The sequence below is a fragment of the Triturus cristatus genome, chromosome 2_1 (assembly GCF_964204655.1).
Source record: "Triturus cristatus chromosome 2_1, aTriCri1.1, whole genome shotgun sequence".
NCBI classification, from domain to species: domain Eukaryota; kingdom Metazoa; phylum Chordata; class Amphibia; order Caudata; family Salamandridae; genus Triturus; species Triturus cristatus.
In genome coordinates, this window is record NC_140581.1 from 1,179,196,530 (window position 1) to 1,179,484,887 (window position 288,358).

At 45.6% G+C, this 288,358-nt stretch overlaps 1 long non-coding RNA gene across 1 annotated transcript; it reads right to left on the reverse strand.

Moving 5' to 3' along the window:
- Positions 1-9,548: 9,548 nt before the first annotated feature.
- LOC146866578 (uncharacterized) lies at positions 9,549-235,591 on the reverse strand. Its single transcript, XR_014976818.1, has 4 exons — positions 235,489-235,591; positions 49,515-49,639; positions 14,267-14,503; positions 9,549-10,342 (listed from the first exon to the last, which is right to left on the reverse strand). It is a non-coding gene; the product is annotated as an uncharacterized LOC146866578 (long non-coding RNA).
- Positions 235,592-288,358: the final 52,767 nt, after the last annotated feature.

The window sequence follows — 288,358 nt, forward strand, 5'->3', positions numbered from 1 at the left end:
CATTTTACCTGCTCCACCAATCCCCCCTTTTGGTGTTTTTTAACATCACCACAAAACCCATTACATTTCATAATTTTGGTGGAAATGATTTCTCAGTTCTCTTACTCAGTTATGTTACATCATAGTTTCCCCCCATTTCATCCTCTCTTGTTTTCTTATACATACTTTCTTTCCATTCTTCCAGTTCTATATCTTCTACTTCTCTTTCTTTCATTTCTTTTCTCTTTCTTTTCGCAACCTCCCTTTTTATCTTATTTTGTAATTTTCTTCTTTTGATGCATACGCATCCTAACTTCATAATCAATATTAGTATTACTACACAAGTTACTGGTATCAAACAAGGATCAAATGGGGGGAAATCTCCTAATCGGTCGGTCCCTGTCAGCCAGGCTGCCCGTGAATCTAAAATGGCACCAGACGACCGTTAACTCTGACCTAACTACTTTACTAGACCCTGCCCCCATGCCCCTGCTCCAGCGGAAAAGGGCACATTTACATATCGTCCCTGCGTTACAGACCCGTCGTCACTCTAACTCATTCATGCACGCATTCATTGGTGGGGCCCATAACACCAACACTCATACGTCTCACTCGAACCTGCACACAGGAGGAAAAGAAGCGCTGGACATGTGGGATACCTTGTTAATTATAGGAAGACGATCTTTACATTATATACATTATATGAATCAGCACCTATAGAATCCTAACTTTAATATCAAGGCACTCCACCACTTGGTCGATGGACCTATTAGTTGGACTGGTTGATGGTGATTTACAACCAGCTAAAACACATACAAAGTTTCGGAACCTTGCAATTAATCAATACCTTATTAAAAGAATCACAGACTCATAATTTGTTAATTAATGCTTGGTTTATCTAATTAATTCACTTTCATTGGCATAATCAGAATTTTTAATCAAATCAGAATCTTTAGTAAATCTTTTCACACAAATTTACATACAATTATATTTACCTAAAATTTTGATACTGATTACCATTTCCCGAAAACCCGTCAGCCCTGCATAAATCAATAATCCCTTCTGGTCAAATCGTTCCGTCAAATGCAGGCTAAGACCCAAATATATCCGGGAAAAGTTATTTCGCTCAGCACCACACAGTCCCAAAGGTATCCAAAGAACCAAGCAATCATGCTAGCAAATTGACCCTCCTCATTAGTAGTCACAAACAGAAATTTGGAACGCACTTCCCCCACCCTCTTCTAAAGTTCCCCTTATATAGTAATTTCTAGGATAATATGCAACATTTTCTAGGAGTAGGAGAGTTCTGATTGGTAAGGCCCTAAAATTTGAAATACTGAACTCTGTTCCCAGATTTTCTTGGTTCTAAGGGAATTGAACATGTCATCCTTTAAATTGTATTTGTTTGTACAGTTCTCATGCGAAAAGTTCCGAAGTAACAACATGTAGACCTCTGGATACAGGTCGCCATTGTTTTTTCAGCCAGTCACACTAGCTGAGTCCTGACAATCCTCCACGTTCCTATCCTTGACAGGGAACACGTAGTCTCATGGCTGGAGGTCGCCTGGAGATCTTCAGAGCCATCCGAGTCTGTGCAGTAGGCATCGCGCTCAAATGAGGGTGGCCACTTCCGAACTTCATTTTGAATACTGCAGCCTAGTAGGCCCGAATGCCAACTTAAGCAAAGATAAACATAAAAATAATTAATATATGGAAATGAAGATTCTAATGTTTAAACCCACACCAATTCCAATATATATTAGTATTTTCCTATCTCATAGCAACATTTAAAGCAATGATACTCACCTTTCCGCAATACCAGGAGCACAAACCATCACAAAAGCAATATAAATCATGCAATTTTCTATTTCAACACCTCCTACAATTAGTTTGCATACCACAGTTAATCGTTAGACTTATTAGCCATGCATTTAGCATTTTAGTCCCACGTGTATCTTGTGTTTATCAAGGTGCATAGGTTGGTTAATAATACCTACTCCAAACAGTTAATACAGATTACTATTTAGAATGATTACGTAATTCGTATTTTCATGCAAAATAGAGAAGGTATACAAAATTTTCATTTTACCTGCTCCACCAATCCCCCCTTTTGGTGTTTTTTAACATCACCACAAAACCTATTAAATTTCATAATTTTGGTGGAAAGGATTTCTCAGTTCTCTTACTCAGTTATGTTACATCATAGTTTCCCCCATTTCATCCTCTCTTGTTTTCTTATACATACTTTCTTTCCATTCTTCCAGTTCTATATCTTCTACTTCTCTTTCTTTCATTTATTTTCTCTTTCTTTTCGCAACCTCCCTTTTTATCTTATTTTGTAATTTTCTTCTTTTGATGCATACGCATCCTAACTTCATAATCAATATTAGTATTACTACACAAGTTACTGGTATCAAAATTTTACCTACAAAAGAACTACCTAAGTTTGTTAAGAAACTTTTTATAGTAGAAAATCCTTTACCAATCCTTTCCCAAACACTTTCAACCTCCGGTGGAACAATTTCTTCATGCAACTCAGTTATGTTCTTAATATATTTCTTTAAATTTTGACTCTCGTCAGGAATGTAAGTACAACAATGTTGCATCTTCAGCATTCCACAGACTTCTCCCTCTTTTGCTAAAATAATTTCAAGGACAAGTCGATTTTGCATTATCATGGCACGCATTGCAACCATTTCAGTATTTACAAGTAAGAATCCTCCAACAGTGCTTGCCGATAAGCGATCCACTACTGTTAACAGTTTTCTAATCTTATGTGCATGCAGAGATATTCCAACGGCTGGTATCAGTGCTCTGAAAATATCCCCTACAATTTCTGACCAGCTTTCCCTCCTTCTACGTGTTAGTTGTCTACCTATTTCGTGTACACTGTTTTCTTCCCTTCCCACATGAAATATCTTTGGGAAGACCAGACCTAGGTAGCATGTGCCATACCAACCGGCAACCGATAATAAGGCCTGTTTCCACAGATGAAATATAGTCCAGGGAATACCGGATCTTTTCCTCCTTTAAATCCCCATCCTCCCATGATTCTATAGACATAATGGCATTCACTTCCACTTACAAAATAATTGTCATAAACAGTTTCCTTTCGTCTAATGCACAATTTCCCTTTCTCAGGCCAATCTAAAGCCATAGCCGGACTGGTTTCTCCCTTCAAATGTTTTTCCTTTTTAACATCCCAAACTGTCGTCTCTCCTTTTCCCTCAGGTATCCTTCTTTGCATCTTAATTCTCCTCTCTTCTACCATGTCCAAGAAGGTCTTCTCTTCTTTTCTCAGACTACAAGTAAGATTGTTCCTAAACACTTCTTCTAAAGTTAATTTTCTAGTTTCTAGGAAATATTCACCTAAAACTTTACCAGGTTTTATCTTATTTAGTTCAGGAACTACAGGGACCTGTGCAAAAATGTTATCTACATCTGAATAATGATATTCTAATTTCCCTGTTTTATAGAACAAACTTGCTAATACACTACATGTTATTCCATATGTCACAGGAAGGTGGTGATAGGTAACACCCTCTGACACCGATGCATGTAACTGCATACAAACATAGCAATCTCTAACATCCATAGTCTTTACATATTCATACAATAACTTTGAAAAAACGTTGTTAGAAACGTCAGTTATAGACCTATCCTTATGTGAGTCAGTTCTATTTACCTGTTTAGTCGCATAAGTACCATGAACCTCTTCGCTCTTAGTCTTATTCTCAGTGTGATTTTCTACCCTTTCAAATGTTACTCTAAATGAAATTATTATCGCTAATACGATCCATAGAAGCATTAATAATCCTGTACAAAAACAACACACCTTGCACCATCTTCGGAGAAACCCACATGTAGGTTTTCTACCCTCTGTGTTTGCCATTTCGGAAATGATCAGTGTCTTTTGACTTAGCCTCTTTTATGCACAACTAAAACATTTCTAAACCCAAGGCTCTAAGCGCCTACTTGGTTCTTTCAGTAAAATGTCTCATTCGGTATTTCATCTACTCTGTATTTTTCTTTCTTGTACTTCAATCTGGCATGTGATCGTCTTTGCCTTTGTCTTCACAGTCTTTGTTCAGAATTTCCTGATCCTCCATCTCTTCTCTGATATCAGATAAGATAACTCTCAGGATTTCCAAATCTTCTTCTTCTTCAACCACTTCCGGTACAGTCACTCCTAAACTTTCTTGGCTGTCTGCTTCTTCTTGTATCTCAGGAAGTGCCACATACGTCCATTCCGGTAACTTGCACTTCTGGTTGGGTTTCTTGATTCTCTTTTCTTTCTTCAAATGTGTCTGATCAGTATCTTCTGATTTCTCTTGACTGGACACTTCATTCACTTGTTCAGCTTTGGATGATTTTACTCTCGTCAGTCGGTATCTTATTGGACCAGATTTCTTCTTTTGACAGTCGTTTCAATTTATTTCCCTTCTCACCTCGCTAAGTTTTCCAAGCTCTTTTCCTCAAAACTCGTCCTTGGTCTTCTCCTTCACTCTCTTCAGATTCTGTAGCTGTGTGACCTTTACCTTCCTTGAAATTTTCCTTTGAGACCTCAGGCTCCCTATCTACAGTTTTCCCTCCTCGTGTTTCTTCGACGCAATCTTCCTGCTGACTAACTGTCCATTCTTCTACCTGGGTGTGTGTTGTCCCTACAACTCCTCGGGGGTCTTCCGCAACAGTCTTACCCTTACTCTCTGTATCTAATTCCTCACCTTCTACTTCTATAACCTCAGGTGGAATTTCTCTCATGCTCGCATGTGGGGCGGGGCGTCTTTGTCAAGGATTTCTTTGTCAGTTTCCTCAATATTTTCTTTTACCTTTTCTTGTATCTCCACATGCTCAGTATCTGATTCGGAGCTAGTATGAGAGATTTCCAGCCGTATCCTCAATGGTAAATTCTCTGGCTCCGCAATCTGACTCGGCTCCAATTCTCCCCTTCTTGAAGTTTGTCTCGTTCTTGTTTCTTCTGATTCGGACTTTGAACTGGTATCAGACTCTCCCAAATAATCTTCCTCAGGTCTATTTACAGGATGTGGGATTCGAAGAGTATGACTAGCATGAATCAAATTCTTTACGCTGGCACATTTCACAGCAGTCTTCGTGGTCAGAATCACTTGACGTGGTTTTCCCCACTGTGGGACCAGGCAATCTCTTCTTCTATGCACTTTAATCCCTACCCAGTCTCCAGGACTTAAATCATGAGCTGGCTTCTTTTCAAGGGTGGTTGCATCCAATCCAACCTGATGAAACACAGAATGAACGGAATCAGCCAACCCCTTCCAATAATCCAACACGAAGTCATCAGATATAGGCAGTAGTTTGTTGACAGGAATGAAAACATGTCTCATCGCTCTACCCATAACAATTTCATGGGGGCTCATGCCAGTATTCCTATCAGGAATCAATCTAATAGTCATGAGCATTAGAGGCAAGACATCAGGCCATTTTAAACAAACCTGTGGCTAAACACATTTTTCCCACTTGGTTTTTAATGGTGCCATTCATCTGTTCCACTACTCCAGAAGCCTCTGGACGATAGGCACAATGCAGTTTCTGTTGTACATTCAATACTTCACAAATCAATTTTATTATTTCATTCTGAAAATGCGTTCCTCTATCTGATTGAATCTTCACTGGAAAACCAAACCTAGGAATGAATCCTCTCAATACGAGTTTAGCTACTGTAACCCCGTCACTCCTGGTCGGGTACGCTTCCACCCAGCGTGAAAACAGGCAAGCAACTACTAGAACATACCATAGCCGATTACATGGGAGTATCTCAATGAAATCAATCTAAATTCTGGTAAAACGACCTCCCTCCCGTCCTATGGTTCCCAAACTCACCACTGTTTTCCTTCCTGGATTGTATTGCTGACATATAAGGCATCTCTGACAAAGGCTCTCAGTTACAAGCCGGAATATTTCATTATACCAGGTCTGTTTGAAAAGTCTGATCATAGCATCCCTACCCACATGTGCTTGTCCATGGTACATCCATGCCATGGTAGAGATCATGCTATCAGGCATTACTGGTCTTCCATCCCGATAAACCCAAACTCTGTCCGCCTCACGTGGTACGCATTCAGATTTTATCCACTGTTTCCTTTCCTCTTCTCCTGCCTCTTCCTGTAACTGTCTTACTTCTTCCCAAGTATTCACAGTGTTAGTAAAAAGTAAGGGACATGAGTTAATTTCCTTTTCCCGATTCCGATAGACTGAATTTTGGTTTCGCGCACAGTACTGCGCCATATCATTTGCAAATTCCTTCCCAGCTGACACAGTCAGTACCCTTTGAGTGGGCTGGGCATTTTACGACAGCGATCTGTTTAGGCAGCTGTATCGCCTCAAGCAATTTGCCAACCACTTCCGCATTCCTTATAGGAGTTCCACTTGATGTCAAGAACCCTCTTTGGGACCAAATCTGCCCAAAGTCATGCACCACTCCAAATCCATACTGACTATCCGTAATCACAGTGACTCGCAGATTCTTTCCCAACTTGCAGGCTCTGGTCAATGCAAACAATTCAGCAACCTGAGCAGATCTCACTCCTTTTAAACAAGATGCTTCCAACACAGTTGCTACAGTACATACTGCATACACTCCACTCAAAATTCCTTCTTCCGTTCTCAGACACGACCCATCCACAAACATCACATAATCACTTTCTTTCAGAGGCACATCTTTTCTATCCGGTCGGGCTTAGTGCAAAAATCAAGCACTTCCAAACAATCGTGATCCACTTCATCCTTCACTTCCACATTCACAGCATCAGGTAGCAATGTTGAGGGATTTACATTAAGGCACCTCACAAGGCTCACATTCGTCGCACCCAAAATGACTTTCTCATATTTAGTTAGACGACTATGCGTCATGAACTGCGTGCGGCTCCTTGTTAAAAGGATCGCAACGTCATGGGGTACAAACACTCTCACAGGGTATCCCATCACAATTCCTTCACTCTGTTCCAAACTCTTACAGGTAGCAGCCACTGCTTCCAAACAACCAGGCAATGCTACAGCTACAGGATCCAATACTGCTGAAAAATATGCAATCGGTCGACTCAGTTTTCCATGTTTCTGGACTAACACAGAAAATGCACACCCATCTCTTTCGCTACAATAGAGTTCAAACTCTTTTTCATAGTCAGGCATTCCAAGTGCCGGTGCTTCACACAAACTGTCTCTCAATTGTCTAAATGCTTTCATCTCCTTTTTGTTCAGTTCAAGGGGGTCTTTCACATCACTCTTTGTCTCAATTTGTTTATTACTATGGTAGGGAACTGTTAAACAATGTTCGCTATCCTTCTGCTTATCAAAGACAGGCATTACTGGCCCTATGGTTACAGGCACAGTTACGGCTTCCATGTTTTTAGTTAACTCCCTAATTTTCTCAGTTAGTTCCAGAGTAGTTCTAGCTAGCTCAGCGGAATTTTCATTTTCAGTCCTAACAGGCTGTGCCATTTTAGAGTCTCTAAAGGGATAATTTTTTCCTAAATCAGGAGGCATTTGCTCAAAACTTTTATTTCGCAGGATTTCTTTTACTGGCGCACTCGGCGTCAGCAACGTAGAATTTGGTTGATACGGGGGAGGATTTTTATAAAACATGTCCTCTAGCACATCATCCTCCGACTCATTCACTCCATATTTGTAGCTTTCTGACCCTATATGTGTTTTTCTTCTCTGTACACTTTCTACCACCTGTCTCTTCACTATTTCTCAACGGAAACATCCCATCTGTATTGTTTGCACTCCTCATCCTGTCATCATGACTTTCCTGCCCACACGGTCTACCAAACATGTAATTATACCTTCTTCCACTCCGATGTCGTTCTCTCATACATCTCTTCCTCCCACTCCCTCAAAGCCTCAAACTAAGTGGGTCTAGGTCTTGGTTCTAACCTCATCATTCTTTCTCTTAAGTTTCTCAATACAGCTAAGGTGAATGAACCACTTTCTGGAAACGCTAAGACTCCATCTTCTTTTGTATACTTTGCCCAATTATCTAGCCAAATACACGTATGGTATCCATATTTCGCTACCATGAAGGATGCAGGCGATTTCGGTGAAGGAAGGATCTGTCCTTCTCTAGTCACAGTTGGCTTATCCTTTTTAAATAGACTTTTAATTTTCCCAAACCATGACTTTTTCTCCTTCTCTGGTGGATCGTAATACATCATTTTCTTTGTCTTAGTCCTGTATCACTAGACTTCTAAAATCGCTTTTCTACGACAATTCTGTCTGCTGTCCAATCCCAGCGCGACTCACACTAACGCATCAATCCGGAGCATCTACGTCACTCTGAAATTCACCAATCCTAGTGCGGCTCACACTAACGCACCAATCCTGTGCGTCTCCGTCACTCTGAAATTCTCCAATCCCAGTGTGGCTCACACTAACGCACCAATCCTTTGCGTCTACATCACACTGGCAATTCTCCACTCCTAGCGCGGCTCAGACCTCCGCACTAATCTGTGAACGCCTTGTTTCCCTACCGCTGACCAATTCCAGTGCGGTCTCTCTGACGTCAGCTTTTCTCGCTACTCCTGCTTCTGCTGACCCCTCCTTTACAAAATTTATCGGCAAACTTCCCTTACGTTCTCTTCAATCAAGCATCTGTTAGTAACGACATACAACACCACCATTGCCTGTTTCGCTAAACCAAAGAGATAGTTTTGTTCATTTACACAAGAATTCTGAATTTCCAGTAAGCAGCGCTTACCTCTATCCTACCACAGAATTATTCAGTTTCGCCGATAAAGTAGCACTTCCCTCTACCTTACCCTTCTAGCAAGCAAAAGGGCTAACCTGTTGCTATTGCACTCACGCACTTTCACACAGAAATGTCCCTAACAATAACACACGATGATGTTACCAATTCGAAACCAGACAATGCGTTGTACGACTTCACTTGCCACACATTTCCCTGTGTACCTACAGGGCAACCAGACAATACACCGTGCGACTCCACTTGCCACACGTTTTCCCCATGTACCTACAGGGCATCCAACTTCCTACATCCCGGAAGTCTTCAAAAAACAACATAGAACGCAACACGACTCAACATAGAATGTTAGAACATAAATCAACAATCAATCTAATCAATCATCAGTAATCAATAATCAATAATCACCAAACCAATACAATAAAACCATCCTCTGCTACCAGAAAAACTGCTCCAGCGGAAAAGGGAAAATTTACATATCCTCCCTGCGTCACAGACCCATCGTCACTCTAACTCATTCACGCACGCATTCATTGGTGGGGCCCATAACACCAACACTCATATGTCTCACTCGAATCTGCACACAGGAGGAAAAGAAGCGCTGGACATGTGGGGTACCTTGTTACCTATAGGAAGAAGATCTTTACATTATAGACATTCTATCAGCACCTATAGAATCCTATCTTTAACATCAAGGCACTCCACCACTTGGTCCATGGACCAATTAGTTGGACTGGTTGATGGTGATTTACAACCAGCTAAAACACATTTAAAGTTTCGGAACCTTTCAATTAATCAATACCTTATTAAAAGAATCACAGACTCATAATTTGTTAATTAATGCTTGGTTTATCCAATTAATTCACTTTCATTGGCATAATCAGAATTTTTAATCATATCAGAATCTTCAGTAAATCTTTTAACACAAATTTACATACAATTATATTTACCTAACATTTTGACACCGATGACCATTTTCCGAAAACCTGTCAGCCCTGCATAAATCAATAATCCCTTCTGGTCAAATCATTCTGTCAAATGCAGGCTAAGACCCAAATATGTCCAGGAAAAGTTATTTCGCTCGGCATGACACAGTCCCAAAGGTATCCAAAGGACCAGGCAATCATGCTAGCAAATTGACCCTCCTCATTAGTAGTCACCAATGGAAATTTGGAACGCACTTCCCCCACCCTCTTCTAAAGTTCCCCTTATATAGTAAATTCTAGGATAATATGCAACATGTTCTAGGAGTAGGAGAGTTCTGATTGGCTAAGGCCCTAAAATTTGAAATACCGAACTCTGTTACCAGGTTTTCTTGGTTCTCAGGGAATTGAACATGTTATCCTTTAAATTGTATTTGTTTGTACAGTTCTCATGCGAAAAGTTCTGAAGTAACATGTAGACCTCTAGATACAGGTCGCCATTGTTTTTTCAGCCATTCACACTAGCTGAGTCCTGGCAATCCTCCACGTTCCTATCCTTGACCGGGAACACGTAGTCTCATGGTTAGAGGTCGCCTGGAGATCTTCAGAGCCATCCGAGTCTGCGCAGTAGGCATCGCGCTCAAATGACGGTGGCCACTTCCGAACTCCATTTTGAATTCTGCGGCTTAGTAGCCCCGAATGCCAACTTAAGCAAAGATAAACATAAAAATAATTAATATATGGAAATGAAGATTCTAATGTTTAAACCCACACTAATCTCAACATATATTAGTATTTTCCTAGCTCATAGCAACATTTAAAGCAATGATACTCACCTTTCCGCAATACCAGGAACACAAACCATCACAAAAGCAACATAAATCATGCAATTTTCTATTTCAACACATCCTACAATTAGTTTGTGTATCACAGTTAATCGTTAGACTTATTAGCCATGCATTTAGCATTTTAGTCCCATGTGTATCTTGTGTTTATCAAGGTGCAGAGGTTGGTTAATAATACCTACTCCAAACAGTTAATACAGATTACTATTTAGAATGAATACGTAATTAGTATTTTCATGCAAAATAGAGAAGATATACAAAATTTTCATTTTACCTGCTCCACCACCCCCAACCATTCAGGGCTGACCCTCACGCTTGGACCCTGCTAGTTGCCCAATTGTCCCGAGGGGTAGGGCCTACTGCCCACCCACCTAAAATCCCCATTGAGCCATAGGAGCACAGGAATATAGTAACATACGAACGTCAGCTCACAATGAATGTCCAGTAGCAACTACTCATAAATTTGATGTGCTGCAGCTTATTGTTGGTGAACTCTCAGGAAAAGCTTCAGATTGTAAAATCATTGATGCACATTTCCCTGCTAAATTAGACCTGCTCTTTACGGATGTTCAACTTCAGTGCCCCGATGCCAATTCAACATGCGGACCTCCCCACCTTCTAAGGTACTGCCCATCCAGTGTACAATATTGGCGAATAGACATAACTACCATTACAAAGGTTACTCATTGTAAGGTACTGGACTCCTGGGAGGCCAGCACCCTAGACTTCTATAAGTAATCCAAGAGCAACAGGGCAGCAAGCCAGTTTATGGATTTGACACTCCTCCTGGCAGAAAGAGCAATAATCCTAAAGGTGCCATGCAACAACCTCCAATGGCGATTTGATGGCAGCATTCACTGGTCTGCTGGGCAGAATGCGGAGCTCTGGCGAGAGAAGACGAGGGTCCTCTGTAAATTCCCAATTTCAGAGGAATGTAATGCCATGTTGATCCACCTTCAGAACATCATCAAAGATGAATCTTTCCCACTGTAAGCCCACAACCCTGTATACAACCGATACATTACTACTACTCTTCCTCTGGGACCCACATGCCAACTCTCAAGCTCTCTTGGTTACACCGCCCGATTTCCACCAGAGGGTGCCTCCCTCTCACTTTCCGGTTTGGCCAGCACAGTAACGTCTGCATGATCCCCGGAGCCAATTTCCCCACTTGCCCTCCCCTCCGCTTGCGGCAGTCCCCCAAATTGAGCGCTAACTAGCATTAGTGTCATGACAGCCTGTTAATTCCAGTAACCCCCCCCTTAAGCCCACACATGACCACTTCATGAAAAGCAGTGATATTTGTACCTCCTAAAGACTAAAATTGACTTGAAATGCTTTCTTAAAATTGGCGCTGATTAGTAATGCATGATGCTTTTCACGTCAGACGTTGACACAGCATGTCAAATGCTTAATACATACGTTAAACAACATAATAATTAACATTGGATACAGTTGACACGTATTTTGTGATAAAGACTTTTTCAAGGCTTGCCTTCAGATCTGTAATCCTGTGTTTTGTGTGGATTAGATCACTTGTTGATTAAGTAGATGGTCTGTTATAAAGGATTACATTAACTGTGATCTCGCTGCTATGAAGTCAGGTAAGTAACATCAGTTCCAGCTGCAGATTTTTTTAGAGGTCTAATCAAATTGCCACTATGGTATGCGTCATAGTGGTGCAGAAAGAAATTTCCAGCAATTCGATCTGTGATAAACTGAAAATGGAGAAGGTCAGGTTAACCTGTTCGGTCGTGGTCAGCAGGAGCCACATTCTTATTCCAGAACCACATTCCTCTGTTATTAGATTGAGGCACTCCCATCTCTCAATGCACATGGTGCTAAGATAGCTCAGCGAGTTAGGCACCTATTGCTTGCAGGTTTTAACACAATTGAGTAATAGTAAATCATTTTATTTTGCAGTGCTACAAAGGACCAGATTTGCAGTTACTTGTATGCCAATTATAAAAATGAAAATAACTTAGAAAATATCATGAGACCTTTTATTGGCATGTTACCGTAGCACCATGGTAAAGCAGTCATTTGATCCAAATAAATGCTTTTTAAAGTAATATTTTTCTCAGGATTGAGTTTCTTATTGCATGCTTCTTCCAGATATGCACCTGACAAGTGAAGACTGACAAGAGTAGTTGGCAGCTATCCTGAAATAGGAAGGCCAACATGTATTGATGGAAAATAAGCAAGACAAGTGCTAGATTCTTAAGGAGAGAGTTATGCAGCTAACAAACACAATTCTTCTGCTGGGGAGTGGAAAGGAAATTATATTCCTGCCCTGCCTCCTCAACCAGAACTCGAAAGTGACCAGCTCACTCACACAATGACATTCATTTGTTCTTATTTTTGCTTCTTCTGGGACCCAAATGGGCATGTCGAGCTAAAAGGAAGACGCCACCCAAACTTGACACGGAAAAAATGAAATTGCCTAGGTGCCACACCGTGGATTGCCAGTGGGCAGCTTGTGTGTTTATCTGCAAAGAGTGGGCACTGGCAGCCAGACTGCTGCATTATTAGTCAGCAAGCCTCAGCAGGGCCGGACTGACTACCGGGCGTTTTGGAATTCTGCCGAGCAGGGGGCTGATTTCACTGCGGTGGGGGCTGATTTCGTTCATGGAGACCTGTGTGTACTTCAAAATAATTAAAGCAAAACGAATTTCGTTCAGTACACGCAGGTCCCCATCAACAAAATCAGCCCCCAGCCCAGCAGAATTCCAAAACGCCCAGTAGTCAGTCCGGCCCTAAGCCTCAGTGACTCTCAAGCATCAAGTACATGTCAGTAAACCCAAGTGAATGATGCTCTGTTCGCCATCTAAGTCATTAAGCTCGTTGAGGCATTGCTCCCATCTCATCTTGTATATTCTTTTAGAAATCGAGGAAAGGGCAGCAGGCTGGGAGAGGATATGGCATAAGGGCCAGAGCTGCCCCATTTGGATATGGGGAACCAGGTTCGAGTCTGCATTGGCTCAAGATCCTGTGATTCTGGGCAAATCTCCCCATGCCTACCAAAATGAATGTGTCCTCATGTAATGTAACTGGTGCTCATTTGAAGTGCTATAATACCTATGGGTCGAGTTCTTGCTGTATCAAACTGCAAAAAAATAGTAAAAAGTAGCCGAAGTAGCGTCTTGCGAGTTAGAGATGATGGGACTTTCCTGACGAACAGTGACATAAGTGCGTTGGTGCGGTGATGGAATTCATGATGTAGAATGTTCAGTTAACGGTTACACACTGAGGAATAAAGGTGTGCAATACCAAGCTCCATGTGTGACGTGATCATTTGTTTGTATCCAGGCTGGTAAAGACGCTACAGCTGGTGATGAGATCGGGGATTACGTAAACCCTGTGACCAGGAGAACCAAGAGTGCTCTCCCGGAGAGTTTGCTGTGGTCCAGCAAACTGCTCGTATGTGTCACTTGTGCCTCAGTTAAAGTGAAATTCGACAGTTGGTGTATGTGGAGTCAAAGCACCACTACAGCCAGTTGTGAAAAAAGTGATTGCCGTACAGAAACTTTGTTGTTGGCTAGAAATTTGGTGATAGAGTCAAGACAAGAGGAACTGCAACACAATACGACACAGAGCCATGATGCATATAGTACGTCAACGCTAAAGGCAGTGACAGCCAGGTACAGAAAGTGCAACAAGCAGTGACAGCCAGGTGCAAGAGAATGCTGTGAGCACAAAGAAATGGTAAAGGCAGTAGAAACCAATACAATGCAATGAACTGAGATGGATGAACAACCCATGCAAGAAACAAATCAGCAACTCACCGCCAAAGAAGAAGACAGTGCCTTACTGCCGGAGAGCGGACGTGATGACCCAAGTGTCAGCTAATACGTGATGAAGGTGCCAGTACAAGTGGGCAGTAGAAGCGGCCATAGCAAGCTCCGCTCCCGGTAGCAGAAAGTTCCACAGGTTATGATACTGCTTCCCTTCGACACCACCAAAAAGCAAAATATTGGGGACAGATGGCCTGGATTGAAACCTTCGATTGTTTAATTGATGCCCTGGAAGAAGCAAATGACAAACAAAAATGTAATATCTAAAGGATTTAGCAGGTGAAGGAGTAAAAGAAGTGAGAAAGAAAGTACCACAAGTTGATGGGGTGATGTACTGTCAAATCAAATAGGTGTTAAACACCAAGTGTAACCAATGCCGAATGTCGACTATGAAAAATATATCTTTAGTCATCACTAGGGCCACTTCCTCTATTTACTCACAGATGACGTTCTGGAAGATGCTCCCACTGTCTATTTCAAGTAGGGTGGCACTTGCAAAGATGGTGGTTCTCCCGCGCCTCCTTTACTATTTTGCTAATCTGCCTCTCTACATTCCAACACCTTATCTTAAAAAACTTGAGGCAAAAGTTCTAGACTTTCTTTGGGGCACATCTAGGCACAGAGTCTCCATAAGGAAGTTATATCTTCGGGCTGGACAAAGTGGACTGGCAATGCCTAACTTTGAACATTATTACTTAGCAGCTCAACTGCAATGGATAGCCAGAGGGCTAGCATCGCGACACCTAACAGACACCGCCACTCTACAACCTCCAATGGCTCTTTATGACTTACTTCAGTTGTTTCACCCGTGTGCTAGACCCAGGAAACCGGACTCACTGTTGCTCTCCATAGCGTTCCAAAGCTACTGCAGAAGCTTATTCATCACTCGCGCCACCACACCGTATGCCCCTGCCATCCCTTTACTGGGGTCGCCAAAGGGGAGATCACACATCACAGCGGCTGAACTACGTGTCTGGGAGGCTGTGGACATACATGATGTAGGAGACCTCTTCAGGGATGGCGCGCTAATCCCCTATGCAGACCTTATCTCAGATGACAGTCTGCCCCTGGGTCAATTCCTGATGCACCGCACCCTCATAGCCTCACTTTCAGCTAGTTGGGGCAACTTAGCAACCAAACCTTCCACACATCACCCATTACAATATCTATATGTAATGAGCACAGGGGGGCACCTGATATGTTGGTTTGCTTCCTCACTTTGTGAAAACACGGCAATAACAATGATCTCCTTGAAACAATACTGGGAGGAAGACCTGGTCGACCCCTATTAGAGAAGGATGGGTGGCCATATTAGAAGGTCCCACGAGTATCCCACACAACCAGTGCTTCTGGCAGATCCAATATTATATTCTTCGTCGCGCTTACCTTTCCCCTGCTCAGATAACTAAGCTATTTCACAGGGAATACGAAGTATGCCCAGATGTCACCTGACCAACGAAGACCTCCTCCACATGCTTTGACGCTGTCCTGCACTGGGTGATTACTGGACAGATGTAGCAGCCACCTTGCTTCAATGTACCAAGCGTGTAGTTCCCTTCTCCTGGGAGGTGTACATATTGCATCTCTTCAAAAGGAGAAAGAGACACAAGGCTGCTACACGATTCTTAGAATTGGGTTTAATTACCGCAAAGCGCTTGATAACCAAAAGATGAAAAAATCAAGGCGATTGAAAGAGAACAACATTCAGGTCTGCACATTACTGATGTCATTACGCAGCTGAATGGAGCTAAAGTCTTTTTCCGCCTTTATTTGAACAAAGGGTATCACCAGCTCGAAACTGGAAGAGAACTACAGCCACTTCTCCTCCACATGATGTAACTATGCTGAGATCCTTCCGTGGTATGGGCAGTTACTGTTCAAGGTATACACATGACTTTGCCACTGTAAGTGCCCCATTGAGAGACTTAATGAAACAAAAAGTCCCCTTTCAATGGTCAAGTGAATGTGAACAAAGCTTCAAGAAAATCAAGCATGAAATTGAGAACTGAACTGAATTAGCAAAGTTTGATCTGAAATTGCAGACCGAGGTGGTTATTGATGCAAGCCCAGTGAGGTAGGGTGCCATCCATGTCCAGCTCACTGGACATTCCAGTGTGCCAAGACACATTGTGGCTTATTCTAGCCGAAGTTTGTCAATGACAGAATGTTCCTATTCACAACCTAAAAAAGAAAGCCAAGCTGTAGTGTGGGTTTGTGAGCATTTTCATGTGTTCCTATATGGAAAGCATTTCACAGTTGTCACTGACTACCAAGCGTATGATTGTGCATGGTCCAGGAAAAGATCAAAACCCTGCTTACTACTTCTCACGTGTGCCCATACAGTGTCATGGCACTACTTCTAAAGCAGTTAATTCTTAAGTTAACTTCATTGTGAAAACAAGTACCTCTGCTGCTTTTCCAGTAAAACAAATCTTTACTTCCATGAGTACTGACACGGGTTTGCTAATACTCAAAGACACTATTACAGCAGTGCTTAATTTGTAAATATTTAAGTGCCAGGGCTCTCACCAGGAGGCTACTGCAGCATGCAACACCCATCACCCTTGTCATTGCTCCCAAAACAACTGCTAAACATCTCTCTTGCATGTAACTGCGACAGTTCAGGTTATTCAAGGTCCCCAAAGCTAAAGGAATGGCTGGGGAGGTAGGTATTGGCAATTTAAATGTATATTGTAGTCCTAAACTACCATTGTTCTGCTCATCTCTAAATTAGATGAGCAGTGCCACCATGTGGTGGACTGTACTAAGTATGGTTTTGATATTTAGGTGCCGGTGCCAAGCACCGGAAACCAATTAGGTGCCGGTGCTGAGCACCGGAAAGCACTGGCTCAAATTAAGCACTGCACAACAGTCGTGGCAAAGCACCCACAACCTCTTCATTATGACAAGAAGATCTTTCATTTACCCTAGAAGACATCATTCTATGAGAATCAAGAATTGTCATACCCAAGAGTCTGAGACAACAAGTTATTGAACTGGCTCATGAGGGACACCGTGGAGTTGTTGCTACAAAGCAAGCTCTACGGGACGAAGTGTGGTTCCCTTGTTTTGATGAAATATTTAAAAAAGAGTTTAAGGCATGCCATCTGTGCAACTGTTTGTCATCTAAGACAACCCCACATCTGTTAAACATGTCTGATCTCCCAAAACATGTATTGGAGAAGATTTCATTGATTTCTTTGGACCCCTTGAAAATAGACATCATCTGCTAGTAATTGTTGATGAATATTCCCATTTTCCCCTTGTGGAAGATTTGTCGTTGTTAGAAATGGGATTTCTGGTTGGCTAAGGCTTGCGCCAAAGCGAGGTAGAAGCCACCACTTGAGTCAGGGCAAGAGAGTTACATGCTCAAGATAACCCCTGCTCACCCCTTTGGTAGCTTGGCACGAGCAGTCAGGCTTAGCTCAGAAGCAATGTGTAAAGCGTTTGCGCAACACACACACACACACACACACAGCAGCAACACACTAGGCACACCATAAAAGAAACTCCACACAAGGTTATATAAAAAATTGCCTTTGTATTGTCATAAACACCTTAGCAACATAATCACACATTAACACTGTGCCAACTGGCACTAGACAATATTCACAGGGGATTATATACAGGATCAGGCCAATCAGGCCACGGTCACAACCATCAAAAAGCAGGTGAGTAAATGCAAAACGCAACCAGTAACTACTGGTACAATAATGACCTCAGCATTATCACCTGCGACATAAACACATTATGTCTGCATCACTGTAGGTATAAAAACACATTATGCATCTCACAATGTTAAATCATATTACGCCTAAATCACATTAGCATTATCATCACATTAGGCATCACATCTGGGGTCACCACCCTGTGCATAAATCATTAGCAACAGTGCCCCACCATACCCACTCTCAGGGGGCACACCTAAGGGAAAAGCATTAGGCATAAATCATGATAGGAGGGGCATCACATGAGGGCTTTGCGCCCTATCAACATTAGACCTGACCCCCAGGCCAACTGCTCTTCCTCTGGGTCCAAATGCCCTAGGTCCCGCAAAGTCAGGGCTCTGAGGGGGTGTGAGAAGTTGGCCTGGCATATGCTGGTCACTAGTTATAGTGGCCACCTTGCACCAGTCCAATTCGACTCTTATGGTAGGTAGGTTTAAGACAACCTTTTAAAGAAAGCTATCCTAGTGGTAGCTGTGGAGAGCAGCCTTCAGGCTAAGTCTCTGAGGAATGTAAAGCAGCTTGTTTTACCTTATAATCTCTTGAATTACCAAATGAAAGGACACCACACAGGTATATATATCAAATATATATGTATTTATTTCTAGACACACTCTACTAATCTCTTTATGAGATTAGAAGTCAGGAACACATTCAAATATCAATGTTTCACAATAAGTTAAGCACAAATATGGCTGGGGCCCTAGTGGCATACCAGACCATATACTAAAAAAGAGGTTTAGGAAAGTCGACTTGCAGAGGGACAAGGCCTAGGGCCTGTAGAATCACTGGGGCTTCACTAATCCACCCAAGGCAGGTAAGTAAAAGACCCACGGGAGACGCGTGCAGTGTGAGAACACAGCCACGGGTTCCCTATTGATTTCTATGGAGCAAGTCGCGGTTGGATTTTTAAAAGTTTTAGGATACTTCGAGGAAATCTACAAGCAAGCCACTTACAAGGTAAGTAATTCGAGGGCCAACACACACTAGGGCACCGGAGTGCACGAGTTACCTTACCCAGGGAAGCCGGGTGCATAGGTGTCTTTTGGTGTTGGGTCGCGTCGCTTTTTTCTATGGAAGCCAAAGAAGATTTGCTGCTTGCGAAGACTGAAGAAGTGTCCGGTGGAATCCAAGGCTGGATTCAAGTTGAAGATGACCTGAAAGCAGAAGGAACAGTGTTCACAGTCACTTGCCAGTGACCCGGGGCCAGGAAGATGGATGCCCACGGAAGTCGGGAGATTTCAGGTGATCAAGGGTGTTTTGACTCTTTGCTCACGAGGACCAGGAGGCATCGATGATGACCAGCAGCTGGATTCGGAGTGTCCCACGATGTCTGCAGCTTACTGAGGTGTCAGCAACCGAACTGGAGCCAACAAGCCTTGGCAACAGCAAGTCTCGTGAAAAGTGAATTAAGTCAATGGTGCAGACCAGCAAGGTCTGAGGGACTCACCCAGCGAGGGTAAGTGAGGGCAGGCCTTGAGCAACCAGGGGAGTCCTTTGGTTTGATCAGAAAGTCTTCAGGGGTCCCACAAGCCAACGGGCAAGGGATCGCGAAGACGCCTCGTGAGGTAATGCTTTCCAGGAGCCCACGGCTGTTCCTCGTCACTCGTGGGGTCCACTCGCCTGAGCTCTGCTGGGGACTCACAATGGCCATCGAGAACTCAGGAAATCCACTTCCGGGTCTGCAGGGACTTCGGACTCCGGTGGGAGGGAAAGTTTGCGACCGTTGATTCAAAGTTTTGATGCCTGCCAAGCAGGGGAGTCACTCCTGGACTCCAAGGGAGATTCTTCCGTCTTCCAAAGGTAGTGGAATGTCGAAGGACCAGGATTCTTCTTGTAAAGCGTCGTCCAGGGATATCTAGTTTGCAATGACAAGGGTTCCCTATCTTATACTAAAAGAAAGGGAGGGACTAGCTTTATGACCACTCCTCTGGGATGGTCAGGGTAGGGGGTGGTTACACCCACTTCCCTTTGTCCAGCTTCGCGCCAGAGCAGGGACAGGTAGCCCCTGAACCGGTTTGAGCTGGCATATGCACAGAGGAGCCTACTGCTTCCCCAGTGCAGGACTTCAAAGCACTCTAGGAGTGCTCCCACCCAGCCCCAATACACTAAATCCTGTCTGGAAGGTGGTGACACCTCCCTGTGACAGGATGCCTATTGTTGGGCCTCCTCCACTGCGAGTTTCAGTCAGCAGCAGGAGGGCAGCCCAGTGTTTGTGATGGTGGTATCCATTTTGTGATGCCAGGGCTCTTTCAGATTTCTACAGTGTTTCCACAGTGGGTATATGTCGTCCCCTCTAGAAGGGTGGGATCATACTCCCACACCAATTACTGGTGTGGGGGTATGATTCCAAGTTGTTTGACACCAAACACGACATGTTTTGATGCAGTCATTCCAAAGGTAGCATTTACCGGTGTAGGAAGGTAGATATCTGACTATGGTTACCCCCAACTTTTTGCCTAGTGTCTAGCTGGTTTTTCGACTTAGTTGGCCTGAGATCCTGCCATTCAGGGTCTCAGGCTGTCTGCTCTCTCTTTAAAATGGACTCCATGTACCCTAGGTACATTCCCAATTGGTAAGGATCACCTTATTGGACCCTGTACAGTGTACCCTAGGTACCCAGGGCATAGGTGTACCCTAGGCCTCCCAGGGGCTGCAGCATGTATTATGCCACCCCTGGTCTGGCCTTCCAATCAGACACAACTGGCTGATCACTCAGCTGGGGCAAGGTCGTGTAATCACCCCTTGCTTAGATATAGTATACCTAAATCTACCCTTAATATAGACACATGTGTAACTATCAGCCACTCCTATGGCAGGCCTTAACAATCCTAGAGGCAGAGTGCTTGGTAACATGTGAGATGGTGCTCTAGCATGAGCTGAGCCTGTCTGCGGCTTTCGGAACCATGTCCTTATAGCTGTTCTATGATATAGCCTACCATATACTCTTAAAGTGCCTTATAATCTTAAACGGTTATGGTAACTATGGTTTGGCTTTATCAAAACATGTCGTGTAAGGTGTCTAATACTTTGGAATAATACCCCCATACCATTTCTGGTGATGAGGATATTATTCCTCCCTTCTAGAGGGAGAGACATGTTAAAATCCTACTTTGCTGTTTAACTCTAACCAAAGCCTCAGCATCACAAAATGGATGCTGCTGCCACAGACACGAGTCTGACCTCCTGCTGCTGGGAGTGATCCCGGCAAGGGAGGCTTGGACAATAGGTTTCCTGCTTGGGGAGGTGCTAGCACCTCCCCAGACAGACTTTAGTGTATTGGGGCAGGGAGGGCTGAAAGGAATGAGACATGCCTGGGGCACACAAGGTGTCCCATGCATAGTCCAGTTCAAACCGGTGCTGGGGCACTCCAGCCCCAGTCCTGGCGCGAAACTGGACAAAGGGAAGGGGGTGTAACCACCCCCCTCCCAGGTCCCACCCATAAGGCGTGACCTAGCAGGCAACCCAGCCCCCCAGATTAGTATAAGAGTGGTAGCTGGGCCTCAGGAGATTAGATTATCCTGAACCTGCAACTTGAACAGAAACTCTGGACCTTCGACATTCGACGAAAGAAGAAGACTGAAGAATCTCCCTTGTGGCCAAGGAGTGGCTACCCTGTGCAAACAGGCACCATCAAGAGACTACCCTTTGCTTTGCTGAAGTTCTACGAGGGACCGACTGCAGAGCCCGACCAGAGCCTTGACTTCCAGACTTCTCCGACCTTGATCCACATCCACAGCCGAGCTGAGATCCGTGGAGGCGACGAGAGACGTGGGACCGGCTACCTGGGAAAAGTGGCGAGTATTCTCCAGCGCAGCTTCTGAGGCACCCTCGAAGTTGTGCACCGGGGATTGAGAAGCCCCAACCCCAAGCACCATCTGCACCGAAGATCAGCCCCCCACACTCCACGAGTCCTGCGTGGGGCCCTTCTGCATTTTCCTGCTTGCCGCGTCTGTCCGGTTGCTTGCCCGTTGGCTAGCGGCCTATGTGACGACACACCTTGAAATCTTCACTGCTGGTTTGGCTCCTCCAGACTGGCTCCCGCTTCTTTGCAAAAGAGAAGCACCCCAGACCTTCCTGGTCTGCACCAGAAGCAAGTCCTCCGTTCTTCGTGGGTTCCGCTTGCCAAGGCTTGGTGAGTCCTAGTTCAACTTCGACGCCGCCGACAGCAAGAGCCTTCGTGGGACAGCTCGCCTCCTGGTCCTGGTCGTCCTCGACGTCTCCTGGTACCCGTGGCTGCAGCGACAAGCTTCACCCTTCACCTGCAATCTTCACGACATCGCCTGGTTCCTTCCTGGTTCCACGTGGTCACTGGCTAGTGACCTTGACTCTGTCCCTTCTGCTTGCAGGTATCCTCTCTTCTTGATCCCAGCCTTGGGATCCACTGGACACTCTTCACTGACTGCCTGTCAGCAACTTTCCTTCAGGCATCCATAGAAGTCCATGACGAAACCCGACGCAAGTTCACACCTATGCACCCGCAGCCCGTGGGCTAGGTAACTTGGGTACCTCGGTGCTCACAAGGGTAGTGACTATCCTAGGGTCTAGTTTCCGAGTCTCGACTCTCTAGCTGCTTCAGAAGTGTCCTTAAACTGTTAATTTCTAACTGCTAGTAATTCTATCGACTTTTACGCATTACGCGTGAGTGTTTCCACTCTGCACCTGAATCCCGTGGGCCTCCCACTTCCTAACTGTTGCTAGTGTAGTGTAGCCCCAGCGATTCCCTAGGCCTAGGCCTATCCTATTTCCGTGACAGTGGTCCTTATACCACTTCTTTAGTATATGGTTTGCGTGGCCCCTAGGGCCTAACTGTATTACTTACCTGTGTGACTTAATGTATGCTTAAATAAGACTGTGTTGTACTTACCTCTAATCTCATAAAGAGTGCTGAGGGTTTGACTAGAATAAATACACTTTATTTTATATATATATCTGTTGTGGTGTCCTTTCATTTGGTATTCAAGGGATTATATATGGTATCACAGCTGGCTTCACATGCCATTCAGAGTTTAGCCTAAGACTGCTCTTGTCCATGCTACCACTTGGATAGCTGGTCTATAAGGTTGACTTTACAACCAATCACCATAAGGGTTGTTTGGTCTGATATAGGGTGTACACTAGAACTAGTGACATCATACATCAGGCCAACTTCTCACAACCGGTAGGTTATAATGCACTTAATAGTATATGGTTTAACCGCATCCACAAACAGCCACAGAGAATAGACTCTGCCAGCTGCAGAGGGATCCTGCTCATGCAGAGGCACCCCTTCACATTGTAAACCAAGCACCCTGCCCTCAGGATTGATAGGGCCTGCCTTAGGGGTGACTGATAGGCTTATATGTGTGTGTATGGTGAGATATAGGAACCTATACCTCAGTGAGGAGTGCTAACACTACCTCACCCAGGCTGCAGTAGCAGGCCTGTGGTGTTAGATTTAGTCTGCTTCCCAGGGGTGGCATAATACATGCTTCAGCCCCTGGTAGGCCTGTGAAGTACCTATGCCCTTGGTACCTAAGGTACCATATACTAGGGGCTCATAAGGTACCACAGTATCCAATCACTAGTGCATCTAGTATGCAATCAAAGTTGTTTAGAGAACAGAGATACTGGGGCCCTGATTAGCAGGGACCCAGCCAGACTATAGCCAGAAACCAGTGTTAACATCAGAAAAAAAGTGGGGGCAACATAAGTGCAGATCCTACTCTCCTACAGGGGGGACCTTGCAAATGGCCCCAGGGCTACCTCAGCAGCAACCACCAAAGTGCGCACAGGCGCTAGGGCATGGGGTGCACTCACCCCCTTCTCCACCTAGAATGAACTATCCCCCAATGTTGTAGCTGCCCATCACTGGCAGGGCATCTGGGAATCAGGCAAAAACAAGCTTGGGCACTATCATGCCTCTGGGGCCCTGCTCTGGAGCTCTTAGTACAAATTGTCCCCTCGGTGCAGCTGCCCACAACTGCGGTGCAGCTGGAAACCAAACAGGCACTGGCACTCACTGTACCACTAAAGTCCCACTCCGGGACTTTAAAACAAATGAGGCTCCATGTCAGGTGCGGGCGCCTGTCTTCCGCTTTTGGTGCTCCCGGGCCACGGCGGTGATTCCCTCTTATGGCGCAGTGCAGGGTGGGCTACCGCCTGCCTCAAACACACACAAGCAGGGTGGGCACCCGCCAAATAGCGCCGAATGCGGGGTGGGCACCCGGTGTTGTAAATAACCATAAAGCGGGGTGGGCTTCTGCTCGGCACCTTAATGCGCGGTGGGCTCCCGCTCCTCTCGGCATCCGGAGGGGGAATCCCCACATCGGGATTCCCTCGACATACGTTGCAGCTCCATGCTGCAGAGCCCAAGCGCTCTCCTCTAGCAATTTTGGAAAAAGACAGCAAGCGCTCATGAGGCGCTAGGAGCAAGCAAAAGTCCTGGATCTAAAGAGAAACAAAAGGTCCAAGCAGAAAGGTTCTTCCGGGTCTATGGGGCGTAGCTGGGCCCAGGGAGGCCAGCACCCATGGCCCTCCAGCAGGGAGATAAGCCCTCATGGTGGTTCCTCCTGGGCCCCAACGGCAGCAATCCCCCAGCATAGAACAGAACCACCACCATGGGGTCACAGCCCTTACATTTATACCAACATTTCCTTTATCTACAGAGCACAGGGCTTGGGTGGACCAGCTAGAACTGGTTCTTGAGCACTCTGTTTATCAGGCTCCTCTTCCCTATTGTTAGGTGGGGGCTCGTCATCAGACACACCACAGTGGGGCGGAGCCAGCATTCACTAGGGCAGGCACACTCCTATTCAGGGACCAGGGACCTCCCCTCCCACTACTCAAAATGTAAATGTCCCATTTAGCCTAGCGCTGACTCACCCTGCCCCTCCTGGAGCCACACACACCTCACCAGCCCCTGTCACTCAAAAGCCAGACATGCAATTCACATCAGGCAGGCAGACACATAGCACACAGAAATGCCAACTTCTAAAAGTGCCATTTCTAAAATAGTTATAATAAATCTGCGCACACCATTGCTTAGCATTTATTATCACTATTCCAAACATACCGAACTTGACCACGGTGCGCCTCTCATATCAGGGATTACCACTGAAACACTTATCAGGGAATCCCCCAATGCATTCCTATGGGAGGGCAGCCCCACAGTATTGAGAAACCAAAATGGCTGTCTGTTACTACCAGAACATGTCACACACTTAAGGTACATGTCCTATATTTTACCTACAAGGCACCCTGCCCATAGGGCTAGCTAGGGCCTACCTTAGGGGTGACTGATATGTAGTAAAAGGGGGGGGTCACGGACATGGCACACACTTTAGGTGCCACGTCACAGCGGCAGTGACACTGCGCGCACAGGCCCTGCAATGGCAGAGGCCTGAGATAGGTTTGAAAGGCTACTTTGTGAGTGGCGCAATCAGCGCTACAAGCCCACCAGTAGCATTTAATCTACCAGCCCTGGGTATATGAGATACCACTTTACAAGGGACTGACAGGTAAATTAAATAGGCCAAACAGGTGTAGACCAATCTTACCATATTTATCACAGAGAGCACACGCACTTTACACTGGACAGCAGTGCTAAAGTGCCCAGAGTCCTAAAACCACCAACACCATGTCAGAAAAGAGGCTAGGAGAAAGGCAAAACGTTTAGGGATGAACCTGCAAAAAGGGCCAAGTCCAACAGTCGTCAACTACTCATGACAGTCATGAAAGTCAGTTTTTTTGTAACATGCGGTGTTACTTTAAAGTTCAAATCTGACAATGGACCACCCTTCAGTAGTCGAGAAGTTAAAGACTTTCTCGCTCATTTAAATGTCAAGCATCAGAAAAACACACCTATCTGGCCACAAACAAATGGTGTGGTTGAAAGATGTATGAGTACCATAAAGGAGAGCGTTCAGTTTGCAGTGCTGAAAAAGCTTGAACTCAAAAAAGTTCAAGTTTACACTTTGTGCATACAGGTCAACTCCCTGTTCTACCACGTGTGAGAGTCCTGCCACCTTAAAGTTTGGAAGAGCCATCGGAACCAAACTGCCACAATGGAACACTGATAGAACTATCGACATTTATAAACTTCAAACCACTGATTCGTCTCACAAAGGCAAGTATGATGCTCATCCTGAGGCTGACCCACTGAGGGTTGTAACTAGTAAACAACACATGGTGACTGCCCACTGTCCCGGAAAGTCGATTACATGAGATTCTTCACATTTCATGCACCTGCTTTGATCTTCATCTCCTTCAGATGTTAGGGGTAAGACTTATCCACCTGAAAATCTAGAGAGCCCAATGACTGTACCAATGCCACTTGTGGGCACTTCTCCAGTATCTCCGCAACCTCATATGACCAGATCTGGGCGTTTGATTCGAGCACCAAAATGTAACTTAATGAAGAGCTGTAATATATATATTTCACCATACATTTTACCAACTCGCACAAAGCACTTTGGGATCAGTAGTTCGACATTGACAGTCACGTGCTGCACTAGTTTAAAAGCACACTCAAGCGCACCTGGGCGCTTGTGTTTCCAGTCCGTGAACAAGGCATCACGCCGAAACGTTGGGCAAATGGAGGCAGGCGCCTGAAAAGCAAGAAAATTATGAAATAAAAGCACTTCATATGTATTGGGCCTCACTTCGTGTTTTTCGGCTGAGAAAGAGTAATGGGCTTCCCCATGCCCATCTGTGAGACCGCCCCGAAGAGCCAGAAGCTCCGGTAACTGGGGAACGCCTCGTGCTTCTTTGGAATATTAATTGAGGAGCTAGGTTCACTCGCACCTCCCAGCCTACAAAGGATCGCCACTGGAGCAAACAAGGTTGGTGCGTGGAAGGGATTCTGGCAGCACAAACAGGCTGTCGAGATCGTGCATTTTGAAGATGTCTTTGCCAAATTTCTGATACTCACTTGAGAAGCAGCGGCGAAATCATACTCACATGACTGTTTTATAAATAATTCCACTATAACATCGGGCTTGTGCAAAGTGATAAATATTACCACCAAGGATTAGAACTTTTGTGACTTTCACCATACATTTTACCAACTCGCACAAAGCACTTTGGGATCAGTAGTTCGACATTGACAGTCACGTGCTGCACTAGTTTAAAAGCACACTCAAGCGCACCTGGGCGCTTGTGTTTCCAGTCCGTGAAAAAGGCATCACGCCGAAACGTTGGGCAAATGGAGGCAGGCGCCTGAAAAGCAAGAAAATTATGAAATAAAAGCACTTCAAATGTATTGGGCCTCACTTCGTGTTTTTCGGCTGAGAAAGAGTAATGGGCTTCCCCATGCCCATCTGTGAGACCGCCCCGAAGAGCCAGAAGCTCCGGTAACTGGGGAACGCCTCGTGCTTCTTTGGAATATTAATTGAGGAGCTAGGTTCACTCGCACCTCCCAGCCTACAAAGGATCGCCACTGGAGCAAACAAGGTTGGTGCGTGGAAGGGATTCTGGCAGCACAAACAGGCTGTCGAGATCGTGCATTTTGAAGATGTCTTTGCCAAATTTCTGATACTCACTTGAGAAGCAGCGGCGAAATCATACTCACATGACTGTTTTATAAATAATTCCACTATAACATCGGGCTTGTGCAAAGTGATAAATATTACCACCAAGGATTAGAACTTTTGTGACTTTCACCATACATTTTACCAACTCGCACAAAGCACTTTGGGATCAGTAGTTCGACATTGACAGTCACGTGCTGCACTAGTTTAAAAGCACACTCAAGCGCACCTGGGCGCTTGTGTTTCTAGTCCGTGAACAAGGCATCACGCCGAAACGTTGGGCAAATGGAGGCAGGCGCCTGAAAAGCAAGAAAATTATGAAATAAAAGCACTTCAAATGTATTGGGCCTCACTTCGTGTTTTTCGGCTGAGAAAGAGTAATGGGCTTCCCCATGCCCATCTGTGAGACCGCCCCGAAGAGCCAGAAGCTCCAGTAACTGGGGAACGCCTCGTGCTTCTTTGGAATATTAATTGAGGAGCTAGGTTCACTCGCACCTCCCAGCCTACAAAGGATCGCCACTGGAGCAAACAAGGTTGGTGCGTGGAAGGGATTCTGGCAGCACAAACAGGCTGTCGAGATCGTGCATTTTGAAGATGTCTTTGCCAAATTTCTGATACTCACTTGAGAAGCAGCGGCGAAATCATACTCACATGACTGTTTTATAAATAATTCCACTATAACATCGGGCTTGTGCAAAGTGATAAATATTACCACCAAGGATTAGAACTTTTGTGACTTTCACCATACATTTTACCAACTCGCACAAAGCACTTTGGGATCAGTAGTTCGACATTGACAGTCACGTGCTGCACTAGTTTAAAAGCACACTCAAGCGCACCTGGGCGCTTGTGTTTCCAGTCCGTGAACAAGGCATCACGCCGAAACGTTGGGCAAATGGAGGCAGGCGCCTGAAAAGCAAGAAAATTATGAAATAAAAGCACTTCAAATGTATTGGGCCTCACTTCGTGTTTTTCGGCTGAGAAAGAGTAATGGGCTTCCCCATGCCCATCTGTGAGACCGCCCCGAAGAGCCAGAAGCTCCGGTAACTGGGGAACGCCTCGTGCTTCTTTGGAATATATATATATATATATATTCTCAAAAGGATTGCCACATGCTCGGAGATGCACTCAAGAGACAGAAGCGGGCCCCCTTAGCTTTCAAGAAGGTCCTTTATTGCATCGCAAACCGGATTTCATTTCAAATTGTTCAGAAAGGTCCAACGCGTTTCAAAGCTCCTGCTTCTTGTTCACGGACCGGCTGGTTGGAGGCGGTGATAACGTCATCTCGGCAAGCCCCTCGTTAAATAGTAGTTGACTGCCCCCAGGTGGGTTGGATCTGTATTCAGTCTGAAGGTATCCTGGGACTTGTAGGATTGAGCGTTTCTGCCACAAAACATAAGTAACAAAGTATTAATCCTCTAGTAGGTATGAAATGAATTACGGTTTAAATTTAAAGCACAACTTCGTCTCTTCTGTATTAGCGAGATGCAAGTATATCGCTACAGTCCATATGTATGTGGCGGTGCAAGCTCCACGACTGTGGCCGGTCGTAATATATTCTCAAAAGGATTGCCACATGCTCGGAGATGCACTCAAGAGACAGAAGCGGGCCCCCTTAGCTTTCAAGAAGGTCCTTTATTGCATCGCAAACCGGATTTAATTTCAAATTGTTCAGAAATGTCCAACGCGTTTCAAAGCTCCTGCATCTTGTTCACGGACCGGCTGGTTGGAGGCGGTGATAACGTCATCTGGCAAGCCCCTCGTTAAATAGTAGTTGACTGCCCCCAGGTGGGTTGGATCTGTATTCAGTCTGAAGGTATCCTGGGACTTGTAGGATTGAGCGTTTCTGCCACAAAACATAAGTAACAAAGTATTAATCCTCTAGTAGGTATGAAATGAATTACGGTTTAAATTTAAAGCACAACTTCGTCTCTTCTGTATTAGCCAGATGCAAGTATATCGCTACAGTCCATATGTATGTGGCGGTGCAAGCTCCACGACCGTGGCCGGCCGTAATATATTCTCAAAAGGATTGCCACATGCTCGGAGATGCACTCAAGAGACAGAAGCGGGCCCCCTTAGCTTTCAAGAAGGTCCTTTATTGCATCGCAAACCGGATTTAATTTCAAATTGTTCAGAAAGGTCCAACGCGTTTCAAAGCTCCTGCTTCTTGTTCACGGACCGGCTGGTTGGAGGCGGTGATAACGTCATCTCGGCAAGCCCCTCGTTAAATAGTAGTTGACTGCCCCCAGGTGGGTTGGATCTGTATTCAGTCTGAAGGTATCCTGGGACTTGTAGGATTGAGCGTTTCTGCCACAAAACATAAGTAACAAAGTATTAATCCTCTAGTAGGTATGAAATGAATTACGGTTTAAATTTAAAGCACAACTTCGTCTCTTCTGTATTAGCGAGATGCAAGTATATCGCTACAGTCCATATGTATGTGGCGGTGCAAGCTCCACGACCGTGGCCGGCCGTAATATATTCTCAAAAGGATTGCCACATGCTCGGAGATGCACTCAAGAGACAGAAGCGGGCCCCCTTAGCTTTCAAGAAGGTCCTTTATTGCATCGCAAACCGGATTTCATTTCAAATTGTTCAGAAAGGTCCAACGCGTTTCAAAGCTCCTGCTTCTTGTTCACGGACCGGCTGGTTGGAGGCGGTGATAACGTCATCTCGGCAAGCCCCTCGTTAAATAGTAGTTGACTGCCCCCAGGTGGGTTGGATCTGTATTCAGTCTGAAGGTATCCTGGGACTTGTAGGATTGAGCGTTTCTGCCACAAAACATAAGTAACAAAGTATTAATCCTCTATTAGGTATGAAATGAATTACGGTTTAAATTTAAAGCACAACTTCGTCTCTTCTGTATTAGCGAGATGCAAGTATATCGCTACAGTCCATATGTATGTGGCGGTGCAAGCTCCACGACCGTGGCCGGCCGTAATATATTCTCAAAAGGATTGCCACATGCTCGGAGATGCACTCAAGAGACAGAAGCGGGCCCCCTTAGCTTTCAAGAAGGTCCTTTATTGCATCGCAAACCGTTATATATATATATATATATATATGTATGTATGTATGTATGTATATATATATATATATATATATATATGTATATTATATATATATATATATATATAGTTATAGTTAGGCCCTATTTTCCATAGGAAATCCGCAACATTCTATTCCCAATAAGTCTGCCGCCGGTTGATGAATCTTCGTGAAATTTTCCAAACTTTTGGGCTGTGCTGGTCCGTTCCTTTCCTGAAAGTTTTGTGGTGATTCGTCAAGAGGGGGCCGAGAAAAAAGTGGCGTACCAAAATGCGTTTTCCCCATGCAATTTCCCATAGGACCTGTAGACGCAGCTACAGCCCGAACTGCTGAACGGAATTACACCAAATTTGGCAAAGAGGTAGTCCTCAGTTCAGACTCGTGCCTTTTGCATAAATGGTGTAAATCCGTTCAGTAGTTCCTGAGAAAATTAGAGTAAAAAACATAGATATATCTATGGCCTCGGAGGATCCGCGCACCCTAAGCGCACCCTAAGCGCACCCTCCCCGAACCGAGCGCGCACCCTCCCGATCACACGCTGAATGCTAATTGGCTGTCAAGTGTCTGTCTACATTCGAAACCAGGAACTGTTGGCAGCCATTTTGTGCCTCGGTAGAAGCGAGGCTGATTAAGTAAGGTAAATAAGTGTGTGAAAGATGTAAAGGGGGCAGGGTTGAAATACTCTGACCCTCTAGTGTTGCTTAGGGTGTCCCGGACGGAAGGACCCCCTGGGGCCCCCCCCCTTTTTTTTTTTTAAACGGCAAAATGCACGCAGGGCGCGCGGTTCCTAGCGCGCTGGGTGCGCAGATCCCAAAAAAATGGAAAAATAAAATAAAAAATAAAGTTTTGAAAATATAGTTTAAAAAATATTTTACAAAATATAAAACTATATTTTAAAACATTAACAATTTTTTTTTAAAAACCCAATAAAAACAAATAATATTTTTTAATTTTTAAAAGAATGAATTGCAAAAGTAAGTTAAAAAAGGGTGATAAAAAAGTATTTTAAAAAAACATAATTAAAGAAATTGACACACTGAAATTGAAAAATTTAGAAATTCAATGAATTAAACATCATAGCTTTAGAGATAAATTATAGATAGGAATTAGCATTTAAAAAAACCTTTGAAATTCACTGAAAAAACCATAGGTTTCATGCACGTTATAGTTAGGAATTGGCATATGATAGTCCTGTACTGAGTGACTAAGTATGAGTGACTCTACAGGTGAGTGAGTGGAGGTGTGTGTAGACCTAAGAGTCAATGAGTGGGTATGTAGTTATTGGTATTGGAGTATCTATGGTTTTGAGAATGGCCGTCTGAAATTTTGAGTCGGTGTATCAAAGGTTATATTGGATGAGGTCATCAGTGATGTCATCAGTGATGTCATTTGAGATGTCATCAGTGATGTCACTGACCATGTAATGAGTGATGTAATATGTGACGTCATCAGCAGTGCATTGCGGGGGCGCGAGTTATAGTTAGCTGAACTAACTATAACGGGGGAATTTCTAGGGTTTTGTACGAGGGAAATGTCCAGCTAACTATAACACCCCTGAAACCTATGGTTTTTTCAGGTTTTTTTCTGAGGTAATATCTGACGTCATCAGCAGTGGATTGCGGTCGCGTGAGTTATAGTTCCCTTTACTAACTATAACGGGGGAATTTCATTGTTTTTTTACGAGGGAAATGTCCAGCTAACTATAACATGTGTGAAACCTATGGTTTTTTAAGTGAATATATATATATATATATATATATATATATATATATATATATATATATATATATATATATATATATATATATATATATATATATATATATATATATATATATATATATATATATATATACATATATATACATGAATGCTCGATTGCCATACCCAAAAATTGAGCTGCACTCGAATGCTGGACTTAAGGTGGCAAGCCTTTAATAAACAGTACAGGCAAGATGCTGCTGGTGGATATAATTTGACAGCTGCAGACGCGATGCGCCTAACGCGTTTCAAAGGCAAAATCCTTCTTCTTCAGAGGCAGTCGCGGTCACAAATGCGTGCTCGGTTCTCCGTTCATTAATGCTCATAATACGCCCCCAGATGGGCGGGTCCAATGTCCCAAAGCATTCTGGATATCGAAGTCCCGAAATCAAACCACTGATGGTGCACTAATTTCTGTCCTTTTCAAGCCCACAGATGGGCCCCCACCAACAGTTTGCCTTAATCCGAAGTCAGCATTCCACAAGGACGGCTATGCATATATCAAGCCGCGTGGCCCCCTCTCTTCCCGGGGTGGTGCAACTCAACGGCGGGCCGCCGCCAAAAATGAATGCTCGATTGCCATACCCCAAAATTTAGCTGCACTCGAATGCTGGACTTAAGGTGGCAAGCCTTTAATAAACAGTACAGGCAAGATGCTGCTGGTGGATATAATTTGACAGCTGCAGACGCGATGCGCCTAACGTGTTTCAAAGGCAAAATCCTTCTTCTTCAGAGGCAGTCGCGGTCACAAATGCGTGCTCGGTTCTCCGTCCATTAATGCTCATAATACGCCCCCAGATGGGCGGGTCCAATGTCCCAAAGCATTCTGGATATCGAAGTCCCGAAATCAAACCACTGATGGTGCACTAATTTCTGTCCTTTTCAAGCCCACAGATGGGCCCCCACCAACAGTTTACCTTAATCCGAAGTCAGCATTCCACAAGGATGGCTATGCATATATCAAGCCGCGTGGCCCCCTCTCTTCCCAGGGTGGTGCAACTCGACGGCGGGCCGCCGCCAAAAATGAATGCTCGATTGCCATACCCCAAAATTTAGCTGCACTTGAATGCTGGACTTAAGGTGGCAAGCCTTTAATAAACAGTACAGGCAGGATGCTGCTGGTGGATATAATTTGACAGCTGCAGACGCGATGCACCTAACGCGTTTCAAAGGCAAAATCCTTCTTCTTCAGAGGCAGTCGCGGTCACAAATGCGTGCTCGGTTCTCCGTTCATTAATGCTCATAATACGCCCCCAGATGGGCGGGTCCAATGTCCCAAAGCATTCTGGATATCGAAGTCCCAAAATCAAACCACTGATGGTGCACTAATTTCTGTCCTTTTCAAGCCCACAGATGGGCCCCCACCAACAGTTTGCCTTAATCCGAAGTCAGCATTCCACAAGGACGGCTATGCATATATCAAGCCGCGTGGCCCCCTCTCTTCCCGGGGTGGTGCAACTCGACGGCGGGCCGCCGCCAAAAATGAATGCTCGATTGCCATACCCAAAAATTGAGCTGCACTCGAATGCTGGACTTAAGGTGGCAAGCCTTTAATAAACAGTACAGGCAAGATGCTGCTGGTGGATATAATTTGACAGCTGCAGACGCGATGCGCCTAACGCGTTTCAAAGGCAAAATCCTTCTTCTTCAGAGGCAGTCGCGGTCACAAATGCGTGCTCGGTTCTCCGTCCATTAATGCTCATAATACGCCCCCAGATGGGCGGGTCCAATGTCCCAAAGCATTCTGGATATCGAAGTCCCGAAATCAAACCACTGATGGTGCACTAATTTCTGTCCTTTTCAAGCCCACAGATGGGCCCCCACCAACAGTTTACCTTAATCCGAAGTCAGCATTCCACAAGGATGGCTATGCATATATCAAGCCGCGTGGCCCCCTCTCTTCCCAGGGTGGTGCAACTCGACGGCGGGCCGCCGCCAAAAATGAATGCTCGATTGCCATACCCCAAAATTTAGCTGCACTCGAATGCTGGACTTAAGGTGGCAAGCCTTTAATAAACAGTACAGGCAGGATGCTGCTGGTGGATATAATTTGACAGCTGCAGACGCGATGCACCTAACGCGTTTCAAAGGCAAAATCCTTCTTCTTCAGAGGCAGTCGCGGTCACAAATGCGTGCTCGGTTCTCCGTTCATTAATGCTCATAATACGCCCCCAGATGGGCGGGTCCAATGTCCCAAAGCATTCTGGATATCGAAGTCCCGAAATCAAACCACTGATGGTGCACTAATTTCTGTCCTTTTCAAGCCCACAGATGGGCCCCCACCAACAGTTTGCCTTAATCCGAAGTCAGCATTCCACAAGGACGGCTATGCATATATCAAGCCGCGTGGCCCCCTCTCTTCCCGGGGTGGTGCAACTCGACGGCGGGCCGCCGCCAAAAATGAATGCTCTATTGCCATACCCCAAAATTGAGCTGCACTCGAATGCTGGACTTAAGGTGGCAAGCCTTTAATAAACAGTACAGGCAAGATGCTGCTGGTGGATATAATTTGACAGCTGCAGACGCGATGCGCCTAACGCGTTTCAAAGGCAAAATCCTTCTTCTTCAGAGGCAGTCGCGTCACAAATGCGTGCTCGGTTCTCCGTCCATTAATGCTCATAATACGCCCCCAGATGGGCGGGTCCAATGTCCCAAAGCATTCTGGATATCGAAGTCCCGAAATCAAACCACTGATGGTGCACTAATTTCTGTCCTTTTCAAGCCCACAGATGGGCCCCCACCAACAGTTTGCCTTAATCCGAAGTCAGCATTCCACAAGGACGGCTATGCATATATCAAGCCGCGTGGCCCCCTCTCTTCCCGGGGTGGTGCAACTCGACGGCGGGCCGCCGCCAAAAATGAATGCTCGATTGCCATACCCCAAAATTTAGCTGCACTCGAATGCTGGACTTAAGGTGGCAAGCCTTTAATAAACAGTACAGGCAAGATGCTGCTGGTGGATATAATTTGACAGCTGCAGACGCGATGCGCCTAGCGCGTTTCAAAGGCAAAATCCTTCTTCTTCAGAGGCAGTCGCGGTCAAAAATGCGTGCTCGGTTCTCCGTCCATTAATGCTCATAATACGCCCCCAGATGGGCGGGTCCAATGTCCCAAAGCATTCTAGATATCGAAGTCCCGAAATCAAACCACTGATGGTGCACTAATTTCTATCCTTTTCAAGCCCACAGATGGGCCCCCACCAACAGTTTGCCTTAATCCGAAGTCAGCATTCCACAAGGACGGCTATGCATATATCAAACCGCGTGGCCCTCTCTCTTCCCGGGGTGGTGCAACTCGACGGCGGGCCGCCGCCAAAAATGAATGCTCGATTGCCATACCCCAAAATTTAGCTGCACTCGAATGCTGGACTTAAGGTGGCAAGCCTTTAATAAACAGTACAGGCAAGATGCTGCTGGTGGATATAATTTGACAGCTGCAGACGCGATGCGCCTAACGCGTTTCAAAGGCAAAATCCTTCTTCTTCAGAGGCAGTCGCGGTCAAAAATGCGTGCTCGGTTCTCCGTCCATTAATGCTCATAATACACCCCCAGATGGGCGGGTCCAATGTCCCAAAGCATTCTGGATATCGAAGTCCCGAAATCAAACCACTGATGGTGCACACTCACCGCGAAATACAGAGGTAAGCGAGGGTAACATCGGAGGACGCGGCCAGCGCGATGCCACTGTGTTTTTTTAGGGGGTGTGATACTAAGCTCTAATATATTAAGTTCCGAGTTGGGTGTGGGGTTATCCATCGCTGGAATAATATGATTTGTCTGACACAGTGTTGTCGGCAAGAAACCTTTTAACAAATTGTGTAACATCCGACAACCGTAACACTTATCAAGTGATATTGATATATACCCTAAGCGGCAAACATCCAGATCAACATGTCAGCAGCAGACGCTTATAAAGAGAGAGAGGAAGCAGCAGCTTCTATGTTCAGTGATGAACATGGACTGGCACAAAACTCCATTACCCAGAATGCAACAACACTGGGGGCCAATGCAGGATTAAAAGACAAGTGCAAGCAATTGGAAAAACTCTCTAGAACTGAACAAAAACGTTGGTGGGAGGCGAAGTCCCTTCAAAGATACATTGATGTGGGGAGAGTACCCCGTGGCCTGAGAATTCTTATTGCCCCAAGTTACGAAGCACCAGACCGCGATATGATGCGCGAATGGGCCGAAACTAATCTAGAATCTTCAAGAAAATTACTATTTATACTTGTAAAGTATGCGGAAAAAGACTGTATTAAACTGGCAGCGGAAATTGATAACCTTACAAAGGAAATAGACTCTATGGAACAAAAGGAGGAGATAGAAAAACTCAAAAACGAGATGAAAAAGCGTCTAAAAAAGGAGGAGGATATAATACGTGAGCGCAAGACATTTAAATTCCACAGAGACCGCTGTGATTACGAACAGGGAAGAATTTTCACTTTTGCTCGTAAATATGATGCTCTTAAAGCGGACAAGACCAGCAACAAACAACTGACTAACTATGAAAATCAACATCAGGACTTGACATCGGCGTCAGGGGATAGTTCAACAGTGGAAAGTAAATCTGAAATGGGGGCACATAATAAAACAAGGGCTAATCCCCGCAGACACTCACTCACTGATGAAGTTGATTTTTTATGCTTGGAACGCCTACAATCATTGAGACCAAGGAAGCAGCAAAACAGCGGAAATCGGGGAAAAACAAAAAACGAAGAGAGAGAAGAAAGGCCAACTGGAGAAGGAACAAACAAAAAGAAATTGAGGAAACAACCGAAGAAATACTGGAAGAAATAAAATGTATAACTTCAAATGAAACAAGTGAGACAACTGTAATAAATTTAACGGACCTAACTCTCAATAGGGCGGAAACACAACTACTGGCCCTAGGACTCTCTTTCTGCCCAGAAAGCTCCTTCAATTATGCCAAATCTCGAATTGATATTTATAAAAGCGCCAGGAAACTGAAATTAATTAAATTCCATGAACAAACAAACAAATCTGCGGTTGGGGTAGCCCTGACTACTCAAACACCTACAGCAAAACCGCTAAATGGAAATGAGACGACACTTGACTCACAAGAGTTAGTAGATACCCTTTATCATTTACAACAAGAGAGTGATCTGACTAGTCAAGCATCCATATCAAGCTTAACACAAAAGAATACGGAGCGAGTTGGAAAATGTCAAACCCCCTTCAAGCCACCGTCAATGTTCTATCCTCTAACCATCAAAGATACAATTGATAGCTTCCAAGAGCAGGTGATTGCTGATTTGAAGAATCTCAACAAATTAACCTGCAAGGCAACGAAAACCAGGAGACCAAATATCAAAGAATTGCAGTACCATCAACTAATGACAAAAATTAAAAATACTAAGGAAATAGTAGTCCGCAATGCAGACAAAGGCGGTAATGTGGTTTTATTAAAAAGAGAAAATTACTTGAAAGAAGCCATGAACCACTTGAACGACAAATCTTGTTATGGGACAAGTAATAGAGTAACTTGGAACTCAATAAACTCAACATACCGAGTAAAATTAATGGCCTGGCGAGAGATGGGCTTGTTTACAACAGAGGAATATAAATATCTGTGGACTCAAAAACCAGTTATCCCCATCATGTACTTTATACCTAAAATACACAAAGATAAAATCAATCCGCCTGGGAGGCCAATCATATCAGCACGCAACAGTATATTTGAAAAAACATCCAAATACGTAGATTTCTTTTTACAAGACTTTGTTCAGAACCTGGCTTCATATATTAAAGACACGGGCGACTTTTTAATGAAAATAAGAGACCTTGAATGGCAGGAGAACTTTCTTTTGATTGCGTTGGATGTAACCTCGCTGTACACATCAATCAAACACAATGATGGACTACGAGCATTGAGATATTACCTAGCAAGAAGAGGAACCACCTATGCGGAGCATAATCAAATGTTGATGAATATGGTTGAACTATGTCTAACCAACAATATATTTATGTTTCAGGACGTGTTGTACCAACAATTACGCGGGGTGGCAATGGGTGCAAGCTTCTCCCCCAGCTACGCATGTCTACACATGGGCTGGTGGGAGGAGCTTGTACTCATGACCCAATATCATGATATCTTTGAAAATAACATTCAATGTTGGTTTAGGTTCATTGACGACCTTTTTTTGGTATGGAAGGGAACAGACAAGGAGCAAGGGAATTTATCGACCAGCTCAACATCAATGACCTAAACCTTGAATTTACTTCCAATATCAGTAAAACGGGGGTGATATTTCTTGATGTGGAGGTGTACATAGAACATGGGAGAGTAGAAACAAAACTGCATAGGAAACTCAATTCTGCATGCCAGCAGCTCCCATCCCAAGCACCTCATCCAAAGCATTCCTTATGGGGAACTACTACGAATAAAACGCATTTGCAGTGAGAGTGGATCCCTAAAAATAGCACATCAGGAATGCATTAACCGCTTTAAGGTGCGAGGTTACAGCAACAAATGCCTAGAAAAAGCCCTTACCAAATGCAACCAGATTGATAGAGATATGTTGATCTGTCCAACTCCAAAACAAAAAGCCTCTGACGATGAATTAACTAACAACTTTAGATTTATCTTTGAATATAACCATCAGGAGGGAGCAGTAAGGAAAATACTCAATAGAAATTGGTACCTTATAAAACAGGACCCCATAATTGGTAAAAGGATCCCCAAACGCCCAGCTATCACATATAGACAAGGAGTATCTATGAAGGATATGTTGGTGGACAATGACCCATGTGGGGTGGTAACCAAGGGATCTTGGCTGTCACAAAGACGGGGATTCTTTAAATGTAAGGTGTGCAAGGCCTGCGAATACGGGGTCTCGACAACAAATTACACTACACCATTTGGGGGCCCTAACAAGGAAATTACCAAATCATTGAACTGTAAAACTGACCATGTAATATATGTTTTGGAGTGTACATGCAAATTAAGGTACATTGGGAGTACTATTCTCCCAGGCCTCAAAAGAATACTCCAACACATACGTGCAATCAAAAATCATGACCAGGCGTATCCAGTGGCGCGTCATTTCCAGGCAAAACATGAGGGTAACCCAAAAGATTTAAGTTATTTCCTCATTGATTCTGTCCCTAAAAACAAAAGAGGGGGGGGACAGAGAGAGAACACTCAGAATATTGGAAATGTACTACATTTTAAATCTAGACCGTAAGCACCCGAATGGATTAAATAGCTCGGAGGAGCTACACGCCAGTCTATAACAGTCACGTTCATGTTAAGGTATCCAATTCCATCATTTACATACATGTATTTATAAAAAATTATTTTCCTTGCTGCAACCCGATTTCAATCTGGGACTGGGAAATAGATTAACTTGAACTAATTGCTTGCACTATTTTTAAGCTCCAGCAGTATTTTACTATTTATATATCGGCCGATATTATAGTAACTACTGGGCTACTATGATATCTAAACTTGCTTCCTTTCCTATATATATTTTTATATTTACTACCAAGCACTTATCACTTTTTTATCTAGCAGTTTTAAATTAAAGCACATTTTGCACACCAATATAAATACTAATTAAGACAAAAAATAACAAAAAATCAGATAAAAATTATAAAAATCACAGTGGACAGGGCCTTGCCGGGTATCATTTTCCAGTAGGCAACCTAATTTGTCTTTTCTTAGCTTTTCCCGTTTATGACCATGAACCTCAGGGAACTATTGCTCCCAGTATGCCAGCTCCAACTAATCAACGGAGGTCATGGCATACAGGACTATTTTTATGATTGTATTTGTAATAAATTGTGTAGTATTATTTAATCTTTTACTCAGAATTTTATACATTTGTGGGATTTTTTTATGTATTTATATATTTATACATGATTTTATCTTGGTTATTTTGACACAGGAAATGTTTTTATAAATGTATGGACTATTCTATTTATTTATATATTTATTTCTGACTAATGAAATACGATCTGTTTAATTATGACGCAATGAACACAATTATAATCATAAATGAAATCTTATGACGATACTGTTTTAGATGAAGGTTCTGTATAGATATTTATATCGGTATATAGGTGGCACTAGGATGTCTAAACTATTAGGAAATAGCAAACAAGGAAAAGACAAACCGAAAAGAAAAAACAAACATGTTGTGAATAAAGTTAATTTGATAAAAAAAACTGTGGAAACATACGGTGCCCTACCCCCTTTAAAAGTGCAACACAATTGGGGGTTCAGCGTCATGTGATCAAGTCCCCATGCAGGGATGAAACGGGTAATGGCTGCTGTGTTGTGGATGTAACCCAAAGGACAATAAAACCTATCGGTATTTAAAGGATTGTGGTCCGTGCTCTTTTTGCCGTGGCTGGTGGCAGAATCGCGGAGTGGAAGAGTGCTTGAGGATATATATATGCAAATTCACTTAAAAAACCATACGTTTCACACATGTTATAGTTAGCTGTACATTTCACTCGTAAAAAACCAATGAAATTCCACGTTATAGTTAGATCAGGTAACTATAACTTGCGCGCCCACAATAAACTGCTGATGACGTCACATATTACATCACTCATGACATGGTCAGTGACATCACTCATGACATCAATGATGACATCTGAAATTACACATTGTGGATTGCGGTCGCGCAAGTTATAGTTACCTGATCTAACTATAACGTGGAATTTCATTGTTTTTTTACGAGTGAAATGTACAGCTAACTATAACATGTGTGAAACCTATGGTTTTTTAAGTGAATTTGCAAGGTTTTGTAAATGATAATTCCTAACTATAACGTGTGTGAAACCTATGGTTTTTTCAGTGAATTTGTACGGTTTTTTAAATGCTAAGTTATGTATTTATTTTGTATTTTTTTTTCTGGTTTTTCACTGTGCGCACACCCTGCGCGCAGGTAAGCTTACCGTACGCGCACTCCGCGATTTTTTTTTAAAATTATTAAATGTATTTTTCGTACTTTTGGGTCCTTCTTGGACCCCCTGACAAACACTAGGGGGTCTGCAACTCTCTTCGGTGCCCCCTTTTCACGTTCCCCACCTTTGTTTCTCAGTGCGAGAGACAGAAAATGGCGGCCGACACTTCCTGATTTCGACCGATTCGAATGTTTACAGTCATGTAACCACCAATCAGAATTGAGCTCGCGCACGGCACCGTACGCGTACGGTAAGCTTACGGTAAGCGCACGGAGCGCGCTTACAGATATATATATTGATTTAAATGCTATTTTCTCAGGACCTACTGAACAGATTTACACCAGACCTACAAAAGGCACATCCTTGACCTGAGGACTACCTCTCTGCCAAATTTCAAGTAATTCTGTTCAGCCGTTCGGGCTGTAGCTCGGACTAAAGGTCCTATGGGAAAATGCATGGGGAAAACGTGTTTTGGGACCCCCCTTTTTTCTCAGCCCCCGCTTCACGAATCCCCCCGAGACTTTCAGGGTAGGAGCGGAGCGTAGCGCCCCATTAGTTTTGAAACTTTCGCGAGGATTCGTCGACCGGCGCCAAAGTTATTCCAAATAGAATGTTGCGGATTTCCTATGGAAACACGGTCCTAACTATAACTATCTACTGGCGACCGCTAGTAGATAATATATATATATTAAAAAAAACTAAGCAAAAAGAAAAAAAGTGTGTATCCTATAAAAAGCATTTCCATTTGCACAGGCGCGTCATGTGATCAAGTCCCCAGGGAGGGACGAAACGCGTAATGGCTGCCGCTCCTGTTGTGTGAACTTCTCAAATAAACTGAGCGGTATTACAAAAAGGATTCTGTGGTCCGTGCTCTTTGTTTCCAGTATCCAGACGGAAGGAAATGTGGAAAAGGAGTTATTAAGGTGATATATATATATATATATATATATATATATATATATATATATATATATAATTGCCACTTTTTATTTGACAAAGGGGCAGATGTAGTGTCTTGTGAGTTAGAGATGACAGAATCCTTTTGGTTCATGATTAACTCCGTAGAACAGTGATGTAAGTGCGTAGTTGTTTGTGACATAATTCATGATGCAGTTAACAGTTACACGCTGAGGAATAAAGACATGTAATACCAAGCTCAGTGTGTTGTGTGATCATTTGTATGTACCCAGGCTGGGGAAAACGCTACAGCCGAAAGTATCAATCAAGAGGGTGAAGTGACTGCAAGTGATTCTTCCTAGGGCATTCATGTGTGTTCAGTTGTTCTTCATGTTCCTGAATACATTATCAAGATAAAACATCTCAAATTCTTTCTCCATTCCTATAAAAGCCTTTCAGTGACCAGAACAGAAAAAGTACTGGGTACCACAGCCTGAAACTGGCTGTCTGTGATGCTGAAATGCCACTTTGTTGCTGAATCTATTTCCTATCATACATACTCCATCTGCCTCAGTGCCTCAAAACTGAAGCAGTGTGATGCCGAAAGCTTCGAGAGTAACTAGGTCAGAAACAGAGAAAGCTCTCAACAAAGGCGATTCGTTATCTATTTCAAGTAAACACCTTTCAATATGATGAAATGTGGTACTTAATTACAAGCAGGGCACAAGTTCTAAAAAATAGAAGTGGGAGGACTATCCAAGTAGGCAATATGCAAGTGGCATCAAGGCACTTGACACTGTGTGTGGCATCACAGGAAGTGGCACCATCGGGTCACCACAGAGCAGTCACAAAATGGTATTGAGCCCCAGGTGAGAAAAAAACAGTCAGTAGGCAGGCTTATCCTACCCTCCTGGGCAGCCATTCATTGATCACCATTAAGTGGGCACCCCGTAGTAAAGCCTGAGTGTGCCATACCCAGGCCACCTTTATAAGTGCACTGACAGCACTTGTTGAACGCTAAACAGGATGATCAGCCAGCCCATTGGAAGGTCCGAGTAAGGGCATTGTGTTTTTGGAACCAGTTGTTGGGGATGGCAAATGGGAAGTGCTGAAGGGTATAACGGAATTTGGGCAGTATCATCATCTTGAAGAGAACCACTTTTGCCAATAAGTTAAGCAGGAGTCATTCCCAACCCCCAAAAATCCCATTTTACCTTGTTAATCAGCGGTGCAGAGGTTTAGAGCCTAAGGCCAGATGATTACTAGAAACATGCACTAGTACTGAAAGCTTAGTCGTCAAACTGGGATAGACGTGTGCCAGGCAACCGTGATGTAGTCCCCTTTGATCGGGACCAGGAGAGATTTGTGCCAATTCACACAAACCGGAAGCAGAGCCATGCATCATATCTCCATTGAGTGAGGAGCTGAGAGGTGCAGGTTAGACAGGAAGAGTATAAGGTCATCTGCGTTTAGGGCAATTTTGTCTTCCATCTGTTCTCGCCGCTACCAGCCTTGGACAAGCGCATCACAGTGCAAGAGCCTTGCCATGCCAGTTGATCAATTGTGGGAGCAAAAAGGAGCGAGGTCAGGGGGCATTCCTGACTGGTGGCTCTTCGAATGGGGAACGTATTTGACATCAGTCTGTTCACCCTCACCTGGGCAAAGGGGACATTTTTAGAGGTGGGCAGAGCTCGCGGATTTTTACTCCGTGGTATTCTGCGGCGTTAGGTAAAAACTCCATGAGACTCTGCTGAGTTCTGCAAGCGGCGGAATATCAATCTGGTGTTGGCGTCTTCACATCTGCTTGTTTCAGTGTCAGGAGTGAACTAGCACTAGCTGAGATCTTACCTTGCAACAACTGTATTACTGATGCAGCGTACAGGATATAAAACTGAGAAGAAAAGTGCACAGCTTTCTCTCCCGGGTACCTTTCCTTTTAGTTTTACTGTCAACATATTTATGGCGACTCATATTATCTCTTCGTGCAAGTTTACAACCAAGGTGATGCTCAGTCGTTTCACATCATTATTCGTCGCCTCCAGAGATGCTTTACTGTTGCAATCTGTGACTCTTAAGAAACTGTGATTATCTGGGATGCTCTCATGTAACTGCGCATGACACTTTACCTGCCTGGATGGTACAGTATTCGCTGGTTGCACCAGCTCTGGCCCAGCAGGCGGCTCTCAGCACAGGACCGTCCAAAAGGCGAGGTGGGCGACAAAAGAGGTCGCCAGTGAGGGTGGGGGAAGGCTAAATAGCCTCCCCCTCACACCTGGGCCCGGAAGTGACACGCATTGCGCGTCACTTCCGGCCCTGACACGGAGGGGGGTTCCAGTCTCTGTCCCTGCCCCCCCCCCCCCAAGGAAGGGAGTGGGGAGGGGTGACCGGGGCCCCGGGGCCACTAAGGCGCCGACCGCCGAGTGGCCCCCTGTGGGGGCCGCGGTCAGCGGCATTTACGCTGTTCCTCTTCTTTGGTGATGTACCGTTTACATGCCCTCACTGTTCTACTCCCACTGATAACAGAGTGCGAGAGCAAGCATGCAAGTACCTCAGGTGCTCACAAAAGTCACAATCAATCAGGCAGTTTAAAACATACTCTATTGTTCGGTAGGCTACCAGTAGTAAAGTGTAGTGATCTTGCATTCTTGGGAAGAACTCTCATCACAGGATTGGATAATTGAGTTATTTTCGATTTCCCGTAGGATCCTCAGAAACTGTGGTGCGACTTCCGATTGGCAAAAACAACGTTTACTGGTTGTTTATTGGCTGTGGTGGTTGTGTTCTGAAAAGTGGCTTAGAATCGTGCTTGCGGCACTACCGAGCTTCTGTGTGAATAACAGCCGGTGCCTGCTCAGCCGATGTGATGAAAGCTTAGATGCTGTCATGATGATTGGGAGGGGTGCCGACTGGGCGACTGCAGACACTATATTTGTGTCTCTGTGTGCCTGTGTGTAAAAGTTGCTTGCCCTACTGCTGTCTAGCCTGTGCGTTACCTTTGGGCAATGGAAGTTCAAGTTTCCTTTGCACAGACTGTGCTGTGTGTGAAGAAAGTTTGCGTGGCTTCTGCCTGTATCACACACCCTTGGTTTGGATGGAGGAACTGTTACAAAAGTACTACTCATCTGGAAAATAGGTGCTATAAGAGCACAGGTTGATTTTGGGCAGGAGTTTCGGGTGCAAAGCCGACGTCAGGAGGAGTTGGATTGAACAGCAGGGTCAGGAGAGGCTCCACCCCAACCTTCCGGAACTAAGAGCATTCGGAGTGGTGTGGAGGGGAGTACACAATATAATAATAACATATACCTAATATAGTAGGATAGTGCGAATGGTTGACTCAACAGTTTAGAGGCTTTTATATCACCTATCAGTTCAGGGGCTTTAGTCTCCCCAGGCCCATTTAATGTTTAATTCTTACGATGTTGATAACATGCGCACCTCATATTACTTAATAGGACGCATAATAAAAACCCAAGACATTTCCCTGGTTCTGAGCAATGATACAGGGTGGTGGTGGTGAAAGACTTCCGAAGACGTTGTGTATGTTTCTGTATTGAGCTGCACAGTGTACTCTCGCAGTGTACAGCACACATCCAGTGCATGATGATGGAGCTCTGTAGCATTGCAACACGACATATCTGCTCATAGAACCGACCCAAAGAGACCATCTCTTTCTCTAGAGATGCTTCCTATTAGAATCACAGTGAGAGGTTATTTGTGTAGTGCTTAGAACCTCGCTAGCGCTGGGAGCCTGTGTCCATTCTCCAACAGGACAAGCAGCCAGATGCTCTGCCAGAGTTTCATTTTTCGGGGTGAAGTTTAAGGCGGGTACTTGTGCCATACTGGGGCTCCTGGGACTGCACTCTAACATCCGAGTAGTGATGGGTGAGCCTCACTTCTTCGACAGGAACTGAGACAAAGTTTTCAGCTGGTACAAGCCTGGACAATATATGGATGAATAGTTGTATGAATGACTCTGAAAACACCATGAATACAGTCATCTCTAGAAACTACAAGCACAGGCCTTCGGTTGGTGCAGGTGAGTTGATTGAAAGGGTGATCTGCAGTCCACCGATGTATGTTGCCGCAGGCACATTACCTCACTGAGCTATCCCACCAGCTTGAATCTTTAGGAACGGATACTTTGAATTATCAGCTCTTGAGATGGAAAGGCAGGGCAGTGCAAGGCATCGGATGTGAGAGACAATGTGTGAGAATGGTAGGGATACCAACTGGCTCATTTTATTACCTTCGCTCTGGGCTTCACAGGTTTTTGGACTGAATCATGGTTTGAGGTCAAACTCAAGAAGTTTTTGTTCTGTTTGAAAAAGGTCACAATATGGTGCCGGCATTTAATAAAATAATTACCATACTATCATGGACTGATTTTCTAGGTTACAATCCACCCTTCATGCATTGTTGAGACTCAGTGGCGGCTGGTGACATTTGAAAGTGTTGAGGGCATAACATGATTTTCATACTGCACCGTAGCGAGCGAGCGTAGTGAGCGACCTCGAACAACCTAAGGCGGGTTCGGGGGTTCGGGGGGGTTCTCCCCGCGAGAACATTTTGAAAACTGAGTAGAGAAATGGTGCATTTTCAAGCAAATGTGAGAAAGCAGGAAGGTTAATAAAGCAATTGAGAAAGTGCAGTTATTACATTAATGAAGAGATGTCATAACATAGGTAGCTGCTTATTCAGTATAACCACAGAGCTTCATAACAGACTTAGAGATACAATGTATTTCGGAGTACCTCACAGATGTCTTTTATTTAACAAACCACTAAACAGGTCGCAAACTTGCAGCATTCAACATTGTTCACTTTTTGTAGTTAAAATCAGCACACCTGTCTTTAAGAGCAGCAAACTTTTCAATAACTTGAACGTTAAAGTCTGGGATTCTTTTAACTTGGTCACTTTCTATAGAGAGCATTGCTAAAGCGTTCTGTCTTTCCTGACTCATTGTGTTCCTCAGGAATGTCTTAATTCGGTTTAAGGTGGAAAACATTGTTCCGACTCTGCAGTTGTCATAGGAGTGGTAATGACAACTTTTTGTAAAGCCACTGTCTCTGCAAGTGACTTTTCCATATTAAGTTTCAGTATTAAAGCCAGCAAAGAAATAGCATCAGTGGGCTTCCGGTATACACTCATTCCACATAGTACAGTCAACTCAGTTTTAAGATCCTCTTTGTTGAGCATAGGATAAGCTTCCACAGCATCATAAAGAGCTTGCACAGGGAAAGATTGATCATATTTTGCAAAGTGTTCACTTTGTAATAATGCGGCACTCCCCAAATGTTTAGTGAAAGAAAAACGTTCTTGTGCATGCACAATTATAATGTCACATATGTCCTTTGTAATTCGAACCACACTGCTGATGTTTTTACTGCGGTTTGAAAAAGTAGAATACTCTGGCAGTTTGCTGTCTAAATTGTCAACCCCATCTCTCACTTTGCTCATATTGGTGAAAAACATACTGGTATCTCTTTGCACAGAGACAGTATCTATGGCTCGTGCTTGTAACTGGTTGTATAACATGTCGGTAAAAAAAAACATTATTTCTTGAAATAAAAACAGAAAGAACTGAAACTCTGTCTTGTAGTGTTCTAACAAAGCCACGGGCTTCAGTCTGACTTTTGTAATCAAAGGCATCTTTGGCTTCTATGGCGTCAAAACATTTCTGAAGGTCCTCCCTATGTTTATATATTAGGTTGACTGTAAGGATTTAAAATGCCAACGAGTTGAGGACCCCCTTGGAAGCCTTTTGTCCACAATCTCCTGAAGTGCTTCCGTTCTTTTGGGGGAACGTGAGAAGAATGCTGCCATGCCTCCTACATCCTGAAAGAAAATTCATGTCTCGGAGATCCTTGATACTGCCGGTTGCATAATAAGATTAAGTTGGTGGGCGTAACAGTGCACATAATGAGCATTAAGGTACACATCTCTAATTCTTTTCTGTACTCCACCAAGGCTTCCACTCATTACAGACACACTATCATAGCTTTGTGCGATACGTTTTTTTTTTTTGAGGCAGCTCTGGAAAAATGAAGTTCAGTTTACGCAGTATAGCTGAAGTAATGGTTTCTGCACTAGAGTCTCTTAAATGTGTGAAACCATAGAACCTCTCCAAAACTTTACTGTCATTGTCAAGGTACCAAAAGACTAATACGGACTGTGTTTTTGTGGCCACATCAGTGGTGTCATCAGCCTGAATAGCCACAAAGTCTGTGTTTTGCACCTCTTGGACAATATGGGTTCTCAATATTTGCAGCATACACTCAAGGAGTTCATTTTGTATTGTTTGAGAGGTGCCCTTAAAGACTGTAGCACTTGCTAAATGTGCTTCCATGTCATGGTCTATGCTTGCTATTAAATCCACAAGTCCTCTGAATATTCCAGGATTTGTGGAACTTTCCGATTCATCATGGCCTCGCAATACCAGTTCGAAAGCACCACAGAAACAAATACAATCAATTATTTTTGATAGTATGTGTCTATTCCTATCAACTGCTTCATTGTGTTTCTGTATTGTTTTCCGGTATGTGTTATTTATGTGGTGTTCAATCGGTGTGTCTCCCAATATTCCCAGTATCGTCAGGTTTTCCATATGGATTCTTGTGAGTGGTGTGTGCATGCTTCTTGATTTTGTCAGACAGATGCTTCAAGTCTGTTACTCCTTGTTTTGTCCAAGGCAATTCACCACCAAACAGCATGCAGGGGAAGCAGAACAGAGAATTTTTTGACGCGCACCCTGTAAGCCAATCAACTTTTGTGTACCAGGTGTTTGAGAATGTACGTTTGTAAGTCTTTCCTTTGTCTTGGGTACTTTGTTGTAGTTTCAGGTCAGGCCAATCAGGTCCTAATTGCTTTATATGTAGTTTCTTTTCACGTGTCCGTCCAAAGAATGACCTTGCAAGTAGCTGTTCTACTGTATTTATGCTGATGTTGGCCTTACCAATATTAAAGAAACCTGTCAATAATCAAAGTGCAATGTATAAGATTTGGTGCAATTATATTACATTTCAGTATAAATACATATATCTTGTGCATTATCGCAATAGTTCTCCAACAGCTCTCCTTTGCACAACATGACTGCTAAAAATACATCCTTACTGCCTGCTGCCTCTGTGTGCCATACTGGTTTCTAAAGGCACTTAGACACTGCTTGAGGGCCTTTAACAAGGCAAGGGATAGATAGTACCTTTAACAACCGTTATTGCCCAAAGAACAGGGCTAAGGCTATTAGTAAATTCCATCCACTGAGGGTACAATGTTCGTAATGTGCACCCACCCCAACCACCATGTAGAGTGACCACATACATAGCCCTAACTCCAATGTAAAAAAATCTAGCATCAGCTTCCTTACCTTTAACACTGGTGTTTGCTGGGTTTTAGCCGGGGTGAAAGAGCAGCAAAGGAGGTTGGGGCCTCGTGTTCTTTGCCCAAAAATGGCCCTAAAATTAGTTAATGCCTGTCAGGCTTTACCAGGTGCTGAAAATAAAAATATAACAATTTAGGAAACCAAACACAGACGGTCCTCTCACAGATGAGACAGTGCCCCTCAGCCTTCACATGCAGGAACCAGTTCGTCCGACAACCCATCCATCCACAGCCAGATAACCTTTGTGAAGTGTCTTACACTAGGTACGAACACATTACCACGTTTTTAGTAACTTTTGATATGTTTGAGCTAGAAATACATTTATGTTAAAATCTGCAGATTATGCAGCACCAGATGAAGGATTAAGTGGCAAATGCAGCTATCATAATTATGATGTGAAAGAAAGCTATTTTTATTTAGTTTAATCAAACATCTTACAAAACATAGAGACAAAAGTAAATAACTGAGCAGTAGGTAAGCATCACATTGCACACTGCATCGAACAGGACATGATTTGGCTGCTTAGTATAAAATACCGATCACACAATGCTTTTCCAGACTACACATACAGAGTTCATGCTTAACGTGCCCCGAGCCACCCCACCCATGTCCAAGCATGTCGTTAACATTCAGGGCCGGCTTTAGCAGGAGTCCGAGAAATTTACAAAATACATTACACCTTGAAAAACTATTTTACAAACTGCATTGCAACTTAAAAAACATGCAGAAGATATAGGAACCGCTAGAATTAAATGTTAACAGTAGAAATGTATCCTGGATAATTGAGTCAAATAGATAATTTCTCCTCTGAGACAAGGGCACATGTGGGTACGAACAATTGGCCTTAAGTGACGTCTATAGATATTTAAGTCATTTATTCAGCAGTAAATGCCTGTGTTTAACATTCATATAATCCCAAATGTTCTGCCTATGTATATTTATAAAATGAACCTCTTGAGAAAAAAGCCATTTAAAAAACGCTGACTGTTAAAGAAGCAGTACCACCCGATTCAAGAAACCTCGACTTGCAAAGAAAATATATTTAAAATCTGTGCAACACCTGCATTTGTTTTCTGTTGGCCTACTGAGGAAAATATGGCTTTGAAGTTATTTGTCATGTGTACTACGAGGCTTTAAAAGAAGTGGTTAGGCAGCACTGTCCTGTCAGCAGCCCCCGAGGCACGCCTTACTTCATACGCCTTTGAAGAGGGGGTTAAGTGTGACAGCTAGCATGACAATGAAACCTCTTCAGATTTAGGTATGGGGGCACCAAAAATGATTGTCCCACCGGGCACCACTAGCGCTAAACCCGGCCCTGCCTACAACCACAATGTATAATCTTACATGTTCTTAAACTCCTTGTATGAAGTGTGTAAAATTACAGCCACCAGGAGTGGAAAAAAATACCCTTTTGAATAGTGAGCAGTCTTTTACTGCACTGATTCCGTGTTTACCAAACGTCCAAGCAACACTATGTGAACATTAAATGATTATTTTCTAAAGTTCTATAGCTGTCCTATGATGTTTATGGCGTCTTGGAGGAACTTTTAACATCTGTGGTAAACTATGCCGTATCAACTACACATGATGCTGTATTATTCTGCACAATTATTATGATTCTTGTGGCTTTGGTCTGTGTTCATTTGCTATTTCGTGAGGTTTCTCGGTAGAGCGGCCTTCAATAATAACCTTCTTGTACTATTAAAAACAATAAAAACTTTCAATTTTTTTTTATTGTTTCACCCTACTCATTAATTAATAACGTTGACAAACCTTCTTTACAGCTTGAATTGAGATGCCTTCAATGAGACATACCTTTTAGCATTTGAAAAGCAAGCGACTGTCTTACAAATTGGTGAATTCCTAATTCCGAAAGCAGAGGCCTCCACAACTTTCCCGAAGGCTCCCCTTCCTAGCGATTTTCCTGCAGAGACATGCTGACACTGTTAAGGAAAAAAACAGGAGTTGTCTCTAGTCTTACCTTACTACTGTCGATTAAATTAAATACATTGAGCGGCTAGGTGACGTGACCACGGTGACCCAAACAGTTGGACCCAAGCACGAGCGTGTAGGCAGCACTGGCAGCACTCACGAACACGAGGTGTTTGTGTGGCGCAGTGTGCTCCGACGTGACGTCATGGACCAGTCACGCTTGCGCCTGCAGCGTAGAAATGGCCAATCACTGTCTGCATGGCTTAATAAGCGTTGCTAGGCTTGAGCGGGTGCAGGATTTTGAACCGAAAGTTTGGTAGGCGACAACGCAACGCTCAGCATTACTGATTAAAGTCAAATTATGAAGAAAAAGCTTAATTTTTTTATTTTGAAACCTCGGCGCACAGTAGAATGAATTAAACGAAAAGTCTAACCTTCAGTATCCACGTCCGAGTGAATACACTTTGAATCAGTTGGCAGTGTACACAGTGAATTGTTCCCTGGACCCTTCTTTCAAATGAAACAGCAGCACAAGGAGGATTTTTAAAAAAAATCCCCAGATCGTCGCCAGTTTTGTAGTGAAGACGCCACGCAGTCTGCTGGTTGAAAGGTGGATTTAATCACATAGTACATCCACCCATGAAAGGGGCACTGGAGCAACTGACTACAATCAGAATGCAGAGCTCCAGTGATTTCATGACATTCCAAGCCACAAGCTTGCACACTACCACAGGAGCACTTGGTGAAACACCAACAAAATCTGACCAAGAACAAAGAGAAACATTTGCAACATAGTATCTAGCAAAATCCAAATGAACTCATGATGACTGGGATTGGCTTTCATCTGCCTTATCTACCGTCCAAATCCTTTGAACTTTACCACCTAACAAGTTAAATCTATAGGAACCATAACATTTGATCAGGCAACAACACCCATAATGATGTCAGGCTTCTCTCATTACTGTACCCCTGTAATTGACCACTTCGCTGCTAAGCCTTTTTTTGGCTATTTGGGGTAGTGCGCGCTTAGGCCCCTGTAACTTTGACCACATAGGGTATCCACGCCAAATTTGCGTCATTTTCTTCCAACATCATGGGGATTCTAAAGGTACCCTGGGTTTCTGCCTCCCACCAGGTTCTGTTACCCAGAATCCCTTGCAAACCTAAACTAAAAAATTGTCCAAAAAAACAAATTGTCCCCACATTTCTGTGGTGGAAAGTTCTGGAATCTGCGTGGATCCACAAATTTCCACCCACCCTGCTTTCCCAAAAGTCTTCCGAGAAAAATGGTACCTCACTTGTGTGGGTCCGCCTAGTGCCCGCGACAGGAAACGGCGCAAAACGCAATGTGGACACACCTCAATTTCACAGTGAAAAATGACCCTTTTTTGACAAAGTGCCTAGCTGTAGTTTTTGAACCATAGCTCTGTCGGCACCTAAGGAAACCTAGCAAACCTATACATTTTTTAAAACAAGGCTCCCAGGGAAATCCAGGATGGGGTGACTTGAATGCCTCCCACTAGGTTCTGTCACCCAGAATCCCTTGCAAACCTAAAATATTGTCCAAAAAGCCGCTTTTTGTCCACATTTCTGTGGTGGAAAGTTCTGGAATCTGCATCGATCTACAAATTTCCACCCACCCCATGTTCCCCAAAGTCTTTCGAGAACAATGGTACCTCACTTGTGTGGGCCGGCCTAGTGCCCGCGACAGGAAACGGCGCAAAACGCAACATGGACACACCTCAATTTCACAGTGGAAAATGACCCTTTTTTGGCAAAGTGCCTAGCTGTAGTTTGTGAACCATAGCTCTGTCGGCACCTAGAGAAACCTAGCAAACCTATACATTTTTTAAAACAAGGCTCCCAGGGAAATCCAGGATGGGGTGACTTGAATGCCTCCCACTAGGTTCTGTCACCCAGAATCCCTTGCAAACCTAAAATGTTGTCCAAAAAGCTGTTTTTTGCCCACATTTCTGTGGTGGAAAGTTCTGGAATCTGCATCAATCCACAAATTTCCACCCACCCCGTGTTCCCCAAAGTCTTCCGAGAACAATGGTACCTCACTTGTGTGGGCCGGCCTAGTGCCCGCGACAGGAAACGGCGCAAAACGCAACATGGACACACTGCAATTTCACAGTGGAAAATGACCCTTTTTTTGGCAAAGTGCCTAGCTGTAGTTTTTGAACCATAGCTCTGCCGGCACCTAGGGAAACCTAGCAAACCTATACATTTTTGAAAACTAGGCGCCCAGGGAAATCCAGGATGGGGTGACTTGACTGTCTCCACAAGGTTCTGTTACCCAGAATCCCTTGCAAACCTAAAAAATTGTCAAACAAAACACATTTTCCCCCATTTCTGTGGTGGATAGCTCTGGAATCTGCATGGATCCACAAAATTCCACCCACCCCGCGTTCCTCAAAGTCTTCCAAGAAAAATGGTACCTCACTTGTGTGGGTCGGCCTAGTGCCCGTGACAGGAAACGGCACAAAACGCAACGTGGATTCACCTCAATTTTGCAGTGAAAACGACCCTTTGTTGGCAAAGTGCCTAGCTGTAGTTTTTGAACCATAGCGCTGCCGGCACCTAGGGAAACCTAGCAAACCTATACATTTTTGAAAACTAGAAACCCAGGGGAATCTAGGATGGGGTGACTTGACTGCCTCCCACCAGGTTATGTTACCCAGAATCCCTTGCAAACCTAAAACATTGTCAAAAAAAACATATTTTCCCCACATTTCTGTGGTGGAAAGTTCTGGAATCAGCGTGGATCCACAAATTTCCACCCACTCCGCGTTCCCCAAAGTCTTCTGAGTAAAATGGTACCTCACTTGTGTGGGTCGGCCTAGTGCCCACAACAGGAAACGGCGCAAAACGCAACGTGGCCACACCTCAAATTCACAGTGAATAATGACCCTTTTTTGACAAAGTGTCTAGCTGTAGTTTTTTAACAATAGCTCTGCCGGAATCTAGGGAAACCTAGCAAACTTAGGCATTTTTTTTAATCTAGACACCTAGGGGAATCCAGGATGGGGTGAGTTGACTGTCTCCCACCAGGTTCTGTTACCCAGAATCCCTTGCAAACCTAAAAAATTGTCAAAAAACACACATTTTTCCCACATTTCTGTGGTGGAAAGTTCTGGAATCTGTGTGGATCCACAAATTCCCACCCACCGCGCGTTCCCCAAAGTCTTCCGAGACAAATGGTCCCTCACTTGTGTGGGTCGGCCTAGTGCCCGCGACAGGAAACGGTGCAACACACAACGTCGACACACCTCAATTTCACAGTGAACAAGCATTGTCATAGCCAATAGGTCTCTCCTTTGGTACCTTATAAGTATTTAGTTATGCAACACAATACCCTTACTACAACAACATCAACCGTTGCATGGCTAAACACTTATAAAGTCCCGAAGGCGAGACCTATTGGCTATGCCAATGCTTGTTGGTCACTGTTATCTGCTCCTGAGTTCACTCTGGAAAAGCAGCACATTGACGCTTCACAAATACAAGCTGAAAAAATAAAACTGGCAAAGTGTCATTATTGGGAAGCTGAGCTGGAAGTCTTGCATTCCCGGCTGAGACAATATGTGATGTTCGGCACATTTTACGCTTTATTACTGGCGTCATTTTCTTGCTCTTGAGTTTTAGGTAAAACTAAAGTAACCTACTCTGAAAAATCGTGGATCAATATTAAAGGTCAAAGGGGCTCTGTTTCAGCCTGTAGACATGGAAAGGCAACAGGAAGAAGACACATTTGCATTGTTCGTGCGCATACAGCTCGTGTCGCGACTCCATAGCACTTTTAAATAACAGGTGTTCTTACCCAACTCAACGGAACTCTTAATAATTTCAGAATGATAGAAGGTTCATATGGTTAATGGTTTAGAACCTGCCCCTGGTTAGACCTATTGGTTATGCCAATGCTTGTTTCTCTAATCGCAGTATGCAGCCAAATGAGCATGCTACTTAGAACAACGATCATGCTGCTCAAGTAACTTTCCACACACTACGATTAAAATCGAGTTTATGATGTTGATGGTCAGGGTGTGGGAGGAGCACCTCCGCCGGTCACAGAGAGAGTCATTGAGATGCGGATATACAGGCCCTGCATTCCGGGGCTCACCAGATACTCCAAGCAACTACACAAATTACTATTTTATTCTCCTTCTAAAACCTACCCAGCTCCAATAAGATGGAATTGGAAAAATACACGCACTCCAGTTTGTGGAAAGCTCCACGTGCGTGGCCTTAAAATTTGGCAATTATGCAAACGACTGTGGCATTGAAAGATAAAACAACTCCGAAAGAGGATTATTATTATTACTGTATTTATCAATTCTTTGTTCTTTTCCTGAAAATTCAATAAAAACAATTTGAGATAAAAGACAACTCGGAAAGAAACATATGTTAAAATAAATATCAATAAAATGTGACTACTGAAGAATGGAAGAAGTGGGAAGCACAGAGTAGCAAAATGAGTTTAAAGCATAAACGAGTTAGGTTTAATAAAGGAAGCCCAAAGCTCTCTCACACTTACCTTCGGCGGCCTCGCAGACCTGCACAAGCCTGCCTAATGTGCTTTTAACTGGTGATTATCACGGGGATGCGTTCCTGTGATTGGCTTCAATGAGCGGGGGAGACTCCCTGGCCGGCCTCAGAAGCACTGCAGCCCTCTGGACCCCCGACGTGATCAGTCCATCCATCACTGCCGCGTGGCAACCCGGAACCCGCACACCACCAACTATACTCTAGAGAGTATAGTTGGTACCTCACTTGTGTGGGTCGGCCTAGTGCCCGCGTCAGGAAACGGCGTAAAACGCAACGTGGACACACCTCAATTTCGCAGTGAAAAATGACCCTTTTTTGGCAAAGTGCCTACCTGTAGTTTTTGAACCATAGCTCTGCCGGCACCTAGGGAAACCTAGCAAACCTATACATTTTTTTAAACTAGGCACCCAGGGAAATCCAGGATGGGGTGACTTGACTGCCTCCCACGAGGTTCTGTAACCCAGAATCCCTTGTAAACCTAAAAAATTGTCCAAAAAAACACATTTTCCCCACATTTCTGTAGTGGAAAGTTCTGGAATCTGCGTGGATCCACATAATTCCACCCACCCCGCATTCCCCAAAGTCTTCCAAGAAAAATGGTACCTGACTTGTGTGGGTCGGCCTAGTGCCCGCGACAGGAAACGGCGTAAAACGCAACGTGGACACACCTCCATTTCACAGTGAAAAATTATCCTTTTTTGACAAAGTGCCTAGCTGTAGTTTTTGAACAATAGCTCTGCCGGCACCTAGGGAAACCTAGCAAACCTATACGTTATTTTTAATCTAGACAACCAGGGGAATCCAGGATGGGGTGAGTTGACTGTCTCCCACCAGGTTCTGTTACCCAGAAACCCTTGCAAACCTAAAAAATTGTCAAAAAACACACATTTTCCCCACATTTCTGCGGTGGAAAGTTCTGGAATCTGCGTGGATCCACAAATTACCACCCACCCCGCGTTCCACAAAGTCATGCGAGACAAATGGTACCTCACTTGTGTGGGCCGGCCTAGTGCCCGCGACAGGAAACGGCGCATAACGCAACATGGACACACCTCAATTTCACAGTGAAAAATGACCCTTTTATGGCAAAGTGCTTAGCTGTAGTTTTGGAACCATAGCTCTGCCGGCACCTAGGAAACCTAGCAAACCTATACATTTTTGAAAACTAGGCATCCAGGGAAATCCAGGATGGGGTGACTTGACTGCCTCCCACCAGATTCTGTTACCCAGAATCCCTTGCAAACCTAAAACATTGTAAAAAAAAAACAAATTTTCCCCCATTTCTGTGGTGGAAAGTTCTAGAATCTGCGTGGGTCCACAAAATTCCACACACCCCGCGTTCCCCAAAGTCTTCAGAGAAAAATGCTACCTCACTTGTGTGGGTCGGCCCAGTGCCCGTGTCAGGAAACGGCGTAAAACACAACGTGGACACACCTCAATTTTGCAGTGAAAAATGACCCTTTACTGGCAAAGTGCCTACCTGTAGTTTTTGAACCACACCTCTGCCGGCACCTAGGGAGCCCTAGCAAACCTATACATTTTTGAAAAGTAGGCACCCAGGGAAATCCAGGATGGGGTGACTTGACTGCCTCCCACCAGGTTCTGTTACCCAGAATCCCTTGCAAACCTAAAACATTATCCAAAAAAACACATTTTCCCCACATTTCTGTGGTGGAAAGTTCTGGAATCTGCGTGGATCCACAAAATTCCACCCACCTCGCATTCCCCAAAGTCTTCCAAGAAAAATGGTACCTCACTTGTGTGGGTCGGCCTAGTTCCCGAGACAGGAAACGGCGTAAAACGCAACGTGGACACACCTCAATTTCACAGTGAAAAATGACCCTTTTTTGACAAAGTGCCTAGCTGTAGTTTTTGAACAATAGCTCTGCCGGCACCTAGGGAAACCTAGCAAACCTATACATTTTTTTAAATCTAGACACCCAGGGGAATCCAGGATGGGGTGACTTGACTGTCTCCCACCAGGTTCTGTTACCCAGAATCCCTTGCAAACCTAAAAAATTGTCAAAAAACACACATTTTCCCCACATTTCTGTGGTGGAAAGTTCTGGAATCTGCGTGGATCCACAAATTCCCACCCACCCCGCGTTCCCCAAAGTCTTCCGAGAAAAATGCTACCTCACTTGTGTGGGTCGGCCCAGTGCCCGCATCAGGAAACGGCGTAAAACACAACGTGGACGCACCTCAATTTCACAGTGAAAAATGACCCTTTTATGGCAAAGTGCTTAGCTGTAGTTTTGGAACCATAGCTCTGCCGGCACCTAGGAAACCTAGCAAACCTATACATTTTTGAAAACTAGGCATCCAGGGAAATCCAGGATGGGGTGACTTGACTGCCTCCCACCAGATTCTGTTACCCAGAATCCCTTGCAAACCTAAAACATTGTAAAAAAAAAAACAAATGTTCCCCCATTTCTGTGGTGGAAAGTTCTAGAATCTGCGTGGGTCCACAAAATTCCACACACCCCGCGTTCCCCAAAGTCTTCAGAGAAAAATGCTACCTCACTTGTGTGGGTCGGCCCAGTGCCCGTGTCAGGAAACGGCGTAAAACACAACGTGGACACACCTCAATTTTGCAGTGAAAAATGACCCTTTACTGGCAAAGTGCCTACCTGTAGTTTTTGAACCACACCTCTGCCGGCACCTAGGGAGCCCTAGCAAACCTATACATTTTTGAAAAGTAGGCACCCAGGGAAATCCAGGATGGGGTGACTTGACTGCCTCCCACCAGGTTCTGTTACCCAGAATCCCTTGCAAACCTAAAACATTATCCAAAAAAACACATTTTCCCCACATTTCTGTGGTGGAAAGTTCTGGAATCTGCGTGGATCCACAAAATTCCACCCACCTCGCATTCCCCAAAGTCTTCCAAGAAAAATGGTACCTCACTTGTGTGGGTCGGCCTAGTTCCCGAGACAGGAAACGGCGTAAAACGCAACGTGGACACACCTCAATTTCACAGTGAAAAATGACCCTTTTTTGACAAAGTGCCTAGCTGTAGTTTTTGAACAATAGCTCTGCCGGCACCTAGGGAAACCTAGCAAACCTATACATTTTTTAAAATCTAGACACCCAGGGGAATCCAGGATGGGGTGACTTGACTGTCTCCCACCAGGTTCTGTTACCCAGAATCCCTTGCAAACCTAAAAAATTGTCAAAAAACACACATTTTCCCCACATTTCTGTGGTGGAAAGTTCTGGAATCTGCGTGGATCCACAAATTCCCACCCACCCCGCGTTCCCCAAAGTCTTCCGAGAAAAATGCTACCTCACTTGTGTGGGTCGGCCCAGTGCCCGCATCAGGAAACGGCGTAAAACACAACGTGGACGCACCTCAATTTCGCAGTGAAAAATGACCCTTTTTTGGCAAAGTGCCTACCTGTAGTTTTTGAACCATAGCTCTGCCGGCACCTAGGGAAACCTAGCAAACCTATACATTTTTTGAAACTAGGCACCCAGGGAAATCCAAGATAGGGTGACTTGACTGCCTCCCACCAGGTTCTGTTACCCAGAATCCCTTGCAAACCTAAAAAATTGTGAATAAAACCATATTTTCCCCCCATTTCCGTGGTGGAAAGTTCTGGAATCTGCGTGGATCCACAAACTTCCACCCACATCACGTTCCCCAATGTCTTTCGAGAAAAATGGTACCTCACTTGTGTGGGTCGGCCTAGTGCCCGCGACAGGAAACGGCGCAAAACACAACATGGACACACCCCAATTTCGCAGTGAAAAATGGTCCTTTTTTGACAAAGTGCCTAGCTGTAGTGTTTGAAACATAGCTCTGCCGGCACCTAGGGAAACCTAGCAAACCTATACATTTCTGAAAACTAGATACCCAGGGGAATCCAGTATGGGGTGACTTGACTGCCTCCCACCTGGTTCTGTTACCCAGAATCCCTTGTAAACCTAGAAAATTGTCAAAAGAAAACACATTGGGGGGCGTGGCCAAGATGGCGGCCTGACCAGACGCGAAGTACAGAGGCTCCCCGCCGCGGCCCTTCGCCCCTGGTTGTCCAGCACATACAGTCCCCCAAACCGTGATGCAAGTAGCGGAGTGGTATGCAGGGGCATAGCGGTTCCACGACGAGGGGTCAGTTGTGCCATCCGACCCGCGAAACACCTGTGCACGGACCTGCAGGGCGATCCGGCGCTCCCGGGACGAAATGGCACCTGGGCAGTAGCTGCTGGGGACGGAGAGGAGCGTCCTCTCTGGCCTGGAGTTTCGCTCAAGGGTCAGCACCATAGCAGCGACCCACATACCGGAGCGCGTATCAGGAGGTGAGCTGCTGTGGCGCGGAGGGGGGTGAGCGCGGACCCCCGGATTGACACGCGCCCGGATAATTGTGCACTGGACCCACAGGCGTTAAAATTGAGGGCGTGGCTTCTTGGTCTAGCTGTGACAGCGCGGGACCCGAAAGGCACATCAGACGCACATCAGACCAAGAAGCAAGCGAGGTGTCCCAGAGATTTTGACCCATCGGCACCTCCCCAACACAACCTCGCTGCTGATGGTGAGTGGCTCCAGCGCCGAGGCAGGGGCGCACCTGGCTGACACGCGGTGGGCTCGGCGGCGCACAAATTGAAGGCGCTGCCTAGGAGCCTGCCCACTACCGCACTGGGCCCCAGGGGCGCTCTCCAGGCCTGGGGATTGTTGGGGCGGGCGCCCGGTGAGAGAGAGGCTGCAGCGGCGCCAGTCGAGATCGGCACTACTGGGGGTCCAAGCGAGCAACAACTGATGTCCACCCGCTTTTGAATCCCCGCGACTTGGGACAAAGTTAACGGCGCAGAGGGGGTCGGTCTGATCGGCACCACTTAGACCAGGCCTCTGTGAGACTCTGGCCCGCCGCTTCCGGCCTTGGCAGGACCCCAGTGCTTGCTTCCCCCACAACGGCAATCGCGGCCTCAGGAGTGGCGTCCCAAGACTTGCGGCGGGCTCCGGTAGGAGGGGATCTGAAGATCTACAGACAGCAGGGTTTGTGAGGTCTGGTCTTGCTTTGCCATTGCTCTAACGCAGGAAGGTGCTGACCGGATTAGGGGGGACTCCCAGAGGATTCTACAGCCCAGCCAAGGGCCCCTCTGGGATACACGCATTTCAGAGCTGGGAGGCCCTCCCCACGGTACATGTTCTGGCTCTTTCTGAGGTACACCTCTCCCAACGACCGGGCCCTCGCCTACGGCCCCGATGGAGCCCACTTAGAGCCCCCCCTCTGTCATCTCGGCGCGGCCTGGGTGTGACTCCTCATGGACCGTCTTTGTAAGGATCGCCCCCTGTCTCGGCGAGGGCGCACGTCGGCCGGACTTGGGCCCAACACCATTCCGAGAGGCCGTGGGCAGCACCCCAGCTGAACCCACGCACGGCATCACCGCCAAGAACACTAGGCGACAACTAAATTACACCACCAGAGGCACCATCATGGCCAACATGCGGAAAAAAGGAGATCGCACGTTAAAAGAAATGCTTACAAAAGGGTCAGCAGCTGGAGACAGAGGGAGCCTTACCTCCCCAACATCGACGCCGCCCACTCGACAGGAAGAGGGAGAGGTGCCCATCACCCGGGCATTCCTCGAAACTCTTTTTAACACACTCTGTGAAGACTTTCAAACGCTCAAACAGGAGGTGGCAGGAGAAGTTCGGGAAATACGCTGCGACGTAGACGAGTTGGGAGAGCATGTGGCAGCCATAGAGAATGGCGTGCACTCTAAATCCGAAGAAGTAAAGCAACTACAACAAGAAGTCCTCCGACTTAGGGATCAACAGGTCGACCTTCAGGCTCACGCAGAAGACCTCAAAAACAGATCCAGACGAAACAACATTCGCATGAGAGGTGTCCCATTACAAGCAGAAGGGGGGAATGTGACCGAATACATCCAAGGCCTCTTCGGGGACATTCTGGGTGTTGGCCAAGACTTTGAAGTCCACATCGACCGCCCCCACATGGGTGGGCCTTGGGAGGAAGGCACCGGCTCCCCCGCCAGACATCTTGGCCTTCTTGCCGGACTTCCCCCTGAAGGAGCGCATTCTAAGGGAAGCTCACCTAAAGCAACCATTCACGTATCAGGGGCAAGCTATAGCTCTTTACCAAGATTTGGCCTCCATCACTCTTCAGAAGCGTAAGGCTTTCAAAGAAGCGACAACTTTCCTGAAAACCAATGGAGTGCCCTACTCGTGGGGTCATCCCTTTCGCTTAATCTTCAAGTGGAATGGCAGGCTACATCAACTCCGCTCCCTCCAGGAGCTATCCGACTTACTCGGCCTCACACAGCGCAGTCCAGACTCCTCTCCGAAACCATCACAACAATCATCAGGGGACGAATGGCAGCAAGTGGGACGACGATGTTCACCTATGACAAATGTGAAGCTGGACCGCACTACGATGACTAACGAAAGGGCATCGGCCCTAGCAGCAGTAACGAGAGACACTTCTATGCCAGACTCCCTTTACTCTTATCATGGGGACTACACTAAGCACCACATTTTAGCTACTCGTGGGGGGGGGGTGGTGAGCGGGGAGCCCAGGTCGCCCGGACACCATGTTCACCCTGCTATTCTCTTCCCGTATGTCCACAGCCCGGGCTGAGGATATTGGACAATGTTGGGTAGTTGGAAATGTTTCGTTGGGGCTTGGGCAGGGGGTGGGAAGGGGGAGGGGAGGGAAGAGAGTTGAGGGGATGGGGGGGAGGAGGGTACCGGTGTGCAGCCAAAGGGAGAACACGGATACCGGTTGCATCCATGAATGGGAGCTAATTCAACACGGAGTCTTTAAATTAGCTTCTCATAAGCACAAACTCTCATTGCTCAGCTGACATACACTCAGCAAACTACCATGTCAACCCTTGGAACCCAAGTCCTCACTCTTAATGTGAAGGGGTTGAATAACCCCATCAAGAGACGGGCGATTCTGAGCTACTTAGAGAATTCTGGGGCCTCGATCTGCCTGTTACAGGAAATGCATCTGTTATTCAAAGATTGGCACAGAATGAGATCCCGGGCATTTCCTCACCAATTCTATTCTTCTACGCCAGGTAAGAAAGGGGGGGTGGCTATATTTTTGGCGCAACACTTCTATGGCAGAATTGGGGACAAAATAGCAGAGATAAAGGGGCGGCTGCTAGCTTACAGGTTTTGGGTGGGGGACACCCCCGTCATTGTAGGATCCCTCTACGCTCCCAACACTGGGCAAGAGCCCTTTCTCACAGACTCCTTGTCGGAAGTACTTCGCCATCATGACAGGCACATTTTCATTGGTGGAGACCTCAACCAAGTCATTGACTCTGGGAAAGACAGATCAGGCCACCGCCACGGTTGTACAGGGGCGATGTCGAGTGCAGGGAGGGACTGGCTACAGAGCAGGGGGCTGATAGATCTTTGGCGAGCAGCTCACCCTCACAGCACACACTACTCATTTTATTCCCATGCACACTAAACGTATGCTCGACTTGATCACTTTATAGGGTCATCCGACCTCAACGCCCTGGTCCAAACCGTCACGATTGTCCCGGCAACTTTGATCATGATGCCGTGACAGTGACTCTTGACATACGCCCCCTACATCGACCAAAGGGGAGGTGGCGACTCCGGGAGTCCCTACTACAACGTCTGGACGTCTCACAGCAGGTGCATAAATGCATCACTGACTATTTGACGACTAATGATTCTACTGACATATCTTTGACTGCACTGTGGGGAGCCCTTAAAGTAGTAGTGAGAGGGTAATTAATAGCTATTTCCGCGGCTGACAGGATCCGCAAAGAGAAGAGGGAGGAGTTAGTGGCTAAAGTGGCAGAACTTGAGAGAGTACATAGTCGTACCTAACCCTGGGTGCAGTGCTACGCTCCGGCTGCGGAGTGTGCGTAGCTTTGCCTACTTCGCGATCCGTGAAGTAGGCGTTGGGCATGCAAGCTGCGCACACCCAAGGCGGAGCGTGCCCGCGCATGCGCATTTGTGAGGAAGTCGTCGGCGAGAGAAGGAAGAGGGAGCCCCGGGACGCCGCAGCTCAGGTAAGTTATTTTATTTACTTAAACATTGTTTTTTTAAAGTTTAACATTAGACTTAATGTATTTTAAAAGCGGCCGGGAGGGAGGCAGGTGGCGCGTAGTGGGGCTAAGCGAAGTGTGCGGGTGGGCGTAGATTTGCCCCCCCTCCGTAATGCTCAGCGTAGCCTCACTACGCCCACTACGCCCAGCCTTAGTCCTACCGAGGCCCCGCGAATGTGGCGGCAGCTGAAATCGGCCAGGGCCTAACTGGCTAGTCTTGACCTTGATAGGGCGGAGTATGCCGCCTTACGGCTTAAACACTCCTACTATATTGGGGAGATAAAAAGGGGAAGCTCCTTGCGAGCAAACTCCGAGCCCGGACTCAACGCTCCAAAATTGCGGCCCTTCACACCTCATACGGTGAACGGGTCGAAGGCGATGAGCAGATCGCAGAAGCCCTTTGTGACTTTTATGCAACTCTGTATAGTAGGGACCCTACGATTGACTGCACAGGGGAGGCTTATCTTAGTCAGGCGGCGATAACAGCTATCAGTGCATCCGGCGCTACAGCGTTAGATGCGCCAATTAGAGTGGAGGAAGTCATAGGCGCGATCTCCCGCCTCAAACCTCTGAAATCACCGGGGCCGGATAGATTCTCAGCGGGTTTTTACAAAACCTTCTGCCAGCCCCTAGCCCCGATTTTAACCCGCCTGTTCAACTCCTTCGAGGGACCGGGTTCTATCCCAGCGGATATGCTAGAAGCCGATATAGTCGTCATTCCCAAACCCAGGAAAGATCCCACTCAGTGCGCAGCATACCATCCAATCTCCCTACTTAATCTCGACCTAAAGCTATTTACGGGTGTCTTAGCCGCCAGATTGGGCCCCCGTTTGCCGGGCATTATCGAACCCGACCAATCAGGTTTCATACCCAACAGGCAAAGCAGTGACAATACCAAACGGTTAAAGCACTTAATAGGCAAAGCCTATTATATGTGATTGGACGCCCTATTACTTTCAGTTGACGCTGAGGAAGCGTTCGATAGAGTGGATTGGGGCTTTCTGGACAAAACATGAGCGCACTTTGGCATAGGGAACCGTTTTCGGGCCTGGGTTGCGAGCTGCTACGACCAACCTAGAGCAACGATCCGTGTCAATGGGATCAGTTCACGGCCGTTGGACATCCGGCGAGACACAAGACAGGTGTGTCCTCTTTCACCTCTGCTCTTTGCGCTTTACATCGAACCCCTAGCGTAGCGCAATGGATTAGGGACAACCCCAACATCTCTGGTATCCCCTTTGGGGGGGAACGTCATACTGTTAATTTATATGCAGACGACATTTTAGCGACTCTTGACAAACCCAGCCGTTCTGTCCCAGCTTTCTTACCGGAACTGACTGACTTTGGCAAAGTCTCGGGTTTTAAAGTCAACGTGGGGAAATCAATGCTTTTGCCTCTGGGCCTCAACGAGAACGCTCCTGCGAGCACATTTCTAGGGTTCGGGGACCTGCGATCCCAAACTGAGATCCCATACCTGGGGATAACTCTGACTCCGTCCACTGACCAAACAATTTGATGCAATTATTCCAACCTCCATTCCCAAATCACTCGGGATCTTCGCCGGTGGCAGACACACCCCCTGTCGCTGTTAGGCCGCGTCGCAGCGGTTAAAATGTCAATTTTGCCTAAAATACTATACATATTTCAGACTATTCCGGTTGGACCCCCCATGCGGTATATCCACCCACTGCAAAAAGAGATACACCATTTTATCTGGGCTGGGAAACGACTGAGGGTACGTAAAGACTTGGCCTACCGACCCCCGGACGAAGGAAGCCTAGGGATTCCCCACCTACTGACCTACTATAGAGCGACGCAATTACGGTACCTCGTAGAATGGAGTAGACCTGACTCAGAGAAAAGATGGCTCTTCCAGGACAGAGCGATGCCAGGACTCTCTTTGTGGAAGATACCATTCCTGAAACCTTCGGATAGACCAATGTACCTCAACAGATCTCCTATCACCCGCTCAGTAATGCGTGTGTGGGACACGGTGGCGACTCAGCTGACCCTTACTTCCTTCCCCACGCCCCTCACGCCCCTATTCGACAACCCGGACTTCCCCCAGGACTTGATATGCAGGCGTTCCCACAATGGCGAGCCTCGGCCTGTAGGTCTGCAGGACACCTCTTTGATATTAACGGGTTACTTCCTTACACTGAGTTGTCTAATGGGCAGGACATCAAAGACCCCAAAAGATTTCAATACTTCCAACTTCGCCATTGGTTACTTCATCCGGACACGCGCCCCCCTGGTTAGCAGAAACCTTACGACCTATGAGAAGTGGCTTTTATCGAACCACTTCGACCGCAATTTGATTTCTGAATTATACCTTCGGTTACGACCACCGGCACCTATGGAGCGTTCGGCTGGGCAGCGACGGTGGGAGGCAGAATTAGGCAGGAGCCTTTCACTGAAGGAATGGCAACAGATCTACTACAGAGCAAATCATACTGCCAGGAACACAGCAAGCAGGGAAGCAGCGGTTAAAGTAGCCCTTTACTGGTACCTGACCCCGGCCCGACTACACAAAATTAACCCAGATCGAAGCCCCACCTGCTGGAGGGGCTGCGATGAGGAGGGCACACTGACGCACATACTCTGGGACTGTAGGGAGGTGACAGGTTACTGGATGGCAGTACTCGACAACATAGACACTTACTTTGAAATGGAAATACCCCGCTTTCCGGCCTATGCTCTCCTGGGGTTACCAAACGCAATCACCTTCCCATTGAAATCCATCCAGGGGAAACAAATGGGGCTAGCAATGGGCGCAGCAGTACACCAGATCTTATCACTATGGGGCACGCAAACTCGCCCGACGCACACTGGGTGGCTACACAAATTGTGGTACATTATCAGGATAGAACGAATACACGCTACCCTTACCCATTCATCAGACTCCTTCCGCACTATCTGGCGCCCTGTCAAGAATTCCTGTCATGCGAGGGGAGGAAAACGGTAACCAGCGAAAACGGACTACATCTCCCAGGATGCTTAGCGGTTGAGAGGTTATGTAAACAGGAGAGCTGTTACATAACTCAAGGAAAACACGCCCTTATGTAAACAGGAGAGCTGTTACATAACTCAAGGAAAACACGCCCTTATGTAAACAGGAGAGCTGTTACATAACTCAAGGAAAACACGCCTTTATGTAAACAGGAGAGCTGTTACATAACTCAAGGAAAACACGCCCTATAAAGGGAGTAACCGGGAGGTACAACGCTGTCGGATATTGTGTTTACACCGACGTACCTGCTTAGTGAAGAGCAGTGTTCCGGAGTGGTGCTCCAGTAAGGCAAGAACGGAGGTAGGTCGAGTCGTTACTCCCTGGGCCGTGTCTTGCCCCATCGTCACCTGTGAAGGACCCGGAAGCTCTACCGGTCAACCATTGAGCTTCGCTTTTTTGACTCGGCTGAGTCAAAGCGCAGTGGCGCTTTTGCTGGTTGGAGTCGTAACTCCCAGCCCGACCAGAGATACAGGGACTGCCAGCTGTAACGCACACCAGGAGGTGTTTGCCGCGTTACAGACTCGGAAGTCCACAGGATCGATCGAGCAGCTGCTCTCGGTTCAGTCTTCTTGCTTTTGATTGGGGTATCGGTGACGCATCGCCAGGAGGTGACTCCGCGTCCCGGTGCAGTCTGAGGAAGAGGTTGAGCGGCTGCTCCCTTCAGGTAGAGACCCCGGCTGGGTGTTTCCCTGACTCCTCAATTCTCCCCAACACTCTTCGTGCCCCTCACAGCCTACCGATTGGCATTTTCGGCCATTTCATTTCTGCCCTCTGTTGGCATACGCCGGGATCGGCGTATATGCAGAGGACGGTTAGGACCATCCGTGCTGTGGGCTGGTAACGTACTTAGCCTGGAGGATTCCAGTGACTATAACTTTTGTTTAGTCTTTGTATTGTTTTTGCCTTCATTAAAATAACTAACCCTTCACAAGTGGTTGCGTCCTCATTATCGTGTCTGTTAAACGATCCTGAGACGTTCAGGGCGTTACAAAATATCCGACCTTAATAACACTAACTGTCTCCCGGTCGATAACAGACATGGCAACACTTGATGATGTGCTGGCTGCTTTAGCGACCGTGCAAATTGAAGTGGCTGCCTCCAGGCAAGAAACAGCCGATGTAAAAGCCAGACTGGATGCTATCCAAGTGGACCCGCTCACGCCCAGCACCTCCCTCACGAACCAGACCCCTGCGGTAGTAGTGGAAATGCCGGTAGCCGTCCCCTTGGCAACACCAGAGAGGTACAGTGGGGATCCTAAAACAGTGCAGGTATTCCTCACACAAGTGGCGCTACATTTATCGTGCAAACCAAGGGCGTTCCCCACGAGTCAGGCTCGTGTGGCTTTCCTTATTTCCTATTTGGCTGGAAACGCGGCACAATGGGCCGTACCTCTGGTGAGCAGGGACGACCCCATCTTATGTGATTGGGGTGCTTTTCGCGAGGAATTCCTGAAGGTATTCGACAGAAGGGCTGACTCGTACACGGCGGACCGTGAAATGCTTGAGTTGAGACAGGGATCCAACGACCTGGTGCAGTATCTCAACGCATTCCGAAGGCTGGTTGCGGAAACCAAGTGGCCTGTTGCTAAACAGACGGCGCTCTTCCATCACGGGCTGTGCGATGAGCTCAAGGACGCCTTGGCTCATATTGACCCTCAACCCAAGACATGTGAGGGCCTTATCAACCTGGTATTACGGCTGGAACATAGGCTAAGTGAAAGAAAGGGGGATCATGGGAGAAAAGGAAAATCCCTTCCATCCTATGTGACGGTGGGAAGTCCTGAAACTTCCACCGCATCCAAGGGAGAACCCATGGACATCGGCGCAATACGAGCGAGCCTCACAGCCACGGAGAAAGAGTCACGCCGTAAACAAGGATTGTGCCTATATTGTGGTAAAAAAGGCCACTACGTACGTGAATGCCCTGCCAAACCGAAGACGTCACGTTATCGGGCCAACCGGTCGGTAACAGCCGTGGTGGACGTACCGGCGGAAAACTAGAGGACTCCCAGACCAAAGAAGGGGCATCTCGGAGTCACTCATCCATCCCTTCACTTTCCAACTCGGTCACTAAGGGACAACGACACCTGTTTCTCACGGTGCACGTGGGAGTGCTTGACCAGTGGATACCCGTTGTGGCCATGGTGGATTCAGGGGCCACTGGCATATTTATGGACCACAACGAGGCATGCAGGCTAGGGCTAGTGCTTCTTCCCAAAGCTGTACCCGAAGACGTCTATGCTGTAGACGGAAGGCGATTGGTAACGGGGCCCATCGGGCAGCACACGGGGGTCCTTCCGATGAGATATGGGAGGAACCATTTGGAACAAATCGATTTTAACATCATCCGAGCGCCCCAATATGGCGTCATATTGGGATTGCCGTGGCTACAGAAACACAACCCCTCTGTGGATTGGCCAACACATCGCATCGAAATGACGTCACCGTATTGTATCCTGCATTGTGGAATAAGAACGGAATCCCTTGACGCAGATGAGAGCGGGAGTCAGACGGTGGCTACAGCGGCAGAAAAAGATGTGGCTCTCCCCCAGGCTTATCACAGTTTTGAGGATGTATTTGATGAGGTGAAGGCGGAAGTGCTACCACCACATAGACAGTTCGACTGCCAGATCGACCTGGTGCCAGGGGCCAGCGTTCCCAGCGGCAGGCTGTATGCCCTGACGGAGCCGGAAAACGTGCATCTCCGGGGGTACCTGGATAAACTCCTCAAGCTAGGATTCATCCGCCCGTCCAAGTCTCCGGCCGCCTCGCCACTCTTCTTCATCCCGAAGGCTAATGGGGAGCTGAGAGCCTGTGTGGACTTTAGGGCATTGAATGCGATAACCATAAAAAATCGGTACCCCTTGCCTCTCATCAGTGTACTTCTGGAACAGGTCAAGAAAGCTCGTATCTACACCAAGTTGGATTTGAAAGGGGCATACCATCTGGTGCGCATGAGGGACGGAGACGAGTGGAAGACCGCCTTTAAGACCAGGTTCGGCCTTTTTGAGTAACTCGTCATGCCGTTCGGTCTGTGCAACGCCCCGGCAGCCTTTCAGTACTTTTTGAATGAGGTATTCAGAGAGGAGTTGGATATCTACGTGGTCGTATATATCGACGACATCCTCATCTATTCGTCCAGTGTGGAGGAGCACGTACACCACGTCAAAGCTGTGCTCCAAAAGCTGAGGGAAAACATGCTGTTTTGTAAACTCAGCAAGTGTGACTTCCACGTCACATCCGTGGAATTCCTCGGAGTGATGCTGAGTCCAGAGGGACAGGAGATGGCAGAACGAAAGATCAAGGCGGTGAAAGAATGGCCGGTGCCCCAAAGCGTGAAGGACGTCCAAAGTTTCATTGGCTTCGCCAACTTTTACAGGCGGTTTATAGATGGATTTTCAGGATTGGTGGCCCCAATCACACAGCTACTGAGGAAGTCCAAGGAGTTTGTCTGGTCCCCTGAAGCGAACAAAGCCTTTGAGGCCCTGAAAAGCGCCTTTGGTAAGGCGCCGGTGTTGGCTCACCCCGATCCGGATCTCCCCTACGTGGTGGAAGCGGACGCATCGGATGTGGCGCTGGGGGCTATCTTGTCCCAACGCAACCACGACACAGGGGTGCTTCATCCCGTTGCCTACATGTCCCGCAAACTCAACGACGCCGAACGCAACTACCATATTGCGGAGAAGGAGCTTCTCGCAATCAAGGACGCCTTCACCGAATGGAGGCATTGGTTGATGGGGGCAAGACATGTGGTATCGGTGTACACGGACCATCGGAACCTACAGTTCATGACGGCCACAAGACACCTTTCTCCCAGGCAGCTGCGGTGGATGATCTTCTTTGCGGGGTTCAACTTCCGCATCACATATCGGCCGGGGACGGAAAACCGGAAGGCGGACGCCCTGTCCCGTCAATCTGCAGTTAAGGAACCATTGCCTGCGACCGAGCGTTCCATCATTTCCCCGAGGATGGTATTGGGGGTTATCCAACCGGATACTTTCCTGAGGGGAATAAAGAGAGGGATCAGGTCATTCGCATGGCGGAGGTGGCTCCTCAGTCACAGAGAATGGCAGCTGAAAGACGGGATACCCCTGAAGGGCAGGTGCCTATTGATACCCACGCCTAGGCTAAGGAAACAAGCCTTCATCTGGTGCCATGGCTCTCCATGCGCAGGTCATTTGGGCTTTGAAAAAACGGTGGCTAGCATGGGAAGGCATTTCTGGTGGCCAACCATGAGAGTGGATGTCAGGAGGTGGGGACAGGAGTGTCCTACGTGTGCTACCATGAAGGCCGACCATGGCCGAACCCAAGGGCTCTTACATCCACTTCCGACCCCGGATAGACCATGGGATAGCATATCACTGGACTTCGTGGTGGGCCTACCGGTAGACCAGGGGATGACGGCAATACTGGTGGTGGTGGATTACTTGACGAAAATGGGGCACTTCATCCCCTGCAAGAGAGTCCCTACGGCCGGGGAATTGGCGTCACTACTCCTAAAGAATGTGGTACGACTGCATGGATTACCTGGGGTGATCGTGTCGGACCGGGGGTCGCAGTTTACTGCGCAATTCTGGAAGACTTGGTGCACTGCGCTGCATGTTAAGACCGCCCTGTCCACCAGCTACCACCCTCAAACGGACGGCCAAACCGAGCGCCTGAACCAAACGCTCAAACAGTATCTGCGATGTTTTGTGGACCAGGGCAGGGAAGAATGGGTCGACTTGCTATGGGTTGCAGAGATAGCCTATAACAACGCCACTCACAGCTCCACACAGTCATCTCCGTTCTATAGCAACTATGGCCAACATCCCAGGTTCTTGCCATTTCTACATCCGTTCAGAGAGGACAGGATTCCCGCCACAGCGGACAGGGTGGCACACATAAAAGACACGTTGATGCGCTCAAGGGCTGTCCTATTAGAGGCCAAGAGAAGATACAAGGCTGCGGCAGACAGGAAGAGAAGGCCCGGGCCACTGTACCGCACTGGAGACTACGTCTGGATATCCACAAGAAACATGAGGTTTCGAAAGAACAGTGTGTTCCATCCCAAGTACATGGGCCCCTATCGAATTACCAAGTGTATGGGTCCCGTGAACGTGAAGGTGTGCTTGCCCCAGTCATTGCGGATACACCCTGTCTTTCATGTATCATTGCTCAAACCAGCACCCTCCAAGCCGTCTGGGACACCTAGGCCGGTATGCGTAGAGTCGGAGGTGGAGTATGAAGTGTCGGGCATACGGGCGTCCAAATGGCGCAGGGGGAAGCTGTGGTACCTGGTTGCGTGGAAAGGCTATGGCCCGGAGGAGCAGTCATGGGAACCGGCTGAAGGGGTTCATGCTCCGCGCTTGGTCTCCTTGTTCCATCGGCGTTTTCCTGCCAGCGCTGGACCCGTGGGGAGTCCGCTGAGAGGGAGGATGTACTGTCAAGAATTCCTGTCATGCGAGGGGAGGAAAACGGTAACCAGCGAAAACGGACTACATCTCCCAGGATGCTTAGCGGTTGAGAGGTTATGTAAACAGGAGAGCTGTTACATAACTCAAGGAAAACACGCCCTTATGTAAACAGGAGAGCTGTTACATAACTCAAGGAAAACACGCCCTTATGTAAACAGGAGAGCTGTTACATAACTCAAGGAAAACACGCCCTATAAAGGGAGGAACCGGGAGGTACAACGCTGTCGGATATTGTGTTTACACCGACATACCTGCTTAGTGAAGAGCAGTGTTCCGGAGTGGTGCTCCAGTAAGGCAAGAACGGAGGTAGGTCGAGTCGTTACTCCCTGGGCCGTGTCTTGCCCCATCGTCACCTGTGAAGGACCCGGAAGCTCTACCGGTCAACCATTGAGCTTCGCTTTTTTGACTCGGCTGAGTCAAAGCGCAGTGGCGCTTTTGCTGGTTGGAGTCGTAACTCCCAGCCCGACCAGAGATACAGGGACTGCCAGCTGTAACGCACACCAGGAGGTGTTTGCCGCGTTACAGACTCGGAAGTCCACAGGATCGATCGAGCGGCTGCTCTCGGTTCAGTCTTCTTGCTTTTGATTGGGGTATCGGTGACGCATCGCCAGGAGGTGACTCCGCGTCCCGGTGCAGTCTGAGGAAGAGGTTGAGCGGCTGCTCCCTTCAGGTAGAGACCCCGGCTGGGTGTTTCCCTGACTCCTCAATTCTCCCCAACACTCTTCGTGCCCCTCACAGCCTACCGATTGGCATTTTCGGCCATTTCATTTCTGCCCTCTGTTGGCATACGCCGGGATCGGCGTATATGCAGAGGACGGTTAGGACCATCCGTGCTGTGGGCTGGTAACGTACTTAGCCTGGAGGATTCCAGTGACTATAACTTTTGTTTAGTCTTTGTATTGTTTTTGCCTTCATTAAAATAACTAACCCTTCACAAGTGGTTGCGTCCTCATTATCGTGTCTGTTAAACGATCCTGAGACGTTCAGGGCGTTACACGCCCCATCCTTTCATTGCTGGCGCATGAATTCAACGAAGTCACATGCCCCAAATACCTCCGCTTGCTCAGACTTACTGATGCCCCACAGTCTAAAGATACAGTTTAGGAGATACTTCATCATTATTCTCACACGGCGCAGTGGCACACCAGTACCGGGGAGGGAGGGAGGGAGGGGAGTTGGGGTGGAGAGGGAAGGTGGCAGGCGGGTATGACTAGTGAACAGATTTATGCACTGCCTTTCAATGTACGCTATATGATTCGGGCCTAATGTAGAACATTTTTTTTTCACATGGACACTACTAATTAGCTTCGGCTATGTCAACTTGGGATATGCCACCTAAAACAAGCATTGGGGTCTTTTGGGCTGCAAATGGGCAGTTATGGGTCTGTTTACATGTAAGCTTGCCTGCTTGAAACCAGTAAAATAAAGTTATTTAAAAAATACCAAAAAAAAAAAACCCACACATATTTTTCCTGATTTCTCTGGTGGAAAGTTCTGGAATCTGCGTAGGTCCACAAAATTCCACCCACCCAGCATTCCCCAAAGTCTTTAAAAAAAAATGGCACCTCACTTGTGTGGGTCAGCCTAGTGCCCGAGACAGGAAACGGCGTAAAACGCAACGTGGACACACCTCAATTTTGCAGTGAAAAATGACCCTTTTTTGGCAAAGTGCCTAGCTGTAGTTTTTTAACAATAGCTCTGCCGGCACCTAGGAAAACCTATACATTTTTGAACACTAGACACCCAGGGGAATCCAAAATGGGGTGACTTGGCTGCCTCCCACCAGGTTGTGTACCCAGAATCCCTTGCAAACCTAAAACATTGTCACAAAAAAACTTTCCCCCACATTTCTGTGGTGGAAAGTTCTGGAATCTGCGTTGATCCACAAATTCCCACCCATCCCGCATTCCCCAAAGTCTTCCGAGACAAATGGTACCTCACTTGTGTGGGTCGGCCTAGTGCCCGTGACAGGAAACGGCGCAAAACGTAACATGGACACACCGCAATTTCACAGTGAAAAATTACCCTTTTTTGACAAAGTGCCTAGCTGTAGTTTTTGAACCATAGCTCTGCCGGCACCTAGGGAAACCTAGCAAACCTATACATTTTTTTAAACTAGACACCCAGAGGAATCCAGGATGGGGTGACTTGACTGCCTTCCACCAGCTTCTGTTACCCAGAATCTCTTGCAAACCTAATAAATTATAAAAAAACACACATTTTCCCCACATTTCTGTGGTGGAAAGTTCTGAAATCTGCATGGAACTGTTGGAGGGAGGAGTTATTACGGGTCAAGGAAGCTAGGGGCGGTACTCAGACCCCTGGGAGCCACCACAGAACCAAGCAGGAGAGTGAGTCAGGGACAAAAGGGGCACCTTAATTTGAGCAGGGGAGCCTGGGAACGCTTGCTCTAAAACCGAAGAAAACAGTCATGTGAGACATGGAATTGGAGGCTGAACACAATGGCAGTTTAATGAGAAGATGCAACTTCAAAGAAACTGCAGGACAAAGGCATAAAATACAAAATACAGAATCCAGATAGGAGCTCATCATGATACCCTCCGTATCTGCACTATTGCACTGTCAGAAAGAAAGAGAACACATTTATAAGTGCAATTGATGATACGGGTTACACCTAGGTACTCTCACGGTAACTCTAGAGCAAGCATTCCTGCAATTACAATGAATACATTATGTCAATACAGAAAAGGAGAAACAAATAAAGAGAACAATGATTAAACATAACAGGACATTTCATATGGGTAAAATACAACATAATGCTAAGCAGACGCAAGAGCTTCTTTGCTCTTGGGGAAAACCCTACGCAGTCTGTAACCCACATACAGACAGCGAGGTAGTCCGCCGATGACTGTGTGGGCCCCCCTTTTATATCATTTTTAGGCTATGAGAGGCGCCTACAATAACCTCATCTTGTGCCACTTCTACCTACGTCTAAGTGGATATTGTACAGGAATTTGATATATTCATGTATAAAATCTCCTCTGTTCTCTAACTTGACACGTCTGCGGTTGCCACTTCCCCAAAAGCGTGAACCTGCCCAGGAAGCAAGTGCCAGTCCAGGATGCAGCCTACTGTATGTCGACAGCTTCAGGGAACTGATACAGTGAACTGAGCACTCGGGTAGGGTGGGGGCTACTAGTCTGGAGCAGAAGGCCTCGCAGAAAGAGAAGCTCAATATGATTTGGGTCAGACCTGCCTTCAGACTGCTATACACTAAAATGGCAGAACTATGGTCAATTTAACAACAGCCTATATTTTGAATAGAAGGGCCTACACAGCAATTTCATGCTGGCCAAGTGGGAGGGATGTCCTAGGACACTTATATGGTAACACAGGACCCACTGGTCAATGTAATACGGCCTACAAATTAGGCTGGCAGGGCAAGGACAAGGGTCTCATACTTCAGGTGTGGCCAGAATGGGCCAGGGGCCCCCTATGATACAAAATCTACCCTCTCTCATTCCCCCCTCTTGTTCATAATATGAACAAACTCCTTACAGCATACCTTTCAGGTCTTTGAGGTATTTGGTAATGGTAGACGCATTTAGTGTGGTCCTATTGTTACTTCTACAACTTCTATAAGTGCTAAGATATTCACATTCCCTGTTCTATGCTTGTTCTCCCTTTGCTAATTATGCAGTTCTCAGGAGATGCAACTGCTACATACTCAGTGTGTCTACAGCAGAGGATAAGACATTGTAATTTACGCTCTGTCAACTGTCCCCCGTCCCGTCTTTATCAATGGCAATCCATTCAATGTGGTACAAAAGTCATTATAATAGCAACAATGGGGGGTCAATGCTGCTAGTAGCATCCATGATCATTTTCTCTAATTGTTCTGAAAGGCTTGAGCAAGTCTTGAGGCATTGTTCCACTCGTTGGTACGTGTGGCTAGTTGGAAGAATGTCTTATCTTCTGCTGCGTCTGTACTATGTTCAAAATAGTCTTCAGAATAATAATGTAGAGCCTCAGAGATACATTTAAACAGAAAAAGTAACCGTTGGTGCCTGTCTTCAAGTAATTTGAGAGGTTTGCAAGCACTTCGTATTACTTAGGCACATTCGATAGGAAGAAACAAAGTGAAGAAAAGGTAAAGATGTCTCGTTGTCACAACTTGTAGACTGAGGGGTTGGGGCGTCGATGTTTCCAGACGTTCTTTAGGTGATGTATCCTAGGGGCCCGCTTACACACTCGTCCTTTCTCCTCTGTGCAGCACGTGCAGCCCTTCAGGATGAACTTGGGATATCATTCCCACTCGGTAGTTTTCGTGGAACACATGTAGTTTCTGTGTGGCTCCTTGCCCCTTGCACAACCCCTCAATCACATGTGAGATGAACGCCGGTCCATTTTCAGAACCCAAAAGCATAGGTTCTCAAAAGCACGGTATGAACTCTTTCAGGAGGCATTTGGCAATAGTTTGTGCATTGCTGTTCTTGAATTGGCAGGCCTTAGTCCACTTGCTGATCATGCACACAATAACCAACACGTACTTGTAGTTTCAGTAGGAGATATGTTGATGAAGTCCATTTCATGTGGGGAAATGAAGTGTCCTGAGGCAGTGGAAATACAGCTTTAGGAAAACAGTCTGGTCTTCCTATCACATCGTACAAGTGATGAACCATGAAAAAAGACAGGTCATGGGGGCAAGCATTATGGTTGGTAAACATTCCTTTCCATTTGGGCCTTTTCATATCCCTTTTCTGTTTGCATACATCCTCCCCTGTTCCCTTCTTCCTTTTCTTCCACCCAGCCCTTTTATAATATATTTAGTGTAATATGCTATTCTTTCTTGAACATCTGCCTCAATAAATTCTGTACCAATTGATAAACAGTCCTTGGGAGAGGCGTGTACAGCACATTCTACAATTGAAACTGGAAGCAACAGGCCTTGCAATAGTTGAGTTCTTAATGGTACACGCTGCATGTGTTGTCCAGCAGAGGTAAGGAGGGAACTCCAAATGAAGAAAAGAACCCAAAAATTATATTGGCATCCCTGTACAAGACTTTAAAACGAAATTCATTATCTTCAAAAGCAAAAGAGGAATTAAAACATTGTACCATAGCTTGACCCAACAGAAAACCCAGATGAAAATCTCTGTCACAGTAACACCTTTAGTAATCAAAACACTCCTAGTTGTCAAGTTGTGCCCAGGGATGTGTAATTCCTATAGCCCCACGCCCAGGACATATCCGTTTGAGGTCAAAGGCAACAAGCCTTCATGCATATTTCGTCTCTGGGGACAAGTAGGCTCAACCCTCTACAGCACAATCCCTTTGGCTGTCAGTTTACAGTACCACACTATGGATCAGGGAAAGGCACTGTCTGCAATTAAGACAATATCTGTGTCCATGTGCTAATGCTGAATGTTCATCGATGCAAAGGCTTCATTATCAGGGTGATCGCTCTAAGTAAATGTTGTAAGATCAGACTGCACTCCTGACAGTGGGTAGAGTATGAAAATGTGTACACACTTTTTTAATTCCTAACAATGTGAGGCTATGTATACTGCTCTCAGAATGCTCTTCAATTAGATGCAAATATTTGCAGAAGCTTGAAAGCAAAACTGATCATTCTTTGCTTCACAAAAAGAATGCAAAACATTTAGCTAAACTACTGGAATAAGGTAGGTACCATTTCTTTGTAACATAAAAATAAACAAGCATTGGTAAAGCCTATGAAATTGTTATTCAGCCTTTTAGCTTTGTCAATGCACAACCTGTCTTGGCAATATGTTCCTCATTGGTGTGGGAGCTGCTGGGCCATCACCATTATAACAAACATTGGCAAAAGCAGAAACTGTTGTGGCCTCAAAAATCACACATTGCACAGTAGTTCCTGGCACTGGATAAAACAACTGTGTGTGAATATGCTCCCTGTGAAAGAACAGAACGAAGTCACTCACAGTGAAGCTATCTGCACACATTGTATCCTTAAAATATCATAATACGAAACACATAATTACAAATGATCAATACCTAAACATAATATAAACACAACATTACTACTTTTCTTTACTCCTATCCTCTGTGTCCCTGGCGAATGTACTGCATTGAGAATGCATTTAAGCACATTTTCCCCTTACACGGTAATCTATTACTCAAATATTCTTGTGAAGATGGCGTTGTTTCTGTTGTAGCCGATCACCCGTCCTCTTCTTCCTTGGACTCAAGGTTGATGGGGCGGACCCTTCTCCTTCTACCTAAATACCTGAGTAGAAAGATACTCCGCAACGGGTGTTAATCTATACAAAAACATGCTTCTTACATAATTTCAATGCCACTTTGATACCCGATTGATGTGACCTATACATATATTAATTGATCAGGGAGAAGTATATGGGGCGTTCAGTTGTTGTCAGAATATTGCAATATTCGTGAGTGAAAACAGAGTGATCCATGGGCAATAAACTATTTTTGCTTTCTCTCAATTCTCAATTTATTACCTTTAAACATTCCGTTCAGGCATTGCTGAAAGTTGTTGCTGCTTTTATATCATAATGGACACATGGTCTAGCTGTCATCCAAACGTGTGGGAAAATGTGGTAGGCCTGAGCCTGTGGAATGATAAATTTTCCTATTTGTATTATATTTCGAACCAGACACGAGGTGATGAAAACAATAACATTGAGTCCATGTAAGCAAACATCCCGAAGACGGAAAATCCAATATACTCTTCTTGGAGACGCAGGGAAGAATCTAATAATAATAACCTCTAATCATCCATTAACTAAGAAAGCGAAAGAAGAACCCAAACAGAAGATAGAAACTTTCAAGAAAGATAAAAACTTGTGGTGGTTGAACTGCAAAATATATGCAACCACCTCTAAAGTCTGCAACTCTAATTTCAGAAGGCCTCTCCAAATTCACACCTTTTATTCTGACAACACTGCAATACTGAGTATTGCATACAGTCCTTTAACATTAAGATATACTCTATATCTGCACGTATTATTTATTCTTTTGTATTTTCCTAGTACAGGGGCATGTGGTGGCTACCTGTGGTAATCCTATTCCTACGAATCTCTGGTTGTCTCATATTTTGAAGGCTGCACACAGCTGTGCATATCCGAAAACTTATTCCTCACTTCCTCTCACCCATCTGTATATAAACACATACATATTCCTTCACTGAACTGCTCCACGTGAAACCTGAAAACACTGTATTCAATCTCGGCTTCACCCGTTACCAAATTGTGTGATTCTAGGCAACTATTCCTCTTCACTTCCACAAACAAAAATATTTCTACACATACATTTTCCTTTCTACAAAATCCTATGTTCACTTCCAAACACCGAAGCACCTTTCCTGCCTGGCTCAACGCCCAGAATCTGTGGTTGGCCAGGACTGCTACTTCTGAAGGCAGCCTCAAAAATCTGTTAACCCTTCAACACCATGTAACATCCAGACACATGTTGTCTTTAATTGTACGTAAAATATAGCTTATTTTAAAATAATATGGCTTTTTTTTGTAAAGCGCACGTTTACTCAGAATGGTATTGTGGCGCAAAATAGCAAATCTTTACTGTTCCCCTAACTCAATGGTACTTATTTTATCCAACTTGGAAAGATGAAAGGCTGAGGAGATCTGGCAGCACTTGACGTGTGCCCATGAAGTCAAACCATGGGTATATCTAGCGTGCATTCCACTCCATCATTTTATCTCTAAAGTGTCACTAGTCACTAACTTTCTTGGCCATAAGACACAATTTCAAGGTTTTCCCTATTAACTAACCCTAACTGTGTGCTCTTTGTGGCAGCACTTACTGGATCTGCCCTAGCATGATGGGCTACTGCTTGTGCCTGCTTCACTTGCTGCTGAATGTGGAACGCAGGTAGGAGTAATTTATTCTGTACTTGGTTGCTCAGTACTACAGCACTCAGTGCAACCTTCAGTGTGAATTATAATTGGCCATCCAAAGAGAGAGATATTAATATGCATTTGAAACTGAAAGTATCTCCTTTTCTGCCAGGAAACTATATTACTTATATTGATGGCTTTTTTAGTTTTTCAATATTGCGGTCCATGACCCATAAATATCATAAGGAACAGCTCCATTTTACCTGGTATTACAACTTCTATCATTGTGCTCTGGGTGGTAAGGGACGGCAGTCCTTGACCTCATCTTATTATGTCATTCTACCTTTTGTGTGACTGGTCACACATTTGATGCTGGGCCTAGTCTAGGGTGTAAAGCAACCAGAAAATGCAAAAAGGTGCTGTGTCTTGTGGCGAGAAATGCATGCAAAAAGCATTCCTCTCCCTCTTACTAGCACTTTACTGAATATTCAAGTGGAAGGAACCTTTACTATGGGTGCAAGCACGCCAGAAAGGTTAGATGAGAAGCGTGAGGTGTCACTGTCAAGGAACAGAATATACTTAATTTAGTGTGTAATGAGTTAAAATAGGGGAGCCTATTTAAAACTAAAACTGTGCACAAAAGACGTAATTAAGAGTCGTGAAGGCAGCTACTTGGAAGCTAGACACAGTATTCACTGGATGCACCGCGCACCAGTTGCGTGGTCTCTAGTTGAACCTGTCTCAGTTAAAGTGGGTGTGCTTGGCACGAACCCAGATGTTCCTGCTTATCACTTCTTACTGTAGTGCACAAAAGACGTACACCTACATATAACATCTCCTGTGGCACCACTGTGAGAGAAAGAGATGAGGAGGGCCCATAAGCAAAATAAGAGAAAGTATTTCCCTTCTAAAAACAAAGGTCTTACGTTGAAGTGCCACTTTTGTTCATCAAATCATTAACCCAACAGAGAATATATTCGTCAGTTTGTTAGCTTCAGGAAGAAAATATTCAAAACTACAATTGTAATCTGCCAAAAATAGTAACACAAGAATAGATGTTCATCACGCTCAATTATCTAGAAGGCAAACCCTTAAATGAGAGAATTAATCATGCAAGAATTCACAATTTCAAATTACATATAAAGGCAATGAAAGGGTGAAATGTCATGGTCCTGGGGCACTGCACCAAGGCAGTTTAATTTGAGGGGGTGCTTCTGCAAAAGTATGACAAAATAGACGTGTGAACGATAGGGAAAAATAGCTGTCTGATTTATATGAAAGAAGAACCCCATTTATTAAAGAGAATTCAATATATAGCCTGGAAGTCTTAACAAAGTCTTGGCATTTAAAGACATATTTCTGGAGTGAAGAACAAAGTCATGTAATGCAAATATATTTTAAATCAATGAAAATACTTCAAAATGCAACATACACTTTACTGCAATGCTAGGAATGCACACGTTAAGTTAGGAGGGACAACCATTAGTGCTTTGCAGTAATGTTTCAGAATAAGGACTATGCAGAGGAGAGAGAAAAAGACCATTTCAAAGCACAATAAGAAATTGGAGCTTCAGCCAAAGATGCTCAAATGGAGGGCTGAAAGAGACCACATAGGCGTCAGTGACCCAAAGGGTCACTGCAGCAGGGTAGTCCGTTGAATGGATTAAGGAACAGATATGTATACTGTATACTCTTTTAATGATGCACTGTTGACCACAAAAGGACAACATTATCAGGTGCCTCTGACCTATAGGACATGACGTACTTGTGGTCACTTCTGGGAAAAAGGCCTATAAGCCAGGTAAGCGAGGGGAAAGACGCTAAATTGCAAATCGAGAGAAGGTGACAGACCTTATATCTATTAAAGTACACCGCACGTAGCTGAAAAAGGAGAAGAACAGAGGACACCCATTACAAATATGGAGAGAGAAGTCAAAAGGCGTTGGCCACTGCCAGGCCTAAGATAGGAAAAACCACAATGCTACGTGAGGAAGAAAAGTAGCTCCGCTTTTGGAAACTCGCAGTTGAAAAAAAAAGACACTGTTAAACATTCAAACAATTCAATCTACACCAAATAAGTGATCAAAATTCAAAACAAATGTGGGCTGCCAGATATATTTGTGGCACAAGGTGAGAGACGCCAGACACAACCTCCTCTCACTAAGTACATGTTTCAAAATATAAATGTGAGGAAATAGTTAAACAATTCGAGATATATTGTTGTGCACGTGGTCAGTCATCTGAAGATGACCTGTGCTAATTAAATGTGGTGCTGAGCCACATGGGTCAGACAGGGGCTAGGGGGCAAGGAAAATGATATAATACTATTTATTCACAAAAAAGGCAACAGCTCTAATATATAAAAACAGTTACAATCCTAGTTATTATTGGTCTTACTAAATACACGAAAGGTCGGTGCGCCAGGATTATGTACCGCTATTATTCTGTCATCTAGTATGTGAACTATCCCAACTGACTCTTGTTCACTATAGCTCATCTGTATCTCTTAGTACTATTTATATATATATATATATATATTTATATATATATACTGCTCTCCTTATGTGTCAGTAGTTAGGGAGGAGGCAGGGTGGTCAAGTATAAGCTCGTCCCCTAATGCCTCTTTGATGGTTAAATAAAATGCCTCTTTAATCTCCCGTTTATCTGGGCCGTTATAAACTCCTTCTGGTGAGAAATCAGATCACTTCAGTTATCAGTGGCCGATCAATGCATGTGGGAGTACAAAAAGCATTTACATTCCTCCCTAGTTATTGAATCTCGCTAATAAACCAATATTCTGCATTTGGCAGTGATCTTCTGTTACAATGTAAACCCTACATAGCAGGCCTCACCCTGATAGGCTTGGTGAAGGCCAGTCAACAACAACTTAACAAAACAGCTATATTCTTATACATTTAATACACATCTGCAGATCATAAAACATATTATCAAAAAAAAAAACAAAAAAAACAAATAGCAAATAACTGTGCACGTAAATAATATGGCTTCACTAAAATCAGTTTCTGTGTCAGCCAGTGACCCTTACTGCAGTGCCCATATAAGCACTAACCACAAAAAAATGCAACTGTTGCACTTAATAAACCTCTGTATGCATCGACATACTGCATACTTTGCCCACTGAAGGACAGAAATACATGTGCTTCCTATTTACAATGGCGCACGCACAAAAGGGAAACTGACACACAACCCAAAAATACCCAAAAACACTTAATCATAACATCCAATAAACCGTCCCGGGAAACCTCTTATAATCCTCATAAATCAGGCGATATCCGTTATCCAGTAGCTAAGTGGTCACGAAAATATCCAGCCTCTTCCCTACTTTGTACTGATGTAGGAGAGCCTCCACTGTATCCAATCAGAGGAGCGCTATCTTATTGCTGAAAGAATACGATAGTAAATCGAACCTCTCCTTCCCTTCTACCAGGCCGATCCCTTGATCCCCTGGTAAAGAGGCGCTCTCTGTTTCACTATATACAGAGAGACCCTGTAGCAAGCAATTAATACCACTGAGAAGACTGCAGACATAAACAGTCTCTCCCTTATCCCTTATTCACTTTTTTTTTGTTGTTGTCTTTCTCCATATGTCTGTTTTCCACACAAAAATAAAATGTAATATACCAAAAAATGGAGCTAAGTGAGCCCGTGAAAGACGCAAGACGCAGCCTTTCCTCCGGGCACTCAAGGCAAAACAATAGCGTACGTCTATATATAACAAAGGACATACAATAAATCAACAACTTCCTAACCGTACTCTCCAGCTCAGAATTCCATGCCGCACACACAAGCCTCCCCAGTTAAAGAATGTCCTTGGTGAGACCAACCAGACAGGAAAAGAAACACTGAGAGCCGAGAAAACACAGAAGTCTCACAAGCGCTCCTTTCATAAACCGTAACCAAAGCGTCACCTCACGTCAGGTAGCATAATACTCACCCGAGTGCTTGTACTCAAAGGCTTCGGCCAGAAAGGAGTCACAAGTGCTCAGTCTGCGCCCTCGAACCCAGCCGTTACTGCCCCCATCTGCTGGCACTGCTACTCCGAGTCACACGGCACCAAAATGTTGGAGGGAAGATTTATTACGGGTCAAGGAAGCTAGGGGCGGTACTCAGAGCCCCGGGAGCCACCACAGAACCAAACAGGAGAGTGAGTCAGGGACAAAAGGGGCACCTTAATTTGAGCAGGGGAGCCTGGGAACGCTTGCTCTAAAACCGAAGAAAACAGTCATGTGAGACATGGAATTGGAGGCTGAACACAATGGCAGTTTAATGAGAAGATGCAACTTCAAAGAAACTGCAGGACAAAGGCATAAAATACAAAATACAGAATCCAGATAGGAGCTCATCATGATACCCTCCGTATCTGCACTATTGTACTGTCAGAGAGAAAGAGAACACATTTATAAGTGCAATTGATGATACGGGTTACACCTAGGTACTCTCACGGTAACTCTAGAGCAAGCATTCCTGCAATTACAATGAATACATTATGTGAATACAGAAAAGGAGAAACAAATAAAGAGAACAATGATTAAACATAACAGGACATTTCATATGGGTAAAATACAACATAATGCTAAGCAGACGCAAGAGCTTCTTTGCTCTTGGGGAAAACCCTACGCTGTCTGTATGTGGGTTACAGACCCACCGATGACTGTGTGGGCCCCCCTTTTATATCATTTTTAAGCTATGAGAGGCGCCTACAATAACCTCATCTTGCGCCACTTCTACCTACGTCAGGCTGCCCAAAAAAGCTATGTCTGCAATATTTACCAGACATCTCGTCATTTACCCACTTAATGCTGACCGTAAACTAGGTGAAAAGGTCAGTTTCTCAGGCCAATCGCTTGTCGTAAGTTGCAAATGCAAGCAGAAAATAAGTGGATATTGTACGGAATTTGATATATTCATGTATAAAATCTCCTCTGTTCTCTAACTTGACACGTCTGCGGTTGCCACTTCCCCAAAAGCGTGAACCTGCCCAGGAAGCAAGTGCCAGTCCAGGATGCAGCCTACTGTATGTCGACAGCTTCAGGGAACTGATACAGTGAACTGAGCACTCGGGTAGGGTGGGGGCTACTAGTCTGGAGCAGAAGGCCTCGCAGAAAGAGAAGCTGAATAGGATTTGGGTCAGACCTGCCTTCAGACTGCTATACACTAAAATGGCAGAACTATGGTCAATTTAACAACAGCCTATATTTCGAATAGAAGGGCCTACACAGCAATTTCATGCTGGCCAAGTGGGAGGGATGTCCTAGGACACTTATATGGTAACACAGGACCCACTGGTCAATTTAATACGGCCTACAAATTAGGCTGGCAGGGCAAGGACAAGGGTCTCATACTTCAGGTGTGGCCAGAATGGGCCAGGGGCCCCCTATGATACAAAATCTACCCTCTCTCAGAACCACAAATTTCCACCCACCCCGCGTTTCCCAAAGTCTTCCGAGAAAAATGGTACCTCACCTGTGTGGGTTGGCCTAGTGCCAGCAGCAGTAAATGGCGCAAAACGCAACATGGACACACCTCAATTTCACAGTGTAAAATGCCTCTTTTTTGGCAAAGTGCCTAACTGTATGTTTTGAACCATAGCTCTGCCGGCACCTAGGGAAACCTAGCAAACCTATACATTTTTTTCAACTAGGCACCCAGGGAAATCCAGGATAGGGTGACTTGACTGCCTCTCACCAGGTTGTGTTACCCAGAATCCCTTGCAAACCTAAAAAATTGTCACAAAAACACTTTTCCCCACATTTTTGTGGTGGAAAGTTCTGGAATCTGCGTGGATCCACAAATTCCCACCCACCCCGCGTTCCCCAAAGTCTTCCGAGACAAATGGTACCTCACTTGTGTGGGTCGGCCTAGTGCCCGTCACAGGAAACGGCGCAAAATGCAACATGGACACACCTCAATTTCACAGTGAAAAATTACCCTTTTTTGGCAAAGTGCCTAGCTGTAGTTTTTGAACCATAGCTCTGCCGGCACCTAGGGAAACCTAGCAAACCTATACATGTTTTAAAACTAGGCACCCAGGGAAATCCAAGATGGGGTGACTTGACTGCCTACCACCAGGTTCTGTTACCCAGAATCCCTTGCAAACCTAAAAATTAATTTAAAAAAACACATTTTCCCCCATTTCTGTGGTGGAAAGTTCTGGAATCTGCATGGATCTACAAAGATCCACCCACCCAGCATTCCCCAAAGTCTTTCAAGAAAAATGGTACCTCACTTGTGTGGGTCAGCCTAGTGCCCGAGACAGGAAACGGCGTAAAACGCAACGTGGACACACCTAAATTTTGCAGTGAAAAATGACCCCTTTTGGTAAAGTGCCTAGCTGTATTTTTTTTTAACCATAGCTCTGCCGCACCAAGGGAAACCTAGCAAACCTATACATTTTTGAAAACTAGATACCCAGGGAAATCCAGGATGGGGTGACTTGACTGCCTCCCACCAGGTTCTGTTACCCAGAATCCCTTGCAAACCTAACCAATTGTAAAAAAACCATATTTTCCCCACATTTCTGTGGTGGAAAGTTCTGGAATCTGCGTGGATCCACAAATTTCCACCCACCCCGTGTTCCCCAAAGTCTTCTGAGAAAAATGGTACCTCACTTGTGTGGGTCGGCCTGGTGCCCGCAGCAGAAAACGGCGCAAAACGCAACGTGGACACATCTCAATTTCACAGTGAAAAATGACCCTTTTTTGACAAAGTGCCTACCTGTAGTTATTGAACCATAGCTCCGCCGCAACCTAGGGAAACCTAGCAAACCTATACATTTCTGAAAACTAGACACCCAGGGGAATCCAGGATGGGGTGACTTGACTGCCTTCCACCAGCTTCTGTTACCCAGAATCTCTTGCAAACTTAATAAATTATCAAAAAACACATTTCCCCCACATTTCTGTAGTGGAAAGTTATGGAATCTGCGTCGATCCACAAATTTCCACCCACCCGGGTTCCCCAAAGTCTTTCGAGAACAATGGTACCTCACTTGTGTGGGTCGGCCTAGTATCCGCGACAGGAAACAGCGCAAAACGCAACGTGGACAATCCTCAATTTCACAGTGAAAAATTGCCCTTTTTTGACAATGTGCCTAGCTGTAGTTTTTTAACCATAGCTCTGCCGGCACCTAGGGAAACCTAGTAAACCTATACATTTTTAAAAACTAGACACCCAGGGGAATCCAGGATGGGGTGACTTGACTGCCTCCCACCAGGTTCTGTTACCCAGAATCCCTTGCAAACCAAAAACATTGTCAAAAAAAACACATTGCCTCCCATTTCTGTAGTGGAAAGGTTTGGAATCTGCGTGGATCCACAAAATTCCACCCACCCCGCGTTCCCCAAAGTCTTCCAAGAAAAATGGTATATCACTTGTGTGGGTCGGCCTAGTGCCCACGACAGGAAACGAGGTAAAACGGAACATGAACACTCCTCAATTTCACAGTGAGAAATGACCCTTTTTTGGCAAAGTGCCTAGCTGCAGTTTTTGAACCATAGCTCTGCCGGCACCTAGGGAAACCTTGCAAACCTACAAATTGTTTTTAATCTAGGCGCCGAGGGGAATCCAGGATGGGATGACTTGACTGCCTCCCACCAGGTTCTGTTACCCAGAATCCCTTGCAAACCTAAAACATTGTCAAAAAACACACATTTTCCCCACATTTCTGTGGTGGAAAGTTCTGGAATCTGCATGGATCCACAAATTTCCATCCACCCCGCGTTCCCAAAAGTCTTCTGAGAAAATGGTACCTCACTTGTGTGGGTCGGCCTAGTGCCTGCGACAGGAAACGGAGCAAAACGCAACGTGAACACACCTCAATTTCACATTGAAAAATGACCCTTTTTGACAAATTGCCTAGCTGTAGTTTTTGAACCATAGCTCTGCCAGCACCTAGGGAAACTTAGCAATCCTATAATTTTTTGAAAACTAGACACCCAGAGTAATCCAGAATGGGGTGACTTGACTGCCTTCCACCAGGTTCTGTTACCCAGAATCCCTTGCAAACCTAAAAAATTGTCAAAGAACACATATTTTTTCCACATTTCTGTGGTGGAAAGTTCTGGAATCTGTGTGGATCCACAAATTTCCACCCACCCAGCGTGTGTGAGTCGGCCTAGTGCCCGTTTCAGGAAAAGGCTCCAAAAAGCAACGTGGACACACCTCAATTTCGTAGTGAGAAACGACCCTTATATGACAGAATGCCTAGCTGTAGTTTTTGAACCATAGCTCTGCCGGCACCTAGGGAAACTTAGCAAACCTATACATTTTTTTCAATCTAGACACCCAGGGAGATCCAGGATGGGATGACTTGACTGTCTCTCACCAGGTTCTGTTACCCAGAATCCCTTGCAAATCTAAAAAATTGTCCAAAAAAAACACATTTGTCCCACATTTCTGTGGTGGAAAGTGCTGGAATGTGCGTGGATCCACAAATTTCCACCCACCCCGTGTTTCCCAAAGTCTTCAGAGAAAAATGGTACCTCACCTGTGTGGGTCGGCCTAGTGCCGCAGCAGGAAATGGCGCAAAACGCACCATGGACACACCTCAATTTCACAGTGTAAAATGCCCCTTTTTTGGCAAAGTGCCTAGCTGTAGTTTTTGAACCATAGCTCTGCGGCACCTAGGGAAACCTAGCAAACCTATACATTGTTTTAAACTAGGCACCCAGGGAAATCAAGGATAGGATGACTTGACTGCCTCTCACCAGGTTCTGTTACCCAGAATCCCTTGCAAACCTTAAAAACATGGCAAAAAACACATTTTCCCCACATTTCTGTGGTGGAAAGTTCTGGAATTTGCGTTGATCCACAAATTTCCACCCACCACGCGTTCTCCAAAGTCTTTTGAAAACAATGGTACCTCACTTGTGTGGGTCGGCCTAGTGCCCGCGACAGGAAACGGCGCAAAACGCAACATGGACACACCTCAATTTCACAGTGAAAAATGGCCCTTTTTTGGCAAAGTGCCTAGCTGTAGTTTTTGAACCATCGCTCTGCCAGCACCGAGGGAAACCTAGCAAACCTATACATTTTTTAAAACTAGACTCACAGGGGAATCCAGGATGGGGTGACTTGACTGCCTCTCACCAGGTTCTGTTACCCAGAATCCCTTGCAAACCCAAAAATTGTAAAAAAAAAAAACATTTTCCCCACATTCCTTGTGGTGGAAAGTTCTTGGATCTGCGTGGATCTACGAATTTCCACCCACCCCGCGTTCCCCAAAGTCTTCCGATAAAAATGGTACCTCACTTGTGTGGGTCGGCCTAGTGCCCGCGACAGGAAACGGCGCAAAACACGGCATGGACACACCTCAATTTCACAGTGAAAAAGGACCCTTTTTTGACAAAGTGCCTAGCTGTAGTTTTGGAACCATAGCTCTTCCGGCACCTAGGGAAACCTAGCAAACCTAAACATTTTTGAAAACTAGACACCCAGGGGAATCCAGTATGGGATGACTTGACTGTCTCCCACCAGGTTCTGTTACCCAGAATCCCTTGCAAATCTAAAAAATTGTCCAAATAAACACATTTGTCCCACATTTCTGTGGTGGAAAGTTCTGGAATGTCTGTGGATCCACAAATTTCCACCCACCCCGCATTCCCCAAAGTTTTCTGAGAAAAATGGTACCTCACTTGTGTGGGTCGGCCTAGTGCCCGTGACAGGAAACAGCGCAAAACGCAACGTGGACACACCTCAAATTCACAGTGAAAAATGACCCTTTATTGGCAAAGTGCCTAGCTGTAGTTTTTGAACCATAGGTCTGCCGGCACCTAGGGAAACTTAGCAAACCTATACATTTTTTTCAATCTAGACACCCAGGGAGATCCAGGATGGGATGACTTGACTGTCTCCCACCAGGTTCTGTTACCCAGAATCCCTTGCAAATCTAAAAAATTGCCAAAAAAAACCCACATTTGTCCCACATTTCTGTGGTGGAAAGTTCTGGAATGTGCGTGGATCCACAAATTTCCACCCACCCCCCATTTCCCAAAGTCTTCAGAGAAAAATGGTACCTCACCTGTGTGGGTTGGCCTAGTGCCGCAGCAGGAAATGGCGCAAAACGCACCATGGACACACCTCAATTTCACAGTGTAAAATGCCCCTTTTTTGCGAAAGTGTCTAGCTGTAGTTTTTGAACCATAGCTCTGCCGGCACCTAGGGAAACCTAGCAAACCTATACATTGTTTTAAACTAGGCACCCAGGGAAATCAAGGATAGGATGACTTGACTGCCTCTCACCAGGTTCTGTTACCCAGAATCCCTTGCAAACCTTAAAAACTTGGCAAAAAACACATTTTCCCCACATTTCTGTGGTGGAAAGTTCTGGAATCTGCGTTGATCCACAAATTTCCACCCACAACGCGTTCTCCAAAGTCTTTTGAAAACAATGGTACCTCACTTGTGTGGGTCGGCCTAGTGCCCGCGACAGGAAACGGCGCAAAACGCAACGTGGACACACCTCAATTTCACAGTGAAAAATGGCCCTTTTTTGGCAAAGTGCCTAGCTGTAGTTTTTGAACCATAGCTCTGCCGGCACCGAGGGAAACCTAGCAAACCTATACATTTTTAAAAACTAGACACCCAGGGGAATCCAGGATTGGGCGACTTGACTACCTCCCACCAAAATTCTGTTACCCAGTATCCCTTGCAAACCTAAACAATTGACAAAGAAGACACATTTTTCCCACATTTCTGTGGTGGAAAGTTCTGGAATCTGCGTGGATCCACAAATTTCCACCCACCCCGCGTTCCCCAAAGTCTTCCAAGAAAAATGGTACCTCACTTGTGTGGGTCGGCCTAGTGCCCGCGACAGGAAACGGCGCAAAACACAGCATGGACACACCTCAATTTCACAGTGAAAAAGGACCCTTTTTTGACAAAGTGCCTAGCTGTAGTTTTGGAACCATAGCTCTTCCGGGACCTAGGGAAACCTAGCAAACCTATACATTTTTAAAAACTAGACACCCAGGGGAATCCAGTATGGGATGACTTGACTGTCTCCCACCAGGTTCTGCTACCCAGAATCCCTTGCAAATCTAAAAAAATGTCCAAAAAAAACACATTTGTCCCACATTTCTGTGGTGGAAAGTTCTGGAATGTCCGTGGATCCACAAATTTCTACCCACCCCGCGTTCCCCAAAGTTTTCTGAGAAAAATGGTACCTCACTTGTGTGAGTCGGCCTAGTGCCCGTGACAGGAAACAGCGCAAAACGCAACGTGGACACACCTCAAATTCACAGTGAAAAATGACCCTTTTTTGGCAAAGTGCCTAGCTGTAGTTTTTGAACCATAGGTCTGCCGGCACCTAGGGAAACCTAGCAAACCTATACATTTTTTAAAACTAGACACTCCGGGGAATCCAGGATGGAGTGACTTGACTGCCTCCCACCAGGTTTTGTTACCCAGAATCCCTTGCAAACCTAAAAATTGTAAAAAAAACAACATTTTCCCCACATTCCTGTGGTGGAAAGTTCTTGGATCTGCGTGGATCTACAAATTTCCACCCACCCCGCGTTTCCCAAAGTCTTCCGATAAAAATGGTACCTCACTTGTGTGGGTCGGCCTAGTGCCCGCGACAGGAAACGGCGCAAAACACGGCATGGACACACCTCAATTTCACAGTGAAAAATGACCCCTTTTTGACAAAGTGCCTAGCTGTAGTTTTTGAACCATAGCTCTGCCAGCACCGAGGGAAACCTAGCAAACCTATACATTTTTTAAAACTAGACTCCCAGGGGAATCCAGGATGGGGTGACTTGACTGCCTCCCACCAGGTTCTGTTACCCAGAATTACTTGTAAACCTAAAACATTGTCAAAAAACACATATTTTCCCCTCATTTCTGTGGTGGAAAGGTTTGGAATCTGCGTGGATCCACAAAATTTCACCCACCCAGCTTTCCCCAAAGTCTTCCAAGAAAAATGGTACCTCACTTGTGTGGGTCGGCCTAGTGCCCGTGACAGGAAACAGCGCAAAACGCAACGTGGACACACCTCAAATTCACAGTGAAAAATGACCCTTTTTTGGCAAAGTGCCTAGCTGTAGTTTTTGAACCATAGCTCTACCGGCACCTAGGGAAACCTAGCAAACCTATACATTTTTTTAAACTAGACACCCCGGGGAATACAGGATGGAGTGACTAGACTGCCTCCCACCAGGTTTTGTTACCCAGAATCCCTTGCAAACCTAAAAGTTGTAAAAAATAAAACAAACATTTTCCCCACATTCCTGTAGTGGAAAGTTCTTGGATCTGCGTGGATTCACAAATATCCACCCACCCCGTGTTCCCCAAAGTCTTCCGATAAAAATGGTACCTCACTTGTGTGGGTCGGCCTAGTGCCCGCGACAGGAAACGGCGCAAAACTCGGCATGGACACACCTCAATTTCACAGTGAAAAATGACCCTTTTTTGACAAAGTGCCTAGCTGTAGTTTTAGAACCATAGCTCTGCCGGAACCTAGGGAAACCTAGCAAATCTATACATTTTTGAAAACTAGACACCCAGGGGAATCCAGGATTGGGTGACTTGACTACCTCCCACCAGATTCTGTTACCCAGTATCCCTTGCAAACCTAAACAATTGACAAAGAACACACATTTTTCCCACATTTCTGTGGTGGAAAGTTCTGGAATCTGCGTGGATCCAGAAAGTTCCACCCACCCCGCGTTCCCCAAAGTCTTCCAAGAAAAATGGTACCTCAGTTGGGTGAGTTGGCCTAGTGCCCGCGACAGGAAAAGGCGCAAAACGCAACGTAGACACACCTCAATTTCGCAGTGAGAAACAACCCTTTTTTAACAAAGTGCCTAGCTGTAGTTTTTGAACCATAGCTCTGCCGGTACCTAGGGAAACCTAGCAAACCGATACATTTTATAAAACTAGGCACCCATGGAAATTGAGGATGGGGTGACTTGACTGCCTCCCACCAGGTTCTGTTACCTAGAATCCCTTGCAAACCTAAAACATTGTCAAAAAAACACATTTTCCCCCATTTCTGTGGTGGAAAGGTTTGGAATCTATGTGGATCCACAAAATTCCACCCACCCCGCGTTCCCCAAAGTCTTCCAAGAAAAATGGTACCTCACTTGTGCGGGTCGGCCTAGTGCCCGCAACAGGAAACGGCGTAAAACGCAACGTGGACACACTTCACTTTCGCAGTGAAAAATGACCCTTTTTTGGCAAAGTGCCTAGCTGTAGATTTTTAACCATAGCTCTGCCGGCACCTAGGGAAACCTAGCAAACCTATACATTTTTGAAAACTAGACACCCAGGGGAATCCAGGATGAGGTGACTTGACTGCCTCCCACCAGGTTCTGTTACCCAGAATCCCTTGCAAAAGTAAAAAATTGCCAAACAAATACATTTTCTCCACATTTCTGTGTTGGAAAGTTCTGGAATCTGCGTGGATCCACACATTTTTACCCACTTCGTATTCCGCAAAGTCTTCCAAGAAAAATGGTACCTCACTTGTGTGGATTGGCCTAGTGCCCGCGGCAGGAAATGGTGGTAGAAAAGGGGGTGGTGATGGACGGAGCATCAGAACCAATCAAACACTCACACCCAGTCAACAGATCTGGGTTTGATCCATCACCATTCTTTAGCCCGCTCTGCCACCCCAGTTCAGACATGGCCATATGCAAATCAGTCTGACCCTGTGCGTCATGGGAACAGTCCAGCCCGAACTGCCAAGCCATGCCTTCCCTGGACCGGAAACAAGCTTCCTAGGACCGGTTTCTGGCATTTCAGCCGTCTTCAGCCAGGCTTGCTTGAATCCAGTGGCAAAGTGAGCAAGGGACTCACGTCTGAGCATACCCTGCCAACTTACGGCGAACAAAGCGGTACAAAAGGGGGTGGTGATGGACAGAGCATCAGAACCAATCAAACACTCACACCCAGTCAACAGATCTGGGTTTGATCCATCACCATTCTTTAGCCCACTCTGCCACCCCAGTTCAGACATGGCCATATGAAAATCAGTCTGACCCTGTGCCTCATGGGAACGGTCAAGCCCAAACTGCCAAGCCATGCCTTCCCTGGACGGAAACAAGCTTCCTAGGACCGGTTTCTGGCATTTCAGCCGTCTTCAGCCAGGCTTGCTTGAATCCAGTGGCAAAGTGAGCAAGGGACTCAACGTCTGAGCATACCCTGCCAACTTATGGCAAACAAAGCGGTACAAAAGGGGGTGGTGATGGACGGAGCATCAGAACCAATCAAACACTCACACCCAGTCAACAGATCTGGGTTTGATCCATCACCATTCTTTAGCCCACTCTGCCACCCCAGTTCAGACATGGCCATATGCAAATCAGTCTGACCCTGTGCCTCATGGGAACAGTCCAGCCCGAACTGCCAAGCCATGCCTTCCCTGGACCGGAAACAAGCTTCCTAGGACCGGTTTCTGGCATTTCAGCCGTCTTCAGCCAGGCTTGCTTGAATCCAGTGGCAAAGTGAGCAAGGGACTCACGTCTGAGCATACCCTGCCAACTCACGGCGAACAAAGCGGTACAAAAGGGGGTGGTGATGGACAGAGCATCAGAACCAATCAAACACTCACACCCAGTCAACAGATCTGGGTTTGATCCATCACCATTCTTTAGCCCACTCTGCCACCCCAGTTCAGACATGGCCATATGCGGCAGGAAATTGGGCAAACCGCAACGTGGACACACCTCTATTTCACAGTGAAAAATGACCCTTTTTGGCAAAGTGCCTAGCTGTAGTTTTTGAACCATAGCTCTGCCGGCACCTAGGGAAATCTAGCAAACCTATACATTTTTGAAAGCTAGACACCCAGGGGAATCCAGGATGGGGTGACTTGACTGCTTCCCACCAGGTTCTGTTACCCAGAATCCCTTGCAAACCTAAAAAATTGTCAAAGAACACACATTTTCCTCACATTTCTGTGGTAGAAAGTTCTGGAATCTGCGTGGATCCACAAATTCCCACCCACCCCGCGTTCCCCAAAGTCTTCCGAGACAAATGGTACCTCACTTGTGTGGGTCGGCCTAGTGCCCGTCACAGGAAACGGCGCAAAATGCAACATGGACACACCTCAATTTCACAGTGAAAAATTACCCTTTTTTGGCAAAGTGCCTAGCTGTAGTTTTTGAACCATAGCTCTGCCGGCACCTAGGGAAACCTAGCAAACCTATACATGTTTTAAAACTAGGCACCCAGGGAAATCCAAGATGGGGGGACTTGACTGCCTACCACCAGGTTCTGTTACCCAGAATCCCTTGCAAACCTAAAAATTAATTTAAAAAAACACATTTTCCCCCATTTCTGTGGTGGAAAGTTCTGGAATCTGCATGGATCCACAAAGATCCACCCACCCAGCATTCCCCAAAGTCTTTCAAGAAAAATGGTACCTCACTTGTGTGGGTCAGCCTAGTGCCCGAGACAGGAAACGGCGTAAAACGCAACGCGGACACACCTAAATTTTGCAGTGAAAAATGACCCCTTTTGGTAAAGCGCCTAGCTGTATTTTTTTTAACCATAGCTCTGCCGCACCAAGGGAAACCTAGCAAACCTATACATTTTTGAAAACTAGATACCCAGGGAAATCCAGGATGGGGTGACTTGACTGCCTCCCACCAGGTTCTGTTACCCAGAATCCCTTGCAAACCTAACCAATTGTAAAAAAAACATATTTTCCCCACATTTCTGTGGTGGAAAGTTCTGGAATCTGCGTGGATCCACAAATTTCCACCCACCCCGTGTTCCCCAAAGTCTTCTGAGAAAAATGGTACCTCACTTGTGTGGGTCGGCCTGGTGCCCGCAGCAGAAAACGGCGCAAAACGCAACGTGGACACATCTCAATTTCACAGTGAAAAATGACCCTTTTTTGACAAAGTGCCTACCTGTAGTTATTGAACCATAGCTCTGCCGCAACCTAGGGAAACCTAGCAAACCTATACATTTCTGAAAACTAGACACCCAGGGGAATCCAGGATGGGGTGACTTGACTGCCTTCCACCAGCTTCTGTTACCCAGAATCTCTTGCAAACTTAATAAATTATCAAAAAACACACATTTCCCACACATTTCTGTGGTGGAAAGTTATGGAATCTGCGTCGATCCACAAATTTCCACCCACCCGGGTTCCCCAAAGTCTTTCGAGAACAATGGTACCTCACTTGTGTCGGTCGGCCTAGTGTCCGCAACAGGAAACAGCGCAAAACGCAACGTGGACAATCCTCAATTTCACAGTGAAAAATTGCCCTTTTTTGACAAAGTGCCTAGCTGTAGTTTTTTAACCATAGCTCTGCCGGCACCTAGGAAAACCTAGCAAACCTATATATTTTTAAAAACTAGACACCCAGGGGAATCCAGGATGGGGTGACTTGACTGCCTCCCACCAGGTTCTGTTACCCAGAATCCCTTGCAAACCAAAAACATTGTCAAAAAAACCACATTGCCTCCCATTTCTGTAGTGGAAAGGTTTGGAATCTGCGTGGATCCACAAAATTCCACCCACCCCGCGTTCCCCAAAGTCTTCCAAGAAAAATGGTATATCACTTGTGTGGGTCGGCCTAGTGCCCGCGACAGGAAACGAGGTAAAACGGAACATGAACACTCCTCAATTTCACAGTGAAAAATGACCCTTTTTTGGCAAAGTGCCTAGCTGCAGTTTTTTAACCATAGCTCTGCCGGCACCTAGGGAAACCTTGCAAACCTACAAATTGTTTTTAATCTAGGCGCCGAGGGGAATCCAGGATGGGATGACTTGACTGCCTCCCACCAGGTTCTGTTACCCAGAATCCCTTGCAAACCTAAAACATTGTCAAAAAACACACATTTTCCCCACATTTCTGTGGTGGAAAGTTCTGGAATCTGCATGGATCCACAAATTTCCATCCACCCCGCGTTCCCAAAAGTCTTCTGAGAAAATGGTACCTCACTTGTGTGGGTCGGCCTAGTGCCTGCGACAGGAAACGGCGCAAAACGCAACGTGAACACACCTCAATTTCACATTGAAAAATGACCCTTTTTGACAAATTGCCTAGCTGTAGTTTTTGAACCATAGCTCTGCCAGCACCTAGGGAAACTTAGCAATCCTATAATTTTTTGAAAACTAGACACCCAGAGTAATCCAGAATGGGGTGACTTGACTGCCTTCCACCAGGTTCTGTTACCCAGAATCCCTTGCAAACCTAAACAATTGTCAAAGAACACATATTTTTTCCACATTTCTGTGGTGGAAAGTTCTGGAATCTGCGTGGATCCACAAATTTCCACCCACCCAGCGTGTGTGAGTCAGCCTAGTGCCCGTTTCAGGAAAAGGCTCCGAAAAGCAACGTGGACACACCTCAATTTCGTAGTGAGAAACGACCCTTATATGACAAAGTGCCTAGCTGTAGTTTTTGAACCATAGCTCTGCCGGCACCTAGGGAAACTTAGCAAACCTATACATTTTTTTCAATCTAGACACCCAGGGAGATCCAGGATGGGATAACTTGACTGTCTCTCACCAGGTTCTGTTACCCAGAATCCCTTGCAAATCTAAAAAATTGTACAAAAAAAACACATTTGTCCCACATTTCTGTGGTGGAAAGTTCTGGAATGTGCGTGGATCCACAAATTTCCACCCACCCCGTGTTTCCCAAAGTCTTCAGAGAAAAATGGTACCTCACCTGTGTGGGTCGGCCTAGTGCCGCAGCAGGAAATGGCGCAAAACGCACCATGGACACACCTCAATTTCACAGTGTAAAATGCCCCTTTTTTGGCAAAGTGCCTAGCTGTAGTTTTTGAACCATAGCTCTGCGGCACCTAGGGAAACCTAGCAAACCTATACATTGTTTTAAACTAGGCACCCAGGGAAATCCAGGATGGGATAACTTGACTGTCTCTCACCAGGTTCTGTTACCCAGAATCCCTTGCAAATCTAAAAAATTGTACAAAAAAAACACATTTGTCCCACATTTCTGTGGTGGAAAGTTCTGGAATGTGCGTGGATCCACAAATTTCCACCCACCACGCGTTCTCCAAAGTCTTTTGAAAACAATGGTACCTCACTTGTGTGGGTCGGCCTAGTGCCCGCGACAGGAAACGGCGCAAAACGCAACATGGACACACCTCAATTTCACAGTGAAAAATGGCCCTTTTTTGGCAAAGTGCCTAGCTGTAGTTTTTGAACCATCGCTCTGCCGGCACCGAGGGAAACCTAGCAAACCTATACATTTTTTAAAACTAGACTCACAGGGGAATCCAGGATGGGGTGACTTGACTGCCTCCCACCAGGTTCTGTTACCCAGAATCCCTTGCAAACCCAAAAATTGTAAAAAAAAAACATTTTCCCCACATTCCTTATGGTGGAAAGTTCTTGGATCTGCGTGGATCTACGAATTTCCACCCACCTGCGTTCCCCAAAGTCTTCCAATAAAAATGGTACCTCACTTGTGTGGGTCGGCCTAGTGCCCGCGACAGGAAACGGCGCAAAACACGGCATGGACACACCTCAATTTCACAGTGAAAAAGGACCCTTTTTTGACAAAGTGCCTAGCTGTAGTTTTGGAACCATAGCTCTTCCGGCACCTAGGGAAACCTAGCAAACCTATACATTTTTGAAAACTAGACACCCAGGGGAATCCAGTATGGGATGACTTGACTGTCTCCCACCAGGTTCTGTTACCCAGAATCCCTTGCAAATCTAAAAAATTGTCCAAATAAACACATTTGTCCCACATTTCTGTGGTGGAAAGTTCTGGAATGTCTGTGGATCCACAAATTTCCACCCACCCCACGTTTCCCAAAGTCTTCAGAGAAAAATGGTACCTCACCTGTGTGGGTTGGCCTAGTGCCGCAGCAGGAAATGGCGCAAAACGCACCATGGACACACCTCAATTTCACAGTGTAAAATGCCCCTTTTTTGGCAAAGTGCCTAGCTGTAGTTTTTTAACCATAGCTCTGCCGGCACCTAGGGAAACCTATCAAACCTATACATTGTTTTAAACTAGGCACCCAGGGAAATCAAGGATAGGATGACTTGACTGCCTCTCACCAGGTTCTGTTACCCAGAATCCCTTGCAAACCTTAAAAACTTGGCAAAAAACACATTTTCCCCACATTTCTGTGGTGAAAAGTTCTGGAATCTGCGTTGATCCACAAATTTCCACCCACCACGCGTTCTCCAAAGTCTTTTGAAAACAATGGTACCTCACTTGTGTGGGTCGGCCTAGTGCCCGCGACAGGAAACGGCACAAAACGCAACGTGGACACACCTCAATTTCACAGTGAAAAATAGCCCTTTTTTGGCAAAGTGCCTAGCTGTAGTTTTTGAACCATAGCTCTGCCGGCACCGAGGGAAACCTAGCAAACCTATACATTTTTTAAAACTAGACACCCCGGGGAATCCAGGATGGAGTGACTTGACTGCCGCCCACCAGGTTTTGTTACCCAGAATCCCTTGCAAACCTAAAAGTTGTAAAAAAAAAAAAAAAATCCCCACATTCCTGTGGTGGAAAGTTCTTGGATCTGCGTGGATTCACAAATTCCCACCCACCCCGTGTTCCCCAAAGTCTTCCGATAAAAATGGTACCTCACTTGTGTGGGTCGGCCTAGTGCCCGCCACAGGAAACGGCGCAAAACACGGCATGGACACACCTCAATTTCACAGTGAAAAATGACCCTTTTTTGACAAAGTGCCTAGCTGTAGTTTTAGAACCATAGCTCTGCCGGAACCTAGGGAAACCTAGCAAACCTATACATTTTTAAAAACTAGACACCCAGGGGAATCCAGGATTGGGCGACTTAACTAACTCCCACCAGATTCTGTTACCCAGTATCCCTTGCAAACCTAAACAATTGACAAAGAAGACACATTTTTCCCACATTTCTGTGGTGGAAAGTTCTGGAATCTGCGTGGATCCACAAATTTCCACCCACCCCGCGTTCCCCAAAGTCTTCCAAGAAAAATGGTACCTCAGTTGGGTGGGTTTGCCTAGTGCCCGCGACAGGAAAAGGCGCAAAACGCAACGTAGACACACCTCAATTTCGCAGTGAGAAACGACCCTTTTTTAACAAAGTGCCTAGCTGTAGTTTTTGAACCATAGCTCTGCCGGCACCTAGGGAAACCTTAGAAACCTATACATTTTTTAAAACTAGACTCACAGGGGAATCCAGGATGGGGTGACTTGACTGCCTCCCACCAGGTTCTGTTACCCAGAATCCCTTGCAAACACAAAAATTGTAAAAAAAAACATTTTCCCCACATTCCTTGTGGTGGAAAGTTCTTGGATCTGCGTGGATCCACAAATTTCCACCCACCCCGCGTTCCCCAAAGTCTTCCGATAAAAATGGTACCTCACTTGTGTGGGTCGGCCTAGTGCCCGCGACAGGAAACGGCGCAAAACACAGCATGGACACACCTCAATTTCACAGTGAAAAAGGACCCTTTTTTGACAAAGTGCCTAGCTGTAGTTTTGGAACCATAGCTCTTCCGGGACCTAGGGAAACCTAGCAAACCTATACATTTTTGAAAACTAGACACCCAGGGGAATCCATTATGGGATGACTTGACTGTCTCCCACCAGGTTCTGCTACCCAGAATCCCTTGCAAATCTAAAAAATTGTCCAAAAAAACCACATTTGTCCCACATTTCTGTGGTGGAAAGTTCTGGAATGTCCGTGGATCCACAAATTTCCACCCACCCCGCGTTCCCCAAAGTTTTCTGAGAAAAATGGTACCTCACTTGTGTGAGTCGGCCTAGTGCCCGTGACAGGAAACAGCGCAAAACGCAACGTGGACACACCTCAAATTCACAGTGAAAAATGACCCTATTTTGGCAAAGTGCCTAGCTGTAGTTTTTGAACCATAGGTCTGCCGGCACCTAGGGAAACTTAGCAAACCTATACATTTTTTAAAACTAGACACTCCGGGGAATCCAGGATGGAGTGACTTGACTGCCTCCCACCAGGTTTTGTTACCCAGAATCCCTTGCAAACCTAAAAGTTGTAAAAAAAAACAAACATTTTCCCCACATTCCTGTGGTGGAAAGTTCTTGGATCTGCGTGGATTCACAAATTTCCACCCACCCCGTGTTCCCCAAAGTCTTCCGATAAAAATGGTACCTCACTTGTGTGGGTCGGCCTAGTGCCCGCGACAGGAAACGGTGCAAAACTCGGCATGGACACACCTCAATTTCACAGTGAAAAATGACCCTTTTTGACAAAGTGCCTAGCTGTAGTTTTAGAACCATAGCTCTGCCGGAACCTAGGGAAACCTAGCAAATCTATACATTTTTTAAAACTAGACACCCAGGGGAATCCAGGATTGGGTGACTTGACTACCTCCCACCAGATTCTGTTACCCAGTATCCCTTGCAAACCTAAACAATTGCCAAAGAACACACATTTTTCCCACATTTCTGTGGTGGAAAGTTCTGGAATCTGCGTGGATCCAGAAAGTTCCACCCACCCCGCGTTCCCCAAAGTCTTCCAAGAAAAATGGTACCTCAGTTGGGTGGGTTGGCCTAGTGCCCGCGACAGGAAAAGGCGCAAAACGCAACGTAGACACACCTCAATTTCGCAGTGAGAAACAACCCTTTTTTGGCAAGTGCCTAGCTGTAGTTTTTGAACCATAGCTCTGCCGGCACCTAGGGAAACCTAGCAAACCGATACATTTTATAAAACTAGGCACCCATGAAAATTGAGGATGGGGTGACTTGACTGCCTCCCACCAGGTTCTGTTACCTAGAATCCCTTGCAAACCTAAAACATTGTCAAAAAAACACATTTTCCCCCATTTCTGTGGTGGAAAGGTTTGGAATCTATGTGGATCCACAAAATTCCACCCACCCCGCGTTCCCCAAAGTCTTCCAAGAAAAATGGTACCTCACTTGTGTGGGTCGGCCTAGTGCCCGCAACAGGAAACGGCGTAAAATGCAACGTGGACACACTTCAATTTCGCAGTGAAAAATGACCCTTTTTTGGCAAAGTGCCTAGCTGTAGTTTTTGAACCATAGCTCTGCCGGCACCTAGGGAAACCTAGCAAACCTATACATTTTTGAAAACTAGACACCCAGGGGAATCCAGGATGAGGTGACTTGACTGCCTCCCACCAGGTTCTGTTACCCAGAATCCCTTGCAAACATAAAACATTGCCAAACAAATACATTTTCTCCACATTTCTGTGTTGGAAAGTTCTGGAATCTGCGTGGATCCACACATTTTTACCCACTTCGTATTCCGCAAAGTCTTCCAAGAAAAATGGTACCTCACTTGTGTGGATTGGCCTAGTGCCCGCGGCAGGAAATGGCGGTAGAAAAGGGGGTGGTGATGGACGGAGCATCAGAACCAATCAAACACTCACACCCAGTCAACAGATCTGGGTTTGATCCATCACCATTCTTTAGCCCGCTCTGCCACCCCAGTTCAGACATGGCCATATGCAAATCAGTCTGACCCTGTGCCTCATGGGAACAGTCCAGCCCGAACTGCCAAGCCATGCCTTCCCTGGACCGGAAACAAGCTTCCTAGGACCAGTTTCTGGCATTTCAGCCGTCTTCAGCCAGGCTTGCTTGAATCCAGTGGCAAAGTGAGCAAGGGACTCACGTCTGAGCATGCCCTGCCAACTTACGGCGAACAAAGCGGTACAAAAGGGGGTGGTGATGGACAGAGCATCAGAACCAATCAAACACTCACACCCAGTCAACAGATCTGGGTTTGATCCATCACCATTCTTTAGCTCACTCTGCCACCCCAGTTCAGACATGGCCATATGCGGCAGGAAATGGGGCAAACCGCAACATGGACACACCTCTATTTCACAGTGAAAAATGACCCTTTTTGGCAAAGTGCCTAGCTGTAGTTTTTGAACCATAGCTCTGCCGGCACCTAGGGAAATCTAGCAAACCTATACATTTTTGAAAGCTAGACACCCAGGGGAATCCAGGATGGGGTGACTTGACTGCTTCCCACCAGGTTCTGTTACCCAGAATCCCTTGCAAACCTAAAAAATTGTCAAAGAACACACATTTTCCTCACATTTCTGTGGTAGAAAGTTCTGGAATCTGCGTGGATCCACAAATTTCCACCCACCCCGCATTCCCCAAAGTCTTCCAAGAAAAATGGTACCTCACTTGTGTGGGTCGTCCTAGTACCCGCGACAGGAAACGGCGTAAAACGCAACGTGGACATACCTCAATTTCGCCGTGAGAAACGACCCTTTTTTGGCAAAGTGCCTAGCTGTAGTTTTTGAACCATAGCTCTGCCGGCACATAGGGAAACCTAGCAAACCTTTACATTTTTTATAACTAAACACCCAGGGGAATCCAGGATGGGGTGACTTGACTGCCTCCCACCAGGTTCTGTTACCCAGAATCCCTTGCAAACCTAAACTAAAAAATTGTCCAAAAAAACTAATTGTCCCCACATTTCTGTGGTGGAAAGTTCTGGAATCTGCGTGGATCCACAAATTTCCACCCACCCTGCTTTCCCAAAAGTCTTCCGAGAAAAATGGTACCTCACTTGTGTGGGTCCGCCTAGTGCCCGCGACAGGAAACGGCGCAAAACGCAATGTGGACACACCTCAATTTCACAGTGAAAAATGACCCTTTTTTGACAAAGTGCCTAGCTGTAGTTTTTGAACCATAGCTCTGCCGGCACCTAGGGAAACCTAGCAAACCTATACATTTTTGAAAGGTAGACACCCAGGGGAATCCAGGATGGGGTGACTTGACTGCATCCCACCAGGTTCTGTTACCCAGAATCCCTTGCAAACCTCTCAAATTGTAAACAAAAACACATTTTCCCTACATTTCTGTGGTGGAAAGTTCTGGAATCTGCGTGGATCCACAAATTTCCTCCTACCCTGTGTTCCCCCAGGTATCCCGATAAAAATGGTACCTCACTTGCGTGGGTGGGTCAAGGATCCGCGACAGGTAAGGGCCCAAAATCTATTGAGGCAACATCAAAATTACCTATCATTTCTCCTTTTACTCAGGAGAACAAGGGGAATGCTGGGTGGTAGGACATTTGTGCCGGCACAGTGATTCCACACAAAAATATGTGGAAAATTAGGTTTTTTCAGCTAAACTTGAGGTTTGCATGGCATTCTGGGCAGGAAAACGTTGGGGGATCCACGCAAGCCATATCTCATTGGACTTCCCCGGGTGTCTAGTTTTCAGAAAAGTTTGGGTTTGTTATTTTCCCAAGATGGCCGCCGAGTCCAGGTCAAAATCTCTGGCCCCCCCCCCCCCAAATCAGGTAGTTTTGCCCTAGGTAATTTTGAAGTCTCCATAGTACGATTTGGGCCATTTCCTGTCGCAGCCTCTATGCCTACCCACGCAAGTGAGGTACCATTTTCATCGGGAGACCAGGAGGAACGCTGGGTGGGAGGAAATTTGTGGATCCATGCAGATTCCAGAACTTTCCCACACAGAAATGTGAGAAAAAAGTGAATTTTTCGGCTAAATTTGAGGTTTGTAGGGGATTCTGGGTAGGAGAATGATGGGGACCCATGCAAACCATACCTCGCTGGACTCCCCCGGGTGTCTAGTTTCCAGAAATGTGTAGGTTAGGTAGGTTTCTCTAGATGGCCGCCGAGCCCCTGACCAAAAACTCATGGGACCCCCCTTGCAAAACCAGGTTGATTTGTAATAGGTAGTTTTGATGTCGTCTCAATAGATTTTGGGCCCTTGTCTGTCGCGGATCCTTGACCCACCCACACAAGTGAGGTACCATTTTTATCGGGAGACCTGGGGGAACGCTGAGTGGGAGGACATTTGTGGATCCACGCAGATTCCAGAACTTTTCCACACAGAAATGTGAGAAAAAAGTTGATTTTTCAGCGAAATTTGTGGTTTGCAGGGAATTCTGGGTAGGAGAATGATGGGGACCAACGCAAGTCATACCTCGCTGGACACCCCCGGGTGTCTAGTTTACAGAAATGAGTGGGTTAGGTAGGTTTCCCTAGATGGCCGCCGAGCCCCTGACCAAAAACAGTTGGGACCCCCCTTGCAAAACCAGGTTGGTTTGTGATAGGTAATTTTGATAGGTAATTTTGATGTCACATCAATAGGTTTTGGGCCCTTCCCTGCCGCGGGTACTTGGCCCACCCATACAAGTGAGGTTCCGTTTCTATTGGGATACTTGGAGAAATGCTGGGGGGTTGGACATTTGTTGTTACTTTCCGCAGTGTGAAAATTTGGGCAAAATAATGCAAGGAAAATGTCACAGTCACATTTTGAGGTTTGCAGGACATTGTGGGTAAGATAACTTGTTGGGATCCACAAGAGAGACATCACCATGCATTTCCATGGGTGTTTAGTTTACAACAAATAATACAGTTGTTAGGTAATTCTTAAATGAAATGAACAGCTTGGCAGTGTCAGGCTCCTCCTTCCAGAATCCTCGGGATTGCGCTGAAGCTCAAAAGGGGTCCACCTCTCAACGGCCCCAAGTCTGGAATGTGAATACACACAGACTGTTGGGGTAGTCAAGTGAGGGAAGGAAAGGGAAGGAACAGCAGGGAGGGAGATCTGAACAAGGAAAACAATGAAACACAAGGTAAGTATAAGTTCATATGCCTGTAATTCCCTAAGCGTCTATCACATTACGTGACCCTGACTCACATATATCCTACCTGTAAAGGAATAAAAGGTAAGCATTGGATGCCAGAAGAGAGTAGGGTGAATGCAAGGATTCCACATAGGCTAGTAAACAAAAGGGAGAACACTTGTGAGAATAACACCTAACATGAACAACACACAGGTATATTGCTACTCTGTTCTCTCTCATACACCTACCTATGACCTTCTTTGGTAACACCTGTAGCTTGTACTGTCGAGACAGTGGAGACACCCTTACTTCTGACTCTCTCCTGGGATAGGAAGCAAAGAACAACCAGTATAAAACAAAGGAAAAAGGTAGGCTATGTCAATACCAGTCTTAACATTGCCCAAAACGTGAGATGTTCAGCCAACGTTACTTTCACTAGGCTGTTTACTCATATAGCTCCAAAATCAGTGAGAACAAGCTTGCTTCAGATTTCCTATGACACTGTTATGTCTTTTGCTGAGTGCTTCTGACCCAGTATCCATTAAGTACATAACAATGTGGAGTTTGATGGAGAGACTTAATCAAACTCTCCTGTTTATTTCACCAACAGCCTTTCCCAACAAGCGAGAAACCTCCAACACCGGGAGGCTCAGAAAACACCTCCCCCGTAAGAGACTGCGAAATGCCAGCCTCGACCAACAGGAGAGATATAGCTCGCTTTCAAACGGAGGAGATAGCAGGAAGCTAACACAAACAACATGAGATTCAGAAAAACGCCTCCCCCGCATGAGACTGCTAGTTGCCAGCCTCGACCAACGGGAGAGATAAACTTGCTTTCAACGTGGATGATAGCGAGAAGCTCTTTCACCCTTCCCCGCAAGAGACCACACTCCTACGGTCTCCGCCAATGGGGAAGTAATAGACCAGTAATCCTACGGCAAAGGCAAAGATCTCATCCGGGAAGGTGATCGACGGAAACAATGGAACCCCCACTCTTACCGCCTTAGCGTAGACAGAAGAAACGAAGAAGGTAACCGGAGACACTGCTACTAAATAATCGGCAGCGCTTGTGGGTTCCGCTTGTCCTTTACCTGGTTCCTTGCGTGACGCCCGGATCACGTGCAACGTGCTTCTCGGGGCATGCCGGGAATCGTAGTTTTCCTGGGTATACAGCACGTGTGACAGTCAGCGCTTAACCGGACACTTCAGATCCTAACAGGCAGAGAGACAAAACAGACAAAGATTACTGTACAGCCATCAATTCTTCAAACACACACACATACTGGTTGGATTTGGCACGAGGGCGAGTGATGGTTCAGTATATAAAACTGTATTGACAAAGGATTTTTCAAAAATGAAAAGCACTGTCAATAATTGAATGGACAACAAACTGAACCAGTGACTCGCAGCTCGTGAGCTGTAAAGCCACTTCAAGGCACCAACCGCTTTACAGGCCATTCACACACCTTTCATACATGATACACACAAGACCATTTACACCACCAGGCAAAAAAAACAACACATTACAACAGTCACAAAAAAGGACAAGGTACACCCTGCTTGACAAAAACAGAAAAGACACATTTTTATGCACAACCACCAATCCCTCAAGCACACATACATACTGGTTGGATTTGGCACGAGGGTGAGTGATGGTTCAGTATATACAGTTGTACTAACCAGAGATTTCACAAAAATGAAATGCACTGTTAATTGAAAGGACGAGAAACTGAACCATTGACTCACAGCTCGTAAGCTGTAAAGCCACGACAAGGCACCGATCTCTTTACAGGCCATTCATACACCTTTCATACGTGTGACACATACAAAACCATTCACAACGCCAGCCGCGGGCCAAGCACATTACAACACTCACACCAGCAGGCAGCGCCATTCAAGGGCTCATCACTTTCACACACCCACATTCCTGACACAGCAACCACACCAGCTCACAGACTGCTTTGAGTGGCGTTTGGCTAGCAGTGTGTGTAGTGACCAGCAGCTAGTCACTACTCACACACCGCCAGCCAAGCGCCAGACCACGCACACCACACCGCCAGCCAAACGCCAGTCCATGCACACTGCCAGCCAAGCGCCAGTCCACGCACACCGCCAGCCAAGCACCAGTCCAAACACACCGCCAGCCAAGCGCCAGTACAAACACACCACCAGCCAAGCGCCAGTCCACGCACACCGCCAGCCAAGCGCCAGTCACAGCACACCCCACCGTCACCCATGAGGCAGTCCATGCATACCGCCAGCCAAGCGCCACTCCACGCACACCGCCATCACATAGAGGCCAGGCAATTCACTTTACCACTCATGGATGCTCCCAAAAATTATTTTGCGTGTGGTACATTCTAAAACAAGCAGGCACACACAGCCCAGGATTAGAAGGACACTCGGGGCAGTACATACGAGTCTCCTTCCACATACCTCTTCGCCAACAGTCTACATCTCCTACTGGGAAAGTCTTTTGAGGGTGTGGGAGGAATGTGATCAGGAAAATGGCGATCTTTCAATCTAGCAACATACTCCACCACTCCAACTCTAGGAACACTTGCCTGTTCCATTAAAACAAGGCTGCCTATTACAGACTCCTGAAACTTAGCAAAAGTCATCTTTGACTCAGGACAAGAGTCCTGGAACACAACAAAAGCATTAAAGGTTGCCAAGTGGAAAAGATGGATAGTCAACTTCTTGTACCAAATGTAAGCCTTACGAAGAGCAGCGTAAGGTTCCAACCTCTGATCTACTCTGTCAACACCACCCATGTGCCTATTATAGTCTAAAATGCACACAGGTTTGCGCGCTTCAGCAACTTGACCCCAAACAGTCACAAGTGCAGTGCTTCATCATGGATGGTAGTAAGCATGTAGACATCTCTCCGGTCTGAAAAATTCACAGCTAGAAGCTCCTCGCAACGCAACGCACTGCACTGTTCCCGCACAAGCTTTTGACAAACAAGTTCTTTTGGGAAACCTTTACGGTTAGAGTGAATTGTGCCACAAGCAACAGTGTCCACTTTGGCCAATTCCCTGAACAACCAGTGTAGAAGTTATCTATATTTAAATGGTGGCCTTTGTTAAAAAATCCTCTACCACGATTTTCTCAGTCACTCCAAAAGTGGACAGACAACCAGGGGGGTTAATCCTGGATTCCTTACCGGTGTACACCCTGAAATTAGAGACATATCCAGTCCTACTGTCACACAGCATATACAGCTTAATTCCATAGCATGCCCTCTTACTAGGAATGTATTGCCTAAAACCCAAATGGCCCTTGACCAATACCAAAGACTTATCCACTGCAATTTCTTTCCCTGGAGCATAGATCTCAGAAAATCGATCAACAAAGTGATCAATGACAGGCCGAATCTTAAAAAGACGGTCACAATCAGGGTGATCTCGTGGCAACGCTAAACCATTATCGACAAAATGCATCATCCGAAGCAGAAGCAAATACATATCACGACTCATGACTGCCGGAAATATAGCAGTTTCCATCAAGGGACTAGTAGACCAATATGAAGACATTGATGGCTTCCATCAGTTAAACCCAAGAACTTCTTCATCTCTTCCAGATTTGTGGGAGTCCACCGGGTAGCTCTGGAGTGGGGCTTAAGGCTGGCACTGTTGTCCCTCAAAAACTGTTCCCCATACAAATTAGTCTGCTCAACAATTTCTGCCCAAAACACATCGTCCATAAACAACTGAAAAAAATGTATCTGGAAAATGTTTTCAGTATTCACTCTACACCCTGGAACACCAGTAAAGTCTGGCAATGCCGGCTGCACCATGCCTGGGGGAACCCAGAGGTCAGCACTTTCAACGGGAAGCCTTGCAGCCCCAGGCTGCAGCCCAGATGCCTCTTGCCACACTATACCAACGGGAAGCCTTGCAGCCCCAGGCTGCAGCCCAGATGCCTCTTGCCACACTATACCTACGGGAAGTCTTGCAGCCCCAGGCTGCAGCCAGATGCCTCTTGCCGCACTATCGACACATCAATGTCCTCCTCTAACACAGGCACTTCATCCGCACTAAGAGTAGCTTCATCCGCACTGAGAGTAGCTTCATCATTGGATGATGCCATGTGGAGAGAAAACTCAATGCCTGAATCTTCCCCTCCCACCTCTGCCTCAGAATCAGAGTCAGTCTCTGGACCATGGTCAGAGGAAGACTCAAAAAGCATGCCAACAACCTGCTGAGCAGTAGTCTTGCGGCTAGCCATTATCCTTACTAAGAAAGGAGACTGCACAAACAAGTCAACAACAACCAACACTGTACAAAATAAGTAAGTAAAAAATGTGTGCCTTCATCACAAAGATCTATCTACTCAAAAACGATACGATTCACTTACAAGAGACAGCTACACTCACCAGCACCTACTCTGCAAACACACAGCAAAAATCAACGATATCCGACTAGAAAGAAAAAAAAAATTACTCAAAAGACAACAAAATACACATCAAGCTCAAATGCAAAAAGTTTTAAACACTCAAACAACAGAAGCCAAACATACTGGTATTATTACACAATTTGCAAAAAACACATTCATGCAGAAAAATTAAACTCATTTACATTGTATAAAAAAAGTCTCTTAACAAGCACATGCAACTACACAAACAGCAGAACCACCAGTAACGAAACCGCAACCTGCAACAGTCTAAAGAGCAAAAGCCTTGATTTAGAACAAAAAGGGAGAAATAAAGCATTAAAATTACAATTCACAAGAAATAAAAACAATTCACATTATAACTCGCTATGTCACTACCCAAATGGGGGCAGAAAGGCCAAATAAACGGTCTGACCTGCCCCCGGGGGAGCAGAATACACAAATAAAAAAATATATGTCCCCTGGAACCAACCAATTAATTTATATTTAAATCCCTGGCTCTAGTGGGCCTTTCTGCCAGAAACACTACAAAATATAGGTGATCTGTCCCCGGGGGGGTGGGGGGGGGGGAGCAGAAAAGTCTTTAAAATTATTTAGGCCCATAAGGCAGAGACTCTTGCCCAAGGGGTCGCTTCCATTTAAAATTTAAAACACTCCCTGGTGTCTAGGGGGGTTTTCTGCCCCCCTCGGGGCAGAAAGGCCAATTAAACAAACCAATCTGCCCCCGGGGGGGCAGAATATACTTTCAACAGAAATATGGCCCCTGGAAGCGACCCTTGCATAAGAAGTTGCTTCCAATTTTAAAAAACAAATTCCCTGGCTCTAGTGGACTTTTCTGCCCCCACTGGGGTCAGAAACGGCCAAAAACTCAGGCTATCTGTCCCCGGGGAGGGGGGGTCAGAATATAATTTTTAAATAAATTTGTCCCCTGGAAGCGACCCTTGCCCAAGGGGTGGCTTCCATTTAAAAATAAATAAATTCCCTGGTGTCTAGTGGGGTTTCTGCCCCCCTGGGGGCAGAAAGGCCAAATAAAAAAAATGATCTGCTCACAGAGGGGGCAGAATATACTTACAAAATAATTTGGGCCGCTGCAAGCGACCCTTGCCCAAGGAGTCGCTTCCGATTTAACAAATAAAACAATTCCCTGGCTCTAGTGGGGGGGGGGGCAGAAAAGTCTGAAATTAATTTTGCCCCATAGGAAGCGACCCTTGCCCAACACAGAGTCTAGTGGGGGCATTCCTGGTGCACAATCGCAACGCTGTGCGCGATCGTGCACCAGGAATGCCCTGCATTGAGACATCAGGGGAGAGGAAACACTGTTTCCCCTGCCCCGATGCCTCAAGGCATCCAGATTGGGCCCCCCCCCCGCCGAAGACAAAAACCTACCTCCTCCTCCGTGGACGCGCTGGAAACAAATGGTTTCCAGAGCGTCCAGCGCTTCCTGATGACGTCGGTGCGCGCTGTGCACACTGACATCATGGGGAAGTGTGGGGGGGGTCGGGGGTGGCAGAAGAAACTCTTCGCCTGCCATCCCCCTTTGTGGGGGCAAGATCGATGCCCCAGGGGAGAGCACCAGCGCTTCCCCCAGGGGATGTGCTCATGACGGAGCGGTTCCGTCATAAGCACAGCTCAACCGGTACCGGTATTAGTAAAATACGGTAGACCAAATGATGGTATTGCCGTGTTTGTATCTCTATCTCTCCGAGTCGAGGTTGAACCTCAGCCAGAAATAGATCATGGGATTCAAGTATTGCTGTTCAAGAACTGAAAGAAATAAGGCAATTCACCCCTAGTTTTTTTTTTTTTTTTTTTTTGGAAACCGTTTATTGCAATCTCAAATATATACAGGTATGGGCCTACAACCTTCCGGCCGGCCGCTAAAATGACGATGACAACTGGCATACATACAATGAGGCACTGAACTTTACATAGACACTAAGGCAGGAGGTATCCACAACGCGGGCCATGTGGCTCCGAGCCCACAATACGGTTTCATTTTATACAACACAACAACAGAAATAAACACACACCCGCAAGGCAACCCACGATCAAAAGCGGCAGCACGTGCTCCTCAAATGGGGGACCCCAAACCATCCACTGAAAACCCCCAAGCGGGGAAGGGAAACAGGTCCGGGACTGGGAGAATACTGTGCTCGGAACTGAGGGAGGGAGTAAACTAGGGGGATGGAGCTGGGGAAGCGGGAGGCAGCAACGGCGGCTCCCAGATATCCCCGCGGTAGGCGTTCCAGGGGCCCCATATCTTCACCCATGCCCCAGGCTTACCCCGCGCCACATACACCACCTTCTCTCGGAACATGCACCAATCCATGTGTTCTTTCCAGGCCGACACCGCCGGGGACCTCTGGGATCCCCACAGCTGCGCAACGTCCCGTTTAGCCACCATATAGCCCAGAGTCACCCATCGCGTCTGCGGAACCGAGTAATCGGTCGGTTCCCACACATTCAGCAAACATCTCCTCGCTTCAGGCAACAGCGCGACATGCGTAACCGCTCGCAGGACCTCATGCACACCACGCCAGAATCGCTCCACCCTCGGGCATTCCCACAAAATGTGCAAAAAGGTCGCTGAAGCACCACACCCACGCCTACACAATCCGTCCTCGGCATAGCCCATACGCAGAAGCCTTGGCCCCGTCATGTACACCCGGTGGAGTATCTTAAGCTGGACGAAACGAAGGCGAGCCGGGATGGCCACCTCCTTCGGAGAGGCCACCGCGGAAATCCAGTCCTCGTCGTCCAACTCCAGCCCATCGGCAACCCAGGCCTCGCGGAGGCCAGTCAGTAAGCCCGAGCGATCATTTATCAATTTCTTGTAAATGAGGGAGATCGTGCTGTCCGGAACATGGCCATCTAGCACTCGATCCTCCAGGGGGGAGGACTCCGGGATGGAGGCCACGTCTGGGAAGACGGAGCCTAGCGCGTGACGGACCTGCAGGTACCGAAAGTATTCACTGCCCCGCAGCTGAAACTCCGCCTGCAGCATCTCGAATGTTTTAAATCCTCCCCTCGTCCAGAGATCCCCCACTGTACTGATGCCTATAGTGTCCCACTGCTCAAAGCCCTTCGAGGTCCACAGAGAGCCCAACCTCTCAGACGCGTACAGCGGTGACGCCCGGGTCAAACGGTCCTTCCAGCCCATAGCTGCATTAGCCGCGTGCCATACTCGCACCATGACACGCGTGGGTCCCGTCAAGCGGGAATCGGGCACACTAGCGTAGAGCGCTCGATTGTAGTCGCCACCGGGCAGGAGCATCTTGTCCATTTCAAATGCCGGGTTTAGGGCGGGCCCATAGAGGCCCTGATTAATTGCAGCCAACTGGGAGGCCCAGTAATACCGTTTAATATCCGGGAGGGCAATCCCTCCATCGTACCACGGGAGCGTCAACTTTGCCAAGGCTATACGCGGCCTCCCATCCCAGAACAGGCGGCGCTGTAGACCTTCCACTTCACGGAAGTAGCGCGCTGGGACCAGGTCCATAGTGTTCTGGAGAGCGTACAGGAAGCGCGGCAGTGACATCATCTTGAACAACGCCGCCCGGCCGAGCGGCGAAAGTGGCAAGCGCCGCCAGCGCGCGACGTCCTCCTTCAAGCGCTGGAGGGGGGGAAGCAAATTTCGCTCGTAGCGGGCCACCGGGTCCAGCGTAATGTAGACACCCAAGTATCGAAATCCCTCCGAGGCAATCTGGATCGGACAGCCCCGCGGGAGGACAGGAGCCTCCCCGGAAAGCACATAGACACAGGATTTGGCCCAGTTGATGACAAGGCCTGAATTGCGGCCAAAAGAGCGCAGAACATCGACCAGGACAATCAGTGATTTGCGCGGGGAGGCTAAGTACAAAAGGATGTCGTCTGCATAGAGAGACACGCGGTCCTCATACTCAGGGGTCCAACGGAGACCTCGGATAGAAGGGTGCCACCGCAGCCACTCTGCCAGGGGTTCCAAGGCCAGTGCGAACAGGAGCGGCGACAGGGGGCAACCCTGTCGCGTGCCCCGTCCCAGCACGAATGGGGCCGAGACTCGACCATTCACCACCACCTGCGCAAGTGGGTCCGAGTACAACAATTTGACCCAGCTGATGAAACCCGGCCCGAAGCCAAACTTCGCCAACATCGCCCAGATGTACGGCCACTCGAGTGTGTCAAACGCCATAGTGGCGTCCAAAGACGCCAAGATGGCCGGCTCCCGCACGAACGGAACACGCGCTAGCACGCCGTGCAGGCGTCGCAGATTAAGAGCCGTATTGCGATGGGGGATAAAGCCGGACTGGTCTTGGTGGACCAGGTCGCCCACCACGCCGACCAGCCGGTTGGAATTCATCCCTAGTTTTGATCAATGTATATATCCACCCAGATTTATCTACAAAAAGAGACTTAACAAAAAACTTAGAACGCTTATAGAAGAATATATCAAATCAACGCCCACACAAGTGACTCTCCTTACTGGTAATTTTAATATGAACTTATTTCATACATCTGAAGAGGATAAGCTCCTTTCAGCACAAAATTCGCAGTGGGATATTCCCTCACAATATCAATTGGACAAGAAACAACAGGACAAAAAAGGTGTGCATCTAATTAAGGAATTGGAATATACAGGTATGAAGGCGCTGAGGAACAATTGATGATACTCCACTGCCCATTATGCACTTTGGATCAAACTCACATTCCATTACCGATTATACTTTTGTTTCACCTAATTTATTCCCTCTGATAAAGGCTTTTAAAAAAGATGTCCCACTGAGAATGATCATTTCTCCCAACTTATGGGATTTTGTCTAACTGTGTCAAAATATCCCTTTGGTATAGCAAATACAGGCTCTCTGTATACAGTGAAAAATAAAAAAAATGCAATGTACAGATTTAACAATGAAGCAGAGCGCAACAAGAGCAGAATCATTTTTATGTAATTGCAAGAGGAAACATATTGACCAGATTCAACATTGGGAGGTGTTCTGCTCAAAATTAATTACACAATACAATAAAGTGAAAGAAGACACTAACAACAAGCAACACGAACGCCAAGTGCAAAGTTGGAAGAAAGTCATGCCTTCCTGTAGGCAGGCAAAACAGAAACTAAATCAAACACTACAACCCTTTAGGAAGTTACTATCCTTGACCTTTAACTTAAATAGTTAAAGACAACTAAAAAACAGTATAAGACACAGCTATGAAAGGACAGGAGACTCCAAATAGACTGTTATTGGGCTGAACTACAACATGACAGTAAACAAAATAACTCAAAAAGCAACTTGCACCAGAAACAACTTTACTATACTGGAAAATACCTGGGCTACTTACCTAACTGAAGATTTTGCCAGAAAATTTTAACCGAAGAGCATCTCTGGCTGGAACTATTGCATGGTAATCAGGGGAGCTCCAGACAAAATTCAAATTTTACAAACTTGAAATAATAAAAACTCTCAGATTGGGCGGGCGTGACCGTGAGCCTGGTCCATACAGTATACTACAGGCCATTTACTTAGAAAATCCCAAGCTTTGGGCTGACAACTTCACCACTCTTTAAGGCCTAATTCCACAAGCTTAACAAGTGGGATATCCGTCCAGCCTTCTATAATGGGATACAACAGCTGTATACTGACACTTGGACTTGAATAAAAATAGTCAATTGAACTTGCATCGCAAGGAAAATATTAACACCATTTCATTTTAACCTTATTATAGCACACTTAAGAAATTCTCTTGATCAGATAAATAGTCATCCCCTTTGCCTGGGTACTCTGCGACTCAGTCATCTTCTGTATGCAGGCAATGTGTTTGTTTGCAGTCTAACCAAGGCTGGACTTCAGCACATTCTGGATGCATTTTTTCAATAGGACTGTGAAACTATTTTGGAAATTAACAGAAAAAAATAAAGTTGTGACAATTTCAAATCACAATTGTCTTTAAACAGGCACCCTCTTGAGCACTGAAGCAAGTGGCCCTTAGGGGCCACCCGGTTACTTACAACCACCTACTATGCCTTTCCAAGTAATGAAGAGTCGGTCAGACAGTAGAGAATACAAACAAGCTTTTATTAGCAATACTCTGCAGAGGAGTTCAATCTGACCTGCACTCTAAGATGTCCACCAAGGGACTGACCCCCCTGCAGTCTGCAACACGTAATGATTCTTCCCAAGAGCCTCCAACAACGCCTATAGTGGAAAGTTACCGGCCTGGGCTGAACATGAACAAAGGAGGCACAGAAGGATGGGCTACCACCTCCCAGATGGGTACATGGTATCTGCAACTCAAGGTTACCGCGCTGAGTCTCAGCGTCTCCTAACGTGGGAGCAGAACTACACACTCGGGTAGGTATGTGAGGGCAGAATGGCCTATTCATTAGTAAGTTGGGAAGCAGCCTTGAACAGAAGAGAAAATAATAATGAAATACAATGTTCTGCTGAGTTAAGCAATGCGAATAATTAGGCCTGGTTCAGGCACAGCCTAAGCAGCCTAATAGGGATTACGAAATACAAAATGGAGTCACACTTGCTAACTAAAGCCTACACATTACGGGGATAACTCAGTGGGTTGCATAACGTGAATACAAATGGCGTCTATTTAGCCACACACTTCTAACCTAATATAGCATGAAACGAGTGCTTAGAAGGAATCGGATTTTCAAACCTAACAGACCCTCCTCTTAGCATGGGTGGCTAAATGCTTTATTGAGGCTATCCGGTAGGGTCTTTACAATTCTAAGTGGGCAGAAAGAAAATGCATAGTCACTCAAGTTACAAGGGAAAATGAAGCACTCCACTTAGTATTCAAAAATGCCCTCACCGATGAGCATCATATTATGGATATCCTGCATCATCATAGTAGAGACCTTGTATCACGTCCTGACAATTTAGGGATAGGTGCAACATGCTGGAAGGCAATTAATACATAAGCAACATGTAAAGATGACACCTGCGATAGCTATTAGGACAAGTAGTATCTTCCAACCCCATGATGTCAGCAGAACCCAGAGCCACCCTGTGAGGGACCATGAACCATTATCCTGATGGAAATCTGAAGCAAGTCTGTTTAATTTCTGTATTGCGGAATATACATTAAGGGTCTTATCAGGAATGTAAACACAACAGACTCCACCCCTATCAGCAAGAATGACGGCAAAAACAATCTGGTTTTGAAGAGTAACGAGCCTCGTAACCTGAAGCTCGACTGTAAGATTAGTCAGTATACCTGCAGTAGTATTAATAATTCCCTCAACTACTCTAGCAAGGCGACGAATATTATGACTATTAAACATGGGGCCCCAGAACGGCAGAATGCCTTTCATTATGTCAAAAAATTGCTGTAGGGAAGTATCTGTTTGATCTTATCTTCTGGATTGACAACTCTTTTGGCCCGGTGCAAATATAGATCCTACTTTGTAGTCTCTAATCTTTATAATAATTAGACGGTGCAATGTAAACGGGAGGTAAAAGGAAAGAGACATAACACTGGCCAGACCATCACCTGGGAAGCCATGTATAAGCCTGCTCCCCACAAATGAAGTATACATTTGGAGGTGTAAGCAACGGAGGGCTACTAGTGGTGTTCAGTCGGTATATGTAATTACAACTGCTCTGTCCTACTGGAATGTTCCCTGAACCTTCCACACAGAAATTCGCTGTTGCATTGATCACAGGGACAGGCATGGCTTTGTCTTCAGTGATATTTCGTTCCTGGAAACATTTAGAGTATTCAGTAACATTAAATCCTTGGAAATCCAGCATTTCATTATGTAACCAAGTGGCATTCTCATTAGCTTCGAAAATGTTCATGCAAGCTTCTGGATGTAGGGTACCATCCTTGCCATCTGCCCCAGGTGTATATCCTTGGTGTACCACTATATACTCCAACACTGTTTCGTAATCATACTGTACCATGTTCATAGCGTCAGCATGATAGTGCATGTAGACCATAGAAAGCAACTGAAACCATGCCTCACAGCTACCCAAATATAACAGGGGCAATGACACCAGCAAATCATTCTCGTGCATAATGGAGGGGAGTTACCCACACACCCAACAATTTTTGGCATTAGTGGTACTGTGGACCTGATGAAGCATCTGCAGAAATGCATTCGCGACAAGTCTGCCTATGTCTCTCCTTATGCGGGGCCAGTGTAATGAACAAGTGCTCAGGTGGAGACTGGGTAGTCCCTATCAGAGTGTGTACAGGATGCTGTTCTTCTGAATACCACACCACCCCGAATAGTGTTATCGTTACTATGAGAAGGACCACTACCACTACTACCCTACTCCCAGTAGGCCAACTAGACCACACAGGACCATTCTTCTGTAATGGAGGGGCCACCAGGGGCTGTTCCTCCTTCATGATTGCGCGACCAAATGGATACATAGAAAGAAACCTTAGGAATTGGAGCCACAAAAATACAACCGACCAGAGTGGCAAAAGTCACCCAGTGTCCTTCAGAGCCTCACTGGTAGACTCCTATTGTTCATCAACGACGGTGCTATGAAGCACTAACACGGGGAGCTGTGCGATTGCAGCCCTTACTGGAAAACAAATCCTCTTCTTTCAGGATAGGGCACCCTCCCTCCTGGGCAAGTACCCTCAATGATCCTGTCAAGTGTCCAGGGCAGTGCACCAGTGAAGCTCACTCTAATCTAATGCAGGCACCTTAGGCATGGCACCTACGCCCTAACTCCTTAACTCCTGGACTGTCCTGCTGGTGCACGGTCCTTCTATCGGGGCCACAGGTTATACCTGGTGACTTCAGGCACTGTCTCATCAACAAAGAGGGGGTGAAACTTAGGATCAGGTGGGCATTGAGACTCAGACTCTAGTGCACCAGATGCGGGAGTATCCGGGGCGGCCCTTATTTCTGGGCGAACCGCCTCAAGCAAGGCTGTGTTGCTTTCCTCGTCTGTCTGTGCCCACCTCAATCGGGCATCAGAGAAGGGAACGAATCGGGCCACTCGCTCCCCTTCCTGGTCAGCAATGCCGTCGAGGACCCACCGATCATACGGAAGTGGGAGAGGGATCCTCTTGATATGCGATCCATGCAACCAGTGGTTCCGGCCTTCAAGCTTGACTGCAGTGTGGGTGACAAGGAGGACAAGCAATGGCCCCTTCCACCTTGGCTCCAGGCAGTGCTTCTGTTGAAAATTCTTCACCAAAATGAAAACGCCAGGCTGTGGCTGATGCCTGGGCCCCTCTGGTACTGGTTGCAGCGTGGCGTGAATCTGTTGGTGTATAGAACGGAGATCTTTAGTTAACTCGTACAGATAAACCACAAGCATGGGGTACTCCATCTCGGATAAGCGTTTGGGTCTTGGGACGCCCCAGGCGTTGGCGGGGCGCCCAAAGACCACTTCGTACGGGGACAACCCTGTTCTAGAATGCGCTGTCACCCTGGTGGATAACAAAGCCAAAGGTAACGCATCTGGTCTTTGCAATCCTGTGCTGTCTTGGATCTTCGCTAACTTCAGTTTGAGAGTACCATTGTACTTCCCAACCAGCCCTGCTGACTGGGGGTGGTTCGCTGCATGAAACTTCTGCTTAATATGCAAGCCTTTGCACACCAATTCAACGACTTTTGAATTGAAGTGACTTCTGTTGTCACTCCAGATCACACGTGGCAATCCATATCGCGGGAAGAACTCTTTTAAGAGTGCCTTTGCCGTTGCTATGGCCGTATTCTCCTCAGTGGGGTAAGCCTCAAACCATTTACTGAATGCACAAATCACTACTAGCACATACTTCAAATTATTAAATCGTTCCATTTCGATGAAATCCATCTGGAGAACCTCGAAAGGGAAGGAAGGCGGTGCAAAGTTACCTGAGGGTGTAAGAGTGCCTTTCCCAGGATTATGTTTCAGACAAATAATGCAGTGCTTCACTGGGTGTGTGGCTACCTTAGAGATATCATCATTCTGCCATACTGGGTGCATTAGCTTACAGATTCCTTTGGCACTAATAGGGGCTGGACCGCGGGCCATGGTCACAACAGGGAGCACGTAGGCATTTGGAAGCAACCATCTCTGTTTCCCAGACAGGTCAGTCCAGCACCCATCCTCATCCAAACGCCCTGTACTCTCCTCCAATATTGCCAGTGCATCTATGGTTACCTCACTCTGTAGTTCCCTGACATTTTCTAATGTATCCTCGAACATTCCATTGTCTGGAACCCACCTAGCGGGACCTGCCACGAACATCTTTTTCATCTTTGATCTAGCTGTTTCCTTAGCTGTCTGGTCTACAAACGCATTTCCCCTTCCAACGTCATCAGTTACTGCTTTATGAGCGCTGCATTTTATTAATGCCAACTTATCAGGAAGTGTCAATGCTGACAACAGTCTATGTATCAATGGACCATGCTGTATTCGCAACCCCATGCAAGGTCAAGAACCCTCTCTTCGCCCAGAGGTCCCCGAAATAATGGGCCACCCCATAGGTATACTGGCTGTCGGTGTAGACATTGACAGTCAGTACATCACACAACTCATAAGCCCTAAGGAGGGCAACCAACATTGCAGCTTGGTCCGATTGGTATGGGATACGGGAAGTCTCAACTACAGTGTGTAACGTTGTGATTGCATAAGCTGCAGTGGTAGTGCCATCTGGTAGTTTGAAACAAGAGCCATCAACATATAGTTCGCCTTGGGGGTCAGATAAGGGAACATCAGTGAGGTCTATCCGTCCTTTCGTTTCTTTCTCAGTCCGAAATACACAATCATGGACATCACTGTCCTTTTCCTCCGAAGGGAGGGGTAGTAACGTGGTTGGGTTCAGAGTAGCATATCATTTGATGGTAATGTGCGGAGCAAACAAGGTTAATTCATATCCAGTCATACGCGCACTAGTAAGATGCTGAGTCTTTGTCTAATTCAATTGCGTATCCACAGCCTGAGGTACCATTACTGTGAGATCAGTATCAAGGACGAGCCCTGCCGATTGTCTGATAGAAACTGCCACACCGCGTCAGCTCTCAAGCAGCTCGGGAGAGCTCTGGCTACGTTATCAAGAATAGCCAAGAAATAAGCGCAGGGTCTCTGCTCACCACCGAAACCCTGTGATAAGACAGAAAGTGCGCGACCATCCGCCTCGTGTACGTAAAGCACAAAAGGCTTCTGGTAATCAGGAGTACCAAGCACAAGAGCAGAGCAAAGAGCAACCTTTAATTGCTCAAAAGCTTTCTGGCATGAAGATGTCCAAGGCAAGGGTTCTTGCACTTCTTTGGTGGTCAGGTAAAGAAGGTGTTTCATTAGTAAGGAATAATTAGGGATTCAGTGACGACAATACGAAGTTATGCCAATGAAAGCGCGCACCTTGCATTGGGTCTTAGGAAAAGGCATATTAGTAATAGCAGCTATGCGTTCAGGAGTTAGTCTGCGACCCTCCTTCGAGAGAAGGTGACCTAAATAGGTGACCTCCTGTCGACAATATAGAAATTTTGAAAATGACACCTTGTGTCTATGGTGTGCCAAATCTAACAGTAATTTAACCATGGCCTTTTTACAATTATCTTCAGTGTCCGAAGCCACTAGGAGGTCATCAACGTACTGCAACAGCACCTTACCAAGGGGAAGTTCCAAAGAATCCAAATGAGCTTTTAAAACTTGGGTATAGATACTAGGACTTTCTGTATAGCCTTGTGGAGCATGGCAGAATCTAAAGCTCCTTCCGGCTATTGCAAATCCAAACAGATATCTACTATCTGTATAAATTGGAATGCTGAAGAAAGCATTCTTCAAATCAATCACGAAAAAGAATTTTGCTGATGGGGGAATCATCGTCAAGATCGTGGTAATGTCTGGAACCACAGGGAACTGGGGAACCACTATTTTGTTCACCTCTCTAAGGTCAATTACAAAGCGGTAAACAGCAGGGTGGGCCTCAGAAGAATTCAAGGGTGTCTTTTTAAAAAAATGGAAGAATAGTGCTATTACACACATTCGCCATTGTTTCTTCAACCACACCAGACTTAATCAAATCCTGTATTATTTGCAATAAGGCCTTTTCTCCTGCCTGGGATATTTTGTACTGGGAACAGCATTATCTTTGATCTGTATAGAGACTGGTGGGATCTGGAGTAACCCCACATCTGTGTCTCCTGTAGCCCATAATGTGCGTGGCACATCATTAAACTCAGCGGGAAGGGGTGCATCCTTTGTGAAGCATTGCTTGGCACGGGCCACTTGTGGTCCAATACTCATGTAAACACCGTCTGGAGAGCAAAAAATTGTTGCACAAATCCAATGCCAACACATTCTCCCCACAATTTGACGTTAATAAAAATTGTGACTCAACCGTAAAGGGGCCAATAGTGAGATCAAGGGTCTTGGAAATGGGGCTCACAACCGGCATGCCTGAGAAACCCACCGAACCCTTGTTTTGACCAGACAGAGCTGCCCCCGGGACCAGTGAACGGTAAACAGAGCTATTCATAGCCCCTGTATCACCGAACAATTTCTTGGTCATACCTTGTAAATCCACAGTGACAAAGGGTCCGCGTTGATCTACAGGCCCCTTGCCTTGTCCCTGGCTATCCTAGCTGTTAGACATTCCCGTCACTTCGTCCATGTCATAGTCATCATGATAGTACTGCCTCCCTCGGGGGTCATCAATATAGTTCCCGCTCTGTCTATTAGACAAAGTATTCTCTGACAGCATCTCCCCACGGCCTCCTCCTACTCTTCCACGTCCTCTAAACCGCCGACCTCTCGAGCCTCACCTCCGGGCACTCATTCCGCCAATGTCCCTCCAGCTTGTAATATGCACATTGGTTGTGCCCAATGGGTGCACTCGAAGTACCACCACCCCTGTTAGACCGGGGCAGCCACTGGGTCGAACCTGTTCCTCTTCCACTTCCCCTCGCAACGTGCTGCATCAACACCCTTGTCTTCAAATCCTTTGACTTTTTCTCCACCGTTTCATTATCCTCATTCTTTCTATGCTCGTAGTACTGTGACATACTCAAAATCACTGATGGGGATGAGGTTGTCCAAGTACTTTCAGAAGCCTGCAACCTAGTTGCAATCTCAGGAAGCAAGTTAGTGACAAATCTGTTAACAAACAAACAAACATGACCCTCCTGTGACAGGGCCTGACCACTAAAGTCTAAAAACACCCCTTCAAATCTGGTAAAGAAACCAGACACACTTTCATCCTTCTTCTGTGATACGCAGTCAACTTAACCCAATCCACTCGCCTTGACGGGATAAGGGAGTGCATGTAAGTGATAATACGCCCGGCAAAGCTAGGAGCTCCGCTTTCGGCTTCTCTCCAGGCTTATGCTCCTTATCCCAAGCCCTGATCTCATCCCATGTGCCACCCAACTCCAGAGCATGATCCTGCATATGAACCTGTTTCCATATATCTACCGGTACCAGCAGGCCGAAAATAACTCTATTTCAGCTAATGTCATCACAGTGGAGGAGGCTGCCTCCGTCAATTCTTTATAATATGCAGTAGGGTTTTTCCGAGGGTCCGGCAGCTGGCTCTTTAGGGATAGGACCTCACTCCTCTTCCAAGGAGTATAGATCCACTGTTCCTAAAAACGAGCGTCGACCCGTGGTCTAATTACAGTGTCCGTAGAGTCACGCAGTTCTGGTATTTCAGGATGGTAAATGGGATGGACCTCCCTCATGGGACACTGGGTCACCATCGTCGGAACCTTTTGGAGCAATCTGCCTCGGTAACCCACCAGTGTCGTTACATTGCTAAAAATCTCATTGGGAGCCATACCTGTAGCATATACCCTGTCCCGTATGTCATAGATGATCTGCGGTGCAACGCCTTGAAAACTCTGCTCCCACAGTCCTATAAGCGTAGCCGACATATGCTGAAGAGCATGCTGCGGTATGAATGGTTCATAATCTTTCATCACGCTCCACATATCTTCCACAATATAGATCGCATTCCGGGTCCAATGAGCTGCTTGATTCGCCACTATTTTCTTTTCCTCATCACCCACAGCAGAAAGCACCAATACTTTCTCCATACGTTCTCGTGCTGCTGCCCAATTCCCTTCATGTATCCCACGTACCGGGGTCTCACCATTCTGCAATGTTTGGGGTGTCATATTTGAGGGAGAAAGAGCAGAGGAGGAGACAGGTATCATCATGAAAGGAGACAGTGTTATAGGAGTGAAAGGGGGTGTAGCGGTAGATGCGGAGTAAGTAGACAGAACAGTAGAGCTAACTGCTCCCCCCCCTGTTACTCGCATGAGCAGAGAGGAAGCAGGCACGGCTGGGCTGCAGCAGTTTGGCTATGGGCAGAAATACTAGGGAGAGCGGTACCAGGGGCTGGGGACTGTGATCTTGGTACCCTTGGATTATATCCGCTCAGGAGCATAAGGTGGAGGAGGGCGAGAATCCAATAGTTCTTCAACAAAAACATCACCTTCCTCTCTAGTAACCAACAAAAACATCACCTTACTCTCTAGTAATCTAACATTTATCAGTCTGCAATCAACTGCACATTCTATGCCTTTCTCTATCTTTTCCCTTTCATAGGCCACCGCTTTCTGTGTTATAGTTTGAGTCTGTCTCTTCCGGGCCTCTCTCTGCTCTCATATGCCATTGCTTTGCTTCCTTCTGCCATACTCTTAGAGAATCAAACATCGACTGCCTGCACTTTTTGGCGAACAATTTGTCCTGCAAGAAATTCTATTTTTGTTCATCAAACGAGCCAGTGAGTGACCATTGTAACTCAGCATTGTCCCTCGTATATTTTTTCCACAATGTGCTAAACATAATAGGGCCAATACCATGCTTGACGCATACATCGAAATTTGGTGTACCCTCCGGAGGCGCAGGCTGGCTCTCTCCCAGTCGGGCATCAGTGGAACAACATCGACATCCAAAACATCCCAACTTACTTAAACAAGGCATCTTAATATTAGACACATACGCTGTCCCCAACGGACGAGTATAACACCAACAAAAATAATAAAAGGAAAAATAAGCAAGAGAAAATGTTTCAAGAACCAAACCAAAACAGCACGAAAACCGCTCGCTGTAGTCCGGAGACTGTACCAAGTTCAAGAAGACAGTCTCTAGGCCCAGACCTTTTCAAGAGTAGACCAAATTACCAGATGGTCTGGCAGATTGTTCGCAAATAGTCCCAAGCCTTGTCAAAAGTAGACCAAATTTCCAGTTGGCCTGGTAAACTGTTCACAAACACTCTGGGCCATATGTAGGTAGCTAAATACCGGTCGGTAACGGCCGAAATTCGGTAAATATCCCGTTACCGACCGGTATTTAGCTATTTGAGATATAGGAGGCACATTTCAGGATTCGGTAATTTACCGAATCGGTAAAATTACCGATTCGGTAAAATTACCGATTCGGTAAATACCGAATCCTGAAATGATATGTAGGAAACACTCTAATGAGTGATGAGTAGGAATTAGAATTCAGTATTTACCACCAAATATAGGTTGGTGATAAATACCGAATACCTTGCAAAACCTGATATTTTGCAGATGTAACAGTGCCATGTGGCAGACATACATTCCCTTAGGGCATGTATGTGCGCCACATGTGCACACATGGACGAATCAGGGGTGCAACAGGGTGTCAATGTGACACCCTGCCACACATGATAATGCCTCCCCCATTACCGATTTGGTATTTACCGAATCGGTAATGGTAACTGGCTTCCCATTCATTCCTATGGGCCTCCAGCCCCATAGGAATCAATGGGAAGGTATGCCTCATTACCGAATCGGTAAATACGATTCAAAATTACCGACTTTTTCCGAATCGGTAAATTTTACCGATTCATTACCTACATCACATTTACCGACTCATAAATACCGAATCGGTAAAATTCGGTATTTATGAGTCGGTAAATGTGATGCTACCTACATATGGCCCTCTGTCTTTTAAAAGGGTCCGCGAACCCACCAAGTTCAAACCAGGACAGCCCAAAGACCGTACCAAGACACAGCCCATCGGCTCATGATGTTCAAGCAAGGCAGTCCGAAAGCTGCACCAAGACAGTCCGGAGACTGTACAAGACACCGCTCATAGGCTCATGCCGTACAAGAATGGTGCAATTTTTCCAAAAATCAAATCACTCACCTGGTGCACACAGGTCAAGTCAAGTTATTCTCCACTGCCGACTCTTCGGACCAAACGGTCAACGCCAAGGTTTCGCCTTCTTAGGACCCTAGCCGGTGACACTAGATGAGGAGTCGCCCAATCAGACGGGTGGGGCAGCTGCGAGAACCAAGCTCAATCGTGTGGGGTACCCTTATCTGACCGACCGGACGCACCCCTGACCCTGCAGCCTGATTACGGGTGAGTCAGGTCACCTTGCGGGGTCCCTGTTCGGGCGCCAACTGAAGGAACTAGACCTTAGGGGCCACCCCGTTTACTTACAACCGCCTGCTATGCCTTCTGAAGTAATGAAGAGTCGGTCAGACAGTGGGGTCTCGATCAACAATAAAGGAATCTTTTCATCATAAAAACAAGAACTTATATGAAAGGGAAATGCATTGACAGCTGTCGTCCTTACCTTATATTACAACTTAAAGGGACACACACTCACCTCATTGCTGACAGTTATGGCAGCAAAGCTTCTTTCAATCCTTACCTACAGCAGTGAGGCTCTGCAAGGTGGAGATACTGGTTCATGTGTAGGAATAATAATTACAACATACAGATAAGTATTTAAGATCCCAAGAATTGCATCACCGGCGCAGATCCATTTGGAATTTGGCCTTACAAAGCAAACTATTGCCAGATAATGTGCTTTCATCATGTGTAGCTACAGACTGCTACATTCTAATGAAAACTCTATTAGCAAATTACTGTGGTCAATAATTGCTCGCTCTCTGCTGACGCCTTTCAAAGACTATTTGGGAAAATATATAGCTACCATGCAAGCACAAGCCCTATGAGGCTTGTGATTACCATACACAGCTTTAAAATAAATAATTAATAAACGTATGTGAAAAAAGTAAATGCTAGCGGACAAACTAACATCTGCTAAGCGATCTCATGCTTGGATGTTGATCAACATTTACAATGTTTGAAAACCTGCATCTTGTTTTGAATCCACCTATTCAGTGTTCACAAAACTCAAATTTATGAATCTAAAATTGGGATTATTCTTGTCACTAGTGGAGGAACCACCCTGGCTTGTAAATGATGGAATTGCCAGTAGGCCTTGTGAGGTGCTTAAAGAAGATCTAATCCATTTGGTTTGCATCTGCCCAAATTTCAAAACAAGAGCTATAGAAAAACTTCTTTAAACACTAGAGGTATACGGACATGAAGGCAGGCATTTATTGCCTGTCTAAACTCAGACGATACTGTGCTGAACTGTCAATTCATTACATTTCTCACTCTGTTTAAATTACTTATGGAGAAAAGATATAACAAGTCTGAGCAACAGTTAAATTAACATCTTAGTTAAGTTTGTATTAGCTTTCAGATTATACTTTTCTGTCTGTTGCTATTTTTTTATTGAAATAAGCACTTTATCTTTACATTTTTTATTATTTTAATTATGTTTGAAATGGTACCTACAGAGGTAGTATAAATTGCAATGGTTTTAATTAACTGATGCAAATAAATTATATTATAAGCTAATTAGCATGTGGTGCATTGTTTGGATATTTTTGGTTTGTTCTGCTAGGGATTATTCTAGTTCTTGGTAGCTTTGTTCTCTTTTGAGTATTTATGTAAATTGTGGAGTGCTGAGTAGCTGCTTCCAAGTGTTTCTTAGAAATAATTGGGCCAATCTTCCGCTGCATTGTTAGCTTTTGCTTCTCAAAACATGGTGCTTTCATAGGCATTCTAATATAATAAAGAGAATATCATGTAACTTCTTGAAGTATTTATTCATACACCCACCAGACAGTCCATGACAGCGGATGGACGCTACAGCTACAACTTATCTACACAGACCAGACCATTCCAATGCTAACATGGTAACATTCTACCCAAAGAGAACACTCAATTAAAAGGGGAAGTTACAACATATCTTCTCTTTATAATGCAAAGAAAAGAGGAAAAAAAAGAAAAGAGGAAAAAGAACATGGAAACAAAATGAAACAAAAAGAAAGAAGGCAAATACAAACATCACTACTTAAATACATAATCCAAAAGATGTGGAGATGGCCTTCTGGATCTAACGGAGCACCCAGGAGGAACAATTAAATGCTCACGCTCAGGAGGAACAGATTGAGTCACACCATGACTCTCTCGGGAAAGTTCAGGACCACCCCTATTGCCACATTTGGAAAGGCCGGACATGTTCCAAACATCCCCTCCATCAAGCATGACAACATTTTTCAGAACTTTGATGATGCATTTAAGATCGAAAAACTAGGTCTCACCTTTGGAAGACCATACAGCTTTTTTTTACAAATACAAGATCACCCACCTTCCACTCACACATATGCACACACATATGAGTATCAAATCTTTGTTTGTAACCTTCCTGATATTTTCTAACTCTGCAATCATCAACAAACTTGTTACTGTCCTTAACACTCAAGCATACAGGATTGAGCTTGGATCTAGCTGTCTTACCACTAAGCCTCCTAAAAGGGAAACACCCGTAACACTGTTGGGAGTGTTACTGTGTGCCCAGATTTTCTCTCTAAGGACACCCTAAAGGGGAACACCAGTGGCAATGGCAGTTTGGACACATGCTCTCACAAGCCGGTTCATGCTCTCAACTAAGCCATTTGCCTGAGGTGAGTAGAGAGCCGTACGATGGTGGGTAATGGAAAGATCTTTCAAAAAATCAGACATAACTTGAGAGGTAAATTGTACTCCATTATCAGAAACCAAAACATCGGTTATCCCTTCAGAAACAAACGCATCCTTCATAAATTCAATAATGTTTTTGGTAACAACAGAACTCATACAGCATGCAGAAATCCATTTAGAAGTGTAGCAACTAATACCACAACAAATCTTTCTGTGGGGGCTAAAACATCTAAAGGTCCCACAATGTCGATGGCTAATTTGGACCAAGGTCGCTCAGGAAGAGCCACAGGGGAAAGTAGTGCAGCGCAGACTTTCCTGGACTTATCATTGGCAGCACACATGGTGCAATCTCTGACACTCTCTTCGACATTCTTGTCAACCTCTGGCCACCAGCAGGACTCCCTGACTCTTGCCTTGGTTGAACTGCGACCAGGATGTGCCAAATTAACAATCGTTTCTCTGAGGGAAAGAGGAGGAATTAACCTATCACCCTTGAAAAGCTCACTATCAAGAATGTTTAACTCATCACGAACATTCCAATAAGGTTTGGCAACAGCTGGGACATCAGAACAGGCAGGCCATCTATTAACAACAAACTCCATTAAGGGTCCCCTGGAGTCATCGCAAACAGCACCAGCTTTCCATTCCCGCTTATTGAGAGCACATTCCCTTACCCATGATACAGCATGCTCAGAGGGGAAAAATACATTCTTTTCAATTGGCATTCTAGAGAGAAAATCTGCAGAAATATTCCTAAGATCAGACAAGTATTTAATTGTAAAGTTATTCTCTCAGAGTCCCTCTATCCATCTTTTGATCCTGGGAGTAGTGCTTCACCATTCCTGCACGCAAACATATATACAAGGGATTTATGGTCAGTATGGACCAAAAATGGTAACCCTCACAAATAGAACCTGAAATGGTTGATGACCCACGAGCATGCCAACACCTCGCATTCAATCACCGAATAGCATTCCTCAGCACTTTCAGTGAGCGGGAGGCGAAACCAATAATCTTCTCGGAACCATCAACCATCTGGGACAAGACAGCACCCAATCCTCGTAAACTGGCGTCCGTGGTGAGGATGGTTTTCCTTCTTACATCAAAATGTCCCAGGGTAGGCATGCTTGCAATCTCACCTTTGAGAATCTTGAAAGCAACATCAGAGTCTTCAGACCATTTGAAATCAACCCCCTTTTTAAGTAATAACCTTAAGAGCTGTACAACACAGGCAAAATTGTAAATGAATTTCGAGTAAAACTCGGACAAGCCAAGGAAAGACATAACTTGGTCCTTGTTCATGGGAGCTGGGGCTTGCAAAATTGCTTCAGCAAGGTCAATTTTGGGACTGATACCCTCACTAGAAATGGAGTGGCCTAAATAGGACACAGAACTGAACCTGAAATTACATTTCTCACTTTTGAGAGTGAGCCCTCGTTGTTGTAGTCTTGATAAAACTTTGAACAGTACTTCGTCATGTTTGACTCTATTGTGTCCGAAAACAAGAATGTCATCTTGAAAGAAAAGAATAGAGTCAATCCCAGATAGAGCATCCTTCATGATTCTTTGGAAACATGCAGCAGCGCTCGCTAGCCCAAAAGGCATCCCCACAAACCTATAGGCACCTAATGGTGTTACAAATGAAGTCAATGCCCTAGAGTCCTCATGCAGCATGACCTGATGGTAAGCCGACGACAAGTCCATGACGCTGAAAAGACAGGCACCTCCTAATTTCGTGTGAGCCTCATTAATGTTAGGCAAAGGTTGCCTATCAACCCAAATGCAGTTGTTAAGGCTTTACACACATCCGAATCTTTGTGCCTTTGTCCTTAGGGGCCAAAACTATGGGGACTCTGAGGAGTCAATCTCCTCTATGACACCCAAACTAAGTAATCTTTCTAGATCCTCTTTTAATGGTTTAATCACGAGATTAGGAACTTTCCTAACTTTATGTACTACAGGGGTTGTGCTGTCTTTTAAAATAATCTTGTGTTTAAACCCATTAAGGAGTCCAAGATTTTCATTAAAGATCTCTGGATACTTTTCAGTAATGTCTTGATGATCACTGTGGGGTGTAAGTAACATCACTTGGTTGGGTGCATTCGGATTCCGAATGATTCCAAGATCTCGTTGGTGACGCCAGCCTAAAAGATTGTCACCACGTTTAGCAACATAGACCTTACCAACAGTTTATCTGTCTTTGAACAAGATGGTTTGAACTGAGAATCCGACTAGGTCAATGCTTTGCCCACCATAAGTGTGAGAAGTTGGCCTGGCATATGCTGTCCTCTAGTTATAGGGGACACCTTGTACCAGTCCAATTCGACTCTTATGGTGATAGGTTAGAGACAACCTTTAAAGAAAGCTATCCTAGTGGTAGCTGTGGAGAGCAGCCTTCAGGCTAAGTCTTGAAGGAGTGTTAAGCTTATTGTTTTACCATAGATAACCTCTTGAATAACCAAATGAAAGAGTAGTCCACACAGGTATATATATAAAATATATGTATTTATTCTAGGAATAACCCCACTAGTCTCTTTATGAGGCTAGAGGTGAAGATACAATTCAAACAAGCATTGATAGTTACAATAAATAGCACTGGAATCACAGGGCCCCGGGGGGGACCAAACCATATATCAAAAAAGTGGTATAAGAACCACGACAATTCTACAGACAATGCCTAGGGCATTTAGGGTCGCGTGCCTCTTGTGAAACCACCCAAGGTAGTGAGGGAGGGGACCCATGGGAGACGCGTGCAGTGGCTAAAGCTACTGTCGGGATCTCTATTAAAGCCTATGGAGAATGTCGCGGTTGAATTTTACAAGTTTAAAAACACTTCTAGCAGGAGTTCAAGTTCAACACTTTAGAGTTAAGCTTTTGAAGGGCCCCCACCCACGAGAGTACCGAGGTACCACTGTTACCTGCCCCAGGGAAGCCGGGTGACAAGGTTGTTTTCGATGTCGGGTCGCGGGCTGATTTTCAATGACAAAACGTGAAGAACTGCTGCTAGCCAAAAGCGTTGTCGTGAAGAATGAAAATGTAGATCTTGTAGAGAAGGACCTGAAAGCAGAGGGGACAGAGTCTCGGTCACGGCACAGTGGCCAGGGGGCTCAAGGGAAGGAGCCCTTCAATGTCGGGTGCTTCCAGGTAGAAGAGGTGTAGCTTGGATCATCAGCCACGGGGTCCAGGAGGCGTCAAGGAAGGCCAGCTTCTGGAGGGCGACTGTCCCACAAAGGATGAGGGTCGCTGCGGTGTTAGTGTCCGGATTGGACCCACTAAGCCTTGGCAACTGCAACACACGCAAGAAACACAAAGCAGCTACTGGTGGAGACCCACAAGGTCTGAGCAAGGTTTCCAAAAAGGAGACTGAAGAGCAGGCCTGGAGAAACCAGGGGAACTCTTGGAATTGAAGATTGACCTCCGCTAGGGCCCACAAGTTGAGACAAGGGACCGCGGGAGGCAGCAATTTGGCGTGCGTAAAGATGCGCCCACGGGTCGCCGGAGCGGGCTAGGGTGTCGATCTTTGGCAGAGATGATGCTGAGAGGTTGGCTCAATAATGGGCGAAAGCACAACTTCCCCACTTGTCGGGGTCGGGTACTGTCCAAGAGGTGGCCGGTGTCCTGGGGTATTGGGGATCTCGGCACCCACGGGGTCCACGGTGCAGAGCTTTCCTGTGCACAATCACTGGCCTCTGGGATGCTTGGAAACCCACCTCAAGGTAGGAAAGAGTCGTTGATGTCCAAAGGAGCAGCGAGGTTCCAACCATGTCACTTGCAGTGTTTCAGGCGCCTGCCAAGCAGGGGGGTAACTCCTTTACCCGAAGGGAGATTTCTTCAGGTAGCTGTGCGGCAGCAAGTCGAAGGTCAAGACTGTGAAGTTCAAGAATAATCTGAGGCTCTGGGGACCCAGTATTCACCTTTATCCAAATATTAGGGGAGTGTCCAGATCAGAGCCCACCAATGAGAGGTCAGGCGGGAAAAGGGTGGATACACCCTCTCCGCTTAGTGTGTTTCCCACCTGGGCAGGGGAAAGGATGCCCCTGAACCGGTTCCAGGCGGTGTATGCAGAATGTAGGCACTGAGGAAGCCTATGTGCAACTCTGAAAGGCATCCTATGGTGCACCCACCCAGTTCCAATTCACATAGTCTGTCTGGGGAGGTGGGAACACCTCCCTGCAACAGGATCCCTATTGTCCAGCTGCCGTGGCTGGAGTTCTGCCCAGCAACAGGCAGCCAGAGTCGTATGGGTGGCGGGTAGCATCCATTTTGTACTACGTGTACACTTTCAAATTGGTGTCTAAATTCTGCCGCTTTTCCCATATCGCCCCTCTAGCAGGGGTGAATCATGCCCTCAGTCCCATGGCTGGATTGGGGGTATGATTCCTACATGTTTGACACCAAACACGATATGGTTCTGTGTAGCCATTCCCAAGTTATCACGCTATCGCGATATACTTATAATGCGGTTAAGAGTATATGGTATGGCTACACTACAAACAACCCAGCAATGATTTTACGAAGGTTGCACTGACCTCTGCAGCCCTGGGCTGACTGAGACAGGGTAGAGAGGGGCAGGATACCTGCTCCAGACTGGGTACCACCTTGGAAGGATCCCCTGCCATCAGAGCTGTAGCCAGGACAGGCCTGATCACTTCTGGGGCAGTTACTTCACAAGGAGCAGGATCAGTTCCCTTAGGAAGCTGACCCTTACCTTTAGTCTGGTGGGGAGAGGACTGTTCCTCACCCCCTATGCTCTCTGTTTGGGTGGAGTGATCCATTGTTTCAGGCTTCACTCAGGGTCCCATCCACTCTCTCAGGGATGCCTAACATTCTTAAATGGGCAGTGTGGTCTACCTCAGCCCAGGCTGAGATTTCCAGGTCATTCCCCAGTAGACAATCTACGGGTAAGGTTGGGGACACTGCCACTCTCTTTGGGCCAGTGACCCCTCCCCAGCTGAGATTTACAACTGCCATGGGATGGTCTGTCCTAATTCCATCAATATTGGTCACCTGGTAGCTAAACTCAGGTAAAAGCTGTTCTAGGGGCACTAGTCTCTTTGTCACCATGGTGACACTAGCCCCTGTGTCCCTGTAGGCCACAGCCTTCTGATCATTGATCATGGGCTCTTGTCTGTACCTGCCCAAGATATTTGGACTCATGGTAAAGTTGGCAAACCCCATGCCACTATCACAGACTAGAGTTGCTTGTGTAGGGGACCTTGTTAGGCCACAGTCCACCTGAGTTCCCCAAGAAAGCCCAACTAAGTTTTTGGGTGCACTCCCACCACCTGGGGGATTACTAGTAGTAGTAACAGGAGGTGTTGGAGCTGCAATTGGAGGAACATTTTCTTTATTGCCATTCTTTGGACAACTGGAGTCAGTTTTCCAGTAGCTAGGTTGCTTGCACACATGGCAATATGGTTTCTTATTGGAAGAGGGAGGATTTTGGGACCCACCCCCAGAACTGGATTTTTGGGGCCCTTCAGAGGATTTTTCTGTTTTATTATCCCCACCTTTCTCTTTGGGCTTTGTGGAATCTTTCTTCTGGTCACCACCTTGGTTCTTGGGCCTAATCCTGGTTCTGACCCTATTGTCTGCCTTCTTACCCAGTTTTTGGGGAGAGGTCAGATCAGAGTCCACCAGGTACTGGTGTAAGAGTTGGTTTTGACAATTATTAAGAATCTGCTCCCTCATGATGAGATTGTACAATCCTTGATAATCATTTACTTTACTGCCATTTAACCAACCTTCCAGAGCCTTGGTAGCACAATCCACAAAGTCTACCCAATCTTGATTCTGTGCTTTTTGGGTATCTCTGAACTTTAACCTGTATTGATCAGTGGTTAGGCCAAACCCATCTATTAAAGCATCTCTCAAGATATAATAATCATCTGCATCCTCTTCTCTGACAGAGAGGAGCTTGTCTCTTCCTTTGTCTGCAAAGGAGAGCCATAAGATTGCTGCCCACTGCTCTACTGGGACCCTGTGAACTTTACAGGCCCTCTCAAGTGCAGTGATCCATTTATGGATATCATCCCCTGACTGATAGGGGGGCACAATCTTATGCAGGTTCCTATTGTCAGGAGCTTTCTCTCTAACTCTAGGGGTATTATTACTGCCCCCAGAGGTCTCTAGACCCCATTTTCTTGAAGCTTTCTGAAGCTCCAGGGATTCCCTGTCTATTGCTAACTGTTCTGTCCTGAGCTGAAGCTTGGCTTGCTCAAACTGGATCAGTCTGCATTTCCTCTCCTGGGAGGATTCTCTTCTCTGAGAAGAGGCAGAGGTCCTTTTGGATCTCTCAGAATGGTTAGACCCCTCTGAGGGGGATCTGTTCCTTCTGTTTGGATCCACCACTCTCCCATTAGGGATGGAGGGAGTGCCTCTTGGGCCATCACCTCCATGTTGTGAATGGTCTGATTCATCCAGGTCAAGTTCAACTTCCTCTTCCTGGTCCTCATCAGAGTCCACCACTAGGGTGTCCTCTTCAGCAGGATGCCCACCCAACCTGTCTACCCCTTCAGACACTAGAGTGTGCTTGAAGTCTGCTATGAGCAGGATTTCCCTGAGACGTTGAGTGTTGGCACCTTCGTTTGTCTTCAGTTGCCTAGTAGTGCACATCTCCCTAAGCTCTGCAAAAGAGAGGTTGTCATACTTGTTGACTGGGACCCTTGAGGGTCCTTCCAAGGCCTTATGGGCTCCTGAACCTGAAGACATGTCTAGTGTAGTGATACTGGTGTATCTACCTACACTAGGTGTGGCCTACTGAACCCTTTCTTGAGTTGTAGTCAAGGTGTGCTAAGCCCTCTACACACAACTCCTAAGTTCAGTAGAACGTATTGTATTCTAAGCTTATATTTATATGTACCTTTAGTACCAAGTGGCTTTCACTTTAGAAATTCAATTTGTTATCTGGTAAAACAATGGCAAGCTTGAATCCAACCGCTGCACACCAATGTGAGAAGTTGGCCTGGCATATGCTGTCCTCTAGTTATAGGGGACACCTTGTACCAGTCCAATTCGACTCTTATGGTGATAGGCTAAAGACAACCTTTAAAGTAAGCTATCCTAGTGGTAGCTGTGGAGAGCAGCCTTCAGGCTAATTCTTGAAGGAGTGTTAAGCTTATTGTTTTACCATAGATAACCTCTTGAATAACCAAATGAAAAAGTAGTCCACACAGGTATATAATATAAAATATATGTATTTATTCTAGGAATAACCCCACTAGTCTCTTTATGAGGCTAGAGTTGAAGATACAATTCAAACAAGCATTGATAGTTACAATAAATAGCACTGGAATCACAGGGCCCCATGGGGGGGACCAAACCATATATCAAAAAAGTGGTATAAGAACCACGACAATTCTACAGACAATGCCTAGGGCATTTAGGGTCGCGGGCCCCTTGTGAAACCACCCAAGGTAGTGAGGGAGGGGACCCACGGGAGACGCGTGCAGTGGCTAAAGCTACTGTTGGGATCTCTATTAAAGCCTATGGAGAATGTTGCGGTTGAATTGTACAAGTTTAAAAACACTTCTAGCAGGAGTTCAAGTTCAACACTTTAGAGTTAAGCTTTTGAAGGGCCCACACCCACGAGAGTACCGAGGTACCACTGTTACCTGCCCCAGGGAAGCCGGGTGCATAGGTCGTTTTCGATGTCGGGCCGCGGGCTGATTTTCAATGGCAAAACGTGAAGAACTGCTGCTAGCCAAAAGCGTTGTCGTGAAGAATGAAAATGTAGATCTTGTAGAGAAGGACCTGAAAGCAGAGGGGACAGAGTCTGGGTCACGACACAGTGACCAGGGGGCTCAAGGGAAGGAGCCCTTCAATGTCGGGTGCTTCCAGGTAGAAGAGGTGTAGCTTGGACCATCAGCCACGGGGTCCAGGAGGTGTCAAGGAAGGCCAGCTTCTGGAGGGCGACTGTCCCACAAAGGATGAGGGTCGCTGCGGTGTTAGTGTCCGGATTGGACCCACTAAGCCTTGGCAACTGCAACACATGCAAGAAACACAAAGCAGCTACTGGTGCAGACCCACGAGGTCTGAGCAAGGTCTCCAAAAAGGAGACTGAAGAGCAGGCCTGGAGAAACCAGGGGAACTCTTGGAATTGAAGATTGACCTCCGCTAGGGCCCACAAGTTGAGACAAGGGACCGCGGGAGGCAGCAATTTGGCGTGCGTAAAGATGCGCCCACGGGTCGCCGGAGCGAGCTAGGGTGTCGATCTTTGGCACAGATGATGCTGAGAGGTTGGCTCAATAATGGGCGAAAGCACAACTTCCCTACTTGTCGGGGTCGGGTACTGTGCAAGAGGTGTCCGGTGTCCTGGGGTATTGGGGATCTCGGCACCCACGGGGTCCATAATGCAGAGCTTTCCTGTGCACAATCACTGGCCCCTGGGATGCTTGGAAACCCACCTCAAGGTAGGAAAGAGTCGTCGATGTCCAAAGGAGCAGCGAGGTTCCAACCATGTCACTTGCAGTGTTTCAGGTGCCTGCCAAGCAGGGGGGTAACTCCTTTACCCGAAGGGAGATTTCTTCAGGTAGCTGTGCGGCAGCAAGTCGAAGGTCAAGACTGTGAAGTTCAAGAATAATCTGAGGCTCTGGGGACCCAGTATTCACCTTTATCCAAATATTAGGGGAGTGTCCAGATCAGAGCCCACCAATGAGAGGTCAGGCGAGAAAAGGGTGGATACACCCTCTCCCCTTTGTGTGTTTCCCACCTGGGCAGGGGACAGGATGCCCCATAACCGGTTCCAGGCGGTGTATGCAGAATGTAGGCACTGGGGAAGCCTACGTGCAACTCTGAAAGGCATCCTATGGTGCACCCACCCAGTTCCAATCCACATAGTCTGTCTGGGGAGGTGGGAACACCTCCCTGCAACAGGATCCCTATTGTCCAGCTGCCGTGGCTGGAGTTCTGCCCAGCAACAGGCAGCCAGAGTCGTGTGGGTGGCGGGTAGCATCCATTTTGTACTACGTGTACACTTTCAAATTGGTGTCTAAATTCTGCCGCTTTTCCCATATCGCCCCTCTAGCAGGGGTGAATCATGCCCTCAGTCCCATGGCTGGGTTGGGGGTATGATTCCTACATGTTTGACACCAAACACGATATGGTTCTCTGTAGCCATTCTCAAGTTATCACGCTATCGCGATATACTTATAATGCGGTTAAGAGTATATGGTATGGCTACACTACAAACAACCCAGCAATGATTTTACGAAGGTTGCACTGACCTCTGCAGCCCTGGGCTGACTGAGGCAGGGTAGAGAGGGGCAGGATACCTGCTCCAGACTGGGTACCAGCTTGGAAGGATCCCCTGCCATCAGAGCTGTAGCCAGGACAGGCCTGATCACTTCTGGGGCAGTTACTTCACAAGGATCAGGATCAGTTCCCTTAGGAAGCTGACCCTTACCTTTAGTCTGGTGGGGAGATGACTGTTCCTCACCCCTATGCTCTCTGTCTGGGTGGAGTGATCCATTGTTTCAGGCTTCACTCAGGGTCCCATCCACTCTCTCAGGGATGCCTAACATTCTTAAATGGGCAGTGTGGTCTACCTCAGCCCAGGCTGAGATTTCCAGGTCATTCCCCAGTAGACAATCTACGGGTAAGGTTGGGGACACTGCCACTCTCTTTGGGCCAGTGACCCCTCCCCAGCTGAGATTTACAACTGCCATGGGATGGTCTGTCCTAATTCCATCAATATTGGTCACCTGGTAGCTAAACTCAGGTAAAAGCTGTTCTAGGGGCACTAGTCTCTTTGTCACCATGGTGACACTAGCCCCTGTGTCCCTGTAGGCCACAGCCTTCTGATCATTGATCATGGGCTCTTGTCTGTACCTGCCCAATATATTTGGACTCATGGTAAAGTTGGCAAACCCCATGCCACCATCACAGACTAGAGTTGCTTGTGTAGGGGACCTGGTTAGGCCAGAGTCCACCTGAGTTCCCCAAGAAAGCCCAACTAAGTTTTTGGGTGCACTCCCACCACCTGGGGGATTACTACTAGTAGTAACAGGAGGTGTTGGAGCTGCAATGGGAGGAACATTTTCTTTATTGCCATTCTTTGGACAACTGGAGTCAGTTTTCCAGTAGCCAGGTTGCTTGCACACATGGCAATATGGTTTCTTATTGGAAGAGGGAGGATTTTGGGACCCACCCCCAGAACTGGATTTTTGGGGCCCTTCAGAGGATTTTTCTGTTTTATTATCCCCACCTTTCTCGTTGGGCTTTGTGGAATCTTTCTTCTGGTCGCCACCTTGGTTCTTGGGCCTAATCCTGGTTCTGACCCTATTGTCTGCCTTCTTACCCAATTTTTGGGGAGAGGTCAGATCAGAGTCCACCAGGTACTGGTGTAAGAGTTGGTTTTGACAATTATTAAGAATCTGCTCCCTCATGATGAGATTGTACAATCCTTGATAATCATTTACTTTACTGCCATTTAACCAACCTTCCAGAGCCTTGGTAGCACAATCCACAAAGTCTACCCAATCTTGATTGTGTGCTTTTTGGGTATCTCTGAACTTTAACCTGTATTGATCAGTGGTTAGGCCAAACCCATCTATTAAAGCATCTCTCAAGATATAATAATCATCTGCATCCTCTTCTCTGACAGAGAGGAGCTTGTCTCTTCCTTTGTCTGCAAAGGAGAGCCATAGGATTGCTGCCCACTGCTCTACTGGGACCCTGTGAACTTTACAGGCCCTCTCAAGTGCAGTGATCCATTTATGGATATCATCCCCTGACTGATAGGGGGGCACAATCTTATGCAGGTTCCTATTGTCAGGAGCTTTCTCTCTAACTCTAGGGGTATTATTACTGCCACCAGAGGTCTCTAGACCCCATTTTATTGAAGCTTTCTGAAGCTCCAGGGACTCCCTGTCTATTGCTAACTGTTCTGTCCTGAGCTGAAGCTTGGCTTGCTCAAACTGGATCAGTCTGCATTTCCTCTCCTGTGAGGATTCTCTTCTCTGAGAAGAGGCAGGGGTCCTTTTGGATCTCTCAGAATGGTTAGACCCCTCTGAGGGGGATCTGTTCCTTCTGTTTGGATCCACCACTCTCCCATTAGGGATGGAGGGAGTGCCTCTTGGGCCATCACCTCCATGTTGTGAATGGTCTGATTCATCCAGGTCAAGTTTAACTTCCTCTTCCTGGTCCTCATCAGAGTCCACCACTAGGGTGTCCTCTTCAGCAGGATGCCCACCCAACTTGTCTACCCCTTCAGACACTAGAGTCTCCTTGAAGTCTGCTATGAGCAGGATTTCCCTGAGACGTTGAGTGTTGGCACCCTCGTTTGTCTTCAGTTGCCTAGTAGTGCATATCTCCCTAAGCTCTGCAAAAGAGAGGTTGTCATACTTGTTGACTGGTACCCTTGAGGGTCCTTCCAAGGCCTTATGGGCTCCTGAACCTGAAGACATGTCTAGTGTAGTGATACTGGTGTATCTACCTACATTAGGTGTGGCCAACTGAACCCTTTCTTGAGTTGTAGTCAAGGTGTGCTAAGCCCTCTACACACAACTCCTAAGTTCAGTAGAACGTATGGTATTCTAAGCTTATATTTATATGTACCTTTAGTACCAAGTGGCTTTCACTTTAGAAACTCAATTTGTTATCTGGTAAAACAATGGCAAGCTTGAATCCAACCGCTGCACACCAATGTGAGAAGTTGGCCTGGCATATGCTGTCCTCTAGTTATAGGGGACACCTTGTACCAGTCCAAATCGACTCTTATGGTGATAGGCTAAAGACAACCTTTAAAGTAAGCTATCCTAGTGGTAGCTGTGGAGAGCAGCCTTCAGGCTAAGTCTTGAAGGAGTGTTAAGCTTATTGTTTTACCATAGATAACCTCTTGAATAACCAAATGAAAGAGTAGTCCACACAGGTATATATATAAAATATATGTATTTATTCTAGGAATAACCCCACTAGTCTCTTTATGAGGCTAGAGTTGAAGATACAATTCAAACAAGCATTGATAGTTACAATAAATAGCACTGGAATCACAGGGCCCCATGGGGGGGACCAAACCATATATCAAAAAAGTGGTATAAGAACCACGACAATTCTACAGACAATGCCTAGGGCATTTAGGGTCGCGGGCCCCTTGTGAAACCACCCAAGGTAGTGAGGGAGGGGACCCACGGGAGACGCGTGCAGTGGCTAAAGCTACTGTCGGGATCTCTATTAAAGCCTATGGAGAATGTCGCGGTTGAATTTTACAAGTTTAAAAACACTTCTAGCAGGAGTTCAAGTTCAACACTTTAGAGTTAAGCTTTTGAAGGGCCCCCACCCACGAGAGTACCGAGGTACCACTGTTACCTGCCCCAGGGAAGCCGGGTGCAAAGGTCGTTTTCGATGTCGGGTTGCGGGCTGATTTTCAATGACAAAACGTGAAGAACTGCTGCTAGCCAAAAGCGTTGTCGTGAAGAATGAAAATGTAGATCTTGTAGAGAAGGACCTGAAAGCAGAGGGGACAGAGTCTCGGTCACGGCACAGTGACCAGGGGGCTCAAGGGAAGGAGCCCTTCAATGTCGGGTGCTTCCAGGTAGAAGAGGTGTAGCTTGGATCATCAGCCACGGGGTCCAGGAGGCGTCAAGGAAGGCCAGCTTCTGGAAGGCGACTGTCCCACAAAGGATGAGGGTCGCTGCGGTGTTAGTGTCCGGATTGGACCCACTAAGCCTTGGCAACTGCAACACACGCAAGAAACACAAAGCAGCTACTGGTGGAGACCCACAAGGTCTGAGCAAGGTTTCCAAAAAGGAGACTGAAGAGCAGGCCTGGAGAAACCAGGGGAACTCTTGGAATTGAAGATTGACCTCCGCTAGGGCCCACCAGTTGAGACAAGGGACCGCGGGAGGCAGCAATTTGGCGTGCGTAAAGATGCGCCCACGGGTCGCCGGAGCGGGCTAGGGTGTCGATCTTTGGCAGAGATGATGCTGAGAGGTTGGCTCAATAATGGGCGAAAGCACAACTTCCCCACTTGTCGGGGTCGGGTACTGTGCAAGAGGTGGCCGGTGTCCTGGGGTATTGGGGATCTCGGCACCCACGGGGTCCACGGTGCAGAGCTTTCCTGTGCACAATCACTGGCCTCTGGGATGCTTGGAAACCCACCTCAAGGTAGGAAAGAGTCGTTGATGTCCAAAGGAGCAGCGAGTTTCCAACCATGTCACTTGCAGTGTTTCAGGCGCCTGCCAAGCAGGGGGGTAACTCCTTTACCCGAAGGGAGATTTCTTCAGGTAGCTGTGCGGCAGCAAGTCGAAGGTCAAGACTGTGAAGTTCAAGAATAATCTGAGGCTCTGGGGACCCAGTATTCACCTTTATCCAAATATTAGGGGAGTGTCCAGATCAGAGCCCACCAATGAGAGGTCAGGCGGGAAAAGGGTGGATACACCCTCTCCGCTTTTTGTGTTTCCCACCTGGGCAGGGGACAGGATGCCCCTGAACCGGTTCCAGGCGGTGTATGCAGAATGTAGGCACTGAGGAAGCCTATGTGCAACTCTGAAAGGCATCCTATGGTGCACCCACCCAGTTCCAATCCACATGGTCTGTCTGGGGAGGTGGGAACACCTCCCTGCAACAGGATCCCTATTGTCCAGCTGCCGTGGCTGGAGTTCTGCCCAGCAACAGGCAGCCAGAGTCGTGTGGGTGGCGGGTAGCATCCATTTTGTACTACGTGTTCACTTTCAAATTGGTGTCTAAATTCTGCCGCTTTTCCCATATCGCCCCTCTAGCAGGGGTGAATCATGCCCTCAGTCCCATGGCTGGATTGGGGGTATGATTCCTACATGTTTGACACCAAACACGATATGGTTCTGTGTAGCCATTCCCAAGTTATCACGCTATCGCGATATACTTATAATGCGGTTAAGAGTATATGGTATGGCTACACTACAAACAACCCAGCAATGATTTTACGAAGGTTGCACTGACCTCTGCAGCCCTGGGCTGACTGAGGCAGGGTAGAGAGGGGCAGGATACCTGCTCCAGACTGGGTACCACCTTGGAAGGATCCCCTGCCATCAGAGCTGTAGCCAGGACAGGCCTGATCACTTCTGGGGCAGTTACTTCACAAGGAGCAGGATCAGTTCCCTTAGGAAGCTGACCCTTACCTTTAGTCTGGTGGGGAGAGGACTGTTCCTCACCCCCTATGCTCTCTGTTTGGGTGGAGTGATCCATTGTTTCAGGCTTCACTCAGGGTCCCATCCACTCTCTCAGGGATGCCTAACATTCTTAAATGGGCAGTGTGGTCTACCTCAGCCCAGGCTGAGATTTCCAGGTCATTCCCCAGTAGACAATCTACAGGTAAAACAGGTAAGGTTGGGGACACTGTCACTCTCTTTGGGCCAGTGACCCCTCCCCAGCTGAGATTTACCACTGCCATGGGATGGTCCGTCCTAATTCCATCAATATTGGTCACCTGGTAGCTAAACTCAGGTAAAAGCTGTTCTAGGGGCACTAGTCTCTTTGTCACCATGGTGACACTAGCCCCTGTGTCCCTGTAGGCCACAGCCTTCTGATCATTGATCATGGGCTCTTGTCTGTACCTGCCCAAGATATTTGGACTCATGGTAAAGTTGGCAAACCCCATGCCACTATCACAGACTAGAGTTGCTTGTGTAGGGGACCTTGTTAGGCCACAGTCCACCTGAGTTCCCCAAGAAAGCCCAACTAAGTTTTTGGGTGCACTCCCACCACCTGGGGGATTACTACTAGTAGTAACAGGAGGTGTTGGAGCTGCAATTGGAGGAACATTTTCTTTATTGCCATTCTTTGGACAACTGGAGTCAGTTTTCCAGTAGCCAGGTTGCTTGCACACATGGCAATATGGTTTCTTATTGGAAGAGGGAGGATTTTGGGACCCACCCCCAGAACTGGATTTTTGGGGCCCTTCAGAGGATTTTTCTGTTTTATTATCCCCACCTTTCTCTTTGGGCTTTGTGGAATTTTTCTTCTGGTCACCACCTTGGTTCTTGGGCCTAATCCTGGTTCTGACCCTATTGTCTGCCTTCTTACCCAGTTTTTGGGGAGAGGTCAGATCAGAGTCCACCAGGTACTGGTGTAAGAGTTGGTTTTGACAATTATTAAGAATCTGCTCCCTCATGATGAGATTGTACAATCCTTGATAATCATTTACTTTACTGCCATTTAACCAACCTTCCAGAGCCTTGGTAGCACAATCCACAAAGTCTACCCAATCTTGATTCTGTGCTTTTTGGGTATCTCTGAACTTTAACCTGTATTGATCAGTGGTTAGGCCAAACCCATCTATTAAAGCATCTCTCAAGATATAATAATCATCTGCATCCTCTTCTCTGACAGAGAGGAGCTTGTCTCTTCCTTTGTCTGCAAAGGAGAGCCATAAGATTGCTGCCCACTGCTCTACTGGGACCCTGTGAACTTTACAGGCCCTCTCAAGTGCAGTGATCCATTTATGGATATCATCCCCTGACTGATAGGGGGGCACAATCTTATGCAGGTTCCTATTGTCAGGAGCTTTCTCTCTAACTCTAGGGGTATTATTACTGCCACCAGAGGTCTCTAGACCCCATTTTCTGGAAGCTTTCTGAAGCTCCAGGGATTCCCTGTCTATTGCTAACTGTTCTGTCCTGAGCTGAAGCTTGGCTTGCTCAAACTGGATCAGTCTGCATTTCCTCTCCTGGGAGGATTCTCTTCTCTGAGAAGAGGCAGAGGTCCTTTTGGATCTCTCAGAATGGTTAGACCCCTCTGAGGGGGATCTGTTCCTTCTGTTTGGATCCACCACTCTCCCATTAGGGATGGAGGGAGTGCCTCTTGGGCCATCACCTCCATGTTGTGAATGGTCTGATTCATCCAGGTCAAGTTCAACTTCCTCTTCCTGGTCCTCATCAGAGTCCACCACTAGGGTGTCCTCTTCAGCAGGATGCCCACCCAACCTGTCTACCCCTTCAGACACTAGAGTGTGCTTGAAGTCTGCTATGAGCAGGATTTCCCTGAGACGTTGAGTGTTGGCACCTTCGTTTGTCTTCAGTTGCCTAGTAGTGCACATCTCCCTAAGCTCTGCAAAAGAGAGGTTGTCATACTTGTTGACTGGGACCCTTGAGGGTCCTTCCAAGGCCTTATGGGCTCCTGAACCTGAAGACATGTCTAGTGTAGTGATACTGGTGTATCTACCTACACTAGGTGTGGCCTACTGAACCCTTTCTTGAGTTGTAGTCAAGGTGTGCTAAGCCCTCTACACACAACTCCTAAGTTCAGTAGAACGTATTGTATTCTAAGCTTATATTTATATGTACCTTTAGTACCAAGTGGCTTTCACTTTAGAAATTCAATTTGTTATCTGGTAAAACAATGGCAAGCTTGAATCCAACCGCTGCACACCAATGTGAGAAGTTGGCCTGGCATATGCTGTCCTCTAGTTATAGGGGACACCTTGTACCAGTCCAATTCGACTCTTATGGTGATAGGCTAAAGACAACCTTTAACGTAACCTATCCTAGTGGTAGCTGTGGAGAGCAGCCTTCAGGCTAATTCTTGAAGGAGTGTTAAGCTTATTGTTTTACCATAGATAACCTCTTGAATAACCAAATGAAAGAGTAGTCCACACAGGTATATAATATAAAATATATGTATTTATTCTAGGAATAACCCCACTAGTCTCTTTATGAAGCTAGAGTTGAAGATACAATTCAAACAAGCATTGATAGTTACAATAAATAGCACTGGAATCACAGGGCCCCATGGGGGGGACCAAACCATATATCAAAAAAGTGGTATAAGAACCACGACAATTCTACAGACAATGCCTAGGGCATTTAGGGTCGCGGGCCCCTTGTGAAACCACCCAAGGTAGTGAGGGAGGGGACCCACGGGAGACGCGTGCAGTGGCTAAAGCTACTGTTGGGATCTCTATTAAAGCCTATGGAGAATGTTGCGGTTGAATTGTACAAGTTTAAAAACACTTCTAGCAGGAGTTCAAGTTCAACACTTTAGAGTTAAGCTTTTGAAGGGCCCACACCCACGAGAGTACCGAGGTGCCACTGTTACCTGCCCCAGGGAAGCCGGGTGCATAGGTCGTTTTCGATGTCGGGCCGCGGGCTGATTTTCAATGGCAAAACGTGAAGAACTGCTGCTAGCCAAAAGCGTTGTCGTGAAGAATGAAAATGTAGATCTTGTAGAGAAGGACCTGAAAGCAGAGGGGACAGAGTCTGGGTCACGGCACAGTGACCAGGGGGCTCAAGGGAAGGAGCCCTTCAATGTCGGGTGCTTCCAGGTAGAAGAGATGTAGCTTGGACCATCAGCCACGGGGTCCAGGAGGTGTCAAGGAAGGCCAGCTTCTGGAGGGCGACTGTCCCACGAAGGTTGAGGGTCGCTGCGGTGTTAGTGTCCGGATTGGACCCACTAAGCCTTGGCAACTGCAACACATGCAAGAAACACAAAGCAGCTACTGGTGCAGACCCACGAGGTCTGAGCAAGGTCTCCAAAAAGGAGACTGAAGAGCAGGCCTGGAGAAACCAGGGGAACTCTTGGAATTGAAGATTGACCTCCGCTAGGGCCCACAAGTTGAGACAAGGGACCGCGGGAGGCAGCAATTTGGCGTGCGTAAAGATGCGCCCACGGGTCGCCGGAGCGAGCTAGGGTGTCGATCTTTGTAACAGATGATGCTGAGAGGTTGGCTCAATAATGGGCGAAAGCACAACTTCCCCACTTGTCGGGGTCGGGTACTGTGCAAGAGGTGGCCGGTGTCCTGGGGTATTGGGGATCTCGGCACCCACGGGGTCCACGGTGCAGAGCTTTCCTGTGCACAATCACTGGCCCCTGGGATGCTTGGAAACCCACCTCAAGGTAGGAAAGAGTCGTCGATGTCCAAAGGAGCAGCGAGGTTCCAACCATGTCACTTGCAGTGTTTCAGGTGCCTGCCAAGCAGGGGGGTAACTCCTTTACCCGAAGGGAGATTTCTTCAGGTAGCTGTGCGGCAGCAAGTCGAAGGTCAAGACTGTGAAGTTCAAGAATAATCTGAGGCTCTGGGGACCCAGTATTCACCTTTATCCAAATATTAGGGGAGTGTCCAGATCAGAGCCCACCAATGAGAGGTCAGGCGAGAAAAGGGTGGATACACCCTCTCCCCTTTGTGTGTTTCCCACCTGGGCAGGGGACAGGATGCCCCATAACCGGTTCCAGGCGGTGTATGCAGAATGTAGGCACTGGGGAAGCCTACGTGCAACTCTGAAAGGCATCCTATGGTGCACCCACCCAGTTCCAATCCACATAGTCTGTCTGGGGAGGTGGGAACACCTCCCTGCAACAGGATCCCTATTGTCCAGCTGCCGTGGCTGGAGTTCTGCCCAGCAACAGGCAGCCAGAGTCGTGTGGGTGGCGGGTAGCATCCATTTTGTACTACGTGTACACTTTCAAATTGGTGTCTAAATTCTGCCGCTTTTCCCATATCGCCCCTCTAGCAGGGGTGAATCATGCCCTCAGTCCCATGGCTGGATTGGGGGTATGATTCCTACATGTTTGACACCAAACACGAAATGGTTCTCTGTAGCCATTCTCAAGTTATCACGCTATCGCGATATACTTATAATGCGGTTAAGAGTATATGGTATGGCTACACTACAAACAACCCAGCAATGATTTTACGAAGGTTGCACTGACCTCTGCAGCCCTGGGCTGACTGAGGCAGGGTAGAGAGGGGCAGGATACCTGCTCCAGACTGGGTACCACCTTGGAAGGATCCCCTGCCATCAGAGCTGTAGCCAGGACAGGCCTGATCACTTCTGGGGCAGTTACTTCACAAGGATCAGGATCAGTTCCCTTAGGAAGCTGACCCTTACCTTTAGTCTGGTGGGGAGGGACTGTTCCTCACCCCCTATGCTCTCTGTCTGGGTGGAGTGATCCATTGTTTCAGGCTTCACTCAGGGTCCCATCCACTCTCTCAGGGATGCCTAACATTCTTAAATGGGCAGTGTGGTCTACCTCAGCCCAGGCTGAGATTTCCAGGTCATTCCCCAGTAGACAATCTACAGGTAAGGTTGGGGACACTGCCACTCTCTTTGGGCCAGTGACCCCTCCCCAGCTGAGATTTACAACTGCCATGGGATGGTCTGTCCTAATTCCATCAATATTGGTCACCTGGTAGCTAAACTCGGGTAAAAGCTGTTCTAGGGGCACTAGTCTCTTTGTCACCATGGTGACACTAGCCCCTGTGTCCCTGTAGGCACAGCCTTCTGATCATTGATCATGGGCTCTTGTCTGTACCTGCCCAAGATATTTGGACTCATGGTAAAGTTGGCAAACCCCATGCCACCATCACAGACTAGAGTTGCTTGTGTAGGGGACCTGGTTAGGCCAGAGTCCACCTGAGTTCCCCAAGAAAGCCCAACTAAGTTTTTGGGTGCACTCCCACCACCTGGGGGATTACTACTAGTAGTAACAGGAGGTGTTGGAGCTGCAATGGGAGGAACATTTTCTTTATTGCCATTCTTTGGACAACTGGAGTCAGTTTTCCAGTAGCCAGGTTGCTTGCACACATGGCAATATGGTTTCTTATTGGAAGAGGGAGGATTTTGGGACCCACCCCCAGAACTGGATTTTTGGGGCCCTTCAGAGGATTTTTCTGTTTTATTATCCCCACCTTTCTCGTTGGGCTTTGTGGAATCTTTCTGGTCACCACCTTGGTTCTTGGGCCTAATCCTGGTTCTGACCCTATTGTCTGCCTTCTTACCCAATTTTTGGGGAGAGGTCAGATCAGAGTCCACCAGGTACTGGTGTAAGAGTTGGTTTTGACAATTATTAAGAATCTGCTCCCTCATGATGAGATTGTACAATCCTTGATAATCATTTACTTTACTGCCATTTAACCAACCTTCCAGAGCCTTGGTAGCACAATCCACAAAGTCTACCCAATCTTGATTGTGTGCTTTTTGGGTATCTCTGAACTTTAACCTGTATTGATCAGTGGTTAGGCCAAACCCATCTATTAAAGCATCTCTCAAGATATAATAATCATCTGCATCCTCTTCTCTGACAGAGAGAAGCTTGTCTCTTCCTTTGTCTGCAAAGGAGAGCCATAAGATTGCTGCCCACTGCTCTACTGGGACCCTGTGAACTTTACAGGCCCTCTCAAGTGCAGTGATCCGTTTATGGATATCATCCCCTGACTGATAGGGGGGCACAATCTTATGCAGGTTCCTATTGTCAGGAGCTTTCTCTCTAACTCTAGGGGTATTATTACTGCCACCAGAGGTCTCTAGACCCCATTTTCTTGAAGCTTTCTGAAGCTCCAGGGACTCCCTGTCTATTGCTAACTGTTCTGTCCTGAGCTGAAGCTTGGCTTGCTCAAACTGGATCAGTCTGCATTTCCTCTCCTGTGAGGATTCTCTTCTCTGAGAAGAGGCAGGGGTCCTTTTGGATCTCTCAGAATGGTTAGACCCCTCTGAGGGGGATCTGTTCCTTCTGTTTGGATCCACCACTCTCCCATTAGGGATGGAGGGAGTGCCTCTTGGGCCATCACCTCCATGTTGTGAATGGTCTGATTCATCCAGGTCAAGTTCAACTTCCTCTTCCTGGTCCTCATCAGAGTCCACCACTAGGGTGTCCTCTTCAGCAGGATGCCCACCCAACTTGTCTACCCCTTCAGACACTAGAGTCTCCTTGAAGTCTGCTATGAGCAGGATTTCCCTGAGACGTTGAGTGTTGGCACCCTCGTTTGTCTTCAGTTGCCTAGTAGTGCACATCTCCCTAAGCTCTGCAAAAGAGAGGTTGTCATACTTGTTGACTGGTACCCTTGAGGGTCCTTCCAAGGCCTTATGGGCTCCTGAACCTGAAGACATGTCTAGTGTAGTGATACTGGTGTATCTACCTACACTAGGTGTGGCCAACTGAACCCTTTCTTGAGTTGTAGTCAAGGTGTGCTAAGCCCTCTACACACAACTCCTAAGTTCAGTAGAACGTATGGTATTCTAAGCTTATATTTATATGTACCTTTAGTACCAAGTGGCTTTCACTTTAGAAATTCAATTTGTTATCTGGTAAAACAATGGCAAGCTTGAATCCAACCGCTGCACACCAATGTGAGAAGTTGGCCTGGCATATGCTGTCCTCTAGTTATAGGGGACACCTTGTACCAGTCCAAATCGACTCTTATGGTGATAGGCTAAAGACAACCTTTAAAGTAAGCTATCCTAGTGGTAGCTGTGGAGAGCAGCCTTCAGGCTAAGTCTTGAAGGAGTGTTAAGCTTATTGTTTTACCATAGATAACCTCTTGAATAACCAAATGAAAGAGTAGTCCACACAGGTATATATATAAAATATATGTATTTATTCTAGGAATAACCCCACTAGTCTCTTTATGAGGCTAGAGTTGAAGATACAATTCAAACAAGCATTGATAGTTACAATAAATAGCACTGGAATCACAGGGCCCCATGGGGGGGACCAAACCATATATCAAAAAAGTGGTATAAGAACCACGACAATTCTACAGACAATGCCTAGGGCATTTAGGGTCGCGGGCCCCTTGTGAAACCACCCAAGGTAGTGAGGGAGGGGACCCACGGGAGACGCGTGCAGTGGCTAAAGCTACTGTCGGGATCTCTATTAAAGCCTATGGAGAATGTCGCGGTTGAATTTTACAAGTTTAAAAACACTTCTAGCAGGAGTTCAAGTTCAACACTTTAGATTTAAGCTTTTGAAGGGCCCACACCCACGAGAGTACCGAGGTACCACTGTTACCTGCCCCAGGGAAGCCGGGTGCATAGGTCGTTTTCGATGTCGGGTCGCAGGCTGATTTTCAATGGGAAAACGTGAAGAACTGCTGGTAGCCAAAAGCGTAGTCGTGAAGAATGAAAATGTAGATCTTGTAGAGAAGGACCTGAAAGCAGAGGGGACAGAGTCTGGGTCACGGCACAGTGACCAGGGAGCTCAAGGGAAGGAGCCCTTCAATGTCGGGTGCTTCCAGGTAGAAGAGGTGTAGCTTGGATCGTCTGCCACGGGGTCCAGGAGGCGTCAAGGAAGGCCAGCTTCTGGAGGGCGACTGTCCCACGAAGGATGAGGGTCGCTGCGGTGTTAGTGTCCGGATTGGACCCACTAATCCTTGGCAACTGCAACCCGTGCAAGAAACACAAAGCAGCTACTGGTGCAGACCCACAAGGTCTGAGCGAGATCTCCAGTGAGGAGACTGAAGAGCAGGCCTGGAGCAAGCAGGGGAACTCTTGGAATTGAAGATTGATCTCCGCTAGGGCCCACAAGTTGTGGTAAATAATTTAATTACCGGGACTTAATTTGATGCGGAAAATCTATAATAATAGCTCAGTAAAATAAGAGGCAGAATCCGTGGTATTAGAGGTTCGGAACGGGCTTTATTCCAAAATCAATTCGAATTGAGGACTCCATATTCCATCACCACGAAGGTTCAGGAAGTGAAGGACCTCACTTTATTGACAAGTAATCATTTATATACAATAGGCATTACAGTGAAACAGATGCCGGAGGCGTAACAGTTGATAACAAAGATAAGAACATACATGCGTAACTAAAGTGGGTGTAACTAAAGAACGTCATCAGGTATGATGTCATAAATGGGTGGTTCCATGAAAGAATTTCGCAATGTCAGCAGAAATACTTGGCAAAGATGCGCGCGCAGCAGCATGACGTGTGATTGACGTGTAACTAGGGGATGAAGGGGACTTGACATTTAGCTCTACATGTGGAGACAGAAGTCTGGGGTTATGTCAACCTAATCCCAAATCATATCTAATATCCTATGTTTAAAGAACTGTGTTATCCAGAGAGAAAGGTCTCTTAGGATAGAATCTTATTCTATACTGACTATACCGTCCGTTAGTGCGTGTACAAGCGTCTAAGTGTCTACACTAGATGCGAGGGCAGAAATCTTCCATAGTAATAGGGCTATTAATTACTTGCATGAAGACAGAGAAGCCGGGCCCTTTGCTCGGTAGCTGGGAGAATGTTTACTTAAACTACTAGACAGGAATGTATTGGATAGGGAGCGGAGCAAAGCAGATAATCTTGAAGGTGAAATACAGTTTTTGGCAGGCAACAGGCTGGAGTCAGGCACCGTTAGCCGCGCAGGGAGTAGGACAAAGTTCATGGGTACAGATGCGAGCTCAGACTGGAGCTTTCAGAGGCAGAAGGCAGAAAAGACTTGATGGCAGAATCAGGGCCTACTCGTCTGAACTGTAAAATGGGATAAGTGAACCATATAAAGCCGGTGGCCTTTCATACTTAGGAATGGAATATCCGGCCCATTCATGGCGGATCTGAAAGAGGACATGTTGACGGTGGACGCACATGTGTTTGCGTCCTCATAACTGGAACTGGAGGAAACATACATGTACTTATGGTTTATACATGAAACCGTTGGGGTCCAAGATAGGGGACATAACTGACCATAAAAATCCATATTTCCACATTCCCTCCTTGTCCCCTACTTGCCCTTAAGAAATATCAATCTTCATCAATCCGTTGATCTGTTCATATAGCATCATTTGTTCTTCTTTCTTCTTCCGGAATCTTGAATGAAAACTTGGATGTGGGATACACGAGGTGGCACACAGACCACAAATCGCTGGTCCACATTGTAGGCATAAACAGCAACTGAATAGTATGAGAAAGCCAATACCTAGGAAGGATAGGACCCTCCATCCAAAGGTAGATAATACACTCCAAAACCAACTGGACCAAGTCCAGGTGCCTGGATTCTGGTGTATCTGGCTTACAATCTTATGAAGGTGAGTTATGGCTTTATATACAGATGGCGAATTTTCTGGTATGAAAATGCAACAGCTTGATCCGATGACCCTACAAGCTCCGCCCCTATTGGCCAGGATGACGTCAAGGACAAGACGATTTTGAAGCACAACAATCCGCATAGCAGACTGCTCTTCTGTTAAATTGCCTAAGGCGGAAATAGTTTCGTTCACTACTGCTTCAAGGGTTCTGGTTAATCTACGTATCAGCTTACTATTGGTAACTGTACCTATATAGGGAAAGAGACCTTTATTGAAATCTGTGTATTTTTCCCATGCTGTCTCAGTGTAATCGACTATTGGGAGATCTCTCCGTTCTCTATTGTGTACTAAATGAGTATTTCTATGATAATCAGGAGGAGCTAGGAAAACAGGTGGCAAAAGGAATCCAATGTAGCAGGTACCATCCCAATCTAGAGGCAAACGTATATATGCAGTCTGACCACATACAAAGTAGGAATGGCGAGAAGCTCTAAATGTAGACTTGCCTTGATCACTGAATTCTATTACAGTGGTGCATTTACTGTGGCCCATGTGTATAGAGCCATTCTTTCTTATACATAATTCACCTTTAACTGGAAATACTGACATAGCGGGCAAAATTGGTGCAGCTTCGGATTCAACGTTCAGGATCATGAGGTTAAGTGTAAAATTACCTAATCCATATACTTCATTTTCTAGATCAGTTCCTGTTCTTCTGGGGAGTCCCTTTTTGTCAGGGTAGCAGACTTTAAGTAAAACTAAGTGCAGGTTTCCCCATACCCAGTTGTCTTGATAAACTGCGGAATTCGAATCTTGGGAATTAATTAGACTAAACCATGCTCCACAGGAGCCATTGTGTGTGAACGGGTATGGGAAGAGAGGCAGAATACCTTTATAGTTCTGATAGGGAGGGAGTCGGCCACATATCCAACAATTTGTAGCATTGCTAACCTGATGGGAATGATGTAACATACTAATAAAAGTGTTGTTGCGCAGCGCAAATCTATATGACAACTCATGCGGGGGAAGTTCACTAAAAGAATGTTCAGCAGTAACATTATGAACATGTTTAGAAATAGGATAATATATGTGCAACAATATACTTGCAGCTATTATTAAAAGACATAAGAAAAACAAAATTAATAACGTCACTGTGCAATGACTACGCAGTGATTTATAGTACGCATGTTGTTTCATTCGCTTCCTTCGGTGTCTTTCTCTATTCAGGTCTAGGGGATTCATGTCAGTGACAAATTCGACCGATTCACCTTGGAGAGGACTTAAACAATCAAATTGTCTGACTTGGTAGACCTTAATTTTAGTCTGTATTGTTCTTTGTCATTCAGTTCAACCAAAGGAAGCTTTGAGTCAATCGGTGAAGACACGCAAGGTGTGTCATTTACATCGGACGGTAGTCCATGAAATTTCTTGATATGACTTGAATGTATCCAGCCTTTTCGACCTTCGATCTTCACGGCTGTCCTCGTTGTTAACAGTACGAGTTGAGGCGATCTCCACCTAGGATCCAGCTGAGATTTCCGGTCAAAATTCCTCACTAACACCAAATCCCCTGGATCTACGTCATGGGGTTTCACCTCGGTGTTGTCGGGAAAGGCTGCAGCTACCTGTGAACGACAAGATTGTAGTGCTGACATCAAGGAAGCCAAGTAATTTGTCAGCATGTTACAGTCAACATCAGTTATTTTTCGTGGTATAGGCGTCCCCCACATATTTGGTGGTCTACCAAAGACCACCTCATAAGGGGATAGCCCTGTTCGAGAGTGCGCTACCATTCTCATATAAAAGAGTGCAACTGGTAAGGCTACTACCCAGTCGACACCTTTCTCTCTACATATTTTGGACAATCTAATTTTCAGATGTTGATTTTGTCGTTCCACGAGACCTGCTGCCTCGGGGTGTCGGACACAGTGAAATCTCCACTGATAGCCTAACAAAAGTGAAACGTGTTTCATTAGTTCGGAGGAGAACGGCTGGCCGTTATCTGAGTAGACAACACGTGGTAAACCGTATCGTGGGAAGAATTCTCGAACCAACTGTTTGGCAGTAGTCGGGGCAGTGTAATCTGAAACCGGGTATGCCTCTGTCCAACGGGAAAGAGCACAGACAACTACGAGAACATATTTGAATCCTCGACATCGTTCCATCTGGATATAATCCATCTGGAGGACTTCAAAAGAGTGATCAGGAGGCTGAAATCCACCCTGTTCTACGGGAATGCTTTTACCTGGGTTAAACTGACAACAGATCATACAGGTACGGACTTTTTGTTTAGCTGCTGCTCGTAAATGTTTGTTGAACCAAATGTGTTGAATGCTGTCTAGCATAGCTTTTTCTCCTAGGTGCGCTGGACTATGTACAGTGTTAATGATAACTTGGACCATTGTCTCAGGAAGGAACCACACAGATTTTTCCTTCGTCATCCATCCTTGATCCGTTTGGGTCCCTCCTAATTCAGTCCATTTCTTTATTTCATCTGGTGTAGCATGTGTCTGTATGTCAATTACGTCAAGAGCGGGATCCTTAACCGTCATGCAATGTGTTGGTGTCGGAACTATTGTCTTTGTCATGTCAGACGTGTGGGTTTGAGCAGTCTGTTTAGCTGTTCTGTCAGCTAAATCATTGCCTTGGGAAATGATATCAGTAACTTTCGTATGAGCTTTACATTTCATAATTGATATTGCAGTGGGTAGATGTATTGCATCTAGTAAGGCATGAATAAGGGGTCCGTGCTGAATGTGGGTACCGTGAGAAGTTAAATAACCTCTCTCTCGCCACAGCACGCCGAAGTCATGTACAACTCCGAATGCATAACGTGAATCAGTGTATATGTTGACTTTTTTATTCGTAGCTTGAATACAGGCTTGTGTCAGAGCGACGAGCTCTGCTACTTGAGCGGACAAGGTATTTATGCGATTTGTTTCAATAACTTCAGTATCTGTTGTGACTGCATACGCGGCCACTAACTCTCCTGTACTTGTTCTCATACATGACCCATCTACATACAACGTCAGGTCTGGATCTGACAATGGGACGTCTGTCAAGTCTTGTCTAGGTTTCGTCGTGATAGTGATAACTTCAATACAATCATGTGCAAGTGGGTCTGTTCCGTTTACTGGTAACAGTGTGGCAGGATTCAATGTACTACAACGTCTGATTTCTATATGTGGCTGAAACAATGTTAATTCGTAACCAGTGAGTCGTGCTATAGTCAAGTGTTGTGTCTGTGTGCGGTTCAAGAGAACCTCTACTGCATGTGGTACTTGTACTGTCAATTGGTGTCCTAACACTATGGCATCGCTTTGTCTAATTGCTAAAGCTGTTGCTGCCACTGATTTCAGGCACGCAGGCAGAGCCTGAGCTACGGGATCTAATGTACTAGAAAAATAAGCACACGGTTTGTGTGATCCTGCTTGTTCCTGAGTGAGTACTGACAAAGCAGTACCTTCGCGTTCTGTAACAAAGAGTGTAAAATGTTTATAGTAACATGGTGTTGCTAAAATGGGTGCTTGACATAAAGCTTTCTTTAGGCTTTCAAAAGCTTGTGTATGTTCCTGTGTCCAAGGGAGGACAGTCGATGTGGCTGCCTCCTGTGTTGTCAACTGAATGAGTGGTTTTGCTAGAAATGCATACTGAGGGATCCACTGCCTACAATATGAAGTGAGGCCTATAAAAGCCCGCACCTCCTTTTGTGTCTTGGGTATTGGCATGTTAGCAATTAATTGGATGCGATCTGGTGTAAGCTGCCTTCCCTCCTTGGACAGCGAGTGACCAAGGTAAACAACTCGCTGGACACAGAATTGCAGCTTAGAAGGGGACACCTTGTGCCCTTTTTCGGCCAAAAAATGTAAAACCGTCAGTGAGGCTTTTTCACATTCAGGTTCGCTTCTAGCGGTGATCAGCAGATCATCGACATATTGAAGCAGGGCAGTGTTGACTGGCATGTGTATACTGTCAAGTTCTCGTTTCAGTGCTTGGCTATAGATGCTGGGGCTTTCTGTGAATCCTTGGGGTGCGCGTGTGAATTTAAAGCTTCGTCCATTTAAACTAAATCCGAACAAGTATTGGCTTTCCGGATCTATTGGGACGCTGAAAAAGGCATTCTTGAGATCAATTACAGTAAAGAATGTTGCTTCGGAATCAATAGCTGTCAGTAATGAAGAAATGTCTGGAACTACGGGGTATTGTGGTACAATACATTTATTTAATTCGCGCAGATCAATGACCAATCGATATACTGGCGGGGCCTTTGGATCAGTTCGTTTAAGAATCGGAATTATCGGTGAATTACATACATTGGAGTCTGTTTCCACAACCACTCCTTGGGTAATAAGTTCGTCAATGATTTGCAGTAAAGCCACTACAGCATCTGGTGGTAACTTGTATTGTCGCATTCGTGGTAGTACCACTCCTGCCTTTAGTGTGACTCGATATGGTGTAATGTTCATGCAACCAACATCTGTAGGGCCTTGTGCCCATAAATGTGTCGGTAAAGTCTGCAGTCGGTGATCCATGTCTCGGGACACATAGTGCCCTTTGAAATCACGTAAAAACAATCTTACTCCTTCCGGAGAACAACATATTATAGCTCCTAGAGCTTTCAAAGTTTTTATACCTAACAAGTTTTCTGGGCATGATTTAGTAAGTAATAAATCTGTAGTTCGTGTCAAAGGACCAATCGTAAGGGGAAGAGGCTGTGATACTTCGTTAACGATAGGTTTTCCTGAAAAGCCAAGGGAAATATTCTGTGAGCCTGAGAGGGGTGCCCCTGGAACTTCACTACGTTTTATTGTTGTTCGGCTTGCCCCTGTATCAAGTAAAAATTTTCTATCTTGGCCTAATAGTTCACTGTGTACATAAGGTCCTTCTTGATCTACAGGGACCTCAATAAGGGGTAAGCCAACTTCCCTCTCTAGGCTGTTTCATGAGTATCGTTGCTAATCAGGGTAGTCATACTGTGCGGTCTGGTACATCTGTCGTGTCGTTGTTTGTGTGGCAGCAATAGGCTGCGGTGGTGGAGCCGGCAGAGACTGTTGCGGAGCTGGCATGGACTGTGCATGCTGCGGGGCTCCTTGTTGGTTCTGATCCTGTCTAGGTGGCCGTGGTCTTTCTTTTGTATTACCTATGGCGATATTATGTTTTAAAACTGGACAATCGTGTACATAATGGCCTGGCTGTTTACAATAGTTGCATGTCCCTTTTACAGGACCTGTTGAAACACTGGACTGTGTCATACCCTTTTTATGACCGTCAGCTGGAACTGTCTGGGAAACCAGCATTTTCATTTTCGTGTCTTTCATGCGTCTTTGTTCATGTTCTTGTTCCTCTCTAATTCTATTGTGATGGTACTGTAGCATTTGTAACATTTGTGACGGGGTGTTACCTTGCCAGGTACTCTCGAATTTCAATACTCTATTCTTAACTTGGGGCAAAGAATTTTCAACTAACTTTGTCACAAACAGATGAGGATACGATTCGCTGCTTGCTTTTATTCCACTATTTATACCAAAACATTTTTCGAATCGGGCATAGAAATCACTAGTGTCTTCATCTTGCTTTTGTTTACAGGCTGAGATTGCACCCCAGTCTTCCTTTTTCGTAGTTAATAAACGTGGCAGTACCTGTACTAATAAACCTGGTAGTGTTTTGGTCTTCTCCCCAAGCCCTGCACCTGGACCTCGAGCTTTTTCTTCGTTTTCTAATGCTGTCCAATCTATCTTTTGGTCTCCCACCTCCCAATCCTTTTCCTTGAGTTTTTCATAAATGCCCGCAGGCATTAATACCTTCAATATTGTCATAATGTCGGGGTAGGTATACTCTCCCATGAGTAACATGTCTTTAATTTCTCGGTGGAAACCCGCTGGGTCTTTGTCATGACTGGGTACCACCTTCTTCATTTCCAATAGTTCTATTTTAGATATGGGTGTGTATACAAACACACGTTTAAACTGATTGTCCTCACCTTTTATCGGGTGCACTTCGCGTAAGGGATTCTGTCTATCCATATAGTACGTCGTTCTTTCCTTGATGGGCAGTGAAACATGTTCGGGACATACAAAAAGAATGTACTGCTTTCTGGATTCTAGTATTTCTCTAATTAGCTCAGTACCTGAACCTCTCCATTTATTCGTGAGTAATTTAGTCAATATATCAGGTAAGGGACCAGGGTCGGAGTGTTGGCTTTTATATAATATAAGGAGTTGTTGAATCATATAGATACCAGCTAAACGCTGTTCATCTGGGGCGAGGTTCAAAAACGTGTGTGCTAATGTATCATCACTATATTTTCCGGGACTATCAACCCAATGAACGGCTGACCTGGCTAATTCTTGTTCGTCCATAGAATCGAGTATATGATAACCCCTTCGTTCTCGGAGTAGGTTGTCAGCGGCTTGGAACGAATGTTCGGGGGACCTTATATTTATTATAGGAGTCTGGAAAATTCTGCTATTATCTGGACGTATCGGACGTATCAGATCAGTAAGGCATCTAGTATTATTGCAAGATCTTCCTCTACCTACATAGGCCATTGTTTCTAACTGTCCTGTGGGCAGTTCTAATTCTTCCTCGTCTTCTGTTTGTTCAGGTTCGTCTACTGCTAATCTTTCTTCGTGTATTCGTTCTATTTCTTTGCGGATCTTTCGGCACATAGCTACTATACATGATCGTTTATCATGTCTCCCCTCTGATATATTCTGACTCCATGTTGTAAGAATTTGCATTTCTTTCGGATTTACCCCTGGTTGGTCTTGATTTCTGATCACACAATTTATGAGGAAACATAACAGTTCCCCCTGTATTTCCACTTTTTGGTACTCCATGGCTCTGTTAATACTCTCAGAATCTCGCCCTGACTGGACAAAGTGATATATGTTTTCTAAGTGTGTAGTCATTCCTGGTAGCTTCCCTAAATATATAGCAGCTCGTCGGATACGTAATGATGCTAGCATCATTTCGTCCCCTTTTCCGGGCACAGGGTCATATCTACAATCTATTAGAAGTTCCTTGAGCGTGTTGGGAGTTATTAGTTTGGGCGTACGTTGGTGGGCTAATTCTTGAAAGGAAAGTTTATTTACTCTGGGTGGCGTGGAAAAAATGTTTGATGTACCTCCGGTAGCCCCACCTGGGGTGCTGGATGTGAAAGGATTCGTCGAACGTGATATAGCAACTATAGGTGTGGATACAGATGTCGAAGCAGATGTGCTTGCCTGAACTTGTGTCGGAGTTTGCTGTTGCGGAGGTACAGACGGAAGAGGGTCTTGGCGTTGAACCCCCTCTGCAGGCGGTCTATGTGGCGCAGCATTAGCATACTCGGGAGCTGCGTCGTCTAAATAAGAGGAAAGAAAAACATCTTCTGCGGTTCTGGGATGCCCTTTGGGATGTACCTTTATCGGAAACAATGGGGGTGGCAAGTCTTTTGGTATCTCCGGAGTAGCCTTAGGTAATCCTTCGGCCAGGAGAGGATACATACCATTCATAAGGGCATTCCGTTGTCTGTCTACTTGTTCTGATTTTACTCGAGTACCTTCTTCAATTAATATATTTTCCCGAACTTTATTTAAATTCTCCTTACTCTTCTCTTCCTGTCTACGTGCTTTTTCTGTACGTCTATATGATTCTTTACGCCATAATTCAATGGCGTCTTTCTGTGATTGTCTAGCTTTCTTTTTCCATAATTCTTCCTCTACTTTCACGATGCAATCTGCATCCCAGGTCCCAGCTGCGGGCCACCTCTGACTTTCTGGTAATTCCTTGGTGTAGTCTACCCATAAATCAAGAAATAATATGGCGTCTAGGCCATGTTTATGATACATAAAGTACCCTGGAGTGTCCCTAGGAGAAATGGGAACAGCTTCTTCGAGTACCCCTTTTCTGGTTTTGATCTGTCTTAATTTCGAAAAGAGCGGCATATTGAAAACTGATCTGATACCTAATTTTGAACACGTTTAATACCACGAAACACAATAATGAACAGTCATTCACACCACAATATGCAGAACGTATTTTAAACATTTAACATTTAACATTTAATGAACAACAATGATGGCCGTTCACTAAGCATAATACTCGATACTAACTAGATAATTCTGACTTCATATACTAGACATACTTGATATACTGCTAAACAGTACAGATACACTGCTGAAACAGTGCAGACCGGATTTGTGTACCCAAACCCGTCTTGACCGGCACAACCTATGTGCACGTCAGAACGCCTCCCCGACAATGGTACTCACCGGGTAGCTCGGAACGGAAGGCCTCGGAACTGAACTGAACTGAACTGGACTCGGACCGGACTGGACTCGACTCGATACTTCGGAACTTCGGAACTTCGGAACTGGTGGGCCTCTGTATACCTCGGATCTTGCTCTCTCAGCTAGGCTCTGGTCGGGATACTTCGCACTTCTCACCGCCTCGTCTGGGTGTTGATCGCAGCCTCAGTTACCCCCGCTCGGCAGGAGGGAGATACAGGAAATCCTGTGGGTACGCGTTGTTGTCCGTCCAGCTGTGACAGGAGACCGGGCCTGCAACGCACCTCCGGCGCGTGAGATGAGAAAGTGTCCCTATTCGGGCGCCATATATGTGGTAAATAATTTAATTACCGGGACTTAATTTGATGCGGAAAATCTATAATAATAGCTCAGTAAAATAAGAGGCAGAATCCGTGGTATTAGAGGTTCGGAACGGGCTTTATTCCAAAATCAATTCGAATTGAGGACTCCATATTCCATCACCACGAAGGTTCAGGAAGTGAAGGACCTCACTTTATTGACAAGTAATCATTTATATACAATAGGCATTACAGTGAAACAGATGCCGGAGGCGTAACAGTTGATAACAAAGATAAGAACATACATGCGTAACTAAAGTGGGTGTAACTAAAGAACGTCATCAGGTATGATGTCATAAATGGGTGGTTCCATGAAAGAATTTCGCAATGTCAGCAGAAATACTTGGCAAAGATGCGCGCGCAGCAGCATGACGTGTGATTGACGTGTAACTAGGGGATGAAGGGGACTTGACATTTAGCTCTACATGTGGAGACAGAAGTCTGGGGTTATGTCAACCTAATCCCAAATCATATCTAATATCCTATGTTTAAAGAACTGTGTTATCCAGAGAGAAAGGTCTCTTAGGATAGAATCTTATTCTATACTGACTATACCGTCCGTTAGTGCGTGTACAAGCGTCTAAGTGTCTACACTAGATGCGAGGGCAGAAATCTTCCATAGTAATAGGGCTATTAATTACTTGCATGAAGACAGAGAAGCCGGGCCCTTTGCTCGGTAGCTGGGAGAATGTTTACTTAAACTACTAGACAGGAATGTATTGGATAGGGAGCGGAGCAAAGCAGATAATCTTGAAGGTGAAATACAGTTTTTGGCAGGCAACAGGCTGGAGTCAGGCACCGTTAGCCGCGCAGGGAGTAGGACAAAGTTCATGGGTACAGATGCGAGCTCAGACTGGAGCTTTCAGAGGCAGAAGGCAGAAAAGACTTGATGGCAGAATCAGGGCCTACTCGTCTGAACTGTAAAATGGGATAAGTGAACCATATAAAGCCGGTGGCCTTTCATACTTAGGAATGGAATATCCGGCCCATTCATGGCGGATCTGAAAGAGGACATGTTGACGGTGGACGCACATGTGTTTGCGTCCTCATAACTGGAACTGGAGGAAACATACATGTACTTATGGTTTATACATGAAACCGTTGGGGTCCAAGATAGGGGACATAACTGACCATAAAAATCCATATTTCCACAAAGTCGAGAGACAAGGGACTGCGAGAGGCAGCAATTTGGCGTGTGTAAAGTTGCGCCCACGGGTCGCCGGAGTGGGCTAGGGTGTCGATCTTTGGCACAGATGATGCTGAAAGGTTGGCTCAATAATGGACCAAAGCACAACTTCCCCACTCGTTGGGGTCGGGTGCTGTGCATGAGGTGGCCGGTGCCCTGGGGTATTAGGGATCTCAGCACCCACGGGGTCCACGGTGCAGAGCTTTGCTGTGCACACTCACTGGCCTCTGGGATGCTTGGAAATCCACCTCAAGGTAGGAAAGAGTCGTCGATGTCCAAAGGAGCAGTGAGGTTCCAACTGGGTCACTTGCAGTGTTTCAGGTGCCTGCCAAGCAGGGGGGTAACTCCTTTACCCCAAGGGAGATTTCTTCAGGTAGCTGTGCGGCAGCAAGTCGAAGGTCAAGACTGTGAAGTTCAAGAATAATCTGAGGCTCTGGGGACCCAGTATTCACCTTTATCCAAAGATTAAGGGAGTGTCCAGATCAGAGCCCACCAATGAGAGGTCAGGCGGGAAAAGGGTGGCTACACCCTCTCCCCTTTGTGTGTTTCCCACCTGGGCAGGGGACAGGATGCCCCTAAACCGGTTCCAGGCGGTGTATGCAGAATGTAGGCACTGGGGAAGCCTATGTGCAACTCTGAAAGGCATCCTATGGTGCACCCACCCAGTTCCAATCCACATAGTCTGTCTGGGGAGGTGGGAACACCTTCCTGCAACAGGATCCCTATTGTCCAGCTGCCGTGGCTGGAGTTCTGCCCAGCAACAGGCAGCCAGAGTCGTGTGGGTGGCGGGTAGCATCCATTTTGTACTATGTGCGCCCTTTTAAATTGGTGTCTAAATTCTGCCGCTTTTCCCATATCGCCCCTCTAGCAGGGGGGAATCATGCCCTCAGTCCCATGGCTGGATTGGGGGTATGATTCCTACATGTTTGACACCAAACATGATATGGTTCTGTGTAGCCATTCTCAAGTTATCACGCTATCGCGATATACTTATAATGCGGTTGAGAGTATATGATATGGCTACACTACAAACAACCCAGCAATGATTTTACGAAGGTTGCAGAGGGGCCCTACCTAGGTAGGGGTCCTCCCTCACACATATCTCAGCACCCTGCCTTGTAGGATATATCCCTGTAAGGAGTGCAAGCAGTAGTGGTCTGGTGGTGTCATTTGTCATGGCTGTCCCAGGGGTGGCACAATAAGTGCTGCAGCCCCTGGTAGGCCTCTGAGGGACCCATGCCCTGGGTACCTAGGGTACCATCTACAAGGGGCTGATATGGTGTCCTCAGTATCCAATTGGAATGTACCTAGGGTACTCACATCAGTTTTAGGGAGGAAGCAGATAGGCTGGGGTCCTGGATAGCAGGATCCCAGCCAGACTAGTCAAAAACCATCCAAATACCAGGCACAAAGTTGGGGGCAACCATATAGTCAGATTCCACCTTCCTACTATAAGCCACCGGTTTGATGTCAGGAGGCAAGAGTTCAATATTCTTGAAGGCAGGAGTGTCATCCCAAACTTTATCACTAATTAAAGTGTAAGGTGAACCTGAATCTGCAAGCACAGGCACTGTCACATCCCCAACAGTTATATTCCATTGTGGCATAGAAAGACTGTCATTGTCAACACTATTGACATCGTGAATTGTACCCTCAGGTGTGGCAGTGATACTGTGAATACTTAGCTGTGACAAATCTTCATCTTCAATCATGTTGACTTTTGCATTCCTGCACATGTGGGCATAGTGTCCCTTTTTGCCACAGTTTTTGCAATTGGGATAATTTGGTCCGTGATTGATACTTCCACATCTCAGACATTTTGTCATGCCATCTCTGTTCCAATTTTAAACAAACTTCGGCTTTTCGGTTTTGTTGTGTTCCTTTTCCATTGTTATGATAGGTTTCGACACAGTGGATATAGCAGTCCCTGAATGAAAATTGTCTGTGTCACCTCTTATGGAGCTGGTGGCAGCATCTGTGCTTACATTGCTATTACGCATTTCTTTTACCCAGTGGGAAGTATGTTCTATACTTTCTGCAATGGTGATTGTCTCTTTGAGGTTGGGGTTCTAGACAGATGTTTATCTTGAACCTTGGGATCATTCGTGCATCGCACCATTTGATCACGAATGAGAGAATCAGACAACTGTTCAAATTCACATGTCTGAGCCAGGGATTTTAATGCAGCCACATAGTTACCCACTATTTCACCCTTTGCCTGAGTGCGCATGAAGATTTATGCCTCTCCATCACAACATTGAGTCGAGGCCCAAAATGTGTTTGTAATTGTAGCACATTCATTTCATATACATCATTTGGTTCACCTGCTTCTCTGCCTATCGGTATGGGATCAAGGCTATCATAAATGTTCCTCCCTTCAATCCCAAGATTGTGGAGTAACACAGCTTGTTTCCTGGCAGCAGAGAATCTTTCACCACCGATGGCAATAAGATAGGAGTCGAAAAGAGGTTTCCATTTTTTCCAAGATAGAATTGGTTCACCCCGTTCACATAAGAACTGAGGAGGCTGGCTCATGCCACTAGATATTGACATCCTGAAATGAAAGGTAAAGTAATAAACCAACAAAACAGGCTAATATAATAACTTAAAACAATCATTTAAAATAACAAGCAAAAATAACAAGCTAAACTAATGCCTCAGATGCTTCTTTGTTCCTTCTGTATCTTAAAAACGAGTTAAAGAGTCACAAGGTAGTCACTGTTTGAGAATAAATAACATAAGAAACTAAAATAAATAACTTATCTGAGATGGAAGTTTTTTTTTTGTTTCACAGCGTGAAATAACAGCGGTCTTCATTTTCTTGTCCTTGTCCTTGTAGCTAGCGGTGTCTTTCTGGGGTTTAAATTGCACTGAGGCTGCCTGTTCACAGACTGGAAGGAAAGCAGAGATAATCTTTGGCGTCACACAAGTAAAAGAAAATTCCACATTCGCCGGTCTAGTCTTTGCTGTGACATCGGCATGTCACCCGGTATACATGTAACGTCTTAAGCAGTGTGCACACAAGAAGGAATACGGAGATAATGGGCAGCGTCACAACAGGAAATGAAAGTTCTAAAAATTGCCGGTCTAGTCTTTGTTGTGATGTTGGCACGTCACCAGGTACACACGCAACATCATGAACTGGGATTCATCACATTGCGATTCAGTGAGGCGCGGAGAATCTAAGCAGAAGGAACATGATGAAGTAAGTTGTTCATGTTTAAAATTTTGCTCGACCACCTAACGCGCTGCTACAGCTCAGCAAGGCCCCCAAGAGATAAAAAGTAAGGTCAAAGTTTCCAAATTCCTCAATTGCGCCGCAATTATCCCAATGAATTTCAGGCTAGTATGAGCGCTCGGAACAACAAAAAGGAAATGATAGACCAACTTTACAAGCGTAATCCAAATAAAAGCTTGAGAGGTGACAAAGTTCATGCGGGTTCTTCAGTGGGTGTATTTTTTCCAAATAGTCGCCAGTAATATAATAAAGAGAATATCATGAAACTTCATGAAGTATTTATTCATACACCCACCAGACAGTCCACGACAGCGGACGGACGCTACAGCTGCAACTGATCTTACACAGACCAGACCCTTCCAATGTGACATGGTAGCATTCTACCCAAAGAGAATACTCAATTAAAAGGGGAAGTTAAAACACATTCCACTATTTGAGGTGACATTTGGATTGATTAGTGCAGTTGACCAATCCAAGTGTATTTAAAATAGTTCATTAGAGGTTAGAGTTCATTTTAGTTTAGTTTCTTTGGAAACATGGGGATACTGTTATCATACTATTGTGTATGATGACGTCTGTGTCAAGGATGTAGGTTAATACTATTAATTTTTGTCTTTGTAAGCCAATTCTGCATGTGTGTCATCTTTAACCAGTGTACAGGTTTGTAGGTACTTCCATATACTTTGTTTGAAGTGGTCGAAGCACCCATCAATGACTATATGTGGGTAAACTTTCAGGATAGTAAAAATCATAACTTGTTCAAAATAAATATTCTTTTTCTCTGGAAATATAATTATTTGTTTTTTGATTGATTAGTGTTAAAAGTTTGTTATTGGTTGCACTTTGGTTGTTTGGAAGCAGTGCATGTATTTGAGGGACATTTGTGTCATGATATTGGCCAAGGATTGTTTAAAGTTTGGTGGGCACAATCTATAAGTGCCATCCACTAGCTATGTTTCGCACTGTGTTCGGATTAGCAGGTTATTGTTAGTTGCATGATTCTTTTCTCGTTATTTTCATTGCCATTCAATTAGAAATCTTGGCTAGTATGTGTTATTTTGCATTTTCTGGTGTATCTATTTTGTCATAAGCTCTGGGTGCTCTTGGGGTTATTCTTGTGATTCTCCTCATTCTACTTATTAGTCTTTTGGGATTTTCTATGCTGGTGAGTTGGCCAGTTGCTTTTTTAGGAACTTGTAGAAATTTATATTTTTAGTATAGTTCGTGGGGGCTCTTATGAGCTTGTGCTTGCTTTTTTAAAGTCCTGTAGAGCATTACTATTCAAATGCCATTGACGTTTGGAGGTTCTTTGTGTTCCCTTACTCTTTCAACTATATCTTTTTTGGTGATGGGTCTGCAATAGTAAATAGTGGAATAATATTTAGTGCATTTTTAATGCATTCTTTCACTAGAACTACTTTCTTTGTTGTATGTGTTTCCACAATAATTTAATAGAAGTTCCCGCTTTAGTGAGTTAATGTATTTTGTAGTTTCAAACATCAAATTGGTGGATTATACAATTATCATAAACAACGATTGGTTAGAGGGTCTAAGGGAAGTTTATAGACCGGCACGGACAAATCCCCCATTCACTAAATGTATATCAACACAGAGTCCGCGGGTCTCAGGAAACAAAACTAAGGACTGAATGTAACCAAACAGTATATTCGTGAAAAAGAGTCCTCATAAAGAGGACGAAGTCCCATCACCCACCGAGGTGGCATGCTTCATCATCTGGGGCCTCCTCTTAACCGCACCTAGTACAGTTAAGGAGCTACAACTCCTTGCTAGTGTCAAAAGGAGGAGCTCACAGATGTTTTAAGTATATTACAAGAGGACTAAATCTCCTAATAATCAATGAAGCTACCCGTCGTGTGGTGAAGTAAGATGTGATGAATGTGCAGTGTGTATGAACAGTGTTTTAAATTGACTACCCAGGGAAATAAATGTATTCAGTATCTCGGGGTGTCAAGAAATAAAAACATGAAAGCGTATACTCGGTAAGTCTCCGAGTTCGCTAATACCAAAAGCGGTCTACATGTTTCAGATAACTGTGATCAAACGATGTAATCATGGCTTTCTTCAGGACCATAAAGTGATACTACTGCAACAAAAATGAATTAAGTGTGAATTAGTCACTGGACAAGGAACGATACAACCAACTGGTGTACCTGCGTATCCAGAGATAGACGATACTGCAGGAAAAATCAGTGATCACCTGTCAGGAAATGCAGACAGGAGAAACAAATATCATAAATTGTGTTGGACCAAAACAGTCAATAGCTAGAACAACTGTATAAATAAACGGTTGTCATGCAACAGGTCTATAGTAAACCTTCTTACCCGCACCAAGTCGGGGATAATGCCCACCACTCCTGGTAACAACTCAGGGCGTGAGGCAACGCTCTACAAAAGAAAAGAGAAAGAAGAAAGAACTAGTACCCCAAAAGAACCACAGACTAAGTTCCTTTTGATAGCACCATTTGAGAGAACGTACAAAAGGGTTAACACAAAAAATGACTAAACTGGATTTAATCATAGCCCAAGCATAAAGCCTAAGGCACATCAGTTGTAACAACCTCCCATAGAAAAAATCCCATAGAAAAAATCAGAGGTGGGACAACCAGTAGTGGTACACTGAATTCACTATTGCATCAGAGTATTATTCTAGACGCTTAGCAATGCGCCAAAACTCGTGCCTTGATAAAAGGAAGAGAAAAGGCTCCTCATCTCATAGGCAAATGCATTCCTCAGAAGTCAATTAGAGGAGAGCCATAGTGGAAAATACGTGACTCCACCTCGAGAGAGCAAACGCTTAGTCCTGATGCCGGCTATTCTAGAACAAGAGATCTAGCAATCTGGCCATGATAGTCGTGCCAGCAACGAATGATTAAAAAAGCAACTCCAAAGTCTCTACATCACAAAAGGCAGTGCGCTTGCTTCCTTACCTGTCCGTCGTTACCCGGACCCCGGATTATGCAATTAGTCAAATAAAATGTTAGTGTTAGGTATCTGTTATATAAAAAAATGACGATTACTTTTTTTCAACATGTTTCACATTCTGTACTTAAATTATATACCTGAGTTGTGGCAATACCATTTTTGAAAAATAATTATTAATTATTATTTCTATTAAAATATTGAATGTGTTTTGTTTAATAATGTTTGCATTATGTTTTAATTTTGTACTTCCTTTATGCAAGTAAAGGCTTTATTTTCTGGAGAGTGTTTCAACCTTTCAGGTTGGAGCTTAAGTTAAGCAGAGTGACGATTGTCTGATAGGATGGCTTTTTCTGTAGCAGGTAGTTTGATGTTTTAGTTTCCTTTTATACTATTTATTTACTGTTTTTGCATTTAATTTAGTTCATTGTTGGTTTCATAGTTTCATTTTTTTTTACCATATATGGTAAATGTTCATTATGTTTTTTGTGCATTTTTTACTTGTTTTCTATTTATTTATATTCAGTTCAAGAACTAAGAATAAATATATTTTTAATAATTGTTATCAATTTTTCGATTGATATTTTTGTTTTTGTGGTTCTGAACATGCTTCTTGTGTTTTATTGTTTTCACAATATTTCTTATTACTAGATTTGTGTTTTTTGATATTTAGGGATGTTAGATATTTTTTACAGTGATATTTTTGAGTTTGATATTTGTGTTTTTGTGTTTTATGTGTAGGATTTGATATTTGTGTTCTGAATTTTTTAATGATATTTTTGTATTTCAATAGTATTTATGTCATTATTATGTCATAGAAGTATAAAGGCTATCACCACGCTCATCAGAACATCTTCTGCATTCCACCTGCTCTAGAAGCTCAGCAAATTGAGAGAAATGACTGATCTCAGTCATGCTGAACTCCCTCCTGAGAGATTTACATGTAATCCTCCCAAAGTCCCCTTTTATAACTTCCTACTATTCTTTCCCTTTGCCTTTATATGTGGTGTGGACTATGTATCTTCTAATTCTCGCACAATCCTTCCAACACCAATTTAAGGTAAGCCTGGGAGAGTGAATCACACAAAAGGTGATGGGAGGCTGCTTGCAATAAGTCTAACCAATGGCAATCGCTCAGGAATCAAGACTGATTTGCTAATGTCTGGATCCAAACAGAGGTGGCAAGGTGAACAAAAGAATGATGGGTTGGAGTGCTTCCTCAACAATTGCCAGAAGTTAGACTTATTGCAAGCAGCCTCCCATCACCGTTTGTGCGTTTCAAACCTGGGATATTAACATCTGACATTTCCATGAATTTGTGACATTATTTTTTGCCATTATGGCACTTATATGTGTGTATCATGAAGCTGCTAATTGATAGATTGCATTGAAAATGATGTAACTGCTTTTTCTAGGTTATAAACCTTTGAGGGGGTGGGTCTGAAAATATTCATGACCTGGCCGAGCATGAGGGACACTCGGAAAAATCCCTGGTTAATTAACTCATAAGAACCTAGATATGCTGCTGGAACTTGTAGGTCATTAAAAATACATTGGTATAGGCACAATATTGGAATTAAAACACTAAAATGAAATACATGAAAAACAAAAATAATATTGAAAATTATGGTATCCTAAAAAAGTAATTTAATGTGTAAAAACGTTAAAAAATAAATCAAAATGATCCACTATATAAGAAATGCTTTTCAAATTGAGCTAATCGGATCGTGACTGCCACTTGTGAGACTGGTAAGAACAGTCCCCAAAAGTAAGTGGGTCCACTGGCAACCATGATATAAAGGTAATAAAATTTAATAAACAATATTGCACTTGAATTCTTTTTTAAAAAAAATACGTTACTGATCCTCTGCATAACAATTTAAGAACTATTCTTTCCAGACCAGGCAAAATGTTAAAAAAATGTGATTTCCAATCAATAGTTTAATTGATCTTTATTCGGATATGCACTATCCATAAAAGTAAAAACATTTCTCACATAATTAATCATAAAATCATTTACATTGATCCATCATCTTTAAGTTTTAAGAACAGTGCTGGACTATAAAACAATTCAGTGAAACATTGCAGAATTATCCCGCATATTCGATAGCAGCTTCATATGCTAAAGTGCAAAGTGCAAATATTTCAGAAGATAGCAGCAAGGATGGACAAAATATTAAGTCACATTAAAAAGCCCTCAGCTTCTATTAAAAGCAAACCACATAAAACAATTTAATAATCATCACAAGATTATTACCAGTATTGCAAATAGCAGCATCGTGTGAGAAAGTGCCAATGTTCAAAGTGCAAATAGGACTGAGAAAAATAGCAACAAAAAAGGACAAACTTATTAAATTCCATACATGGTGCTCTATACGTCCAGATATCGCTCATATCACATATTACCCTGTTTAAGTATAAAATAAAAAAGTGCATGTAGTGCGTCCTAGTCCAACATTCAAGAATTCATGGAAGAACGTGAGCGGATTGCCATTTTTTAAAAAGTGCAAACTCGAAATGTTAAATCCTCACCATTAAGCTAAAGAATAGTTTTATATGCAACCTTAAAATCCGTTATTCTATTAGCCCTAAAAAATGGGATCAGTAGCTGCATACTATACTTTTGATAGAAAGTGCAGAAGAACAAGAAATGCAACATAGACTGCTTTCCTAGGTTGCCACAGGGGCAAGCCAAATCCTCAATGTTGGGTTGATAGCATATGGGAAAACACAGCAAGTATTTTATTGTGCCGGATCTAAGGCAAAAAAGAAGGCTTCGCTCCCAACAAGTGATATCTCTTAAAAGATAACTAGCTGGTAAACTAGAGGAAGGTCCACCTTCTTCTGCCATTGATATAAATTGTGCCACAGATACTTTGGTGTGTTCCTGTGCATATCTTATGTCCCCATAGTATTTGTATAAGACTTTGCGGACAATCTTTTTATCAATTCCATCTAGTTGGTCTAGTTTATGAAAGATATGACCAAGATTAACTCTTGTCAGATTTGCCTGTACTTCTGCGAGCCATGGTATGTCTCCTCCCCTGTCACATTTTAAACAATCAACTATAATCTCCCTTGGTAGCGAGGCTGCCGGGTTTTGCCAGACCTTCAGCCAAAACATGACAGGGCGGGTCCTAATATAATCCTCTAAATAAGATAATTTTAACTCGTTATGGCAGGCAAAAGTAGATGATGAAATTGGTAACCCCAGAATTCTCCTGCAAAATCTATTTTCTTCAACCTGGACGCTTTTCAGGTTTATGAAACCCCAAATTTCAGCCCCATAAATCATGATTGGTACACATTGTATCCTATAAATTTTAAGTAGGGACAGTACTACCTCAATTCTTTTTGGTTGAGGGAGACTTATTATCGAATTAACTGCTTTTAAAAATTTGGTCCGGTCATATGCCAAATGAGGTGCCCAGGATCCATTATCTGAAAATTGTAAACCCAAGTACGGGAAAGTGCGAGTGCGTAACAGAGTATCTGAGCCCGAGGTCATGCCATTATTAAGGCATTTTTTAGGACCACAACACATTAAAAAAGATTTCTTAAGATGTGTGCAAAGATTCAGACTATTCATAAAAACTACAAAACCCCTAACTAAAATACGCAGAGCATTGGGTGTGCATCCCATTAAAACAGCATAATTTGCATATAATAGAGCAGGCAGTTTATTACCATTAATTATTGGGACATCTGTGGTTTGGTCAGACAACGCATTATGTAGCTCATTAACATATAAAATAAACAAAAATGGGGCAAAGTACACGCCTCTTCCAACCACTATGTCCCCTGAAACTGCCACATTCGTGCTTATTCTCACCCGAGCCCTTAAATCCCTATGTAGATACGCTAAAAAATACACCATGTCTTTGTCCAACCCATAGTCTAAAAGGCATTGCCAAAGCCAAGATCTATTAACAAAATCAAATGCGGAGGTGAGATCGATAAATGCTAGGTAAAGGGGACTGTGTCGAGCGATGGTATATTTTCCTATAATTAAATTAAGATTGAGAGACTGTTCCACCGTTCCAAGATGACTTCGGAAACCCAGCTGGCATTTGTTTAATATGTTTTCCTCCTCTGCCTAAGTTCTGGTTTTGTTAAATAAGACCCTCCCCAATATCTTAAGGGTATTATCAATTAGATAGATTGGTCTATAACAGCTCAGGTTGGATCTATCTCCCTTTTTAAAGATGGGAACAATTACAGATGTAGACCAAGTATTGGGGATTTTAGTTGTTATCAAATTATTAAAAACATTGAGTAGCAAAGGGGCCCAAAACTCTGGCCTAGATTTTATAAGGTCGATTGGTAGCCCGTCTGGGCCCGGAGCTTTGTTGCCCAGACTCTGGTTAATTGCATACTCAACTTCCGATAAAGATATTTGGATTTGAGCAGAAGCGAGGTTGTCAAAAGTATCTTCGCACTGAGATGTAACAGCATATATTTTTGAAAAATGGGCTACCCACGCTTCACTCGTTATATTACAACTTAACGGGGTGAGTGTATTGCCAAACGCTCTCAGTGACTTGGCGGCTGTCCAAAAACCATTTGTATTATTAAACTTTGCAGCACAAGCCAAGTTACTCCAGTGCTCTTTTAATATCACATCTTGCCTCTGCTTCACTGCTCTTTTATAAATATACCTTAGTAATCTGATAAGGTTAGGGTCTCTGGGGGAAGCTGATAGGGCGGCTCTAAGTTGAACTACAGGTCTCGAAATCAGTTTTTTAATGCCTGCACATAGTAGGACAAAAGCAGAAACTGCCTCTGGGTTAGGATTGTCCAATGTGAGACAAATCTCACAAAGTGATGGATAGGTTTTTACCATCTTTTAGAACACACTGGGGCAATCCATGCCTTTCCATTTAACACTTAAGTTGTCTGTGGAAGATTCTATGTTATCGGCCCCTGGCTCCTTTCTAGGGTCAGATCTAAGGGCAGCCCTAAAAGAGACTAAAATCGGATTATGATCCCCAAAGATGGATGCTTTAACCTCTGCTGCAACTAAATTGTCTTCTAATAGTGCTGATATAAAAACATAGTCTATGATTGAGGCTCGGCCAAGACCTCTATAAGTGGGTATTAGACTATCCTCATTATTTACAGCTGCAATGTCCATAACATTTGAAAGACTACTATTTAATAAATGATCTATTAATTCATACCCCTTTCGAATCAATAAAGAAGGCTGTATGCCATTTACCCGAATTAAAGTTTTATTTCATACATTTTCGCTGCAAAAATAAATAAATAACAATAGTATACAATAAAGTCATAATAAAACAAATGAAGATCTGGGAGCCCTAACCCCCTTTTCTCTACCTTTCTTCTCAGCTTTTTCCAAGAAAGCCTTATTCCTCTGCTTGCCCAAACAAAGGAGGTGATTTTACCCTGAATTTTCATAATGGATTTCTTATCAAAGAACAACAAAGACAACAACTCCACAACCCTGATCGATAACCTCGCCAACCTCGGACTGAGACAACTCATCACAACGCCCACCCACTCCGCCGGCCCGACACGCTCGACCCCGTCTTCTCCTCAAGCCCGCACATCTCCATCAGCCACACCACCGAACTCCTCTGGACTGACCACCGCTGCATCCACTTCACCTTCCAGAAACCCACCACACACCACCGCACCCAACAGATCCCCCACCGCCGCTGGAGCAAAATCACCGAAGACCAACTACATGCAAACCTTGCTCTCAGTCCACCCACTGAACCCTCCAACACGGACGACTCTGCCCACAACCTCAGACGCTGGATCGAGGACTGCGCCAACACCCTCGCCCCGCTGAAGAAACTCCCCCACAGAGACACCAGCAAGAGGGCCAGCTGGTTCACCCCAGAACTCCTATCCTCCAAGCAAGCCTGCCAGAAACTAGAGAAGAAATGGTACAGTGAACAAACTCCGGACAGCCACACAGCACACAAGGACGCCGTCCGCAACCACCACCACCTCATCAGGGCTGCCAAGAAGACCTCCTTCAAAGACCGCCTTGACAACAAAGCACACGACAGCAAGGAGCTCTTCAACATCGTGAAATAACTCTCCAACCCCAGCTCCAACACCCACAACATCCTGCTGTCGCAAGCCCTGTGTGACTCCTTCGCAACCTTCTTCCACCGCAAGATAGCAGACATCCACGACAGCTTCAACACCCAGACAGCCCCAACAGACAGCAGCAAAACAGACCCTCCGCACACCATCGACCATATCCCCTTGCTAGCCTGGACCAGCGTGAGCATCGATGACACCATCAAGACCATGAGCACAAGCCACTCAGACTCTCCGTCAGACCCATTCCTGCACCACATCTTCAACAAAGCCAGCAGCTCCATCGCACCCCACCTGCATAACGTCATCAATCTCTCCCTCGAGACCGCGACCTTCCCAGAGAGCTGGAAACACGCCGAGATCAACGCCCTACTCAAAAAACACAAGGCAGACCCAAGAGACCTCAAAAACTTCCGGCCCATCTGTCTGCGACCTCCAAGGTCATCGAGAAAATCGTCAACAAACAGCTAACCTGATACCTCGAAGAGAACAGAATCCTGGACCCTTCCCAGTCTGGGTTCCGCAGCAATCACAGCACCGAGACCGCCCTCATCGCCGCCACCAATGACATCAGGACACTACTAGACAATGGGGAGACCGCAGCACTCATCCTCCTAGACCTCTCCGCTGCGTTTGACACCGTCTGCCACCGCACACTACGCGCACGCCTCCACACCACAGGGATCCGAGACAAGGCTCTGGAATGGGCCACCTCCTTCCTCTCCGGCAGAACCCAGAGCGTCCGCCTCCCCCCGTTCCGAAACCTCCGAGATCATCTGCGACATACCCCAGGGATCCTCCCTCAGCCCGACACTGTACAACATTTACATGGCCCCGCTCGCACACGTCACCTGACAGCACGACCTCAACATAATCTCCTACGCCGACGACACTCAACTGATCCTCTCCCTCACCAAGGACCCCATCACTGCCAAAGCCAACCGCCACGAAGGAATGAAGGCCGTCGCCGACTGGATGAAGATCAGCCGTCTGAAGATGAACTCGGACAAGACGAGGTCCTCATCCTCGGCTCCAGCCCGTCAGCCTGGGATGACACCTGGTGGCCAAAGGCACTGGGGGCAGCCCCGACCCCCACCGACCATGCACGCAACCTGGGAATCATCCTCGACTCAACGCTCTCAATGACCAAGCAAGTCAACGCCGTCTCCTCTTCCTGCTTCAACACCCTCCGCATGCTCCGCAAGATCTACAGATGGATCCCGACAGATACAAGAAAGACAGTCACCCAGGCCCTCGTCAGCAGCAGACACGACTACGGAAATGCCCTCTACGCGGTAGCCCCGACCAAGCTCATCAATCGACTGCAACGCATCCAAAACGCCTCGACACGACTGATCCTCGATGTACCACGACACGGCCACATCACCCCCCACCTGAGAAAACTGCACTGGCTCCCCGTCAACAAGAGGATATATTTCAAGTTCCTCATCCATGCACACAAGGCACTCCACAAGACCAGCCCAGCCTACCTCAACAGACGGCTCTCCTTCTACACCCCCAACCACCAGCTCCTCTCCGCCGACCTCTCACTCGCCACCGTCCCGCACGTCCGAAAAACAACCACCGGCGGGAGATCCTTCTCCCACCTCGCCGCCAAGACATGGAACACCCTCCCACTGAGCCTACGACAGACCCAAGACATGCTGACCTTCAGGAGGATACTGAAGACCTGGCTGTTTGATGAGTAGCGACCCCACCTCCCCCCCAGCACCTTGAGACCCTCGCAGGTATTTAGTGCTCTTAACAAATGACTGATTGATTGATTGAATGGGATCTTGTCCAACAGGTAGGTTAACTTAGGCAAGATTGACATCTTAACCAAGTTTATCCATCCGTGTAAGGTGAAAGGAAGATTCTGACATCTCTTTCTAATATTATCTACCTCTTTGGAAACTTTATCCATGTTAACTAATGGGATTTTCTCTGGATCCTGCATTAAATTTAGCCTCATGTATCCTATCTCTCTTTTTACATTGTATACCTTCACAATTCTGGTTCCACACCATTATCTCTGTTTTTGACTCATTGACCTTGTAACTGGATAGCTCCCCAAAATGCCTCACTTCTGACATTAACTACCAAATAGTGGAGCCAGCATCTGAGGTATAAACCATTAAATCATCCACCTACAGAGCTGTTTTCCTAGAAAATGGGCCTATTGTGAATGTTTTTATTCCCCCATTCAGTCTCAAGCTTTGAGCAAGTGGTTCGATATACAAATCAAACAGAATGGGTGAGAGGGGACAGCCCTTCCTAGCCCCCCTTCCTATTTTAACTGGTGCAGTGAGATTGTTGTTAACCAGAACCTGGGCACTTTACATGCCATAAATCTCCCCTAATTCACCCCAAAACACGTTTCCTCTCCGAAAACACTTTAACATGCTTGTTAAACAATTTCTATTAACATGGTTGAATGCCTTAGCCGTGACAACGGCTGTCAGATGGGCCGGTAAAGTTGTGGCTAGGTCGATCAGAGTGTGCGTCAGCTCCCGCATGTGTCTTGCTGATAGAAAACCCTTTTGGTCCTCGTTTATTAAGTTCCTCATCACTTTACTTAAACTGGTAGCTAGAATACTAGTGAAAACCTTATAATCACAAATCAGCAGTGATAGTGATTGGTATGACTGGCACTGTATGGGGTTCTTACTGGGTTTCAAAATAAGTGAAATACCAGCATCATTACAGGACCCTGGTAAGGGAAAGCCTTCCAATAAAACAGAATTAAACAACCTTAGCCAGGCCAGAATCACCACCTCTAACATTAAAATACAGAACTCATTTGGAATCCCAGGAGGGCCTGTCCTTCTTTTAAATTTCTTAACTGCTTACAAAATGTAACTGCTAGTTATTTCGCAACTTTGGTGAGCCTGGGGAGACATTTATCCATCAGACCTCTACCTAACTCTTTCCCATCCACCACTAAGGTTTCTGAGTACAGGTCCTGAAAAAACTTATGAAATACTAATTCTGTCTCATCACTCCCCTCAACAATCTGGGTTTTCTCCTCGTCCGTACCCTTACTGATATAATTCAGATTTCTATCCAATCTGGCTTTCCAGGCTAACAACTTTCCACAGCTCTTGCCATACATATGTTCCTTGGCCTTGCTAGCTTCCCATTGTTGCATCACTTTCTCCTCCATTTTCAACCTAAACTTCAGCTGCAGGTCTCCCAGTGCTTCCTGTATCCCGTTCCTAACATCCCCTTCTACTGAGGTTGTTTTCAATGCATTTTCTGAGTTGGCGATCTCCTCCTCCCGCTGTGATACCTGCATCCTCTCCTTCCTATTCCATGCAATTGAGAAGCTCTATAAGGTGCCCCTGAGCCAGGCTTTGTATGTGTCCCATACTATATGAATAGGGGCAGACATCATATATCAGCTAAAGAAATCCTGTGTTCCCTTTTCTTCTTCCTACATAATCTCCGACTGGAGAAATAGCTTCCTGTCCACCTTCTCCTTTGTTTACAACCTGGCACCTTAATCTTTAATACTAAGCCTGCATGGTCCGTTAAGTGAATTGAGAGATGTTCTATCTCTAAAAAAAACCCTCCACCTCTCTGCAGTCTATTCTAGAGTCATTACAGTTTTTCTTACTATGGAAAGCTTAATCCCTGCAATTTCTTTTCCCCTACGCTATGTCATATAGATATAGATTTTCTGCCATAGCGAGAAGATAGCTCCTCATCTTTGGTGAGCTGATTTGAATGCATACTGAAGACCTTTCTAGGTGATTGTCCCGCAGCAGATTAAAGTCTCCCCCTAGGATGATAGAAGCCTTAAATTCTACCTAAGTGGAGAAAAGCATGGTTAATGGGGAGATGTCATCCATGTTTGGACCATAGTATCTAACTAAGGTGAAGGGGTTTTGTTGTATTCTAATTCCAGCGTCCAGCGTCCACCCTCATCCACGTTATATCTCATGATTTCCACTGCAGATTTTACCATGACAAAAATGGTTATACCTATGGTATAGTGTTGTTGGTCAGTGGCCACAATACTCTCAACCCATCTCTGCTCCAGGAACAGGTCTTTTAACTGTATTGCTTGGCCTTTCAACTAAAGAATGACAGGATGCTTCTTCTCTGCCCAGGTAAATCATCAGTGAGTCTCATGTTTAGGATTTTGTTGGCCAACCTACCTGAGGAAGGTTTTTCATATAATTTTGGGGAGCCTTTGTTCTTCAAGAAGGTATGGTTAAAGTGCTTGTAGGCAGCTGCTAAAATGTGGTATGGAACCAGGTCACTCCTGGGGATCATGTATTATAGCAAATTGTCACCAGTATGGGATTTACCATGGACGCCAAGGTGCCTACTGGCCATTTAGAAAAGCCTTTGAGGGAGTGTGGTACAGTCAATTGGGGGACGTTCTTTGAAGGGGCAAGGGCATATCCATATACCTTGGATGAAGTTGACAAATGGGACACTCTCCAAGTTCACATTTTATCACATGAACACATGGTTTAGAACTCAAGGGTGGACTGAGATTGAATCAAACCCTATGGAAATGGACCTCCAGGAACTCAAGGCAAGGAAGGTGGAAGTGCCATATTGGTATCTCCTGAAGGCAGTGGAAGACAACATGAAACCTCCACATCACATCTGGGATGGATACTTGCTGAATATGAGCTGAAGGAATTATTGCAATGTACATGCTTTATCCTCTGACTAAATCGGATGCGCTACGGAGAAATCACATCTTCACCCTCCACAGATCCTACTGGACCCCGCTATGGTTGGCCAAGATCAGAGGAAACACGGATGCTTGAGATTGAAGGAAGTGGCCCGATTAGGGTCACTCGGGTCACTCACGACCACCTCTCAGCCTTCCATACAAATGAAGAGTCGGTCAGACAGTAGATAATACAAACCAATAATAGTTTATTCAGAGTTCGCTCAGAGCGGAGCCCTGTCTCCCCAGTCGCTAAGAGTACTGCAGAGAGAGTCTAACTTCAGCAAGCATAACGATACATTATGTACATTTCAGAATCAACGGTAACACGCCCACCATGGAATTTCTGAAAAAACACAGCTGGTCAGTAAACTACAAGGGATTAAGTTTCAATTCTGAAGCCGGGCACACATTATCTATCAGTCAAGGTCATTCCTGCCCGTGCCCGTGAGAGAAGGCTTACATCTAAGGGAAAGGTACGCGCTAATAAGTACAGAGCATTCATTAGTAAGGCAAAGTTCAGCTCCCAAGAAACTCAACCTAGAGAAGGCCATTTCTTAGAAGTAGTGGAGAATTAATTTTGTTCATGATACAAAATGGCACTGGTACACAAAATGGCACCATGAATGCTAACTTACGTAAAGACAATCCGAAAGCATAATTTTATTTCTAACAGACCCTCCTTTTAGCGCGAGTTAAGCAATTTTATACGATGACAAAAGGTAAATTGATTTAGGAACATTCCATGTCTTCAGCTTCAGGGGGAGAAACAGTATGGAGGGAAGAAGTCTCAAAAATACCTTTATCAATTTGCATAAGGTCATTCACTTCCTTTTGAATCATAATCGTTGCATTGGTATCGTGGATTGATATTATCTTAGGGACAAGAAGAGTGGTGCAGTAAGAGCAACATAAGGGGAAACACTGCACCAGAATACAGCAAGCAATCAGAATCATGACAAAATAGATCACTTTTTCAAGGATCCAACCCCATCCACCAAAGAGGGACTAACTCCAATTTCCGCTCTCCATTCCTTTAACATTTTCCAAAATATCTAAGATATGTTGGGTATTATTCTTTTACATAGTAGTGATCCCGACTACACACTGATCTTCTACTACTGAGCACACACAACCGCTCTTAGCTAGAATGAAATCAACTGCATATCTAGTTTGCTCAGACTATATATGCATACTTTCCAATTGAGTGGTGATGTCACGCAAAGCTGCTCCTGTGGAATTAGACAGCATCTGCAGCTTGCATCCAAAATATTCCCTAGCCCTTTCACCCCTGGCCATAGCGGTACCACCAAAGGTAATAAAGGAAGAGAGAATATACCCAAAGGTGATACCATTACTATAGTTATTGACCTCAAGGTCTGTCACTCCATCACAGAATTCCTTTGTCAATGTTCTTTTAACCCATCTAATATTCGGCTTACTATACTTACAGGGCACACCAAGAGGAAGCACCATTCCTAAAGCAATGTCCTCTGTACCATTGTAAACATTTGAGTAAGTGCCACTGGACAGAAAATAAAATCCTGGGTGTGCATAAAGTGGACCTTGATAATATACAGGAGCATGGCTGGTGTTCATTCCCACTGTACTCAGATCATTCTTTTTCACTAAAGACATTGTTTTTTTAAACACTATTATTCCAGAACAAATTACGTATAGAAAAGCGTATATACTGTTTACTATTGGACAACATGCAGGATAATAACCTGCCTTTCGGGTGACTGTCAAATCTTGATAATGCCAGCCTACTAAGGTAATGTTCTGTTCATCCATATACAAATTGTCACAATACATATTAGTGTTGCAACCTGAGTACCCCTTCCCTCGTGGCTTCCTGTAATACAAACAAGGACCCGGATAGCCCATCCCGAACTCATCTTTTACCTCTACGAATTGGGGTGGCCTATATTTTATGTATAATTAACCAGAGACAATGGGTAAGCAGTCCATAAACCTGTGACAGATTCAGTAGGGTAACAAGCTGTACCTTCACCAAAGAATTTCTTGTGTGTATCTGGAACTACATTGCTTGGGATTGTCCTTTTTGCACAAACTTGAGAAACAATCTTATATACAGTACAGGATGGTGCATCGTGATCATACTCCAAAAGCCAAGACACCCCACCCAAAATCAACAACAGTAGTAACACAGAACAGTGCAGAGCACTTTTTGCTCAGTATACCAACCTTTTCGTACATGAACAAAAGGGATTACTAGCTGCTCTTTGTCAGCACCCATTCTGCCAAAGGGGTGCATAGTGAACAATAAAGCAAAAGGGGCAAATCTCCAACAAGAGGAGTATACAAGTTCCCAGTGTCCATTAGAGCCTTACTGGTACAGGCTCCTATTGTTCATCAAACATTGGCGCTGTTGAGCACCGGCGGTGGAGCTTACTATGTCCTAAGCTATTGAGGTATCCCACGTCGATCAGGATAATGTACTCCCAAAGGAGTATGTTTGATCTTATCCTGTCCAATGTTCGAACAGTGCACAAATCTGACATCACCCTAAACTAATTCCGTTGGTACTATAGCAAAGTACATCCTAACTTACACAGTCCATCCCTATCTAATCTGACTTCTCCTTCTGTGCACTATTTCTCAGCCGAGGTCGCAGATTGTACCTGGTGACTCCAGGCACAGAGGGATCAAGAACAAGCATTTGCATAGCCAATAGGTCTCGCTTTTGGGACCTTCTAAGTATTTAGTTATGCAGCACAATATCCTTGGTGCAACCACATCAACTGTTGCGTGGCTAAACACTTATAAGGTTCCAAAGGCAAGACCTATTGGCTATGCCAATGCTTGGTGTGGTTGTGTGTGTGGTGGTGTGGTTGTGTGTGTGTGTGTGTGTGGTTGTGTGTATGTGTGTGTGGTTGTGTGTGTGTGTGTGTGGTTGTGTGTGGTTGTGTGTGTGTGGTTTTGTGTGTGTGTGGTTGTGTGTGTTTAGTTGTGTGTGTGGTTATATGTGTGTGGTTGTGTGTGTGGTTGTGTGTGGTTGTGTGTGTGGTTGTGTGTGTGGTTGTGGTTGTGTGTGTGGTTTTGTGCGTGGTTGTGTGTGGTTGTGTGAGTGGTTGTGTGTATGTGTGTGCGTGGTTGTGTGTGTGTGTGGTTGTGTGTGTTGTGTGTGTGGTTATGGTTGTGTGTGTGGTTGTGTGTGTGTGGTTGTGGTTGCGTGTGTGTGGTTGTGTGTGTGTGGTTGTGTGTGTGGCTGTGGGTGTGGTTGGGTGTGGTTGTGGTTGTGTGTGTGTGTGTGTGTGTGGTTGTGGGTGTGGTTGTATGTGTGTGGTTGTGTGTGGTTGTGTGTATGTGGTTGTGTGTGGGGTTGTGGTTGTGTGTGGTTGTGTGTGTGGTTCTGTGTGTGGTTGTGGGTGTGGTTGTGTGGTTGTACATGTGTGTGTGTGGTTGTGTTTGTGTGTGGTTGTGTTTGTGGTTGTGTGTGGGGATGTGTGTGGGGTTGTGTGTGGTTGTGTGTGTGGGTGTGTTTGTGTGGGTGTGGTTGAGGGTGTGGTGTGTGTGGTTGTGTGTATGTGTGTGGTTGTGTGTGTGTGATTGTGTGTGGTTGTGTGTGTGTGGTTGTATTTGTGTGGTTGTAAGTGTGGTTGTGTGTGGTTGTGGTTGTGTGTGTGGCTGTGGTTGTGTGTGTGTGCGTGTACATGTGTGTGTGTGGTTGTGGTTGTGTGTGGTTGTGTGTGTGGTTGTGTGTGGGGTTGTGTGTGGTTGTGTGTGTGGGTGTGGTTTTGTGGGTGTGGTTGAGGCTGTGGTGTGTGTGGTTGTGTGTATGTGTGTGGTTGTGTGTGTGTGATTGTGTGTGGTTGTGTGTGTGTGGTTGTACTTGTGTGGTTGTAAGTGTGGTTGTGTGTGTGACTGTGGTTGTGTGTGTGCGTGTACATGTGTGTGTGTGGTTGTGGTTGTGTGTGGTTGTGTGTGTGGTTGTGTGTGGGGTTGTGTGTGGTTGTGTGTGTGGGTGTGGTTGTGTGGGTGTGGTTGAGGGTGTGGTGTGTGTGGTTGTGTATATGTGTGTGGTTGTGTGTGTGATGTATGTGTGATTGTATGTGTGTGGTTGTAAGTGTGGTTGTGTGTGTGGTTGTGGTTGTGGTTGTGTGTGTGTGTGGTTGTGTGGTTGTGTATATGGTTGTGCGTGTGGTTGTGTGTGTGGTTGTGTGTGTAATTGTGGTTGTGTGTGTGGTTGTGGTTGTGTGTGTGACAGTAATACTACAATCATCTCAAAATAAAGGAACACAAACATCGAGTTTGTGGAAAGAGAAAGCACGTTGTAAGTCAAACGGGCGCAGCAAAGCATTAACAATACAACAAAACAAACAAGATCACTTAGCGAAGACTGAGTGCTGATAATGGATACACACAGCCCATCATCTTAAGAGTTCGATCGCAGCCAATGTGCACTCAAACCTGCTCCCTCCTTGTGAGTTGCACCCCATATTTCATGAGTTGTAACTGCTGCACCCACCATAGCGCTTTGAGAACTAAAGCGCTACATAGGTCTAATCGATTAACCAGTCGCCAACATGCTGTGCTTTTAAAGAGAATGTGCCAATAGTTTCCAGCTTCCTCATCATGTCCTCATGAAAGCGCCAACAAAAGGACTCCCTGAATGGTGCAACGGACATGAAGAAGCCGCTGGGATCAGAAATAAACACTGTGAACGTTGTCCAGTTTCACAGTAACATTTCCTTAATGTTCTTTAAGTCACAAAACAGTAATACTAAAAGTATCTCAAAATAAAGGAACACAAACATCGAGTTTGTGGAAAGAGAAAGCACATTGTAAGTCAAACGAGCACAGCAAAGCATTAACATAACATGTTCTTTGATGTGTGTGGGGGGTTGTGTGTAGTTGTGTGGGTGTGGGTGTGGTTCTGTGTGTGGGTGTGGTTGTGTGGGTGTGGTTGTGTGTGTGTGGTTGTGTGTGTGTGGTTTGGTATATGTGTTTGTGTGTGTGGTGTGTGGTTGTATGTGTGGTTGTGTGTGTGGTTGTGTGTGTGGTTGTATGTGTGGTTGTGTGTGTGGTTGTGTGTGTGTGTGTGGTTGTGTGTGTGGTTGTGTGTGTGTGTGGTTGTGTGTGTGTTGTGGGTGTGGTTGTGTGTGGTTGTGGTTGTGTGTGTGTGGTTGTGGGTATGGTTGTGTGTATGTGGTTGTGGGTGTGTGTGTGTGGTTGTGTGTGGTTGTGTGTGTGTGGTTGTGTGTGTGATTGTGTGTGTGGTTATGTGTGTGATTGTGTGGTTGTGTGTGGTTGTGTGTGTGTGTGTGGTTGTGTGGTTGTACGTGTGTGTGTGTGTGTGGTTGTGTGTGGTTGTGTGTGGGGTTGTGTGTGGTTGTGTGTATGTTGGTGTGGTTGTGTGTGTGTGGGTGTGGTTGTGTGTGTGGTTTTGTGTGTGTGTGGTTGTGTGTATGTTTGTGGTTGTGTGTGTGGTTGTGTGTGTGGTTGTGTGTGTGGTTGTATGTGTGTGGTTGTATGTGTGGTTGTGTGTGTGTGGTTGTGTGTGTGTGTGTGGTTGTGTGTGTGTGTGGTTGTGTGTGTGGTTGTGTGTGTGACAGTAATACTAAAACCATCTCAAAATAAAGGAACACAAACATCGAGTTTGTGGAAAGAGAAAGCACGTTGTAAGTCAAACGGGCACAGAAAAGCATTAACACAACAACAAAGCAAACAAGATCACTTAGCGAAGACTGAGTGCTGATAATGGATACAAACAGCCCATCATCTGAAGAGTTTGATTGCAGCCAATGTGCACTCAAACCTGCTCCCTCCTTGTGAGTTGCACCCCATATTTCATGAGTTGTAACTGCTGCACCCACCATAGCGCTTTGAGAACTAAAACGCTACATAGGTCTAATCAATTAACCAGTCGCCAACATGCTGTGCTTTTAAAGAGAATGGGCCCGATTCACAGAACTAACTTAAGACAAAATCCTAAACTTACTACTTTTGGTATTCACAGAAGTTAGGATTTTGTCTTAAGCTTGTCTTAAGACAAACTTAAGACAGACTTAAGACAGACTTAAGACAAACTTAAGACAAACTTAAGACAGACTTAAGACAGACTTAAGACAGACTTAAGACAGACTTAAGTTAGGACTTTGTCTTAAGTTTGTCTTAAGTTTGTCTTAAGTCTGTCTTAAGTCTGTCTTAAGTCTGTCTTAAGTCTGTCTTAAGTCTGTCTTAAGTCTGTCTTAAGTCTGTCTTAAGTTTGTCTTAAGTCTGTCTTAAGTCTGTCTTAAGTCTGTCCTAAGTTTATCTTAAGACAAACTTAAGACAAAATCCTAACTTCTGTGAATACCAAAAGTAGTAAGTTTAGGATTTTGTCTTAAGTTAGTTCTGTGAATCGGCCCCTGCGTGCCAAAAGTTTACAGCTTTCTCATCATGTCCTCATGAAAGCGCCAACAAAAGGACTCCCTGAATGGTGCAACGGACATGAAGCAGCCGCTGCGATCAGAAATAAACACTGTGAACGTTGTCCAGTTTCACAGTAACATTTCCTTAATGTTCTTTAAGTCACAAAACAGTAATACTAAAAGCATCTCAAAATAAAGGAACACAAACATCGAGTTTGTGGAAAGAGAAAGCACATTGTAAGTCAAACGGGCACAGCAAAGCATTAACACAACATGTTCTTTGATGATCTTTGAATGAGAACATCAAAGGGGCGCCGCGAAAGTGATCGCGGGCGAAAGTGAAACTGATCGCGGGTGCTTAGTGAGCATGACGAGGTTTGCCAGCCTCTGCTCCTAAGCGCGCGCCCACGCTCATGCACTGTAGCTCTAGGCTGGCCATGGTAGCATTTTTTGAGCCCTCACAAAGGGTCTCGCCAGACCAGCGCATGCACTGGGTCAGGCGAGACCTAAAAAGGGGCTCCTGGATAGGGGTGGGCGGAATTTGCGAAATTCACTTTCGCAAATTATCGCGAAAATATTTAAAAATCTCCGCAAACACGCGGAAATATCGCCAAGATGCAGAAGTTTTTTTCCCGCCCGTTCGAGGTATTTTTTGCGTGGTCGCGGCTCGCCAGCTTACCCATGCGGTTGCTCACTGGCGCGGCCATCTTGTTTTCACTTGTCTGTGGTGCATGATCGCGAGAAGAAAGACGTGATTGCGCGACGAATGACGTTACTGCGGGCGCGAACTGTCGCGAGACAGCGCAAATGGCTACCAACAATCCAACATCTCGTGGAGAACGCGACCGGATCGGGAAAACTTGTCGGCGAACGCGGGGATTCCGGTAAGGCGATCGCGCGCATGTGAGAATGTATTATTTTACAGCGCGAGCAAGCAAAACATTTCCGGTAAAATGTGGATTGCAGAAATGTTGACATTTTCGCGCTCTCCGCGGAACGCGAAAATGTCAAATTATCGCAATTTCCGCGAGCGGATCAGAATTTTAGCCCAGGCCTACTACTGGATAGGTCGTATTTCCGGTGGAACTGCTGCAGTCAGCATTTCATCATTCTCTGCATCGATTTTGGTCCAATTCAGCTTGACGTCACTGAAGGGAACAAACTGAGGCACCGTCTCACACTCTGAGTCTCCTTCTCCATCTTTGATCCATTGTTCATAAGGCAAAGGTAGAGGCACCCTCTTCTAATGAGTCCCATGCACCCAATTCTTATGGCCGGGACCTTGACTGCAGTGCTTGTAGCCAATAGGACCTCTACTGCTCCCTTCCAACGCGGCTGTAAACTCTTCTTCCTCTGAAAATTACAAATCAGGATAAAATCGCCAGGCTGAATGTCGTGTCCGGGCCCCTCTGGTGTGGCTGGCAGGGCTTTCCAGATCTGTTGGTGAATAGAACGCAGATTTTCAGTTAGCTGGCAATGGTAATCGATCAGCAACGAATACTCAATATCTGAGAACCGCCGAGGACATGGAACGCCGCAGACATTTGCCGGGCGTCCAAACACGACCTTGTATGGGGACAATCCTGTCCTAGAATGTGCTTTTGTTATTGTCGACAACAGAGCTAATGGTAAAGCATCTGGGCACTCTAACCCTGTTGTCTCCTGAATCTTTGCCAATTACAGTTTTAGAGTACCATTGTACTTCTCAACTAGGCCCGCTGACTGTGGCTGATTGGCAGCATGAAACTTCTGTTTTATATGAAACCCATCGCAAATCAGCTGAATCACCTGGGCATTAAAATTGCTTCCGTTATCACTCCTAATCAAAAGGGGCAAGCCGAAACGAGGAAAAAAATCCTCAACCCATTTACTGAAAGCATAGACCACCACCAGAACATACTTCAAATTGTTGTACTTTTCCAGTTTGATATAGTCCATTTGAAGGACTTCGAAAGGGAAAGTGGGTGGTGCAAAATTACCAGGAGGTGTAGGAGTACCTTTCCCAGGATTATGCATCATGCACACCATGTAGTACTTCACTAAATGTACAGCCGTTTTTGCAATATTATCATTTTGCGATACAGAGTCTAACAGCTTACAAATACCCTTTGCACTAATCTGGGCTGGGCCATGAGCCATCGTAACTACAGGGAGAACATATGCATCTGGCAACATCCATCTCTGCTCTCCTGACTTGTCAATCCAACATCCCTCATCATTCAATTGTGCTGTACTTTCTTGCCACACTGCTAACTCTTTTGTTATGTCCTCGCTTTGAATCTCTTTCACATTCTCAAATGTGTCTTCAAACATAGTATCCTCAGGCAACCACCTAGCAGGACCTGCTACAAACATTCTTTTAATTTTGATCCGGGCTGTTTCCTTAGCTGTCTGATCTGCTTTCCGGTGAGCACTACACTTCGCTATGGCCAACTTAGGGATGGTCAAAGCAGACAGGAGCCGCAATATGAGGAGCCCAGAGTCGCCCAAAATGATGTGCGACTCCGAAGGTATATTGGCTGTCAGTATAAATATTGACAAACAGTCCCTCACTTAATTCGCAAGCTCGTATTAGGGCGACAAACTCTGCAGCTTGGGCTGACTTGTAAGGAACTCATGATGTCTTGACTACTGTACGCAGCATAGTGACAGCATGCGCAGCAGTTGTAGTGCCATCTGGTAATTTAAGAGCACAGCCATCGATATATAGTTCCCCTTGTGGGTCAGATAAGGGAACATCGGTCAAGTCTACCCATCCTTTCGTCTCTTCTTCCTTACGGAAGATACAGTCATGTTTGTCAATCTCATCATTCTCAGAAGGGAGGGGCAGTAACATACCTGGGTTCAGAGTGGCACATCTTTTCACCGTAATGTGTTTTGCAAACAATGTTAATTCATAGCCAGTCAGACGTGCACTAGTGAGGTGCTGTGTCTTTGTCTTATTCAAAAGTGTTTACACAGCATGGGGTACCATAACTGTGAGGTCAGTATCAAGTACAAATCCAGCCAATTGTCTTATCGAGACGGCCACAGCCACAACTGCTCTTAGACAGTTTGGGATGGCTCTTGCGACAGGGTCAAGGACAGCAGAAAAATAAGCACACGTCCATTCTTCATGTCCAAATATTTGTGTTAAAACAGAAATCGCACAAACAGCCACCTCATGGACGTAACAATGGTACTAATGCACTCAGGTGTCAACCTCTTACCCTCCTTCGACAGTATGTGACCTAAATAGGTGACCTCCTGTCGACAATACTGACATTTAGAAAGAGAAACTTTATGTCCATGATGTGCCAAATGCAACAATAACTTAACTGTACTGTCCCTGCAACCTTGCTCTGTGTCAGAAGTGATGAGCAAGTCATCAACATACTACACCTATACATTACCGGGAGGAAGTGAAAGGGAATCCAGTTGACTTTTTAATGCTTGACTATAAATGCTCAGACTTTCCATATAGCCCTGAGGAGCTCGACAGAATCTAAAGCTTCTGCCAGCTAGGGTAAAACCAAACAAATACCTGCTATCCGGATGAATAGGAATGCTAAAAAATGCATTTTTCAAATCTATAACAGAAAAGAATTTAGCAGTAGAAGGAATCATCTTCAAAAGATGGGTAATGCCAGGGACTACTGGAAACTGAGGAACCACTATTTTATTATCTTCACGCAAATCAATCACAAAACGACAAACATCTTCATGGTCATCAGAAAAACCTGAGGGCGCCCTATTAAGAATTGGAAGAATAGGGCTATTGCCAATGTTAGCAGTTTGCTCCTTAACCACTCTCTTCCTAATCAAATCCTGTATAATTTGCAATAAAGCTCGCTCCCCTGACTGCGGTATTTTATACTGAGGGATACAAGGCAAAATAGCACCATCCTGACCTGTATCGAAACCGGCAATATCAGCAATAATCCCACATCGGTGTCACATGTCTCCCACAGAGTAGATGGCCCATTGTTAAACTCAACAGGAAGGGGTATATCTTGGGACAAACACTGCTTAGCACATGCTACATCTGCACCCATTGTCATATAGACACCTGCCGTAGAACAATAAATAGTGGCATGCAATTTCTTTAACAAATCCAAATCCATCAAATTTTTACCACAATTAGATGTCAGCAGGAAAGGTGAATCCACAGTGAAAGGGCCAATAGTCAATGCACAAGGTTTTGCAACAGGGCTTACAACCGGTACACCAGAGAAACCAACCAACACATTATTATGGCCAGACAGAGATGCCCCAGGGACCACATTTTGAGAAACAGAACTTTTTGTCACACCCGTGTCCACCAAAAACTCCTTAGTTGAACCTTGTAATTCTGCGGTTACATAAGGACCACAGTGGTCTACAGGTATCGGAACTGGTCCCCCACTCTGCCCCTAGCTGTCCTAGCTATAATCATCATGATAGTGGGGGCGTGGCTTAGCCGGCTGCAAGATGGCCGCACTTTAAGTGGGCCCTGCCGGCCAAGCTCAAAATCCAGCAAAATCCTGCGGACCTGCGTGGTTTTCCTGCTCCACGCACAGAGTTCCAGGTCCCCTGCGCTTGAGGGCACAAAGTGGTTAGTCTGCTGGCCTGTTGCCGTGTTGCAGCGAAGATTAATGGCACCCGGGGCGCTCTAAGCCTACACGCGCATGGCGGGCCTATCCTGTGAAGCAGCGGAATGGGCTGTGCCTGGCGAAGCAGATCGCACCTGCAGCCTTTAACACCCGACCGGTGGTTCGGAACCGCTGCTACCTGCCTCAACAGCCAAGTGAGTGCGGCACTTCAGTGCTGGGTGGTCCGCGGCTGGGAGGGAGTGCGACTGTCAGACCGCCGGGCCTGGGACTGCGCCGCCTTCATTGGGCGCTCCTCCTTTTGCCAGCCCGTGGTTAGGTCCCCACGCCGCGAGCCCTGCGCCTCGCGAAGTGGGCGGCGCTCTCCCCTCGCTTCCCGGCTGCCGGCCTGGCGTGCCCTTCCTGTGGCTCTCTCCGCCATCCCTCCTGACATGGGTGCACGTATTTCACCCTCTCCGGCGCCCCACCGCAGTACATCATCCACCTCCCTGGTTGGGCTGGGCCTATCGTCTACCCGACTGCCGGCAAACCCTGCTGACCTGCATGGTCTCCCTGCTCTTCACACTGAGATTCTGATCCCCTGCACTTGGAGGTTCAGTGGGGTTGTTCAGCTGACCGTCAGCTGAGTTGCGGCGACCTTCGACTACTCCCAGACTGTTCTGGGCCTGCACGCTCTTGGTGGTCCTGCCCTGGGACACGGCGGGTGGTGGTGCCTGGCTCGGCGGATCACATCTGCAACCTGCAACACCAGGCCTGGACCGGAGCTGCTGCTGACTGCCTCTACAGCCACGTGAGTGCAGGGCTGTGATGTTGGGGGATCGGTGGCAGGGATGGAGCGCGATCGTCGGACCGTGGGGTTCAGGACGGTGCAGCCTTCTTTGGGCACTCCCCCTTTGGCCTGTTCATGAGTGGGGCCCTGCGCCGCGAGTCCTGCTCTTTGCAAAGTGGGCGAAGCACTCCTCTTGCTTCCCTTCTGCCGGCCCCCACCGCCTGGCATGCCCTTCTTGTTGCCTTCCCCTCCTGGTACCACCGAAGAGCATCATCCATCTGCCTGGGCTGTGCTGAGCCCACCGCACCTCCGTCTGCTCAGTTGTCTGGTCTCACCCTCATTACCGGCTGTGTGCTGCCCTGTGGGTGAGGCGCCCTTGTAGGCTCACACTCCGGGGTCTCTGGGGCACGCTCACTGTCCGGACTACTACCTGCAATTTGCTCTGTCATATCTGTGCACTCCATTGTCCGTTGTATAGATGCCCACACCTCATCATTGCTGCTCGTGGCCGCAGCTCCAGGTGACTCATTACTCCTACTGGAAGGGGGTCCTGCTTCCTCGCTCTTCCTGCGGTCTCTGCCACCTCAGTGCCACACGACTTCATCTCCTTTGCTGCTCTGGGCTCGCTTTTTGGACTGTCGACACTCCGCTGCCGGGAATAGAAGAACCTGCTGCTCAGACAGACTCTCGCGCCACTCGTGAAGACGATCTGAAAGCTATCATGCTGGACGTTAAGGCTAGCGTCAGCGGCATTGCAACCCAGCTGGAGCAGCTGTCCACTAGCCTTGCTGTTGTGAGAACCAGGGTGGACTCGCACGATGCGCAAATCACACAATTAGAAACCAGGGTCTCTGATGTTGAGGACTCCATGACCGGAGAGAGACATAAGTTACTCCAAATGGGCAGAATTCTGGAACTCATAAAGAACAAAAATGAGGATTTGGAGGCACGCTCCCGCAGAAGCAACCTCCGTATTAATGGGGTGCCGGAATCCTCCAACATCACGAAAATGGAGGACTTTGTTGAGCAGCTTCTTCGTGATCTTTTTGGAGAGTTCCTTTCCCCCGTCTTCATCGTGGAGAGGGCGCATCGTTAACTGGGGCCCATGCTCCCTCCGGGGGCTCCTGCTCGCCCGATCATCACCAATCGGGATCGGGATCCGATGATGCGGGCTGCCCGGGAGCGGGGAGAAGTGCACCACCAAGGTAATTTCCTTGGCTTCTACCCGGACTTTACGCTGGCAGTGCAGGCTGCTCGGCGGGAATTCCTTCCAACAAAGAGGCTGCTCCAAAAACATGACCTCTCCTACTCTCTGGTCTACCCGGCCAAACTGAGGATTAAGACTGGGATACAAATGTAGCTTTTCAGCGACCCGAAAGCTGCCATGCCCTTTGCGAGGAAACTGGACAAACAGCAGCGTTAAACAGCACCCAATTCGCAGCAGGAGGTTGGAGGTGGCTCGAGTGACAATGACTAACAATGATACATGCTCCTCTGGTACTGCCATCCTCCTGATTGGCCTAGTTGCCCACCAGGTCCACTGTCCAGTCATCTGATCCCCTTATCTCCATCTCTGTGTTCCGCACTGTTCCCTGTTTTCACCAAGGCCTGGCCGCCTATGCGGCCCCCCACCTTGGCTGGTCACCGTATTCTATAGGCCACTCCAGGGTGAATTCACCTTGTTCCGGTTGTTGCACATTTTGATTGGCACGACCCCTGGGTCCAACTGTCTATTTTAGTCCTACATTCCTTGCGTTTCCTCCCTAACGCCTGGGACCTTTTTGTTTTCACATGCTCTGCCATAGAGTTGTCAGCTCTCTATTGTGGCTTGGCCACACTGTTCCGTGTAACAAGGGTGTATGCCAGGTGGAACCATGCCCCCTTCAAGATGATTCCCTTGATATTCTACCTTGCTCCCTTTTCTAGTTGGGGTTACCCGGGGGTGTGAGTTTTGGATTCTCGACCTAATTGGGAGATTAGGGTGGGCAGTGGGAGGGTTGGGGTATTATCCATGGGACTTTTGCCTCCCTACCGAGGCTTGTTATTATTCTTGCTTGTCTTAACCTTGCACATGTTGTTGGGTTGGTTGCCTCCTCAGAGGCTTGTTATTTCCTTTATTTAATTTTGTTTTCTGTATTATGTTGCGTGCTATGCCAGATTCGATATCGCATAACACGTCACTAACACCTGCCACTCACTCTTCGCATCGGCCTCTATCCGCCGCCCAGAGTCAGTGCACCCCAACATAACAGACATCACGCTCTGGACATGGAACATCAGTGGCCTTAATGACCACCGCAAAGCCCGCCTTATGCACGCCCATCTCATAAGGCACAAGGTGGACATATGCTTCCTTCAAGAAACCCACCTCCTACCTGCCACCTCTTTAAGGCTCCTTTCAAAACACTGGGGCGAAATTCACTCTTCCTTTTATTTTAATTATTAATGCGGAGTGTCCACCCTGCTGCGTAGAGGGCTTCCCTGGCACACCTCCCAGACCATCGCCGACATGGTGGATCGATTTGTTATCCTACACGGCACTCTCCCAGCTCAGCCCTTTTTCCTAGCGGCAATATATGGCCCCAACTCAGACAGTCTGGAGTTTTTCACACAAGTTTGGCAGCACATTTCTACCTTGGGAACCGCCACTCTCCTTTGGGGAGGCGACTTTAACATCGCACCCTCACCTTCGCTTGACCTCTCCGGGCCGCATGCACAGCACCCCCGCGTTACCTCACTTTTACAATCCATGCTGTCCGACAACTCCCTGCTGGATGCATGGCAGCATGTCCAACCAGAAGTACGCGAGGGCACCTGTGTGACGAGGTCACTTAACATTCTTGGCAGAACATATCCTGTTGTCCTTCCCATGTGGTGCATAACCACCCCTCAAACAAATATTAGTGCTTTTGAAAAAACTTTTTCCTTAGACATATTATCTTTACGTGGAGTGCTGCTAGAAGCATTAGATGAGGCGATAGCATTTACATTCTCCTTTGGGGTGCAATTAACATTAAGCTCTTTAATAGACAGTTGTGCCAACTCAAAACTTTTTGCCACCTTTATAACTTCTTCAAGACCTGGATTACCCATGGTAAGCAAATTTTGTTGGATTTGCTTGTCCCAACAATGTGCAATAAACTGGCCCCTAACTTACTGGTCATGGCATTCTCCAAAGTGGCATTCAGCACAAAGTTTTCATAAAGAACTTATGTGTGTGTCAACATTCTCACCCTGTGATTGTGCACGCTTAAAAAATGTGTCTCTTAATACAACTAAACTAGGTTGCACATCAAATTTGAAGACAAGTTTCTTAACAGCTTCTTGATATTCGTCCACGACTTCACCCTCGACCAACACCAAATCAGGAAGATGTTTGTAGACTTCTCTACCCTCAAAACCTAAAGAATGAAGGAGAAGACATTTCTTCCTTGCCGCCCTGAAACGTGAAGCACCAATGGCCCCTAAATACGTTTTGAAAGAGTCAAACCACTGTCTCCATTGGATATGTGGATTACCTGGGCTTTTCAAAAATGGTGGTGGATGATTAACCGATTGCATGTTACCAGACAAATGAGACTGCAGTAACAATTTCACATGCTTGAAAAAGATATACTTGAATGACACCCCAAAGGAATCATAGATTGTGAATAAAACAAAAGAAAACTATTTTTCAGCAATGTAGATGTCACACTAATATTATCACAGAGAAACAAAAAACATATATATCACCATGCAAACTTAGCACTGTAATATGCGTTACGTCTTTCACAAACTTGCCCCAGAAACTCCTTAAACTCCAATGTGGAGGGGTAAATAGAACAAATTTAGTCTTTGGTGTGTGTATCACCGAACAATTGCTGCGACATGCAAGATTCCTAGAAGGTGTGCGTGTCACAGAAGAAGAAGAAAATTACCTCACCGTATCGCTGTAGATAAGCTGAAGACAATAGTTTAGCCGTTGACAGTTTCACAGATGTAGACGTGCTAGCTGATGAGCGTGACGTACACCACCCACAAAGCCCAAATGAGCGAAGACCAGGAAAGCAAATCAATTATACTTGCGCATTCGCGTTCAAGATATAAAACCGCCAATGCGCTTTTGAACGGCAGAACACAGTTCGCGGCTGCAGACTCAATAGTTCAGCCTTTAAACCTTCTGTGAACAAACGTAGGCATGCGCAGAGGTCCCACAAGAATCCCAGACATGCGCAGACCTCCGTTGCTGGCTCACCTCCTTAATCTTTTAGGCACCATGAGGGAGAGAATGTGGTCCATCGGCTAGACTGCCGACTTTGGTGCTGGAAACCAGGGTTCGAGCCTCGGGGTCGCGTCCACATCCTCTGATTCTGGGCAAATCACTTAATCTCCCCGTGCCTGAATATGTAATGTAAATACGGTGCTCATGTACAGCGCTCCAATACCTTCGGGTCAAGTTCGCACTATATAAAAGATGCAACAAAAAAAACAAGCATTGGCATAGCCAATAGGTCTCGCTTTTGGGACCTTATAAGTGTTTAGCCATGCAACAGTTGCATAACTAAATACTTATAAGGTCCCAAAAGCTAGACCTATTGGCTATGCCAATGCTTGTTTCTGTTTACTACTGCTCTGTAGTAATGGCGGCGCACGGGTGCCACCATTACTACATAGAAGTAATAAACAGGAGAAAAAAAAACTGGCTCATGGAGAACATCAAAGCGAAAGTGAAAGTGATCGCAATCGTGATCAAACATCAAAGCGGCCCTGCGGCCGCTAAAGTGAGGCGCGCACGCCCGGGCACATGCACTGTAGCTCTAGGCTACAGTGGTAGCACTTTTTTGAGCCCTCACAAAAAGTCTCGCTAGACCAGCGCATGCACTGGGTCAGGCGAGACCTAAAAATGAGCAAAGGTGAAGTCCATTTAAATTCCGACTTCTACATTTCCCTGACACGCACAAAGCCGCCTCGGGATCACCGCCAGCAGAGATGTGCTGAGGAGGAACGTTGCGGTGGCTCACCCAGTCATCGCCAAAACAACGAGCGAGAGCCACCAACTGCCCAACGAGCGAGAGCCACCAACTGCCCAACGTGGAATCCCCCATGTTCACGAGCACACTACAGCAGTGCGTGGGGGTTCAGAATGCAGCACACAACATGCAATGAAGAAATAAAGATTAAGATATTTCTCCTTGTTACTATGAGGTTGGGAAAGCGCACTATTTTGGTGCAAACCCCAGTTTTCTGACTTTAGTAAATCTGGGTTTCCGTCAAAATATATTGGTGGATGCAAGGTAATTCCCATGCTCCACCACTGTAATGCCTCCCTGACTCGGGATAACGCAAGGCAGCTCATGGCGCTGCATTGCGTTACTTTGCAGGTGAAAAGCGACACAAGGCCATATAAATATCGATTTGTGTGGTTTTGTTAATGTTACTTAAGCTCTTGTGTTGCTTTGCTTCGACTTGCGTGTTGCAATGACAATGTTAGTGCTTTAGTAAATCTAGGCCTGTGTCCGCATTAAAATCGTGCAACCAATCTGCAGTAATGCGTTCACAAGAAAAGAATAAAGTCTTTCTGCTACTCCCACACTTGTGCGTGTATTGAATCTTAATTACGTGCAAATCAAAAAGGAGACCTGGTTCCTACTAGCATTTATATCGTAGAAAAATTGTAAGTAAAAGCAACTACTCTTTCTTCTCTTTTAATGAAATTTCTGCGTGGGAATTGCTTGGAAGACTACCTTGAACAGGGACATGAATATATATCCATGTAATATTTTTAGCAGGCTGCAAGGCTGATTAAAATTCCAGTAAGATAAAATCAATCCTGCAGTGTATGCCTTTCTCTCTAGTTCCGTTTTTCCTTTGTTTGTAATTGGTGGTTTGGGCACTGTACATACGGGTCTGCAATTATTAAGACCTTTTTTTTCAGCTTCTGAATGCAGTATAAGTGGTTTCCAAACAGTGTGTATAATGTTAGCTTACTCACAGTCCAGCCCGGTTGGTCTGAAATAAACAAGCAGAGCCGACATACACCCTCCCAGTCGTTTCTTTTTGCTTTATATTTCCGATCTAATTTATGTCACTTCTCTTTCTTTAATATCATGATTTTATCAAAATGTTGTTTGTGGCTGTCATTAAAACCAACATGCATGTATCCTACAGGGGAGTGATTCAGTTGTGGACTGTGGATGCTAGAATCAGTATGTAATTCATCATAGAAGGGTGCCTCCAAGACCATCAATCCAATCAAATCTTTCTTTAATAGAAGAAACCAAAATATTGTTCCTTCTGATGTCTATAATTTGACCTGTTAATATTTCATATTTTCAGCAGAGATGTACACTCAGGTATATCACGCCAGGATGTATTGTTCTTGTAACTCTGGATAGAATGAGTCAGTAGTTCTCGTTCTTAAATTATTTCTTTTTTCATTGTGTTTTGTATAAACACAAATTTTTTGCAAGAAAACATTGTACATGTAGTGATTACATTTACAAACACAATCACAGGGGACAAGACTTGTACCAGCCAAAAACGTACATGGCATCACTTATTAAGTATATGGAAAAAATTAATCAAACAGCATACAACTTCTGCCCGGTGGGGGCCCCGCTCTGTTATCCACCTCAACAAACTCTCTTGGTGGATGCAGAAAGATTGGCGAAGTGCACCAACTGACACCGCCGACAAGTACGCCGGTTTTCTTTTTTCCCTGTGGAGTGCAAGGCCCGATACTGGGCACGACCGGTGACGCAGGGCTTATTTATCAATCAATCAATCATGTTTGTTAAGCACGACTACTCACCCATAAGGGTCTCAAGGTGCTGGGGAGAAGGGGAGGTCCAGGTTCCAGTCCATCAAGGAGGGGGTATGTTGAAGAGCCAAGTTTTGAGGTTTTTCGTGAAGATAGCAAGTGATGTTGTCTGTCTGAGGTGGAGCGGCAGGGCGTTCAAAGTTCTGGCTGTGAGGAAGGAAAAGGAGCGGCCTCCCTATCTGGTCTTTCTGGTGCGGGGGACCACGCCATAAGAGAGCTGGGCTGATCGTAGGGTTCTTTGGGGTGTGTGGAATTTGAGTCAGCTGTTCAGGTATGCTGGTCCGGTGTTGTGGAAGGCTTTGTGTGCGTGGGTGAGAATCTTGAAGGTGATTCTTGCCTCAATGGGGAGCCAGTGGAGTGTGTGCATGTGTTGGGAGATATGACCGTGTCTTGGCAGGTTGAGGACCAGACTTGCAGTGGTGTTCTGGGTGTTTTGTAGCTTGCGGGTGAGGTTTTTGTTTATTCCGGTGTAGAGTGCGTTGCCGTAGTCGAGTATGCTGGTGATGAGGGTGTGAGTGACGGTCTTTCTGTGCTCGAGGGGGATCCATTTGAAGGTCTTACGTCTGAAGCGCAGAGTGTGGAAGCGGGAGGATGTGACGGAGTTGATCTGGCGGTCCATGGAGCCTTTGACTAACTACGGCTACACAATTTGAGCTGCAGCTCAGTGCACTCAAATACATGGACACCTGTGGGTGAGCGAGAAGGAGGTGCAATCCAAAACAATATCTACCACCCATTGACTTGGCCCAGAGAGTTCCCCAGACCAGGGAGCCTGAATGGGAGGCTTGTCCTTGCGGCCTCATAGCTCCAGTTGACCATACAATCCTCATCCCAGATGCAAGCAGACGTGTGGGGGAGATGGCGATAGAACAATGTATGTAGATGGCCTGACACAAGGGGAGCCACATGGAACCATAAGTGTGCGGCGGAGCGCTTGCCTGATCACTGAGGGGCCCTGGTAGGCGTCCTCTCTTTTGCGTTTGGCACAAGTTTTGAGAGGTACGCCAGGGATCGAGGGAAGACGGCTCCTCCCACTTAGTCCCCCAACAGCTGCTGCCTACATAGAGTGGGAACCTGAGACGCCACCTTTTAGACCGGCACTATTACAGCGGGCGTTCGTACAATCCGTCCAGACACTCATACCCTAAAACTTGCTTCCGCAAGGCCGTGGCTCTGCAGGGGCAGAGAAACCGAAAGGCCACGTGGTATCTGCCACGGAAGCCGGGGGCAGAGCCCACGGACCCACTAACAAAATGGCAACGAACAAGGGAAGCCGTGGTACCACCAGCCGAAAATTGATAAATTTGCATGACAGAAGGTGCAGGGCAGGGGTCAGCCGACTCTGGGATTGGAGCAAGACACCCAGCAGAAGTTGAGCGAGCAAAACCCATTCATGCTCCAAGACATCCTGACGGCTATCAATGGCGTACCCACATAGTTGGAGGGTCGCATCGACTCAGTCGTCACAGACATATCCTTGATCAGTGCGATAGTCTAATTCACTCGGGGGTTCTTTCTTTTGACAGTGGCTTTATCTAGCACGTTTCACATTAGTTATTTGGCGTTCACACAGCTTTTCCGAAGTCATTTCTATCCGTCCCCACACCGCTTTGTCTCTGTCCGTCACAGCGCTATTTTTACACAGATTTCTTAGCTTTTCCTTTTCTCTATCTTTTGCACATATTCCTTCGACCACTTTCTTAGTTTCTTTGGCCTCTTTACTTTCGACGGTCACATTCCATCACCTTGCATACTATTCTAGATCCATACGCATTCTATTTCAGGCACCTTGTTACATTACTTCCATCTCTGTTTCTTTTTAGACTCATGACCCCTGAAGAAGAACCCATGGCTTGAAATGCATTGGGGAGTTTCCTTTGAAATTATGAACGGAATATATTTCGACACCTTTGATTGCATTGCTACCATTTGAAATTACTCATTGAATGGAATTCTGAATTCATATGATGAAATATGATCCTTCTCACTGACTGAATCAAAAATCAGAATAAAAAATCAGAATATTTAATTTGCTACTTTTAGATGACTTATTCGCGTCACATCGCAGCAATTGATTTTGCCTAAGGGCGTGCTCAAGTTTCTACCCTTACACCTGTAAGGTTCACCGCAGTGCTAGCAGGATTGCCATCGTAATGGAGGCTGACTGTTCCCAGGAACTGCTGCTTCATTTTTGGGTGAGCTGCCCTGCTGCTTGCTGATCTTGCCCTGCATTAACTGTCTCCTGGCCCCTAGTGCCTCGTGAGCGCTACATTTCAAGTGACTGGGCTCCTCCTGCTGTCTAGCGCCTTGTGAGGACTGCAGCGCTATCCCAGCCCCCAAGGACTTTCCTGCTTCTTAGTGGCACTATTGTCTACATTGCCAGAGAAGAGGAGCACTGTCTGTTGTCCCTGGAGCTGTTGGGCCTCTCTAGCGCCTGGTGAGCGCTGCCTCCAGCACCTGCCCAAGAGAAGAAGGTGCATGGGACCTGCTGCGCATGCTGCCAGGGAGAGCTGGTTATTTTAAATACAGCGCTGTGCTGCTAAAGCACTATATATCCAATTCCCCGCATTTTTGCTGCAGCTTGATGCTGTGGGACCCTGACGGCATTCCTGGGACCTAGGGCCTCGTGGGCACTACTGTCTTGTGTGGGACTTGGGATCCTCACCAGCTCCCTAGTGCCTTGAAGGCACTATTTTCTTGGTTGCCAGAGGAGGAGTGATGCCTGCAGCGCTGTGCTGTCAAAGTGCTATATTTGGTGGCCTGTACTTCAAGGAGGTGAGGAGCTGAATCCTGCAGCGCTGTGCTGCCAGAGCGCTACTTTATTCTGGGGGACCCTGGACTTGGGAGGACTCTAGCGCCTCGTGAGCGCCACAGCTGTGCCCCAGAAGGAGGTGAGGAGTGTGGGCGCTACTTTCCTGTGTGCTGTATTTCAAGCCCCCCCAAGGAGAAGGCCTGTGGGACTCCCCACGTTATTGCCAGAGAGAGCCCTGCAGCCACAGAAGAAGCGGGAGCAGTGCATGCTCCATTCCGGCTGCCCCCATCGCCTGCCAGCAGGAAGGGGCCTATCGGGGCACAGTGCCGGTGCACAGAAATTGTGCAAGGACTCCAGAGAGCCCGGTGAGTAGGGCTCAGTCCCAGCTTGGTGGGGGTGGTGTCGGGGCACATTGCCGGTGCTCGCCTCCCCCTGGTGCCGCTCTGAGGGCACCGTGGTGCCCGTGCTGACCTTACAGCAGCCCCGTCTGACAGTGGGCAGCTGCAACCTTGGGGAGCACTGTGAATTTCAGGGGTCCCGGAGTTGGGCTCCCAGCTGCGCAATGGTGCCGGTGCTTGTTTCTGGGCCTGACTCCCAGCTGCCCTGCGAGTGCGCAGGCAGCTGCAACGTATTGGGGGGCAGTGTACTCCTCAGGAGAAGAGAGAGAGGAGTGAGAGACACTCCTGCCCTGTCCCAGCGCTTTGCGCACTTTGCTTTTGCTGTTTTTGCAGCCAGCCCTGACTTTGCGGGACATAGGGCATTTGAGCCCCGGAGGGAGGCCAGTTGGCCTGGGGCCAGTTTCAGAGTGTTGTGCCCCCGATTGGGGCGAACTGTGTTTATGCTGGCGAGGCCTATTGCTCCATATGATTTATTGCATAATATTGTTGCATAATGCATTTGTACCTAGGATGATACCTAATGCTTTTCCCTCCGGTTTGCAGTGCTGATTTGATGCCTGACGTCTTGGTTATGTTCGCAGGCCCACTGGGATTTATGCAATGCTAGTTTCATTCTAGGTCTTATGGGTCCTGATGCATAATGAGTTTTCATGCCTGTTATATGCCTAATGGTTCCTGCCTACTTTGTTTATGCCCACAGGTGGATGCCTGATGTTTTCCCCTTACAGCTTTCCTGCCTCAGGGGTTATTCACATCGTTTATGCATATGGTGATGCCATGATGTTTCATTGCAGGTGTTCCGGCCTAATGCCTAATGTTACGCCCTGATGTGTTTTTATTGCAGGAATTGAGGCTGATGGACTTATCGTCATTTTCTTTGTATGTCGCAATGGTTCTGGCAGGGGCCCGATTGGCCCTGTCATGTATATACTCTCCCCTGTAAATATTAACCTGACGCCGGTTGACGCAGTATAGAGATTAATGAAATTACCTTGTGTTTCTACAATACAAAAGTTATTCTTACACAATCTTGTGTAGCGTCTCTTTTTGGAGTGTGCCTTGTGTGTCGCCTGTCTGTACTGCGTGGATGCTTTGCACATTTCCTCTGGAGTTTTGCCCACCCGCTCTGCACCACGCTACCCGTTTCCAACAACCAGTCACCCAGGCAATTCTTATAGCTTTGTGTGGCTGGGTGAAAGCAGAGGACGATGTGTTGCAGCGGCTTTGCTGACAGGCAGGGATGGCAAATCAAAATACATGATGGGATATGACCTTGCTGGCATTGGAGCCTGACCCAGAGGGGTGGCTACTCTGAAGGACTGATTGTCGGGGGCTATCCCCTGGGGCTGCCCAGGGATGGGCGCACAGGGATGGGGGTCAATGTACAGGTTGCGGCCGTCTGTCTGGACTTCTTGTGACAGTCTGAGCCTGAGTGGGAGATATTTGTCCCTACCCTTTCGTCTCTAAAAACAATTACAATAGGGTGCAGCTACAAGGGCACAAAGATACATATTGTACACAATCAGGTCGACTCACTGACACCTCACGTCAAAGTGCCCAGTTAACCGAGACCACAGTGCGCCCAAACCACCACACATAAAGGACCAATTAGACTTGCATAAAGAAATGTACGTGTGACTCAGACACATTAACGATTCCCAATGGGGCGCCATTGACCTACCTCATCAATATTTGTGAGGCAGGTAGCAATTTGTGACCCATTGGGAATGGGCAATAACAATAGGACAGTCAAACAACACTTTAGACGCTCTAAACTACTCAAGTACATGCCTTGCTTAGTAACAGTGGCAAACGTGAAGTTAAGAAACAGACAGAGGAATGAAATGATTAATGAAAACCATCTCTGCACGCAAGCCTGTGACTACGGCTTAGATGGGAAAAGAAATACAGTGATGCACAATGGGTATAAGCTGGCGCAGGCACTTGCTTTACTTATGGAAGACTTCAAGTCCATTCTACGTTCAGCAGCTATGAAAAAGTAAACTCCGCAGAGCACCAAGCAGGCTACGACTGACCTTCCGCTGATTCTCTCTAGGAATGGAAGTGAGAAGAAACAAGCTTTGAAAATTACTCATGTGGAACCTGAGAGAGCCCCATGACTGACTGAAAGGGAGGGTGGGACAGCAGACAGAGTGGGGTGGAGGAGCGAAGGAAGAGACACCAGAGGGAAAGCAAAACCAGCGCCGTGCTCGTGAAAGGGCACCGCGCTGATAGAAAGAGCCTGCCTGCCAGAAGATAAATACAATACAAAGAACCTAGATAGAACAGTGCCCCCAGCTCTAAAGTGTCTGTCTGGCTTCACTGCTCTGCTGTGAGGCATGGCAGCCTGGAGCCTGCTGACTGATTGGTAGGGGGAGGGAGAGCAGAGAAAGTGGGACCAAGGAGCAAGGAAATAAACAACAATGAAAATGAAACCAGCTCTTGAAAGGGGCACAGTGCTGATAGATAATGTTCACAATTATTAACAAGCAATCTAGGGTAAGCAGGGCAGGGGAGGCAGCAGTAATAAAACTGTGGTGTTAGGAGCGGTGGGAGGAAGAATACTATATTTAAATATAAGAAGCTAGGGCATTGAAGCTGAACACAGGCAAACAGTCATAGAGCAGGAAACCAAGAAAAAAAGAGTCCCCCAGAGAGAACAGATAAATAACCATAGCGGAATGAGACACTGCTAAGTACCTGCTCTGAGGGGGGAACAGAAGAGCGAAAGGAGGGACAAAGAGGCAGGACTGACCACTAGCAAGCAACGGTTTTTAAAGGACACTGACATAGACAAATCACAAGCAATTGCAAAAAAGGGGATGGACTTGATGCACACAGACTGATTACAGCAGGTCTCGAAGAGACAGCTGCGCTGTCTAGCTCGACCTAAAAAGAGGGAACATGAACCCCCTGCAGAACCATGATCAAACCCCAGGGAGGAGACAAAACTCCACAAACCCAAAGACCAAAGGCAGGGAGGACTTTTCAGTAGAACAGGAACTTGACACAGTAGGGAATCTGCAGAAGCGTACAGGAACATGTTCAAGAGTCATGAAGCAGAAAAAAAACACTGGGGCTCCAGAACAAAGCAACTCCGCTGCTACTGTGCTCAGGAAACACATGCTGGAGGTAGGAAATGACAAGAAATGGAGACTGGGGATGGAAGAAATTCGAGCAGAGCTCCCTCTCTCCACACAACTACCAATTGATTTTGGGCAGCGGGGCCCAGACATGCACAAGCACCAGCCCAAGGCCACCAGCAGCCTACATTTCCACCACGGGTTACTTGTGCATGTCAGGCACAGCCTTTCAGCCTCATTGCTAAGGGACAGGCAAGAAAGGCCTTGATGCCACAAGGCAGCATTTAGCATACTCAACCCCAGCATTCATACTGAAAGGCCCGAAAGATAGCAGCTAAGGAGGCAGGAGAGGAGACTGCCCTTGTGCAATCTCTCCATCCAAAGAGGCTTCAACAATAGAAATGAGCTGCAACCTCACACCTACTGATTATAATTCCTTCTGATAATAGACATTATTCCCCTGGCAACCTTATTCATCCATCAATATTTCACATGTCTTTCATTCATCCATTCCAATATAAATACAGTCCAGAACCAAGATTATGTTTTACTTTGCATTTTTTTGTTTATTTTTTTGTCATTCAATTTCCATTTATACAGCATATTAAAAATGTATTTGACAATTTTTACTATATATGTGGGACACTATAAATGTATCACTCCACTTTTTATCCCTACAACACTTAATAGAGGTAAAAAATGTTAGTAGTATCATTTCTTTTTCTTATTAAAAACATTTCTGTCATATTAACTCATCTCCATACTTCTCACACAATCCTCATTTGCTCCACAATCCACACAAATACATCATACTCACAATTCATATAAACTGTTATCAAATCACAAAATAGGTCTTCAATAATTACAAGAATTACTGCAATTTTAGTACATTCCTTATTTTCTTTCTTTACGTATGTCCACTAAAGGGGGATACAAATGTTCCACATTATCTTTTTTCCCTATTGTTTTTATATCCATTTATCCAGTGCCTTAAAGGTATTTTCTTCTTTATTGTGATTTTTTAAATCAAATCTACGCACATTTTGGTGATAAAAAAGCCTTCTTTGTGGTTGCCATAAAACAAGACCCCTTCAAAAATCTCAGACCTATAAAATATTCACAAAGACCTTATCGAGCCACACATGTATTGTAAACCCAATTATTACAGTTTCACATACCAGGTGCTTATGTGCCACCACATATTTCTCTCCCCAATCCACACAGTATACCTTGTAGCTGTACTAGGGGGAACAGTTGCCTTAGGGGCAATGGTGGCTGGAGTTGAGTCTTCGGACTTGGTGCAATCACTTGTCCAGTGAGTCTTCTGTTTGCAGATTTTGCCCCATGGTTTCTTTTGGGCTTTTCCCCTTGTTAGACTGTGAATCCCCACCTGAAGAAGATTTTTGGGGACCTTGTGAAGACTTCTGGTCTTTACCCTTCTCCCCACCCTTGTCAGAGGTTTTAGGATCTTGCTTCTTTGGTTCACCACCTTGGTTCTGTACCTTCTGCCTCACCCTAGTTCTGACCCACTTGTCTGCCTTCTTTCCCAATTCTTGGGGAGAGGTCAGATCGGAGTCCACCAGGTACTGGTGCAACAGCTGATTTTGACTGTTATTAAGGATCTGCTCCCTCATAATTAAATTGTACAATCCTTTGAAGTCATGCACTTTGCTGCCAAGTAACCAACCCTCCAGAGCCTTAGTAGCACACTCTACAAAGTCTACCCAGTCTTGATTCTATGCCTTTTGGGTATCCCTGAACCTTAACCTGTATTGTTCAGTGGTTAGGCCAAACCCTTCAATTAATGCACTTTTCGGACTGTTATAATCATCTGCCTCCTCCTCTCTAACAGTGAGGAGCTTATCTCTACCTTTGTCTGCAAAGGAGAGCCATAAGATTGCTGCCCACTGCTCCTGGGGGACCCTTTGAACTTTACAGACCATTTCCAGTGCAGTTATCCATTTGTGGATGTCACCCCCACTCTGGTAGGGAGGGACAATCGTATTCAGGTTTCTATGGTCATGAGACCTCTCCCTATCTCTAGGGATGTTGCTGCCACCATGGGACTCGAGTACCAACTTTTTTCTAGCTCTGTAGGGCTCTAGGGCCTCCTTATCTAGGGCTACCTGCTTCCTTCTGATTTCAAGCTGAACTTCCTCATACTTACACAGTCTCTCCCTCCTCTCCTGAGAGGTTTCCCTCCTATGAGAGGAAATAGAGGTCCCTATAGATTATCCAGAATGGTTAGACTCCACTGAGGGAGATCTAGACCTTCTAGGCCCACCACCAACTCTTTCAGGAGGGACAAAGAGGGGGCCAGTGTGGCCCTCCCCCTCATCCTCCAGGGGAGCTGGATTTTCCAGGTCAAGATCATTGTCATCTTCCTGGTCAGCATTAGAGGTCAAGTCATGGGGGATTTCACCCCTAGGCCCTTCCTCATGTGCTGTCCCACCCACTCTGCCTGCACCTTCAGACCCTATAGGTCTTCTGAGATCATCCAGCCTGAGTACCTCTATGAGATGCTGGGTGGTTGGATTTTTGCCTGTCTTCAGTTTCCTAGTTGTGCATAATGCTCTCAGTTCCATGAATGGGAGGTTATCATACTTGGAAACTAGAAGCCCATTGGCTTCTGGCAGGGACCCGCTGGTTCCTGGCCTTGAAGACATTACTAGTGAGGTGTGGTGTATTGCACTACCTACTCTAGTGTGGCCTACTAAACTCTATTCAGTCATAGAAAGTATGTGCTAAGCCCTTAACACACAACTCTAAGTTCAGTAGAACTTACTGTATTCTAAAGCTTGCATTATATGTACCTAGTGTACCTTTAGTGGTTTTCAGTTATTCACTCAATTGACATTATCTGGTAAAACAATAGCAAGCTGGAATCCCACCCGCTGCACACCAATGCGAGAAGTTGGCCTGCTATATGCAGTCCACTAGTTATAGTGGGCACCCTGTAGCAGTCCAAACAACCCCTTATTGGTTATAGGTTAAAGACAACCTTTATTGAAAGCTACCCTAGTGGTAGCTATGGAGAGCAGCCTTCAGGCTAAATCTTGAAGGAATGTAAAGCAGCTTGTTTTACCAGTCTATAATCTCGTCAATGGCTAAATGAAAGACAATCACACCAGGTATATATATACAAAATATATGTATTTATTGCTAAACACACCTTCCTAGTCTCTTTATGAGGCTAGAGGTCAAAACATACTTCAAATATGACAGTAATAAGCACAAACACATGTCAGGCCCTAGGGGCGAGCCAAACCATGTACTAAAATAGTGGTATAAGAACCACGACTTAACTAGACACAAGGCCTAGAGCCTGTAGAATCGCTGGGACCCCAAGGAACCACCCAAGGTAGTGACACAAGGAACCCACGGGGGCCGTGTGCAGTGTGAGAACACAGCCGCAAGCTCCCTTTAGCTTCTATGGGGAAAGTCACGGTTAGATTTTTAAAGATTAGGGACACTTAGAAGTGAGTCAGGACCAAACCGTTTTGGACTTAGGAAGTTCTAGGGTCAACATCCATGGGAGCACCGGAGTACTCGTGTTTCCTCACCCAGGGAAGCCGGGTGCATAGGTGTCAAATGGTGTCGGGTCGCATTGTCGATTTCAATAGGAGCTGACAAAGAAGTGCTGTTGCCATGAAGATCAGAAGTGTCTGAAGAGATCCAAGCCTGGATCGAAGATGAGAAGAACCTAAAATCAGAGGAGACAGAGTCTGGGTCACTTGCCAGTGACAAGGAAGGTGATAGGCAGGTTCTTCAGGTGATGAAGAAGGTGAAGCATGACTCTTCAGCCACGAGGACCAGGAGGCGATGAGGATGTCCAGGAGCTGGATTCGAGCTGCCCCACAAAGGATGTCGAGTGCTGCAGCGTCGGTGCCCGGATTGGACACAACAATCCTTGGCAACAGCAACCCACGCAGAAACGAGAAAGATGCTTCGATGCAGACCAGCAAGGTCTGTGGGACTCACCACTTGGTTGGGAGTCAGGACACATCTGGGGCAACAAGGGAAGCCCAAGGAAAAGCAAAGTTACCTCCTCAGGGACCCACCAGTCAACGGACCAGGGATCGCGAAGGGACCTCGAGAGGAAACACAAAATAGTGGCCCACGGGTCACTCGGGGAGACTAGGATGACAATCCTTGGTGGATCTGCTGCTCGAGGTGGGGGCTACAAGTCACCCCATGCACAACTTCAAGAGATGTCGAGAAGTCAATGCACTTGCAAAAGTGCATGGTGACCAGGAGTTCCAGTTCCACGCCACTCACGAGGGCTGCGGGTCTCAGCTTTGCTGGGGATTCGGGTCGGCCTCTGAGATGTCTGGAAATCCTCTTCCTGGGTTGCAAATACTTTGGAATCCGGCGGGAGCTTCGGAAATACAGACCGGCAAATTGCTTTGTGGGTGTCTGCCAAGCAGGGGAGTCACTCCTTGACCCCAAGGGAGATTTCTTCAGTCCTCTATTCTTTAGTAGAACGTCGATGTTCCAGGATTCAGCTTCAGCGTTTCGTCCAGGGATATCTAGAGTTCTGGTTACAGAGGTCCTTTACTTATACCTAAGGAAGGGGTTGGACTAGCACTGGGGACCCACCTATGGGAGGGTTTGGAAAGAGCGGTGGCTACACCCATTTCCTTTGTCCAGTTTCGCACCAGAGCAGTGGTTGGAAGCCCCTGAACCGGTTTGAGCTGGACTATGCACAGGGACACCAAATGTGCCCCCAGTGCAGGACTTCAAAGCACTCAGAGAGTGCTCTCACCCAGGCCCAATACACAGCAGCCTGTCTGGGAGGTGGTTACATCTCCCTGTGACAGGAAACCTATTGTCCAGGCCTCCCCTGCTGGAGTTTTGGTCAGCAGCAGGAGGCCAGACCCGTGTCTGTGGCTGCAGCATCCATTTTGTGATGTCAGGGCTCTGTTAAGTTTCTAGCGGGTATACCAGTGCTGCCATGCCTCTCCCTCTAGAAGGGTGGTATCATACTCCCACACCAGTTACTGGTGTGGGGGTGTGATTCCAAGGTGTTGGACACCAAACACAACATGTTTTCGTGCAGCCAGTCCAAAGCTAGCATTTAACGTTTGGTTATAATGCACTTAAAAGTATATGGTAAGGCTGCACCACTGACAACCCCGGAGAAGAGATTCCGAAGGCTGCAGAAGGGCTCAGCTCATGCCTGGGCACCCTCTCACATATACCCAAGCACTCTGCCTTCAGGATTGTTAAGGCCTGCCATACGAGTGACTGATAGGTTTGTATGTGCAGTGATAGGTGAGGTATACTGAACCTATACCTCAGTAAGGGGTGCATACACCCCCGTACCCAGGCTGCAGTAGAATACCTATGATGTCATTTTGGGTGGCTTTCCAGGGGTGGCATAATACATGCTTCAGCCCCTGGTAGGCCTCTGGGGTACCTATGCCCTGGGTACATAGTGTACCATGTACTAGGGACTCACAAGGGTACCTCAGGATCCAAACTGTGGTGTACCTAAAGTACATGGTATTAATTTAGAGAGGATGCAGCTAGGCTGGGGCCTTGAATGGCAGGGTCCCAGCCAGACTAAAGTTAAAAAAACAGTGAAACACGTAGCAAAAAGTGGGTGTAAACATGTGAAGCAGATCCTACTCTCCTACACAACCCAAAATGACACCACAGGTCAGGCTACTGCAGCCTGGGTAAGGTGGTGCATGCACCCCTTACTGAGGTATAGGTTCCCGATACCTCACCTATCACTGCACATACAAACCTATCAGTCACTCCTATGGCAGGCCTTAACAATCCTGAAGGCAGAGTGCTTGGTTATATGTGAGAGGGTGCCCAGGTATGAGCTGAGCCCCTCTGCAGCCTTTGGAATCTCTTCTCCAGGGTTGTCAGTGGCGCAGTCTGACCATATACTCTTAAGTGTATTATAACCAAACTGTAAATGCTAACTTTGGACTGGCTGCACAGAAACATGTCGTGTTTGGTGTCAAACACATTGGAAGCATACCCCCACATCAGTTCTTGATGTGAGAGTATGATCCCACCCTTCTAGAGGGAGAGACATGGCAGTACTGGCATACCCGGTGAAAACTTAACAGAGCCCAGGCATCACAAAATGGATGCTGCAGCCACAGACACAAGTCTGGCCTCCTGCTACTGACCGAAACTCCGGCAGGGGAGGCCTGGACAATAGGTTTCCTGTCACAGGAAGGGGTAACCACTTCCCAGACAGGCTGATGTGTATTGGGGCTGGTTGGGAGCACTCTCAGAGTGCTTTGAAGTCCTGCACTGGGGGCACATTTGGTGTCCCTGTGCATAGTCCAGCTCAAACCGATTCAAGGGCTTCCAGCCCCTGCTCTGGCATGAAACTGGACAAAGGAAATGGGTGTAGCCACCCCTCTTTCCAAACCCTCCCATAGGTGGGTCCCCAGAGCTAGTCCAACCCCTTCCTTAGGTATAAGTAAGGAACCTCTGTAACCAGAACTTTAGATATTCCTGGATGAAACTCTGAAGCTGAATTCTGGAACTTCGATGCTCTACTAAAGACGTAGGGCCCGATTCACAGAATTAACTTAAGACTAAATCCTAAACTTACTACTTTGTGGTATTCACAGAATGCACTTACTACTTTTGGTATTCACAGACTGCACTTACTACTTTTGGTATTCACAGAATGGATTTACGACTACTAACTTTACCTCCGCACTCGGGACGGAAATTCCGGCCCGGAGGCGGAGCTTCCGGCCCGGAGGCGGAGCTTCCAGCCCGGAGGTGGGGATTCCGGCCGGTGGCGGAGATTTAGCCATGGCCGAAATCTCCTCCTCCGGGCCGGAAGCGGAGCTTCCGGCCCGGAAGCCCCGCCTCCGGCCCGGAAGCTCCGCCTCCGGGCCGGAATTTCCGGCCCGAGTGCCGACGTAAAGTTAGTAGTCGTAAATACATTCTGTGAATACCAAAAGTAGTAAGTGCAGTCTATGAATACCAAAAGTAGTAAGTGCATTCTGTGAATATCACAAAGTAGTACGTTTAGGATTTAGTCTTAAGTTAATTCTGTGAATCGGGCCCTAGAGGACTGAAGAAATCTCCCTTGGGGTCAAGGAGTGACACCCCTGCTTGGCAGGTACCAATGAAGCATATTGTCGGTCTGCATCTCCAAAACTTCTGCCGGACTCCGAAGTATTTGCAGCCCAGGAAGAGGATTTCCAGACATCTCAGAGGCCGGTTCGAGTCCCCAGCAAAGCTGAGACCTGCAGCTCTAGTGAGTAGCGTGGATCCTAAACACCTCGTCACCGGGCACTTTTGCAAGTGCATAGACTTCTTGACATCTCTTGTAGTCGTGCTTGTGGTTACTTGTAGCCCCCACATCGAGCAGAGAATCCACCAAAGATTGTTGGCCTAGTCACCCCGAGTGACCTGTGAGCCGCCATTTTGTGTTTCCTCTCGAGGTCCCTTGGCGATCCCTGGTCCGTCAACTGGTGGGTCCCTGTGAAGGTAACTTTGATTTTCCTTGGGCTTCTCTGGTTACTCCAGATGTGCCCTGACTCCCATCCAAGTCTTGAGTCCCCCAGAACTTGCTGGTCTGCACCGAAGCATCTTTCTCCTTTCTGTGTGGGTTGCTGCTGCCAAGGCTTGTTGTGTCCAATTCGGGCACCGACGCTGCAGCACTCGACATCATTCGTGGGACAGCTCGAATCCAGCTCCTGGTCATCCTCTATGCCTCCTGGTCCTCGTGGCTGAAGAGTCAAGCTTCACCTTCTTCACCTGAAACACCCGACATCGGTGGGCATTCGTCTATCATCCTCCTGGTCACTGGCAAGGAACCCAGACTTTGTCCCCTCTGCTATCAGGTTCTTCTCATCTTTGATCCAGGCTTGGATCTCTTCGGACACTTTGCATCTTCCCGGCAGCAGCACTTCTTTGCCAGCTCCCATTGAAATCGACGACGCGACCCAACACCATTTGACACCTATGCACCCGGCTTCCCTGGGTGAGGTAACACGAGTACTCCGGTGCTCCGGTGCTCCCGTGGGTGTTGACCCTAGAACTTCCTAAGTCCCAAAGGGTATGGTCCTGACTCACTTCTAAGTGTCCCTAATCTTTAAAAATCTAACCGCGACTTTCCCCATTGAAGCTAACGGGAGCATGCGGCTGTATTCTCACACTGCACACGGTCCCTGTGGGTCCCCTGTGTCACTACCTTGGGTGGTTCCTTGGGGTCCCAGCGATTCTACAGGCTCTTGGCCTTGTGTCTAGTTAAGTCTTGGTTCTTATACCACTACTTTAGTATATGGTTTGGCTCGCCCCTAGGGCCTGACGTGTATTTGTGCTTATTACTGTCATATTTGAAGTGTAACTTGTAGGAGAGTAGGATCTGCTCCACATGTTTACCCCCACATTTTGCTGGTGTTTCACTGTTTTTCTACTTTAGTCTGGCTGGGAGCCTGCTATTCAGGGCCCCAGCCTAGCTGCTTCCTTTCTAAATTGATTGTATGTACTTTAGGTACACCACAGATTGGATCCTGAGGTACCCTTGTGAGTCCCTAGTATATGGTATACTATCTACCCAGGGCATAGGTACCCCAGAGGCCTACCAGGTCCATCCCTGGAAAGCCACCCAAAATGACACCACAGGTCTGCTACTGCAGACTGGGTAAGGTGGTGCATGCACCCCTTACTGAGGTATAGGTTCACTATACCTCACCTATCACTGCACATACAAACCTATCAGTCACTCCTATGGCAGGCCTTAACAATCCTGAAGGCAGAGTGCTTGGTTATATGTGAGCGGGTGCCCAGGCATGAGCTGAGCCCCTCTGCAGCCTTCGGAATCTCTTCTCTGGGATTGTCAGTGGTGCAGCCTGACCATATACTCTTAAGTGCATTATAACAAAACGGTAAATGCTAACTTTGAACCGGCTGCATGGAAAAATGTCGTGTTTGGTGTCAAACACCTTGGAATCATACCCCCACACCAGTAACTGGTGTGGGAGTATGATCCCACCCTTCTAGAGGGAGAAACATGGCAGCACTAGTATACCTGGTAGAAACTTAACAGAACCCTGGCATCATAAAATGGATGCTGCAGCCACAGACACGAGTCTGGCCTCCTGCTGCTGACCGAAACTCCGGCAGGGGAGGCCTGGACAATAGGTTTCCTGTCACAGGGAGGTGTAACCACCTCCCAAACAGGCTGATGTGTATTGGGGCTGGGTTGGAGCACTCTCAGAGTGGTTTGAAGTCCTGCACTGGGGGCACATTTGGTGTCCCTGCTCTGACGTGAAACTGAACAAATGAATTGGGTGTAGCCACCCCTCTTTCCAAACCCTCCCATAGGTGGGTCCCCAGAGCTAGTCCAACCCCTTCCTTAGGTATAAGTAAGGAACCTCTGTAACCAGAACTTTAGATATCCCTGGACGAAGCTCTGAAGCTGAATCCTGGAGCATTGATGCTCTAATAAAGACTAGAGGTCTGAAGAAATCTCCCTTGGGGTCAAGGAGTGACTCCGCTGCTTGGCAGGCACCAACAAAGCAATTTGCCGGTCTGCATTTCCGAAGCTCCCGCCGAACTTCAAAGTATTTGCAGCCCAGGAAGAGGATTTCCAGACATCTCAGAGGCCGACCCGAGTCCCTAGCAAAGCTGAGACCCGCAGCCCTCATGAGTAGCGTCGAACCGGAACTCCTGGTCACCGTGCACTTTCGCAAGTGGATTGACTTCTTGATGTCTCTTGAAGTCGTGCTTCGGGTTACCTGTAGCCCCCACCTCGAGCAGCAGATCCATTGAAGATTGTCATCCTAGTCACCCCGAGTGACCCGTGGGCCGCCATTTTGTGTTCGTTTGAGGTCCCTTCGTGATCCCTGGTCTGTCGACTGGTGGGTCCCTGAGGGGGTAACTTTGCTTTTCCTTGGGCTTCCCTGGTTGCTCTAGACGTGCCCTGACTCCCAACCAAGTGGCGAGTCCCACAGAGCTTGCTGGTCTGCACAGAAGCATCTGTCTCGATCCTGCGTGGGTTGCTGTTGCCAAAGCTTGTTGTGTCCAATCCAGGCACCGACGCTCAGGCACTCGACATCCTTCGTCGGACAGCTCAAATCCAGCTTCTGGTCATCCTCGACACCTCCTGGTCCTTGTGGCTGAAGAGTCAAGCTTCACCTTCTTCACCTGAAGCACCCGACATCGGTGGGCATCCACCTTTCGCCTTCCTGGTCACTGGCAAGTGACCCAGACTCTGTCCCCTCTGCTTTCAGGTTCTTCTCATCTTCAATACAGGCTTGGATCTCTTCGGACCCTTCTCATCTTCCCGGCAGCAGCACTTCTTTGCCAGCTCCCATTGAAATCGACGACGCGACCCAACACCATTTGACACCTATGCACCCGGCTTCCCTGGGTGAGGTAACACAAGTACTCCAGTGCTCCCGTGGGTGTTGGCCCTATAACTTCCTAAGTCCCAAAGGGTTTGTTCTAGTTCGATTCTAGGTGTCCCTAACCTTTAAAAATCTAACTGCGACTTTCCCCATAGAAGCTAACGGGAGCTCGCGGCTGTGTTCTCACACTGCACACGGCCCCCATGGGTCCCCTGTGCCACTACCTTGGGTGGTTCCTTGGGGTCCCAGCGATTCTACAGGCTATAGGCCTTGTGTCTAGTTAAGTCATGGTTCTTATACCACTATTTTAGTATATGGTTTGGCTCGCCCCTAGGGCCTGACGTGTATTTGTGCTATTTTACTGTCATATTTGAAGTGTAACTTATGTGTTTTGACCTCTAGCCTCATAAAGAGACTAGGAGAGTGTGTTTAGAAATAAATACATATATTTCATATATATACCTGGTGTGGTTGTCTTTCATTTAGCCATTTAAGAGATTATAGACTGGTAAAACAAGCTGCTTTACATTCCTTTAAGACTTAGCCTGAAGGCTGCTCTCCATAGCTACCACTAGGATAGCTTTCAATAAACCTTGTCTTTAACCTATAACCAATAAGGGTTTTTTTAGACTGTTACAGGGTGCCCACTAAAACTAGTGGATAGCATATACCAGGCCAACTTCTCACATTGGTGTGCAGCGTGTGGGATTCCAGCTTGCTATTGTTTACCAGATAATCTCAATAGAGTGACCGGTTGAGGAGAACTGGACCTTTGCTGCTGGTGCCTTGAACAAGCTGCACACTGCACTTTAGCCCCAGCCCCTGGAGGGGCTTGAAAGTCCTCGCGGCGGTCACGCGACGCGGGAGACCGGGTGAGGAGAACCGGACCTTTGCTGGTGGTCCCTTGAACAAACTGCACCCTGCATTTTAGCCCCAGCCCCTGGAGGGTATTGAAAGTCCTCGCGGCGGTCCCGCCACATGGGAGACTGGGTGAGGAGAACCGGACCTTTGCTGCTGGTCCCTTGAACAAACTGCACCCTGCACTCTAGCCTCATCCCCTGGAGGGGCTTGAAAGTCCTTGCGGCGGTCCTGCGACGCGGGAGACCGGGTGAGGAGAACCGGACCTTTGCTGCTGGTCCCTTGAACAAACTGCACCCTGCACTTTAGCCCCAGCCCCTGGAGGGGCTAGAAAGTCCTCGCGGCGGTCCCGCGACGCGGGACACGCGCGTGTGACGACTGGGCCAAGACCGGGCCAAGACGGGCCAATCTTAGCCCGTCAGAGACTGACAGAGGCTGGGCTGGGCCACGGCTCTTTCATCCACGCATTAAGGTACTGTGGCACAGTGATAATCTTGACGAAGAAGAAATCTGAAAAGGATTTTGTAGACACTTGTCATTGACTTTGTTTTGAGGTGGACTATGATTTGACGTTACTTATTTGTAAGGAAACTCACGTGGGGCATAAAGTGCTCTGAGAAGTGTTGATAACATTTATTTTTATCCCTCGTTTTTTGCCAAAGTTTAGGCGCTATATCTTATTCCTGGTATATGTGATTCTATTGTTATATAGTCTGTATGGGGAAGAGACAAATGGCGAGCATCCAAAACAAAAAGTTAGCTAAATCAGGGGAACATACCCGTCAGTCCCTACTTAACTATTTAACTGAAGCTGTAGGTGTCATAGAACGGCAGATCACAACAGTGGAAGAGGCCTTAAAACCCGGAGCGGATGAGGGCGCATTAGATTTAGCGGAAGTTAGTTCTAATCAACCGGTGGTTAAGAGAAGTATATCGGGCATAAATGGCTGTGTGGTGAACATTTCAGACCATTTGTCAGGTAGTGAGCAGGAGTACGATGTGCAACAACAACCACCGAATAAGCGCGCCAGGAATCCTGATAACTGTCCCAGTACTTGCGAGGACCCAGGCCCTCTAATTGAGAGGTCCTCCCCCAAAATCCGCAAAAGGGCCCCTAAAAGGGTAAAGTCCACACAGCTCAAAAAAACAGAAAATTGGGAAAAATCATTAATTAGCTCTAATATGCGTACACAGAGTGAGGTTGGAAAGTTAAAAGTAAAACTGGATGCTCTGGATTTGCTAATTAGAGAGAGCCTAAGTAGCTTGACAACTAGAATAGGCACCATGAAGGCAACTTTAGCTAAATGCTTGGACAAACTTCAGCCTCCAGTGCCTGAGGGTATGCGTTTACCTGCCCAAATGAGCAATCACAACCATCAAATTAATAGTATAAAGCCAAACAACACCAGCTCTGTTACAGTTACCCATAACGCATTAAGATATGTGCCACCTAATATAACTCAACAAACTTCTCTTGCTAATACTGAGGTTCAACCACCCACTACTTCACCAGCTGTGACCATGCCCACTTCTATTCCAACATCAACAAATCTTAATTGTGCGCATGTGAATCAGAGGATACGACACATCACTCACTTGGACTTGCCGCCAGCTGCTACGCCCTATGTAGTAGTGTTAGTCAACATTCCCACATTAGCAGATGGGACGATAGAACCTTGGGAGACTTTAAGGAATAATTCCTTACAGTGGCTTGGTTCCAGGACGGGTCTAACTGGGAACTTATTTAATGAGTTTAAGATGGCAAGGAGAGTGGGATGGTTAGGCAGAGGGCCTGAAAAAACTCCCAAGGGACTGTGTAGTGCTGTCATTCAAAACCCCCAACTTAGTAAGATCGATACTGAGCATAATTGGAGACAATCCCATGGGAGGTCCATGCATTAGTGTAGTTCCTTTAGGCTACTTTTATCAACCTATGTACAGCAATAATGCCAGGACCAACTGGGAAAATCATACTTTATAGGAGACAGTTCAATATTCCCACTCGAAACCGCTTTGATAGACTTAACAAACTCGAAGCGGTTGATTGACTGAGATCAGAGGACCCCAGTCAAGCTGTAAAACCCAGTTGGTTGGATGTTTCTTGTAATATGGGACCACCAAGAACCAGATCCAGTGTTGCAATAATCATACCACCAGCCCAAGTAATAGCGGTAACCACAGAGCCACTTAACACTACAACCTTAGATTCAGAGGATATCTTGACACACACCTCCATATCCCAAACTGGATATATACATTCGCAGGCGGAGGGAGGCAAGGGAGAGAATGGTTGTAAAGCCAGGAAAGTTAAATGCCAGATTATGTTTTGGAATGTGGCTAGTTTTAAAATCAAAAGTGACCAACAAAGTATGGATTGATTATGTATGTAATTATGAGATATTTAATTGGCTAGAAACATGGGCAGAGGAGCCAATCCATATGAGTGGATATAAAACATTCCACACCCCAGCAGTAAGATCGATCCATGGTAGGGCGAAAGAGGGTCTTTGCACCTCTATTTCCAACCATCTAAAAACGAGGAAAGTTGAACTAGTTGTTAGCAGTCGATATTATCAAATCATTAGTATACACATAGATCAGGTATCATGTGTGATGATATTGAATGTTTATAACAATGCCCCTTCGGAAATGTTGGAGGGAATTCTGAGAAATTTAAATAGAGAAGTGAACAATTTGCAAACTTATCCAACTAAAGATGTTTTTGTTATATGGGGCGGGGATTTCAACTGTTCTCTATGTCAAAATGGTGATAAGGGGGTTTGTGGAATTACTTATGAAAAAGATACCAGTTTTCAACACTTTTTGCACACATCATATGGAGATCTTTTGAATGATACCATGTTTTCATGCGATATGGGGTTTGCTAACAACTTATGTTCACCCGCGGTACCATTTAGCCCGACTTTTAATGGACGAGCCACTTTCGCTACGATAGAATTTATTCTGATATCTAGCAGATATTGCCCCAGTGTTATGAATTTTACTACCCACAATATCGCCTTAAGCGATCATTTTCCATTAAGTATTGATGTCATGGTGTATAAACGAGATTTTAACACAAAAGGTAAATCTACGCAGTTCCTGAAGAATATTACTTTGAGTCGGCAAAACGGGTATGCATTGAAATGGGCAAAAATGGATCCAGAGGAATTTGTCACTAAATTAATGATGAGATGTCAAAATATGTTCTATGCTTGCCTCGATAAAAATTCTTCTCACTCATTAATCATAGAGAGCTTCTTAGCCATCTCAAATCAAATTAAAGAAACGCTGTGGGTAAATGTAAAAAGGTATGATAATCATAGCGAAGGGTGGTTTGACTCCAAATGCACTAAGGCCTACACTAAACTTAAATACGTATTAAAGGCCAGAGAGAAGGATCAGGACCTTATTAGGGAAGCCAGAAGAAATTATAAGTTGACATTAAACGCAAGGAAGAAAAAGTTAAAAGAGGAAGCCTGGAATGCCCTACATGAGGCATCGATCAACCGAGACTGCTGCATTTTGGACGACGGTCAATGCGCCATTTTTTGTTGAAAAAGATAAAGCTACTATAGAGATGGCTATATCAGAATCAGAGTGGGTATCACATTACTCAAAGCTTTACACAAATCAAACATTAGTTGACCAGGGAACTTTGGAAACTTAGGTTGACTTTGAGTCTCCCCCTACTTTCCAAAGATTTACATTGGATTTCACTCTGCGCGAGGGTAATGTGGTTATAACTGCTAGCCTGGGTGGTAAGGCCCCGGGACCGGATGGCATTCCGGTTGACCTATTTAAAACTAACATGGCACTGTGGGACCACTTTTAACGCAACTTTTTAATGCATGCTGCTCCAGGGGTTTTTTATCGTCTTGGTATGAATCTACAATTGTCCCCATTTTTAAAAAGGGCGATAGGGTGAATCCAGCTTGTTACCGCCCAATTTCATTACTGGATTCCACAGTTAAGATAATAGGGCGTGTGATTCTAGATAGATTACAGACGTGGGCGGAGGAACATTCTATTTTAAGTAACTTACAATATGGCTTTCGCAAGGGCCTGGGCACAATTGACCAGGGCCTAAACCTACATATTCTACTAGACAAATACACTAAGGCGAAAAGGGAACGGCTGTTTTTAACTTTTGTTGACTTAACGTCAGCATTTGACTGTCGTCCACGAAAAGCTTTGGGTAATTTTAGAGGGGCTGGGGGTAGACAATTCTATAATTTCCTTCCTAAGGCAGCTTTATTCAGGGGCAAGGGCGAGGGTCCGTTTTGGACAGGGCGGAGATTGTACCAAGAATTTTAGAGTGTCAAGAGGAGTGAGGCATTCCTATTTACGCTCTATATAAATGACCTAGAATCAACCTTGGTCAAAGAGTTCAGGGACTTACCACTAGCAGCAACCCACCCTATCCCTGCACTCCTTTACGCAGATGATGCGGTCCTGATGGCCCGCACGCCCCTCGGTCTCCAAAGGGTAGTAACTTCCTTCACTAATTGTATGACTAATCTGGGTCTCACAATTGATTGCTTGAAAACATTCTCAATGAACTGCGGGATTGGGTCAAATAAAATATCATTTTTATTAACAAGAGGCATTAGAGAACACTAACAACTTTTCCTATCTAGGGATTCTATTTGATCAATCAGGGTCTTGGAGTAGGGCAATCAAAGCTAGAAGGCTGTTATTCAGAGAATCACTGATGGCACTAACAAACTTTAGCAGAAAAATAGGCAGACGTTCCCCTGGTTAATTGTTACGCATATACAGGGCAAGATGTGTAGCGATTGCCACTTATGGAGCAGGTATCTGGGGACATGTTAATGTCAACTCACTCCAGATAGCAGAAAATATTTTTCTCAGGTATCTTCTGGCAGTACCAGACAGTACGTTAACATATATCTGTCCTACAGAACTGGGCCTGCCATACCTAGAGGATGTGATTTCGATACAGCCTGTTCTTTTGTGGCATAGGGTTTGGACTACTGATGAGTCCGCTTTTAACTGCCACATTTTGAAGGATGCATTGGGAACTGATGGGGTCAAACATATAAGATGGTTTGAATATGTTAAAACATTTCTATTTCAAATCGGCAATGCAGAATATTACAATGACCCCTCCACTATGTGTGAGGTACCCAGGAAGGATCTCAAAAGTAGATGCATGCAATTCCTGAGTGAAACCAGAATCATGACCGAAATGGGCAAGACTACGGTCATAGCGCACCATCTTACTCTGCCCTCTCCAACTACACAACCATACATCCTAATAATTATAAGAGACTATGATAGATTTCTGCTAACGCAGTTTAGACTGAACATATTACACAGATCCTTAAGTTTCCCTGAGGTAAATGACTGGTCGCGAACACTCTGTAACTGCCCATGCGACGACGTGTCAGCCCAGTCGTCTATTCATATATTGCTTTTTTGCACATTCTATTCTAGACCTAGAAAAAGATGGATTGTTCCTGTATTAAAAAGATTGAGACTGAGAGGATGTCTCCCCGCATTTTTGGCGTTGAAATTTCTGGATAATGTATTCACTAGTGCCTCTGTTATAGCTTTTATTAAAAATGTTTTTAAATAATGTACATCAATTGTGATATGACTTTTATATGTTTTTAGCCCTTGTGTATCATTTTTATTACATTTGCGGATTTTTTTGTAAGATCTATGAACTATGCTTTTATGGTTATCTTTTTCATAGTAACCGAATAAAGTTCTTTGATTGATTGACAAACTGAAAACCAGTAAAGGTACCCTAGGTACATATAATACAAGCTTGAGAATACAGTAAGTTCTACTGAACTTAGAGTTGTGTGTTAAGGGCTTAGCACACCCTTTCTACAACTCAAGAGAGTTTAGTAGGCCACACTAGAGTAGGTAGTGCAATACACCACACCTCACTAGTAATGTCTTCAAGGCCAGGAACCAGTGGGCCCCTGCCAGAAGCCAATGATAACCTCCCATTCATGGAACTGAGAGCATTATGCACAGCTAGAAAACCGAAGACAGGCAAAAGTCCAACCACCCAGCATCTCATAGAGGTACTCAGGCTGGATGATCTCAGAAGACCTATAGGGTTTGAAGGGGTAGGCAGAGTGGGTGGGACAGCACATGAGGAAGGGCCTAGGGGTGAAATTCCCCATAACCTGACCGCTAATGCTGACCAGCAAGATGATAATGATCTTGACCTGGAAAATCCAGCTCCCCTGGAAGATGAGGGGGAGGGCCACAATGGCCCCCTCTTTGTCCCTCCTAGAAGAGTTGGTGGTGGGCCTAGAAGGTCAAGATCTCCCTCAGTGGAGTCTAACCATTCTAACTCATCTATAGGGACCTCTATTTCCTCTCATAGGAGGGAAACCTCTCAGGAGAGGAGTGAGAGACTGCTGAAATATGAGGAAGCACAGCTTGAAATCAGAAAGCAGCAGGTAGCCCTAGACAGAGAGGCCCTAGAGCTCTACAGCGCTAGAAAAAAGGTGGGACTAGAGTCCCATGGTGGCAGCAACATCCCTAGAGATAGGGGGAGGTCTCATGACCATAGAAACCTGAATTTGATTGTCCCTCCCTTTCAGAGTGGGAATGACATCCACAAATGGATAACTGCACTGGAAAAGGCCTGTAAAGTTCAAAGGGTCCCCCAGGAGCAGTGGGTAGCAATCTTATGGCTCTCCTTTGCAGACAAAGGTAGAGATAAACTTCTCACTGTTAGAGAGGAGGAGGCAGATGATTACAACAGTCTGACGAGTGCCTTCATTGAAGGGTTTGGCCTAACCACTGAGCAATACAGGTTAAAGTTCAGGGATACCCAAACGGCACAGAATCAAGACTGGGTAGACTTTGTAGATTGTGCTACTAAGGCTCTGGAGGGTTGGTTACTTGGCAGCAAAGTGCATGACTTTCAAGGATTGTACAATTCAATTATGAGGGAGCAGGTCCTTAATAACTGCCAAAATCAGCTGTTGCACCAGTACCTGGTGGGCTCAGTTCTGGCCTCTCCCCAAGAATTGGGAAAGAAGGCAGACAAGTGGGTCAGAACCAGGGTAAGGCAGAAGGTACAGAACCAAGGTGGTGAACCCAAGAAGCAAGATCCTAAAAACTCTGACATGGGTGGGGAGAAAGGTAAAGACCAGAAGTCTTCACAAGGGCCCCAAAAACCTTCACGTGGGGATGTACAGTCTAACAAGGGAAAAGGCCAAAAGAAGCCATGGTGCAAAATCTGTAAGCAGAAAACTCACTGGACAAGTGACTGCACCAAGTCCAAAGAATCAACTCCAGCCACCATTGCCCCTAGGGCAACTGTTCCCCCTAGTACAGCTACAATTGATGGTGATAATGTTCAGAAAAAAGGTGTAGTAGGGTTGACCCTGGGTTCTGAGATGGACTCTGGTCTAGTCAGAGTTCCAACTCAGGCTATACTAGTCTGTGATGGGGTCATGGATATGTCCCCCTTTGTGAGTCCCAGTAATCTGGGCAAATACAGACAACAGCCTTTAATAAATGGAAAAGAGGCTTTGGCATTCAGGGACACAGGAGCAAGTGTCACAATGGAGACAAAAGATCCTGTGGATCCTGGGCAGATTATACTTGGTGAAATGTACCAAGTGACCAATGCTAGCAATGTCAGAACAGACCATTCTCTGGCAGTTGTTAACTTCTCCTGGGGAGGGGTAACTGGCCTTAAGAAGGTTGTGGTAAGTGCAGACCTACCAGTACAGTGCTTGCTTGGCAATGATCTAGAAACTTCAGCTTGGGCTGAAGTGGAGCTCAGAACACATGCAGAAATTTTAGGGATCCCTGCTCATGCCTTTGCTGTGACTAGGTCACAGGCCAAAATGTCTAACACTGGACAGGTCCTGGATTCTGGAAGAATGGACCAGGTGCCTCCCAAGAGGAGGAGCAGTAGGGTTAAGGCAGTGCCTTCAGACCTGACTCAGAATACAGATCAGTCTCCTCAGGGGGATGATCTTGAGCCTGAAGAAAGAACTGTCCCAGAGGAGCTTGAACCTGACCAGGTTGAGTTCTTGGGGACAGGGGGCCTTTCCAGGTCGGATCTGAGCCAGGAACAGAAAACCTGCCCATCTCTTGAACCCCTCAGAAAGCAAGCTGCTGATGAGGCTGCTGGGAATGCTAGTGGCGCCCATAAGATTTATTGGGATGATGGACTCCTTTACTCAGAGAGTAGAGACCCCAAGCCTGGTGCTTCCAGGAGGTTGGTTATACCTCTGATGTTTAGGGGCTTCCTATTGACACTAGCCCATGATATTCCCCTAGCAGGACACCTGGGCCAGAACAAGACTTGGGACAGAATTGTCCCTCACTTTCCCTGGCCCCACATGTCTGAAGACACTAAGGAGTTTTGTCGCACCTGTGGGACCTGCCAAGCCAGTGGCAAGGCAGGTGGAACCACAAAGGCCCCCCCTGATACCACTACCTGTGCTGGGGGTTTCCTTTGAGAGGGTTGGGATTGACATTGTTGGTCCCAAGACAGCATCTGGGCACAGGTTTATACTGGTGGTCGTGGACCATGCCACCAGGTACCCAGAAGCCATTCCCCTCAGGACCACTACAGCACCTGTGGTGGCAAGAGCTCTTTTGGGTGTATTTTCAAGAGTAGGCTTTCCTAAGGAGGTAGTATCTGACAGAGATGTAAACTCTATGTCAAGTTACTTAACTGCAATGTTGAAGGAGTGTGGAGTGAATTATAAATTCACCACACCCTATCACCCACCATGCAATGGTTTAGTTGAAAGGTTCAACAAAACCTTAAAGGGCATGATCAAAGGTCTCCCAGAAAAGCTTCGGCGCAGATGGGACATCCTTTTGCCCTGCCTTTTGTTTGCCTACAGTGAGGTGCCACAAAAGGGGGTTGGTTACAGCCCTTTTGAAGTCTTGTTTGGCTATCCTGTCAGGGGTCCTTTGTGTCTGGTGAAGGAGGGATGGGAGTTATCTCTCAAACCCCCTAAACAGGACATAGTGGACTATGTACTTGGTCTCCGCTCCAGGACGGCTGAATACATAAAAAAGGCAACTAAAAACCTTGAGGCTAGCCAGGAATTACAAAAGGCCTGGCATGACCAAAAGGCTGTACTGACTGTTTACCAGCCAGGACAGAAAGTATGGGTGTTGGAGCCTGTGGCCCCAGCAGCCCTCCAGGAAAAATGGAGTGGCCCCCATACAATTATTGAACAGAAAGGGGAGGTCACCTACTTGGTAGACCTTGGAACCCCTAGGAGTCCCCACAGGGTACTTCATGTCAACAGACTTAAACCATATGTTGACAGGGCAGACATGGGCTTGCTCATGGCTACTGATGAAGGACAGGAGGAAGAGAGTGACCCCCTCCCTGACCTGCTTACTCAGAACCCTGATGATGGGGCAGTTGATGGTGTAGCCTTGGCAGGCATCCTCACTGCCCAGCAGCAAACTGACTACAGAAAGCTTCCCTGTCAGTACAGATATATGTTTTCTCAGACTCCAAGTCAGACCACCTGGTACACTCATGAAGTGGATACTGTAGACAGTCTGACTGTGAAGAATAAGATCTACAGGAAACCTGACCATGTCAGGGACTGTATAAGGACAGAAGTCCAAAAGATGTTGGATTTGGGAGTCATTGAACCCTCAGATAGCCCTTGGGCTAGTCCAGTAGTCCTGGTACCTAAACCTCACACCAAAGATGGCAAGAGAGAGATGAGGTTTTGTGTGGACTACAGAGGTCTCAATGCAGTCACTAGGATTGATGCCCATCCCATCCCCAGGGCAGATGAGCTGATAGATACTTTGGCCTCAGCCAAATTTCTTAGCACATTTGACCTGACAGCTGGCTACTTGCAGATCAGACTAGCTGATGATGCAAAGCCAAAGACAGCATTTTCTACCCCTAGTGGGCACTATCAATTTGTGGTAATGCCCTTTGGTTTGAAGAATGCACCTGCCACTTTCCAAAGGTTGGTTGAATCAAGTCCTTACAGGCCTGGAAGACTATAGTGCCGCATATCTAGATGATATTGCTGCCTTTAGCTCCACCTGGGAGGATCACCTGGTCCACCTGAGGAATGTTTTGGAGGCCCTGCAAAAAGCAGGCCTAACTATCAAGGCTACTAAGTGCCAGATAGGGCAGAGTCAGGTTGTGTACCTGGGCCACCTTGTGGGTGGAGGCCAGGTTCAACCATTGCAGAGCAAAATCCAGACCATAATGGACTGGGTTGCTCCAACTACCCAGACTCAGTTGAGAGCCTTCTTAGGCCTGACTGGGTACCATAGAAGATTTGTCAAGGGGTATGGATCAATAGTGGCACCCCTGAATGACTTAACATCTAAGAAAATGCCCAAAAAGGTTCAGTGGACAGCTAGCTGTCAAAAGGCATTTGATAACCTGAACCAGCCCATGTGCACTGCTCCCATTCTGCAAAGTCCTGACTACACCAAAAAGTTCATTGTCAAAACAGATGAATATGAGTTCAGGGTAGGGGCTGTACTGTCACAGTTGAATGATGAAGGTCAGGATCAACCAGTAGCTTTCATAAGCAGAAGGTTGACCCCCAGAGAGAAACGTTGGTCAGCCATTGAGAGGGACGCCTTTGCTGTGGTTTGGGCTCTGAAGAAGTTGAGGCCATACTTGTTTGGTACTCACTTCATTGTTCAGACAGACCATAAGCCCCTCTTATGGCTAAAACAGATGAAGGGTGAATATCCAAACTGCTCAGGTGGTCCATTTCCCTACAGGGGATGGACTATACAGTGGAACATGGACCTGGGAGTAACCAGGCCAATGCAGGTGGACTCTCCAGATATTTCCACTTAGAACATGAAGACTCAACTGGTCAAGGTTAGTTTAATGTCCCTGCGTTTTGGGGGGTTGTGTAGGAGAGTAGGATCTGCTCCACATGTTTACCCCCACTTCCTGCTGGTCTTTCACTGTTTTTCGACTTTATTCTGGCTAGGACCCTGCTATTTAGGGCCCCAGCCTAGTTGTTTCCTCTCTAAATTGATTGCATGTACTTTAGGTACACCACAGATTGGATCCTGAGGTACCCTTGTGAGTCCCTAGTATATGGTATAGTATGTACCCAGGGCATGGGTACCCCAGAGGCCTACCAGGGGCCGAAGCATGTATTATGCCACCCCTGGCAAGCCACCCAAAATGACACCACAGGTCTGCTACTGCAGCCTGGGTAAGGTGGTGCATGCACCCCTTACTGAGGTATAGGTTCACTATACCTCACCTATCACTGCACATACAAACGTATCAGTCACTCCTATGGCAGGCCTTAACAATCCTGAAGGCAGAGTGCTTGGTAATATGTGAGAGGGTGCCCAGGCATGAGCTGAGCCCCTCTCCAGCCTTCGGGAATCTCTTCTCCGGGGTTGTCAGTGGTGCAGCCTGACCATATACTCTTAAGTGCATTATAACCAAACGGTAAATGCTAACTTTGGATTGGCTGCAGGGAAACATGTCGTGTTTGGTTTCATACCCCTTGGAATCATACCCCCACACCAGTAGCTGGTGTGGGAGTATGATCCCACCCTTCTAGAGGGAGAGAGATGGCAGTACTGGTATACCCGGTAGAAACTTAACAGAGCCCTGGCATCACAAAATGGATGCTGCAGCCACAGACACGGGTCTGGCCTCCTGTTGCTGACCAAAAGTCCGGCAGGGGAGGCTGAGACAGTAGGTTTCCTGTCACAGGGAGGTGTAACCACCTCCCAAACAGGCTGATGTGTATTGGGGCTGGGTGGGGGCACTCTCAGAGTGCTTTGAAGTCCTGCACTGGGGGCACATTTGGTGTTCCTGTGCATAGTCCAGCTCAAACCGGTTCAGGGGCTACCAGTCCCTGCTCTGGTGCAAAACTGGACAAAGGAAATGGGTGTAGCCACCCCTCTTTCGAAACCCTCCCATTGGTGGGTCCCCAGAGCTAGTCCAACCCCTTCCTTAGGTATAAGTAAGGAACTTCTGTAACCAGAACTTTAGATATCCCTGGACGAATCTCTGAAGCTGAATCCTGGAACTTCGACGCTCTACTAAAGACTAGAGAACTGAAGAAATATCCCTTGGGGTCAAGGAGTGACTCCCCTGCTTGGCAGGCACCAACAAAGCAATTTGCCAGTCTGCATTTCCGAAGCTCCCGCTGGACTCTGAAGTATTTGCAGCCCAGGAAGAGGATTTCCAGAAATCTCAGAGGCCGAACCGAGTTCCCAGCAAAGATGAGACCCGCAGCCCTCGTGAGTAGCGTGGAACCGGAACTCCTGGTCACCATGCACTTTTGCAAGTGCATTGACTTCTCAACGTCTCTTGAAGTCGTGCTTGGGTTTTCTTGTAGCTCCCACCTCGAGCAGCAGATCCACCGAAGATTGTTGTCCTAGTCACCCCGAGTGACCCGTGGGCCACCATTTTGTGTTTCCTCTCAAGGTCCCTTCATGATCCCTGGTCCATCGACTGGTAGATCCCTGAGGGGGTAACTTTGCTTTTCCTTGAGCTTCCCTGGTTGCTCCAGACGTGCCCTGACTCTCAACCAAGTGGTGAGTCCCACAGACCTTGCTGGTCTGCTCCAAAGCATCTTTCTCGATTCTGCATGGGTTGCTGTTGCCAAGGCTCGTTGTGTCCAATCTGGGCTCTGACACTGCTGCACTCGACATCCTTTGTGGCACAGCTCAAATCCAGCTCCTGGTCATCCTCGACATCTCCTGGTCCTCGTGGCTGAAGAGTCAAGCTTCACCTTCTTCACCTGAAGCACCCGACATCGGTGGGCATCCGCCTATCACCTTCCTGGTCACTGGAAAGTGACCCAGACTCTGTCCTCTCTGCTTTCAGGTTCTTCTCATCTTCGATCCAGGCTTGGATCTCTTCGGACACTTCTCATCTTCACGGCAGCAGCACTTCTTTGCCTGATCCCATTGAAATCGACGACGCAACCAGACACCATTTGACACCTATGCATCCGGCTTCCCTGGGTTAGGTAACATGAGTACTCCAATGCTCCCGTGGGTGTTGGCCCTAGAACTTCCTAAGTCCCAAAAGGTTTGGTCCTAGTTCGATTCGAAGTGTCCCTAATCTTTAAAAATCTAACCGCGACTTTCCCCATAGAAGCTAAAGGGAGCTTGCGGCTGTGTTCTCACACTGCACACGGCCCCTGTGGGTCCCTTGCGTCACTACCATGGGTGTTTCCTTGGGGTCCCAGCGATTCTACAGGCACTAGGCCTTGTGTCTAGTTAAGTCGTGGTTCTTATACCACTTTTTTAGTATATGGTTTGGCTCGCCCCTAGGGCCTGACGTGTATTTGTGCTATTTTACTGTCATATTTGAAGTGTAACTTATGTGATTTGACCTCTTGCCTCATAAAGAGAATAGGAAGGTGTGTTTAGAAATAAATACATGTATTTTATATATATATACCTGGTGTGGTTGTCTTTCATTTAGCCATTCAAGAGATTATAGACTGGTAAAACAAGCTGCTTAACATTCCTTCAAGACTTAGCCTGAAGGCTGCTCTCCATAGCTACCACCAGGATAGCTTTCAATAAAGGTTGTCTTTAACCTATAACGAACAAGGAGTTGTTTGGACTGGTACAGGGTGCCCACTATAAATAGCGGACAGCATATACCAGGCCAACTTCTCACAACCTTTACCAACTGTTGAGACAAAAACAAACCCCTTATATCCCAATGGAGTTCCAGTCATCACCTTAGGTGCCTTCCATCTTTAATATTGGGCCACACTTTATACTTATAGCCCGTTGTTATCCCATGCTGTGTCATATCATCCTTTTTCCCCTACAAGGTGGAGACAGAGCTTACCTCCCTGCCCTCACAGTAGGTCTTTCAAAGGCATATGACCAAGGCCATTTTCAGGCTCCAAATTGGCATATACTCCAACCGAATTTAAAAAGGAAATGGGTCCTAATCAGACTCCAAGATAAAAAAATGTGTATACTCTAATGAGACATCCTACTCTTTGGGGGATTGCAAATTGAATTGTGCTTCTAGTGTTATACCTTCTGATAAACCTCCGAAATAGGTAATTAGTTGAATCCTAATAAGGGGAATTAAAAAGGTTATGGATGCATGAGATATAGTATAAGCTGTAAAACACTCCACGCCCCAACTGCAAAGGGAACTGTGCATAAACGGTCGCACTTCTGATAGATGCGGACACAGATCCAAGTTATGCTTCTAAGGTCGCTATGAGGTCACTCGCTGGTGGCGGCTTACACTATATCATCAGTCATAGGGGTGGGATGCACTCCATATGTTTCTCATTGCAATCTCCGTATTCCTAGGATGCGTGCTGAATGGTGAGTGGCATGCCCAAATGCCACTGAAACAAACAATTACTGCATGAAATGGGCGCAACCTCTTGCACCCAACCAGACGCACTGCTGCATGCCGTCTACTGGCCGTTACGTATATTTTAATTTCATTCATTTGATCATTTTAAACGCATTTTCTCTTCTTTAAAGCTCTTTTCCATGTCTTTATATGCAAATCCACGCTCGGTATGTTTTGCCTTTTTTCCAAACTTCTGATACTAACAATGTGCCCCTCCGGACCTCTTGTGAAAATACGAGTAATGCAAGGTTCATCACAAGCAGTGTTTTATTCAATAAAATCCCAATGCATTTCGGGCTGCAAAGCGCCCTTCATCAGGGGACACTATAAACAATCATAAAAAACAATCACCCGTTAGTATTCTAGTCTTGAACTCACATGTTACATTTAATTTAGAAACATAAACTCCTGTTCCGAATTAAACACCATGTTAAATCTATGTTATTCGTCATTTACTTTCCCCATGATGTACTCTTCAATCAACAGCTGTTTTCATAATTGCGCCAAACACTCCACCCAAATAAGTCACAGCTTTCTATCTTATCACCCTCCGTTCATCTATGATTATCATTTAATTCACAACCTGCCAACCTTCGTTTTTATCAACCTCTCCCTCTGCATCCCCTCTGTACCGTCTGAATCACCACCCATTTATACAAACATTTTAAAACCTTCCCATTACTTAATAATAAACTTTTTTTCTCTTTTTCCTTCGCTTCTTTCATTAATTCATAATAAACTTTTTTCTATCAATTTAAATTCAAACAGTCCCCCTTCATTACACTGTCTTTAAACTCCCTACAACAAACAACTCTTCTCATACCTGCTGTGTGAATTACAATCATTTCGTCCTTCCCATCGTTTCCAAACTGTGACCTTTACCTCGAGCTCCCTCCCAATTATCAACATTCTCCCCCTCTCCTCATACGCGTGATTGGACCAATTCTATCATTTTTCCCGCCGATGTGAGTTCTGCAAACTCCATTTCCCATACTGCTGTTTATCGGTAGCATTTCAACTCGAGTATTACGATCATGTACAGAATACCGCATCATGGTTGTTAAACATTAATTTTTTGACCACACCAAATACGTAACCAGTCCATTTCTTTAGCGCTTCAAGTTCCATGTTTGTGATGAACCACAATGTTTCGCCGTTATTGTGGATTCGTAAAGATGCTATCGCTTTAATATCCTTTAAACTCGATTTTCAACAGCTGGTGCTATCCCAAATCGGGCAAAATATAAATCATCAGTCATAGGGGTGGGATGCACTCCATATGTTTCTCATTGTAATCTCCATATTCCTAGGATGCTTACACTATATCCCATGCAGCCATAACCTTTTTGATTCCCCTTGTGAATATTCAACTTGATGAATAAGTTGCTTGAACGCCAGCTTTATATCTGTAGGAGAGTTTGTACACCGTGTTCAAGTCTTTCTTTTTTCCATGTTTAGTGGACGCACAGTTAGGAGAGGGCCATCGAGTCTCTCCACCTCCAGCACCTACTGTCCGATTACACCATTTTACAAAATATCCACTACTCCTCTGGCCATAATTTCATGCAATATCTATGATCCATAGCTGGCCCCCATCCTCCCCACTCTCTTTGTTGTTTCTTGTTCTCAAATTCTGTTGTATAGCAACCTGAAGAAGGTGGTACAGCATTTGGTCTTGCACCGAAATGCGCATGGGCACCACTAGAAACTGAATGTGAACCAGAGGACCACACCACCTGTATACAATAGTAGGGGTTTTTATTCCATGACCTGCAACCCAAATAAATTTGAAACTATAATTATGTCTTCATGTGAACTGTTTCCTAAAGAAGATATTATTGAAGTATGTCTCTAGAGACTAAGGCCCTCATTACAATGCCGGTCAGACGAGCGTCTGACCAAGATCGTATCGGGATGGAGTCCGCCCGACATGTAGTCATCAGCTCCATCTGCCTTATTACGATATGAATGCCATGTAGGCAGTAGGAAACATGCATTTGCCAATTGAGGCTTGTGCTGCGGCCTGGAAAAGGGTTTACAAACATCCCTGAACCATGTGCTAGGCATCATGTGATGCCTGGCACAGGTTGCATGGGTGTTCAGGGGCAACAAGGGGGACAAGGGCCCTGCTTGGGGCCCCCAAAGTCCCTTTCTGTATGCCTTCTCATGGCGGTTGGACTGCCATGAAAAGGCAGAGGGAAACGGACATCAAAATCCCTACAGCTGTGCTTGAGCAGGCACAGGCACTGCCCCTATTGTAGGGATTACGGTCCACTGCTGCCCCGATGGGCTCCTTGAACCCATCAGAAAAAATTTGATTGGACCCTCCACCCTATGCCTCCGACCAACTGGATCATAATACGGCAATCGGATTGCTCAGCAGGCCCACCGACATCGTAATGAGGGCCTTAGTTGTTTGAGTTGAACAAATGTTTTGGGTTATACTAAGATTTATATCTGAAAGTATACACTGTGTAACATAGTCATCTCTGGTTTCTTGCCTTGAACTATTTTTAATGGTTGTTGGTTTGGATGAGTCCGAATGAGGAGTATGTTGGCATAGGTGTGAGTGTGTTCTGAGAATTTTAGTATGAGTGGTTTGTGGGCCGACATAGTATTATGTTCTGTTAAGCCAGTCAGTCAGTCAGTCAAAAAGCTTTTAATATCGGTAAAAAACCATTTAAGACATAAATACAAATTTGCAATAAAAAAAAGAGCACATAGAGCTAAAAACATATAAATATAAAAGAATCATACTCATACGAAGATGGAGGAGGATCATAGGATTTCATTAGATACATTAAATAAGCACAGCGCTCCTAAAGGGCAATCCCAAACTATGAAATATATAGACAACATGAGTTACAGTGTTTGAGCTACTGCAGAAACAGTAGTTTGAGGACTTTCAGATTTAAATTTTTTACACCGCGAGTACCACATAGACAAAAGAAATCTAGCAGTCGCAAACACTATTAGGGGGGTGGTATCATATTTGAGAAATCTAAATGCCTCCCTATAGTCCTTAAGCCCCCTGGACTTGCAAAGTCGAATGATCCATTTGGCTCTTGCCTTACCATAGAAGGGGCAAAAGAGCAGGACATGCAAATCTGTCTCTCAACTACACGCACAACCTGGGCAGGAACTCGTGGAATGTAATGCATTTGACCACTTATATGTTACGTCCCTAAGAGGCAATAAACCATATCTAAACTGTATATATAATTTCTTGGCCAAGGGAGTCTGGATATCATCCAAGAATTTCTCAAAAAAAGGATGGGCTTTTATATTTAAAAAGGTATCAGTCAGCCTACCCGTGGAAGAATTTGTTATTATATATTCCATGCGGTAGCGCTTAAGGGCCGTGCTCAGAGATTTTTTGGAGTTCAGGGCACAGGTCTCCTCAGGGGACGACCACATATCCCCCCTACCTAAAACATGACAAAGTTGCTTGATGTGATTTAGCCTCCCTGTAGCTGAAGAGCTCAAGGGTCGACCATAAGCGTCTCCAATACAGGAGGGGGCGATTTGCAACCAACTCCTGAATTGGAGCCAAGCCCAAATCCAACCGAAGGGGTGTCAGGGGCGTACTCATAGGGAGTCTCAGTAGACACCTGATAAAACTATTCTCAATGCGAGATAAAGGGGCAACACTGACGTGACCCCATAACTCTGCACCGTAGAGTGCTCCCCCTCTCACCTGGGTTTTATAGATTTCCATGGGCGGACTCAACAGCTTAGAAGCGGTATCATTAAATACCTTTAGGATACCACCAGTTGATTGTGCCAACTTCAAGTTAGCCTTAACCATATGGGATCCCCAATACATTCGATCATTTAATGTAATCCCCAGGTAATCGAAGGTGGTTACTCGGTCCAGAGCAGTTCCATCCAGGTAAGGGAGGGGACAATTGGCTAAGTTGGTGTTATAGGCCATGAACTTAGTTTTAGAGAGATTAATCTCCAAGTTCCTCAGTCTACAAAAGGAGCAAAAAGCCTCTAATGTGCGCTGAATACCTGTGGATGATTTTGACAATAGAAGGGTATCATCAGCGAACATTGGGGCGGGTATCTTCCGCCCGCTAAACTTGTAGAATCCAGATCTCTTGCTCCATATAGATGGTCTATCAACCCGTTTAGGAAGAGCGAGAAGAGCGTGGGGGCTAGAACGCACCCCTGCCTTACTCCCTTTTCCACCGGGAACGGAGCTGACAGTTCCCCACACCTCCCGAATCTCACCCTTGCGTATGTACCTTGGTGCAAACGTTTAAATAGATGGCACAGGTAGGCCGGAACACCCATCTCTGTTAAGCTGAAGCTAAGTATTGACTGTCTATGCCATTTGTAGAAGATTATACAAAGGAAATCCTCAGCACACGTCTGTAGTGTATCTAAACATTTATCTGCACATTGTATGCATAAATATTAACACAGTATTTTGAGTTTGTTGTCTTTCTTTTTTTATTCTTATAGTTTATCTTCAGCCGACACGTGTTTCGTCGCATACACTGGGAAATCGTCCTGCGACTTTCTCAAGGCTCTACAATCTTTGGCATATTCCTTTCTTATGTGGTGACACGTGTTTCATTGCATACACTGAGAAGTCGTCCCGCTACTTTCTCAAGGCTGTATAAACACAAACAAAATACCGATGTAACACCATACATACACTGGTGTACATTATCAATTTGGAAGTTACCCATATCTAGAGGTATAATTATACACCTCTAAGGAGAAACATGTAATAAACATGCACAAGGTAGACAAATGACCCTGACACCCATGCCAATCAAGGGCCCCACCTAACTATTGAGCCAAATTGTAGGGAGTGAAAAAGTGACATCCCTGATCACCTGCTGATTGGCGATGAAGGAAAACATTTGTGACAACAAAGTGAAGGAGCCAATTACCAATCTGTGACCGTGTGCTGGTCAAAAAACCGTGATGACACTTATCTGACATTGATTAAAGAACAGCCTAAAATAAGTACTGTAGTTTGTCAGATGCAAGCTCAAAAAACCCTCAAAAAACAGTCAATAAAACCCAAAGTCATGCGTGTGTGAGAACGCATTTCAAATACCTCTACAATCTTTGATATATTCCTCTGTGAAATTAAAGAAACCTATCATTAGAACAAACTCCTCGTGCCTACTTCCATTTCCAAATCAGGCACGTAGATGGAAAACCAACTTCTTATGTGGTGAGAATTCCAACCCACAATGGGTGAAATATCTGTCTTCTGCTTTAAAATAGGTTCTTCATTCAGGAAAGGTCTCCGTCTGACCAATCCATGAGCTCTGAAAATATATATATATCCGGGGATGTGATAATGTGTAAACTCCTCCAAAGACTATACTCGCATCTATCATTAGGTAAGATCCAGCCGCAACCTCTATGCTGTCATGCTTACTTGTTCAAAACTCAAACGACTATCCCGCTTAACATAACCATTACATAGTCAGGGTTGCAGCACGTGTGCTCACGTATCAAACTATACCTCACATGTCAGAAAATATCCACTGTCACCACTATCCCACTTAGTCATCCGAGACTTACCTAATGGAACCGTATATGTCCCATCACAATCCCCACACAAATCAATATGTACTGCACCCATCTGGCACCAAGATACTTAAAAGATGCCTTCATAACACATGCCCAATTCATATTTGTCCATCGCACAAGTATACTATCTCAAACTACCAGCGTAGTCCTTCAAAGTTTAACAATGTATCCACAGACAATTATCTCTTACCGTAAGGACAGCTCCATCATCAATGTAGCCCACAACTTTGACTCCCGAGTGCGAGAACACAGAGGAAATGAGTGTTCCCACCTTTATACAATCTCTCACAGCTAGGAGTCGTCAAAATAGAAGAAGGACACATATTGTCTCCAAAACGGGTGCCATCTTGAACTTCCCAATAGGCACAATAATCTTCAAAATCCTCACGCAGCAGCACAGTATTCAAAGCTCATGCAGTGCTATCTGACCCAAAATATGTCACATGGTTATACTACTTATATTGTTCTGTGTACAGTCCACTACTGGTGAATGTTCATTTTAGAACAAATCATTCATGTTGTGGAATCGACTCCTTAAACTGGGGGACATACTCTCATTGGAAACAAAATCCGACCGATCTAGATGTTTAAATTTTTGTTGGACAAACAGCAATCTGGATGTTAGTATTTTGGTCAAGATTTTGTAGGCAGTGCTCAACATGGAGAGTGGTCGATATATAATTTTATGTCTTGTGTCTCCAAAAACTCGTTTTGGGAGCACTATTATTAGTGCCAACCAGATTGTGGGAGGGAGGTACCTGATAGCTTAAGATGCATTATAGATTTGAACAGATGAAATTAGTAACCCCTCCTAGGTCATAAATGTCTGTACATTGCAGCCTCTCCAGCATGCTTTATTTTGCTAACAGTTCCTTTTCTTGTGCCCTCATTTTGAGTCAGCAGTACGTGAAACTGGTCGCAATTTGCAACCAGTATTTTGGCGACCAGTGTGGTAAACTAATAGGTCATTTTGCATATTACCTTTTCGTATTGGGCCACAAAATGAAATACCTCATAAAACATAGATTGCTTTTAAGTAAAGTGTTTTTTTCTTTAAATGCAACTCATATTCCTTAAAAGAAAATGGGATGCGCTTAACCAAAAAAATTTTAAGTGTAATTTTTATTTTTAACAGTTGAACATTCACAAACGGGAAGGGGGACACCTGGAGACATCTTCATGTTGCAAACGGGTTTCCACCTCTTTTGAGGTGTTGGTAAAATATGTATGTTGTGCAACCGCATTTCGGTTGCGAAGCATTAATACTTACCAGTATAACTCAGAATTTGGAAGTGATGCCCCAAACATGCCCCTTTCAAACCCTGAATCGGGATTTGGCCACAAACCCAAGTTACAATTAGGTAACAGTTCTGCAAATCTGACTGTTTGCAACCGCATTTGAAATGCAATAGGTCTCAAGCTATTGGTGTAAATGATAATGTTTTTTACCTAGGGCAGATCTGGGCAAATGAGAGCCCTGGTATATATATAAAGACAATGCTATTTACAATGATGGGAAAATACAATACAATTATAAGAAAGCTTCACTCTTGGTGTAAAACAGTCTGGTGTAAAACAGCCTCGTTAGGAGATAACCCATTCTTAATTCTATACCTTCTTGTGACCCTGCTCCCAGTTTCACTTTGAATAACCGCAGTTCGTGTAATTTTCAACTGAAATTAATTTGGAGACATTAGACATTTTTTGAGGACCCTCTTGCACCCTTAAAGACAGTGAAAATTAGGATTGCAAACAGCTCTGGTTCCTGTCCCAAGGTGGCACAAAATTACCACAAATTGAGAAAGCAAGGGCTTAGGTGCAAACCCCTCCGGTAACAAGATATAAATAAAACAATGTTTGTGCTTACGTTTACTTCTGTGCTCCCCAAGTGCCGAGATCTAAACCTAACGAGCTGGCCCTAGAAACATCACCCCTCTCTGTTGTTTGTCTTATGTTTGCAGATGGAGCAGTGGGGGAAAGGGGATCTGCTAGACGGGCACGTTGAGGGAGCGTGCGACAGGTGCAGAGAGTGAGAGGAAAAGACTGGGCGGGCTCCAGGCATACACTGAAGCACTGCAACTGTGACTCGAGTGCCTCACTTGCCAGGAAAGGGCTGGTGTTGTGTAATATCTGGTATCCCCTTGGGATCTGGTATCCCCTGTTCTTCGGCTGTCTTCGGAGAATTAACTCAGCCCGAACAGGATCAGACAGAAGCAGTCGATCTCTACTCGGGCTGAGTTCAGGGATACACGATTTCATGGGATACCAGACGTTTCTTTAACCCCTTCGCTGCGGCGCGAATTCCGCCGCAGCGCTGGGGGGGTTTGGGGGGTTGACGGCGCCGCTGTGCTCATGACGGAACCACGCCGTCATGAGTCACGGGCGAGCTGTGCTCATGACGGCGTGGTTCTGTCATGACTCCACCCACTGCGCTAATCGCCCGCACAGGCGGGGAATTAGCGCCGCGTGGGAGGAGCGGCCGCCAACGGCCGCAGCATGACGGAACCACTCCGTCATGAGCACACGGCGCCCGTGGCTCATGACAGAGTGGTTCCGTCATGAGCGGGGAACGGGTTAATACTGAAGCCACTGCTGCAAGTGCAGGGATACACGATTTCTTGGGATACCAGCCAGGCTCACGCTATAAATTATCTCACGTTTCTTTAATGCTGGAGCCACTGCTGTACAAAAGACAGGAAGCAAGTCGCAGTCGCAAGTAGTTTAAAGACCAAAGGTTAAATAAATGAAAATGGTATGCTTACACAGAGTCGGAGTGAAAGAATGGAATTTATTTTCCAAGCAAATCGCAACTAGTACAAAGAAAGACAGGTGAAATTAATGAAAATTAAATAAATGCACGCACGGGTCGGAGTGAAGGAATGGAATTTTTAATTTTTAAGCAAATCGCAAGTAGTAAAAAGAAGGAAACCGGCTGTAAGGGAGACTCAAGTCTTCGCGAGAAAAGGCCTAGCTCTCAGTGAACCTGTTTTCTGTCAAATGTTAACAGGCAGCAAAGACAAGCAGCCGCTAAAGATAAAGCAGGGCGGCAGTCGCGCTGATTTTAATTTTAAAAATGCAAGAGCGGTGTCCACAAAGTGGGCACTTTATCAGGGCGCTGGCCGTGGCATAATGTGCCTGCTATGTGACATAACAAAGAAAGTTGCTGACTGTGAGCCTGGGAACCGGGTTTGAGTCTCAGTGTGGACGGTACCAAAATCATTTCGTTGTTAAAAAAGAAAATTCAAACTTATAATAAACATTAAACAAGCATTGGCATAGCCAATAGGTCTCGCCTTTGGGGCGTTATAAATGTTTAGACAGAGCTATTGGCTTTGTTAACGTTTTTAATATATGTTGTAGAGCATTGTGAATGTTGTGCAGCATGTTGAAAATGTATAAGTTATAATAAAAAAAGTGTTATAACTATTTCCGTCACCTTATAGCTAACCGAATAAACATTATATACAACTGAAGTATTGTACTAAAAACCAAAATGAATACAAAAGATGTGTTCTAGTTTATTTGTTTATGCAATGCTGTCAATTTTTCCTTGCTTGTTGTTACTAATTTTTGTTATAGTTTTTATTGTTAGGTGTGGGATATAAACAACGGGAGGGTGGACGTTGTGAAATAGTATTTTAATTAACCCTGGGCGTAGTGGGCGTAGTGGGGCTACGTGGAGCATCGCGTAGTGTGGCCAAATCTACGCACACTCGCACACTCTGAGTAGCCCCACTACGCGCCGCGTGCCTCCCGCCCGCCCTCGAGAAATGCGCATGCGCGGGCGTCCGCGTATGCGCATTTGTGAGGAAGAAGTTGCCGCTGAAGGAGGAACTGGGAGCCCCGGGACACCGCACCTCAGGTAAGATATTTTCTTACTTTTAAATACTTTAATTTATTTTAAAATGAGGGCGGGCGGGAGGCGGGTGGCGGGCAACTCTGCTCCGCCGTGGCGTGTGCGTAGCACTGCCTGCTACGCCTACTTCGTGCCCCACGAAGCCGGCAGCACTACGCACACTCCGTGGGCGGAGCGGAGCACTATGCCCACTCTTCATTTTAATTAGAGAGGAGTAGTGAAGAGTTATTTGTGGGGAATTAATAGATGTTATATTAATAATTAATAGACCACAGCTGCTCAAAGGTATTATTTAGCAGCCGGTGCCAGCAAGCATGCACAAAAAGCAAGTGCTAATAATTAAGTGCCCATGTGCGCACTGGCAAACACCGGCTCAAATTAAGCCCCAGCAAGGGCCTGCGTTACGCCCCTGGATCGAGCGAGTCCGAAAAGCAATATGGGGAAAGGAAGCACGCACCAGAGCTGTGCACTGTGCAGAGATGTCAAAGGTAGCACACACCACAGCTGCTCAGAGGTGTGAAAGGAAGCGCGCACCACGACGCTGAAAAACGCGAATATTAAAAGGTGCAGATAAATTGTTAAGCTGTGTACTGTGCAATGGGGGAAAGGAAGCACACACCACAGCTGTGCACTGTGCAGAGATGTGAACGGTAGCATGCACCACAGATGTGCAGAGGCATTATTTAGCAGCCGGTGCCAGCAAACATGCACCAACTGGCGGTCGCAAGGAGGTAGTTATAGTTAGGACCTAGTTACTATAGGAAAATGGCAACATTCTATTCCCAATAACTTTGGCGCCGATTGACGAATCTTCCGAAATTTTTTCAAAACTAATTCTTTGTTGAGATCAGCTCCTATGTTGGAAGTTTGGGGGTGATTCGTCAAGGGGGGGCCGAGAAAAAAGGGGGGGTCCAAAACATGTTTTCTCCATGTTAATTTCCATAGGAAACTTTAGACAAGGCTACAGGTCGAACGGGTGAACGGAATTACCCCAAATTTGGCAGGGAGAAGGGTCTTGGTATAGAAAGTATGCTTTTGTTTATTTGGTGTAAATTCGTTCAGTAGTTTTTGAGAAATATCTAAATTTACAGATATCAATATTTGGGAATTCTGCCATCTGATTGGCTGAGGCTTTGCGAGCACGAGCTTGTTGCTGATTGGCTGCGAGTGGTGCAAGCGGTTGCAACTAGGAAGTGTTGGCTGCCATTTTGTGATTCAGTTGAAGCGAGTAAGGTGAAAAAATGGAGAAAAATGAGGAAAACAGTGGGAATTAGGAGGGTAGGAGTACTGTAACCTCTGTGGGGTGTTTAGGGTGTGCTAAAGAGGGGGTGCGAAGCAAAGTATTTACCCCTACCGGTGTGTAAGTGGTGGGCTATGGAAATTAAGTGAGGTATTGGGTAGAATCTGATGCGGGTAAGGTGAGCTGGTGCGGGACTCGGAGATTAAAGCGTGAGCCCAAATTGTGTGTCTTATGCTGTGAAGTCATGTGCCGTGGCCGCTGCACTACAGTTGTGGAAGTAGTGTCCAGATGTGTTTATAACTACTAGGACGAACTACTGATCCGTACTGGTATGAAAGTCCTGGGGTACGGAATATATGTAAGGTTTTGTCTAGAATCTCATGTTGCTAAGCTGAACTGCTGCCAGAGTCGGGGAATAAAGCGTGAGCCCAAACTGTGTGTCATATGCTGTGAAGTCATGTGCTCTGGCCGCTGTGCCACATCTGTGCAAGTAGTGTCAGCATGTAGTTATAGGTACTTGGATGAACTTTTGTTTAGAACATTGTAGCTTATGTATGCTGCTTAGGTGGTGTTGTATAGGGAGTGCGAAGGTAAATCAATATGGTATTTGTAGAGCGCAAACTACTCACCCCTATGGGTGAGTAGAGCTGGGGATCAAAGCGAGAGGTCTGTGCTGCAAAGTGAGATGGTCTGGCCGCTGCGCCACAGCTGTCTGGAGAATACATTTTGGCGAGGGTGCGGGAGTTGGCATTGGCATTATATGGCCCTAAAATAGGGGGCCTAAGTTGTAAGTTATAGGGCGGCTCTAAAAAGAGCCCCTGTGTTCATTAGTTGGAGCTACATATAAGTGCGGATGCACAGCTTCAAGTTATTCAGGAAAACTTGATTTCCCTGATCTGTGAAGTGTACTCCATCACTCCTGTATATATCTGCCATATCAAAACGTATGTTGTTGTTGTATATGGAGCCCATTTTGTGGTCTCTGAGGTGTGCAGAGACAGCTTTGTTGACTTTTTTACTAGATTTTTCAATCTGAGGACAAAATAGTTTGGACCATTTCCACTTCTGTCTTTGGCATATATTGGAATATACAAACACAGTTTGAGGCAAAAGTAACATCAATTGTCCAAAGGTGTCCTTCATAAGCATTTCCAAATCTACCCCAGTCAATGTGCCTAGGTCGTTTCCACCACTGTGCACAATCATGAGGTCAGGGTTTTGGAGATGCAAACAGGTTTTAACTTCAATCTTCTCTGTCCAAACCATTTAATGTCCACATTTTGTAAACCTAGGTCTAAGTCAATACGTCTCTGTTTGCATACCTCTTGCACCAGAAAACATAGCTATGTCCTACGATCCACACTAGCATTTTGAAGGTATGGCTGGAAGGTATGGAAAGATGTCTGTAGCTCATGCAGTTCCTTCGTAGAATAAGAGATGTTTAAAGATGGGGAACTAGTTTCTTTTCGCATACAAAACGGTACCTCATTGGGAGCATTGTTTTTTAAAAGTAGGGTGCACATTCGTTTTGTGGAAAAGTATGTTTGTGATTGGTTAAGAAAAAGCAGTTTGCACGTACAAATTATAGTACACACTATAGGATAAAATTTGCTCAACTCAACCACACCTGCTACTTTCATTTGGATGGAACTGTTCGAACTTTAAACAATAGTGAACTTTTAACCTGCACGTGCCGTTAAATGTTCAAGAAAATGTTGCAAAAAAATATTGATAGGTTTAAAAAAATTGATGAACTTTTAACCTCCACGTGTTGTAGAATGTTCTAGAAAGTGTGTTGATAGAATACGTTGCATTTTTGACTTCGATGTGTACTTGAATATTAAAAAAACGATGTATATGGAAAAGTAGAAAGACAGTAATAGAGAGAATTTTTGAAAGCTAAAAGAATCAAGGAACTATTGCAATTTGTTCTTGATTACCTACTGGCGGTCGCCAGTAGGTAGTTATCACTGTTAACGGTCTGAAAGTGCGGTGTTGCTCAGAGTGGCATGGTGGTGATATGATATGGTGCTACACTCGGGTATGAAACCGAGAATCTAAATTGCTGCAAAGTGATGTGGTCTGGTGTTTGTAGCATACGTGTGCAAGTAGTGTTAGTAGGCGTTTATACCATACAGGGAGTGGGAAGCGAGCTACTGACCGCTACTGTGTGTTGATAGTATACCGGAAGCGGGAAGCGAAGTAGTTACGCCTACCGGTGTGAAGACTTGGGGATGAAACCGAGCAGATTGCTGTAAAGTGATGGGCTCTGGGCGGTGTAGGATACTAGCCGCTGTAGTATAAGTGTGTAAGTAGTGTTAGTATGCGTTTATAGTTTATAGGGAGTGGGAAGCAAACTACTCATCCCTACTGGTGTGAAGACTCGGGGATTAAACCGTGAGCCTAAATTGTGAGCTCATTGCTGTAAAGTGATGTGCTCTGGGTGCTGTAGCATACTTGTGGAAGAAGTGTTAGTTTATGTTTATACAATATTGGGAGTGGGAAGCAAAAGTCTTACCCCTACCGGTGTCAAGACTCGTGGATGAAACTATGAGGTCATTGCTGTAAAGTCATGTGCTCTGTGTAGTATTCCAGTGTAAGTCATAGTAGAATGTTAGTATGTAATTCTACTAGAATCTAAGGGGCATATTATCAAGGAACGGCGTTAAGATTATCGCCGCTTTAGCGGCAGGAAACTGCCACTAAAACGGCGATAATGGGCTTGATAATATGCCGTAGAGAATTCCAATAGAAGCCCATGTTAACACGAGAACATGGGCTTCTATTGGAATTCTCTACGGCATATTATCAAGACCATTATTGCCGTTTTAGCGGCAGTTTCCTGCCGCTAAAGCGGCGATAATTTTAACGCCGTTCCTTGATAATATGGCCCTCAGTATGTAATGTTAGAATGTAGGTCTGTCATGAGGGGAACCTTGCGGAGTTTGTACACGGTGCTGGATTAGACGGTTGCTTTGCTGTTTGCTCCTGTTGGTGGTTGTTTCAGATGTCTTGTTTTCTTGTAATAAATCTACTTATTGGATTCACTGCTGTCTGCCTCTTCACTACATAAATTTGGTGACGAGTGGGAGAAGGCAAAAAGAAGGCACCACTCAGCAATATTTCAAAATTGCTTGCGTTGTGCTGAAGACCCGTTTTGTTTGTGTAGCTGTTTCTACTCATGCCAGGGTCGTCGGCTCATTGAACTATGTCATCCGACTTCTGGTAGGATTTATATTTTTAGATTTTGCACTTCCTCTGCTTCTTCACTACATTCTGGTCGCTGTACTACACGTGTGTAAGTAGTGTTAGTATGCGTTTATACTAACAAATGCATCATGGTAGTAGGGAGGGCGACCTCTCTGGCGCAGTTCATACAATGTCCCGGGGTGTGCATTCGCTGGACATTTGTGTTTGCTATTAGAGGGTGGTGCATGGCTTCCACCCTGTGATAGCAAATACTTTTTCGACCACTTGAAGCAAGAGGAGGAAAACCTCCTATCGCTGTAATAGAGGGGATGGTAATGGTAAAAATAGAGAGAAAAGAACAACAAAAAAAACAAAGCGGGGTCTCACCCGTTCTTTTAAATGAGGCCCCTGGTGGGTGGGTAATGTTCCGTGGCCAATCCAATTAGTATATTGCGGGGTCTCTGTAGGACTGGGGATCTTAATGTCACATGTACATTCGGCGCTGCAGGGCACAGAGACGTTTTGTAGCCTAGGGGGGGCGCCACCTTCCCGGCTATTGTTTACTAATTGTTCGAGGCCAACTGAAGTCCGGGGATTGCCACACTCCGGGTCTTTATTTAAATATGCAGGGAGGGCCTCGGCAGTCCCTGAAGCCTTGGTGGACCTAGGCAGTGCCTCATTTGTTCTATAATCACACGGGCAGTACTTATGGTGTTATAAAGTGATACACTAATAGAACTCTTGCAGTTGTACAATTACCCAGGCTTCATTTGTCTAATAGTCAGTTAGATTATGTTTGGTAGGTGCACTCTAATATTAAATAATGTTGTCCTTAAAATCTCCTATAAACAGATGATTTTCACAATAAACAATAGACAAATGTCATCAGAAAAAGAAGACGTATACACTCATTTATTTATTTGAAAAAATAAGTAACCTTTATTAAAACAGAAATAAATAGAAATGTAACTTTAATAGGACAGTATAATAAAAAAGTGGGTTGGACTCCAGTGGAAGCAGCGTAGGAAACCTGCAAGACAAAAATGAAACAAGTATGTGTGCTATGTGGAAGAGGTAAAGAAAGGTAGTCCGAATTAAAGGACCATAGTGAGAATGGAAGGGAGGGGGAGTGGGTGGAAGGGAGAAGGGGAGGGAGAGTCAAAAGAAGAGAGGGAGGTGGAGACAGAGCGTCGGCCTATTGCACCCAGCCCTTAGTGTTTACCCTCCATCACCCGTTTGTCTAGGACGCTGGGGTCTGCGAGAAAGAGTGTGGTTCAGCAAGTCCTTAAAATTAAATACATGAGGCCAGAGATTATGGGCCATATTATGAAGGAAGGGCAATAACATTATTGCCGCTTTAGCGACAGGAAACTGCCGCTAAAGCGGCGATAAGGGGTTGATAATATGCCCTTGTGAATTCCCTTAGAAGCCCAGGTTCTGGTGTGAACCTGGGCTTCTATGGGAATTTACAAGGGCATATTATCAACCCCTTATCATCGTTTTAGCGGCAGTTTGCTGTCGCTAAAGTGGTGATAATGTTATCACCATTGTTTGATAATATAGTCCCACATTATTAGCTATGGGAAAATCGCTTGCATGCACCTGTGCACCCAGGGTGCTGCACCCCCCAACCCTTTCCCCCGCACTGTCCTCAATTGTAGGTCTTGCACACCGAGGCTTCACTGCTCACCTGCCACCACTGGTGTGTCCCACGACGTGTTGGTACAAGCTCCTAGTCCGGGGTATGTTTGTACAATAGACCAGGTCTCTGGTCGGGGATGGTGTCTTGATACCATAATGGAAGGAGTCAGAATGCCAGGGCATCAGCCCCAGTTGAGCACCTGCTGCGTGCTTTTTCGTGCAACTAACTCAGTGTCTGAAAAGGGAGAAATAATATAATGGTGGAAACGTCTGGTGGTAAATGAAGGTTTATTTCAAGCTTGATAGAAAATAGGAGTTGAGTGCATCCTTCGTTTGTGAAGTACAATCTACCAACTGTTAGTGGTAATCGTGGTTCAAAGAGGAGTTGAAGTGCATGAGAATACACAAGGTTAAATAATAATATGTTATGCCAACGTTCACATACAAAGGAACAGAGCGCATGCTAGAAGCATAATGTGCGCATGTAATGCAGTGGCGGGAGCCTGTGTGCATGTACACTTAGTAAGGAGCTCACTACAGTGTCCTAAAAGCCAACACCACGTGTCTGTAGAGCAGCGCTGCCCGCTGGCTCAGGCCTACAGTATGGTCCAGCAGGTCCTTAAAATTAGACCGATGTGACTGAATGAGGTCAGAGATCACATTATTACGCACGGCAACATCGTTTTTTCGCACGTGCGCACTCAGGGTGATGCACCCCACCCCTCCCACAGAACCGCTCTCAACAGGTGTCTGTAGGGCAGCGCTGACGGTAGGTTCAGGCCTACCTTATGGTATAGCAGGTCTTTAAAATAAGACAGAGATGTGACTGAATGAGGTCAAAGATCACATCATAACACATGGCAATATCGCTTATTCGCACGTGTGCAGTCTGGCTGATGCATCCCATCCCTCACCGCAGTACCGCGCTGAAGAGGTGCCTGTAGGGCAGCGCTGCCCGCTGGCTCAGGCCTACAGTACAGTCAAGCAGGTCTTTAAAATGAGACATCATAACACATGGCAATATCGTTTGTTCAGACCTCCGCAGCTAGGCTGAAGCACCCCACCCCTCTCGCCACAGCGCTCTCAATTGGAGGCCCTGTGCACCCAGGCCGCTCTGCTTACCTGCTGACATTGTTGTGTTAGCAAACACTAAGGGCACCAGTGCTCACAATTCAGATGGAGTGTTGATTGCAGGAGAGTGTACACCTCATGGAACCCTTTCGTAGACGACGGGCAGTAGGGCTCACAATTTAGAGCCCGTTTTGATTGCCAGGATGGAGTACACCTCATGGATCCATTTCTTTTTTTTATTGCGCATTGTGATATGCGAGGTGGATGCGGCAAATCATTTGAGGTAGTGTGGAAGAAGAGGGACGTGTGGCATCGTGGTTATCCTATTTATACGTACGCAAAGTGGGCTGGGCTTGCGTATGCCAGGCCAGCGTAGGGGTGTGAATAATTATTCCGGGGACTTGGGCGTTGTTCAGTTCCTGCCTGGCCAGGAAGTGTACTTATGTGTGTTTCTTTTGTAGTTTTGACCTCGCAGAGTGTGCAATTTAGATTAGTGTAGCATGTGTCGGGAGGGCGGAAACTATCGTTAATGAGACGGCGGCATGTGATCTAGGATGTGCAGTCTGCCCGTGGCTGATGATGCTCCTTAGAGCCAGCAATACCCAGGCCGAAAGGCAGCACAATAATGTGTAGACACACACACCAGGGGCATCGTGTAACACATATTTGTTTTTTGATGGAAAGTTTGAGATGCATGGCAATCACACGTGGAAGGCTAATGTACAGAGCATGAATATTGATCAAGATGATCGTTGCATGTTGTGTGTAGTATAAGATACGTGTATACAGGAAAACACTTTTAAAAAAGCGTTCTAAGCAGAAGAGGTGTCTCTCATCAAACGCTGTAGAGAGAATTAGTAAAATGGGTGGGGTCGTACAACTGTTACAATGGGAAATGTTATGAACCAATCAAATGCTTTTTTTTAAGGTCACATGGCAATCGCGCACCGAGCGTGCAAGGAGGCCACACCCGACGCGATTTTGACAAAATATATTTATCATAATATAAGTTTAGTTAGAAATATATAAATGTTTAAAATGATTTAGATTTTCGTGTGCTCTCATATGCTGTTTAAAGTTATTTAGATATACTTTTGAGAAAAAAAAGGGAATGGTGTACCCGGCGCGATACTATACATCTGTGACGTAACACAGGGCCTGGCAGCGTCTATTCGTTGAATACGCAACGAGCAGCAGGTTCGACCCCATACATACATGATGTAACGCGTGGCTTGGTACTGCTTACCCTTCGGATACCAAAGTAGTACCTGGGGTGACTTCATGCGTATATGATGTTACGCGGGACACAGTGCCACGAACTCGTCGGATACGAAATGCGCATCCTTTACGAGTTTAGCAATATGGCGGATAGGATTAGTGTGGTGATGGAGCTTGGTTCGCTACCGGTATGGGAGTGCAGTTTTCTCCCCCTAAAAAGCAAATATACATATTTTTGGGGGAAGATATAAAACATTACATGATTTTTAAAGTTAAAAACAAGAAGTATATTAGAGTTCCAAAATATTTAAAAATATAATAGAAAAAATATAGGTTTTATAAACATTAAAATATGAAATTAGCATTTAAAAAACCTTAGAAATTCACTAAAAAAAACATAGGTTTCAGGGACGTTATAGTTAGTTGAACATTTGACTCATATAAAACCAGAGAAATTTGCCTGTTATAGTTAGTTGAGCTAACTAGAACTCGCGCGCCCGCAATGCACTGCTGATGATGTCACATGTTACATCACTCATGACATGGTCAGTGACATCACTGATGACATCACTGATGACGTCTCAAATGATATCACTCATGACATCACTCATGACATCATCCACGTGACAATCTGATGCACATACTGATGCTCTGATATAAACTTTGATACACCCATTCTAAAATGCTGACTACTATTTATTAAACCATACACAGAAGAATGCCATATACTACATAGCACACACTATTTTCTAGGTCTACACACACATCCAGTCACTTATACATGTAGTTATTCATCAATAGAGGACTATAATATGCACTCATACATCTATACATGCAGTCACACGCTGCCACTCATCCATACAGTTACTCACCCGCCTATTCAGTAACACAAAGAATGAATCACATACCCATTTAATCATGTATACAGTTATACACACCAACTTCATTATTTTTAGACATACCACATCACTTATTTATATAGATACTAACACATATTTACTGTCTTATACAATCACTGATAGAAGCAGACACTTATTTATACACCCACTCTTGAAATAACTTAGTCTCACGTATACTCATTTATATACTCCAACACTCACATATAGTGGCTTAAAACATATGTAGTTAGTCACAGATATACCACTGAGACATTTATTCACTCACCGACACACCCATAGACACACAAACCCACCCATACAGCCCTTTCCAGATGCACTTTTTAATCCATTCAACCACTGAATCACCCACTCAGACACCTATGCACAGACTCATATACCCACCCACCCACACAGACATTCAGGGACCCATACAGATACTCAGACAACAAATCAATAACCTATATAGACACTCATGTAGGTATTCAGCAACCCATGCAGTTGCTTACACACCAATGGAGAGACTAATACAGACTTTTACACAGTTTAGTCACTAACCCATGCATTCAGTAAGACACATTCAATCACTCACTTACACAGTCAGTTACACACATACAAAATAATTCCTTTAGGCTCTTGTAAATGCATTCATTCTTCAATACACCTTGGCATATATATATAAAAACATATTTACATTTTATAGAAACACACATTCACTGGATGATGTTATGAGTGATGTCATCAGTGATGTCATTTGAGATGTCATCAGTGATGTCACTGACCATGTCATGAGTGATGTAATATGTGACATCATCAGCAGTGCATTGCGGGCACGCAAGTTATAGTTAGCTCAACTAACTATAACAGGCGAAATTCTCTGGTTTTATATGAGTCAAATGTCCAACTAACTATAACGCCCCTGAAACCTATGGTTTTTTCAGTGAATTTCTAAGGTTTTTTAAATGCTAATTCCTAACTATAACGTCTGTAAAACCTATGGTTTTTTCTGTGAATATATCTCTCTCTCTATATATATATATATATCTATATATATATATATATATATATATATATATATATATATATATATATATTCACTGAAAAAACCAAAGGTTTCAGGGGCGTTATAGTTAGCTGGACATTTCCCTCGTACAAAGCCCCAGAAATTCCCCTGTTATAGTTAGTTCAGCTAACTATAACTCGCGCCCCCGCAATGCACTGCTGATGACGTCACATATTATATCACTCATGACATGGTCAGCGACATCACTGATGACATCACTGATAACATCTCAAATGACATCACTTATTCAAGAAATGTTACAAAAAAATATCGTTAAGTTTTAAAAAATTGATGAACTTTTAACCTGCACGTGTTGTAGAATGTTCTAGAAAGTGTGTTGATAGACTACGTTGCACTTCTGACTTCTATGTGTTGTTCAATATTACAAAATCGGTTCATATGGAAAATTAAAAAGAAACCAATAGAGAAGTTTTGAAGCCTAAAAGAATCAAGGAACTATTCTAATTTATTCTTTACATGTATTTATGTGTGCAGCAACAAAATTATAGACACAACAGCAGTAGGAAGAGGAAGAAGCAGGGAGTGGGGGGAGGAGGGAGATGGGCAGAATGGCACACATGCACAATTAAGTACAACACACATATAGACTAACAATGGCCAAAATGAAACACACCAACAAGCAGCACAAGTCACACAACCCGCCAACATCACACCACTGAACGAGCATAGAAGTGAAAACCACACTGCATTCATACAGGATGTGTACAAAGGCCAGTCGTTGGTGTTGTGGGATGTCTGCGACCGTGATCATCATGGATGAGATTCCCAGCATGTGGCGCATGTTCGAGTTCACTGTGTGTTATGTTGCCAAACGGCTGCACCTCCCTCCCACGAGCCCCCACACTTTTGTACGGTGCGCTGCTGTATCTCGTGCACTTGTACAGCACACCATTGTAATGCCTATTTGCGCATGTCCTGCTACATACCAACTACAACATCACAGTGCCGTTTGGAGGTGGTGCATGCCAGTTTACAACATCAACTGCTGCGGCTCTTGTAACTGGCCACACCAGAACACAGAGACACACTTACTGCACTTCCTGTACACGGAGATGTCCGAGACACCCCGTTCCCCTTGCCGGATAGGCACACCCCTGCACTGACCTGTGAACAACAGACCAGCACACGCCAGTTGTGCATGCAGGAGGATGCGTACGTAGCTACACATCCAGGCTCACTGCCAACGCTGAGGTGACAGCACACTGTGATGTTGCAGGGCTCATCCCTATCATGCTAAGACAATGACCACAGGGACACACTTACTAAGATGTGGGTTTGGGGGGCATTGGCGGTCCTGGAGTTGTTGAGATGAGTCTTCTGTCCCTCATGGGTATCCCTGTATCATGCTCATTGACTCTATGGTACCTGTGGGTGTTCTGGTGTGGCTCTTGACTGTGTTCTCTTTCATGGTGCAGGTAGTTGTCCTGCTTAACACCAGCAGAAAGCAGGTGTAAAATCCCTGGTGCTAACGTGCCTTATCGCCGGAATTTGTTTCGCATTGCAATTGGTGTGAAAGTTGTGATGGGATTTTTTTCATGTGCAGAACAATATAAGAACTGAGCAGTGTATCTCATCAAGATCCAGCACCTGACGCACTATTCCCAATCAATATAAATACAATGAGATTTCTTAATAGATTTTGTGTGTACACTGTATCTGCAGCCAATACCTCAGTGCAATTCAATACAGGATTTCAGTATTTAGAATAAATCGGAAAGGTGCACCTTGTGTCTTTTTGCACGGGAATGGCTACTCTCCATTTCATTATCAGCACTTTAACGGAAGTAAAGTTGAGATAAATCTAACACACTATTCAGAAGTTAGTGCAAACTGCAGATATCACCAGTATTCCAGCAATAAGTCCCCCAAAACTTAACACCATGGTGGACTCCATCAAATAACAGTAATAAGAACAAGAAAGAGTCACACAGCAGTTAAGAGAACAAACAAAAACGTTATTAATTTTATTTTTTATAATAATAAATATATAAACGAAAAGCTATTTTCAAACTTTCTTTTTTTATTAACATATATATGAACAATAAACTAATAAACAAAATGTAACAACAATAATAAAAAACAACAAGGCGGAACACTACTGTGGGGACAATGGATGTCGACGACAGACCTGGAAAATAAGAAAGATTGTTAAAAAAAAAACAACATGGTATTCTCAACAAAATACCACAAGAAACAAATCACAGATATATAAAATGCATACAGCTAACAAAATTTTATAAGTTTAACTTGCAAAAACTGTAAATATTGCCGCTTTAAAATATTTACTGAATCTGAAGAAAATGTTTTGCAGAATGCACCACACAAACAACGTTTTTCTTCAGTGGTGAGGAAATGTTTTACTTTTTCCAAGGAGCAAACAAAGACCAATGCCACCTTCGTCACTCGCAAGATTTGCCAAAGAGTTCTGTTACGAGGAGATCCTAACAAAAAATACTTGTGCGGCACAGCAAGTATGATGAAACACCTAAGGACCCTTCATCCAAACAATCTTGCACGAGAAGAGTGCAAACAGATGAGAAACACTCCTGTTCTGTATCTGTAAAAAAGAATCACAAATAAATGTATATTAATAACTTTCAAATGTATACTATTCCATTACTGTACAAACACATTTTATATAAAAACTGACTATGAAACTATAGCCCTGAACCACAAGTGTGACGATCATTAAAACACTACATGCATAGTGCATACTACTTTGAAGCAGTTCATGCCCTAAAGCCTACCTCACTAAAACACTACATGCTAACTGACTAAATGATTACAGTAGTATAAGGAGACACACTTGGTGACTCACAGGGTGTTTGCTAGAAGAGTATGAATACTAACTAGGGAATAGAAGGTGTGAAACACAACAGTGTAGGTGATTAGAGGACTGCATCCATACTGCATAGGCATTTAAAGCAGTCCATGTGCTAAGGCCTGGCTCACTGCATGACTACTTGGGTACTGACTGAATGATTATCGTACAGCAAGGAGAGTGCCTAGGTGAATTTATAAGTGCTAGGCTTTTCGCACAGAGAATAGATTAGTACTTGGTACTGAATGGGTCACTAGAGGAGTGCAAAGGCAGTGACAAGTGCTGGACTGTATGGATACTGACTAGGAAATTGAAAGTGTGAAAGACAAGTGTCTAGGTGGTTAGAAGACTGCATGCATAGTGCATAGGGGTTTGAAGCAGTCCATGTGCTAAGGCCTGGCTCAGTGTATGAATACTTAGGCACTGACTGAATGATTAGAGTACTGCAAAGATAGTATCTTGGTGAATTTATAAGTGTTTGGGTTTTAGCACAGTGAATGGATTAGTACATGGTGCTGAATGGGTCACTAGAGGACTGCAAAGAGAGTCACAGGGTATTTCCTGGAAGTGTATGGATACTGACTAGGGAATTGAAGGTGTGAAAGACAATTGTGTAGGTGGTTAGAGGACTGCATACATAGAGGATAAGGGTTTGAAGCAGTCCATATACTAAGGCCTGGGTCACTGGATGAGTACTTGGGTACTGACTAAATGATTAGAGTACTGCAAGGAGACTGCCTGGGTGAATTTATTAGGATTTGGCGCTGTGAATGGATTAGTACATGATGCTGAATGGGTCACTAGAGGAGTGCAACGGCAGTGACAGGGTGTTTGCTGCAAGTGAACGGATACTGACTGGGGAATTGAAGGTGTGAAAGACAAGTGTGTAGGTGGTTAGAGGACTGCATGCATATTGGATATGGGTTTGATGTAGTCCATGTGCTAAGAACTGGCTCAGTGCATGAATTCTTAGGCAGTAACTGAATCATTGGAGTACTGGAAAGAGAGTGTCTAGGTGAATTTATAAGTGTTTGAGTTTTGGCACAGTCAATGGATTAGTACATGCTGTTGAATGGGTCTCTAGAGGACTGCAAAGGAAGTGACAGGATGTTTCCTGGAAGGGTATGGATACTGACTAGGGAATTGAAAGGGTAAAAGACAAGTGTATAGTATGTCAGAACACTTTTATTTGAAGCACTCTATTTGGTACTTAGAAACTGACTAAATAATCAGACTACTTCTAGGACAGTGCTTCGGTAAAACTTTTAAATTTTCAGTTCTGCCACAGTGAACAGAATAGTACATGGTACTGCACTTTAGTGTCAAACCCTGACTCATTTTATCAATGCATAAGCAAAGACTAGCTTCTAATGCTACTAAAACTTGACAACATGAGAGGTTTTAAATTAGTTATCTGTCAGCAAATACACGATGTTACCAAACGCTTCTCTCACAGTGGTTCCCAAATGCACAAAGACTCACAGTGTGATTCTAGACAAGCACCAGTATTCCTAGGAGTTTACCAAAACTCATTCACTACACTGGAAGTGATAAGGGAACTGCACACAATCTACATATTTCACGACTGCACTTTAGTGTCAATGCCTGACTCATTTAATCAACACATAATCAACGCATAAGCAACGACTGGCTTCTAATGCTACTAAAACTTGACAACATGACAAGTTTTAAAACAATTTTCTGTCAGCAAATACACAATGTTACCAAACGATCCTTTCACAGTGGTTCCCAAATGCACAAAGACTCACGGTGTGATTCTAGACAAGCACCAGGATCCCTAGGAGTTTACCAAAACTCATTCACAACACTGGAAGTGATAAGGGAACTGCACGCAATCTACATATTTCACGACTGCTCTTTAGTGTCAATGCCTGACTCATTTAATCAACACATAGGCAAAGACTGTCTTCTAATGCTACTAAAACCTGACAACATGACAGGTTTTAAAACAGTTTTCTCTCAGCAAATACACTATGTTACCAAATGCTTCTCTCACAGTGGTTCCCAAATGCACAAAGACTCACAGTGTGATTCTAGACAAGCACCAGTATTCCTAGGAGTTTACCAAAACTCATTCACTACACTGGAAGTGATAAGGGAACTGCACACAATCTACATATTTCACGACTGCACTTTAGTGTCAATGCCTGACTCATTTAATCAACACATAAGCAAAGACTGGCTTCTAATGCTACTAAAACTTGACAACCTGACTGGTTTTAAAACACTTATCTGTCAGCAAATACACGATATTACCAAATGCTTCTCTCACAGTGGAGAGGAAATATGTATAACTTTGTTGTTAATGGAATTAAGTAAAGAATGTTGTCTTCTTTGTTTAAAAAATAGACATTTGTTGAAACTAGTAGATGTGGTAATAGGATTTAGCTTTGATGCAAATAAATAGCAATACAGTAGTATCATGTATATGTGCAGCTATATTAATTAGTTAATTTATACTGTTTTATTTTGAATCTAAAATGTATTAATTTTGTTTATGTGACAGCCGTGAAGAAGCGCAGTGTGCGCGAAACAAGTGTTGGCATTTTTATGTAATTTTGACTTCAAAGAAAAAGAGAATTAAACGTCTAAAAAGGAAATGGATAAAGAAGACTCTCTTCATTATTAATGGCTATAATATCAGAATGTGGATATCTCAGTGTTGATTGTGTTTTATATAAGAATAACACTGGTGGGGACCAGTGTCTGAGATTGTGAAGGCGCCGGGCAAAGAACCTGTAACCCGCTTTGTATAATATATTTATTAACAGGAGCAAGGTGCCACTAACCTATTGATAATTGATACTTTATATTTTTTTCAATGGCTAAACATTTTGACAAACGTGAATTTCTTGCTAAAGACCTATTCTCAGGTGTACTTGTGACAGGAAATGGGGCTGCTAAAAAATCTACAAAAAGTCTAAAAGAACTTTTTATTAAATTAGAAAGAATACAGAAAAAAGAATCCACTAAATGGTGGGATGCCATGACTCTTAGAAAATATTTAGATGCGGATAGGACACCCAGAGGTCTTAGAATGAATATATTTCCAGCTGTAGGAGATCTTGACGATCAAAAGGCAGAAAGGTGGGAGGAAAGATTAAAAACAACATCTAAAGAACTTATGATCATGCTCATAGAATGTGCAGAAGATCAAAGGAAATTACTATTGGTAGAGATTGAAGAAATTAAGAAAGAAATTGACAGCCTTAATTGTCCAGAAACCACAACAAAAAACTGTGAGATTCTGAATAAAATAGTGGATACCTACCAGGTAGAACTAAAAGAAAAAAAGAGGGTAAAATTCTCTAGAGATGAAAGAGACTACAAATATGGCAGAGTCTATACCTATGCTAGAAAATTTGACAGCTCCATACGTAATGATGAGAGAAATACTAAAAATACTACAAAGAACACTGTTAAAAATACAACGCTCAGTGACACTTCAAGCACTGGTTTAAGCAATAGTGAATCAGATTTAGAGCACTCAAATAGAGAAAAATTAACAGCTGGGGCAAGAACTTCTTCTTTTTTAAGGGAACTCAAAAGAATGCGGAAAGTTCAATTTCAAATAGGAAGGAGAGATCGAGAACAGGAGAAGAGAGGAGGAGAGGCAGTAAAGGAGGGGGGAATAGGACCTTCTGTAGAAGACAGAAACAGAGACGGGGTAAGAACCAGGTCGCAATTACAGAGAGAGACAGAGATCAGGAAATAGAAATTCTGATAGTCAATTTGTCAAATAAAAACTTGTCAGAAGCAGAAGCCAGTGTTCTTAATAAAGTCTTAAGTTTTGCACCTTCACATAAATGGGATGACTTGAAGGCTAAAGTTGATGTTAATAGATTTGCTCGCACACTGAAATTGAAGAAATATTTTCTGAACAAACCTGATTTCAAGAAAACTGTTCATATAGAGAAAGATATTAATCAAATGTCTATTGAAGAACTTAATGATATTGGGCTTATTGTTAATCTAGATGATGAAACAAATTGTGATATTGAAGATATTGGTTTAGAATTAGATATTGAAACAGGCCATAGTGTTTCGAGCAAATTAAGATTAAAATCTAAGTTTGTACCTCCTACAAAAGGAGAGAATGTGATTGATGTATTCACTAACCTTGTTATGAAAGATTTTGACAAAGATTTACCAAATAAATGCAAGTATAATCTAAATAAAGATGAATTTGAAGCATTGCAAAACGTGAGCAAGGATAAGAGTATTATTATTCGTCAAGCGGATAAAGGGGGGAATGTAGTTGTGTTGAATCACAGTGATTATTGCAATGAGACAACTTAGAGATCGTGAAAGTTATGCCAAAGCCAACTTATCGCAAATAACGAATGCAAAAGAGATCATTAAGCACAAACTTAAGGCTTATTTAGACAAAAAACTGATAGATACTGATGAATACAATTATCTAGTGGTGGACAAAGCAAAAACACCCATAATCTATTTTCTCCCCAAAATACATTAAAGTGGGAAAATACCACCGGGAAGACCGATTATATCTGGTATTGGCAGCATGACCGAACATATATCGGAATATATTGATATGTTTCTGGCACCATTTGTTAAAACACTAGTGTCCTTCATTAAAGATACCAAGGATTTTTTGAGACAAATGAGGAATATCAATTGGGAAGAAGGAATGACTTTAGTAACTATGGACGTGCATAGTCTATATACTAGCATCAAACATGACAAAGGGATTGAAGCTGTAAAATATTTTTTGTACATCACGTCAGCAAGCTATTTACAGCATTCAAATATGATATTAGATCTCTTAAACCTGGTCCTTACGAACAATTTTTTCTATTACAGAAATGATTTGTTCCACCAAATAACAGGAACAGCGATGGGGGCGAAATTCGCACCATCATATGCTAATTTATTTATGGGACATTTTGAAAGAGAACATGCTTGGAGATATGGTGAAATGTATGAGGAAAACATAATCTACTGGGGTAGATTTATAGATGATGTGTTTATGATTTGGAAGGGAAGTGAGGACAAATTAAAACTCTTTCATAATCATTTAAATACTAATAACTATAATATAACCCTTACTCTAGAATATAGTATGGAAACTATTGTGTTTTTAGATGTTGAAATATATGTCACACATGGGCGTATTGAGTCAAAACTTTTTAGGAAATCAACATCAACAAATTCAATATTACATACCCAATCAGGACATTTAAAAAGGCAGATTGACAATATCCCTTATGGGGAATTTTGAAGAGCTAAAAGAAATTGTAGTGAAGGTACGGAATATGAGATTGCTAGTAAAGACATCACAGACAGATTTCTTAGAAGATGGTATGATAAAACAGTTGTAGATAAAGCTAGAATTAGAGCTCAGAAGATGACAAGAGACGAATTACTGAGCGATAGATATCGATCCAATGAAAATAGAAAGGAAGAGATTAGATACATCACTACGTACAGTGAAGGAAATAATAGAGTTTTTAAATCACTGTGTAAACATTGGGATATACTAACTCTAGACAAAGATATTGCACAATTTCTAGACAACAAACCGAAAATGGTGTATAAAAAGGCACCAACTCTTAGAAACCTATTAAGCCCCAGTGATACATGCGCATATGTAGTGCAGACTAAAGGAAATGAGGATTTTATTAGAACAAGAAATATAGTAACGCCTGGATGTTATAGATGTAATCAATGTATCTGCTGCAAATATGTTGCAGATAAAGTACAGATATTTCACGATCACACACATAAGAACACATATAGAATCAACTCCTTCATTAATTGCAATACAAGTCATTGTGTATATACAATAACTTGTATTTGTAGCAAAATATATGTGGGCTCGTCAGTAAGAAATTTGAAGATTAGATGGATGGAACATCTTAGAGCAATAAAAAATAGTGATCCTAAATATCCCATGGCAGTACACTTTAAAGAGACACATAAACTGAGTGAAATAGGAGACATCCAACTCATGGGCATTGAACAAGTCAGTATTGATAGAAGGGGTAGAGATTTAGAAGCGAAACTAAGATGTACAGAAACTTACTGGATAAATAAATTACAGGCGGTACAGCATGGGTTGAATATTGATCGTGAAATCTATACACTGTTGGGCTAATTTGTACCTAAGCAAACCCCTTTAAGTTGAAAGATACATATACAGTTTATTTGAAATAAATAATAATATAATATCGATCTCTCACCCTGGAACATTACAGTAGAGAGTAAGAGATAAGGGTACATTGTTTATATTTCAAATAGGAATTAAGAATGACAGTCTGATAAATAATCTAATATATGACTAATTAAGGGAGTTGAGATATAATATAAGAGTAGTACAAAAGCATAATAGCTTGTGATATTAAATATATCACCTTGCATGATCATATGTGTAGACTCGAGACTGACTAATGGATATTGGTTTAATTTTAGTAATACTCACTGACCCACTCTTACAATATATTGTATTTAGTATGGCAGCTAGGTAATTTTGAATCTAACAGGAGGTTGTTGATTCGAGTAATGATAGTCTGATAAATGATCCAAGATATGATCAATTATGGGAGTTTAGATATATTATAAGAGCAGTATAAAAGCGCAGTAGCTCGTGATATTAAATATATCACCTTACATGATCAAATGTGTAGATTCGAGACTGACTTGTAGATATTGGTTTATTGTAGTAATACACATGGACCTACTCGTCTTCTTACAATGTATTGTATTAAGTATGGCAGCTAGGCAACTTAGAATCCAACAGGAGGTTGTTGATTTGAGTAATGAGAGCGATACCCTATTAATTATAAAGGGAGTATTAATGAAATCACTTAGTAAAATTAGAGACTAATATACTTTATAAGAAAGAATGGAGTATTAATTATTTTTCATGCAGTATCCAAATAAGCTAGCAAGGTAGCACAACTCATTAGAATGTGAAAGGTATAAAGATCCGATACCTGGGGTTCGATTCTGACCAGAAGATAATATTAGCATAATTTTATTATGGGAATTATAAAAAGTTTCTTTGTCTCAAAATCAATTTTTCATCTTCAAAACATCAAATCCCTGTTTTATGTTAATAACCATAGTTCACTGAGCCTATCTAGGGTTGAGTACACAAAGTGGAGGCAATGATCAGCACGATGCTTTGCAGGAAACACTAGATGATAAACTTCTTCAAAAGGGAGTATTCAATATGCAAGCAAGATAGCGCTAAGCATAAAACATGAAGGTTACAATGACTAAGAGAGGGGGTTCGATCCTGACCAGGGGCTGTCAAATAATATTTATTCTGTGCAGTATTATTATTTTTTCTTTAAAACTTATTTTTCGGAAAAATTTACATCATTGTTTAAATTAAAAAATTATACTATAGTAGACTGATGTGATTTTATACAACAGACAGGTATAGTAAGAAACTAGAAATAATACGTTTTCCCGTTTAGATAAAAGTTTCTAATTATTTTTCCCGCCAACGGTAGCTCAATTAAGCCTATTTTGAGGAGGAGTATATAAAGCAGAAGTAGCCAATAGTGCACTACCCGCGTAATTTGAAGGTGAAACAATTGGAAGGACGCCACAATGCCTCGTGGTAAGGAGACTGGTTAGGGATTAGGGTGCTCAATTAAGTTGGAAATACAAAAGATTAGCTTTACCTTACTTTACTGGATGCACAACTCGTTTATGTAATAACAGAGATAGTTATACCTGTTTTTATGGAGCTCTTGCTATGGGCTGTATTTGCCAAAGAGCACCAAAATTAAGACTAAATGAAAAATCTATTGATGTACCCGCTCTGAAACTCTACAAATCTAGTATCTTTCTAGGAGACACTCACGATTGGCTTTACTAGCTGAAGAGTGTCTAAACTCTGTCTGTCTGTATATTTTGTGGATTTACTTGATATTTAAAGCTGAAAGAGTTTAGACAATGTGAGGAATTTGTGCATAATTTAAACTTTAAGTGTGAGGAAGGAATAAGTAATGGGTTTACTAAATAGGTACTTAGCAATTATTCTAAGGCATTCTTTCGTTTTATTATCGTTTTTACGGCTACTTTTAGATCTTATCAAGGAACGCTAGATCATGGACATATAAAGAACAAATTCAAACCTTGAAGATTTGTTTGCTTCTAGTATTATATCTATTAAGGTGAGAATATAACTCAATTATTAATAATAAAAACCTATAATTTTATGTAAAAAGCAATCTGGTTAAATTAGCGTGTGTTATTTTTGAAACCTAGAATTATAAAGGAGAAGGAATAAATGTACGGAAGACTGTCTATAAGATATTTCAAGAACTGGGACAAGACAATTAGTAGAGGTAAACAATGCTCCAGCAGTAATATTTATTACGATTTCATTATAAGGTACAAGTGTGAATAACGAAAGTAGGAAAACAATCGATCATCTTTAAATTATAACAATACAGCCCCTCCCTGTGTTGAGGAATGGATTGATTAATTGATTAATGTACAACGAAGATATATAGGAAATATGTATAACTTTGTTGTTAATGGAATTAAGTAAAGAATGTTGTCTTCTTTGTTTAAAAAATAGACATTTGTTGAAACTAGTAGATGTGGTAATAGGATTTAGCTTTGATGCTAATAAATAGCAATACAGTAGTATCATGTATATGTGCAGCTATATTAATTGGTTAATTTATACTGTTTTATTTTGAATCTAAAATGTATTAATTTTGTTTATGTGACAGCCCTGAAGAAGCGCAGTGTGCGCGAAACACATGTTGGCATTTTTATGTAATTTTGACTTCAAAGAAAAAGAGAATTAAACGTCTAAAAAGGAAATGGATAAAGAAGACTCTCTTCATTATTAAGGACTATAATATGAGAATGTGGATATCTCAGTGTTGATTGTGTTTTTATATATATATATATATATATATATATGTCCAACAGGTAGTGCTAACTCGGCGTGGCTGAATCGTTGAAGCCTCACACCCAGAGATCACAAACACGGACCAGTTATTCTTTAGTGCAATTTATTCGCTTGCTCGCATAGTAGTCGTGTGTATATATATATATATATATATATATATATATATATATATATATATATATATATATATATATATATATATATATATATATATATATATATATATATATATATATATATATATATATATCGGCAATTGTTGGTGAAGTACGAGGAGTACAATCGCGGCGCCCCCCCAAGCAGAGGTATTTCCATTTGGAGAGTATTAATGCGAGGGGAGAGAGGAGGCGGCAATGTGCTGCCTGATAAGGTCACAAATTAAGGTTTTAGCGGGACCATCATATCCAGGACTTCTGTGGTGGAGTGCAGCTGTTGGAGCAGAGTTTTCTGTTGAAAATTTATCGAGTTTTAAGCTCCAGTTTTGTCTATATGTTATGTTTAAAATAACTAATTTATAATCACTAATTATTTGTTTTGTTAAAAGTCTAAATTAATCAACATTACTAATGAGAGAAACTACATGTGGGATGCATATATGTTGCTTAATAATAATGTGCAATTTACTTAAATGAGTATCGTAAAAGTGCTATTTGTTTCGAGTTTACGCTTTAAAAATAACACGTGCTAATGCTTCTTTGTGTTGCAGACGGCTAGATAATTACATACACATAAGGGTATTAGTGGGGATTAACACTGTATAATCATTATGATGTGGTAACGTTGTTTTGTGTTTCTTTAAATTAAGATGGTCCGTTTTGGCCTAAACAAAGATGGCTGCTATTTACAGCCTGCGCTCGAGTGATTGAATTTTGACGAGAGGCCTTGCTGAACATGGTTGAAAGTCACCTGACCACAGCCTCTGCCTGAATTTAAAAGTTTCCGTGAGGACAACAGCTCTGGGCATGATTCCAATTGTCCTTGGAGAAGAATAAAGCCACAATGAACAATGATAAATCTGCGGTGGCTCTGCTATGGCACCAAGGAAGAGCATTTATAATTGTATCACTTGCAAACTTGAGTTTCCTTCTTCCGTGTTTTTATTTTTGTGATTTTCCCTGAGCGGAGGTTTTCTAAATGTTACCAAGTGACATCCTTTCCTGCTCGCTCTGCTCAGTGGCTCAACGGATATTCAAAATTTGTTTGTAACTTTTATCTTGTTATTTTTGTTATAAATATACTAGACTAGAGAGGGTCCGTGTTCATCGTGTTCATTGCGTTCTTTGCGGTCATTGCATTCGGGATTTTGAAGCCACTTCTTCCTGAACTTATGCTGAGGACGGCAGCTCGAGAGACTTTACTGAGAGACCTGTCCTGACCCATTTAGCTAGAATAGGTAACTATGAGAATAATGATCTTGCTATTAATTGACTTTCATTTGAACTAATTTAGATAAACAACCATTTGTTTGAATTCCAGTGTCGGGTGGTTATTTCTTTGTCATTTATTGAGTTTCTAATGTTGTTTCCTATGTTTAAAATCATGACTCAGGACAATAACTTTATGGTCGCATTGACCTCGTTTAGATGTAGATTGGTTTAGGTTTCTCTCCTGTATTCAGTGTGGATAGAGTAATAGTGTGAATTTTAGTGTGATGGGCCCTAGCGTATGATGAATGTATGTGCGTGCGACTGTAGGTTTACTCTGTCCATGGAAGTAGGGAGAATTTATATGCGCCGATCTGCAGCAGTTTCCTGGTAGCAGTATGATGGTTTTAGATTATTGTCTTGATCTGATAGATTGCTTGTACATAGGCTTTTTGATTCATTGGTTTATTGGTTGATGTTGGTATATGTACTAATACTATATGTTGAGGTCGTCGTATTGAGTTCTATGTAGTGTGTACGGCTTCTGGAACGTGGGGAGCTGGTGACGGTTCCGTAGTAGGGCAGAGGGAAGTGTGTGCTGCTCTCGGGAAAGCCGGGATTGTTGGAATTACCTGTACGTATGCAGGAAAAACGTGTGACAATTGAAGTTGCGCGTCACATTGTCTGGGTTCGGAATCAGTGACATCGTCGTGTGTTACTACTAGAGACATATTTTCGGTATAAAAGGAGTGTGTATGGTAGCGAAAGGTTATCTGTGAAACTCTGGTCTTAAGTCCCAGGGATCCGTAAGGTTCGCCGTTAAAGCTTTCTGCTGGAGAAGTAATAGGTATTCTCTGAGCTTGTCTGAAGGACTGGGCAGAGGTAAGCGCTGCTTGGTTAACGTGTGTTATAATTCTGTAGTGGGACAGACTGTTCGCTGTTCTCGGGAAGGCAGGATTCTGTGTGCATGTGCTACATTTTCTGGTGTGAAAGTGCGTGAATGCATGAGCATTTAGTTGATTGTAAGACTCTTTGGAGCAGTCCTAGAGGAAACAGTTAATGGATGCATGTTAGAAGGGCAGGGTAGAGGGATGTGCTACTGTGTCAACAAAAGTAATTATTCCGTAGTGGAGCAGAGGTAAGCGCTGTTCTAGAGAAAAGCGGGATTCTTGTGAGAAAGAATTTCCTTTACTATTCTGTGGTTAGCGAAGCAGACAATGGAGATGTTTATATGTTGTAACTAATAGATTTTGTAGAATCTGAAACGAAGTCTACTGAAAAGGCTTTGTAAAGGAGGGGTAGACGAGTGACAGGAGACAGGAGCAGAAGCGACTGCAGCGACTGCTGACGTCATACAGACCGTGCTGTGATTGGGCAGTGGATCAGAACAGTGCTCGCGCTAGGATTGGTGCGTTAGTGTGAGTCGCGCAGGGATTGGAAGGAGTACAGGGTGACGTAGACGCTCCAGGATAGGTGCGTTAGTGTAAGTCGCGCTGTTATTGGACAAAAAAGATCGTACGGTTGCGGAAGGGACTAGAGAATATTGGTAAACGCAAAAATGTATTACCAACCGGAGGAAAAGAAAAAGAAATCCTTGTTCGGTAAAATTAAAAGGTGGTTCGACAAGGATAAAAACATAATAACTAGAGATGGTGAATTACTACCTCCGACGAGAACTCCTGCATCCTTCATGGTTGCGAAATATGGGTATCATACCTGTATATGGTTAGATAACTGGGCTAAGTACACTAAGGAGGATGGTGTTTTAGCGTTCCCGGAACATGGTTCATTTAATCTGGCCGTGTTGAGAAATTTACGGGAGAAAACGATGTGTCTAGAGCCTAGACCAAGGCCGACACAGTTCGAGGCGTTGGTGGAATGGGAAGATGAGGTGCATGAGCGAGAAAAGCAGAGGAGTGGAGGCAATTATAGGTACTTTTTTGGGAGGAAATATGATCGTGAAACTCATCATGATCGAATGAGGAGATGGCGAGATGCTAGTATGTCAGAGGGATTATATCCTATGAGAACAGTTGAAGAAGCGGAAGGGAGGAAGGGTACAGAAAAGGTGCCTGATGCAGAAGTGAGAAGGTATGGAGTTAATGATTACAAGGATGAGGTCTTAGATGATATGATTTACAAGAGACCACCTCCATATAGACCAGAACCAGAAGAGAGCACGCCAGTTGCTACTCCTGTAAGAGATACTTTGCGAATTATTAAAACTGAGGTTATGACACCTGATCTGAAAAGTGGTAGTTCTTTCATGGAAAGGGAGAGAGAGAGAGAGCGAGAGAGAGAGAATCGAGTCAGTGACGAGAAAACAAGGGAATTAGCCAGAACCACATCTGAACTGACAGAGAAAATTAGAGAGCTAACGAAAAATCTAGAAGCTGTTACAGTGCCTGTAACCATGGGTCCGGTTGTGCCTATTTTTGATAAGCAAAGAATGGGTGAAAATGGTTTGACAGTTCCCTATGTTGGAAATGGTTTGGTTGGTACTTGTTCTTTGGAGGGATCGGGAATGAGAACGGGAGGAAATAATTTGAGTCAACTGAGATGACACATGTAGTGGAGGATTAGATGTACAGCCTAATTCAGGATTGAATACTGGTTGTTTGGGAGGAACGATTTTGGAACCACAGAGGATGGCAGAACAAGTGGGTGCAGTGAAAAAGTCTACTGAAATAACAGCTGAAGATTTGAATGATTGGTTGAAAGTTCTCCAAAAGAAGGATAAAGATTCACAGGCAATTGATGTAGCCAGGTTGCGCATAGAATTGGAGGAGCTTATTGCAGGAACAATTCCTACAGATATACTGAAAAACCATCATGATGGAGAGTTGTTATTCATGTGCAAGAGTATCACCTGGAGGGCTAAGAGTACACATGACAGGTTAAAGGCAATAGCGAGTGAACAAGGAGTTGACATGGATAAGGTAAAAGCTTTGCAGAAGCCTTACAGGGTGGATTTCTCCGACAAGGATATTGAAAATCTAAATGGTGCTGGCAGAACAGGACAGATTAAGGAAATGATTGCCTTATTGCGAAAATGGGGTGATGTGGAAAAGTGGAAGGATAGGTGGTACAAGAAAAGGGAAGATTCAGTGGATAGGACTTACTCAGCTTTTCCCATGAGAGAAAAAGAAAAAACAGTGGATGCTTATCCTTTGAGGGAGATTCCTGGAGGAGGATATGTACATGTCCTATGGACTAGACAGGATATTTTGTCATTTACGAATGATTTCCCTCGACTGAGAGAAAAGCCCGTCGAGTGGTATAGGCAGGTAGACAGGTTTGTGAAATTGTCAAAAGTGTTGTGGATTGACCTGAATAGTCTGTTTGATACAATTGTTCCAGCAGACTTGTGGGCAGAGTGTAAAATAGTTGTAGATTGGCCGGCTAAGGAGTATCCAAGAGATCCGAAAACGGGAGCACCAGACCCAGAGGTTATGAAGAAGTACGAGCAGGTTATTGTGTTCCTGAAAAATAAGGTACCCCCGAAAGAGACAGACTGGGTTAAGATAGATCGAACACATCAGGAGGCAAAAGAATCAGTTCATGCTTTTTACGAAAGACTGATACTGGATTTTAAACAGTTCAGTGGAGATGAACACTTGTGTGATAAAGATTTGAGTCATTTTGTATACAGATTTGTATATGGCCTGAGACCTGAAATCAGTGAAAGAATACGTGAGCATACAGTTGATTGGCAGAGTAAAAAGATTGATGAAATATTGAGACATGCGAAGTACTTCAGTGATGAGATTGAAGCAAAACAGAGAAAGCTGAAAGAGAAAGCAATGTGGGCACAGGTGAAAGTTGCTGAGAGACAAGAAGCACAGTTGGTGGAACAGGCAAATAATCCAGGAAATAGGCCCAGATATGCGGGAAAAGGAAAGGGGAATTTAGAGGAGGCCAAAAAGAAGTTCCCTTGTCACAACTGTGGACAATTGGGGCATTGGAGATCCGAGTGTACCAATCCACCATTAGTGAGTAATGAAAATAAACCCTTAAATCAACAGGTGCAGAACGAGGGGTGTAATCATCAGCAGCAACAGCAGAAGGTTGTCAGACAGCAGAGTCAAGAGCCAAAACCGCCCTTGCCGCAGAATAGAGGGTCCCAAAAGTATAACCAGGACTCAGGATTCTACAATGATGAGTAGGTAAACAAACCGAGACGTTCAAACCCGGTACAGCAGTACTGGTTAAAGAATGAGGGGAGTGAGTCTGAAGGGGACTATTGACGGTGCCGAAGAGAGGAGGAAGAGTGCATACTTGGTGCAACTCTAGAAATAGACCAGGCAGGGAGGGCGCTAGGTGGCGCTAGCCAAGATGGCCGCAACGGAGTGAGGCTCTTGGATGATGGACCCCTCACATCCGCGTTACATCCGAAGTGGCTGTCCTAGGTTTACACAGACGGCAGGCGAGTGTGGGGGAACTGCTGCCCGGCCCCCGGACCAACTTTGAGCCGTTTCGGCGTCGCCGGAGCTGAGCTGGACGGCCCGTGGGCCACGCCGGAGGCTGAGCCGCGCCCTCCCGGTTCCCTGGGCGGCAGTGATTACCACGGGGGTCCCCGGCGCACCACGAGGGGCGCGGGCCGCGCGGCCACCGGTGGACGCTTGAGACCGGAGGAGGCGCGGATTGGATCAACGCTGGTGCCGGACCTTGTGTGGGTCGAGGGGGGCGGCGGATGGTACACGCCCCCCCCGATGCCGGAGAGATCCCGTTCGGCGGGCTGATCGGCCCGACTTACAATGCGCTGACCGAGTCCGGCTGAGGGACCAGGCGCGGCCTTGCCTCTGCGCGCGCCCGATCTGTCCCGGCGCCTGGGCCTTCGCTTCCTGCGGGGGCGGCTCATCCTGGCCCCCTCACCGCTTGTCCTGCTGCCTCCTGTCTGGGGGATCCTGGCGGTGGCGCGGGTGAGGACTGCAGGACCGGAGGGCTTACGCAGCGGACCCATGCTAGCTCCGGACCTGAGGTGAGCTGGGGGAAGAGGCGGCTGGCGGGCACCCCCCCGGGGGTGGAGAGGCCTACTCGGCGGGCAGACCGGCCCGCAGTGCACTGCATGGACGACCTGTCGCTGCTTGTACCGGCCCGTTCCCGGGCCTGGGCCGGGACTGACTGAGGGAGGCGGATCCCCCTGGCCCCCCTGCTGCTTTGCCTTGGCGGACTCCTGTGGGGGTGACCCCTGGAGGTGGTGCGGCCTTGACAGACCCGGGGGGCGGCCGCCGCACCAGGGGCAGAGTCGTACTCTTGGCGGCCGCAGCACTGACTTGAATGGGCGGCTGAGGTGGGTCTCCCTGGCCCTGCACCGGTATCCGGGAGCCCTTGTCTTGGACTGTCTTCCCCGGCGCTGCCCTTGGCCCCCCGGGGCTGGGGGGGGATCGGCTGTTGGCTCCGGAGTGGGGTGGACGCGAGGCCCCCTGGTGGTTTGGCTGTGCCAAGGGACCGGGGTGTTGGCCGGCGCCCCCCAGTGGCGTGCAAGTTGTACATCGGCTGTCACAGGTGCGGACCGTAGCACGCAGCTCAGGACGTTGGGACGGCGGCTCTGCCCGGATCCAAGGTTGAGGACGAGGAGCACCTTTGCCCTTCCCCTTCTCCTCGCTCTCCCCCTTCGTTGGCCTGGTGCGCAGGGCTGAGTCGCTTGGAGAGTGGGAGCCTCTGCTGGTTCGTTACACCTGCTCTCGTACCCGGCCTGTGCTTCAGGGGCCCATCATGGGCAAGGAGAAAGGCTCCGGACCCTCGAAGGCACCCCACCAGACGCGGATTGACCAATTCACGAGCTCAGACCCGCCGGGCGCGGGCGGGGGGGGGGCTCCAGCCCCGAACAAGGATTTGGCCATCATCCTTCAGGCCATTGATGCCTCCCGCACATCCCTGGAGGGGATGGTTGGGGAGGTGAAGGTCGATGTTGCGCTCCTGCGGCAAGATCTCCGCAACGCCACAACTCGCATTACAGAAGCGGAGTCCCGGATCTCCACGGCGGAGGATGACATTCACCTACTACAGGACCAGGTCCGGGAGCTCACAACCCAATCCAAGGAACTACACAGGCTGGCAGAAGATGCCGAAAATCGCGCCCGTCGCAACAACCTTCGCCTGGTGGGCTTTCCAGAGGGGGTTGAGTCTGGCCGAGCTGATGACTTCCTTGAGACGTGGTTTAAGTCTTGGATGCCGGCGACCGGCCTGTCGACCTGGTTCGTGGTGGAGAGGGCGCACCGGTCGTTGGCGGTCAAACCCCCCGTGGGAGCCCCCCCACGCCCTTTTATCCTTCGGATCCTCAACTTTAGGGACAGGGATGCTATCCTGCGAGAGGCGCGGGCACGAGGCCCTTTAACTTTCAACAACCACACCATTATGATCTTCCCGGACTACACCCGGGAGGTCCAGGAGCAACGCCGCTCCTACACGGAGGTGAAGCAAAAGATGCGCTCCCTGGGCCTTCAATACCAGCTCCAATTCCCGGCCCGTCTTCGAGTGGTTTTCCGGGACAAGACGCTGTTCTTTGATACCCCCCGGGCAGCCTGGACTTGGCTTACGGAGGAAAGGCCTCTGCGCCAGCCCGCTGGGGCGTCGTCTGCTGCTGTGCCCCGGGACTGCGATGCGGCTGGCCCCGGCGGCTGGGGCGCAGGAGGCGCACACAGTCCCGACTGCGCAGAGGCGCGGTGAAGGCGCGGACCCGGTCTGCCAACGCCTCTGAGAGGCCAGTGAGGGACTCCTCGGCCTCCTCCGGTGCATCATCCCGGGCGGATGGGGGGCTCCGGGGCCGCCCGTCGCCCCTGCCGGGTGGGTCTCCCACTCCTCTCAACGTACAGATTGACTTGTCCGACCTCTCCTGCAGTCCTGCTATGTAACTTGCTGTATGCTTCAGGCATCCACAGGGAGGGGCGGCGGCCCAGGTCGAGGGCAGGGTTGGGGGAGCTTTGCAATCTTAAGATTTCCCGCAACTACCTAGGGCGCGATACTGGAATCCGTGCTTCAGGAGGGGTCCACCACGCTCTTTACACCCGAGCATTTAGACTTGGGGTTTTGTAATTGTTGGGTCAGTTAGGGCGACAGATGCTTCCGTTCTTGAAGTGTAGGGTGGGGGGTGGGGGGGGGGGGCTGGGGTCCTGTTGGTTGCTTCTCCTTGGGAAGCTGTTTTGTTTGGGTTGGATCTGTTTTCTGTTGAACCTCATCTGGTGCACTACACACTGCGCGCTGCCACACCTCTTCATGCAGTCGCCCGCGGCTGCTCTGCAGCCACTCGCTCTCCTGCGCTGCCCGCGGGCCTCCCCTAGCGGGGGGCCCGCAGTCCTGGCCTCCCTTGCCCAATTGAGTCCTAATGCGCCCCATTCCTTTCACTTCCATGGGTGACCCCGCCTCCAAAGCTCAAGTGCGCGTCCTGTCCTGGAACGTGAATGGCTTACTGGACAGACTCAAGCGCACTGCGGTTCTTAAGTACGCCCAGCGCATGGAGGCCGATGTGCTCCTGCTTCAAGAAACCCACCTGCTCGGCGAAAACTGTCCCTTTTTGGCGCGGTATGGGTATGACCGGGTATGGCACTCTGGATTTTCCCGAGGATCTCGGGGGGTCGCCGTCCTGCTGCGCCGCTCCCTCCCTTTTGTTTGCACCCGAGTGCTCCCTGACTCCCTCGGGATGGCGATCGCAGTTAGCGGCACGTTGGAAGGTCGGCCGCTCCACCTCCTGTCACTCTACGCGCCACCCGCCGGGTTGTCACAGGCTTTATCCCACGTCGCATCCTTGTTGGCGACTCTCTCACCGGGCACCATTGTTTTGGGAGGGGACTTCAATGCTGTATCGGCTCCACAGCTTGACTCCTCAGGTCCGGTGTCGGCGCCCCGCGCCGCGCGGGCGAGGCAGCTGGGGAGCTGGGCAGAGGCCCAGGGCTTATGCGACGCGTGGCGAATCTGGCACCCACACGAGCGGCAATACACTCACACCTCGGCCGCCCACCATACTCACGCACGAATTGATGCGATCTTTGTCCCATCCACCGACTGTGCAGGCATCCAAGACGTCCGTATCCTTCCCAGGGGGATATCTGATCATTCTCCAGTCCTGCTGGGTCTGGGTCCCCCGCCCAGTGGGGCCCGCCAGATGTGGCGGTTCAATGCCTGGTTTCTCCAGGACAAGAAGCTCTGTAGAGAGGTGGGGTCCGCACTGACGCAATATTTTGGCGACAACGACGGGTCGGTCTCCTCGGCGGGGATCCTGTGGGAGGCTTGTAAGGCCACTATCAGGGGGGCCGCCAAGGCACTGGTGGTGCGGCATCGCCAGACGCAACTCCAACAGCTTACCGCCTGCGAGGCCCAGGCATTACGGATGGAACAATCTCTCTCTGAGGGTGGAGACCCGGCTGAAGCCCGGCGGCTGAGGCTGTTGCGGGAAGAGATTCGTCAGCGGTCGCTCGTGGCGGCCAAACTCCTCTGGCAATCCTCGGTGGCGAGGGTCTACGGGTGGGGTGATAAGAATGGGGCATTGCTGCACCGGCTGGCCACTTACCCGAAGGCGTCGCGCATCATCCCGGCGGTGGCTGACTCGGATGGCCGGCTCCAGTCCTCGTCCGTGGCAATGGCAGACGCCTTCGCTCAATATTACTCGCAATTGTACCGGGCCCGGTCGTCGGACTTATCTTTGGCCTCGCTACTTGCAACTAATAGTGTACGGCTTCCTTGTCTTCGGTCCAGTGACTGGGAGGGTCTGGAGGTGCCTATTTCTCCTGAGGAGATTGGGGACGCGATAGGGCGCACGTCTGCGGGGAAGACCCCGGGACCGGACGGCTTCCCCCAGGAGTTCTATGCCACCTATAAAGACATTTTGGTCCCGCGGTTGGGTGCCCTCTATGCCGAGGCGGTGAGCTCCGGCTCCTTCCCCCCGTAAGCCGACATGGCGACGATTGTGGTCCTGCCCAAGTCTACGCCGCCTTCTTGTGATAGGTCGGCGTACCGGCCGATCTCTCTTATTAATACTGATATTAAACTTTACGCGGCGGTCTTGGCTCAGCGGCTCCGGCCCTTTCTGTCACACTTGGTACACCCGGACCAATGCGGCTTCATGCCGGATCGTGGCACTCGCCATTGCCTTCGTCGCCTACACGTGGCCCTCGCTCACCGCCATCGAATATGCCCATATCTCACTCTCCTACTGGCCGACATCGAAAAAGCTTTCGACTCGGTTGGGTGGCCATACCTATTCGAAGTCCTGACCCACATGGGCTTCGGCCCCAAGTTCGTTGGAATGGTGCGGGTCCTTTATGCGCGTCCTCGCGCCAGAGTGCTGGTTAATGGGGCGCTGTCGAGGCCGTTTCGGATCGGCCGGGGAACACGGCAGGGGTGCCCCTTGTCGCCCCTCCTTTTTGCTCTTGCAATGGAGCCCCTCGCTGCCCTGATGCGAGCGGACCCTCTCCTCCGGGGCTGGGAGTGGCCCGGGTCTCGAACCGGACAGAATAGCCCTCTATGCGGACGACGTTTTGTTATACCTTAGCGATCCGGCGCGCTCGGGCCCCCGGGCACTCCATATCCTCGGCCGCTTTGGCCGCGCGTCTGGCCTCTATTTAAACCCGCAAAAATCGGTCCTTGTGCCCTTGCACCCTTCCCGGGAATGCTTTGACTGGCAGGACAATATTCCCCTCCGTCGGCTGTCCTTCAAATACCTGGGGATTTGGGTCTCCCTTCTCCCAGACCTCAGCTGGGCTCTCAATGTTACCCCCCTGGTTAAGAAAGCCAAGGTAGACCTGGCACGATGGCAGTCGCTCCCGCTCAACCCGCTGGGGAGGGTGGCGCTCTACAAAATGATGATCCTCCCCCGGTTCCTTTACGTATTACAGAACACTCCCGTGTCATTCCCGAGGCCTTGGTTCCGTGAGCTGGACGGGTTGGCGACCAGATTTCTCTGGGGTGGTGGACGACCGCGGCTGGCCTTGTCGATATGTCGCCTGCCCACCTTTGATGGAGGGCTCGGTATGACCAATCTTTACCTCTACTATTTGGCCACTCGCCTCCTAGTCATTCATGACTGGTTTGGAGGGGGATGGTCCGACCCGGCCTATCGGGTTGAATTAGAAGACTTGGGTTTCTCCCGGATTCTGGGCCGCCTGTATGGCGCTCCCATTCCCGCCTCCTGCCCAGGCATCACCAGGGCGGTCTTCCTGGCCTGGCGAGCGGCGCTTCGCCATACCCGGTGGACCGGGAGGCTGACTCGTGCCACTCCCCTATGGCATGGGGCATGGATGCGGGACGTTGCGGCCCTGGAGGGTTTTCGATCGTGGGACCTGCTCGGCATCTCCCAGCGGGGGGATGTCTGGCGGGGGGGCCGCATGTGCTCATACGTGGAACTGCAGGCGCGCTTCTCCCTTCACTCATCCCAATTTTATAAATACCTCCAATTGCGACACGCCATACGCACCTACACCCCTCTGGACGTTCGGCTGCCGGACCATAGCCCCCCGGAGGCCCAGGTCCTATTGGGTAACCTAGGGAGGGGGGGTATATCCCGGATACACCGTTCACTTATTAACAATACCCCCATGGCCCAAGAAGGCTTGAAGGGAAGGTGGGAGGAATGGGTGGGCCCCCTGGACGAGGTCGACTGGCGGGATGCCCTCATGGCCCCCCGGCTGGTGACGGCCTCCGCCAAACTGAGACTTATTCAGGTTTACTATCTGCACACTGCCTACCTCACGCCGGCGCGTTTGCACCGTGCGGGCCTCTCCCCTGATGCTGCTTGCCCCCGCTGTGGTTTTGACCCAGCCGACTTCATCCATATGGTGTGGTCATGTCCAGAATTAGGGGGCTATTGGAGGGGCATAGAAACCGACCTCACGGAGGTCCTGGGCTGGGTGGTGCCACACAATCCTAGACACACCCTTCTGGGCATCACAGATGGTCTAGATGGCACACGGGCTGAGAAGTTATTCCTTATGACGGCACTAATGGTGGCGAAAAGAGACATTGTGGCGGCATGGAAGTGCCCACAGCCGCCTAGCCTGGCCAAATGGAGTGCCGGTCTGGACTGGTGCGCGGCACAAGAACGGACTCTCTATCAGGGGAGGGGCTGCCCTAGGAAATATCGTAGGGTATGGGGGAAGTGGTTGGGCAATGTATTATGAATATGAGATTCGGGGGGAGGGGGCGGTGGGAGGGAGGCTTCGGGTGGGGGCGGGGGGAGTGGGGCGGCCTCATACCGTAAGACTACTCAGGTGGCTTGACAGGCTCAATGTTTTGTTTGTGATGTGTTTAAAACTAATAAAAACTTGTTTATCAAAAAAAGAAATAGACCAGGCAGGACCATTTGTAGGTGGAAAAATAAATGGGGAGAGTGTTACCTTTTTTGGTAGACACAGGAGCGACGAGATCAACTGTCAGGTCAGCAGATATTAGAAATCTTCCTCTCTCGGACGAAGCAATCCAAGTGGTTGGTGTAGCCAATACACAGATTAAGACTCGTCTTACCGAACCAGTAAGGGTAAGAATAGGGAAATTCTCAGACATGCACAGGTTTGTAGTCTGTGACACTAGTCCAGTGAACTTGTTAGGTAGGGACCTATTGTGCAAGATGAATTGTACAATTTTCTGTACTCCGGATGGAATAGCTTTTGAGACACCAGATGAAGATGTTTTGTACCGAATGACTCTAGATAATAGAGAGAGTGAGATTGTTGGTACATATGCTGTGTTTAATCCAGATGATCTGCCTCAGGAGTTGAGACACACAGTGAAAACGGCAGTTTGGGATTTTACTGGAGAAGATGTGGGATTGATGAATAATGTAGATCCAGTGAAAATTTCAGTGAAAGAGGGGATTGTTTATCCTAATATTCCTCAGTACAGATTGACACCAGAGATAATTGAGGGAATAACTCCTATAATTGACAAGATGATTCAACAGGGTGTTTTGAGAGAGTTACTGAGTAGCCCGTGTAATTCACCGATAATGGGGCTGAAGAAACCTAATGGAAAGTTCAGGATTGTGCAAGATTTGAGAAAAGTTAACAAAATTGTGGTGGCATGTTGTCCCATTGTGCCAAATCCGTCAGTGATTTTGTATCAGATTCCTCGTGATGCTGAGTGGTACACAGTGATTGATTTGTGTCATGCTTTCTTTTCAATTCCATTGCATCATGATAGCCAGCCGATTTTTGCATTTCGGTTTGGACAGCGTATTTTAGCATGGTGTCGTATCCCACAGGGGTATACAGAGAGTCCTTCGATATTCAATCAGTTATTGAAGAAATCATTGGAGAGTTTGATCATACCTGAAAGCTCAGTACTAGTGCAGTACATCGATGACCTACTTGTGGCATCGAAGACACGTGAAGCTTGTGAAGTAGATACCATAGCTTTACTGAATCATCTGGCAGATGGAGGGTTAAAGGTATCTCCAGCCAAATTGCAGTTTTGCAAGAAAGAGGTGCATTATCTTGGACACAATATTGAAAAAGGTCTGAGAAAGGTGACCGATGACAGGATTAAAATTATCAGAGGAATGAGAGCCCCAATGACCCAGAGAGAAGTGAGGATGTTTCTGGGGATGGTGGGTTATTGTCGTCAGTGGATAAGTAATTTCTCCCTGATAGCAAAGCCACTGATTAAATTGACCAAAAGTGAGGTGAGAGACCCATTGGAACTGGATGGAGAACAAATGGCAGCATTTGAAGAGTTAAAGAGCAGAATGTGTGAAGCCCCTGCTTTGGGAATGCCAGACTATGAGAAAGAGTTTGAGTTGTACTGCAGTGAAAGAAATGGTTGTGCACTTTCAGTGTTAATTCAGAAGCATGGACAACTGAGAAGGCCGATTGCGTACTTCTCATCAACACTTGACCCTGTAGCTGTGGGTTTGCCAGGTTGTCTGAAAGCAGTAGCTGCTACATGCAGAAGCTTGGAACAGAGTGAGGGTATAATAATGGGATATCCTGTAAGGGTATTCGTACCTCATGATGTGGCTATTCTTTTGACAAGAAGCAAGACTCAGTACATGTCACATAGTCGGTTGACTAAATATGAGAAAATCATTCTGGGAGCATCAAATGTGACTCTTGAGAGATGTGTGAATGTGAATCCAGCAACGTTGTTACCAGATGCTGAGAATGTGAATGTGGGAGATGATGTTGATCATGATTGTTTGGATGTGCTTGATTACTGCACTAAACCTAGACCGGACATAAGAGATTTGCCGTTACCTGAGAGTGATCATGTGCTGTTTGTGGATGGATCATGTTTGAGAACTGATGATGGTGTGCTGAGTGCAGCATATGCGGTGTGCAAGGTTTCAGAAGTTATGGAAGCTTCGCCTTTGAAAGGAGTAAGATCTGCTCAAGTGGCTGAATTGGTGGCATTGACGAAAGCTTGCAAAATTGGAAAGAATCTGAGAGTGACTGTGATGACTGATAGTCAGTACGGATTTGGAGTCGTTCATGATTTTGGCCAGCTTTGGCTACAGAGAGGTTTCTTGACGTCGAATGGAACTCCAATAAAGAATGCTGAAGTGATTGGAAAGTTGCTTGAGGCGATACAGCTGCCTAAAGAGTTAGCAGTTGTGAAGTGTGCTGCTCATGGACAAGGAGATGATTTTGTTACTCTTGGTAATCGTTTTGCCAATGACATAGCACAGTATTGTGCAAAGAACAATCATTCGATTAATAGGGCAGGAGAGAGGGAAATGTCTTTTTGTTCTGTGATGTTTACTAATGTCCTAGAAATGTGGGATGAAGTGAAACAGTTGCAGGATGAGGCAGGAGATGAGGAAATGAGAGATTGGATTAAGGCAGGTTGTGCCCCAAGAGAGACAGATCATGTTTGGATCTATAGAGATGGTAGACCAGTCATGCCCAATTCCATGTTGTCGACAATGGCAAGAATGTATCATGGCCAGGGGCATCTGGGGAGGGACGCAATGATTAGGTCATTCAAGCAAACCTGGTATAATGCAAAGTTCAGGCTAATTGCAGAGAGCATCTGTCAGAGATGTTTGATTTGTCAGCAGTTCAATACTGGGAAAAAGACAGTGGTGAGTCTAGGAACAATAGGCAGAGAAGGAGGTCCTTTTACCAGAATGCAAATAGATTTCATTGAAATGCCTCAAGTAAACAGATTGAGGTATGTTCTTGTGGTAGTCTGTTTGTTCTCAAGATGGGTGGAGGCCTATCCGACTAGGAGAAATGATGGAATAACAGTTGCCAAGTTACTGTTAAGAGAGTTGATTCCTAGGTACGGGTTCCCAGTGACAATTGAGTCTGACAGAGGTGGACACTTCTACAATGAGCTCATGGGTTTAATTTGTGAAGCATTGAGCATACAGCAGAAGCTACATTGTGCATACAGACCAGAGGCTTCTGGAGTTGTTGAGCAGATGAACGGCACAATAAAAAACCGAATTGGTAAAATGTGTTTAGCCACTGGAATGAAATGGCCTGATGTCTTGCCTCTAGTGCTGATGACTATTAGGTCTACTCCAGATAGAACCACAGGTTTGAGTCCGCACGAAATATTAATGGGACGTGCGATGAGACATGCATTTGTGCCTGTCAACAAGTTGATGACAATAACTGATGACATGATTTTGGATTACTGTAAAGGCCTGGCTGACGCAGTTCATTCTGTGTTTCACCAGGTTGGAGAAGACGCTACCACACTTGAGAAGAAGCAAGCCCATGATCTGAGTCCAGGAGACTGGGTGAGGATTAAAGTACACAGAAGAAGAAATTGCTTGGTTCCAAGGTGGGGAAGGCCAAGACAAGTTATTCTGACTACAACGACTGCAGTAAAGTGTGCTGGTGTGAAAAACTGGGTACATGCAAGTCATACTCTAAGAGTTCCAAATCCAAAGGATGGGACTGGTAAGGAGTATTTTGAAGAGTCAGATTCCAGTGATGATGCAGAAACTGAACAAGTGAGAAGAAGAAAGAATCCTGAAAGGGGTGAAGGAGAAAGAGAGTCAGGTGATTCTTTTTTCTTTCCAAGAGAGGCTTCAAGAGAAACATTGAGAGTCTCAGAGGAGAGATCGGATTCTGTAAGAGTGCCTGAAGTTCCAACGAGCAGTGGAGAAGAAAGAAGAGAAAAGAGCAATTCCACAGAGACTACACCTGAATCAGACGAGGAGGTTGAAAATCCACTTGAGATTACACCTGAGGAAGCAGGGTCAGAAGAAGATAGAGAGGGACAGATTGCGGAAGACCCCCGAGGAGGTGTAGGGAACATTCCTGATAAGTTAGGTGAAGGGACAAGTAGACAGCAAGAAGATTGCGTGTCGGAGACCCGAGGAGGGACAGAAATAGGGAAATCTCAATTGGTGGTGGAAAAGACTGTGGAACGAAAGAAAATTGTTGAAGAACAAGAGGCAAATGAAACAGAATCAGATGAGAGTGAAAATGAGAAATCAGAGGGTCGAGTTCTGAGAAAGAGAACTTGGATTGGAGAAAGAAATAATAAAGAAGTGAGACCAAAGAGGGTTGTAAGAGGTGATCTTTGGCCTAACAGCATAAAGAGACTGAGGTACAGACTGACACGAGCAAATTCATCAAAAGCTGAACAGGTGAACGAGTTGTCGAGTCAGAATCAAGCAAAAGGTGAAAAACAAAAGGTCTCAAAAGAACCAGAGGAGATCAAGAGAATCAGAAAACCTAACCAGAAGTATAGGTCACCGGAATGGACGTATGTGGCACTGTCTGAAGGTGAAGAGGCAGAAAGTCAAGGAAATCCAGAGGGGACCGTACGAGAAGTGGTTGAGGAGAAAACTGTTGGAATCCTGAAAGTTATCTTGACTGACATTGGAGAAGAGTCGGATGCTCAGGATGTTGTTGAAGATTTGATACAATTTGATGTTGCTGAAGAAGAAGTGAAAAGTGATGAAAATCCAAACTGAGTGAACTGAAGGAGTCACTTGGAGAAAAGTGAAAAGAGAAAATCTGACATTAGCTGTTTGAAATAATCTAGTGTTCTAGTGTTTCAGTAGTGGAGTAGAAGAGGCTAAGTCAAAAGACACTGCCAAAGTAGTAAAATGGCTAACACAGAAAATAATCAAAGTAGATGTGCCTTCTTGAAAAGATGGTGTAGAATGTGCTGCTGCTGTACTGGATTATTAATGCTATTATGGGGTGTATTAGCTTTATTAGTTACTTTTAGAGTTACAATAGACACTTTTGGAATACATACTGAAAATGTGACCAATGTAGAGAAGAGTTCACAGAAAGTAGTTCCAACTAGAATTAGTAACATTTACATACATAAAGATAGGTCAATTAATGATTTTTCTAGCAATGTTTTTTCAAAGTTGTTGTACGAATACGTAAAGACAATGGAAGTTAGGGATTGCTACGTCTGTATGCAATTACCTGCATCCGTTTCAGAGGGTGTTACTTATCACCATTTACCAGCTACGTATGGAATTTCATGTAGTGTGCTAAGTAGTGTTTTTTATTTGTTAGGGAAGATAGATTATGAGATGTCTAACAAAGATAACATTTTTGGGCAATTGCCTATGAATAAAGAGCTGAATCCAGCTAAAGAAGCTAATATTTTTGGTGAGATTTTTATTGAGAAAGAAGAATTAACATTAGATTACATTTTTAGAAACAATTTAACTTGCAGTTTGAAAGAAGAGGAGAAGGCTTTCCTAAACATGGTAGAGGAAAGGAGAGTGAGCATGCATGAAAAGGCAGGGAAATATAAAATGAGTGAGACAATATGGGATATTGAGATGGGAAAGGAATTGAGGAATGGAGCTAGTCCAACTTTGGCTTTAGATGCACCACAGAAGGGTAAACTATGCATTACCAGAAAGAAATCCCAATATGATAGGTATTTTGTTGGGCCTAGTGAGTGTCATGATACATACTTCATTGCAACAGGATGGGGTTTTAAAGTTGGAGAAGATCCAGTTTTCCCAGGAGTGTATTATGTTTGTGGGAACAAGGCTTATTACAAGTTGCCTGACCATTGGTATGGCACGTGTTATGTTGGCCTGGTCTTTCCAAAGATTTTCCATATAGATAGGATAGAAGATGTAGAACACATTAATTTACTAACACGTTTTAAGAGAGAAACTTGGTCAGAAATCGTGGGTGATATTTTTGGAGCTTTAATTCCAGCAGTGGGAATTTCTTTAAATGCATATGGGATTCGGAAACTGTCAACAGTGGTGGATCGCTTATCGACAAGTACCGCTGGAGGGTTTCTTTTGGTAAATACGGAGATGATTGCCGTACGTGCCATGTCTATGCAAAATCAACTTGCCCTTGATATTCTATTAGCCAAGGAGGGTGGAGTCTGTGGAATGCTGAAAGTTCAACATTGTTGCACTTACATTCCTGACGAAAGTAAAGATCTGAAGGTCTATATCAAAAATATTACTGATTTGCATGAAGAATTAGTACCACTGGAAGCTAAAAGTATCTGGACTAAAATAGCTAATAAAATAGTTGCTGTTAAGAGTTTTATTGCTGAGATAGGTAGTACCATTATTGGTAAAATATTATTTCCATTGACATGTGTAATTGTTGCTTTATTGATACTAAAATTGGGGTGTTTGTGTTGTAAAAACAGGGGAGGGAAAAAGAGAATAATTAGAGGAAATGCCGAAAAGAAACAAAAGAGGTCAAGGAGAGACCCACAAGAAATAGAATTAGAAGAATTGAGGGACAGTGTGTACTTGGAGTCGAAGAGGGATGATGTGAGAGAGTCTGGTGTTTAATGTTGTGTCATAAAAGACATTTTCAATTTCTCCTAAAAATTGGGACTACATTTTTTTTTTTTTGGGGGTTGGTTTTTGTGGTGATAATATATCACCAAAGGGGGGATTGCTGGAGCAGAGTTTTCTGTTGAAAATTTATCGAGTTTTAAGCTCCAGTTTTGTCTATATGTTATGTTTAAAATAACTAATTTATAATCACTAATTATTTGTTTTGTTAAAAGTCTAAATTAATCAACATTACTAATGAGAGAAACTACATGTAAGATGCATATATGTTGCTTAATAATAATGTGCAATTTACTTAAATGAGTATTGTAAAAGTGCTATTTGTTTCGAGTTTACGCTTGCTAATGCTTCTTTGTGTTGCAGACGGCTAGATAATTACATACACATAAGGGTATTAGTGGGGATTAACACTGTATAATCATTATGATGTGGTAACGTTGTTTTGTGTTTCTTTAAATTAAGATGGTCCGTTTTGGCCTAAACAAAGATGGCTGCTATTTACAGCCTGCGCTCGAGTGATTGAATTTTGACGAGAGGCCTTGCTGAACATGGTTGAAAGTCACCTGACCACAGCCTCTGCCTGAATTTAAAAGTTTCCGTGAGGACAACAGCTCTGGGCATGATTCCAATTGTCCTTGGAGAAGAATAAAGCCACAATGAACAATGATAAATCTGCGGTGGCTCTGCTATGGCACCAAGGAAGAGCATTTATAATTGTATCACTTGCAAACTTGAGTTTCCTTCTTCCGTGTTTTTATTTTTGTGATTTTCCCTGAGCGGAGGTTTTCTAAATGTTACCAAGTGACATCCTTTCCTGCTCGCTCTGCTCAGTGGCTCAACGGATATTCAAAATTTGTTTGTAACTTTTATCTTGTTATTTTTGTTATAAATATACTAGACTAGAGAGGGTCCGTGTTCATCGTGTTCATTGCGTTCTTTGCGGTCATTGCATTCGGGATTTTGAAGCCACTTCTTCCTGAACTTATGCTGAGGACGGCAGCTCGAGAGACTTTACTGAGAGACCTGTCCTGACCCATTTAGCTAGAATAGGTAACTATGAGAATAATGATCTTGCTATTAATTGACTTTCATTTGAACTAATTTAGATAAACAACCATTTGTTTGAATTCCAGTGTCGGGTGGTTATTTCTTTGTCATTTATTGAGTTTCTAATGTTGTTTCCTATGTTTAAAATCATGACTCAGGACAATAACTTTATGGTCGCATTGACCTCGTTTAGATGCAGATTGGTTTAGGTTTCTCTCCTGTATTCAGTGTGGATAGAGTAATAGTGTGAATTTTAGTGTGATGGGCCCTAGCGTATGATGAATGTATGTGCGTGCGACTGTAGGTTTACTCTGTCCGTGGAAGTAGGGAGAATTTGTATGCGCCGATCTGCAGCACAGCCCAGCGCCAAGAGGGGACAATTTCACTGTTCAGAGTTACACATCACTGTATGAGGAACCTCGTGTGGACTGCAATTACCATCATGCAGTGGACCTGGGATTCCTAGCGCAATCAATCACACCTGCCTGTGGGAGGAGGAATCGAGAGTCTACTTCTATGGGAGTGGTCTCTGAAGTCCACGAGAAATCAACAGCCTGTGGGACCGGCACTGATGACGGCCATTCAGGCCAGAAATGCGTCTGCCATAGGTGTTTCACTGACTGCAGGAAAGCGTCTCAATTAAGCTGAATAAATCCTTGTTTGTGCCCAGAGCATGTGTCCCGCTGATTTTTCTTAAGGTCAGCATTTGGTGGCGATATATATATATATATATATATATATATATATATATATATATATATATATTCACATAGGTTTTACAGACGTTATAGTTAGGAATTAGCATTTAAAAAACCTTAGAAATTAGAAAAATATATATATATATATTCACTGAAAAAAACATAGGTTTTACAGACGTTGTAGTTAGGAATCAGAATTTAAAAAACCTTAGAAATTCACAGAAAAAAAACATAGGTTTCAGGGACGTTATAGTTAGTTGGACATTTGACTTATATAAAACCCAGAGAAATTCGCTTGTTATAGTTAGTTGAGCTAACTATAACTCACGCGCCCGCAATGCACTGCTGATGACGTCTCCTCCTCCCTCTGTTCTTTTCACTCTCCCTCCCCTTCTCCCTTCTACCCACTCACTCTCTGTCCCATTCTCACTTTCTTCCTTTCATTCTGACTACCTTTCTTTTTAGATCTCGCCTACGCAGTGCGCATGCACTGCATAGGCGTAACCCTGGGCGTAGTATGTGTAGTCGCGCTACGCGCAGTTATGCGAAGTTCCACATGTGCTTCGCGAGCTACGCGAGCGCGCGTAGGTGCTTGTCCCATCCGTTCGCGATGCGTTTTTCTTGCTTGCGTATTGCATGTTCGGGAGTCTGTTTGTGTGCTCGGGGTAAAGTATTTTGCAAACTTACCCATGCGGTTGCCTATGGGCACGGCCATCTTGTTTTTGACTTGTCCCGCTCGTTTGCGATGCCTTATTTCCTGTTCCGGGTCGCATATAGCATGTTCGCGATACTCATGTCATGTTCAGGAACGCGATTAACATGTTCGCGACGTTTTGTGCGTGCTCGCGGGGAAATATTGCGAGAACGTACCCACACGGTCGCCGCCATCTTGTTTTTTTACTCTATGCTATGGTTCTGGGGCCTGCTTTTCTATACTCCCTCAATCTTTGCCATCCTTAGCTTTCTACACTGTTTTTCTGATCTTTTTTATTTATTATCTATCACTCTCTGTCCCTAAGTCTATATTTTGCATTTTATTTCTACTTTTACTGTGTTTTTTTCACACTTTTCTACTGTTTTATATTACTTTCTTCTGCTCCTTCCCCTAACTTTATTTTTCCCTTATTTTCTTTTGTACCTCCCGCTCACCCCCAGAACCATGCCTAAGGGTACCAAGGGCCGCTCCAAGGGCAAGGCGCCTGCGCCCAAGAGCCGCCTGCCTTGCGGCAGACTGCGCCGTCCAGGGGTGCAGGCCCGGGAGCTTTTTGGAGAGGTGGAGTTGGCCGTTCTTGTTTTTTTTGTTAAGCGCCACCTCCCCTTGACCTTGGCAGCATGCAGCAGGCCTGGCTCCGGGTACCAGACCCAGGAGCGTCACCGCCGGTGGGCGAAGGTGCGCCGGGCTGTGGTCCGTGAATCAAGGGTCCAGCACACCCATCTCCAGCTGTCCCACCGGTGGGGCAACATCTTGGACCAGGAGCAGGACCTGCTGGACCTGCTAGGTGTCAAGGTTGTGGGGCTTGGTGAGTAGCTAATACACTAGTAGTATAAGTATTGTGTATAATTTGTTTCCGAATAGCAAGAATACTGCTGCTTACATTGCAGGTAAATTACGTTTCAAAATCTTCTGTGATTGTAGGACACAGGTGCTTGGCGCTGCTCTTTCTTGATTGCAACTTTGCGCTCGCTTGGGCTGATTGATTATGTAAGAGTTTACTTAGAGAACTTAAGTTAGGTAATGCTAGTGCTAGAGAGACTCTAGTCCTTCCTTTGTCCTCCTGTCACTAAGAAGAGATAGTGGTGGATGGATTGATAGATTTAGTTAGTATTAGTTGGTAATTTTTTAGAGGTTTGCATGACGCATCCTCTCTGTCACTGAGTGCTGCTTAGTGCTTACCCCAGTCCTTAGTAGAACCTTTTGTAGTTTGTATAGTGAGTGGTAAGGCTAGCAGTATCACTAGCATGATAACATCAGATGCAACCAACCAACAATTTGGTGCATGACTATGCACAAATGTATGCATGTGTCCTACACCTATGCATTTTTGAGGGCTAAAATTTAAATGCAGGCTTATTGAACAATTGGCCCATCCAGAATATGTGGGCTAGGTCAGGTGGTACATAGGCTTAGTTTAGTTAGTATTCTGGAATAAATAATAAGTAGACGGTCTGTGAGTCCCGCAATACTACTACTAGTCGATCAGATGACATAGGTCAATTTTATTGCAATTGTTTCCTAAAATGTTTTTTGAGCATTTAAAAAAATATTTTATTTGTTTCATAGTTCACCAATCATTAATGTTTGTCTCTACCGAGGCCTCTGCTGATGGCCCAGTAAGTCCTCCAGTGGTTACATTAATAATTATATTTCCCTAACTTTTACTTTTACTGCACCTTATTTTTCCAAACTATTATTTCTGTTTCCTAATTCTATTTTTTTCCAAATCTACGATCTAGACTGTTTCTAAATTCCTGTCGTCGTTATCCCTGCCTCCAACTGCCTGTGCTATGAGCCGGCTATGACTCTCTGTTCTACTACTATTAGTCTGTCTGTGGCTAAACTTGCCCAGTTGGCCACTCTTTATTTAAAAGGTTTTAAATAAACTCAGATTCACCAATAGCTCTAGCAACGGAGTCCAGTCCTTTGGGTTGTCCTCTTCTGATCTTCTTAATCTTTCTTGAGGCTTTTCGACAATTCCCACCAACAAAATGCCCACCCAGATATTTGACTATTTTTGATAGGATATACTATTACTGTTGTGGGGATTCTGCACAGCCACATGCAGAACTATGCACAAGAAAATAGGGTGTTGGTGATAGAAGGTTGGACCTTCCTCACACCTCAGTCAGAAGTTAACCCACCACAATCCCGTGACCGACTAGCTATACTCGCTCATTAGGTCCCCGAACCCCCCCAAAGACAACCAATGATTAGACACAACCCAGAACATAATAACACCCTTTTGCTCACTCACTCGTGTAAGTCCACCACACCAAATACCACAGAGTCTTTGTGTAAGTTGAAGTTCAAAAGGTTTATTTTCAACTGACAAGCTCTGTACGTTGTTCTACAATTCAAATCATTAAACTATACGAGCCAGCTACAAAAGCAAAATGCATAAGATTAAAACAATAAACATTGTTACGACAAGTCCACCGAAGAGTCAGACAAACGATCTCTGTGCGAATTCTGGGGCACCCCTCACCTTAGAACATAGAAGTACTGGTTACATGCTTCATAAGCCTTGCAAAGCTCTGGTTTATTCGTAGAAGGGAATCTTCCGCCTGTTATGAGAATAATTGTGTGCCTTAGATAGCATTTCTCATTCATGCCAAAAAGTGTAGCATGTTATGTTATGGCTAAGCAATACGGACTGACCAGAACTCCTTAACAAAGTGGCTTGTTTTTCGACCTTTTGTACGCAACGCTCAGACAGTAGCTGTATGAGCTCATGTGGGCTCAAATCCAGAGGCATCCACAACAAGCTGCGAGGTAACGTCCATGCGCAAAAGACATGAAGCTAAAATGGTGCATGGCTCAGGCTAACTTTGCAAAGAGTAGAGTAGACTAGAATGACCCTAGGGACCATAACACTACTAGTCTACTCTACTCTAGTACCCGATTTGGACTAGTGATGTATGTTGTATATGTATGTATTAACGTTTTTTCAATCTTGCTAGTGAAAAAAAATTAATAGGGGGAGGTGTATATGGCATCTAAAAACGTGTAATATTTTTTTCTAGGCGTACTACCGACCACCACCAGTGCTGGGGCCAGCGGCGATGCGGCCATTCCGGAGGGAGCCGGAGATGCAGCTGCGGAACCTGCAGGAGCTACAGGGGGTGAGCCTGCAGCAGTGGTGGGCGGTGATAAGTTATGTTCCTTACTTATTGACATTACACTAGCGGGAAGGGTGTACTAGTGTACACTCACTCACTGTACTGTTGAGACTTAGTAAGTATGAAGTTGCAGTGAACATTAGACAACGGTTGAAAAGAAGACACCCTTTAATTAGCAATCGCATAAGCAGCAATAGCATTAGCAGTGTGAGTTGAGTAACCAATGGCTTCTTCCATCTGACTCCAACTCAGCTGTGAGTTTATGGAGAAGACAAAAAGTCAGATTAGATCAGATGACCTTGATGGATGTGTTGAACAAAAAGGGAAAGAAGGGTGGAACTGCAGGAGGAAGGACGGGCGAGATGTAATATGACTGGCAGAGAAGAATACGTTGAAAGCATGCATAGGTGGCTGATAGGAATCAGATGCATGGGTTGTTAAAGGATGGGTGGAAAGTCAAAGAAAATATACCTGCATGGGTGCCCACACCGTATGGGTGTATAGGATTGCAAGAATCATCAGCGGTGTTTTGGTCGCACCCAAAGCCAAGGCAAGCAAGAAAGGACACATGGGTGGTTGTTGGTGAAACAAACTAAGGTTTGTTGAGAGATTAAGAAGAATGTTAGATGTTTACTTTGAATGGATGGATGCCTGGATGTATTTTAGCATAGGTTGCGAGTGTGACTGTCATTGGATGCAGAGTTGCAGAGTTGCATGCAGACCAGAGTCTTTGAAGAGAATGTAAAAGAAACCGTGCCACAGTAGCAAAGCCGTCTACTGAGGGGAATATATAAGTTGTATTTTCAGAATACTCCCTTGACTCACAGTAGTTTTCAAGCACATCATATATATATGTGTATGATGTATGTAGTTATCAGCGCCTTCCTCCGACTCAGAGGACCACTCCCTACCTACCTATGTTAATTTTACTGTCAGCCAGCCTGCTATTGGGGGTGGCTACACAATCAATCAAAATTAAGTACCTCATGTCGTCCCATATGTAAGCAATGATCATTAGATCGGATGTATAATCTGCCTTTTTGTAGTGAAAGTGAAATTGAGCATTTTCCCTTGATGTAACAGAGAGACTATGTCCAGTGCCACCCGTAATAGAAAATTATGAGCTTCCCCACCTGCAGATAGTAGTAAATAATAAATGGAACTAACGTGAGTCTGCGTCATCATCATGAGTCAGACTCAAGTATGTTTGTCTTCGGCACAAGCTGACTGAGCTGGCATGTGTCGGCTACAACAAGGTTATGTAATTTCGCTAAACTAAAGAGAAAAAGAAGACTGGTGTACTGTGCCATAGTGCTAGTATAATGCCTGAAAAACTCCCACAAATGTTAGAGTCTGAGGAAGTGGGAGGACAGATACATACCATAAATGTTATGTACTGTGCTTGGTAGTGCTACAGCTACTATGTGTTGAATTAATTTTGTGTTACTGTTTTGCTAAGAGTATTGGTAAAATATAATTTTTTCCTTTCTTGATATAGCTCCTCCTAAACCAAGTAGGAGGGAGTTGGCAGTTCTGGCCCGGCGGGGGAAGCTGGAGGCCATCTGTGCCGAGCACAGACGGCTGGTGGCTCTAGCGGAGGAGGAGGAGGAGGCGGCAGCAGCTGCAGCCTCCTCCAATGCCCCGGGTCCCAGCCAGGCACCTCCAGTTGTTCGGCGCCGCAGTCAGGCAGCCACCCGTCGCCGCCCACCAGCAACAACATCCAGCACAACTGCTGCCCCCCCCTGTGGATGCAACTGCAGGGCATATGCGCGCCGAATGCTCCTCCGGAATGCCCGGCTGGAGGAGGAGCTAGAAGAGGTGAAGAAGGGTCTGAAGGTCCTGGAGAGAAGAGCCCGCCGCTAGGAAAAAGACACTGTTTAATTGCCCCTTTTTTATCGGTTCTTTTGGTGGGTGGGAATCGGGCATTGGGGTTTTGGACAGTTGGACTTTTTCATTTTGGACATTGGTTGGGGTTAGGGAGAGGGGTTGGTCAGGTGTTGTGGGATTATTTACATAGTTTATTTTTGTTAGGGGATTAAATTATATATATTTTACTTTACATACGATGTGGTTAATGTTTTGGGGGTGGGTTTACTGTTTTACGTCACACTGTTTCCTTGCTGCTGCAGGGCCACAGCCAGTGTTTGATTTAAATAATTGTCTGACTTTGTGAGACACAAACAGATAGATGCGGTACCCCTCACTGATTGACTTGTCCAAGTAGCATGGTCACTCTTTCCTCCTCCTGTCCGAGTCCATTAATTTACCTCCCCCAAACATCTTTTTTTTCTTACCTGTGATTGATGTTTAAGTTAGGCACAGCGATGGCTGCATGACGTTGACGATGCAGGTTGGGTTTCCAAAGAGAATGCAGAATCAGATGCCATAGTTTTGGTGGTAGTAGTAGTAGACACTGGCAGTAGCATTTACAAAAAAAGAAAATGAGACAGTCAGTCGCCTGAGAGAGACTCTGGGAGGAGTAGTAGAGCGAAGTAAAT